Source organism: Cloeon dipterum, chromosome X (genome assembly GCF_949628265.1).
Source record: "Cloeon dipterum chromosome X, ieCloDipt1.1, whole genome shotgun sequence".
NCBI classification, from domain to species: domain Eukaryota; kingdom Metazoa; phylum Arthropoda; class Insecta; order Ephemeroptera; family Baetidae; genus Cloeon; species Cloeon dipterum.
The window spans coordinates 22,011,721-22,253,968 of NC_088790.1; the positions used below are offsets into that span (position 1 = coordinate 22,011,721).

At 40.6% G+C, this 242,248-nt stretch overlaps 16 protein-coding genes and 3 long non-coding RNA genes across 26 annotated transcripts; 8 read left to right on the top strand and 11 right to left on the bottom strand.

Moving 5' to 3' along the window:
• Window positions 1-25,845: 25,845 nt before the first annotated feature.
• Tudor-SN (Staphylococcal nuclease domain-containing protein 1) lies at window positions 25,846-34,523 on the top strand. The gene is made up of 14 exons (XM_065496472.1): window positions 25,846-26,079; window positions 26,415-26,536; window positions 26,711-26,850; window positions 27,710-28,044; window positions 28,398-28,556; window positions 28,796-29,310; window positions 30,401-30,584; window positions 30,641-30,776; window positions 30,855-31,017; window positions 31,070-31,211; window positions 31,268-31,514; window positions 31,797-32,014; window positions 32,074-32,283; window positions 33,106-34,523. The coding sequence occupies exons 1-14, from the start codon at window positions 26,032-26,034 to the stop codon at window positions 33,214-33,216; spliced, it is 2,730 nt and encodes a 909-aa protein (XP_065352544.1). The 5' UTR covers window positions 25,846-26,031; the 3' UTR covers window positions 33,217-34,523.
• A 24-nt stretch (window positions 34,524-34,547) lies between these two features.
• Window positions 34,548-36,255, top strand: LOC135947531 (uncharacterized). Its single transcript, XM_065496476.1, has 4 exons — window positions 34,548-34,818; window positions 34,874-34,952; window positions 35,008-35,128; window positions 35,336-36,255. Exons 1-4 carry the CDS (start codon window positions 34,706-34,708, stop codon window positions 35,479-35,481), a joined length of 459 nt encoding a protein of 152 aa, XP_065352548.1. The 5' UTR covers window positions 34,548-34,705; the 3' UTR covers window positions 35,482-36,255.
• On the bottom strand, window positions 35,509-44,458 carry LOC135947530 (CYFIP-related Rac1 interactor B). Of its 2 annotated transcripts, none has more exons than XM_065496475.1 (10): window positions 44,302-44,458; window positions 39,305-39,457; window positions 38,984-39,105; window positions 38,814-38,916; window positions 38,597-38,733; window positions 37,578-37,775; window positions 37,440-37,519; window positions 37,256-37,382; window positions 37,131-37,201; window positions 35,509-36,866 (listed from the first exon to the last, which is right to left on the bottom strand). In XM_065496475.1, the coding sequence occupies exons 2-10, from the start codon at window positions 39,390-39,392 to the stop codon at window positions 36,800-36,802; spliced, it is 993 nt and encodes a 330-aa protein (XP_065352547.1). In that variant the 5' UTR covers window positions 39,393-39,457; window positions 44,302-44,458; the 3' UTR covers window positions 35,509-36,799. The 2 variants fall into 2 exon arrangements, with proteins under 2 accessions (XP_065352547.1, XP_065352546.1); XM_065496474.1 differs by lacking the exon at window positions 44,302-44,458 and adding an exon at window positions 39,578-39,710.
• A 766-nt stretch (window positions 44,459-45,224) lies between these two features.
• On the top strand, window positions 45,225-72,144 carry LOC135945465 (protein FAM135B). Its single transcript, XM_065493180.1, has 23 exons — window positions 45,225-45,530; window positions 53,739-53,952; window positions 60,441-60,532; window positions 60,614-60,753; window positions 61,345-61,589; window positions 61,705-61,734; window positions 63,035-63,131; window positions 63,217-63,426; window positions 63,758-63,841; window positions 64,033-64,188; window positions 64,417-64,684; window positions 64,877-65,154; window positions 65,216-65,415; window positions 65,615-65,852; window positions 65,907-66,248; window positions 66,609-66,953; window positions 67,126-67,446; window positions 67,500-67,765; window positions 68,210-68,503; window positions 68,892-69,111; window positions 69,240-69,489; window positions 69,594-69,821; window positions 70,351-72,144. Exons 2-23 carry the CDS (start codon window positions 53,876-53,878, stop codon window positions 70,554-70,556), a joined length of 4,587 nt encoding a protein of 1,528 aa, XP_065349252.1. The 5' UTR covers window positions 45,225-45,530; window positions 53,739-53,875; the 3' UTR covers window positions 70,557-72,144.
• A 493-nt stretch (window positions 72,145-72,637) lies between these two features.
• On the bottom strand, window positions 72,638-79,810 carry LOC135947312 (alanine aminotransferase 1). The gene is made up of 8 exons (XM_065496050.1): window positions 79,319-79,810; window positions 75,093-75,425; window positions 74,721-74,964; window positions 74,586-74,665; window positions 74,289-74,531; window positions 74,081-74,242; window positions 73,301-73,473; window positions 72,638-73,244 (listed from the first exon to the last, which is right to left on the bottom strand). Exons 1-8 carry the CDS (start codon window positions 79,613-79,615, stop codon window positions 73,154-73,156), a joined length of 1,623 nt encoding a protein of 540 aa, XP_065352122.1. The 5' UTR covers window positions 79,616-79,810; the 3' UTR covers window positions 72,638-73,153.
• An 800-nt stretch (window positions 79,811-80,610) lies between these two features.
• LOC135947315 (uncharacterized) lies at window positions 80,611-85,948 on the bottom strand. The gene is made up of 5 exons (XM_065496052.1): window positions 85,411-85,948; window positions 85,204-85,356; window positions 81,881-82,117; window positions 81,493-81,819; window positions 80,611-81,028 (listed from the first exon to the last, which is right to left on the bottom strand). Exons 1-5 carry the CDS (start codon window positions 85,612-85,614, stop codon window positions 80,639-80,641), a joined length of 1,311 nt encoding a protein of 436 aa, XP_065352124.1. The 5' UTR covers window positions 85,615-85,948; the 3' UTR covers window positions 80,611-80,638.
• A 138-nt stretch (window positions 85,949-86,086) lies between these two features.
• BckdhB (Branched chain keto acid dehydrogenase E1 subunit beta) lies at window positions 86,087-88,081 on the bottom strand. The gene is made up of 3 exons (XM_065496053.1): window positions 87,477-88,081; window positions 87,111-87,402; window positions 86,087-86,650 (listed from the first exon to the last, which is right to left on the bottom strand). The coding sequence occupies exons 1-3, from the start codon at window positions 87,953-87,955 to the stop codon at window positions 86,312-86,314; spliced, it is 1,110 nt and encodes a 369-aa protein (XP_065352125.1). The 5' UTR covers window positions 87,956-88,081; the 3' UTR covers window positions 86,087-86,311.
• A 128-nt stretch (window positions 88,082-88,209) lies between these two features.
• Window positions 88,210-91,589, top strand: LOC135947314 (G-protein coupled receptor Mth2-like). Its single transcript, XM_065496051.1, has 8 exons — window positions 88,210-88,740; window positions 89,116-89,416; window positions 89,477-89,721; window positions 90,017-90,293; window positions 90,350-90,428; window positions 90,487-90,671; window positions 90,726-90,864; window positions 90,928-91,589. Exons 2-8 carry the CDS (start codon window positions 89,158-89,160, stop codon window positions 91,214-91,216), a joined length of 1,473 nt encoding a protein of 490 aa, XP_065352123.1. The 5' UTR covers window positions 88,210-88,740; window positions 89,116-89,157; the 3' UTR covers window positions 91,217-91,589.
• A 724-nt stretch (window positions 91,590-92,313) lies between these two features.
• LOC135947311 (prestin-like) lies at window positions 92,314-96,395 on the top strand. Of its 2 annotated transcripts, none has more exons than XM_065496048.1 (14): window positions 92,314-92,446; window positions 93,015-93,136; window positions 93,238-93,394; window positions 93,470-93,634; window positions 93,688-93,798; window positions 94,104-94,294; window positions 94,352-94,516; window positions 94,572-94,810; window positions 94,870-95,032; window positions 95,089-95,265; window positions 95,320-95,592; window positions 95,648-95,815; window positions 95,872-96,001; window positions 96,069-96,395. In XM_065496048.1, exons 3-14 carry the CDS (start codon window positions 93,256-93,258, stop codon window positions 96,203-96,205), a joined length of 2,058 nt encoding a protein of 685 aa, XP_065352120.1. In that variant the 5' UTR covers window positions 92,314-92,446; window positions 93,015-93,136; window positions 93,238-93,255; the 3' UTR covers window positions 96,206-96,395. The 2 variants fall into 2 exon arrangements, with proteins under 2 accessions (XP_065352120.1, XP_065352121.1); XM_065496049.1 differs by having other exon boundaries at window positions 92,436-92,459.
• Window positions 96,396-96,520: 125 nt separating this feature from the next.
• Window positions 96,521-100,339, top strand: LOC135947317 (prestin-like). The gene is made up of 13 exons (XM_065496055.1): window positions 96,521-96,911; window positions 96,968-97,132; window positions 97,830-97,940; window positions 98,004-98,194; window positions 98,270-98,434; window positions 98,488-98,592; window positions 98,647-98,780; window positions 98,841-99,003; window positions 99,086-99,262; window positions 99,320-99,592; window positions 99,651-99,797; window positions 99,862-99,994; window positions 100,055-100,339. Exons 1-13 carry the CDS (start codon window positions 96,854-96,856, stop codon window positions 100,213-100,215), a joined length of 1,983 nt encoding a protein of 660 aa, XP_065352127.1. The 5' UTR covers window positions 96,521-96,853; the 3' UTR covers window positions 100,216-100,339.
• Window positions 100,340-100,704: 365 nt separating this feature from the next.
• LOC135945475 (tyrosine-protein kinase transmembrane receptor Ror2-like) lies at window positions 100,705-149,945 on the top strand. Its single transcript, XM_065493193.1, has 11 exons — window positions 100,705-100,977; window positions 123,670-123,794; window positions 134,669-134,837; window positions 144,261-144,463; window positions 144,780-145,050; window positions 145,508-145,750; window positions 146,576-146,790; window positions 146,853-147,017; window positions 147,337-147,668; window positions 147,868-148,087; window positions 148,583-149,945. The coding sequence occupies exons 1-11, from the start codon at window positions 100,917-100,919 to the stop codon at window positions 148,874-148,876; spliced, it is 2,298 nt and encodes a 765-aa protein (XP_065349265.1). The 5' UTR covers window positions 100,705-100,916; the 3' UTR covers window positions 148,877-149,945.
• LOC135945474 (uncharacterized) lies at window positions 138,010-143,974 on the bottom strand. The gene is made up of 10 exons (XM_065493192.1): window positions 143,836-143,974; window positions 143,686-143,779; window positions 143,414-143,622; window positions 143,165-143,364; window positions 142,973-143,108; window positions 142,714-142,918; window positions 142,411-142,658; window positions 142,117-142,358; window positions 138,829-142,056; window positions 138,010-138,700 (listed from the first exon to the last, which is right to left on the bottom strand). The coding sequence occupies exons 2-10, from the start codon at window positions 143,730-143,732 to the stop codon at window positions 138,110-138,112; spliced, it is 5,106 nt and encodes a 1,701-aa protein (XP_065349264.1). The 5' UTR covers window positions 143,733-143,779; window positions 143,836-143,974; the 3' UTR covers window positions 138,010-138,109.
• A 308-nt stretch (window positions 149,946-150,253) lies between the features above and the next one.
• LOC135945657 (zinc finger protein ZFP2-like) lies at window positions 150,254-176,954 on the top strand. Of its 3 annotated transcripts, XM_065493479.1 has the most exons (7): window positions 172,670-172,954; window positions 173,039-173,110; window positions 173,166-173,549; window positions 173,982-174,172; window positions 174,249-174,736; window positions 175,103-175,512; window positions 176,250-176,954. In XM_065493479.1, exons 2-7 carry the CDS (start codon window positions 173,045-173,047, stop codon window positions 176,739-176,741), a joined length of 2,031 nt encoding a protein of 676 aa, XP_065349551.1. In that variant the 5' UTR covers window positions 172,670-172,954; window positions 173,039-173,044; the 3' UTR covers window positions 176,742-176,954. The 3 variants fall into 3 exon arrangements, with proteins under 3 accessions (XP_065349552.1, XP_065349553.1, XP_065349551.1); XM_065493480.1 differs by lacking the exons at window positions 172,670-172,954; window positions 173,039-173,110; window positions 173,166-173,549 and adding exons at window positions 150,254-150,321; window positions 150,373-150,756; XM_065493481.1 differs by lacking the exons at window positions 172,670-172,954; window positions 173,039-173,110; window positions 173,166-173,549 and adding exons at window positions 150,254-150,321; window positions 150,373-150,753.
• On the bottom strand, window positions 159,136-161,878 carry LOC135946509 (uncharacterized). Its single transcript, XR_010575521.1, has 3 exons — window positions 161,364-161,878; window positions 160,860-161,013; window positions 159,136-160,227 (listed from the first exon to the last, which is right to left on the bottom strand). It is a non-coding gene; the product is annotated as an uncharacterized LOC135946509 (long non-coding RNA).
• On the bottom strand, window positions 164,063-169,602 carry LOC135946687 (uncharacterized). 2 transcript variants are annotated; one of them, XR_010575538.1, is made up of 7 exons: window positions 169,407-169,602; window positions 169,221-169,356; window positions 168,952-169,156; window positions 168,647-168,894; window positions 168,353-168,594; window positions 165,117-168,300; window positions 164,065-164,899 (listed from the first exon to the last, which is right to left on the bottom strand). XR_010575538.1 is itself a non-coding variant. In XM_065495003.1 (6 exons), exons 1-6 carry the CDS (start codon window positions 169,446-169,448, stop codon window positions 165,262-165,264), a joined length of 3,912 nt encoding a protein of 1,303 aa, XP_065351075.1. In that variant the 5' UTR covers window positions 169,449-169,602; the 3' UTR covers window positions 164,063-165,261. The 2 variants fall into 2 exon arrangements, 1 of the variants encoding a protein (XP_065351075.1); XM_065495003.1 differs by having other exon boundaries at window positions 164,063-168,300.
• LOC135946688 (uncharacterized) lies at window positions 169,664-170,570 on the bottom strand. The gene is made up of 4 exons (XR_010575539.1): window positions 170,378-170,570; window positions 170,082-170,316; window positions 169,931-170,024; window positions 169,664-169,866 (listed from the first exon to the last, which is right to left on the bottom strand). It is a non-coding gene; the product is annotated as an uncharacterized LOC135946688 (long non-coding RNA).
• Window positions 176,182-180,417, bottom strand: Smu1 (Smu1 spliceosomal factor). Its single transcript, XM_065493482.1, has 7 exons — window positions 180,190-180,417; window positions 180,061-180,127; window positions 179,552-179,999; window positions 178,823-179,148; window positions 178,117-178,560; window positions 177,560-177,712; window positions 176,182-177,507 (listed from the first exon to the last, which is right to left on the bottom strand). Exons 1-7 carry the CDS (start codon window positions 180,213-180,215, stop codon window positions 177,409-177,411), a joined length of 1,563 nt encoding a protein of 520 aa, XP_065349554.1. The 5' UTR covers window positions 180,216-180,417; the 3' UTR covers window positions 176,182-177,408.
• Window positions 180,418-180,876: 459 nt separating this feature from the next.
• On the bottom strand, window positions 180,877-181,711 carry LOC135946767 (uncharacterized). The gene is made up of 3 exons (XR_010575542.1): window positions 181,600-181,711; window positions 181,427-181,536; window positions 180,877-181,356 (listed from the first exon to the last, which is right to left on the bottom strand). It is a non-coding gene; the product is annotated as an uncharacterized LOC135946767 (long non-coding RNA).
• Window positions 181,712-183,985: 2,274 nt separating this feature from the next.
• On the bottom strand, window positions 183,986-235,657 carry nAChRalpha4 (nicotinic acetylcholine receptor alpha4). 3 transcript variants are annotated; one of them, XM_065492611.1, is made up of 13 exons: window positions 235,316-235,657; window positions 228,066-228,292; window positions 203,713-203,757; window positions 202,811-202,920; window positions 200,021-200,201; window positions 195,375-195,490; window positions 192,100-192,268; window positions 189,240-189,376; window positions 188,124-188,408; window positions 185,860-186,036; window positions 184,744-185,038; window positions 184,211-184,381; window positions 183,986-184,143 (listed from the first exon to the last, which is right to left on the bottom strand). In XM_065492611.1, exons 2-13 carry the CDS (start codon window positions 228,264-228,266, stop codon window positions 184,129-184,131), a joined length of 1,902 nt encoding a protein of 633 aa, XP_065348683.1. In that variant the 5' UTR covers window positions 228,267-228,292; window positions 235,316-235,657; the 3' UTR covers window positions 183,986-184,128. The 3 variants fall into 3 exon arrangements, with proteins under 3 accessions (XP_065348683.1, XP_065348682.1, XP_065348684.1); XM_065492610.1 differs by lacking the exon at window positions 200,021-200,201 and adding an exon at window positions 200,371-200,551; XM_065492612.1 differs by lacking the exons at window positions 185,860-186,036; window positions 200,021-200,201 and adding an exon at window positions 200,371-200,551.
• Between the last annotated feature and the right edge of the window lie 6,591 nt (window positions 235,658-242,248).

The window sequence follows — 242,248 nt, forward strand, 5'->3', positions numbered from 1 at the left end:
GAATTTGTAATGGTCCTTTTTTTCAAACCTTTTTAAATTTACAAAATTTTCACATGCATATAGGAAATTTTTGAACACTCAACTTGTTTCCCCCCCCCCCCCCCCCATAGGTTGCGCTACACGAATTCCATACAATTTCGGCCTAAGAATGCTTTTGTCAGAAAACAATATGGCTTGTACGAAATTAGAGCCGCGTTATTCAAAGAAAAGAACCAATTCATTCATTAAAGCTTAAAGTATCAATGGTTAGGATTAGGCTATGTAACTGACTGATGGGGGGTTTATTGCATTGTCGACATGTTTTCACTACCAAACAAATAAAATAAATGTCAGTAATATTAACAACAGAAAAACCACTGATTCTTTTCATGTTTTCATTTTTGTGTTGAATTTTCATTGAAGTGAGGCCTTGCTCTTCACCCTGGAGACACTACAAAGGTGGTAGTGATTTTAAAATTTGTAAAAGGATCATGGTGATAATTCTCTTGCCTGGAAATCAGCTTCCCTTAAATTCCACCGGCTTGCTTAACTAGTCACGGCCATAAACCATAGGGGACCGAAATATTTTCATTGAATATTTTGGTTTTACTTAAGGTTGACGTCTAAATAAATAAGTCACCTTTTTCGGCCCCCGCTGCTCGACGCCGTTAGCAAAAAATGCGATCTATTCATTCTAATTCTTGACCGTTAAAAACACTTTTGAAGAACACATTTTACCGTCCATTATTGCTGTGATGCTTTTAGGCTTCGCGTGACAAAATTTTAGTCTTCCTCGTGCTTACCATCAATACTTTACAAATAATTACTGAATTTAATAATTGACAGCTGTTGATAGTTCCCTGATAATGATAAAAAAATAACTTACTTTCCTTGAACAGACACATGGATTTTTTTAAGAATCGCAGTAGGCGTGTCTAGCAGGGGTCCGAGACCGCAGTCATAATGAAAATATTTTTACTATAACTATACTAGAACTAGACTCCATTTGACCGACAACCCCGTTGAGTAACCCCAAACGTTTTCGCGTGTTCATTCATACACGAAAATTAAAAAAAAAGATACTTGAAACATTATGGTATCCTTTCAATATTGATGGTTACCACAGTTATTTCAAGGACCAATTGCAGAGTTGTCATTCGGTAGTTTTGGCCTTTAAGGCTTTTTAATTTAGCATTTCAGTGGCAAAAACCTATGTCCACCCTAGGCCCTCTTGTTGTGACGGAGGATATGAAAATGAAAAAATACACTTCACTTCAATAACGAGAACTCTCCGGTCAAAGGCCACGTTCGGTCAACTCTTGTTTTTAAACTTCAAATTCGAATTGTAGAAAAACCATCGTCATTGCACCTATGAAACTTGGTGTGCTTTTGCAGAATTTCACGGGCTACATTTTATCCCTGACCCCCAAAAAATCGAAGGAAGATGTCTTCCCTTAATTTGGAATTTTTAAAAAAATGTCGCAAAAGGTAACCTTCGACCTGCTAATTTTTCGTAAATTTAAATGTTGTTCAGGATCGAAAACTTGGTTGGGTAGTAAAAATTTCAAGGGGATTTCTCAACGCAGTCAAGAATTATAGTCTACCCACCACATAATTCGATTTTCAGGGATTTTTAAGATGACGAAAAAATAAGGAGCTTCAAGTCTGGAATGTTCACCATCTATTAACAACCCAGCAAGAAATTGGATATCCGAAGGATATCCAAAAGGTATCCGGGATATCCATGGATATCCGGAGGATATACATGCCCGATGTCATAGGGCGGATATCTCGGATATCCAATTTCTTGCTGGAAAGGACTTTAAGCAAATATCAGACAAGTGTGTCACCTAAAAAATTCAACGCAAGAAAAATCCCGCCCAAGACCTCCAAATAATTCGCCTGGAACTGCTAAAAAAACTAATGGTCGCTTCTTTACAACATTAAACATCAGTTAATTTAATTTTGCTTAAATTGAATGATAAAATCACAGGGAAACAAACTGTGAAAGGTTCTGGATACACTTGATCATCAAAAGCCAATGAGTAAAAAGGTTTCCAGCTGGACTGCGTACACACGCAATTCGAAGCAAATAGCTGCCCATAACGAGGAATATGTTTGGCGACCTAAAATGAATTAAAAGCTGCGTACAAGCGTGCATGCATGTGCGATAAAATTATAACGTGGAACTGGTTTTCATACATAATAACATCACACACAGAGCAGAGCGGAGCAAAAGAGAATAAAAAGGATCCCGGCTGGTTGGGAGCCTCTCTCTCTCTCTCTCTCTCTCTCTCGTACTGCTCGCTGTGCTGGCTGTTTCTCTCATTTCTGACATATTTATGACCCGACTAACAATATATCTTGAAATATATTTTCGACAATGCCCCCTTCTTTCTCTCCCTCTTTTGCCAGTCTGTCTCTTTGCCCATAAATTTTGACGTCATGTCAAGTTGCTCCTAGCTGATTGGTTAAACCGAATGATGGACGGTTAGAGGGATTTTCTGTTAGGTTCATACTACAGTTGAGGATATAATGCCAAGTATAACCGAGTCATATAAATTTTCTATAATGTTCTCCTCTCTTAAACCAAAGGCGTATTCTCTCCGCTCAGTCCAGCAAGCTTTGGCGGCCTGCTCTCCTCCATACATAAATATTTTTTGTTTCTCCTCTGTGTGTACACGACTTATTTTTTCCTTCCAGTAATTTATATTTCATGATATATTTCACACTTTTTTATTAGGCCGGGCGGCGATTTAAATTTCTCATTCCATGCTGACGACGGCGACCAGAACTCTCTTTGGCCGATCGATATGTACACTCTTACACACTCACTCTCGAAGTGTACACGCGGGGGGAGCGGACGCGGGGATTCCTCCGTTTTTCTAATTAACAATAACTCTTCGCCTCAGAGACCTTTCCTACGCGGCGCTGCTTCTGCCGCCGCCGGCTAGATCTCCGCCGGATTAAATTTTCAGGAGATTGAAAGGGATTGCTGCACTTTTTATTGAGCAATTAAGATTGCTGAGGAGGTGCAAGTGCTTTCAATTCCTATGTTGAAGGAAATTTGAAATTCGGATGATCCGTTTTGTACGTTTTTTCCACTGCTGACTTTTTAATTGAATGTGAACAGCATGCGCAAAAACACGGCAATTCAAGGGTAGATCACTGTTATCCTTTTTTCATTCATTTATACCTATTAAAAGGCAAAGTTGGTGGAGTTACTACATATTTTATTGGTTTAAGTTGCAAAAATCACCAGCCTGACTCTGCAAAAATAGTTATATACCAACATTTTGCGAGAAGTTGTCAATTTAATTAATTTGATTTTTGATCAAGCAACAAGTTATTAAAAAAGGACTGATCAACAGTAAAAAACCATATCTATTGACAATGAGCTGTCACAAAATTGTTAGAAATCACAACAATTATATATTAAACAATGAAAAAATCGTCCACAGGGGCACATGACATCACAAATCAAAATTGAAAAATAATTTTATCGTATGTACTAATTTTTCATTCTAGTATGTAATTTGAATTGTTTTAAATTTTTATATTGATATCTCTTTTGGTGCCATCTCTTTCGAACCGTGCAACAATTTTTGGAGAAATTCCCCTTGTAGCGCAGCGGGGGCCAGATTCGCAGATTCGTACGCGCAGATATGGCATCCGGTGGAGTATGGCGCGAAAAAACAGTCGCGTGAAAATGCACGAAAAGAACCAATTTTGGTCAATATTTTGACATAATTTGCATTAGTTGCAATAATTGTGTATTTTGGATCGTAAAAGCAAACTCTTACTGAATGGTTAAAGCAAAGCTACAATCATGTTATCTAAAAAAAATTTAAATTCTAATTTTGTCTAAAAAATGTTCAGTGCTTATTTTTATGGCATATATTTTGATTCTCCTGGTCGACCAATGGTGCATACCTTAATTTGTTAGTGTTACACATCCGTTTAATGAAATAAAGTTAATGAATAAAAGTAATAAGGGGAGCAGAAATCTTTTACAATCCTTCAGTGCTCATCGTTGCCGTTTACCGCCTAGAAATGCGCCCTGGGAAGAATCTTGAAGTGGAGAGGTTCGTATGTGGGGCTCAAACGACGACGCGACGTGTTTTAAAACGGATTTATACAGGCCAACAATTGATAATGATTTGAATTTACTGCACTTAGCAGTTGATAAAATTATTAGCTTGAATAATTATCTCAACTTTGTAAAAATCAAATTAGAACTGGGTTAGTTTAATTTCGGATTTTTCAAAGTCTCTAATAAAATTAAAAGGTTTGTAAATTAATTTTTCTCTGGATTTTTATTCATCTAATCGCGAGCTATCCAACAGTGGGCAAATTACGGGGTTAATTTCCCTATATTTTCTCCTTTTATTAAAGCATAATCATAACACGGTTTTTGCAGTATCTGTAACACTCTATTTAACCCTCGTAAGACAAGAACTGCCATCCATAAAGTCATAATCATAGCTATCCAATTTGAAACAGCCCCTGATTTTCATACTATTTTGGTGTACATATAGCGAATGAATTTTAATTTTGAAATTAAAAAAATTGGTACTGTTGTATTCTTGGCACAAGGTTTCTCTCTATTTATTGTGTCATAGGAGCAGGTCGATGTGTGCATGCAAAAAATGTGTCTAGGTGCACGAGCGGAATAATAATTAGCGGTGTGGAGCCCGCACCGCGGACACTAATCGTGTTCCCCTCGTCTTTGGCTGCACGCGGTGGCAACCCCAGCACCAGCACCACTTTGACTTGTGAGAGGGCTGCTTCTTGAGTTACTCTCTCACTTACTTAATTTTTCGCACCCTTCCACGGCTCTCTCTCTCTCTCTCTCTCTCTCTCTCTCTCTCTCTCTCTCTCTCTCTCTTCAACGTGTCCACGCGCGCACACCGCACTTTTTTACATAATGGGCAGACACCTCGGCTCGGTCGTTTGCGTCAAAAAGTGCGTCTCTCTTACTCGACTGAGAAGAGAGTGGGTACATAATTCGACTACAAATTCGAGGCTGCTGCTGTGCTCGCTGCCGCGGTGGAGAATTCATGAATTGTTTATCGTCTTCAGGTGCTTTCTTGCTCACTTTTGATGTGTGCACGCAACATGCCCATATTAGAGAGCGTAAGAACGCGCCGCCTTTTTGTGTAATATTATTATGAACTTGCGCAGGTGTCACTCCTAATTAGAATTTATCATTCTTCATATGTCACTCTGCTGCTGGCTGCGGCTCTCTCGCTCTCGCTGCCGACGACACCCGACTTGAAAGCTTTTTTCTTTACGAGAAGCCTCCTTGATGCTCTCTTCATAAAGCTACATAATGGATACAACACCCGGTCGCCCCGCTTTGTGTGTCCGCCTGCTCAAAACGATAGCATTCCACCGCTCTTGAATGGAACAAATTGCGCGTGATATTTGCAGCATTTCGAATAATGTGATGACTGACTTAAAACTTAATGCGGCCAGGAGCAGTGCAGAAATGTTTTCGTTTCAGTGAAAATTAGCTATTATCTTATTTCATTTGCAAATAAAACTAATTCAGCCTGTCAGGAGAAAATTAATTTTCCTTAATGATAAACTAATTGTTTCACAGGTTCGTCTTTTTGCTCTGGTTTAAGTTCAAGTGATTATATGGTTCGCTGAAACTCTATTTTTTTAGTTAGAATCATTTTAAAATCAAAATTAGATTGGGGTTGGTTCAAAGCAGTTCTGGTTAGGATTTTCCGCTTCAAACAATTGCCATCCAAGGACCTAGAAAAAATTTAACTCATTTTTAACATGCCATAAAAATTCAAAAAGAAGAACTTCCACCTCTGCCTCTGATATATTCACAATCTCAAAAACCTCAACAGGGTGCTTAAGACTGCTATCTCATCAAACTTACATCACACATTAACAGATATTGACTCCGTTTTAAATTTAAAAATTCATTCGACATTAAATTTTATAAAATTGTCGGCGTGTGTATTTATTTATTTAATCTATTTTTTAAAAAATTATTTCGTTAATATAGTCACACTTAGAAGATTTTGACATCCAGGGTGAGACAGATGCTTAAAAAAATTAAAATTTGTGTTATTTCATTTCATTATTTCTTTTGGATGAGGGATGGTCCGCAATAAAATAAAATTTCGAACAACTAAAATAAAATCAGCTCTTTCACAAAGTATTCAAATCAGAGTTTGTCGACAACCCTGCTTTGTACAACATAAATTGGATGGGAGTATTTTTGCTGACAAGCACATGTTTCCGAGCCATATTTGTCATGGCTTTCAGAGTTAAATTTTCAAATTCAAATTCTCTAGTAATTAAAACCTCGTTATTTAATTTATGTTAACAGAAAAATCATCGCAAGCTATTCCATCGATGTCTGAATTTTCTGCAAAATGCTGTCCTATCTTTACCGTTGCAAAACTCACTGACAAGGGTGGTTAGCATGCAAATTAGCCAGAGCGCATCGCAGCAGGACGGGAGTCTCTTTCTTTCGGCTGAGTCAGTAGTCAGAGAGACACGAACGGAACGTGCGAGCGAGGTGCTTTCGCTGCCGCTGCCGCTGCTGCTGGTGTAAAATATTCAAAATAAGTCCGGCCATCGGATTTTTAATCCTGGCGGTGCGATAAGCCGGAAGATTTATGAGAATTGCTCTTCACAAAAAGGCGTCAGCGGCTCATTGCCATGGTGCGGCGCGGCGGAGACGAAACGAGTAGGCAACCACCACCGCCGCCGCCATCTCAACCACCATCTGAAAATTTTTAATTAGATCCTGAATAAATTAATGCCGCTGACTTCAATAATGCAGCAGGCCATTAAGGAGGAAGAGCAGCGGGCCGCCGTCGTTTTCCACCGCGCAAAAAGCCGGCGTGTGTCGTTGAAAACAACAACAACTCACGACGACTGTTGCCATACGAAGGGGTTGAGAGAATGAGGGAGAAAACGTGCAGCTTTCGGCAGCTCCACTAGCTTCTGTTGCTGCGCTGCCTGCTGCTCGGGCGGCAGTTTAATTACGGCGGAAATTAGGTGTCCTGCACAAGTCACACATTACTCCCGCACTCATCTAGAGGATGCGCAGAGGAGCCATTCGTCTGATTTAATTATAGTTCTTAGGTTCTGGAATTTTAAACGATCATCTATTTTTATGTTCTTCTGAACTTCCTTTTAGGCACTAAAAAGAATCAACCTCGCAACATTTAGTCACCTTTGAGCCGCCTTTACTACCCGAAACTGTTAAATGTATAATTATCAGTAAATTTTTGACATGATCAGATCATTTTAGATTTTTTTCCACGCACTTGTTATATTTAGTGGACTTTTCAATTAATTGCAAGGTCACTTATAAATATTTGGTTGGTTCTAGAAAAGGAATGGCATTCTCGGAAAAATTGGATTCAGATCCCAAATTTTTTTCGTATGAATCGAGGGTTTGCAGTGATCAGAATCATAAAGTCTGGTCAATATATTTTGGGTTGATTAATTTAAAGTTATTGATCAGCTTAGAAGTCATTTACTGACTCCTTAAGAGCTTGAGTTATGATTCAGACCAAGAAAAACTTCCAATGTTGAACTATTTTAGTCGAGAATAGTAAAAATTTGCCTGTGAAATGATCTGTGGGACATTAGAGTTCTTTTTCAAAACCGTGTTTAAGTTAAAACTCAGTAAATTTGCAATTTTTGGTATCAATACGCTAAAAATAGAAATAAGGAAGTCTATTTTAATGTTTAGTTAACTAATTAGCTAGATAATTTATTTACAAAATTTAATATCCCAATTGAAAAATTGTTAAAACCACAAGTTAAAAAAACAAATAAGTAAAAGTTGTTATTTTTAATATAAATATCTTGTAGTATAATTTATAATAATTAGTAATAATTTTTTGTATTTAAACTATATTTTTACATTTTTAAATAACTAAATTTATATAAATAACTATTTTTTTAAAAAGCAATCTATAATTGTAATAAATTTGCTATTCAAGTCGATTAATGACAAAAGTTCCTCATTTTCCATTGCATTTAAATTCATTAAGTTTCAACAAACATGCATCTAACCAATCTGATCTAATATCAAACTGGAAAAATCCCTTATTAATTATGAAAATGTATTATTTTCATGTTGATGTTTTCATGGTGCAGGAATATATTCGATTTTATAGGTCTACTTAACAAATAATCTCTACCGTAACGGAGAATATCTGATTTAATTTTATTTCATAAAAGTGCAATTTTCCTCTACATTGAATTGAACGCGCAGATCCCCCAGTTTCGCAGTTAGAGATTGATTCGAGAAGACGGACAGAATTCAAGAAAAATTCAAATGCAGTCAAGTGTGTTGAAATTCGTTGCAAAGCCGCCGAAGATGGCTGATCCTGCTGCAGGAAAAAAGGGAGGCGAGGCGAGCAGCACGGAGCTGGCGGACGAGGAGGTGGCGGTGCGGCGCGCTGAGATATATACCGGGGGTGTTAAGGGTGTAAAGGGGGTTTGGTTGCTGCTTTGGTAGCAGATAGGAGACAGTTGAAGTGCGTAATGGGTGACCAACACTGAGTCTTCTCGCGCTTATACACCAACAATCGATCTCGCCCCGTCCTCCACTTCGCCGCGCTCTCTCTTCTCATAATGTGCCTGCCTGCTCGCTTGCTCGCTCTCCCAAGATTGCTCTAAATACACACACAAAACAAAATAACGCTCTATCTGCAGTCCTTTGCTGCACCCTCTGCGTGTGTGCCCCCAGGTCCCGACGAGCACCGGCAAAAATTGCACAAAACAGATGCGCCGACGAAAGCCACTGCTGCTGGAGGGGAAAGTCCTTCTTTCGCGCTGGCAAAAACGCGAGCTCGTTTTTGTGAAATTCAAATACGCGTGTTTGCACCAAAAATTTCTTCGAGCTGAATGAAGCCGGGAGACGCCGTGTCTTGGTTGCTTGTAATATTTGGTTCCAAAGAGTCAAAATTGTTTAGCTCGCTATATTTTTTTATTTCAGATTAATTTATCAATCCCTTGATATGGCTCTTTGCATTTAAAAATATAGATATGCTACTTCTTTTTTATTAAAAGAAATGAAATTAAAGGATACTTAATGCTATCTGGGTAGAAACACGCACCCCCCGTCTAAAAACTGCCAAAAAATCTAATTTTGTCTCATTCAAACTATACCAGTCCAAAACTTGGAAATTTTTACAAAAATTAGAGCTATACAGAAGTATTTCCTGTTATAACCAAATCACTGATGACTGAGGACGTCGCTTTTCTCTGCGTTTGTTTTTTAAAATCGCATTGTCAAATTTGTACTCATTGCAATTATAATTTTTTAATTCGGTGTTCAGAGCTCATTTAAATTCAAACTCATTGGGTGACAATTCTAAAATATATTTGAATTTAAAAGAAAATGTGTTTCCCGCAGTGCTTTTCAAGTTGGGTAGAACTTCCTCCTCGTTCGTTCATCCATCACGCAAGCCACGATTCAGAAAAGCTGTGAAATCTGACACGCGCGCCCAATAACGCCGGCCAAATCCCGCATTTCTGCAGATTTGGCCAGCAAAGCGGGCTGCGCGGTGATAGAAAAGGATCGCAGAAGAATGCACCCGCGCTGGGCGGATGCGCAGGTATGCAACCGGGCGGGCGCCTTTCCGAGGAGCAATGCCTAAGCGCCAGGCGCTCTCCCCGCATCAATCATGTCGTTCCGCGTGCAAATCTCGTCGGTGCGGTGCCAATTTCTCGAGTCAATTGCTAACCTACTCCATTTGTAGCAACACTCGAGAGGGGCGCCCGCTGCGAGATGAGCGAGGGCGGATTTTAAATAGAAGATTTCATTAGAGGACTGCGAGGCCTTTACCCTCTACAGCTCTTGTAAACATGTTTTGTGCTGCGAAGAAGTCAAGCCAACTTTTTCAATTAGGGGGTGAGAAAGCGGAATGTACTTTAAAATGAATAGAGCTAAATTATTTACTTTCTGGAAAAAAACTGCTCAAACGGAATTTACTTTGAACTTTCTCCATACTTGAGCGTCTCTGGACAAATTCAGTTTATTTTTCGAAAACATTAAAAAAGATGTAAAATTGATATCTACAAAAACTAAATTACTTCGTGAACTGTCAAAATCGTCTCATTTCATAAACTTTGACCTAATAAAACAACTATTTGAGTAAAAACAAATATTCTGAAGTCTCTCGTTCATTTATTTAAATTAAGAATTTTTATTTAGCAAGTCACTGACAAGTTGTCCATTTCAGGTTCGGTCGTCCGGTTCATTCGAGATCAAACTCAGTACTCGGAATTTCCATAGCACCGTCTAAATCGTTTCCGCCTTGTCAATACGCAGGGATGTCGATTGCGGTATTTATTTATTCACGCCGGTGTTAGGCGCGAGTGTGGGTGGTAAGGGGTGGGGGTTGTTGGTTTGGCCTGGCGTAAGAAAGAGGGCGCGTGAATTTTTCTCTCGGCGTGCGGAGCGGAGCAGCTCTCTTTCTCTCGCGGGCAGACACACCAGATGATGTAATATATAGGAGCGCATTGCAGTCATATAAGTTGTACAGGCAGGACACACACACACACACACAAGCGGAGAGCGGGCTAGGGGTTGTGCCGGTTGCTTCGCCTTTGAGCGAGCGTGGCGGCGGTGCACACATCAAGTTGACTGCTGCCGCCGCCGCTACTCTCCACCGCCCGCCCGCTCGCCCGCTCAAGCAAGGTGTGGAGGGGTGGCAAAGAGCTGCTTGTGAGACGGGCCTGCCAGCCAGCCAGCCGAGCTGTCTTGCTCTAATGTGTGCCTCGGTCGATACTGGCTGAGTGACAAGTATCGATCTTGCCCAAGGCAAAACACCCCCCGTCCCCGCCGCCCTTCTGGTCAGTACCGCATGAGGAGGTGGCTGCCTCTTGTCCGTCCGCCGGCCAGATTTGTGCATGTTTTCGACCGTCTCTCCTGCGAGACTCGCAGGTGTGTCCACCTTACTGGACGGGAAATTTCGGATTCAAGTCCAACTTGAGGGTGGTTATTAGTTTACTCCAGGGATTGTTCTTAGGGGTGACAGCAGTTCAAACGCAGTTAAGGGGTTTCTAATTCGGTCCCTGCAGACTGTCTCAGGGAACCTTGCGTCTGTGTTTCGCTATTTGCGTATGTAATTCGTGTTTGGAGCCGCCAACAGGTGGCACCACTGTAGATTCGCTAGTTTTGGGTTTAAGAAGGCAAAGCTTACCCTTGTCACTTGGAAAAAAATGGCAAATCTGCTTGGAAATCGCAGTAGAAACAAAAAATAAGATTTTTACCATTTTCTACTCCCTCCCCAAATTTCTAAACCTCACTAAGCGTGGCTGGAATGTATTTTTTAATGTCCGGAATTTAAATTCAACCAAGAATCAACGCAATCGGAATATGGACGCATCCCAAATTTAAAGGACCACGCAGGAATATTTGCTAATTTCGTGTATAGAGTTCAGAAAAAAACATATCCCCTTACAGTGTCACAACTTTGTCTCGTTTATTCCCATGACCAAGATCATATAGCGAGCGAGCGTTGCAAATGAATGCAAAAAGCCACCCCTAGGAAAGCTAATCAGCAGGTGCCCTTGGCAAGGACGGCACCTTTGCTGCTGCAGCATAGCTGCTGTCAGGCGCATATTAAAAGTTACGCGAGCGAGCGAGCAAGCCAGCTCCATTATATAGCGTCTTGGCCGGTTGTTGGTTCGCTGGCTGCTCAGGCCGGCCGGGGGTGACACGACACGGTGGGCTATTATTAGGGTTGATGGCAGCGGTGGTGCATTATTGACTGACAGACAGCAGCAGTCCGCTGGCTCCTCGGCGGCCACCCGTCCGCCTGCCCCCGCCCACCCCCTCGGCCGGCCGTGTGTGTGTGTGTCGTTCTCTCCTTGACGACAGCACTCATCTCTCTCGCTCTCCGCCTGCTGCAACCACCGCCCTTATTCTCCACTACTGCCGTACTTTTGATTTTGCGTCGCGTCGTGTGCCGCCGACTTGTTAGCCACTGTACTGTGTACAGCTGCATGACTTGATTTGCACCCACCCCGGCCGCTTGCTTGCTTGCTTGCCAAGGGGCGCCGTTTCAAAGCAACTCTTGTCGGCTGTAATTGGCTTTGATAGCACACCTCGCCTTTCTGTCAGGGTTGGAAAGGAATGGCTTCGAGTTCTTGCAACTACTGTTCATATTCGCAGTCGTCAGAACTGTAGAATTTCCTTGAGGTGCGTATTTAAACAATGAAACTGCAGAAATTTTGAACTTTTAAAAGTTGGCTCCTTAATTTATTGAGTCTCAGGCCAAGGCAATCCAATTAAAAAATATTTTCGAAATTTTCGTAAAAATTGTTACGTTTTATTGTTCCTTTTATTTAATATTTAATAAATTAAAAATGGTTTTTTCCAATTTAATCCTTTCACTTCTTTTCCTAGTCGTTCCTTTCCTTTTTAGAAGTTTCACATAGAGTCAGCAACAAAGGGGTAAACGCAGTCAGAAACACGCTCGTGTCCAGCAGGTTGCCTAACGCCGCACTTCCGAACACTATAACGCTCTCTCCGCAGCTCGAGAACGAAATTTCATGGCTCTTTTGGCAGCGGTACAAGCACGCACACCACCAGGTGGCTTCCTTTTTAAAGTGGCTGCCAAAAATCTGCATTTCTACTCTGTCTGTGTGGAGCAAAGGGATCCCGGTAAGGAACAAGCGCGTGCTCTCGTCGGATGAGCGAGAGAAGGAGCGAGAGAGAGAGTGAGAGAGATGATCCCTTTCATGCAGCGGCAGATACTTTTTTACTGCTTCTTTATTTCGGGGAATGCTCCAACATGTGTTTGAGTGAGGCAAGCAAGCTGGCTCTTGCAGAGGAGCCAGCCGAGCAGAGATAGAGGAGTAGGAGGCATGCAAGAAGAAGAACCTCTTGTGTGCTGCTTTTTTATTCCTGCTCTCTCTCGCATGTGTGTGTGTGTGAGTGTGTGTGCACCCTAGAGAAAGTAACCATCGATTCATTCATGTTCTTTGTGGGGTAGGTCAAAAATATTCCACCGCCGACGCCGCCGCTCCACGACTGACGTCACGCTCACACTTTTTCTGTTAAGGCACGCTTATTTGTTATTTCCTGATCGCTTTAAAAGTTTGTACTCAGATTTTGTTTTATTAGAAATTAAAAAACGGTTTAAAGTTGCTACTCATTCCTCTAGATTTTATAATTGTAATTATTGCAATTTTCACCATTTTATGACATTAAAATCTTTGAGTATAATTTGGAATGATCCTAGAGATTGTGATTAATTGCTGACTTTTACGAACAAAACCAAATAAATTGACAGTATAAAATAGAAAAAACTCACTGATTGGTCAAAATTCTGAAAATTGACTATCTCTAAAGCTCAGCAGGTAGAAGATATTTTTCGCAATAAACCATGGAAAAAATAGAAAACCAATAATGCAATTTAATCATTTCACACAAAATATTTGATTATATTATTACAGTCAAAAATAAGTATCATAACTGAAAATTGAAAAGAAAAATGAACAAAGTGATAAAATATGATATTAAGAAGCTGCACAAATGCGCAAATCAAAATAGTAAGTTTATGGCATTAACCGTAGGTAAAGTTAATAAATGAATTACATTACACTAATATTTTAAAAATTGTACCTTGAGAACTTATCGCACATAGGTGGGAATTTTAATACAACGCAGTCTTTTAAAATCAGTGACAGGTCGTTCCAGTGTTTACAACTCTTGTAAGAAAAGAAGCTTTGGCCGAAAGCGATTCTCATCGGGGGCGGCTGGATGCCGTGTGTTGTCACCTATCAAAATGCCACATAAGGTGTGCAGGTTCCTTATCCAAAAAATTGAGTTTCTGAGGTATTTCTCCCAAAATAACCAAGGATAGACACATCATTAGACACTATTAAGGAAATAGAAACCGTGTGAATGTTCTTACTGAATAACCCCAGGATTTTAAGGAGACATTAGGAAGAATACCATTAATAATGAATACAATAGCGCATCTTCACGGGCGATTTTTGGAAGGCAATTTTTGTTTGGAGATTTAAAAAACTGACAGATTGTAATTAATCCTGAACAATTCGACACGCTTATTTTATTTAGAAGTATTGTAAAAACACGTTCGTCATACAGTGTAGTTTGATGATTGATGGTTGACCGATGGGAAAAAGTTATAGCCCAATTCTGAGATTTGAGCTTTCTTCTCCCAACAATAGCTCGCGTTGTCAAAACATTCTCAGGAGTGTCAATGTGAGGTATTTGAGTATTTTGGGGATCTAAATCTAACTGCTGAATGCCAGAGATGGCAAAAGTTGGTTAATTAAGTGACTTGAAATGCTCTAAGGCCTGAGAGGAGCCTCTTGCTGGTTTTCTCACCATTTCAGTGACTTTAGTTTCAAATTGATCTTTACTTTGGTTCTGCAGGGCTATTTTGTCCGACACAACATCGTCATATCCAGACCAAATAAACGCAGATATCAACATAAAAGAGTGTGAGATGTTTGCTTGAAAACTGTTGAGGAACCGTTCTTTTAAAAATTCTTGAAACACGTATTCATTGAGACACAAAGTTGGTGGGAGCAGATTTTGGCGGTAGCACTGAACTTGAAAGCAGTTTGGCTTTATGGAAAAACGTCTGACGTTTCAATAAAATGTCTTGGTGCGGGGAGACGGAAAGATTGCCACCTTGGGCCTTGGCCCCAGCTCCTCTGTGATCACTTGGGCCCCATGTTATCCGCTCGGCGGTGTTACTGGGACTCATAGCCCACGAGATGTGCTGAGCAGAGGTTAAACAAAGCTCAAAAGAGAGAACGCGGACAGACGACGTTCCCGCTGAAAATTAAATCTTGAGAGACGATCACTATGTTACCATTTTTTTATACTTCTAATATTTTTAAATAAAAATATATTGTGCTTGTCCTGAATGTCAAATGTAGTGAAAGCAAAAAAAGAACGAATTTTGAACTTGCAATTCTGAGTACTCTTTCAACGCAGTAAATTATGTGTGTGTAAATAAATGACTATCTGTACATGAAAAAATATTCATCTTGTCTAAATAAATCATCGAAGTACAGAACCGATTAGAGCCACTTGATTTCTGATTATCTTAGGCATCCGAAATGCAAATGAAAATATAAATTAGGCTGGCCGCAGAACCGATGCGTCTATTTTGGCCCAACAAGCGCGTACACGGAATATTTATCGCCAATTTCCTCTCCATTCGAGGGCCATTTACCTCTTGTGCGACCGGTTAAAAATATCATAAACAAATCAGCGCGCGCAGAGTTAAAAAGTGCGAGCATTAAATTCGAAATGTGTCTGCTGACCGGTCTCCCTAGGCGCCAAGAGCAGCGTTGTTCGTGATAAATCGCAAATTTAATCCTCCGCATCCGCCGTGCGCGCGGTGAATAATTCGCGGGGCAAGCAGCGAAATTCATCAAATCAAACGTTGCGTCGTAAGAATGCGCACACGTGCCGCAATTATAGCAGTTGATGCTGCAGCCCGACAGGGGAGTATTAGATCATGGCCCGTCACTCGGGCGTGTCACCGCGTAATTAACAAATCACTCTATCTTGCGCCGAAAACGCGTAATTTTCTGTTGACGGTCGGCATTATTTGTCTTTGCTGATCGTGCGTGTGGCCCACATCTGCGATGATGAATCGCCCCGCAATGCTGCTGGATACTTCTTCTAGCGCGCACAAGACAATTAGTCGGAGCACCCTCTCAATGGACAAGGCACAAATCAATCACCTCATCTCCGGGGCCAACTGTCTCTGCAGGGAAAAGGGCTGATGGAGGCAAAAAGTGAGCGAGCGAGCTGCACTTTTCTCTCTCTTTGCGTCTCTGCTGATGTAGCATCACGTCTTCTTGAGATATTTCTGACGTATTTTTACATTCAGCTGTGAACAGGATGCCATCGTATTTTTGAGCAAATACTTTGGCATGTCTTAAATGCAATAAGCATCAATTTGCCTTAAAATTTTAAATCACTGATAAATGTAGAAATATGGTAGAAGAAATCGGTTTCTCAACAGTTGGATTTTGTATTGATGAAGTTACAAAATTTTTGAGTACCCCATTTTTAGAGAGATCCTCCCAAGAAATTTCCCCGTCCTGTTGCTCTCTGATTTTTAGATCGCATATTTATATTCAATTTTATTTTTACCCCATTTAAACACATATTTTTAAGGAGATGTCAACAGTTTGTAGGCTATTCTATGTGAAGCATTGGGATTATGGGAATCCCACAGTTGTCAGAAATGCCTTTTGTTCGTTATGCCGTTATTTGGACTGAAATATAATTTCCATAAATTCATAGAAATTCAATGCCAAGAATGTTACACGTTAAGATAGCATAAGGCTAATGTCAATGATTAAAATAATAAATTATAAAGAGTACAGTGATAAATAGTATTTAATTTATTCTTACCACTAAAAAGGGTTCTGTCGGTGTTCGTACTGAAATTGGTACACTGTCAATAAGTATAATTTATATCACACCACTAAAGAATAATTGTTCACGTAGAATTGACTTACTAAGAAGCTGTTTGCTTAGAGGTTAACGAATGAACGCCTTGGTGTGCGGCCGAGGGAGCATCACTTGCTGCTAACGAACACATCGAATATCTAGCTTGGAGTAACAGCTATCTCAGGTTGCCAACTTATATAATCAGGAAGCCAGGGGGAAGAGAGAGCTCCACCCCGTGGCGGCCACCATAAGGAAGGTACGGTCTTTGAATAAATAGTCAACACAAAATTTGGCTAGGTTAAATTTCTGCTTTTTCATGCACTTTTGGTTAGATTTTTTAGAAGTTATGAATATTTCTAATCAGAGGTGAAAATCGCCTTGGCCTTTAGCGATCTCTTTGTGGATCAAAGCAGCAATTTCGGCCCTTAAAACAGATTCAACACTACAGCAACCAGCAGAGGATGGTGGAAAACGCTTCTCGCACTCACGTTACAAATTGAGCTTAGTAAAAAAGTGAATAGCTGTGGTTTTGCAAATTCAACACAGCCCTGTCTTACAAAATTAAAAGACATTCAATAACATCCATTTCCTGTATATAGATTTTAAAGAAGAATATTGCATCAAAAATTTATTAAAAATAAACGCTAATGCTTTGAGCATCTTACCTGACGCTTGACATTAGCAAATAAATTAAAACTTATAAATATATAATTTTTTAAACAAAGTTAAGTTATAAATGTATATATTTTTAAAAAATTTCTTTCTAAAAACTTTAAAACAATTATAAAAAATATTTTTTTTATAAAAATGCAGTTTATTATTTTTTATTTTTTATAGCAAGAGATAAAAATATTAATTTTATTAAAACTAATATACTCTTTATAAATAAAATAATATATTTCACTGATGTCTATTGTTATTAACAGATTATAATAGTGTTAAAATAATATGGAACTTGATAGTAATTCATCCTTGACCGTTATTCATGGAACAAATTAATAAACCTTATTCTCGACTTCTCGTCCTCAAACACAGCATATTATTTTATTCAAGAATTTTTGGTCAAACCAATAAATTATTAAATTTTGACACTCATTTTTGTCCACTCACTCGCTCACCTCGCACATTCCGGTCTTATCGAGCGTTCCGCAAGCAAAGCGGTCTCATCTCAAGCGAGTCGCCATCTGTTTCAGGAGCCTCGTACCCAGTTCCGTGTGTATCGTCGGCGAGGCGGCACACTCGCACTAATTAGCATAAGCATCACAGCCGGGCTGCCAAGAAAAACTCAAACTCGGGGCCTAATCGGCAGAAACGTCCTTTTTGTCGCGAGAGTTATGGCCCCGACGCGTCACTTGCACGAATAAAAAGGTCTTTCGGGCCGTATTATTTAAATGCACGTGCGTTGTTGTCGTGTGTTTTATATATACGACTGTGATGGCCGCGAGATTTATCGGCATGGTTGCTTCTCGAAATTCAGAATTCCTCACCGGGCAGCACTAATTAATTCCATTTATATTCAGGTGTGCGATGACGCTCGCTCTCTGCCCGCTCGTTTATACATATCCATCAACACAAATAATCTCCTCATTTTAATAGCCGCGCGCTCGCGGTGCCTCTCTCACGCACTTTTCCACGCATACACTCGCCGCTCAAACCGGTTTCCAATTTATTCGAAATTGTTCACACACGGTCAGCGCAGATCAATCCAGAGGTGTTTTCTGGAATTATTGCAAACAGTGCCGACGTATCAAAATCAAACTCACTGTGGGGTTTTCCACTCTCTCTTTTCCTTTTTTCATTTATTATAAATGATAAATTGATAGAAATAGATGTCTCTTCTCTTGTCATAATGTTTTGTCATATTTTGAAATCGAAAATGGAAATTAATCGAAAAGTCACGAGATAGTTATGGTTCACGACTAAAATTCAAAACAAAATTCAGATTTGAAATAAATACATCAATTAATTGAAATGTATAAAAACATATTTTTGTACTTAGTTTTACCGGACTCTTGGAGAGTATTTTGAGAATGCTAGTTAAGGGTGCAATTTAAAATAAATTAAATGTTCTTTAGATTCCTCTACCTGATCCTCAGTGAATGGATACAAGTTTTAAAATGATTGGCGAAGGTCAAGGGTCATTTTGTGTCATTACTAGTCAAATATTTTGGGGGTTTTCGTCATATTTGGGAAAATGGAGGGTGGGCATCCTAAAAACCCTTCAGTGCACTAGGGGAAGTCAATACGAGTATAATGGTGTGCAATTTTGCAATTCTGACGGTGGTAATTCGAGATTTTCACAATACTTGCAAAAATTTAAAAAAATTGTTTTTTTTAAGTCAAATATCTTAGAAACAAATGCGAATATTTAACTGAAATTTTCACACCAGTTCAGACATACCTTGAAACTTATACTGAGCTGTTTTTCATTTTAAAATATTTAGCTTGGGTTTAAAAGTCACGAAAAATACCACCATTTTCAGAAAATTACCTTTACCCTTGTGACAATGAATTGTTTATTTAGATGATTGGCAAGTTGGCAAAACGTAATTGTGTTAAATATTTCCTCGATGGTGCGATGGCCTTCAATTTCTTGTTAATTTAAGATAGCTTGGTGAGAGGAATCCGAAGCATCAGCATCCCCTTATTAAAAATTTCCTCTATAGGAAATGATAATGTAATGTATTTAAAAAATAATTGTACAATAGTCCTTAATTCTCAAGGTATGAAATTATTTATGTTGCGAATTTCATCAATTTTGTTTAACATGAGCCAAACCCCTCTTTCCCTTGTAACCAATCGTGATTTGATAAATTTGTTCCTCGCTAAGCTAAATCAGTTTTACAAATTATTTTTTAATCAGATGTCTCAGGAAACTCTATTGCCTTTGTTTTAAGCATGTAAAGATCATATTAAAAATATACATAGAAACGTGTCCCTTTCTGTTTAATTATGTGTCAAGAACGAAATCAGTAAATCAGGAAGCATGCGGAAACATCCGCATAGGCGATAGGCTTGGAAAGGGAGGCAAAGGGGGAAAGAAGGAATAACGCACGATGAGAGCGAGCGTCCAGCGCGGTTGCGGCCGCGTCAAGAGGCGTGGAATAAGTGTAAATTTTGGCTGATGCATGCATTGTTTGGCCATTTGTGCTGGTGCAGCAGCGTTGGAAATGAGAAGCTGGTGCGTGCAAATAAATATCACTCGCAGCTAGTCGGGTTCCTCTGCCTTTTCACAATATTAACGTTTGATATATTAACACGATGCGGCGGTGGCGGCGGCAGTGGCGGTGTTCATAGCTTTGCAGAGCGAGAGAGAGAGAGAAAGACTTAAAATTATAGCGTCATACATTTTATGCCCCTACACACCGCAAACAAAACTGCTCTTGGGTGTACACACATTATCCATGCATGGCCCCACGGCTCCTTTATTTTATCTCTCGCACTACAGGCCAGCAGCCTCGAGCTCCATTCACATATTATTCGCCGCCCTTATAATATAAAACTGCAGCGGCGGCGTTGCTCTCTCTCGCTCCATTGCTGCTGCTGCGTGTTTTGTGTGTGTGAAAGCAAAGACCACATCGATAAACATAAATATCAGCGCGAATAAGCGGCCGGCTCCGGATTAAATTCCATCAGAAAAGGCGCCGCCGTCGGCAGGCCAAAGATATCCACCCGGCTTTTGTTTTAATATGCGCCCTCGGGTGCGGGAAACGAGGCCGGCATGCTCTGGAAATCAAATTTGGCGACAAAGGGGAAGTTACCTGTGTCCTCTGGGCGCGATGCCTTCTAATTGCCCACGCAAGAGCCTATAATACTGCCCCAACGTTTGCAACTTTTGGATCGTTAATTTGGATTATTTTTAATGCCTTTGCGTTAATTTTAAAGAGTTCTTCCTCATAATTTGCAAAGTTCTAAAATATATAAAAACAAACCGGTTCACATTTTAAAAGAAACGCAAATGACTTCAAATTTGTAAAAAATATACATTCGCCAGTTGCGACAATCCTTAGTATTTGAAGCCCCCAATGGATGGCGCCAGCGGTTATTTTCGATGTGAATGCACTTCCGCAACGATTTAAGACTCAATCCTGCTGCTGTACATTTAAGACCAAAATAAATTTCCATTAACATGCTGAAAACAAAAATCGATCCAACCACTCGCCGTTAAGATCATCGGATTTTTTTATTTTAAAAAGTCCTTTTCACTTTCTACGGCGATTTGCTGAACCGATTTTGTTCTTAGCATTTTAAAAGAAATTTTGTGAATCAAAAGTATCCGCTGGCACCATCGATTGGTTGCTTCAAACACCAAGAGTTTTTTCGCAAAAAATGGTGAATTAAAAAGTATTTTTGTACTTAGCCTTAAACACCCTGATCTTCTTTTAACCTTTTTTTTCTTAAAACAAAATTTAAAATCAGATTTTTCTAATTTTATAAATGACTGGATTGTTCGTTCCTTTCCATTCAAATTTGAATTTTAAGAAGCAAACATTTCCCACCCTGCCTAACACAATTAAAAAAAACACTTCAACTTACAAGACATTTAAGTTTAAACCAAGAAACATATTAAACGATAGCCCAAATTTATTCATGGCTGCCGCATTAATTAGCAATAATTATAATGATAACCGCTCCGCAGAATTCATCTTCAGTTTGAACACTGAACAGTATTTCCTCGTAATTAATTTCCTCTTCAAATATTGCACTGCTTTCCTCCTTCTATAAAACCGATTCTTCAAACTCATAACTCGATTTCACGAGTCTGGATTCCACCACCCCTTTTGACAAAACCCTGGACTGTTCCAGTTCCACTATGCTCTCTCAATATTGTAAGTATAAATATCAAAATTAATCCTGCCAAAATTTCCAGTGCAAGTAGCAGATTCCTTGTCGAATTTATCGCATGGCACGCAGGTTTTGCGCACGAGAAAATTTGTTTCTGGCTCCAGTATTAATATAATTGCTGCGAAAATAGGGACACACAACGGAAAGTGCGCACTTGTAGCAAAAAGCGGTGAGGCTTTAGGGATGTTATTTAGGAAGCAATGTTGTGCAAAATTGCAAATGTTGTAGCCAAATGCGATAAAGATGTGTGGTTAAGTGGTAATGAGAATGAGACAAAACAGAGCACAAAAGTATGAAGTCCTCTGCATGGGCAACATTTTCGTCTCAACTAAATACAGTTTGAACTGGAAACGAAAATATTTAAGTTTATATTATAAGTCCTTTTTGAATAAAAACGGGCTAAAGGTCCACCATTAAAAAAATGTTGCGTCTTATTTTTAGGCTAGAAGGTATACACTGAAAATATTAATTAAAGTAAATAACATGTCGCTATTAATCTTTTTCTTCATCTTCGAGATCTTAATTAAATCATTTTTGAGACAATTTTATAGACTTGACAATTTCAACTCAATTGGTACCGAAAAATAGCCCGTGTTGCTTTGGTTCTGAAGACAGCCGACGCAGCTGCCAGTGGCACATGCGAGACGTTATCTCAAGTCAGAACGTCGGACAGACAGGAATTCCTTCTTGCTCAAGTATCGGAGACTAAAGGGACACGATTATCGTGCCGCTTTCGGATCCATAAATCCCGCTTTTATGATGCATCTGGCAGTCGAAAACGCCGCGGCAGCGGAAAAAGACACAATCCGAATTCGCCGGGGCCAGCGCGAGTGTGTGTTCCACAGATACCGCTCTAATTAGAATCAAAAGGCAATAAAAAGGGATCCCACGGGCCATAAATATCCCCTCGGTGCATCACAATGGGCAGCGATGGGTAAGAACGCGCATCTCCCATTTCTCGTTATTAATAAACATAAATTACGCGGCGCGAGCAGCGGCAGCGGCGACTTTTTAGAGACGCACACATAATCCCTTTATGTGTGAGTGTGCGTCAGTCGTCGTGGCTGCTTTTCTCTCAGTGCGCCCTTTTTTGCAATTTACTTTGCACATAGATCATAGCCAGTCCGCCCCCACCGCCCCCTCCTCCTCGGCGTCGGCCTCCCCTAGCCGGTAAAAACGCGCGCGGCGCGCTGCTCAAGCGCCCGGCTCGGCGGTGCGGTGGAGAGAGCGGGCGCGAGTGACGGATGGCTTGGAAGTTACGCCTGACAAGGTTGACAGATTTATGACAGGTTGGCCCCTTTTCCATTGCCTCATATATATTAAGCCTCAACTCACTAACAGCTGCATGTAATGCCGTTTCTCACGAACACATACAGACAGAACCAGCCGAAAAGATTTATAGTAAAACCTTTCGTTTGATGATCGTAAATTTTCAGCACAGCCAGCGCACTGGAAAAAATAATATAAAAAGAGGCCCTCTCGCGCGCTCTTGGAGCTCTAGCCACTTTTATTCGCCCCTCCCATTCCGCCGCCGGGGGCTGCTTCGCCCGCCGAGAACAATGCACGCGCGTCTCGTCACTTTCGATTGTTGCCCAGCTTTCTTGACCGCAAGCTGACCGTCCGCTAATTAGGCCAAGGTTAATTAGATGCTGTAAAATAGGTCTGATTAATTAAAAAATTATCCTATCAATTTGAGCTTTCAATATTTGTCTTTGGGAAAATATTATCTTTTTTTTAAATTCCAATACTTCAAAACCTATTTTTGGGAGCATAACCAGATTCAAGAAGTGGATTCAGATTGTGTGCAATGATAGTTGCAGAGTTAGATAAAAACCTCTTCTGTTGAATGTTTTCATATAGTTGGCCTGTTATAAGCAAAGTTCATCTACAGCAAACCAAAAGTTGGTTTTTACAATCAATTTTAGAATACTTGGTAAATCAAAGTTCCATAAATCGTTTTATTGGTCAAATTTGTAGAGCATCCTTGCGAAAAAATAACCGAATAGAAATAATTAATAGTTTATGGAAAGGTTTTTACTTGCCTTCAAGCAAAATAAATCACAAACTTCGTAGTTGGTATAAAAACAGTCCTTTCGTTTCCTCCAAACCTTCCAATTTTAAAATAAAGTCACACTCAAACCTTTGACCTTTTTATCAACTAACATCTGTTTGCTAATTTGTGAACTAGATCAACCTAAAGGTGATAAGGAAGACGAATTGAAATTATTAATTAATCTGCTTAAATATCCAATGCAATAATAGCCTAAAAACATTAAAATTTTATTTATTTATTTTTAGTTATTTCTTTCCAAACCAAAGAGACTAAACAAAAAAATGTGAACAGAGAAAAATGCACGGACCTGATTTTCAAGCATTGGCTCGGTATCTCGAGAAAAACTAGCCAGCAGCCGCGCTGCGCCGAGCCTGTAATTACCGCAAATTAATTATTCCTGGCGCGTTTCTTCTTAATTGGGAAAACCGAAAAGAATTGTTAAAATTTCCTGCATTTCATTTAGTGGCGTTAAAGTAAATCATTATTTTTTGTTCAATCTTCATTTGATTAATTATTTAACAACTGGATCTAACACCCACAAAACAGTGCTTTGATTTAAAAAAAATATTCCTCGTCAAGGAAAGATAGGCCACGCTTGAAAAACAGGCATCTGGCGCATTGATCCACGAGGCTGAGCTATTCCAACAAACGCAGATCATTCACTCTGCGTTATATTTACAGAGCAGAGCGAATGTATAAAATATGCACGCGCGCATAATCCAGCCAGGCAGCAGTTAGCCCTCCTTTTGGCTTTGCCCCTTTTCCGGCTGCGTACAACGATATTTGGCTGCCACCCTAGAGCGAACGCGCGCGCGATACCCACCTTTTGTGTGGAATGTCGTAATTCATGTGATTGACCCAGCTGGATGGCTGCTGCGTTTGAAAGAGGCCAGAGCAGAATTTCATCTCGCGCAAGTGACACAAAGCCCGAAATTTATTGGCGAGTGATTTGGAAATAACAAAGATTTATGGCGCGTTTCATCGCGTTATGAGTGACTGGAGAATAATGAAATATCTGTGCCGCCACTCCTAGATGATGTGTGTGCGTGCGGATAAATAAATTTGTGGCCGCCAAGCTTCTGGCGAGAAAGCTCAACGAACCCGACAAACTTCCACCTTTCGAACAATAAAAGTGCCGTTGAAATAGAAAAGTTTGCAATTATACAATGTAATTGGGTATAAACTTAACGTTTTGTTTAATTTTGGTCATTTCGTTTTAGGTAATGTCCAAAGTCGTCACCTCTTCAAACGCCTTCAGTGCTCCTGGTGAGGTAAAGAAGGGTCGAACATAAGCAGTTTTTACAATTCTGATGGTTTATCGTAAGATTATTCGGAGATAGTATTTGCAAAAATCGAAAAAATGTCGAACGTGTCCAATTTTTTTGAAAACAAAATCAAATAACGTACTTAAATTTTCAATAAAGCATATGTGTCTCTGGGACTGCTTTTGAAGGCTTTTTTAGAATTTCTAAAATTTGTTCTAAATTTGAAAGTCACGAAAAACAAAGTTTTCAGAAAAGTGTCCGCTTTAACGGCCTATGACCAATGGCCTTAAATTTTGTGTTCATTTTTCGGAGCTCGAGAGAAAAATTCAACTCACTAATTATTTTTATTGAGCTCAAAAATAACAAACCTGACAACCCACAAAAGAAAGAAAATAAAATGTAATAATTTTACATGAAAATTATCACTGCAAAGAATTACAAAGGTTAAATTTTACGTTCCTGATTTTTAAAGAGATCTTCTTTTCAAATAATTGCTTTTTTATTTTTGGATTTCAAAAAGATGAATATCAATCAGGACGCTCAACTGATCTGAAAAACGTGGGGAAAAACTTTTAGTTGTCGCGGTCACTCATGGAGTTGTTTGTCGTCTGCAAGGGTAGGCAACCGGCAGAGCGTCTGTGATTGGCGTGCAGCCTTCGTGAAAGGAGCTCGTTATGGCGGTGGCCTGCGGCGCGCGTTTGTTCAGAACGACCTCGGTTGTCATGGAAATACGTACTAGCTGATTGAATCACAAAATTATTTTGCAAAATTCCGCGAAATATGTCTGGAGGTAACGGAAACCATTTTTAAATAATGCTGAAATCATACACATCAACACCAGACGAGCGACGCAATTCTGCAATGGGGTCAGCGATAAGCCATAAAATGTCTAAACTGTTCATTCAATTTATGTCTCTTTGTTTACGTGAAAAGGTTAAAAATAAACAATAGGCACAATAGTCGACAGTAAAATTCAATTCCGCTTCGAAATTGATAGATTCATACATAGTTGCAAAATAAATATTCAAGTTCATAACAATCAGTACATACAAATTTGATGAAAAGCTTACTCCTGTGTTAATAAACAAACATATTTTTCATTGCGTAAATTTCTGTTTTTTTTTAGTTTTTCTATTCTAAACCTCAGATTGAAAAAAATGCAGTGACAGTGAATAAAAAAAAGATCGTTTGAGCTTAATTTTTAAATTCAATACAGTACAGGTGGGCCGAATTCACGTGGTGTTGGCGCCAAAAGGGTTAGAAAACATCAAACAGGCTAGTAGCGCAGTCCGCTGCTTCCGGTCGTGCGTGTGCTTGTGACGTGACGGCGTGCCGCGTGCTCTCTAGCGGCGGTGGCTCGAAACTTACAGCAACAGCAGTCGACACGCACGTCTTCGCCAGCAGCCTCTTCCGTTTCGTTGCATGGACAAGACAGCATGAGTGCACCAGCCGCTCCGACACTGCACCGAGGAATCGTCAAACAGGTAGGCGAAGGCCTCCGGAGGCCGTCGGAGGCGGCACCGGCCCCGAACGTGCGGCGCCGGCCGAAAATCCGGCCCTCGCCGGGGTGCCACCTCCGACGGCGTGCATCGTGGCAGTAAATACATGGCCGACTGGCTCGCCGGAGGCGGTTTGCCACCTCCAGCCGCCCCCGGGTGACCGGAGGCGGCCGTTGCAAGGCCTCTGCTGCCGTTTGGACCGATTTGAACCGAATCCGCGAACGCCCTATCCGGGCCAGCTGTTGACCTCGTGGAGGCAGTGCTGCCTCCGGGGGCGGCTGTCGAGTTTGATGACTGACCGTTCTCTCGTTCTGCTTCAGGTCCTGTCAGGGGACTCTGTGGTGATCCGAGGCCCACCCAAGGGAGGCCCGCCACCCGAGAAGACGATCCTGCTGTCCAACATCCTGGCACCAAAGTTGGCCCGCCGTGCCACCACCAACAAGTGAGTTGATTCCTCTGCTGGACGCTGGTCGTCCCAGTCACGGCCCTTCGCCCTGTTGGGAAAACACGACCGTTCCGACGAGTTTTCTGTCAGAATCACTGAACAGGAGGAATTTGCTCTACATATTTATTTTACTTTCTCATTTTGTTTCTCTTTGTCTTTTCTGCATTGCAGTGAAGAAACCAAGGATGAGCCTTTTGCTTGGGAAGCTCGTGAATATCTGAGGAAAAAGCTGGTCGGCGAAAGTGTGCTTTTCACCCTCGAGAAGCCCCCTAACGCCACGAGGGAGTACGGCGTCATCTACTTGGGCAAAGGTAACCCAATTTCGTAAATATTATTTCTGCAATGCATAAAACATTATTTACATTTCGCACCACGTTAAAAAAACGAAACAACTTTTATTTAGCCGGAGAACAACTGCCAAAAACGACCCAATTTAACTTGTTATCATTGATCTTGAAGGTCATAAGCTGGCAGCTTTGTAAAGTAATTTTATCTTGCTCGCCACTTATCCTCATAAAGCTATTTGCTATTATCTGTCTTCAGCAGCAGTAGTTGCGTTCCTGCACTGACTTTCTTGCAGAAAGAGCATTATTTTTCATTACTCCTCTAATCACGCTGCTGGTGGGAAATTCATGAACCATAGCCGACACAAACATATTGACCAATCTTTCAAATTTAAAATATAAAAACATCTTGGTTATCCAAAATAACAGAATGGGTCGCTTTATAGACACTTATTTTCTTGAATAAGGATCGTTTGAAATAATTTTAAATTCACACAAGCAAAATTTAAGCTAATTAAGTAAAAATTGAAAATAATATGCACATGAGAAAAGGCAACACTCCTGACAAACAGTCAAAGACAAAGTTAAAGTTATGGGTTAATTTTTAACTAATCAAATTATATAAAAAATGTTTTTAACTGCAAGGGAAGAATGAGTGAATTAGCTAAAAATTAATAATATCTTCATTTCAAAAAAAGTGATTGCCTCATTTAAAAAATAAATTAAAATAAAATGAGGTATGAGACTGAAATGACATTATGAAAGAAATCATGCCATAGTTCAGCAACCCAGCGAAGTTTTCCATTTCTTACACGAAACACAATAAATTATCCCCTTGACAAAAGCATTTTAAAAAACCGTCAATTCCGGAAATTCATCTTCTCAGATGTGGCGAGCGGAGAAAACGTCGTCGAGTCGCTGGTGTCGGAGGGCCTGGTCTCCGTGCGAGTGCGGGATCCGTCGCGCCCCAGCCCTGAGCAGGCGCGTCTTCTTGAGGTGGAAACGGCCGCCAAGAGCGCAGGCAAGGGCAAGTGGGCGGCGAATGCGGCTAGCCACGTGCGCGATTGCAAGTGGAACATCGAAAACATGAAGCACTTCGTTGAGCGCAATCAGGGCAAGCCGATCAAGGCCATCGTCGAGCACGTCAGGGATGGATCCACCGTCAGGGCGTTCCTGCTGCCTGACTTCTACCACATCACCCTCATGATTTCCGGCATCAGGGTGAGTGATTTGACAACAGAGTCATAGCTGCGGAACTGGCAGGTCTGATCTGATTACAACCTGTTGAGTGAGTTTGCTAGTTGGCCTAAAGGATTATTTCTTCCGCTGTGAACTTTATTTTACAAAAGAGTATGGAAGAGAAAGTGCAAAAGAGATTTGTAATTGGATTAACCAGTCGAATTTCTTACAACATTTCGCTACTCGTCTCACAAAGTAACGTAAAGTTAAATCATAAAATGAACGTTTTGTCAGTTTAATTACATTCTCAAACAATGAGCAGGATTGCTCGAATTCACATTCACTTTGTTTTCAGTATGTAGACAAGAGGTTGCTAATTTAAACTCTGTTAATAGTGCCCTCAGACCAAGTTGGAGAACAATGCTACCTCGGTTTCTCAGCCCTACGGAGATGAAGCCAAGTTCTTTGTTGAGTCCAGGTTGCTGCAACGCGAAGTTGAGATCATCTTGGAGTCTATCAACAACAACAACTTTGTCGGCTCAATTGTGCACCCAGTAAGTATCTGTTTGGGGTAAAAATTAAATTGCCTTTCAAATTAAATTTTAAAACAATATATATGCCAAATTTACCTTCTTCAGAGCTCCATAACTCACTAAAGCTGTTGCTTTTTAATTTTCCCCACAAGATTTTACCTACATCATTAAAATTACTTGAATTCAATCAAGAGAATTGTACAAAGTCATTTGTATTGGAACTAAACATGACACTAATTTTAAATTTCTTACTTGTGCAGAAAGGCAACATTGCCGAGACTCTTCTGCTGGAGGGCTTCGCGCACTGCGTGGACTGGTCGATGGCTCTTGTGAGCGCTGGAGCAGACAAGCTGCGCGCCGCCGAGAAGCAGGCCAAGGAGAAGCGTGTGCGGCGGTGGAGGGACTGGACGCCGAGCGCCTCGTTGCAGCTTAGCGGCAAGGAGAAGGAGTTCACCGCCACCGTGATGGAGATTGTTGGCGGAGATGCGATGGTTGTCCGTCTGTCCAACGGCCAGGACAAGAAGATCTTCCTGGCCTCAATCCGGCCCCCCAGGCTGCCGGAAGAGAAGCCCAAGGAGGGAGAGGCGCCCAAGCCGCCACAGCCGCGTGACAAGTCCTTCCGACCGCTCTACGACATTCCTCACCTTTACGAGGCCAGAGAGTTTCTGCGCAAGAAGCTTGTTGGCAAGAAGGTCAACGTCGTCGTTGACTACGTGCAGCCGGCCTCTGACAAATTCCCTGAAAAGACTTGCTGCACTGTCACCATTGGAAATGCGTGAGTGTTAAATTGACACAACTAATTTAAATTTTATTTGAAAATATGTATGTAATAGTTTTTTAATACCATTTGATATTAAGTATATTTTGTAGCGGTTTAATCAGCAATGTGCAGAATATTTTAACTTTGCTTTATATCTAAGTCTTGCTTTAAACAATTGCGTAAAATTATTTTCTGAGAGGCTCAAATCAACAAGAACTTCCCCCCCCCCGCATCAATATTGTTTTCAAAAGATTTTAAATTTCTTATTCTCAATAATTTCCTCCTAACTCACATGCATATAAATAAACAATTACTTGAAAATGCAAAATAAAAGCATAATAAATACATAAAACAAGAAAAAAATTCAGAACAGCACTTAAGGCTGTTATGAGTGGCATTTCAAAAAGACTCGCACAATACATGTTCTTGAAGCGGCCACTACTCTGTTTTGGTCTCTCAGTGCCCTCATAACCTGGTCAGTATTACTTTACATTTAAAAATCAAATTAGATATCGATCGATTGCATTCATTCCTGAGCATGACCAAAATGTGAGTGATGAAATTTCTGGACACCCCGCCACACTTACCTTTCCTGCTACAAACCCTTTCTTTAATAAAGTTATATTTTCTATGCTAAAGTTTTGCAAATAAAATAGTTTTTTTATAATTAATAAAATGCAGGAGGAAAATTAAGGCCTAATTAACACAATGCAAATATTTGTGCCATGAAATGTTTTCCAATTCTTTTAAATCTTTTAAGAGTTGAAGAAATTATATTTTAAATTAAATTTAATTTTTCGATAATCTTAAATTGAAATTCACAAAATATCCTGCGCATGCATTTTTGTTTACCAGTTTACATGGTTCTGGAAATGAGCTTATTTTTGGTGAAATTGAGATCTTCTCTAAAATCGCTTTAAAATTTAACACCTTAATGCACGCCTAAGGCATAGTTAACTTTAATTAGCATCACTAAATAAAATATTGAATGTAGTTAAAACTTCCGAAACTCGAAAATAAATTTCCTGTTGCATTATTTTGTTTCAAGAAGTGTTTGTTTAAAGTTTTATCAAGACTTGTAATTTTTTCTCGACTCATATTGCAGCAATGTTGCCGAAGCCATGGTCTCGAAGGGCTTGGCCTCCGTCATCAGGTACAAGCAGAATGATGACCAGCGATCCTCGCACTATGATGAGCTTCTCTCTGCCGAGACCAAGGCCAACAAGGGCCTTAAGGGTCTGCATTCCAAGAAGGACACTGGCCTTAAGAGGGTCAATGAAGTTTCAGGAGTAAGTTTTAGAAACCTAACCCTTGCCTTGCTTTTCTTACCAATTCAAATCTACAGCAAAGCTCCAAGACCTATCTGGCTTCCTTCCAAAGAGCTGGCCGTCTTAGAGGCGTGGTTGAATTTGTGGCCAGTGGCTCAAGGATGAGAATCCACATTGAATCCGAGTCCTGCGTAATCACCTTCTTGCTGGCAGGTAAAACCGCACAACTGATAATTTAAGCCCTGCCCTTTCACCCAGAATATTTAAAAAAAAATTAATTTGTTATTTCAGGCATCAGCTGCCCTCGCGGTGCCAGACCTGCTGTCGGCGGACAAGGAAAGGTCGATGGAGAACCTTTCGGTGAAGAGGCTCTGCAGTTCACAAAAGAAAGGGTCTTGCAAAGAGACGTCGAGATCAAGGTTGACAGCACTGACAAGGCTGGCAGCATGATTGGGTATGTTTTAACTTGGTACTAGAGACAAGTCTGACTTTTCCTGTGTCTGCAGCTGGTTGTGGGTTGACAACCTCAATCTTTCTGTGATGCTGGTCGAGAATGGGTTGGCAAGTATGCACAACACAGCAGAAAAGACCGAATTCTTCTCTCAACTCAAGAGAGCTGAGGAGACCGCCAAGGCCAAGAAAGAGAAGGTGGGTTCCCCTTTCATTTCATTAGTTTTTAATTTTTATCTCTTGCCTTGCTACAGCTTTGGAAGAACTTCGTTGAAGAAGAAAAAACACATAACGAAGATGACGCTCCAGTTGAAGACGAGAAAGCTCCTGTCGAGAGAAAGAAGGAGTACACTCCTGTTTACATCACAGAGGTGGGCGACGAGATGCGATTTTACGCCCAGAGAGAGGACCAAGGCTCCAAGCTGGTCGCCATGATGGACGAGTTGACTCAGGCTTTCAAAGCCAACCCCCCGCTTGCTGGAGCTTACACTCCTAAGAAAGGTAACAAAGATCTTTGGCTCTGCTCTGTTTATTCCAATTCAACTCGCACTAGTCTGTAGGAATTATCCAGGTGTTTACTAGAGAGCTAAAGAATTTGCAAGACAGGTTTTTTCTTGTTTTGGTTAATAGTTAGTTTTAAAACGAAGCAAAATTCAGTGCTAAATTTATTGGTACTTATTTTAGAAATAATACATTTTTTTAATTTCAATATTAGTCAATTTTATTTAAACACTTTCTTCCTGATTTTTTTTTATCAAATCTTACTGATTGCTTTCTTTTCAGGTGATTTGTGCGCGGCGAAATTCGCTGACAACAACTGGTACAGAGCCCGCATCGAAAGGGTAGCCAAGGGTGGCAGTGACGTTGAAGTGTTCTACGTTGACTACGGCAACAGGGAGTCTGTTGCTAGCACTCGCTGCGCCTCTCTGCCGTCAGCGTTTACATCTCCGAAGCCTTACGCCCACGAGTACACTCTGGCCTGCATCAAGTTGCCTTCTGATGTGAGTTGCCGCTTCCCTGGTCTTAATCCTTCCGCCAGTGCTGATTTGTTGTGTTGCAGGGCGACGACAGGTCTGACGCGATGGAGGAGATCAAGAAAGTGCTCATCACAAACGAACCAGTCTTCATCAACGTCGAGTACAGAGTGGGAAGCCAGGAGTTCGCCTCGGTCGCCAGTGACAAGGAGGGCAAGGAAGACCTCATCAAGTACCTGCTCGAGGAGGGATTCGTCCTGCTGGAGAACCGCAGGGACAGAAGACTCAAAAAATTGGTATGTATTTTAGATAGTAATTTTGAAATAAATTGTTAGCCCCCTATTAAATACTTCAAATAATTATTACTCCTTCCTAAACTAATTTTTTTGGGCTCTAGATTGTTGGAGCATAATTTTATTGATTTGTGTGTATTATCACCTGATTATTTTCATGCTTAATTGTTAAACTTACATTAAAAGCCTATTTTCATCTCCAAGCTCTTTCAGTCTTTGAGACACACAAGTCTTTTTTACTCGTACTAGATTACTATTTAGATGCTTCATTTTAAATGGCGATTTATTCATTGAATTCAAGCTCTTATCAACAATGTTACTAAGATTGCCAGGGGATTATCTTAATTTGTCAATGTCAGCGAGCTATGAATATCTTTGAAAGATTTACCATAAAATACGATTTGATTTGATTTTTGAATGTTTATTTTATTCAATTTCAATGGGTTGTTTTTATAATTCAAACTATTTAAAGAGACAAATGGATTGATGTGTCAATTTTTACATACTGAGGAGGTCCCTATTTATCAGCTTTCAGAATAATTTGGTTTTCTGCTCTATAACTTAAAATCTACTAGGAATGTAAAAAATTCATCAAGAATTATATTAATATTTTCTGATATCTGAAAATCGCCAACTTTTTAATTCAAAAAATTGCGGCCACTGATAGTTACAACACATCAGGCTGCATGATACACGATTTCAATCATTCACCTCCAACCAGAACTAATTTTCCGTAGAGTATTAATTTTTCACAAATTTTTAGTAACAACAAAGTTTTTAATATAAATACGATGAAATTTAATTAAATTCTCTTTTGTCATGTAGATGGACGACTACCGCGCGTCTCAAGACCAGGCGAAGAAGATGCACGCTCGAATTTGGCAGTATGGTGACATCACTGAAGACGACGCTGCCGAGTTCGGCATGAACCGCTAGAACCACCGATCGGACGGAGGGCTACGGTTGCGGCAGGGACGGTGTTGAAATCAAAGACCCAAAAGCCAGCCTTTCCCGGTTTGCCGGGGGTGGTCGGCATTCCCTGTGACAAACGCGCCTGAAACCAACGGCAATCAACAAGCCAACAACAACATCTACTGCCCCCACCCCAGTGAAAGAAAACAAAAACAGAAATTTAATGATAACGGGAACAGACTGGAGAGTTTGAAACTGATAAATTTCCGGCAAAAGAACCCATTGCAGCCCAAGGAAGCGTTAGTTTTCTGCTGTCCGGCTTTTTAGGGAGTTATCTGTTTCCGAAATTTATTTGTTCAGACAGGAAGAAACGCTGATTAAATAGATGATTAAGGGAATACTCCAGGTTAAGAAAATTTATACACGCAACACTACCCTTTTCCAGACCTGTACGAATGTTTGAGTGTCCGTTGTTTTAAGAGCTGTGATTTCAAATGAGAACATTTTATCACGATTTGTTGACATGCCTTTGGCATTGGACGCCAGAGGCTCTCGAAATTGTGTGCTTCGTTTTATGAATGTGTGAGTCCTCTCCAAGTAAGAAACAAAGTAAACCTATTCAGCAGTAACGCCTCATGTCATTTTTTATCCACTTTTTATTTGGTGCCGTCGAAATTCGCTATTAGGGCTGCTTGAGAGAGAGCACTAACCAGTGCCTTAATTGTTACAGTTTTTAATTGAGAATCAGCCGTTGGAATATTTATGTTTTTCGTAGACGGACGGACATGTACTTTTGCATTGCCAAATTTGTGCAACCAGACGACTGATCTTTTTAATCTTCATTTGTCTTCATTTATATTTCATAACCGCAACAATATTCCCAGAAGTTTTTGTGGTAGAAATTGATCAATAGCCCCTTTGTTACTCCCAGCCCATTTTCACTTCATTTCGAACCACGTTTGTTATCAATCATACAGATTTGTGCCTGTGGATAAGTACGTTTTGTTTATTTTTTCTTACCTTTGCGTTGAATGAGAAGTCATAATATGTTGATTTGCATATCAGTGAATGATGAAGTCCCTGTTACGACCACTGGAGAAACTCGAGCGCTTCCTCTCCTGTAATCAACTCGATCCACCACAATCACTCCATTATTTTAGATGATAATTACTGTTTGTTGTTGCGACACATTGTGGACAATTTTAGTTTGACCGATTTAAAACTATCCCGCTGCCGATTACTAATTTTTTGTATTTGCATATTAACCGATTAGGTTCTTTGTTATTTCGGGATATGGGGGTAATGTTAAAATAAAGAGAAAATGAACGAAATCCGTGTGTGCTCTTTTTGCATTGACCCAGCTTATTGTTAGAAGATCAAAGGAAGAGGCCATTGTCATGGCAACAAGTGCATCGTTGTCTTGTTGCCAAGGGTTGAATCATCCACTCGAGCGAAAAACGCCTCGACATTGTCTGCTGCGCTTTTTGCCGTGACCCTTTTAGCTCGCGAAAAAATGGCAAACCAGAACCGAAATAGCCTCAAGGGCGGGGACATACCATTGCCCAAGACTACAAGGAAATCCGAGAAGTACGTGAAAACTACGATGGTTAAAAAGGATGGCATCATGTAAATTATTTTATTGAAGGAGAAAAAAATATGAATAAATAATGGTTCTATGCAGGAAAGAATTGATCGAAAAGGAGGACAAGTCCAGAAATAACTGGGATAAGAATTTCGGATTTCTTCGACGCACACAAAGGGTAAAAACCTAGTGAGTTTATTAGACTGATTTTCAATGAATGTTGGAGATGAAAGGACTTTCAGGATAAATTGTCACAAATGGGACTAGATGAAAGAGATGAGCAAGTTCCAAGTAACGGTGAAGCCACATGTCCAGAGGGGAAAGAAGATAGTCAGATGCCAATAACTAGTTCAGGTACAAACACACACTTCAGAAGGAATTTCATTTCAATTTTATTAAGGAAATGGCAGAATTTGAACTTATTCCCGTAGCAAAAAAAAATTGAATTTCTTGAAACTATTTCCTTTATAAAAAATTTGTATACTGGTTAAAAAACTGAAGTTCTCCGAATAAAATCACGAGCAACCTAATATGAAATAACCACCAACTTTGGCCTTGCAGGAATGATCGGTTGGCAAACTGGAAAAGCTGAAAACATAAACGCAATAGCTGGTCCACTGTACACCTCACCTAAGTCCACTCTTCTGGCAGAAGGCTCCATACGCCAGCGTCTAACAATAAACCAGAAGCATATTATTCTCGGTTAACCAAATTAAAATGAAAAACAATTGCGCTTCACGATGAAAAGCGTTTATTTTTGCCACGAAGTTTCATGCAGTAAGAGATAATAAATTACGGTAAATCATAAATTATTCAGTGATCAAATGGTCCAGCAGAGGAGAGAGCCCCCGGGCTTTGATTCATAACTTGAATACGACGATTCGTTTGTAAATATTTTCCATTTGGGACAAACACTAAATTTTACTTCGCGCGACGAGCTCCACAAGTCTCGCCGCAATAAATATTTGTGCTCAAATTACAAAGATAGATGGTGAAGACGTGTTGCTAGTTAGAATAAAATTTGTTCGTTCGTTCCGCACAGCAAGTGCATTTTTTAATGTCACGCACTAGCTTGATCGACTTAAATAACATTTTCAATGCAAGCATTACATGTAAATACAAGAGACGCGTGCGTTTTTACTTCGACTTGCCTATCCGGTTTTCCTCTTCATATTTGGGATATCTTTTCTTAACAATAGGCCTGAAAGAGAACTAGCTGGCCCTCCTCTCGCTACAAAATCAGGACCCACCTCGTTTTGCACACTCGACATATTCATTGTAAGTGTTTTGTAACAGCCTTTTCCTTAAAATGATGGTCAGCACTCAATTTTTGAATCTAGAAGGCACAGTTGCACCAAAATGCTGTCGCCTCCACAATGTATGTGTATAATTTCAAAATTCAGGGCAGTGTACAAAAGTTTGTTGCCTTTTATAAAATGCTCGAAAGCCATTCCAGATTATAAAAATAAAAAATAAAATATTGGCTGAAAGCATGAAACTCGCAGTGAAAGTGGCTCGAAAATAACTACGAACACTTGCTGGAATGGCCACAAAATGCAGAGGGTAACGTTTCTTAAAACTTCTTTTCGATAAAAATTTGGCCTTGAATGCAACAGAGCAACTTTTGGCAAACAAAACTGGAAGTAGATCAACACTATACATATCGTTTCAACATTATAAAGATTTTACAAAAGTCGAACCGATTTTCACAACTTACAATATCAGAAAAGCGAATAACGTTACTATTCGCACTTTTAACTTGTGTGATGTTTCGATCAATCAAACTCCAGTCACAAACTCACACAGGCGATTTTTGTTCGGCAGTCCTTCAGAAAGAAGTTCTTGTTAACGAATTGATATGACACAGTACTGGTTGAGTAGAGTTGACTTTGTTTCTTTTTTTCCCTTTAAATACTATATAATGCAAAGAGCACGAATATTCTCCAATGATTCTCAAGTTTCTTCTTACGGGCTAGAAACGAAAGCAAGCAAGAGGTGTTGGAAATGATCGCAACCGCATTTCCATCACGCTGCCAGCAGCGTCTTTATGTTCTTTGGCGTAGCATCCTCGTTTAAATGCTTGGTTGTGTATCTGGAAAAAAGGAGCAAAAGCCGCAGTTAGGAACATGCCTCAAGCGGCAAAAACTATTGGATTGATGCAAATGAAATTTTAAGCAAAATTAAATATGACCTGCACTGAAATAAAAGAAACATTCGTTTAATATTAATTAATAATACGAATTTAGTTTAAATATTCTAAAGGAAAAAATAAAGCCATTTTTGTAAATGTCTTCAGTTTGTTAAGAATGAAAACTATTTGTATCTTAATTATTACTTAAAGAGATTCAACAATTACCTTAGAGCATTCAAAAGACCTTCTGATTTTATTGCCGGCTGTTCCTTCAGCAACTTAACACAGCCTTTCACCTGAAAACGGGTCCATGTAATAAATTGTCATTCTCAGAAGTAAATAATGCTCACATCAACATTCGAAGCTTTCACGAAAGCACCTTGGGGATGAACATGATCATAGAGGATCACTAAACCAACCATCACACGTAGAACAAAGAGTTGCGTTTCTTCCCTTTGGAATTGAGCCATCAGTTGCCTGGCAAAGAATGACAAAAATTATTTGACGGTTGAGAACAATTCAACAAGGACTTACGGGCTTTCCAGCATGCGTAGACAAACTTTTGCCATTGTGCTCAGGGTTTCTGTGGTGTTCTCAATTGGAATGTCTGTTCGCTGAAATTTCGAATTAAATTAACATCAACTGCCGCATTTTTAACTACTGAATACTAACCTCGCTGACGAATTGGGACACGGCGTCGCTGAGCACCCTGAGCATGGGCGTGGCGTGAGCATAAAAGAGGGACATTCGGTTGGCCAACTCGGTGCTGACTTCTTTGGCATCTGGGTGGTCATCGTTGGTGCTCATCCGCTGGCGTGCTATCGTTCTCCGATAGTAGCTAAAGTCGTTTTGAATCGCTGGCGTCTTCATCTGAAATAACGCAATGAGTAATTTTAAAGGCGAAATTTAGATTGGTGACAGATTGACACTTTTCATTGAAACAAAAATGAAATTTAAACTTAAATAGAAAGTGCAATTTACAAACAATAAAATTTGTTATTAGCTCGCAAAGTATATTTCTGGAGTTTTCCTCACAGATTGCGAAAAGTAACTCGTTTAAAACATTGGCCGGGAATTAAATATTTTTCAGAAATTTTTGAATATTATACACTGTAACAATATGAGTAGGATTTAAACGGTTCTTGCTAAATTCTTGCGAAATTTATGAAGGAAAAATGCCATTTTGCCTTTTTTAAAAGTGTTGGAATCTTCACATTTTCAAAAATATGTTATCACGGATTTTAAGCAAATTCAGACGTTTTTCAAGTCATCAAATTGGTTTAAAACTGCACTATTTGTGCTTTTCTTAAATGGAAGTTCAGAATATAGTCAATCGTGTAAATTCACAGCTCTAATAAAATCCTCTTGACACTGTAGATTTTTTTTTAATTTGTGCGAGTCTAGAAACCCATTTGAATGCATTCCTTGGAAGGTGGGGGAGCGCGTTTCTTAAAACTCAAAATTGATTAATTGAATGGGAATTAATGATTATTATCCAATAATCAATTGATCCTTTTTTCTTTAATGAAGAGCATGTCAAATTTATCTTATCAACTCTTTGTTATAAAAGTTATGATAGAAAACAATTAGTTATCTGTGTTCCCTTTTCCAAGACACCGAATTTCTTATTTATAATAGAGTTCTGTACTTAAAATCTTCATGCAGATAACGGAAAAATTAATAAACCTTACCTTATTTTCATCAAACTTCAAGACGAACTCGAGAATCTCGGCAAACTGTTTGACTAAAGCCTGTTGCGTTTCTAGGTGTTGCGTTGGGATCATTTCGCCAGAGCAGAGCTCGCTTAAAATTTGCGGAACTACAGCCTCTGAAAAAGGAAGTCCGCATTATTAGCACCTGTTTGAAATATTTGAGTACAGTTACTAAGCCAAATGATTTGACACTAACCTAATTCCAGCGAAAACTCAAAGAACCTCTTTAGTTTAGAGACAAGCGGAAGCACTGCTTGCAAGGCCCGCTTCTGAGATTCGTCGGTTGGGTTAGAAATGGCCTTAAAAGGTTTTAATTCTCAATCAGTTCACTGCATTCAAGCTACATATTAGGTTAGATCCAATTACCTCTCTAATTTCCTTTCCAGCCCCTTTGTACTGTTGCAGTTCATTCAAAATTGTTTCTGAATTTTTCAACACTTGCTGCACCACAGCAAAGGTTTTTTGTTCACTTTCGGTTGGTTGAGCGTCTGAAAGAAAATTGCAATTAGAATAATTATACAATACACTTCTTGTTCAATTCCGAGCATGTGATCGTAACAAATAAGGACGGCTGTTGATGCGCTCAACATCGATGTGTCACCGACAAGTGGTTAATGACTAACGCAAGAACGCTACTGTTAATACACGGAAGAGAACGGTTTTCATGACAAAAAATTCGATTCTCACTTTCAAAATCGAGATAGACGTCGTATTTCTGCGGCGAACAGCAGTTGGAGGCGTCGTCCCGCGCCAGAAGACTCAGCAGTTTGCCCATGACGATCGAGTTTTCAGTCCTCGGCGTTAATCCTGCTGTCCGTCATCGAGATGTTAATGTCAATTCTGCGGAAGCAAACACAAGAACGTCGATTAGCCAGCGTCGAGCGGATTGCGCGGTTTCTTTCGCCCCCTTGCGACCGTGCTTGCGTCTTTTCGGGACGGCTACCGCAAAGGGTCACTCACGCAAGGAAAGAAGGAACTGGGCTCGCAGGATTTTATCACAACCTGGAGGGCACAACCCACTTTGAGCCAACTACCCACCCCAGCCGATCAGTCTCTCTCTATCATGAACGCCCACTTCTGCACGTATTTTGACACACTTCGATTCCGTTATGCTGACGGCACCTAGCGACCATAACGTGAGTTAGCTCCTCTTTCACTTGATGCGCGGGATGGGAATTTGGGAATTTTCCGAGAGTTCAGATAATGCAATACATAAAATTGTTTTACAAATAAGGAATTTTAAGAAGATGATCACCTCAAATATAATAACACATGAAAATTCATTGGCAATTTTGGCAAAATGACCATAATAGTTTATTCGAGAGGGACAAAATTTGATCTGAATAATTAGATTAGGCATAAGAAGAACGTCAATCATAATTTTGATTAAATTCTTCACTAAAAATGAAACTGACTTAAGTTTAAAGATTGACATATTATGCGTAAAATATTGATTTTCCTGATTACCTTCAAGAGTTGTAGAGTTTAAAAATGATAGTTTTTTATTTGCAAAACTGAATTCTTAATCCAGACCTAAACCGACTGGTTGTCCTTTCAAAACGAAAAATTTTTTACAAAATTGTACCATTTCAAACAGTCCTTATAATTATGCGTTTTGGTATTGTACTCTATTTATTTTGTAACACACTCATGAGCAAAATTAATAAATAACTTTCCAGACTGTAGACTCATTTGAAATTTCAAATAAGTGATCAACTATCATATTTATTCTGCGCTGATGGATAGTAACTGTGTCAATTAGGGATATAGTTTAAAAAACAGCACCTTAAAATCGACTCATACCAACTTTTTGGCTAGATACTGACCAAACCTCAAAGAAGCATACAAAACGATTTATTTTCATTTTCCACGGAGGGCTGTCAGTTTCAGCACTTTAAATTTAAAAACATATTTATTTATCACCCTCCACGCTCATTGCAATATAAACCAGTTTGAAACTAAATTATTTAACTAAAAAAATGTTGCAGTAAAATGCACGTTCGAATTTTTAGCTGGATTTTTCTGATTTTTCCATGAGTTAATAATCATCAAATTTTTAAATTCTTGAATTATGCATCGTTAATATTTTTAGCAATAAATTACATTCTTCAAAATGAGTTTCAATAACCACAAATCAGTCCTTCTAGGGTGTACCGCATTAGAATTCCGGACAATTTTTAATAAAAGCTGAAAATGGACTAAACTGTAAACTTGGTCATATTGTAAACGTTTGCGTCAAAATCTATTTCAAGGTGGTGGCGAGCCGGAAAGCGCAACTCGCACCAATTCCCGGTCGTCTTTGCCCTCTGCTCTCGTGTGATTTTTTTCGCGTCTGGCCAGTGTCACTGCTGGGAGGCGTTCGTGTAAATAAATACGTTTGTACGTAATACATATAATGTGAGCCGCGCGCGCTGGATTAAAAAAGCCCAGCAGCATAGTGGCAGCAGCCGCCAACGGCGACGAGCAACAAACACACACTCCATTCTAGCTTTATTGTTTGTTTGTGGCTTGTGTGCAAAGTAGGGGGTCTGGCCGCGGCTCTCTCAACTCTCTTCATGTGCATACTTAATGCAACGTACATAAATATCCGTGTGTGAAAATCCGCCTCTTCAAGAATGAAGGGTTGAGCATTTTATTAATGTGTAACGGGTGTTTGAGAGGAATATGTAAGTTTCGAGTGTTTCCTCCCCTATTTAAGGGTAAATTAATGGGAGCTTTAGTATACGTAGCATGTTTTTACCAATTTTATGAAAAAAATTAAAATTAAAATTGAATTCTTTCTATATATTCTGGCATATACAGTTGGATTTCTCGAAAGAAACGATTTTACACTTAGTCATATTAAATTTCCCCAGGATTTTTTTTTATAAATTTTTTGGTAGCACATTTTCACAAAAAATTGACAAGACTTTTGGAGCTCGTTGAGCAGCCATTGTCTGGAAATAATTACACGTTAAGTTCAAGACATTGGTTTCTCTTTTCATAGAAAAGCCACAGCACGCAAACTTCCGTGTTTAAAGGATGTGCTTTTACATGACCTGATAACAAATAATCTCGTTCGTTTCAGAATAACACCTTGATTCAGCGAAAAATGAATTAACTACGTATATGAAAATTTAATTTGCTACGTGACCGTCGTGAAGCCTGACTGCTATATTTATTTTGGAAAATATTTTTTAGCCCTTTTAGCCAGCTTCAGCTCCAGACATTTTCTGACCTCCGATTGTGGACGTGTTTTTTTGAAGGACGCCGTTTAATCAGCACGTCCGCGCGCACACGAGCCCGAAAAGCAGTATAAAAGGGGCATAAATACACATATGCCATGCGGCAGTGCTGATAAACGCAGATAAGGCCGCGCATTCGATCGGCCGCTTTTTACGCGTGTGTCGAGAATTAGGCCACTGCAAAGGATGTTGGGAGCTTGAATAACGACGCTGGGCAGGGAGGAATTGCGTGGGCTCTGCTCGTAACCATCCCTGTAATGATTTCGATCGCGACCAGATGCGGAACAGCCTCTCCTAATCACCGCAGCTCAACTGAAATTACCTATTTAAAAGCCAGCAGTATATAGACCAAGCATGTTTATACGGTTTACACATCTTGGTATAAAATCAAGATTGAAATTTTAATTAAACATATATCCGTTTCAACTGGGGTCTCGTGTTTTAAGAAAAATATCTAAAAGTCAGTAAAATTCACCAGCTGTAAAAGCCCTCATTGTCAGTGTTCAAAGCCACCAACAAATGGCGCCACCGTATACTTTAGTAATAAATGCAATTTTAAGGCACTTCCGCTGCGATTTCAGACTCAATCCTGCTACTGTGCATTCTTCATTTACTATTTTTGCTTTTGACGTGCATAAAACCAACGTTGGAAACGATTTTTTATTTCAAAAAATAGTTTTTCAAGATTCTACGGCGATTGGCTAGACCGATTTTGGCTTACAGCACGTCAAAAGAAAGCATATTAAGTGAAGAATGCACAGTAGCAGGATTGAGTCTGAAATCGCAGCGGTAGTACCTTAAAATTAATTTTATTACTAAAGTATACGGTGGCACCATTTATTGGTGGCTTTGAACACTAAGGGCTTATACAACTGGTGTATTGAAGCAAATTTATTTTGCAATAGTTCGAACGAGGTAGATTTATCTCGAATTTTTGAAATAACACGCTTTGATTTATCATGACAATTCAACTTATTATATAATTACGATAATTACTTTTAAACTATATAAATAATTTACAAAGAGTGCTACGTTGTCATTATTTTAAGGGTCTTCGATTCAACCTGTTAAATTTACACACAATTGATCCCTAATAAAGTTGTTGAATAAAAACAACACTATCTGACTTGATTTTTATTTAAAAGTCAAGTTATTAGGTCTGGTTATTAAAATATGCATTCATCCTCTTCACAAAACATATTATCTTAGAAAACACGACTCAAAAATGTTATTCCAAAAAAGAGCAAAAACCAATAATTTTTTTGCTGCCTGAATGTTAATTTTAAAGTAGAGTCAGCTTTAAGCCATAAAAATCGGCATCGGCAGGAAAGAGTCCAAAATCTCTTTCTTTAAAACCATCCGGTTCTATGTCCCATTTTACATTCAGTATTTTTACGCCTCATTTTGTATTCCGGTTTTAATTTCAGGATGAGAGCCTGCCTTTGGTGGCTACGGGGACGGCAGCAGCACAACAAAAATAATAAGAACGAGAGAAAAACAATGGACTCATTGTCGTCTCGGCGCTGCAAACACGTCGACCCTTTCCTTACAATAATTCCGCAAAACGCTGCCATCCTGATGCGAAAAATACACACGTCTCCTTTTCACTCTCTCGTTATTTCTTTCAGCACCAGCGAGCTGTAAAAGCATTGCCAATATGTGCGTGTGCCGAAAAGAGAGTTCTGTGTGTGACTAACGCGTATACGGCAGCAGACGAATATGTTTGTTTGCGCAAAGCCAAAAGCGGCTGGAGGAGCCGGCGGCCCCTGCTCGCGTGTGCCTGCTCTAATACATATAAAATGAAAATGTAAATCGCCGGGCGTGACATCAGACGGTCGCAGCAGCTCTCTACTTCCCGCTTCCTGTTTTTGAATTAGAATTCCAGCAGTCACCGCTTTCATTCCTTCTTTGCTTTCATTAAACAAACACGCAGTGTTTTGATTTAGTTTTAATGCCTTTGCCTAATTTTAGTTCAATTACTTACATCATAGACACAGTTGTTACAATTTTCTTTATAGAGATTTCACATGTAATATAGAATTGAATTAAAAATGTTGGGGGAAAATTTAATTTGACCAGTTGTGAAGTAGACACCCAATTGAGTCAGTTTTAAAACTGGATTCTTGTTTTGTAGCTACTCTTTAATTAATTACAGAAATGTTGAATTTTTAGCCGGAAAGTCCCATTGCAATCTCAAATTGTGGTTTAGCAGCGGAGAACAAGTAAAGGCCAATGTTGCAAACGTAAATGATTTTTAATCTGATAACGAAGGTCTGCGTTTCCTTTTTGACTCCGATGATGAATGGCATTACACAGCAAGCAAGAAATTGTTGAGCAGAAACTCTTCAATTAAACAAAAGCGGAAATGCTATACTGCCTGAATTAATCCTGGCTTAAGTGGTTTGTTAAGGGAAATTTTTGCGCGACGACAGAGAGGACCCGTGAAAACATTTTACTCACCAAGAGCGGCGTTGCAACAAGTGGCTCCAATTTTCTAATTAGCCAAAGGGCTGTCGAAACGCGCTGCACAGCGTGATACGAGCGAACGCAAGAGGCCAAGCTATAAAACTGAACCAAATGCTGCACGACGCACGTCCTCGGCTCAACCGCGAGTGGAGCTCTGCAGTCTGCGCAGATACCGACCGCCAAAGCAAAGCAACGCGCGACACCCAAACAGCTGCCTCGTCAAACACTGTCGGTGCTTTATATTTTTTAAAGCTCACTGCTAATTGTAAGGACTGAAAATGATAACAAGTATCGAGTGTTTTCCTTTCAATATGAACATTTTAATAAGCAGGCTGCCCTACTCGGTAGTTAAAAACTTCTAATTGCTCTCATTCTCAAGAAAACCAAAGCGGAAAGAGCTAATCTTATTAACTCCGCCACTCGCCGAAACTTACACTAATTCACGAAGTCCAAATTTGCATCCTTTCGCATTTGTTTCAAAGAGTGAAATTTTGCTAATCTAATTTACGAATGTAATCTAGAAAGAAATCACGTACATTATTTTTTCATAGTTAAATACACTTGCATCAAGTAAAACTCCATGTCCTCTCCTTTTTTATGAATATTTTGTTCTAAAAAATAATGCCAGAGAAAATTCATATTTTTTTTCAATTTCTTGGAATAAACTTTGTCCACATATATTACAGTTCACTCATTCATTTGGTTTCTTAGTCATTCCATGCTTTCATAACTGTATGCAAGCAAGAAGTGTGGCTCAAGAAATAAAATATTAATTTATTTTTTCTGCCCTGGCGCGTGGTGTCGGTCCTTCGGCGCAGATGTCAGCACCGCGTCGGCGGCTCGGTGTGCGCGGCGCTGGCGGGCTGGCTGGCTCGTCGCTCGCCGGTGCTGGTGCTGCTGGCGAACAGGCCGGGGAGAGGGTGGGGCGGCCGGCGAACAGGCGGGGGCAGCTGCCACCCCTTCGCCGCACCAGCGAGCAGTATGGCAGGCAAAGTGGTTGCAGAGTAGCGCTGTGTCGTCGTCGGCCGCCGTCGCTTTTCCTGCAGGAATCCGGTGCCAAGGCCATCGTCGGGCCGCCCCCGCGACGCCCCAGCCCAGGAGCTGCGGCCTCAGGTCACGGCCAGCGCAGCTCCGCGGCCACCCTGAGTCGGCTGCCGTCGTCGGCGCGCAAAGGTGAAATGTCAGGGTCGCTGGCTGCTGCGCCGCCGAGCGCCTCCGAGCAGGTGAATCTCCTTTGCACGCTCTTCCCCAACTCTCTGAGCCTTTTCCACCCTCGGCACAGGGTGCGTCAGCCCTTTTCTCAGGTGCCGACCTGCTCTTGCATGCTTTTCATCAGATGCTTGCCGATCGATTCGGTTTCTCGGGCCGGATTCGCGGAAATTTGGTGGCAATTCGCGCGTGCCGAGATTGTTCGTGTATTTTATTATGTGTGCGCGTGTGTTTGACTCTCGACGTCGGCGGCTTGCAGGAAATTGGGTCCTATTTGCCGCACTTCATTAGAACGCGTTCGTTTCTCGTACCAGGGGTGGCGGGGTTCAAGTGATTTCAACAATTTATGTATGAATTATGTCTCCATTTTGCTCGAGTTATGATATCTTTTAGTAGTCATTTTGCAGGAGACCGTTGCATAGGAAATGGGAATTAATTTAACTTAAAGTGGATTTGCCCCCAATTTCAAATAATGATTATTCATAGCTTACTATAAAAGACACGATTTGATGATCACTGATATTTAAGACGAAAACTTTGCAATTCTTCGCAAAGAAGGAATGGATGCTCGTTTCAACGACGCAAAATAATGAAAATTACGGAATTTTTAAGTTAAACGATGTAAGCAAGTCATATATGAGCTTTGAAGGAGTATTAATATTCTTAAAAGATTGTTTGGACTCGATTTTTTGACGATTTTTTCCAAATCAAAAATATTATTGTTGTTAAGAAAAATCTACTGTTTTTAATTTCCTGAATTTAAACTCGAGTCATCTGTTTGAAATGGTCTGGTAACAATAAACTTTTTGATGGGCGAAAATCAAAATAAGGACCAAGTTTTTTTAATTTTCCCGAAATTTCACAGAAAATAAATTATGAACAAACAGTTCTCACTTTTACCTAAATGTCGAATTTATTCCTTTTCGTATTGTTTCGGCAACTCATGTAAACATTTGGAAGTTAACAGCTTGATTTGTCGAAAGCTTTTACTGCGTTTGTGCGCTTCAAAATATTTGTGTCTACACAATTTAAATTGAAGGTGAAGTATTTTTAATATTTTTCCTGGGTTTGGGAAAATCTTAACTCATTCTAAATTGAAAAGAATATGGAAGTAAATTGTTTGAACTATCAAGACTATTACTTTTAAGATGCTTAGTTATTTTCTTTTATTTTAATACCTGTGGGGATTAAATTCCAATTTGTAACAGCATACTTTCAATTCCTTTTTTTTTTAATAAAATGTATCGAGACCAATATATCAGTCAAATTACCTATTATACGATTTGTTTTTCCATTTGGCCAAGCAAATTGCCGGCTAAGTCATTTATCTTGTTTTTTTAATTGTAAAAACTCAGCCATAAAGTGATTTGTAAGGAATTTCAAAAGCAATTATTAGACTGCAAGTATTGTTTATATTTAATGCAATCAGTATTTAACCAAATTTTCAGTATCCTTATTGCTAGGCTAATTTATTATTAAACCATTCTTAGAACTGCAGGAGGAAAGTGCGTTGCAATCATCTCAAAATTGACTGTGTAGCGCACACACGCACCAATCGATTGGCGTTGCGTGAAAGTGTGCTGAAAATCGAGTTGTGTTAGGAAATAATGCACGTCTCGCGGTATTGGAGGAACGCGGGAGCGAGCAGCAACTGTGCGCTATATTGAATTTGACCGGTGCAAGCGAGCTGCTGCTCGCTCTGCTTTCTCTCGGCGTGTTTCTATATGCAAAAGTGCAAGTGGCGAGCCCTTTTATATTCGTCGGGTTACTTGTGGAGGTCGCTCTGGCTGGTTTTTTCCTCCTCGTGCAGCTTGGCAACTGCATTTTCCTCATCTTTGTGCATGGCAAATGGCTCGAGTGTGACGTAGCGCCGCGCGCGCGGGCAGATTGCTCTCCTTGCTATTAGTCGTGCAGCAGCTAGCGAGCAATTTTCGTTCTAGAGTGCAGCATCACAATCAGTTGCATGTACTCGAAAGGATTTCAATGAGACCTGTTTTCCTCTTTCTATTTGTTAGCTGTGTGCTGGCTGCTCTTGATGAGACGAAGTGTTCTTTGCCATTAGCGCAGGAGCTGTGAATGAAACAGTGTGTGGCGCCCGTCTGCTCTTTCTCTCGTGTTGAGATTTCCAATTAGGATCATTTCTAAACGAATTTGGTTTATAAATAAAATTGCTAACAACTTTGTTACCGAAAAGCAATAATTGTAATAATCACTTCAAATTTTCAAGTTCAAAATAAAATATTTTAGTTGCATAACGTTCGTTTTTTTTTAAATTAAACACGATTTGGTATTCAAGAGAATTCTTTCAAGTCCCCAAACCATGATAATTTAAAAGATATCATGGCCAAAACTTCACTCACAGTCGCCTTTTCTTGTAGTAAACCCCCTCAAAGTAAAGTCTTTTGTCATACCGTTTCGTTTTTTGAATTTTAAATAATGTTCTTAAAGAAAATCAGTCTAGCTTATAAAAAGAAGCCAAGTTGACGAATTCTGGTTTTTGCTAATTAAGTCCTGACTGCTCTCTTTGTACGTTTTTCAACTAGCACCTAATTATTACTGACTCGACTCTACCTTATAACTTACAGAAGAAAAAAATCAACTCAATGAAAACTTCATAAATACAATCTATACTTTTAAAATTGCTTTGTCTCTATTGCAAAGTACCTAGATAACGTTGAGTTAACCTTTTGCATGACAGTTTTATTATACATATATTTTATCTAAATCTAAAGCCGTAAATGATGATTAGAAAATCCCCCTGATTTTATCGCGCAAAAATAATACCGAGAATGGAAAAATTGATCTTTTTTCACCCCTTGAAGCATTAATATTAAGGATGTGCGAACCTGAAGGTGGCTTTTGTTTTCGCAACTTGCGTCATTGATTGGCACCCACGTGGCGGCAGGTCGGGTCAAACGCGCGGTCGGAGTTTGCGAACGCGCGCCGCAATAACCGAAGACCCAATTTCGCGGCGGCGAGAATAAGCACGCTCTGCCAAATTTCCCAAGGGTCGCCCCGTAAGGGGTGTCCCCGAGACAGTCGGGGGTGCAGGAAACAATTTGGCACCCGAATAATAATAATAATTGCGGCCTGCTCTCTTTCGCTCGAAATCGGACTCGTGTGTCGGCGACGAGTGTTGTTTGGATGCTTGCTCACTGTCGGAGAACGTATTATATCGATTTACGCCTACTACGCACGCTGCTCGCTCACAACTCCTCCGGCCGCCACTTGCAGAGGGTGAAAAGCGATACTGGAGCAGGCCGGATTGATGCCGTTCTCATCTGCTGCTGTTCGCAGATTTTCTCCGACGAGCTTTTCCACGGTGACTAATCGATTAAAACAGATCCACCCTGACGCAAATTCTTGAGTTTATAAAATAACGGAAAAATAGAGAGAGTTAAAATAAGAACTGAAAACATGTGAGCAAAAATTTGCTCAGGTCCCTTTTGAGTGTGCTGCACAAATATTCATGTTAATGTATAAAATAGAATTTACATGAAAAAGGGAAGATCGATACTAAAATTTTTAAAATTTTGCCTTGAAAAAGTAGGGCATCTTGGCGAGAAAACATCCAAGAAAAACAAGCAATTCTAGCTACTTCTAGAGAGGATCTCTGGGGTGTTGCGCGCTTTATTGGTTGCTTTTCATGTTGAAATACAGTTGACTATTTTTGAATTGCTTTTCGCCTGATTTAATTCAATTTACTTTAATATGTTTCATTGGTAAAGGCAGTTCTAAATTGAAGAAATATAATTTTATTGAATCTGGCAGGTCTGAAACAATTTTCTTAAAAAAAGGTAGAACACTCGCCAAACATTCTTGTTTCAATAGTTACGGGGAAATTTCTTCCAACTTAATAATATTTTCGATATTACCATTGCGTCGTCACCCGATTCGGCCGCGCATGCTGGCCACCCGCAGAGTCTCCGAGTGAAAGTTTGAGAGAGATTTAAAAAATTGGCAAATAACGAAATAACCATAAATGATATTCTAAATAAAGTCGGAAGGATATTCTTTTTTTAGTACCGATTCTAGGTTTTAATACCGTTGTGCAAAGAGCACAAGTACAAGATTGAGGTGACGGCGCAGTGGAGATGACGTAAAATTTTCTAAAAATCAATTATTTATACTGTGTAAAAAGTAATGAAAATTGATGGCATCAAAGTAAACTATATAGCAAATTCCGTAATCAAAACGGCTTATCCCACTAAAATAAATGTGACACTTGATTTCAAAAAATTTGTTACCCCAATAGAATATAAAAGGGAATTTAAAAAAAATCCTGCTCAAGCGAAAATTTGCCAAACCCCAGCGGAATCGTCCCTCAACATTTAAAAATGTAGTTTTGAAAAAATCCTCATATTGACTGAGGCTTGAGAAATTTTGCTGTCACGCATATCTTTCAAAGCCGGTGGCAGATCGTTCCATGGCTTTTTTTCCACGCCCTTATTTGGCCAAGAACGGCTGAAGGTGGGGCTGTAAGATGATACTTGAAACTATTCTCGATAAAGAATATGGAAATTCATGTCCGAGATATCTATTCCTGGGGCCTTTATTTGTGGCACCGACCTTACAATTAGTTTTGACGGCCTTGTGGAAAATCAAGGGTGAGCTGCTTCGTTTAAGGACGCCAATTAGGCATTCATGACGGTCTGCCGCTGATTCAAATAAACACCCTGCACTCCGATAAATTTACATACCCCTGGATCGATTGCCAGCACACCTTGAACGGGGCTGCGATGAGCCTCTCACAATCACACTCCATACAATGAGAGTAAAGGCTGTTTTTCCAAATTGCGTGACGCTGACTGTGAACTTGAATAGGGATAAGAGGGGATCAGCACGTTCACAGTTATTGGCGCCCCTCTTGATTTTATGTGATGCCAATAAAAGTGCTTCTCTATCTGTATTAAAAGATAGCGAAATGTTTGACGCGCGAGGCCGCACTTTCAAGGAGTGAATTTGGAATTTAGAACACAAAAATCGATCGAATTGTATCGTTACTTGAGTTCAAGATTGCAGTGATAATGGCAGAAGAAACGAAATAAGAAGTCGCTCGATCGTTTGCTTTTAATCCTCTCTCGAGCGCAAGCAAAACAAACACACCGCTTGAAATAACTCGGGTGCAAATAAAGGAGCGGCTTCATGGCTCGGTACAGGCCGAGAAAAAAAATTGATAGAGATTTGGGTTGCTCTCCAATCCGGAACGTTGTTGAGAACACCGGCCGTCTACATTATATATGAGTCATGCATACAGCTGGGAGAGATTTCAGCGCACCTGCCACTGCCTGTAAACTTGCACGCGTCGCGAAATTAAGTTTGGAACAAACATTGACATGGATCGGAGGGATTTTTTGTTTGTTTGCTTCTCGCGGGAGTTGAGAAACATTTTCACTCTCCTATGCAGAAATGATGAATGAATGAATGCAATCCAAACAAATTGTGCGCTGAAGCTCCAAATCATTCACGCACGAGCTAAATGCAAATTTTCTGATTCTAAACGTTTTATTTTGAAAGGTCGTATTTGAAATTTTAAGATATTAATGAATATGAATGTCTTGTAAAAGCAATGATTTTCAAACGGAATAAAAAATTGAACCTATCACAGCATTTCGTATTCATGAAATTAACCATGATGAGTTATTTTGAAAACACAAAATGGGTACGCGATTTTAAGGAAGTAATAGGAACCTCAAAACACATATATCTCGTAATGTATGTGTATGAACTAGTTGCCAAAGATTTGAATTTATTTGTAGGTGATGCAAACCACCCGTTGGCTCGCATTGTTAAGGAATTCTCAGGAGTGTCAAAGCAATGGGAGGTATTTGAGCAGTTCGGAGATCTAATACTGGCTACCCAATGTCAGAGATGGCAAATGTTTGTTTAGTGACTCGAAATGCTCAAATCGCTCAACGGGCTGGGAGGCGCACCGGCGCCGACTCGCTACTTGCTGGTTTGCACCTTTCCAGCATGCGTGATTATTTGGCTTCACGGGACGAATGTTTAGCGTTTCAAAGCATTCCTCGGTGCGGAGGCAAGTGGCCCTTCGGTGGGCTGGGTCCCTGTGCGGCCTGGTGCGCCCATGTTATCCGCTTGCGGTGTTATTGGGACCCGGGTCTCAGCATTCGTGCTGGTGCAGTGCGCGCCCTTCCCGGTCCTCGGACAGGGATGAAAAGAGAAAAAAATTTATATGTATTTAACCTTCATTCATAAGACTGACACATATATTAAAAGTTTTTTAACTCTCAGAAATCGATATTACAATAATTTTGTGCCCTATTATATGATACTGAATTGGAGTTAAAAAAACGTGTACTGGCATTAACCTATCCTACAGACATGTTTTCACTCGTTATGCCTGTCATGGCTGTTAGTGTCGTGAAAAGAACCATTTTCAACAGTGTTTCGATATGACATAAGCAGCATAACTGTCTAAAAATATATTATAATACAATTAATAATGGTATTTGTGAAAGCAATTGTTTTGTATTCATCTTGTCGTGGAAAGGAAAAGCCGGAAAGGAATTTTTTATGCTCTGTTGTGTACATCCCTTTATAATAATTGCAACACACAAGAGAGTGAACAGGGATGAATTCTTCGTGCAAGCGTTAAAGAAGGCAAGCGATGAAACATCCTGCAAAACTGCATCTTTCTTTGTGTTGCAACTCTTTATATCTCGACCCATTTCCTTTCTTTGCGCTCGTAAATTGAAATTTTTATCCAGCCTGTATAACAAATATAATAAAGAGATAGAAATATGCACTGTGCATATAATGTTCGCCATTGAAATATAACTCATTTTGAATTAATAGCTGTATAAGAAGTTGAGTCAAATTAGATTTTGCATGGCTGTCACACTAATGGAGTTTTTGCCAAGCGATTGGCACACCGGCGCGGCAGGTGGCAGAGCAAGTTTCTGCGCGGGAGGCAGGCAACATCAGCAACTGTCACTCTTGAGGCAGCAAGCTTTCTCAAGGAATGCCGACCGCCGAACAAAGACACGCACGATAGGGCTAACGCAAACAGCACACACACAATGTTGATCTCTTTCGCCGGCTGAGCGCGTCGAAAGTAATTCCATTGGAAAAGCTGCAACTGTTGCTCGTCGAAAAGCAACTTTCCCTTTTGATCCCCGGCTCACCCCTCGGTGTCGTGCGACTTTAGCACGCGTGTGCACCACCAGCAGCAGTTTTCTTTGGGAAAAAGGTCAACAGCATCTCTCTGCATGCGGATTTGCCTTTCGCGTGATAAAATCTGACCGACTCAAAGAGTGAGCCCTTTCGGCGCCCCACTCGCAGCAGGAGGCGCAAACAAGTAGGGTGGTTTACCCCCCAACCGCTGCCGACAAGTTGGTTCCTAATTTGGAATAATTTGATAACTCTCTCGTGCTGTGCGAAATGGCTGTTTTTCCCTCATGGCGCCCCTGCCAAATCTGTTGGCGCACTCGGACGGCGCCTCGGCGAAAATTTGGACGGAAATTTTCACTTGCAAAAATTCATTTAAATTTTGGGGAATTGCTCGTTTAAACTGGTTTAATTTAATTAAAAGAAAAGGATTTCATTTTTTTCTTTTAGTAAAATAATAAAAGAATAGTATAGAGCGGTGTTATATACGTACTGCTACGAATTTTAAACGGAGTTTAAAAACCTTTATTTGTTTAAAGATTTGGGGTAATTGCATTTTTAGACGGGTTTTTAATTACTCTCATGTTTTGCAGTTCTTGAGCACGATTTTTGCTCTAAAAAAGACTTTCTAAGTCGAATCCTAATGAATATGCTTGCAAATATGGCAAATATTCATTATTTTTTTACGGATGTTAAGAAAATTAGTGTAAATCTTAGTTTATTATTATTCTTCCCATGCTTTTCAGAATTCTATAGGAATCGCATGATCAATAAAATAATATTGTCGAAATTTTAAAAAGGTGCATAAAAAATAAACGACAAACTTAAATTCGCAATTCCACAGATTACTTAAATATTTAACATTAAAAAAATAATGATAAAAGTGCTAAGAATGCACTTGCTCTGCTTACTGCTAATTTTATTCTTAGTTAAGTTTCATCTTTATCATTGTTGTTTATTCTCATCCAAGTCATAAGTACCTATCCTCTTCACATATTTAGACTCTTGAAAATAACGCTAAGGTTAAATCAACATGTTTATTTTCACACCTCATTCACAAAGCCTAAAAAACCCGATCTGATTTATGCTTTCAGCTCCGAGGGCTGATTGGGAGTGGCATGCATCCCCAGTGGTGGTGCAGTGCTTGAGTGCTGAGTTTTCCGCTGCTCTCTCTCACTACTGTGTGTATTGATTCGCGCCCACTGGTCATCTGCATACATAAAACACAATCATGAGCGAACTTCAGGCCACCATGGAATTCTGCATAGAGCTCTACAAGTTCTACAACGTTGACCTCTTCCAGCGAGGGTGAGTTCCTTGTTATCCACTTTGTTTAAGTTTGCCCTTACAACACTTGAGCACTCTCTCATTCGATTAATTAATTTTCCTATTGATAATTAATGCTTTAAGTAGGTTTATTATTAAATTTCCATAATTTTTAAATAGCATAAAAGGGCTGGAATAAAAATTTAATGTTGAAATGTTAGATTATCTAGTTTTTTTATTCTCATTTTCGTGGCTCGAGTTCAAGGAAGAAGTTTAAAATGTTAAATATAAACGACAAGAGGCTGCCAATCCATATGCACGAGAGCTATGCAGGTCTTAAAACGTCAACGACAAAGAATACAACCCAGGAACAAAGGGGAAGTAGAAAGTAGAGTAAAATTAGAACAAGCAATTAAAATTTAAGCTTTAACAACATTTGAGTTGAAGAGTGAGCACGATAAAAATCAAAGCAGAATAAATTAAGCGTTTATTTAGACACATTTAAGTCCTTCGCAAAAATCGATAAAAGCGCGCGTTTACAACTTGTTGGACATCAACAAAAACACGCGGCGTGAAGAATAATTTCATGCGCTGAATGATCACACGGCCCATCAGGTCGTAAAGTTAATAGCGGTGCCGGCGCAGCTGACTTTTTGGACACGCGTGTGCAAGCAGAACTTTTCTCTCTTGAGCTCGTTCGCTCAGCCGACGTCGACTTGTCTCTTGCTATCCGATTTAATTTTGGCTCCTATTCTTTTCTTCCTCGCACGAGATGATCCGCCGAGTGACCAGCATAACGCTCTGCTAATGATTATTCTGAACGTGCCAGACGCTCGCCTCGTGTCCCCTCAAAGAGCCAAAGAGTTGGAAAAAATAGACTTTTTATTCCAATGCCATGCCTATAAATAATGTGATTAATCTTTTGCATTATTAGGAGAAAATGATATTTGTTTATTCTTGCCATATCTAATATATAAAAAATAAATTAGAAGAATTCTTAATTAATTTTAAAGAGGGCTCACATTCTTTAGACGAGAACTTATTTATCTCAAGTTAGATTTTAGTTTGAATTTATATGCAAAAAGCATTCTAGCTATTTTAAGTGGAAATGCCAAACACCTCAATTTAAATTCAATGGCTCGTGGGACGGACAACAATTCAAATTTGGTTGGTACTAGGATTTATTTATATTTTCAGTGAGACTTAGATCATTAACTGGAGCGCAAAATGTGAGAGTAATTTGATCCCCCGTTTAGTTTGAGTCTGAAGCACGTGCCCCATTTAGCTGACGATCTGCTTTGAAAAAAAATAAGTGACTCGAAAATATCTATATATTAAACCTTTCACATCTAACCCAGTAGAAGAATTTACATCTCCCAGACCGCTTTGAAAACGAAGCAAAAAATGAGGAATGTAACCACCGTTAAAAAAACTATTCAATGCGTTTCAAGAAAAATTAAATAAATTGAGTTCGTAAAATTAGAGAAACTTTCTTTCTTGCCTCTCATTTTCGAGCAATTAAAAGGAATGCGAAAGTTGTGAAACTCATTTGGTTACCGAAACACCCGCCCGGAATTTGTTTAAGATTCCACAAAGGATATTTTTCACTGCCCCCACTGTGATGAGTGAGGCGGAGACGCGGGCCGAGCGAGCGGCACAACATTCTCCGCTTTGTGCGGCTCTAAATTTAGAAAGAGCACGCCATTATACTACACACAGACATTACTTTTCCCTTCAAATACACGAGTCGCCTTTTTATTTAAATTCGTGAGTGAGTGCGTGCGGAGGGATGTATATTAAAAAAATTGTGTGTGCACGCGCGCACATTCGACGAGAGAACGTATTGTTGTACTACAATAAAGAGGGAGAAAGCGACCGGGCGGCGAGAGCAGCCCTTTTATTATTATTATAAAAATAATAGCCCATCCAGACGGAGAGGACGACGCCTCCAGGTTGGAAACGGGAATGAGTGAAAAGAACGCGTTGATCATTTTCCACGCGGGAAATACATATTTAACATGGCCCAAAACGCGGCAGTGCTCACAAAAAGAAACGCAATCAAATTTTTTGATATATATATAAAAATGGCACCAAAAGGAGGTCAGGCCTTTGACTCAATGCGAAAACATATTCGCCACACGTGGAGCAGGGTCAATATTTTCCCACGCAGTCGTACAAGTGCAAAATTATCGTGCTCACTCTTGTGTATTGTTTTTGTCTGTAAATCAATAAACAAAGTTGCCCCTCTAGTTTGCTACGGAGAACTCGATCGGGTTAATTACAAAGTTTTAATTGAATCTGCGCTAGACTTATTTACTCTCATTAAAATAAAATCGCTCAACTATAAAAAAATGTTCAGTAATTATTATAAAAATACGCACGCAGGAAACCTTTTTTTAAATAGGAAGAATTATGAAATGGCTCTACTCTGCTGCGATCTGCATCCAATTAGTTTTTAGCTATTTTTTCAGAGAGAAAAATTGCCTCATACTGGAAATGAGCTGTTGATTTAGCTCCTTGTGGCTTATCAGCATTACTTTACCTTCAGAACAAAAATTCAACGCTTAAGGTATTTTAAAAAAACGACCTTTTTCACTTATTTCTTAGCATGAACGAAAAGAGAAATAAGTAACGGAAATAAAAATCCATTAAACCTAAAATTATGCCTTTTTTATTGGTTGGATCCTTTGAATCTATGTCAAAGAGTGAAAATTCTGCTCCTTTTGACGCGAAAAAGCTACAAGAACGCTATTTTCGTGTACCTTTGTGAAGGCTGTAACTGCTGCCCAATCAAAAGGGATTTAGTGGCCAAATTCCATGAAATATTTTCCCTTTTGGGAGTGAATATAAAATCAGCAATAAAGCATTAAATCCCTCTGAAAGGAAGCTCCAATTTTTTCCCTTTGAAATTGATTTTATTTTCAAGTGGCAGAGGAAATTTAATTAACAGCCATACCATAAGATTTTTTTCATTAATTAATGAAGCTTGTGATCTATGTGTCTTCCTGCCGACCGTCACTTCTTACTTTCGCTAGTGACTGTTGTAAGGCAACCGCCAATTATTTCAACACCGCGCGGTAGCATATATATTATCTTGAATTTTTAAATACAGCACCGCAAGGAGATTGGTTTCAATTAAGAAAAGTGGCTCTTACTTTAAATGCGCTGGCAGCAGTCGGTGCAATTAATTTAGCCCTGTCGTAATCGCGAAAATCGATATTGAGACATCAACGTGCTCTCGTCGGGAGGCTGCTGCACCGTGTGTTGAGAGGGCGAATTTCCACCGGCGGTGTTGCCAGTTTACCTGATGCCGCTTTCCCGCTTTTCCGTCGTCAAGCCGCGCGCCGCTTGCAATCGGAACCAGCAGCAGCAGCGGCAGCACCCGGTTTCCTTTGTTCGGCAGCTCGCGAGCACCAGCAGGAAAACCGGTGATCCCCTCGCTAATTGGTGAAAACACGCGGCGCTCGTTTTTTCCTCCACCACACTGGCAGAGTTTGCCGCGGACGTGGGCGCTCGTGATTATAAACTTTGCCCTGCGAGCCGCCGATCTCGTTGCTACTAGTAAATGAGATGCAACATGAACCCAATCTTGTCTGATCCATCCGCGCCCCACCGCACCCTCTGATAATTAATTAAATTTCTATAGAGGAAGCGGTCACAAAATTAATTAGAACGAGCCACTACTTCATCATCTTCAATTTTGGGTGGTTTCATCAAATACCTTTGAGCTTGTCTTCAACTCTCCTCCGACTAATTAAAATTTGGCTCTCCCTGCCCTCTGTAGCTCAAAAAAAGCTTGAATCATGATTTTACAAGAAATATTTTTTACCGTCTAAATATGAAAAAATCGTCGTAAAACAGTCTGAATTTGCATTAATATGCTTAAAATACGAGGAAAAGGAAAGTTTCTAATTTGTGAGAAGATTGTTTCAAACTTTTTGTATTCAGAGTGGAGTTTCCCAGCGTAAATTACTTATTAAATGTATTTTCCAGTTCTCCGTTTATGCCTAAAGCCAGATTTTACTAAAGATTTCAGTCTTTTGAAGATTAAAAAGAAAATGTTACAAGTGCATAGCATTTTTTTCAAATTTTAATAATTTAAACCATCCTATTTAATTGAAAAATCCTCCAACCTCTTTTGATTGTAGATGCAAAGATTAAATTTGTTTATAGTCTGAAACTTAATCCTATATTTATCCATATGTTAAGGAAAAAGTATGAAGATCGTGCCTAATCGTTTTTTTTGGTTCTTTGTTACAATTTAAATGGTTAAAAACCACGGCACTAATAGGAAAAATTAAAGATGCGTTTTCGAGTACGTAAGTTAAAGTAAAATACCGAAAATACCCTAGTCGGCATTGAGTTATTGAACAACTTGCATTCCTATACAAAAGAGAAATATATCTTCAAATGGTAATTCTAACAAAAATAATGAAAATAAATGGTTCTTCCTGGAAAATAACGATTGTGCCTTCTAAAGCCTCAATTTCTTGCAAATTGCGCATCAAACGATGCATCACAGGTCAACAATTGAAATTAATTTGCAATGTTGACTACAATTTGCAGTTCATCAAATTGCAATTTTTAATAATTATCTCAGCAATGATCAAAATTGAAATTTGGAGTAGGTAACAGTTAATTTTAGAACTCGCCAAAGTTCTAAAAAATAAACGGTTTTTGTCAATGATTTTTTGCTTGATTTCGATTTCTCTTGAATGGTGTGGAATACTACTTGGTAAATTTCTCTTCGAGAAAAAAATATCATAATCTTCAATAAGGAGACCGAGTGCTCGCCACTTGGTTAGCATGCAAAACTTAGGAGCCGACTTTCTCAGAAATTAAAACGACGCAAAACCAGGGTAGATTTTTTGCTCTTTTTGAATTTCTCGCTTAAAACTTTTTCATTAACTGCAGAGTTTGTTTTTAAAACTTTCAAAATACGTAGATTAATATTGTTTCCAGAACCTTGAGGTAAATTGATGAAGGGTTACAATTGAAAATGGAAATTGAAAAAAAGAAACATAACATAATTTCCAAATTTTACAAGCTCTTTTGCTACTTTTCTGCTTCATATATATATGCAAAACAGTAACGAAACAACTTTCTGTGTTTCGAAGATGAAGTGAACTCAAATATTATTCAAATAAGAAATTTAGGTGCCTATCCCGAGAGCTTTTTTTGCGTTCGATCGGGCGGCAATCAGTCGGCGCGGTTGTGTTTGTTTGTGCTGCGGGCGGGAAACGGCGTCGCGCGGAAATTGGCCGCGTATCGAGAGGTATAATCTGATTTGCGAGGACGACACGCGAGGTGCTGCTGATTGGCGGCGCACCTTGGCCATCAACCCCGGCCGGCGCCGGCGGCACAACAACAGAGCCGCTTTGACTGCTGCTGTCTCGTCTTCGCGCCCTCGAAACACAAAGCCCGGCTGACAAAGGAAGCGACGACAACGACGACTTCTTTTAAATGCAGATCGCTAGATGTTGTCTAAATACTCTCCTCTAGCTTGTTGAATGCGAGCTCTCTTGACTTTTAAACACGGCTCTTGCCGCCGGCTATTTGAATTACGATGACACTCTCGGGCTCTCTCTCTCAGGCTGCAATATTTGCAACATGAGATCTCTTGCTGATTGTAAGCTGCACGGACGGTTGGAAATCTAATTTCGCCGAGGTGCCGTTGAAGTAGCCGTGAATCTCAACAGATGGGTCCATTATTCAAGGCTGTGAAATTTAGATGATTCAATATTTTTTCTTGGGTTCCGAATGTCACGGGATCATCAGATGCGAATGATTCTTGCAAGCATTATTTGAACCATGTTTTTAATTCAACTTAAACTATCTAAAAGCGTCTAAAACTGCCCTAACGGCTAAAGGGAAATTTTTAATCACAGGAGTGATTTTTATTTTGAAATTAAAAATATCAAGAGGAATTTTCCAGCCCAGAAATATTTTCAATTTATTTTTTTGTCAAAAGAAATTTCATTTTGTAAATGCGAAAGTATTGGTTTGGTTGCACTACACATTTTTTGACCTATTGTGTCGTTTTTATTCTTAAATGAGAAAATTTCACGAACAAAATGAAAATAGAGACATAAATTTACTAACTTCCTTTTTCAATGAACACCTGTTTTTACTGCCCTTGTTTCTAGGATGCAAAAATCATGATCAAAATGAAATCAAGGATAGGGAAATAATTTATTTCAAGCCCTGTTTTGAATTACAGCAATTAATATTTCCTAGGGAGTAAAATTATTGCTTGAATAATTATCATAGAAAACTATTTTAAGAGTGGAGCCTTTAACTAGTTTGAAATTTTCTCGAAATAAAAGTGTTTTGACTCTCAACTGATATGTTTTTGTAGTAAATTTGTTTAATATCTGAAAAACAAAATAATCCCCTGCGTGGCTTTTATGCTGGGTATGCAACCGGAGCGGCACGAATGCAGTGCAAATTGCCTAAATACTTATTCTGCAGGCGTTTGAGGAGGGAGATCATGAAATAATGCAACGCACGGATTTCGTTTTTGTCTGCAGGTACTACCAGATAAGGACCGGCCTCAAGGTGTCTCAAAAGTTGCCGGTCAAGGTGGAGGTCAGCTTGCCCAGGGCACAGGGAGAATATAAAAGTAAGAGGCGTTCAAATATACATTTCAAATTTAATGTAAATTGTTCTACAGTCGCTTGATTGTTTTCATTCAAATTTTCAGAGGCTGATTCGGTTTTTCCCGCTTGCGTTGTCAATGGTACAGGAGTGAGCAAAACCTTCCAGATATTGTACAGGAATGAGGAAGTCCTTTTGGACGATGTTTTCACCTTCAGGGTTCACATCTTGGTCGACAGTCACAAAGTAAAATATTTTACGTCCTTAACTTCAAACTTAACAAAAAAAACTCTTAAGATTCCACGTTTTAAAGACATTTTCTTTTGTAAATACTGAAAATTGCAGGAAAGTTTCAATGTGCATAAAATTTGTGATGTCCACTTTCAGATCAGTGTTTTAAAAATGTTTAAATTTTAAAGCCTAGCAGAAAGACATCATAGGAAAATATTTTAGAAAGAAAAATCATCCATCGATAATCAAATATTGTGTAAAATGAAAATTTCACAGAATTTTAATTTGCGTATTTATTTGAAAGTCAATTTTACAACCGGCAATTTTTCAAAATCTCTGCAAATGTTAAAGGCAAAGATCACCACCTGTCAAAACGTAGAATTTTAAGAATAAAATATACATAATTTTTAAAGTACTTTAAGTTTTAAACAAACCATTTTTTTAATTTTAATGCATTCTTGACGCTTCATAAAGCTCTAGAATCTGAATTTGATCAAATATCAGTACAAAAGCTTTCAAAATAACAAGTAAAACTATTCTGGACAATTTGCGGCGGTGCGAGCATCGCTGCCGGAATTCCTGCGGCTAACGTCTAATGAATGGTAGATCGAGGAGACCCTGGAACGAGCCGACTTCCAGCTGATAGTGGAGCTGTGGTTCACCGACCAGACTTTCGCGTCTGACCAACACAATGCGATCGCTAGCGTCTCCAGCCGCACGCTGCAGCTCAACTTTTCACCGACGCGCGGCCTTCATTACCATCTGCCAGTGTTGTTCGACTACTTCCACTTGGCGGCGGTCACCCTCACCATCCACGCGAGCCTTGTCGCCCTGCACCAGCCCTACATCAAGTGAGCAAATGGCTAAAACTCCTGTTCTCTCGCTAACTCTTTTCATTTGCCCACTGTACACGTCGCTTTTTCCAAATTCACTGTTGAATCGTTGCTTTGCTTCTGTGTTTTCCAGGAAAAGCATTCTTCATTACGTGCAGAGCTGGTGAGTTTCATTCATTTCCTTTCAATTCCATTAATGTGTACTGTTTGCAAAATGTTGTTTCGAAGCATTCAACTTGTTTAGTACATATAGACCACGGACATTGTCCAAATTTAAAAAAAAAACGGAGTCAAGTTTGAAATTGGAAATTTAGGGAACCTCTGGAGAGCAAAAAAAACTTTCAGAACAGCACATTTTTGGTCTTTTTTTTCTTTTTAAACTTTTAAAGTTATCATGGATAATGATATTGCTCGATAATCTAGTTACATAGCTCATATTGAAAAGAATAAATCGATTCTCAGTTCGTTTTTCTTGGCTAAAATAGTCGTTTTCAGGAATACCAGATTTAGTTTGAGATTAAATGGCTATTTGTTACACTTAACAACTTGAGTTCTCTATTTAAATCACATTAAAAACTTTGCTCATCCTCCTTTAAAATTTCGGCGTCAAAATGTGAACCCTTTTTTACTCTCGAGTATGCTCAAGTTGGCGTTCAAAACAAAATGACTTCTCTTATTATCATTGAAGGTGAAAATTAAGCCAAAACTGTTAAATATCGCATTTTATTAACTATGCACTCCATAAATTTCCTGCATTTTCCTGTATTTCAAACCATTAGGGATACAAAAATATGATATTATGTATTTGTTTGAAATCGATGCTCGAGAAAAATCTGCGGTTTTCTAGAAATATCCATGATTTACAATCATTTTTATTCATGATGGCAGAGATGCCAATTAAGGCAGATTCACTTGAGTTGAAAGTCAATGCAGCTTCCTCAGTGTATATCTATATTTTTTCTACATTACCATAGAAATTTCTGAAGTGATACACATAAATAAAGACCTAGATAAAGATGCATTCAGTCGATATTTTTATTTTTCCTCCAATTAGTAATTTTATTAGTATTTTTTTATATCGGTATCACTATATCTCATGAATTTCTCAACAGTTAGAACCAAAGCATATCGATGGTAATATAAATGTTAGCAAGAAAGACAAGACCATGCTGGAAATTGCAAGAAATAATATAACGTACTTTTATGTATTAAGCCAAAGAGAAAGAAGATTAGAGCTTAAAAAAATAGTCAATTGACAATAATCTTCACGTCACTTGCTGTCATCTTTCCTTTAATGCCTCTTTGTTCCATCGTTTCCTCACTCATTGTCAGCTAGTGAATTCTATCAATTTCAAATAAAATCACGCAACAAACATCATAATATATATTTTAAGCCTGATTTTTAATCCTTAATTTATGTGGCTAATTTCCTCAACCCCCAACTAAACGCTCAAATATTTCAGCACGCCTAGATCGAGCAAGACATGGCTGGGAGGGTCGCAAAAGTTTAACTTCCGGCCGCCGCCCTCCAACGTGGAAACCGTGTTCTTCGGTCAATTGGTACTGTCACTTTTTCCCCGCGCCGACAATCCGTCTTCCTCTTTTAGCCCCTGCTAACCACCTTCGTGGCTTCTTGCATTTTCAGAACACGAACAAATGCGTGGGATCGGGGTCATCGCGGATCGCCCACGCGCGCCACGTGCACCGCGAAGTGTGCAGCATCCTGCTGGCGTCGTTCGAGGCCCTGCAGTCGCGGCTGCACGAGTTCATGCGACTGCTTCCCGCGTGGCAACAGCTGCGCCTCGAAAAGTCCGACTGCGTCTCCAGGTACTCGACCCTCAGCGACTTGGCCAAGGTAGGCAACATTTTTTCACCGCTCTCTTGGTTGTTTCTCGATCGAATTCTTTCTCTTTCGGCGCATGACGAATAATTAAAGTTTTCGATGTCACGTTATGATCCATGAAAGTAATTTAAAATGCTCATTTCTCATTCGTCTGTGTAACCATGCAAGCCTGTATTTCTGTGTGGTTTTAGTTAGAACAACTTCAGTGAAAATTTGCACATTCAAAAGCGCGAGACGTTAATTAGCTCTCGCAATCATTCATACGTGTGTTGATATTAGCGATTTAAACCGTAATTTGTTGGTTGGCTGGCTCTCTATCTTACGTTGTACGAACGAAACGCAGGACACACATCATCGCAGTAATCTGCTGTACGGCACCCACGGGACTCGTAGTGCGACGTCGACCCCGCCTTGGGAGAGACTTAGGGTAATTTCACCGCCTTTTCTAATCTCCTAATTCATACACGTCGAGGCATTTGCGTGGTTCCCTTCCTTCATTTGAGGTCTGGCCTTTGTTTTCACGCAACTGCAAGTACCTTACTGCTTTCCTCAAAACAAAGCTGTCCAACCGCCGCGACCGCTCAAAGGGTTGATCCCGGAATTTTCTGCATTTTTCAGTCCGTGGAGGGCGAGGAGGAGTTCGTGGCGCTGGCCAACTCGGACATTGCCCAGCTGTGCGCGGAGAACATCTTGCTGTGGCAGCAGTTTTTGGAGGCTTTCAGCTGCAAGGAACCGGTACACCAACACCTGGCCAGGGTGCACCACCAACTGAGGGTTTGTCGCTTAGTTTGTTCGCAAAAAGTAAAATGATTTTTTTTTCGGATGATTAAAATCATAATTAAAAATCGGACATTTTTTGTCCCAGCACAATACAGTCTAAACGACTCTAGTCAAATAATGATAAAAAATATTTCTTCCCCAATAAACTCATTTCAATTTAAAATTAGTGTGTCTACTTCCAAGCCTTCTACTCACGTTTTCACCTTTCCCTCTTGGTTTTAGGTTAAAAGGTTCGCCGAGGCATTTTTCGTGATCGACAACCCTCGGCACAGTGCCAGTGGCTGCTACGACGCCAACTACCAAAGCTACCTCGCGGTCAGTGAGGCGGTGCGAAGGTCGCGCTACCTGGCTGCCCTCCCTCCTCTGCCTGTGTCGTGCGCCGAGCTTGATGGTGAGCTGACCTCGATGCCCATCATCTTTGAAGATCAGTATCAGGATGTCGCCGAATTCGCACGCAGGAGAAGCGGAGCAGGGAGAAAAGCTGGCTCAGGTGAAAAAATTAAATAAAAACAGAAACTGAAATATCATTTATACAATATAAAATATGTTTTTGTCAAAAATATTTATGAACCTCCCTTCCAATAGAAAAATCCAATAATTTGCAACAAAACTGTACTCTCCATTCCTCCTATATAATCACCCCAAAATAAGAAATTTTTATATTTCACTCTACTCCTTGCAGATCCCTTTCTGAGCGTTAACAGCAACGATAAGGAGTCGTCGAGCTTGGGCGGTGGCTCCTTGAACGCGATCGCCATCTCAAACCCAACGCCGCCGCAGCAGACGCCACCGACACCAGCCAGTCTGCACAACGCACAAGGGACGACGCCCTTGCCCGACGACTGCAGTTGCGGCATCAACGCCATCCTCGAGTCGCGTTCGCAGAAAATCCAGCAGGTGGTCAAAACCGGCCTCCAGCCTGCTCCCTCGCTCAGCAGGGCAAGACTCCAACAGCCAAACGTAATGAGTCATTATAATAATTTGAAAATGTGTATATTGAAATTTGGCGCTTGGCACACAGAATTTTCGCTCCATTCCCACTAACTCGGCTCCCAACTCGGCCTCAGCGTCCAGAGACGAGCTTCTGCTGGCAGAAGCGTTCGCGTCAATCGTAAACTCTAATCCCCAGCAGGCTGGCGAGGTCCTCAGAGCAACCCTCACCCTGACCCCAAGAGCCAAAGTCACTGAAGTCATTGAAACGAATACGCTTCCAGGATTCCGGTAATAAAACATAAAATTATTAGGCGGTTGGGAATTTAAGACGATCGACAATAATTAGAACCCCATGGAAATTTGTTATTAATGGGAAGAAAATCGCTAGGAAAAACAATCATAATATAAATAGTCTAAAGTGTTTTTTTCGAAAATCATGTCTGTAAAACCCAATAAAAAATATTTTACTTATATCTTCTCCATTCAGGAGGTCTCTGCCTTCGCACAGCAAGTCTTTAGATTACTTGAAGAATAGCACCGGCCGTTCGCACCCTACCCTCGCCGACATTCCGCCCCCTTTGCCCCCTCACGGACCCCACGAGCCGCCATCCCTTGACCTGATCCCCCCGAGCAGTGCCCGAAATAAAATGGCTCGCTCCCGGTCGACGCAGATCAGACGAGAGCGCAGCGAGGAGGAGAGAATCTTCAACGACCAAATTAATGAGGTAAATTAACGAAGGAAACATTTTTTCCGTCCACTGAAAAGGGATTTTGACTAGATTCGCCACCGTGAGAACGAGGTGTTGCGCAACGCTCTGCACCTGGAGTTGCACAAACTGCCGCAAATGCCGATGAACAACAAGCAGCGACGCCGGACACCTCCCCCCAAGTCGGTCAACGGCATTTGCGAGAACTCGTCTTCAGACTCGAACGGCCCGAGCTCGGACTCGACGGCTCTGGCGTCGAACAATCGAAAGCTGGAGACCAGTGCCAGCGTGCCGTACTCGCTCAGTGAGACGTTGCGTCACTCGCAGAGCACCATGTCCGTTCCAGCCATCTATTGGAGGGGAATCACAGATCTCAACAGCGAGTCAATGCCAAATTTGGGCACAACCATTCAGGTAATCTCAGGAAAATTAGCAAACCAAGCAAGATGTTACTTTTTAACATGAGAAACAATGCGAAATTTCATGAAGTTATTGATGATAAATTGTTCCTTTCTCGTTTCCTAACTTTTGGAGGATTTTTAATGATACAAAAGCAAAGAAAGAGCTAAACTTTAAATAATTACAATAAATGGCTGATCTTTTTCTCGCACACTTAATCTAACTATCCGTTTTCTCTAAGTTGCTTAAAATTTTAATAGTGAGCGCACCAGCTGATAACTCTGTAGAATCGAAAAAATTGAATAAATAAAATTTAAACTTAAAAAATTCCACTAATAGTCTCGATCCTTCTGGTTTGTGACAAACAATTTTTAGGTGGAAGCAAACTCATTGTCACCGCAGTCATCGTCGCCGCCAACGCTTCCCCTGTCGGCGCCGCCTATTCCCAGCCCATCGACGCACAATCCTCCGTTCCCGGCGTTCCCACCTGTGCCCGACCTGTTGCAGCCAGGTGCACTGAAAAAGAACGAGCAGTTGAGCTCATCTGCCAGCGACATCACATCGGAGCAAAGTGGCTGGGTGTCCAACTCGAGCCGAAGATCATCGCGCGACGTATCAAGCGGACAACTGACACCTGAAGAGTTCAACAACAACATAAATGATAAACTGGGAAAACTCATCATCAATGACACTGCCATGGTGAATGGAGACCAACTCAAGGTGATTGATTTCAAAATTTTAACTAATTTTCAAAAGCAAGGGGGAAATGCAAGTAAATTAGAAACCCCATTGTGGATGCTTTAATTTATTTAAAAAAAAACTAAAAGAAGTCTGTAAAAATCATTTGAGGTCATTTTTAGTCATTATTGTTACGGTTATTTTCTTCCTACAGGCTAAACTGGAGGAGCTCAAACAATTTAGCGTTAAGATGAAAAACAAAGCACCCAACACTGCCAAAGCGCTGCTACAGTACCAGGCCAAACACCCTTATGAAGAAGTGCCGTTGCCCCCACCCAAGCAGTTCCGCGACCCACCCCTGTTCGCGCCCTCCGAAGACGAGGACGAGATGACCCTGAAGCCTCCAGTCATGTCCATGCCCAACATTCTGCCACAGCCGCTATTAAGAATCCCGAAACTTCCGCCAGAGCAGTTCAGGGACTCGCCCATGAGAAACGTGCTCAGGAAGCAAGTCAGCCAGCAGTTTGGCTTACAGGTTAGTGTCCTGGAATTTTTCTCCAAATCTGCACTGACGCACTAATTGCACAGCAAATGGAGCCTTTCCATGTGTACGAGAGTTTGACCGACTTTGTCGCCATCGACGGAAAGGTGTCGGCACTGGCTAGGCGAGCCGACCTGATGCTGCCCGGCAATACTTCCACCCTGCCGCCGAAACTTCCCAACAAGCTGACTCGACTGCCGACCGACAAATCGGCGACAATCAGCAGGCTGCCGGACAAACGCAGCGCAAACCATTCCGACCCGCAGATCAGCAAACGCACCAATCAGACTCTCTCACCGCGAGAATCACCAAAGTAAGTTTTTATTTTAGTTTAATTTCAATTTCTCTGCACCTAAACAAAAATTAAAATAATTGCAGAGCTCTGTGCATGTTCGTAGATGCAACCACTCATGCTATGCAAAATGAACGGAATTTGAAAAATTATTGATTGTGGGATCTTTTACACGAATTAAATATTTTTTATTGTACACAAAAAGTGTGCAATAGAGAGAAAGAGTTATTAGTAAATATTTCACTCGACATGCGCTAAATTCGTCCAGTTGCCAGTTCCTTCCATTCAGCATGAGAAAGATATTTTTTTATGTAAATACTTATTTTGTTATTTTTTCCTTTCGGTAACTCACAGAATTCAATAAAGACTTTTCTAACTTTTTCTACAGCTTTAAAACTGATTTTTTTTACGAAAACTGATATAAATAATCGTTTAACTTGTAAAATTTATTTTCTATTAATAAAGGACCGATCAACAAAAGAATTGTTCTTGTCCGAGTGACCCCCTGTTGCCACCCCCGGGGGCTCCGAGTCCGCAGCACGTGGCGTGTGAGTGCTTCAAGGAAAACGAGAATTCAGTGACGGCCGACAACACGCAGACCAACACAGGCACCAACGGTGGAATTGTAGGCAACGAGAGCAATGAGGACCTGAGCAGCAAACAGCAAAAGGCTGGCACAGCAGAGGACGACGTCCTCAACTTCCTTAAGTACAAAGAAGACTTCAAACGGCAGATGAATTTTTCCGGCATGTTGTGCAGGTACGTGCAGTGTTTTCTATGTGATTCAATCCACAAAATTTTCTTGACTTAAAACTTCACTCTTCACTCAAATACAATTCAAACGTTTGAGGTATAATTTTTATATTTATCGTTTCGGAAATAATTCTTTCAAGAATTTTCTGTGGAATATTCGTCTGCTGTCCTTCGTAAATACTTTCCCCAACCATTGGCATAGATTTTTCAATTCGTTGGTATTAAAATAAGTGAACACTCATTGCATTAATGTGATCGTTATACACTTTTGCCTCTGTGCTGTTTCCCCAACAAGTAGCAGAAAATGTATTGTTTCTGTTGATGGCGATTGACGAAAAGACAGATAATCCGCAGTGCGCTACTCTTCTCTTCTGTCCTCTTTTCTGACGTTTAGCTCTATTATGGATCACAGCGACTTTCCAACCCTCGCGTCCACCCTGCCTTACTTCCACATCAGCGACGAGTACCGAATATTCTCGCCGGACGGACTGCACCTGGTCGTGTGCGTGCACGGCCTCGACGGTAACTCGGCCGACCTGCGCCTCGTCAAGACATATCTAGAGATGGGGCTTCCAGGGGCCAACCTCGAGTTTCTCATGTCGGAACGGAATCAGGTAATTATCGATTTGCTAAACCAGCTGACCGTCAGATTTTTAATGATAGTAAAAATGTTAAAAGTAAATCAGAATTTTTTAAATTAACAGAATTAGTAAATCTCAAAGGAAACCATTTCTGTTTTCAGGGTGACACGTTTTCAGACTTTGACACAATGACTGATAAGTTAGTAGCTGAGATTTTGTTCCACATCAGCGCTTGTAGCTTAAATCCGGCCAAGATCAGCTTCATTGGCCACTCACTGGGCAACATTATCATCCGCTCTGCCATCACGAGGCCGCAGATGAAGCCGCTGCTCGGCAAGTTCCACACTTTCCTCTCGCTCTCTGGCCCACACCTCGGCACCATGTACAACTCCAGTGGTCTCGTCAACATGGGTAAATTTTTACTTTTATATTTCAGGTGCTTCTTTAAGAGATGCTAAATTTAGTTGCAAATGCGAAGTATTTCGGATTTTTCAGAGTCTGCTCTCATATTTCAGGAATGTGGTTCATGCAAAAATGGAAAAAGTCAGGGTCACTGCTGCAGCTCTCGCTGAAGGACTCGCCGGACGTGCGGCAAACCTTCCTGTACCGGCTCAGCCAAAAATCCAACTTGCACTGCTTCAAGAACATTCTTCTCTGTGGTTCGAGCCAGGACAGATACGTGCCGCTGCACTCTAGTCGTATTGAGCTGTGCAAAGCTGCCGTTCGGGACACAACTGTCCAAGGTTCATATTAATGCCTTAAAATATTTTAATTTTGAGGGAATCATACAGCTCAACGTTTTCCTAAAAGTAGCGTTTATGATACAATTTTACCAGTTTAAAAAAAAATCGTGTCTTTAAGCACGACAAAAGTAACTTATTATTTCAGCTACGCTTCTCATGGAGATGTCAATATTTAAAATATTTAATTAGGGCGGGAGGATACCCACGCACCTAAATTAGGTGCAGATAGGGGCTAAAGGGGGTTTGCTCCGAATTAAAATTAAACTTTGTAGGGAGCTTTTTACGAAAACCATTCAAAAATTAAATAAGTAGTAAACATTTACAAAAATTGTTACCTAGCTTATCCTGTTTAAATTTTTGAATAATTTAGATGTATTTTTTATGTTAAGACCCAAGTTTTTTGGTCGTGTGCTCTAATTATCGGTACTGTCAAAAAATATTAAAGTGGATATATGAATTAAAATCACCATTAAAAATCACACATATTTTTACAGGCGATTCTTTTGCTAAATTGACTATTTGTCCTCAGGGGCGGCCTATCGCGAGATGGTGCACAACATCCTGACACCGATCATCAACAAGCCTGAGGTGACGTTCGTACGCTACGACGTGCACCACGCGTTGCCAAACACGGCCAACTCGCTGATCGGGCGGGCGGCGCACATCGCAGTGCTCGACTCGGAACTGTTCATCGAGAAGTTCCTCGTGGTCACAGGGCTCAAGTACTTCAGATGAAAGGACGATGAACGCGTCAGGAGCAAAAGTGCGCCACCCACCCCGTCGACAAGCAGCGGCCGCCCTCGCAGCTCGTTTCGCTGTTGATTGCGATTTTTATTTTCTATGTGTACGTGAAAGTGTTTCAAGCCCACGCAATGGAAAATTTTGAGTGCACGGGGATTTTTCAAACTTTGCGGCGTATTCTTTTTTATATTGAGATGAAAGGATAAATTTTAGCTCCATCAGGTTCCTTTAATGATGCAGCCAAAATTAAAATAGCCACGATAAAAACTGCATTCCTTTTTCTGAATTTTTTTCGAACGTGTGAATTTCGTATTAGTTTGGTAAGTTTCCGAGATGTCTGTACTAAGATGTTTCCCAAGAATGAGACACCAAATCCTGTAATCTCAATCAAAATTGGTTTGAATTCTCGATTTGACTACGTATATTACTGTTTCTGTGTCTCCTTGGAAAAGAAAAACCAAAGAACATGTTGACTAATGTTGTAGAATTTAACTGAAAACTATTTATAACCCCGGTACGGAGAGCTTAAGCGCGTAACAAAGCACAACATGCAGTTTTGAACAGAGGAAAATTCACGAATGTCTCTCTATTTTGACTCGGTACTTGTAAATGGAACAGATGAAGTGTATTTATGGAAGATAAATCAAACGTGAAATACTATGTTTCGTATAAGAACACAGTCGTTGAAGCTACGTAGGCGATTAAAATTTTAAAACAAGTTTCAAAGTCAAGCTAGTTTTGACGTGCACAAATTAAAATAACAGCTAATTTCTCAGAGGAAGCGAAAATTTAAAGTAGGAACTGTCACCAACATAGTTGACGTATCAGCCTAATTTTATTTCACTCTTGAAGTAGTGATAGTTCTGGCCTCAATTTGGACCCGTGTTTCCTCAGTCAGTCTCACACGGATTTATTAGTTGATTTGCAAAAAAAAAAACACGAATTTAAAATGCTCAACTTCAATAATCTGCGATTTCCTCCAGTCGAAGCTCAACGCGTACATACTTATCTGTTATATATCTGAACTTGATAGAAAAGGACTTTTAACACTTAACACACCGTGGACGCAAACATTTTTGGAAAAAGCAAGATGAGATTGAAAAGGTGTAAATACTTAATACTAATTATTGTATTCCTTTGAAAAGCTCAAACAGGAAATTATCTCTTACGAACAACTCAGTAAATACCCCCGCGTAAAACTATACTGCTAATTATTAATTGTATATTATGAATGATTATCATAAGGTTTTATATGACGCGACATTGTTGGCAAACGTAAAAAGGTGCAGTTAGGGATTATTGTATACACGACCTAGGCTATAAGGCAGAACGGAAACTGTAAAAGCAGGTAAATCTCGTGTTGGCGAGAAGAGACCGAGGTTTGAACTTCCAAGCCGAGCATATATTATTGTACCAAAATGAAACAAATACACCCCGATGCATAGTACACGCAACTCTTGCTGTGATTCACCACCGCGCGGAGGCCGGAAATTTGGACGACCATGCGAGCAGCGGTTCCAGACGGACAGAAGCATCCAAAAATTTATTACAGTTTAATAAAAATCTGTCACTCATTGTAAAACTTAAGTTTCATTCTCTGAGTTAAGGTCCTCATTCATAAACCTCAAAATTGGATTTAAAGACACAGAAGCAGGGCTTTACAACAGGGCAGACCATTGATAAAAAGACTTCAGTCGTTTAATTGTAAATAAAGCGCCCCTTTCAATAGGACGTAAAAAATCGGATAAAAATGTTTCAAAATTCTCCTGCGAAAATTTAGAATCATATGTCCTACACAAACAACCCAAAACTTAATAAAAACAAAAACTCCAGAAATCTTTAAAATTCTTGTTTTTTTCTGTCATATTTTTAATTAATCTATATTACGTTTAAATATTCAAATTTCTTTTAAAAAGTCAACCTTTGAAATTGAATATTTGGAATGATCCAAATGAGTCATTCGCATTCTTTAAGTGGAGTAAAAATTAAAGTTTTGGTCAACTATTGAACGAACCCTGCCATAGTGAGAAGCAGAGGAAAATTGTCACTTTTTGATGTGAGTAAAGTTAAAAAGATTTGTTTTGCGTTGCTGGCTAATTTATTCCATCCATAATAACAAATTACAGCTACAACAGCAATCAGTTAATGTTGAACACCTAAATAAGAAATCACATGTATTCAAGTATATTTGTGAATGTGAAACAAGTGCAATCGTCAACAAATTTAAAAGCAATCGGCGGCACTCCATTCAATACTTGATCCTCTTCACCGAAAAAGGATGTAGCAATATATGATATTTTACACATTAGTTTCATAATTGATAGTCTTTGAGCACTCCGTCGTTGATAAATGTTTCAGTATTAAACGCGTAAAAAGCTAGACTACTTGTTTTTTAAGCACTACCATAGAGTACTACTGCCAAAAATAGAAAAACGTGTGGCCAAAATTGAAACCTCCGTCACAGCTCACAGAGACTATATACTTTTCCTCGCATGTAAACAAAGTGCGATGTTCCCATAGATAAATTTTAAATTTAACCCAGGAATGATGAAACAAAAAAGAAAAACTATATTTGGGCACGTAGACATCAATTACGAGTATTGCTTGACGAAATTCAGGTGGAACTCCTTGAACTTCTCGAGCATGAATTTCAGTTTCTCAGGCAGAGGCAAAATTGTGGTCCTGTGTAGATGTTTAAAATAATTGAGTGATAAAACGAAATTAGGGGGAAAACTCACCTGAAGTGATATGTTCCTGGGATCTGGCCAAATCCTGAGCCAGGGACGATGCAAATCCCTGTACTCTCAAGCAGCTGAAAGGCGTAAAAAGCGTCAGGCGCCAGGTTAAGCTCCTTTGCTTTGGCAACTGCCTTATCAGGGATGGTAATTCGCGGAAAGGCATACATGGCACCCTGTAAGCAGATTTAAAATAAGCCTTATAAAATAATAAATTTATTGGTAACTTTTATAAATCTAACTTGGAGTGAGGAACCTCTATTCTCCTGAATTAAGGTTCATTTATCTTTAATGGTGATTAAAATCTCCTTGCAAATTGCAATTCGGTTATGTTTTAAGAGAACATAATTACATTATTTAATAATGAACTTTGATTTACGTTTTTTAGGTTATTCTGTGAAAAAAAAAATGTTAATTATATTTATCTTAAAATCAGCTCATATTAGCGTTTTTCCGGCCAAACAAAGTTCATGAGGAAGTTCCAGTAGTAAAAAATGGCACAATGATCGATTTATCTTGTCAAATACGATAGGACTAGAAAAATCCTTATGGTTGAACAAACACAACTCCCTTAAAATATAATCCTATGATAAATCCCATTAGTTCAATAACTTGCTAATGACTACAAATTTAAAAATAAATGTCACTTGTTACTCAGTCAAATAGTGCTTATTGTGTCACAATAAATCCATATACAAAAACTTGGCACCCAAAGACTTTCCTGGACCGCATGTGAAACCATTCTAAATAGAATTTGTTGGCAAAACTAGACAAAAATCCTACCTGTACAGGGTTGCAATGGATTCCATCAATGCTGTTGAACGTGTCAGCTACCATATTGGCTCGCAAGGCCAGAGAGTTAAGCACAGCCTTTTTCTCCTGCTGGAAGTTCTCGTATGAAGGCTCACCCGGTTGAGGGGGATTCACGACGCAGTCCATAGTCGCCTGAATTTTTCAAATTATCCTCCAAGTACTGTATTAAACTAATTACCTGGCCGAGCACTGTCGGGCAAAGCATTGCTGAAATGCTCTTGAGCAGCATGGCCCTAACGTCGGGGTCGAGGTTGATGACCTCAGAGTAGCCACCTCGGAGGCCGCACTCGCCCATGTAGCCCTTGGAGCAGGACATGAAAGAGGCGAGTTCCATTTTGCTGTAAGGCTCGCCCAGCTCCGTCAGTACTTTCTTGAACGAGTGGAACTGGCTGCCCTCAGCGTAAACGTTGTCTTGATACACCTGTGAGTCGGTATTAACGATTAGGTCCGCTTAAAGGATACAAAAAAGACTCACTTCATCAGCAAAAATAACTAGATTCTCTTTGTACGCAAATTTGATAATGTCTTCGATATTCTGTCTTGAAAGAACCTGGCCTGGAACAATAATTAAGTGTGAGTAAATCAATTAAGACAATCTCGGGAAAATTACCTGTCGGATTGCCGGGGTTGATGACGACAATAGCTCTAGGGTTGCAGCTTTTCTTGCCCTCATCAAAGGATCTCTGCAGCTCATGAATGTCCAGGGCCCAATCGTTTGACTCGTTAAGGTAGTAGCCGATCTGGTACATGTCAAACTCAGAAAGTGTGGCCGAATATAGAGGGTACTGTGGGATGGGAATCATCACGCCAGGTTTCTTTCCGCCATCTTCTTTGACCAGAAGCTTCATAACTGCCTGAAAAACGTAATTTTCAGTCCTTAATATTCATTTCTTTTGATAGCCAATCAATTATATTGGCGAAAAACATAGAAGAGTCCAATAAATTGTCTTCCTCATCAGATAATTATAGGCAAGGAAAATACCTTGATTCCATCTGATGCTCCAGCGCAGAGCGTGATGTTGTTCCAGTCGCAAGGGACACCACCGTCCCTACGCTCAATGTACTCCGCAACGTGTCTCCTAATGATTTCGATGCCTGGCGAGTCGGTGTACGAGCCAACACTGCTTCCCTTGCAGCCGTCCAGGATGGCGCGCGCCCTCTTTTTCACATCATCAGGGAAGGTGCCGTCCTGCAGCAGCGGAGGGTAGGACACCAGCGCCAGCACCTGTCGGATGAACGTGATCGGCACTTGGCCCATGGCGTGGCAGTCGCCAATGTTGGCCTTAATCACCTCGGTGAACGGCTTCTTCGCACCCTGAAAGCAATATTTTTATTATTTTTAATTTCATATTAATCTCCAGTTGTAGTAGTAAAGATAGAGCACGCACAATTTAAGCAAAAATAGAAAAATCGCTCAAAGATAACAAATAGTCACATTTTTAAGCGTAATTAATTGTTTTCTTTTACAATTCAGTTGTGGTCCATCTTTTATCTGCTATTTCTTTTTGTAATTTCCTTACCATTTTATAAATACTTCATTTTTCACAGACAGAAAATTTCCATATTCCCTCTAGAGATATAAAAGCAAAGTTTCGATTTTTCCCATTTTAAAAATAGTTTTTTTTTTAATTAAAAATCGGACAGTAAAATTTCCCCCAATTTGATCCCAAATGCAATAATTATGCTATCAGCTAATTTTGGCGTTTAAACAAAATATGAATTTCACAAATTGGACTTAAAATTGACAACAACAACAAAAATATAGCAGATCTCTGAGCTAATTTTAATTGTTTGGTAAAAGGGAAAATATATTTTTAACAAATAACATTAAAATAAATAAATAAATATTCTGTCCCCTGTGCTGATTGTCCTTAGGTGTATATTGGCCTGACCAAGACACTAAGTGTAATGTGCTATTTAGACTGGATGGGCATAAAAGATCAGCTGAAAAAGTATTGATCGAGAATATGAGGAAAATAGTGGTTTCCATCTGGCTCATCATACTCAGGAAAAAGGCCATTCAGTAATAACATGTTTCTGTGATTAAGCAAGAAAATAATTTGGAAAAAATTGGTTTTGGAAGCTGTGTAGCGAAAGGATTTGCGGACAACTCGGTGAGTCGGCCGTCGGCCTAGCCACCTACGCAGCAGATAATTGAAAAATATTTTGCGACGTGCGTAGGAAGGAAATTCCTATCTCACAATAAACGCCCCTTGCCGTACGTAATTTTTTGGCTACTGTTGGAGCCAGTTGTGTTTTCCATGAAATAGAGGAATATAGTGAATATTTGTACGATTTTGGTAATTATAACGTTGCCAAGATTTTGTATTTAATTAATATGTGTATTTTAATGTGAACTACGAAACGGAGCTCTACCGAGAAGCAAAAATATTTTGAAATAAAAGGATGAACCAAGTTTTTGCAGAAACGAGGATGAGGCCGTTTTAATTATAATATGTAACGAATATTTAAGTATTATTAAGCGAAATTATACATCTTTTCCTACTAAGAAAAAGGTTTTTCTCTTAAGAGCGTAGCGTGTTCTGTCATCATCGTTTACAACTGTTTTCGACAGAGAAAATCGATTGGAGAGCAATTTCCAGTAATTATGGGCAGGATCAATGGCCTAGCTTGCGTTGCTGGCCAGAAGTTGACGTGACATAAGCTCTTGCTTTCGTTTTGGTGTGTGCTGTTTGCGATAGGGTTAATTCCTGTGTCAACAGCAGTACGGCTGCATGTGATCTGCTTGTGTTTGCAGTAGTCCCAGCCGCGTATACATATTATATTGCCAATATAATTAACTGGCTCGTGATGAGCATTGGCGACCTGCTGGTGCTCCGCATTTGATGCGCATTTCGACACACTACTCGCTCGCATTTCGCAAAGTTAAAAATAAAACGCGTGTTTCCGTGTTTTCCCTTGACGACAATGATCAAGCTGTATTGTTTACTCGAAACTGCGTTTTTTGTTATGAAGAACGCAAACTCGAAATCTTGCTTGTGGTCGGACTAGAATTAGAAGTCAAGGCCAGCCGAATTGACACTTGAGCGTGACACCAATGGCAGGCGCGCGGCCTCAGAGGCGTGTTGTCGTGTCGCACGGCACTGGGAAACAAAAAAGTGTGGGTGGCCAATTTAAATGCCACTGAATCGAACGCTTGGCAAGCTCGAAAGACTGCGACGAGCCGCTAGAAACTCAACTCAAAAGAAAATAGAAGCAGCAGTATAGCTTGAAAGAGACGATTGTTCAGCAGTAAAATAAATGCTTGGCAAACTTTTACAATTAAACTAAAAATTTCCACTGGGACAATTAATTTAATTGTTCAGTTTGTTCTTTAATATTTTTGTAATATTTAGACCATTTGACCATCTACAAAATTGGCAAATATTGCTTTTTTGATCAATTTTTCGTCGATTTGTCCAACGCCTCTCGGCGGTGAATGCTAACAGTTAGCCGCACAAACTCTCAAAGACCCAAAGTTAAGCTGAATTAAAGAAAGTGAAGCTATAAAAGATAAAAAATGATGGTATTTTCATTTCTAAACTTCTAATACTTTTTGTCAAACACGTCAAACACTTGAATTTGTTTATTTACCACTCTTATCATTTTTAACTCCAAATCAGGCTTAAGTGACTTCCATTGCTAAGGGTGAATTTTTCTCTTTAGAAATACAAATAAGATACACAAGACAAACACTTAACAGCACCACTTTCTGTTTAATTTTATTCCATAGCTTAAAAAGGGCGTCTTAATGTTCATAACAAAAATAATTTTCAAAAAAATGCTGATTTAATTTAATATTCATTCTAATATAACAGTGCGTGTACCAGCAAAATGCAAATGAATGTTTTAAATGAAAAGTACACTGCTGGCTTAAATTGACCCTCAACCTTGGTCTTTAGTAGGATTCAACATTCAGCCTTGGCTGTGTGCGTACACTATTTGGATAAGGGGCTTGTCACCAACCGCGTCGAACAGCAGTGTTAATTCATTGCGTGTTAGGTGGGCGCGAATCCCGAAAAGGGAAAATGCCTCACGAAAACTCGTGGCCGTTGCTGCGCGATAAGGACCTATGAGAACTGTGTTTAATTTAAGCTTCCGAGAGTGGCGTTGGAACTGACAATGATGAGTAAGAGCACTCCAGATTGACCGGACCCTCACAAATGGCTTCAATTAATCAAAGCGAATTGCTGCTGATAAAAAGTAATTAAACGGTAGACGGTAGAGGCTTTGAATTAAATGAACAGCAGTGTACTAATGTACTAAAATGGTTTTTCTTACTTTAAAAAAGAACAAATTAACTGAGCCAATTAAGAGTTCTGCAAAGTTAAATGTTCTTGCACAATAGATCAACTCTACTTGCGCAACTTTTTTTTATCAAGAATTTAAAAATATAAACTGCGACGCTTCGGTTCACAGTTCAGTAATAGAGAGATTATTCTTTTAGTAATTTATCAGCTGTGTTTGTTTGAAATGTTAACTTGGCAACAGTTGAGATACATACACTTCTCGACCACTTACACTGATCGTTTTTTCCATAAGAATAAAATTTTACCAAGAAGTGTAAGTGGTGGTCGAAGATTGTATTCTTTCACTATATTCTCCGCAGAAAATTAAATTCAAATCGCAAAGTTGCTATCTTACACGCTGATTGTGAAAGACGCAAGAAACGTCGTGAAAGATAAAAAAAATTATTTTAGGCATGACAGAGCGGATATTGCGGATAACTCAATTGTAAAATTTTCCGCATTTTACCCATTAAATGTTTTACAGAGTGCCCATTCACCTGAGTAGTTTTCAACTGGTAGTGCCACTTGAAGGAATCAAGTAAAGGAGAAAGCATGTCCTAGAGCTATAATATAAAAAAAATTGGCCAGGCTTTCTAACCAGAACCAAGTAGTTCTAATTTTAAACGAAACTGTCTAATCTGAATTAAAACATTGTAACATCAGTCAAGTGAGTGGGCCGTTTGTAAAAATTAGGCCGTGCAAAACGACCTTTCAGAAGATTCGCTTTAATTGAGTCCAATTAATTAGTCCAAGCTATTAACAAGCTCGACAGGGCCGTCTACAAAATTCCTCCACGGACCGTTACCGAGGAAGAATTAATCCGCAGAGACGGTGTTTCTTTTATTTTGAATTCGAAAAATAAATAGTTAATGACCACGCACGTGCTCGTGGACGAAAATAAAGGGCAAAAGAGTTGAACCTGTTGCAGCTCACGCTCGATCTCGGACGCCCTGATCACGAGTGGACCTCGGACCGCGTATTCCATTGTCTTGATGCATGGATTAATGTTGTCCAGGGTCAGGCACTTGCAGTCTACTCCGGGCGCCATCGTGGACAAAGGTGCGGACACTCGGCTGCTCCAACAAGTTGTCTTGCGCTCGACGGCCCGACGGCTTCTGGACAGGCCTCCCAGCAGAAGGCCCCGCTCAGCTGCGGCCACGCCCCCTCCGCCCCTGCTCACGCCTCCCCGCAGGCACAGTCCAACGTTGCCCAGCATTCTGCGCTCCGTATGTACCGTCCTAGAGCCCCTCCGGTCGTTGATTCGACGAGAATGTCGGCCGCCGACGACCTTAAAGTCCCGCTCGAAGCCTTCGCACGCGATTTTCGCCGCTCAGGGGCTGCAGGCTGCTGATAATCGGCCGAGGGTGTAATAAGTGGCGCAACTACCCAGCCAGAGGTCGAAGAAGACACTGCAACGACATCTGTTGGCACCACTATTATATATCGTACCGAACTGCGCGGTCATCAATGCTGCGTATGTATCTTACAGGGGGTAGGGGACATGTTAAAATTACACTTTTCGCCCCCCATATTTTTGTATGGGATTCCCATAAGAACTGGTGAGATGTGTAACCCGGCGGAAACTGTAACTTTTCCATAATTATCACCACTGTCACATTAATCAGCGCTAATTAGGATTAAATATTAATTTCGAACGCATTTTAAGTATTGGGAGTATTGGCAATAAGAAGCCAACATATACAAGAAGTTTTTTCTTTTCTAAATAGGGACATAGTTGCCCTGCTGATCTGCAACAGATAATTTCTGAATCTAAAAAGCATAACATATTTAACCCAAGAAGTAAAATAAAATAAAATTTAAATTAGAAAGTCCTTGTTCAAACATTAAGTTAATTAGACCGGCCGGCCCCTTCATTTCCATAATTATACTTTAAATGTTTAACTAATAGTCGCGTTCAAGAGAGTAACAATTAAATTATTTATTCATTAATATGTAGTTGATCTATTTTTCTTTTCTCAAATCGTTTTCCAAACAAATTATGGTTTAAATTGCATTCACGTATTTTGAATCAAAATTTTGGAAGATAATTAAAAGTAAAAACGAGAAGAACCGTATTGATATTATACGCTTATACTCATCCTACATAAGAGTAATTTTTCCATGTGATTTTACATTGTCCTCAAGAGATTTCTTTCAATCATTATTCATTTAAATAAGAGGAGTATTTTTGAAAATATATTATTTACTGTTTTCAAAGCTTTGTATATGTTTTATTAATTTAATATATGTATGGTAACATTCTATTTGGCACAGTTTTAGTATATTTGTCCCACGTTTTTCCGTATTTTGCCTGGCACTTGTCCTCGTCCCTGTAAACTCTGTGCACTAGAAGGCCAGCCAGGAAGAAAAAGTAGAACATGGAAGGAATGGGCCCGTGGCCGCTGGCCGCCGGAATGGTCCAGCAAAGGGTGCACAGCAGCTCGAACGTGTAGTTTCCGTGTCTCGCGATGCCCCAGCATCCCGACGTGAGCAAGGCACTCTCTCGAGCTGCTCCTGTCGCGTCTGTGTATGGGGCCGGGATGTAAGTGGCAGGCCGACCCCAAAGCTTCACCGCCTTTCCACCCTTGCCCGCTTTTCGTTCTTTGGAGTTCCACCACGCCGAAAATACCTTAATGAAGAATAGTTTTGAAAATTACATTTTTAAATATTCCCCGCGTTGCATAATTTTGATATGTTATAATACTTATGAAAAAAAATAATCATTCTTGCATAGTTAGAAAACAATTTACAAAATGTTAAAACCAAATTGTATTAAATCCCTAAATGTATCTTAACGGTTATTTAAATAATTCTGAAATTTACAAATTCGTGATCTATTTGTAAATTCCTGTAATTTTTCATATTTATATAAATTATTCTGAGCAACAATAATAGTCTTTTTGGCCAAAAAATCAAATTTAAATTACTATATTTGTATGTGAAAAATCAAAATAATTAATTGTGCACAGTAATTGTTGATCTAATCTCGTGTCATAATATTTTAATTTTAAGAAGGATTTTCGAATATTATGATAGCTTCCTAAATTAACTTTTGTCGATTTGTTTTTAAACCATTAATTTGTTTTTCAATACCTGTTTTTCATAATCTATCCTGTAATTGATGAGTACGCAGCCGATGCCAAGCAGGAGCGTGATTGCGGCGGTAAACGGGCTCATTGTTGAAGGGAAAGTGACTTGATGGTACGAGTGGAAGGTGTACAAAATCGGCACCCACACGAGGCAGCCCCAGCAGAGATAGTAGCCGGCGCGGTCGTACGTGATGTCCAATGTGTTGAAATAGCCCGTTTCCCAGTGAAAGAATTTTGACAGATAAATCGTTTGTAAAATCGCCGAGACTGAAGCTCCCGCGACTCCGCTGCCGTTTTCCCACTGAACTGACCAAAAGGCCAGCACCAGAATCTGTGCACATCAGATTTGCAGATATTTAAATTAAAATTTCGATTCAGTTTCTTAAATTTACCTGCCAAAGCATGAGACCAATCCTGCAATTTGTAAGCTGCTTCACGTCGCAGCCAAAGAGTCGTGGGTGCAATTCGCATCCGCGGTAGAAATCGTAGAGGAGAGGATTCTTTGACTTCTTTTTTCTCCTGCCATCCAATAGGAGCCAAGCGCAAAGCAACAGGGCAACGTTATTAAAGCAGCCAAGAATCTCCGGCATGCTTTCATATATTTGGCGTGATAAGCTGGGATACAGATTCTGCGGAAAAACACTTTTGTTAATTTTTTTAATGGCTCGCCTCTTTTGAGATGGGTGACACCCTGACAATTTGCGAAAAATTCGCGTTCTATTAACGTGGGCGCCACGGGCTCCGTTGGAGGAAGCCCATTCCAGAGAAGGACTACCCGCGTAGAAAAATTTAGTCCAGGATTGTTCTAGGAATATACCTCTTTGGTCGAGGATCAATCCTCAGGAACAATTATGGGCTGATATTGGTGACGCTTTTTCGTGTTTTTAGATTAATCCGAGGATTATCCCAAAAAAATAATCCTAGAATGTCCCAGGGATGTTCTTAGGGGGATGTCAGAAAACTCTTGCGTTCCTCCTAAGAATATTCCTGGAACATTCTTCGGTCTTTCTTAGGAACTTCCTCAAATTAATCCAGGATCAATTTCAAACGTGAAAAAAATTAGTCCTTGGCTCTTTATTTTAATAAAATTTAATTTATTATTTTCTTAAATTTTAATTGGGATTTACACAATAATTAAACATATATATTTATTCCAAGAATAATTATTTTATTTTTAATTTCACATACAGGCAGTAGAGCATAACAATTATGGTTTCACAATGACAGAGTGCATATACATCCATACATTTTGGGCACTACACAAATATCAGTATTTAAGATTAAACACAAATCAAAATACTGCTTTTGACAAATTAATCATACAGTTCATGTCAATAAGAACAAGAATGAAGGACAGGCTGTGCAACAAAATGATTTGGTTCAGGAAAAGGAAGCATGACAAGAACAGATCCAGAAATGCCACCGCGATTTACATAGAAAAATTACACATTTTTCATCACCGACTTACAGTTTCCGCCACCCAAACTTATTTATGGGGTTCTAGTTAATAACTTAAGGACTTGCGAGAATCCCATATCAAAATATTGGTGGCGAAAACTGCGTAAGTAGCAGCAAAAAGTTAAATTTTACCATAAAACCGTTGGATTTGAAAGTTGCGCGATCTTTTCTAATTTCTTTGGACGCTAATCTATAAAATGAGACTTACCCTCCTGTTAACCGCAAGATCCAGGCCATCCGTCCGAGTCCGCGGGACGTCCGTGATGTCCCATACTGGCGGCGTCCGGCGTCCTGCGTCCGTTAATAACTTTAACTTTGAACATCGGTTGACCGTTGACGCGTTAGACAAAGAGAGCGAAGCAGGATTTTGTAAGTCTCTTGCTGCTGCTGCTCGCCAGTCCTGCTGCCACCGCCCGTCGCCCCTCCCCCGCTCCACAACAGTGGCAGGCAGCAGCAGCAGGCATTCCATGCAAGTGCGTGCATGCATGTGCAGCCGCCGCTACCACGCGCACACTAAAATCGCCCTTTTAACCCTTTTTTGTCCTTCTGACCTTTATTTTCAAATTTGCCCGTTTGTCGGTAGCATTAATTTAAGACTCTTTGTGTTAAGAAATTAATTTATTCAATCGAATTTATGATTTTTACCCTTTTTAATCTGGGCAGATTCTTTGAAAAATAAAGGCATCATAATTTTTTGTTAAGATAATGAAAAATTTGTTAGGTTTTAATATAAAAATTTAATCCATCGCATTAATTAAAAAAATATTTGCGAGAAAAATTTTTTGTGATAACGATTTCAAAATATTTAACAGTATGGCAGTTAATTTTCTTGATTGAATTATGTTTCATATTTAATTTTGTGTTTTTAATTGTAAGAAAAATATCTAAGTTCTTCTCTTTTAGGGTTTTTTTAAAGAATATTCTAGGAACATTCAAAAAATATTTTGAATTAATCTCAGAATGATCCATGGAATAATCTGGGGCTATTCTATTTAACTTTATTCAAATTTCCCCTTTGGGATTATTCTAGGGATATTCTTGTAAATTAATCTCTAGATTGACTTTAGAACATTTTAAGGTTAATCAGGATTCATTCCAGGAACATTCCAGAAATTAATTTTTTGGATTAATCTTAGATAGATCCAAAGAATAATCAGAGGATATTTCCTGTAGATTGATCTCTAGATTGATCTTAAACTATCTTAGGTTAATCTTGATTAATCCAGGATTAATCCTGGAACATTTTTTTGGATTAATTTTTTCAGATAAATTTAGATTAATCTAGGATTAATCAGGATATTCCTGGGTTATATTTTTTTATGCGGGTAGCTCATGTTTTACTACTGCCCCGCCGGACCAGGGTCTTTTATTGAAACGCTAGAAATTCGTCCCGGTACTTCACGCAAATTGGAAAGGTGAAAACCAGCAAGCAGCGAGTCGGGAAGCTTTCGCAATCCTCCAAAATCCGATATTGTCATTGCATTAATGCAAGAAAATCAAACGTAGATGATGCAAATCAGCCCGCACTCGACCTCAAACATCGCTCAAATCCTCACACAGCAATTGCGAGCAAAGCAAACAATGTGAGTCAACATTTTGAGAAAATTTAAGTATAAAGGTTCAAAAAAAGAGAACCAGTGTTATTTTATTCACTATACATACTAAAGGGCACAGACCATCTTGGTTTGACCCAAAAATTTTGCGGTATTCAAGTTTGATGTAAATTTATGATAATAAAGATTCCAACATTATATTTTTATCTGAATGTTGTACCGAGCAGGCAACACTAAAAATGTGCACCCATTTGCATTACGATAGCACGAAGTTTCTTTTATACTCTTGAACTTGATGACCTTTGCGCCTCGTCTTTGTATAAATAACATCACACGACTATATAATAATTTTTTGTTATGAGCGTACCATATACAGACAACCTATCAGCGCGATATGTTCGTTTAACGAGCATTTCCGGACACCACAATTTAAATAAAAGCGATTAATTCATTAGATAACAATTATTAATAGAGACGTTAGACTGCGCATGCAGGTGTTTGTGGCTGATAAAATTCCATTAAACTTGTTGTCTCGCCGCACGTGGTTCACGTGTGATAACTTAAAAAGAAATCTTTGTCACCTCATTAAAAAAGATTCAGATTTGCACACACGTGTCCTTGCGTTATTAATATCCCTTATCATATTATGTGGTTATACGAGATGCGTGAGACAGATCTGATTTTTTAATAAGAACAGTTTTTACCTGAGCGATCATAAAGGTCACACTGGTCACGGCATAGTACAGGAAACCGTTTGCTTTGTACGGCGGTCGGTAACCTTCAGGAGTAGGAGGACCTACAAATATCTTCCCAGGCACCCAGAGCCACACCACGGCCCAGAGAATTGAAAACGCGACCTGAGAACGAAACAAAATTAGGAAAAAAATTAATTAAAAGAAATTTCAACTCACGAATATCCACGCGAAGTCGTTTCCTAAAATACGGTGGCACTGGCCAAAGTCCAAAGGGCAGGGCGTGCGACCCTGACCAAGGGCCGCTAGAATTTGAACGGCCGCGGTGAAGAGCAGCAAAAATACGGGAGGCACTAACTGGTAACGCACGACATTATACAGCGGACTGGCGTCGAGAGCGCCTTTGTGTTGCTGCCGAGCCATGTCCGGGCTGGGAATGAATATTTTTTCCTACCCGCAGCCTCGCAGTAGGCAGTAATCTAATCTAACTGTGTGTCTCTTTGCAGCGGACGCGGTGTTTTACGAGAAACTATTACAGCGCAAAGACACATTTTCTATGTGCTGTGCGTATACTTGACCGTGGGCGCGCGCGCTCGTCAATGTAACGGTCCACAAGCGACAATAACTATTAGATCTAAAGGGGAGAGGAGAGGAAGGAGCCGTTGAGTTATTTCAAATGATTTAAAAATAGTACACTGCGTGTAAAACGAATGTTTTCTTATTTGTCAGTTCTTTCTAAATCTTTGAATCCACAGGTTGTAGATGTAGTTATAGCTTTTTTTCTATCCAGGACTTTGTGTTTAGTTGCCAAGGTCTTTGTTCAACATAACTGTAAGTGTCAAGTCTTGATCTGCCCTTTTTTGGGAGATAAGGTTCATCAATAAAACAGAGTCAATTTTAACACCATTGATAGAAATTTATTTTAACTCTTGGAGGAATCCTTTTTTAACAAAAATATTTCCATTTGATTTAACAGTAAATATAAGATCTGTTTTTGAGGTACATAATATAATTATTTTCTTAAAGGCACAGATTTAAATCACCTAATTAAGGCTTTCAGCAAGATCCAAGTCATGGCGTAGCATGTGAGCAACTCCTCATGGCACAAAAATAATTGAAACTAGAAATTGACAATCTTTTTCACTGCCTCGAGACAGCGCCATTTCGTTGGCAGGTAAAACGGCTCGAAGATGTGCGGGAAGGGCGTGTCAAACCCGGTGACTCTAGTGACTGGAGCTTCCAAATTCAAAAAACACTCTTGCTGAATGGTGGCGGCCAGTTCTGCCCCAAAGCCGCAGGTGAGGGGCGCTTCATGGGCGACAATAACGCGTCCGGTCTTCTTCACTGATTGGCAGACGGTATCCTTGTCCCAAGGGAGGATGGTTTGCAGGTCGATGACCTCGCAACTCACTTTTAGCTGCTCTTTGGCCATTTTAGCAACTTCAAGCAAAACATGCACCTGCAACAAACAATTCAGTCAAATAAATGAATGGCTAAATAAATTTTTGAGTAGAATGACATAGTAGAAAATTGTCACATCTGAGTTTCTTTTGTTGGTAGTTTTTTGTACCAACATTTTTATCCTCTACGTTAAGAATTTTGCACCTGAATCACAAGAGTTATTTGCTTTTTCCTACATGATAACAAAAATAGCGAGATTTGAAATGAATAATTATACTGAAGGTTCTGTGGTTAACAGTCATTTCAAATCTCTCATTTATTGGTTTACTAATTTTTCAAAAATTAAATATATTATGAAATAATAAACAAATGAAAATTAATTAATTCAATCAATTACGTTGAAAGGAAATAATTAATTCTAATGAAAAAAATCTCACGCACCGCGCGTTTTTATACCTTTGGGCATTTTTAAGCCCTGATTTGGTCATCATAGATTACAAAATCGCAATTTGATGTACCTGTGTGCCCCATCCAACCAGGGTGACTTGGTTTCCTGGGGTGAGCACCTGTGCTTTGCCCAACGGAATAAAATATTCCGTTTTGGGCACCATTTCTTCGGCTGTGCGGTACAAAACTTTAGGCTCTAAGAAGATGCACGGGTCTGGGTCTCTGATGCACGAGAGCAGCAGGCCTTTGGCAGCAATGGGGCCTCTCGGAACCACAACTTTTAGCCCTGGGGTGTGAGCAAAATAGGCTTCAGGACTCTGCGAGTGGTAGACAGCTCCGTGCCCCACTGCACTGCAAGGAGACCTAAAAGTGGGAAAAATCCAAATAAAAATATTAGCAACGATATCAAAAATAAAAAAATTATAATTTCATCCAACCTAATTGTCAGCTTCCCGCAATCAAAGAGTCCTCCACTTCGGTAACGGTACTTGGCCGCCTCGTTGACAATCTGGTCGAAAGCCGGGAACATGTAATCTGCAAACTGCATTTCGGCGATGGCTGTGGCGCCTGCAGCTGCGGCTCCAATGCCGAATCCAGCGATGCCCTGTTCGCAGAGGGGCGTGTTGAACACTCTGTCAGCACCGAATTTGTCCTTCAAGCCAAGCGTGCAGCGAAACACGCCGCCGAAGGCCACGTCTTCGCCGAAAATTATGGCCGAGTCGTCCTTCTCGAGAGCAGAGTGTATCGCGCTGTTTATCGCCATGAACATGTTTTGCTTGATTGTCTCTCCGGACACAGGTGGTTTAGCCGTGTCCGGCTGGTAGACGAAGTGAATCGCCCTGGCCGAGACCGCATGCCGTGCAAACTGAGGTCGGGAAAGAAGAAAATAAAACTTTCTCGTAATTGCTCTTGCCATTATTTTCCTGAGCAGTGTGTCGAAGAACTTCGTATAGCCAATCAAAAACTAGCAATGTTGCCAACAAAAATTGGTCTTGAGAAAGCCGCGAAAACCTGGATGAGATTGCGGGACCAAAAATTAGCAAGAATTTTTTTGTTATTAATATAGGACTTATATGAATTTTAGTGACATAACTATTTTTAATTATTTTTTAGCCAAAGCTAGGACATGTTAATTACAGTTTTAATGGATTCAAATTACATGATTCGTGCTATTGATGCTCCAGCAACGATTAAATTGGAAGCTAGGAAAAATTGTCAATCGTCTTAATGTCACAGCTTAGAGCTCCTTAATTTTATACGCTTAAATCTTACAAATATGTGGTACATTTGTATTAAGAGAGTTGAAAAGGATCTTCATAAAACATTTATAATGAATTATTCGAATATATCTCTCATTAAAACAGTGTTGAGGCGACACTCTAATATTAAATAGTATGATAATTCTTCCTGTTAATTTCATTACGAATAATATAAATTCAACACTACCACGCCAAAATAATATACCTTTGTAGTGCGCTCGCCACCTGATGACGTTCATACCTTTTGCCTGTGCGCCCAGAGCCCATGCGCACGCAAGGAGTTTTAAGTAGTGAATGCGATGACATACGTTTATTCGCAAATAAACTACCAATCGCCCAGCATCCAGGCATAGCGCTCGCAAGGCATAAGGCAAGAGATGTTTAGGGTGCGTCGGTCTTGCACAATTTTTCGCTGATATTGCCCAAGTGTGAAATATTGCAGGTGTGTTATATTTTTATTGTCTCGTAAATTGATCGAAAACCGCGACTGGTTAATTTTTGTAAAGCGGACGTATGGATTTTACTTGGAGATAATGATTTCAAATGCTTTTATTTTTATATAGCCTTGATTTTTAATAGATAAAGATATATTTATAATTATTTATCGTAAATTATCTGATTAGACCAATGAATGCTACAGTACAGTCACTCTTCCTTGAATTGAATTTCATTTAATTCATTCGCAGTAGTTCCATATAATAAAAATTCCTCAAAATGACATCATCGCCCAAATAATATAGTCTGCGAAGGCGGTCTGCACAGTATATCTCCACAGGATTTGGAGTCTTTTTATAAACATTGACATCCGCTTTTGCAGTTCTGCGCGGATGGGAGTCTGTGACCGTCGATTGTGTGCCAAATGAAGATGCAAGGCCTGTGCTGTTCCAAGTGCTCCACATTAATCCTACTGCTTTTTTATTTGAATCACGTAGGACATGCCCTGAGTGGAAGATGCCCTACAGGTTCCGTGTTAGAATTGCCGACGGATTCGAAGGTAAAAAATGGAAGCTTGGTTATCGAAGGAGTTCTGTACGAAAGTGTACCTACCTGGAATGATGGCTCAAAACACTATGTGTGTGAATGCGACCTGAAACCTTGTTTCAGAAAATGTCCAGAAGGTAATTATTAATATTAAGCATTGAATTTAACTGATCGCTTTTATGCATTTTAATTTTCAGAGGTACTGCGGGAAAATTTGTTGAAACAGATTTCAAATAAAACCATGGTGCAAATCGGCATGGAAAGAAATGAGGAACATCTCTTAAAAGTTATTACTCTACTTGACGAGTATATTGATTGTCACCTTGGATCAGAAGTATATTTTAACAGTCCAGGGATCGATGATTATATTCTGTCATCTAATGGCGAGCTCATTTTCCTGAGTGATAACCAAACTCTTAATTCAACTGAATTTTGCATAGGTGTAAGTATATTATACTCACGCAAAAATTATTTGATTTCTTAAAATTAATTATTTCTATTTTATTTTAATACATAAAACTTAAATCACATTTTTTGGTCACCACTGTGCAGTGATGGTTTAGACTGGTTCAAATTTATTTAATTTCCTGATGATGTAAAGCAGAATAAATTCTTCATTTGTGTACATAAACTTAAAGTTTTAGTTTGAGCATTTCACGAAGAAAAATTAACTTAGCAAAAATAAGAAATTATAATACTAATATTGTAATTAACACTATATTATTCATGATTGATAGGACACTGGAGAAAATGCAACAAATGCAGTTTTATTGTGTGGTGATGAGACTCCGCACCATCACGATTTATTCAGGAAATTGATTTTCACACTTACAATGATATCCACCGTGATGCTGTTTCTCAACTTCATCGTAATTGTGTTGACAAACGAGTTTAAAAGCCTATATGGGAAGAATCTAGCCTGCATGTCTATTACTTTGATGGCTGGGTTGGCAGGGCTCACCTTTATAGCACTCACAGGACACACAATGCATAAATATGTGTGCAAAATTGCCGGTAGTTAACTCCAATTTTCATGACATTTAAGTGGCTACTTTTATCTAAATTTTTAGGATACGCCACATATTTTTTTATGCTCAGTTCCTTCTTCTGGCTAAACGCAATGTGTTTCGACATTTTCTTGAGCATCAGGTAAAAGTATTCATATGTATTTTTATGAAACTATATAAATTAATTATAATATTTTTAGGAATCTCCAAAATTCAACCAGGTCTCGATTTGATTCATTCAACCGTCGATTTTTGGTCTACTCCGTTTATTCCACTCTGAGCCCATTTGTGTTTTGCGTTATTGCTGTCATATGTGATAATACGCTCACCTCAGATGCTTTTTTATACCCTGGGTTTGGCGTTGAAAATTGTTGGTTCCGACATGGTTGGTTGACTAATACGTAAATAAAAGTATTTAGATAAAAATAAATCGTTTCAGGTCCAGGCGTGTTCGTCGAAGATATATTTTTCCATGGGCTAGTCTTCGTTTTAATGACTGTGAATATTGTCTTTACCGCATACACCGTGTATCAACTCAAAAAGCTCAGCCGCAACGCAGGACACGATGACAGGCAGAAGTGAGAAATCAAAATAAAAAAGCGATAATAATAATAATGGTTGAAATTTTAAATTTTCTTTAGAGCCATGGTGCATTTCAAGCTGTTCTTCTTGATGGGTGCTACTTGGCTGTTCGAACCAATTTCAGCTTGGTGCCTCAATGAACCAAACTGGTTCTTCTGGCCAATGGATGTCATTAACGCTTCTAAGGGAATTTTTATTTTTATTCTCTGCGTTATTTTCAACCCAAGAGTGAGAAATTCGATTATTAAGCCATGCAATGAACGCACTGGACAAACCACTTCAAGTAGCAATACTGGCGTTATGATGCAGGATCTGCCTGACAATGAGACAACAAGTTTAAATCACTAATCCCCTATTTTGCTAATCGTGCTTTTGCCGAGATATATTGTGACTAATTTAAAAATTGGATTTTGATCCTTGCAATAAAATTATTGTTACTAAAATATAAATATAAATAGCCACTTTTTCTAGGCATTTTTTCGGAAGATTTAATTGAAATGATTGGCAAGGCATAAAGTTCATCTCCTACACTTAAATAAACTTGTTAATACCCCATTCCTTGGATTTAAAATAATGCAAAATGTCAACATGCTTGTCTTTATACGGATGAAGCAAGTAAAAATATGTAGATTTTCTAGGTTTTAAAATTTTGTAGATTGTTCAGTTGATTTTTCCTGAATAAATATATAGGAGTTTTACTATAATATGCTAGCCATATAAATCTTTAATTTTTGCTTTAGAATTTCCGATCAATTTTAAAGAGTGTGGAAGTAAACTTTTAGATATATCAAAAAATATTTATTAAATAATAATTGAATAATTTCTTGAACACGCGAGAGTTTACAACTGACATTACCAAAGAAGTAAAATTAATTTATTCGATTGGCCAAAATCAATAGAATTATTTGATAACGCTATAATATACCGGTACTGTTATATGGCTGGTCCAGGGTTTGAACTCCTGAAGACCAAGATAGTTGCTGCTCATGGAGCTCCCTTGTCTCATGTCATAATCCATATTTGAAAAATTTGTCTTTGTCTTTGCGTGCTTGAACTAGAATAATTACACTGCACTCGCACTCAGTTTGCTGGACCAAGAATGTTGTTTGTCACTATTAAATATGTGCGCATGGAAAGTTCCGCTAAAACGTTAAATATTTAACAGGGAACAAAGTACATAAATATAATATATTAAATATTATGTGTGTAGTAAATATCTTGGTCATCGATCCATTCAGGAATATTAAAACTAAGGCCAAAATCTGTACTACTTAATAATAATTCTACACTTTCACTTTCCTGACTTTCCCCAAGCCGGCACTTTTTGTTAACTACATGACCACACGTCCTCAACCACACGCACGCAGACCGAACTGGACCGAACATATGTTTTTTGTTGTTGTGATCTAAATAAAAGAGGAGGAGAGAGTGGTAGAGGAAAGGGGGCGTGGATCCGACTGGTGGCACTGGCTGTGGCAGTCAAAGTTCCTAGTCTGCTAAATGGGCTCTTTAACTCTCTTGTCTCTTGACAGAAGGCTAAGGTAAAGCCTGCCGAGTCCACCGGGAACCTGGATAAAGGTAAAACAACAGTGTAAGAGCTGATATCTGTTGCAGTGTATGTGTGTGGATAGCAAAATTGAAATTTTGTACAATTTGTTCGATGACCAACTTATTGCGCTCGTGTTTGACACTATTTTCGCTGGAATCAGATTACATATAAATCATTTATAGATACAAAAATACATTGCTAGAAAATCATATGGGTTTATTTGACAGTGAACTTCACACACCATGGAATATATGTAATGTGAAATTATGATAATTGCGAGGGACCAGTCACTATGAGACTGACTTTTACATATATTAATTATTCTGTTAATTTCAAATTAAATGCGCATTACGTTTAGCTATCACTTTTGTTTAAAACATTTTATCAAAAAAATTTCAATATAATTAAAATTCTTTCATGTCATGAATGTTTCCATTGAAATATGTTTAAAACTAACAGAAAAATCACCAGTGCAAAATTCTACCTTTTAAACAATTAAAGACTTTTTTTACAAAGTGGTTTGATAATGTGGCCTTGACCAACAAATTAATATAGGTCAATGCATTGCCTCCCTAAAATCACTTTGTTTGCTTTCAGATGCGCTTCATCGTCACCTTGATCTCAAATCAGCCTGTTGATAAGATCTCTCCTGTTTAAACAACCACAATACAGCGTATGGTGCGGCATATTGACGAGAGATCAATTTAAAATGCTTTGAGGTGGGGCGGTTCAATCTCAATTGATTTGTTTGTCAATGATACAGTGTCAGGAGCTTGTTGAAAACAATGGCGTGTTTGACTGTGTAAAAATTAATTTTTAGGCATTACTACTTAGCATTATGAGCCTGAATAGTGCGAAAAACCAGAGCGTAAATGCGCAGGATGAAGAGGTAGATTTCGAAACACCTGTAATTCGGGTGCTCCGAAACCAGGAGAGTTTTAACAAGCTCAACCAGTATGACGTACCGCCAGAAACACGTGAGTTTTTTGTTTGATCTTCTATTAGACGGGAGGCTAATAAACCTGCTTGACTGCATTCTAAAAATCGAACAGCTCTCATCCAAAAAGCGATGGGCCAACTCTCCCCGGGCAAATGCGCTGGCTGTATGTTATCCGTTTTTCCGTTCTTTGGCTGGATACGGAGCTACAATTTCAAAAGAGACCTAGTTGATGACCTTGTATCAGGATGCACCGTTGGCGTGATGCACATTCCACAAGGCAATTTCAATCAGAGCAAAAATGTTCACAGCAGAGTAATTTTATCCCCGCAGGTTTAGCGTATGCAATGCTGGCTGGGGTCCCACCTATCACTGGACTTTACATGGCTTTCTTTCCTGTGCTAATTTACATCTTCATGGGCACGTCCAGGCATGTCTCAATGGGTATGTTTTGAAATAAATGAAAGTATTTACTTTATTCGTCATTTATGACAGGGTAAAGTTGTTATCCAGTTGGTATTTACTTAAAAAAGTTGATTAATTTCTAAACATGGGTTTCATCAGTCTAATAAAGTTCAAACCTATGTTTCCCTTATCTTTTAAAATTAAAAATGTTGTTAACGCTCAATGAATGCTAAATGTAGCAATCAAATTTTTCTTTAGTGTGTGAGGTTTAATGGTTCAAATTAGTGCAAAAGTTAAATATTCATCACCTGATATGAATTTAACCGCCAAAATAATTATTTTAGGTACCTTTTCCGTGGTTTGCCTCATGACCAAGGCCATTGTCGTAGCGCACGCAGCGCCAGACACGGTGGACAACAATTTTGAAACGGCACCAAGTCTTTCATTTTCTGATGCGTTCATGGAGCCTGAAAATTCTCAGCTGACGAGTGTGCAGGTTGCAACTGTCGTCTGTTTTGCTGTTGGACTTTGGCAGGTACTAGATTAGAAACCTAAATAAATAACTATACAAGCTAACAGGTATTGGTTTCAGGTTCTAATGGGACTTTTTCGACTGGGCAACATCAGCGTTTTTCTGTCTGACACTTTGGTTAGCGGATTTTCAACAGCGGCTGCAGTACATGTTCTGGCGTCGCAGCTGGGCAGTTTGCTCGGCGTTCAAGTTGGAAAACACAACTCTGATTTTAAAGTCATCCTGGTATAAAACCTTTTTGTGTCATTAAAATTTTAAATATTAATCAAGACTATTTTAGGTCTTAAGAGATGTGATAAAAAATATTTCAACGTTGAATGTGGTCAGCCTCTCACTCTCACTGTCAATTATGGCATTATTAATTTTGTACACTGAAATCATCAAACCCAGAGTCGAGAAGCGCTGTCATTATCCTTTCCCTATGGAGTTGATGTGCATCATTATTGGCACCGTTCTCTCCATATCCTTTGATCTGGGTCCTTTGCACGGAGTCAAGTGCGTCGGAAATATCCCTAGAGGGTGACGTATATTACAATTTACGCTTAAATTTATTTTTAGCTCCTGATCTTTATTAATAGGTTACCTTCACCAAGTTTTCCAGCATTTTGGCTTCTACCTGATGTAATTTTCCACAGTTTCCCAATTGCCTTGGTTGGATTTACAATCACACTTTCAATGGCTTCGATTTTGGCCAAAAAAGGTCATTACAAGATAAATGCTAACCAGGAGTTCTTGGCTTGTGTAAGTTATAATATTCAAAATTCTATTTGAATTGATTTTTTAAAATTTGATTCTAGGGCTGCGGCAATTTGTTTGCATCCGGTTTCTCTTGTGTTCCTTTTGCTGCCTCCCTCTCTAGAAGTTTGATTCAGCAAAATGTTGGCGGCAAGACACAAATCGCCAGTGTGTTTTCCTGCTCCTTAATTCTGCTCATTTTGCTCGCTATCGGACCATTTTTTGAAAAACTTCCAAATGTGAGCCGTTTTTTTCATTTAAATATAAAAACTTATTTAATTTCTTGCTTCTAGTGCGTTTTGGCCGCAATTGTCCTTGTCTCTTTGAAAGGAATGTTCATGCAGCTGAAAGACTTTCCTTGCATCCTTCGAAGATCAAAACTTGACGCTTTTGTCTGGATGGGCTCGTTTGTCGTGTCTGTTTTCTGGGACATCGACTATGGGCTGGGAGTTGGACTTCTCCTCTCTATTCTTTGCGTCCTACTGTACGGTCAGAAGATGCATGTTTACACTCTTGGGAAAGTGCCAGACAATGACATTTATTTGGACAACAAGCACTACCTAGCGGTAATAGTTTCTGCTTCCGTTAAAAGCTTGCTTAACTGACTTATAAATGTGCCAGGCCAAAGAGTTACCTGGAGTCAAGATAATTCACATATGTGGAAGTCTCCATTTCGCCAACAAGAACCAGCTGGAGAAAAGGTGCAGCAAGATTGTAAAATTACACGGCCATGCACCACACGTTGTTGTGCACAAAGATGGAGAGAGACGCGCCTTGAACTCTGACTCGGTAAGATTTTTAAAAATAATTTATATAATTCTACAGTTTAACCTAATCATTACTAGGTTCATTGTGTCATTTTGGACTTGTCTGGAGTCAGTTTTATTGACCCGTCTGCCGCAGACACTTTGTCGACGCTTCGGGATGACATTTATCAGAAGTTAGAAGGAAAGCTACTCTTAGCAAATGCTCCTCGTAAGTTCTAATATTTATCCATTGCAATTATGAGTAATTGAAAGAAAAATTCCATTTTTTCCATCAGCTAACATCCTGGAGGCTCTGAAAAAGTATAAATATTTCTCAAGCTCTCACCCAGTTAATGGAAATTTGTTCCCAAGTATTCATGACGCTGTACTCAAAGCGCAGGAGTTATCTCTCTTGGCGTCAGGAGAGTCTTAACATATGAGCACAATAAGTCCAAGGAAAACGTGTGTTCTCTTAGTGACATATAGCTGTGATTTAGAAAATGCAGATCAAATATACAAACAAATTTTAATTTTTTTATCTGTTGGTTCGAGTTCCTGTAACTTGAACAGTGTGTCAATTTTATCAACGGTTTGTGAATAAATATTACTACACTTGTGAAATATTTACTTGTTATAATTTACATTTCCATGCGAGTCCCGAATGAACACTTCTGCTACTAGCATATATGCATTACCGCGGCACCGCTAGACCTATTTTTAAACATCTCCCTTCCACCTCTCATTTTGCACGTGTTTTGGAGTGAGGGGTAGATGCAGTCAGCTGTGCTCGCCGCGCAAACAAATAATTTTATCAACGCCTGAGCGAGCGTTGCGATTTGATCTCTTAGTGGGACGATAACATCACATGCGCTAGGCGTAAGTTGAAAAGCACACAAGCGTTAGGATCAATATATTTTCTGATAAAATATTCAGAGCGCAAGTTAGAAAAGTTTCATGTAACCGGTTGATATCTATTTTGTATTGTTTTCAAATAGCTTCGACCGTTATGTTATAATACCACTGATAAGCAGCTGAAATTCAAACATTGGTTTAGTACGCGCAGAACAATTTGTCGTGGAAAATGCAAACTCTTGAAGACTTCCAAATCTTGCACAAGTATGAAAAAACACCTGAGCTTAGTAAGAAAAAATTAATTTATTTCCAAATAATATCAACCCTGATTTTAATTTAACAGCGTTTATACAGAAGGCCAAAGCTGCAATTCCGGGTATAAGCGTGTCCCAAACATTTTTATCAATTTTCCCATTTCTTGGCTGGATGCGGCAATACAAATTCAAAGAGTACATCGTTGATGACGTCGTGATAGGATGCACCATTGGAATCATGCACATACCTCAAGGTAAGAGACAATTAATTACTATCATGTAATATCAAAATTGGGAACGAAAGTTTTTATTTTTTGCCACAATATTGAAAGCATTTTGCTAGTTGCTTTTACATGCAAGAAGTGACACTAGGACACTACCCTTGCGCCTGCGGACAACTGATTTAGGCAGCCCGCATGTCCGCTGTGATGCCTGTGGTGCGTTGCATGCTTTGCCATCAAATAAAGGGAGATTCCATAAATTTGGAAGCAAAATGACGAATATTTTTTATAGCAAACAAAGATTTTTAATTTCTTTTTCGATTAATATACTGATATTAATAAGTATTAATATGATTTAAGGGGGGAAACAATGTATTTAAGATTCATGAACCCAGGAAAAATATTCTATTATCATGAAAGTAATTAATTGTTTTTGTTTTTAATTTTAGCTTTTGAAAGTTGAATTTATCTCGGTAAATCATTTAAACCTAAATTTGGAAAGTATCAAACTGGTAATAATTTGTATCTAATAATAAATAACCTAAAATATTAAAAATGGAAAAATAATAAATCATGAGAGAGAACTCTATGTTTATACTTTTTATTATGTTATTGAGTTGGCCAAATCCATTAGCCTCGATATATAGGTAAAAATAAGGTATTTTTATATTTATAACCACATGCATACTTACACATTTTTGTTCACAAAAATGTTCAATCGAAAATTCAGGTCTGGCTGCAGCGATACTGGCAGGAGTGCCGCCCGTGGTCGGCCTTTACATGGCTTCATTCCCATCAATTATTTACGCGCTGATGAGCACATCAAAGCACATTTCAATTGGTATTTTACTCCATAATCACACTAAAAGCCTGCGGATTGAGCAGAGGGAAAATATGTTCGCAGGAACAATAGCCATCATTTGTATAATGGTGAAGCCAATCGTGTCCTTGCACGCCAAGCCCGAAACCGTGGACAGTAATTTTGAAAAGCCACCCGATCTGACATGGTCGGAGGCAATTTTCAAGCCGGAAAATGCAGAGCTCACTAGCGTCCAGGTTGCAACGGCTGTGTGCTTTGCAGTTGGAGTTTGGCAGGCAAGAATTTAGTAAAAATACGCTTCATTTAAATTTAAAAATAAATGTATATATGTGCTCCATATCCTGGAATAGCTCTTAATGGGAGTGTTTCGGCTGGGAATAGTCAGTGTTATCCTTTCTGATGCACTCGTAAGTGGATTTTCTACGGCTGGAGCCACTCATATTTTCTCCTCTCAGTTAGGAAATCTACTGGGTATTGAAATCGCAAAGCACAGCTCCAATTTTAAGGTTTTACTGGTAAAAAATTACTTTTAGATAAAAGTGAGTTGGTGCAATGATTTTGTATACAGATTTTCAGAGATGCCGTATTAAATATTTTAACCATGAATTTGGTGAGCTTTGCTTTGTCAATGAGTGTGATGGCTGTTTTAATCACATATTCAGAAGTTTTGAAGGTATATTTTTAAGTTTAATATACCGCCTGGGCCTTTAATTTAATTATTTTTCAGCCTCGTTTGGAGAAAGTATTTCGTTTTCCAATACCTGTTGAGATGTTTTGCATAATTATTTGCACCCTATTATCTATGGCATTCGACTTGGAAAATAAATACGGAGTTAAGTGCTTTGGCACCATTCCAAGAGGGTAATTTGAAGTAGCAATTTATTACTCTAAAATAATTAATATTTTTAACAATTTTTTAAGAGTTCCAGCCCCAAGCTTGCCAGCATTCTGGTTCGTGCCGCAGATCGCACTGCAAAGCTTGCCAATTGCCATAGTCGGCTACGCAATTACGATTTCAGTGGCAACAATTTTGGCAAAAAAATCGAAATACGAGATCAGACCCAACCAGGAATTTCTAGCTTATGTAAAATAAAAGATTTCTCAAATTGAATACAAGAAAGTAACAACTAGTTACAAATTTACTTGATTAATATTTTTTCCAACAGGGCTGCTGCAACATTTTTGCGTCTTTTTTCTCTTGCATTCCAGTGGCCGGCTCCATTTCAAGGAGTATAGTTCAGCACAAAGTTGGCGGTAAAACGCAAATTGTCAGTTTTGTGTCTTGCGCTTTTGTTCTTCTCGTGTTGGTCGCGATCGGTCCGTTTTTTGAGCCATTGCCCAGCGTAAGCGTATAAAATTGAGTGAACCTTAATGCACAAATTTATTGGTGATTATTCCAGTGTGTGTTAGCAGCGATTTTGATCGTCACACTGAAGGGCATCATGTGGCAAGTGAAAGACTTTCCTGGAATTTATCGCAGGTCGAAATCGGACGGCATCGTGTGGATGGGCACATTCTTTGTGGCCATTTGCTGGGACACTGACTACGGTTTGGCTGCCGGACTTATTCTTTCAACCTTTTCTGTGATACTGCATGGTCAAAAACTGAATATTTGTGTCCTTGGACGAGTGCCGAGAATCGACACTTACCTCGACAAAAGATATTACTCCGCTGTACAAATGGTGCTGCCGAAAATATGCTTATTTTAATTATCTTTTTGCTGCGTTTCAGGCAGAAGAAATTCCAGGAGTGAAAATAATTTACATCTCAGGAAGTTTGCATTTTGCCAGCAAAGGGCAGATGGTTAAAAAGTGTACCGAGATAGTGAACATACGGAATCAACAATTAGGAGTCGTTAAAAATGATGTTGAGCACGAGGTTTGTTTATTAGAGCGTTTATTAATATAAAAATGTATATATCTTTTATTATTGAACAATTTAGTTCACCAAAGATGTAATTATTGATCTATCTGGAGTCTATTTCATTGATCCCTCGGCCACAGATGCTCTTAAGAGTCTTAGAGAAGATATACAACATTTTTTGAATGGTTCTCTTTACTTAGCAAACTGCCCTCGTAAGTAATTGCCAATTGCTTGCCATTCGTATAGATTAACACGAGTATGTTTTTTTGCAGCAATGATACAGGAATCGTTGATTAGGTACAAATTCTTTGGCCCTGATTGTCATATCAATGATTGCGCTTTTCCAACGATAAATGATGCAGTTCTGTTCATTCAAAGCAGTGCTGCAGTGCGCAGTGACTCTCAAACTAATAAAGTCAATATATTATATTAATTTGTTGAGGAAAATTATGGATCTAGAAATATTTAATGATTTTATCTGTACGTGATTTAAATTATTTCTATGTATGTCTTGTTTGGGCAGATTGAGACAATAAATTATTAGTAAATTATATTTAAATTTACGCCAAAAATATTTTTTAAACGCAAACATACTCATGAAAAGAAGATAGAATGACTTTTAGCCAATATTAGCAGAAAAAAAGGGGGAAAATAATTAAAATCCTGATACTTTATAAATATATTTAACATAAAAGAAAAAAGAATTCGTTACAGAAAACTGTTATTACATAGATCTTTCCCATCATAGATTAAATAATTAAAAGAAATTTAGCTGTTCTTGGAACTTCATTAATACTAGCAATATTATATCAAAGGCTTAAAGGAAATTTTTGACGTACCGCGCGCCTCCTTTGTTTAAACAACACCAATGGACGTACAGTTCCGCCATCTGTGCTCAGCGATCGCGACTTTTTGCAAAGCGGGCGCATCGTCTTGTTTCTGCCCACTGTCGGCCCCGCAATTCATTCGAGTGTTTGGATGTGTCCGCGTGAGACGTGCACTCCGCGTGAAGAGTGTCCGAGACCGTGTGACCAGCGCTGACCGCGGGACAGCAGTCGAAACGGACAATGTGGGCCGCCGGACTCAGCGCGTGCCCTCAGTGATTCGCTTGCTTGCTTGCGGACGACCGTGGACATGAGGGCCGTGGGCCTGTTGGTGGGCCTCCTTTTGGGCCTGGCGTCGGCTGAGCTTCTGAGTGAGTAATGAGATAATATTTGGATGCCGCTTCCATTCAGTCGGACTACGCTGTCCGCCGCGTTCGGACGAAATATAGATACTATGGGTTGGGTTGACTGAATGACGCCGGCTGCCCTGTGTTGTGTTGTTGACGCGGGGGCGTGGTTGGGGACTTTGGGACTTTTGACCCGTGCTTTTTATTTTTAATTAAAAGATTTGTGTGATTATTTTTAAGTTCTAATTTATTTTATACATTAAATTTGTTGGTTTTTTAAAACTTGGTTTTTATTAGGAAAACATTTTTTTGTTTTTTTGAAATTTTTAGACGAGTGTAAAACAGAAATTTGACTAAAAAACGTATTAAAGCAATAAATCTCATATTATTTGAAGAAATTCGCCAAATCTGAGTTTTATGGGAATTTGCAATTACACGTTATTTTAAGATCAGAGTTATTTAATGATTTAATTTTGGCATTTTACAAAAAAATTATTTTTACAAATCTATAGAAAACGGAAATACCACGAACACCAACACATTTGTCAGTAATTTGTTTAGTTTGTCGGTAATTTGTTTAATCAGCAATATGAAGCTCTGGCTTAGTTGTTTCAATCAAAGCCAATCTAATTACTGGCGGATCGGTCGCACAGCAGCAAACACAACAAATAATAATGAGCATTAGAGGACACTGCTGCGGCTGACCGTCACCAACTGATCAGCCAGCGTTCGGCAAATAAACGCGCACGGCAGCAATGTTATATGTTATTATAAATTCAGCAGCCGCGCGCGATCTGCAAAATGATTAATTCCGTGTGACCAATGAGCCGCGATTTCAAGTTTAATTGCCTAGCCGAGCGAGGCAAAACAAAAACGCCACGAAACGACCTCCCAACGGCGCCTGCTTAATATTCATTGAGCCGGGGCGTGCAATTTATTTTCAATATCTCCGCGGCGTCGCATTTGCATGCAAAACTTCCCATTAGTTTTTCCGCCCAGAGCGTCATTTGCATCCGACGCAGTCGAAAGCGGAACCGAAGCGAACACACCTTTTCTAGGAAGAAATCCTGCTGCAAAAAGTCGACTTCGCTTTAATGAATTTATTTCGTTGATTTATGCCAGCAAAAACACTGTGCAAAAAAATTCCAGAAATAAGTCATCTTAAAATTAATCATGAATTTTCGAGCAGTTCATGTTTTAAGACACATCTATAGTTATGGCAATTGTTTGAACTAAAACTAACTCACTTTATTTTATTTTTCAAGTTTTTTGTCTTCTCTCAAGGGGTCTAAAATTTTTAATCTTCATTCCTTGAAGCCAAATCCAATGCTCTTACAACATGTATTTGATGCCTTCTCTTGGAAAGGTAGTATTGGACACATCATTTTATTTTTTCTGTATTTCCTAAGCAGTGGTTGAAAATTATAATTTATAAATTATAAATCCAAAAAATGTCATTTTGTTTCGTACCAGTCCGCGTCTTGGATCAGTTATAAAAATTCACGTCGCATTATCAACTGCAGGACGTTAAAAATCACTGGTCGTCGAAAACGATTAATTGAAAAGCATTCAGAGGAAAATAATTTAAGTTTGGTGGTTACTCATTTTAAAAGTAAATTAGAGAAAAGCATCAGTGGAATTTGAAATTTATTTTTCTTTCCTACAATGTAATCTGCAATTCAAATAATTTCCGTCCTCGGTTTGTTTATAATTTGTATGCTACTTGTCGATCAGCAGGATATTCACGCCTTTTTCGCTAACTCAGGAAGACGGCTCAATCAACGGTTGCTGCGATGCGTTTTTGCGTCAAGACTCTTGGCAGTGTTGATTGATTTCAAATCCAATCATGACAAGTCTCGAATTTTTCATCCGTAGACTGTAGACATGCCGGCACGAAGCTTTCAATTTGCACTTCTCAACTCCGCCTAAAAGTCGCGGTCTAGACGTCGAAGCTTCCCTTTTCACGCAAAATAAAACTTCTCGCTAGCGTGTCAGGGCACCATTCGAAACTAAAACCAGTATAGCTCGGTTAAATCGATTTTAGAACATTGCGAAATCGCGCCATCCTCTGTAAACAGTTTGTTTGCCAACTCTTTTGCATATCCGCTCATTTGCGAGAGGATTTATTATTTGCTCCGATGCTGCTGTCATTTCTATTCAGCGTAGCGTGTTTTACTACGGGCAGGTGTGTGCGAAAAGAATCGGACTACGGCTCGCCAGATGAACGCTCCAATTCAATAGGCCAGCCGCGCGCGTGCTGAAAGGGGTGGCATGTACTTTTTATAATAGGGAAACGCTGTTTGCCGGAGCAAATAAATTCCCTGACATTTTGCAATTTGTTTACGAGATTTTTTTTATTATTCTGCAACAACCTAGTTGGGGATGCTGCGTAAAAAGAGTTTATTGTGCGGTAGATTGAATTTTTCTCGTGCTCTTTTGCTATTAAAAAACCTGCCAAGCAAATCTTTTGTTTTCTTTTGCATTGCGGGATTACTTTGTTTAGGAATAATTGAATTTGAAAATAAACCAAAAATATAATCCAATAGAAAACATAAAAATAATTTAAAATCCTGAAATTATTTATAAGTATCTGAGATTTTATAATATCTATTCCAAACCAAGCAGTCACTCGTCATTCTCCTCCACAAAGATAAACAATACGTTTTGTATGTATCTCAGTTTTACATACAACCGCACGAAATCGAGAAATTGCGAGTAAAGCTAATAGAATATCAGCGTTTCACAACCGCAGCTCGGTAGAATGCGGGTCGATGGGTTTTCTTTTCCTCTGGCAATTGCACTCTGGCAAACACAACACGTATCGCATCCAAACAAACTCGCTGGTGGAAAAGTCGTATACAAAACTAATTTAGCGAGGAGAAGGAATTCACACGAGAGCGGCGGGAAAAGCAGTGCCGCTGAAATAATCTCGTCCAACATAAAGATGATGCTGGATGGAAGGAGTCCTCGGAGAAATCTTACGAGTGTCGTCACGGCGCAAATTACGAGTTCAGTATCGTAAAAAAGAGGCGAGCTTGCAGGGCAAATTATTTGACGACTAAACTTTTAAAGCCGCTCTGACTTTTGCTTTTCCGCAACCTGATGCTCCTGTCTTACTCAGCGTAGTTTATGGTGGATTATAAAGTTAAGTTGTCTGTGATCAGAGAGGCGAGTAAATCGAGGAAATGCTTCATGTATACTTACCAAAGCTTATAAAGAGGCTAATTTACATTTTTAATCAACTACTTCAGCATAGTACTTTTTTATATGCCTTCATTTTTCCAAAAAAACTAACCAGCGCTGTCTAATAAAAATTCATTACAAATTTTGCAGAACATTTTTAAACTTTTGTAATTTTAAAAGATATGTTGAATCTAATATACAAGAATAAGATATTTTGTCATGTTATAAAATAAAACAACTTGGAAAGCTTGAAAATATGAACCCATTTAACAATAATTCATACATTGCACATTTTTTACGAAACGTTATAATGGAGCAGTTGTAACGAATTATTTGGGTCTTTAATTATATGACCAGCCCTTTTTTCTAATCGTCTTAAATCTTAGATGACTTCAAAATCGCATAAAGAGCTTATTTTGATATTAAGTTTCCACGGTCTGTTACTGTGTCATCAATGCTGAAAATGTAACATAGTTCTTCATCCCAGTAAGCTTCTTTCGATGCGCGAACGCGTCCCACTCTTTCAGCAACTTTTTACCAAATTTACATCGACGTCTGCGTTTTCCGCCTCTGCCGCTGACAAACCAATCTAATTTCGGGCATGTTTCAATATTTGTCGTGAGTCTCGTCTCGTCAGATCCGCTTCTTGCCGAAGTCAAACACGCCGCCGACCGATGCTAATCGATTGGAATGGAGCTTTGTGTTCGTTTTCTGTCCGCGAGAAGAGCGGCTCACTGACTGACTGACTGACTTGACTGACTTTGGGCCTAGTTCCAGAACTTGAGCCCCCTCGTTAGCAATGCAAGCGAAAAGCGGCCCGATCTGCGCCGTGTCACGGGGCTCGGGGCTGTTTGAATAATTAGTCAGCACAACTCGGTGCAGTGATCGCCGAAATTGGGTCCGGATGGATGCTCAGCGCGCGAGGGTGCTTGCTTACCTTTCCGCTTCGGCACTAACAAACTTGTTCGCTCCTGGCTTACGTGGAGAGCGGTCTGAATTAATTATTTGCACCGCCCTGCTCTGTGCCCCACTTTGCAGGGAGTTAAAAATTTTTGCTCGCTAGGGACATGAAGTTGAAAGAGAATCTGCTGATGAAGATACAATGGCATACGCTTAAAAATTGAGAAAAAATGTTTTCCTTGTCGTGGGGTATATATAAGGAAAAAATTGAAATGCTAAAATTGTCATATTATGTGACTCTCTATTTAAAGCCCCGTCCTATTTTATGTTATAAAAGTAAATTTTAATTTTGGTATTACAACTAGCAATCTATAAATGAAAAAAAATATATAACATTTTCGAACTCAGTAATGAGTTGAACTTCTACAATGGTTATAAGATGTCAACACTCGAGGTTGATTGTTCCATGTTATGAAAAAAACAGACTTCATCCTCGTTGCTAAAAAAACTTCCTCTTATTCCTCCGACAAGTTTCGGCGTCATAGTACAAGAGATGTTTTGTTGTTTAAGAAAGAGGGGCACGACTTGATGGTTGAGTGCAGAAATAAATAATCAAAATCACGATCTGAGTTTTCAAACAGGGGCCCGTGTAGGCCGTGCAGCAAAAAGAATCTCGGTGTTTGACGCCACAAAAACTACCATTAGTCTTATGAGGAAAATGGGGTGTGCTGATGGCATCCCCCGGAGTATCGCTCTAATGGAATACAAGGGAATGTTTTGTTACAGGAGAAAGTAGGCCATTGTTACCCCCGATTTGCATTTTAATAGCTTTTTTAAGGTGGAACAAACCAGACTCGCACAAACATATACATAAAAGAAAGTTCATAATTACGGTTGGCTTAGGAAATTAAATATTCAAGCTCGATCGAGCCTACTTTGTCTGGTAATCTTGGCCTCATCCCTCGGAAATGGAATCTGAATCGCGGAACCTCGGCTCGAGGGTGCAAGGCTCTTGTGTTTTCAGTCGGTGTGCGCGCGCTCAGCATTTCCAATTTCCTTGGTCGCGATGCTGCCTGCCTGCCCTCCCTTATTGTCCTTCCTGCCCTCGGATCGCATCGATTCACCCCGCAGGCCGGGCTGATAAAAATAATAATAATAATATCACGTACCACCTCTTCTGTTTTGACAGAGCGCGCGGTCTCCGAACCACCGCCGCCGCCGCCGCCTTTTTGGCTCGTGCCGCTCTTGTGCACGCGCCCGACCGGCCGCCTGCCCGCCCGTCGCGTATAAATTGGGCGGGCTGAATGAAAAAGCGATTCGACTTTTTAAAAAGTTTGCATCGTCGTTGGCAGAGGAGGTGTTGCCGAAAGTTTTTTTTTGTCAAAGCCAGAGCACTCCATAAAAGAGAGAGAGCAGCCGCTGGAAACTTTTGCGAGAGCTTATTAATGCTGTTTATACGCCGACGCTGTCGATACAGAACGCAGCATTTTTCGCCTCCGGAGAGAGAATTCTGCGAAGAGGAAAATAACAAGAAGTCAAACTCGTCGATACTCCGTCGGAAGAATTCTGCAGCAACGTGCTTGTTTGTTGCAAAATTGGAAAAGCAAGAAAATGCCAAACGCAATAAACCCTAATTCACTTAAAGCACGTGGGCAGTTGTTCTATTCTGAGTACAGCAATCTCGGCTGTAAGAGGTGTACATTGCAGAGCAATAACCATAAATTCACCACATATACACTCACAGTCACGTGCAAATGATCACCACCAGCACATTTCGTGCTGAGCGAATTTTCGCGTGGACTGGCGCGTGGGTCGAGCCGATCGCCCGCGTCCAGCATAAATAAAAAAGAATTATACAATCGGGCCGATATATATAAAAAGCGGCCTGCTTGATATTTATGTAATGCACACGCATTGAACGAGGGTGGGTGGGTCGGATTTTGTGGGGTGTGTTTTATTGCGCGGCAGGAAACAAAGTCGGCTCTTTATGTTTGTGCGTGCCCGGAATGGGAACTACATTACAAGAGCTTTTTATTAAAAAGTCGCGCGCGGCCAAGAAGGAGGAAAGTAAGCAGCCTTTGAATCGGTCCGCTTTGTTTCGTGGAATGGAATAACGCTCCGAAACTTTGCACAATGGGGGAAATGCCGCCGCCAACTTTGTTTTTATATGCTCAAAAGCAGGTAGATCCCAATTTCTAAACTCGCTCTTTGTGGATAAAGTTTGATAAATAAGAGCCTTTGAGCTGCGAGGGTTTATGATTAATTTCTACCAAGATGCGGAGAGAACACAGGTGGACCATCCAATGAGTATATATCATCGGGAATTCGTGTTTGTTGAACTTCCAAACGTGTGTTTTGATACCAAACAAGATGTGCTTATTTTTATTTTCCTTGTGTGCAACTGCCTGAACACTTTCTGCTTTTTCCTTCATTTAAGATGAATAAGAATAGTTTTTTTTTAAATCTGAAGTCAGTTTTAAGTATTTTTAATAGAGTTTAAAGGGATTTGAAACATAACAGATGAGTTTCTTAGTTTATGATGACTTCCATTTATCAAGTACTTTATTTTACTTGTCAAAAAGAAAAAAAAGAAATCATTGACGAAAACGTATATGGCTATTGGAAATATGCAAATTCTAGCTATCAATCCTTAACAGATTTTGAACATCAATTCTATTAGGTATTTATTAGTGCTTGATTTTCTTATTGTTTTCTCTCTACACGCAACTTAGGAAAATTTGAAAGAGGAAAAAATTACCAACACAACCACAAGCGTATAGAGAAACTACAATCGCAATCTCGTAACACCCCTTCACTACGACAAAAATTCACAAGCTCAAACTTCCATTCTATCTTAAAGCCATGTCAAAGAGTTAAGTCCTGCTTCTTATGGGAATTTTCAGCAGCCAGAGGAACCAATTTTCGATAGTAATCAATGTTCGCAACACACTTACTCTCTCTCAGCTCCTGACGCACAAAAAAGCTCTTTGCAACACCGAGGCATCCTTCTCATCCAATTAAGGGTGCGAAAATTCAATTTGACAGCGGAGCGAAAACTAAACGCAAGGCATCGGAGCAGCACAACAGCGGCAAACAAACCGGCTCGATGTGCTGTCGAGCGGCAGCTATTTATTTGTTGTTGTTGTTGTGCCTTTGCGTGCGGTTCAAGTTTGAGCGACGCGGCGTCGGCGGTAGCGAGGCCCGTATTTATTAATTAGCACTCATTAAACACCCCCATCGACTGCACAAACCACCCTCGTTAGGGCGTGCAGCGCTGGAGTTTGCCGCAACTATTTCCTCTTTCGCTGGTGCCGCCGCCGCCGGCGCCTTTCTGCTCACTCGCTGATAAACCCCCCCCAGCGGACGAATGGGCATCGCGTGAAATTTAATAGCCCCGTGCTGATGCGAACGCGTGGATATCTCTCTCTCTCTCTCGCTCTCCTTTACTCGCTCCGAATGGCGCCCCATTAATTCCAACAACGCAGCCGGCGATATCGAGATTCCGGCCGATTTTTGTCTGTTTCAAAACTCGAGCAGCGCGGCTCATATACTCGAACAACATCCTGCCCCTCAAGTGCCACCGTGCGGACCAATGGCGTTGGAAGTGACTACAATAGTGTCTATGCAGTGGATTTGATCCGTTGTTTCACCGTTTACTCGCAGAGGAAATTGCACTTTTTCAGCCAGGGAAAAGTTGGGTGCTTGCTTATACTGTGCGCGCACTTTTTTCTACGTGATGCAATTTAAAGCAAAAATCGTTACTAAACCAATGGTTGCTTTTATTCGGTCTGAGATTTGAATGCAAATCTAGCCAGTTTATGATTTTTCCAAAAAGAAATTTTAGGTTTCTGTTTTTTGTTAAAAAAAACCTAAGTATTAGTTTAAAAAAGCAAAAAATGTCCCCAAAAAGTTTTCTCGCTGCATAAAAAAATCATGTTTATTTAAATAAAGTTGAGATTGAAGTAGTTTTAATTCATTACAAAGATATCAGTTCAGTGAGCGCAAAAATATTGTAATTAAAATTCTCACATTGACTTGGAGTTTATTCCAATTAAATTTTAATAATTCTTGTCATGAGCACATTTCGTCGAAACACATATTAAAATAGATAAATCAAAGTTATTAAGAGAGCAAAACATGCTTTATTCTCCCCCATCCCTTTTATCTGCTCAGAAATTTAATATTTTCTGCCATCTACAATCAAGTTAGTCTACAGGCATCTTAATCGCTTCATGCCCCCTCAAATCAGAATGCCAGAGAAGCGTTTGCCTCTCAGTCTCGCGGGAGTTGGTGCGCATTAAATTTTAAAATTTTAATTTCGCACCCTCTTTCTCGTTTGCTGGAACAGTTAACGCTGGGTAATATCTGCTAACTTGCCGCGCAACCCCCAACACTGTGGCTCGCAAATCATGAGCATTCGGGGTGTGCTGGAGAGTGTAACCGGAGCAGAGTGTGCTCGAGAGGACGTATTTCGGATGTCACGGCCTTTCCGCGCGCCCTTAATGAGTCTTAGGGGAGGCCGCTCGTCATTCTTGCCGTTCAGCAGGTAAATTGCATTATTCCGCGACGGCTGGAAAAGTCGAGTGAGTGCTACTGCTGGGGGAACCAAGTGATTCGATTTAAACCACCCTTTATGTACATTGAAAAGTCAAATCCTGTGGGAGATATTACAGGTTTAAATATTGCGTCGTCCCTCTTTGTTAGTCAAAATTCGATATAACTCCACGTTTGGCCCCGACTCTTTAATTATGCGCGGCCATTTGATTCGCACGGTGCGCATACGCAAATATTGGATGGAGCTGGCAAGCGGGCGCTTTGTTCGCAGTGTCAAACCGAGATAAATATACAGATTAAAATTTGCCTTGCGGCCATTGGGAGAAAAGCACATCTCCGTCTGTTGAATTGTAAAAAGCATATTGTACAAGGATTGGACGAGCAGACCGACGAACAGTGTCGAATCAGCACTTTTTATCCTTGGGTTACTTTGCGAATCACAGCCGGAGGGCAATTTGTTTTCTTGCATAGCGGAAAACAGCTTGTTTGGCCAAAGAGTTGCTGTTTGCGTGTTTTTGCTGGAGTTGGTGTGGAGAGATAAGAGCAAAAAAATGTACTTTCTGAACCGCAAAAATATAATGTACGCCCAAGTAACAGTGCAATAAAGCGCTTTGAATAATGTTTCCATTGAATTGTTTTGGTCGACTGATTTCCAAGCCCGAATTGCCAATACTATTTAATTATTGAGAGCAACAGCCACGAATTTAATTAAAAAGCAGCTCGCACGCTGTAATGCTTGTGTTAATAGCAAACATCGAACTGAAAAGTGCCTCGATGGAATGGACGTTCAAAGGCAAAACCGCTAAACTTTTTTACGAGTGCCCTGCCTGGCTGCCTGCCTGACGACAGACGAAATACATCCAACTCTTTTTACGAATGTCAAATGTGACGCATTCCGATCGATTTGCGAGGCCTGCGTTTTGTTTGAGCAGCAGTAAAATTTTGATGGTGCGCCTTATCATTTTCATTCGCTAAATATTTGACAATACGTCCGTCAGCCCACCCGAGGGGCCGGGCGCTTGGCCAGAAGGGCCGACGTCAGCGGGATTTCGGGTCACGTTTCACTTTTGACGTTCGCCAATACGTCAAGTGCAACCCTTTTCCATCGAAAACGAAAACGCACGGCAAACGTCGGGCAGGGAGATTTGGTGCCTCGGGAATGTGAGAGGAATGCTCAGTGATAAGGACGGAAAAGGGATGGAATTTTAAAACACACTCTCTCTCCGCCTTTTTCCCACCGCCGACCAATTTAACTCCGGACGCCAACGCCATAAATTATTCATCGGCAAACACGATGGTTTGGAAAATCCCTTCATTGCACGTTATTCTTTGCTCCCAAGCATATAGAAGGCGGGAAACAGCAGATTGTGCTCAACGCGATCAGCACCTCGTGTCGCACATTTGCATACTTTGTGACAGGTGCTCTGCACCTATGCCTACATTGTGTGGCGGAAAAGGGATGCTTCAATTGACCCAGAAAATTCAAATTCTCTATCTTCATATTTTTCAGCAAAATGTTCTGTCTTTGCACTCCTATAAAATAATTTTATCACAGGAGGAAAGTAGGGAAAATTACACTGCGAGGAGTAACAATACCTTTTGATTTACCATCTCTAATTGAAAATTATTTTTGAGAATCAATTTTTTTGTATGTATATATAGAAGATCAAAAATATTATATTGGTTGAAATTAAAAAAAAAAAGATTTGTTAAACTAAGTTCACATGTCATAAAAATTTTGGCCGTTCCTTGGTTTTTAAATTAAAAGAGGCATTAATTTTCACTTTTTCCTGAAATATCTCGCATTATTATCCAGTTTTATGCTCTCGACGAGGGTTTGGTATAGATAAAATTGTGTTTTGGAAAATGTGTTAGAGTTTTTTGTGAATATATGTTCGACGAAAACGAACATAATAAATTTTCTGCCCTATTTAAAAATGCCTCGCGGGGTCCAAACCAATTCCATTACTCGGAGGCAAAAAAGCGTCCGAATTTCCATCGAAAACATTCCAGTGCCGATTTTGTGCTAAAAGCATTCGGAAAGAGCGGCAGATTGATTAGCCGCAGTCGCCGGAATTGAATCAGCGAGTGGGTGGGCACGGGGGAAAAAAGGGAAAAGTCCCAGGCGTGAGTGATTTGTTGTGTTCGGAATTAACGATCTGACACGCAAACAAACAAAAAAAAACTCGGCGCGAATTTTCCAGCGTGCCCGCATTTGGAACGCTCATTACGGCTCAATCGGAACTCTTGGCTATTGATTGGATTGGGTGGTGTGACCGACTCGACGAAAACATTCTCATCAAAATAAACTAGTTGTTTGCTGCGCGGAGCTATCAGAGGTGAAGATGCGCGAGAGGAAAGCGAAAATAATTCCCGTTTGGTATAAAAATTGGCTGAGTGCCGGTGGGAGAAGGAGGAAAGAAAAGCTCCTCCTCGCCTTTCTAAATGCTGCTCTCCTACAATTTTCAGATACTCACTTACTGTGGATAGTGTGTGAAATGTTGGGCGGAGATGGGAGTGCTGGGCATTTTGACTATTCCTCCCGAGCTTTATAAAATGCTTTTAGTACCAAAAAGAAGACAGAACAAAGTACCATTTCCACTTTTTCCTCAATTCTGGGTCTGTTTTTACAGTGTCTGGCTAAATGAAACAATTTTTAATGTGAGGCTATGTAAATGGTATTTGATTATATACCTCTAACAACATAATTTATCAAAAATAGAGCACTGTGCGGTGTCAATTTTCATTACCATGGTAACCGCATTTTTTTAAATCAAAAACCACAACCGCACCACAACCGCATCGGTCTTGACCAAAACCGTAGTTGCGGTAACCGCAAAATTACCGCAAAACCGCAATTTATTTAATGATTTAGAACAAAATAGTTTTCTTTTGGCAAGGCTTAAATTTAATTATTTCTGCGTGCAACTCCATATCACGGGTTTTAACCATCATAATTGCAAAAACTTTTCACCGTTAGACTCGTCTTGACCTCCCCTGAGCAGCTGAAGGGTTTAGGGGTTCTTACCCTCCACCCCTATACTTTAAACTCTTCGGAAATGAACAACATTTTATAGCTCTGGATAATTTTATTAATTTACATTTTATTAAAAACATTTTTTTTTTAGTTTTGGTTGAATGGGCGGGGTGATAATTCAGTAGGAATTTAGGATGATTTTAAATGTTTTGAAGCCAAGTCGATGCAAATGGAAGCAGGTATGTTAATTTTTTTATTAAAATTGAAGCAATTGAAAGGGGATGAGGGTAAGCTCCCCATAAACACTTGGGCTGTTAGTGGAGTTCAAGGCGAGTCTAACGGTAGGAAATTTTTGCAATTCTGATTGTTGGAACCTGAGATTTGGAGGTTCAAAGAACCCAAAAAGTGGAAAAATGTCATTTATATTAAGTTATGAAATAACTATCAAGATATCCTAAAAATTACGCCATTCTGAAAAATTTGGCCCGGTTTTTAATTGCGGGCACACATTTAAGTGGCTCTTGATCCGATCAACTTGTCCACTAAAAGAAGCCCATTTATTCCATTTATGATGCATCAATAACGTTGTAGTAGTTGATTGGCTTGATATTAGATTTAACACATAATTTATTCAAAGAAAGGGGATTTTTTTAAATTTTTGGTATATTATAAAAAGTGCCGTGCCCATTCCCAGAAATTACAACAACGTTAAACATATACCCGTTACGTGGGACGCCCTACCCGTCCCGCGCGACGCCCTACCCGTTACGCGTAACGCCCTCCCCGTTACGCGTAACGCCCTACCCGTTACGCGTAACGCCCTACCCGTTACGCGTAACGCCCTCCCCGTTACGCGTAACGCCCTACCCGTTACGCGTAACGCCCTCCCCGTTACGCGTAACGCCCTACCCGTTACGCGTAACGCCCTCCCCGTTACGCGTAACGCCCTCCCCGTTACGCGTAACGCCCTACCCGTTACGCGTAACGGCCTACCCGTTACGCGTAACGCCCTACCCGTTACGCGTAACGCCCTACCCGTTACGCGTAACGCCCTCCCCGTTACGCGTAACGCCCTCCCCGTTACGCGTAACGCCCTCCCCGTTACGAGTAACGGCCTACCCGTTACGCGTAACGCCCTCCCCGTTACGCGTAACGGCCTACCCGTTACGCGTAACGCCCTCCCCGTTACGCGTAACGGCCTACCCGTTACGCGTAACGCCCTACCCGTTACGCGTAACGCCCTACCCGTTACGCGTAACGCCCTACCCGTTACGCGTAACGCCCTACCCGTTACGCGTAACGCCCTACCCGTTACGCGTAACGCCCTACCCGTTACGCGTAACGCCCTACCCGTTACGCGTAACGCCCTACCCGTTACGCGTAACGCCCTACCCGTTACGCGTAACGCCCTCCCCGTTACGCGTAACGCCCTACCCGTTACGCGTAACGCCCTACCCGTCCCGCGCGACGCCTACCCGTCCCGCAGGACGCCCTACCCGTTCCGCAGGACGCCCTGTCCGCGGGACGTCTTATCCGTGCTAAACAGTCGCATAATAAAAATGGTAAATTTTGTTTCTCAAGATTTGCGGTTTTTTGCGGTTCCACCGCAACCGCAAAAATGAAACCGCAACCGCAAAAATGAAACCGCAACCGCACCGCAACCGCAAAATTATAACCGCATCTGCGGTTGTGGTGGGCGGTTTGCGGTTTTTTAGTACCAAAACCGCAACCGCACAGTGCTCTAATCAAAAAGGAATCAAATTTTTGAATCAACCTGACACGCTAGTTCTGTTCACCCTTTCTTGCTTGGAAACTTTAATACCAGAACATTTTTGATAAAACTCCAGTGTTTTGCTTTTCGAAAGTTTCGGCCAAACAACCTCATTCTAATCACAAATTAACAAGATTTGAAATTCATTCCTAGCATTTGAATATTTACCGATTTTATGCACATTTTTAATGAATTACCGCAGGGTGGGTCCAGAGAGCGTGAGATTAGTATTCAAAATTCTATGTCAAATTAAAGATCCAGCAGCCGTGGCAAACTTTTGCTGCCCAATTAAGGCTGGAGGCGCGCTCGTCGGTCTCAACTTGGCGGCGTGTCGTTGCCAAGCGAAACGAGTACTCAAAGTTCGCCATCAAACCAAGTTAAATTGGCTGACTGGCAAAAAATTTGGTGCGGCGAAAAAATTAATTACGCCGGCGCCTCGGCGTGTTAATCACCACCACTGTCGCAGACAAAGGGTCGCCTTAATTGCACGCGCCGCGACTGTGCAGCACTACCACACTTACTTGGCAAAAACTTTGGCCGCCACTTTATAAATAACAAGATTCATTTGCATAATGACGAGAACGGAAAAATGTGCGGCAGGAGTAGATTCGATTGAATTATGCAAATTGCGAAACACCCTCCTCGGCGCGGAGGTACGATTCTCCGCGAGGGTGAAAAATGAAAAGAAACAGGTGCAGTGGAGGTAATCATAAAGTCCGTCGCCACCGCCTGCTGCTTCCTTACAGCTTTAATTAATGCCGAGGAAAACATGCGATTTCACCATTTCCACTGGAAGGGTGCAATAAATCATGCTTGGCCCTCAAGGCAACAGGCGGAAGAACATGCTTGGCCACGCCTTCTCTCTTAGTCCTTCATGATTAAGTAAGTAAATTGATCGTTTTTTAAACTTGAGACCACCAGTTTCAATGAAATGAATATTTTTGGGTTTATTCCACTTCCTTCTCCCATATTACCGCTCTCAAATTTTAAATGTAAAATCCTATCTAATGGCATATCGCAGTCATCAGTGGCATACGCAAACCAAAAGAAGGATTAAATTTTATTCAACTCTTCTAATGTTGAGTAATATTAATAAGGTCTCTTATGAACGTTTTTTAAGAGACGAAGCAAGTTTGTTTCATCTTGAGTCTAGAATTTTTCCCGGAAACAGACGCCATTAGTAAAATCATGCAGTTGCAGAGCTGCATAATATTTTCCATTGAAGTACGTTGCCTGCGAGCCACTAAAATTCCCATTTTGTTTTTTCGTATTGTAGTTGAGTTCTAAGCGCGCTTTAAAGTTTGCAACTGGCTGACTAGTCTTTTTTGCTCATTGAAAGTCGTTCCTGGTGCACTTTCCGAGAGGCAATTCGCGAGTTCACAACTTTGCCTTTCGTGCGAGCCACTCGGTTTGATTAACAGCTATGGGGGAGTTTGCATTGCATTCACAAGAGCGTATTGTCGGCTCTGCAATTTCAATTGGGCTTGATTGCGTCGTTTGCCGCATGCAATAACAGAGCGCTTCAATTGAAACCTCGTCAAGTTGGATTAGAATTTCAAGTCTGTTAATTACAGAATTCTAGGAGGTGATGGAAATTACATTTAGGGCCCGAAGACACATTGAAAATCAGATTATGTGAGTGAAACAATTTATAAAATTTGATTGTTTTAGAATTTAGAATATATATCTACTTGTAAAATGATGATTTAAAAAATTGATCCTTTTCACATTGTAAAGAAATGTCACGACTGTCACGAGATATATTTTTGTTCCTGCTACTCCGTGAAAATGGTGCTCATTTCTGAATGCCTCTGGTATGACCACCCACGCAGAAATGATGATTCGGCGTTGTGGTTATTAGTAATACTGCGAGTTTTTTTCTCCTGGGAAATATCGAACGATGGGGGCTATTGTTCTAATGCCCAATAAATTGCAGTGGTGTTCTGGTCTCGTTCACGCGGAGCAGTGTAGGAAAGACAGAAAACGTCGATGAGTTGGCAGCAAAAACGTTCAGGCGCAAAGATGAGAGCTCGTCGCCAGGATTATTCGGTGGAAATCGATGGCCGATTGCGTAAGCTGGAGGAGGGTGCGTCTAAAAATTGAAAAAGCTCTCCTTCTTGTTGACGGAAGGTTTCGGCCGGATTTGATGATGATCGCTGGTGGCAAGCTCCCAGTTGCGGAGTTGGATTAGCTCAAAATGCTGTGCGTTACTGAAAACGTCAGACTACCTGATAGTCGGACAGTTGAAAATGGAGGACGTGGATGGGAAAATCTAGGAATTATGAGGACTCTTTTCAATATGTGCTTAACTTTTTCGGAGGTTGGAACGGCGTGATAATAATACAAATAATGGCAAAACGAATAGAGTCGTAATGCAGACACTCTCCATATTATAATATTTTTAACCATTAAATCAATTTTTACTGTGCCGGAATTTAAGTTTGACCATGAGCGTTAAGTTCACATATCCTTGAATTATTCGTCAGTTAGTTGGGTAGCGCGCCCATATGTGTTATTTAATATGGAACACACAATCCCAAACCTGTATCAAATGAAGTTTCACTTTGAGCTTAAAAACAAACTGTGCGCAGCTGAAAACTTTGTTGGGCGAGCATTTGGACAATCGCAGGCAATTTTCCAGTAGAGCTAACAAGCGTGGCAGTCCCTCGTGAGGAATGCAAATGGAATCCGACAGAATCCCCGCAGTGCGCCGGAATAGTGGAGCGCGGAATTCGCGGAATCCCGCATCTCATTCCGGCTTGTTTGCCCATTACGACTGGCCAAGGGGGCCACCGCTTGGTCCCTTTTCTAATTTCGCTGGCCAAATTAGCCGACGAGATGGACACGCAGATAATCTCTGGAGCAGCAGTAGCCAGCATCTGCCTCCCAGCTACTCATATAGGGCGCCTTAGGTGCGATGAACTCGCGACTCTCTATGTATTCAGTGCACGCTTCCGTCCCGGGGTAGTGCGAAAGAATATATTTACTGATCTACATTTAACTGTCTCTATCAGAATGTTTCAAAACGTAATCACCGTAATATTTAGCATCAGAGGCAGAGGCCCCAGCCTGCTAATTTTGGGTCACGTGTCCAGCCGTCAGCCCCTGGTCAAAAAATCGAAAAATAGCTAATATCTCTAGAAAAATTTGGTATCTTAGTGATTATGCACAGTCAAACTTGGCTTTTTAAGGTATGTGAGCCATGTCAGCCTCCGCCGGGCTAAATTTGGCTTAAACAGGGCAGCCAGCCACTTTTAAAAATTACGCGGCTGAGACCTCAATTTAAGCAAGTAGTATTGGTTAATTGGTCAATTTAGTAAGTAGTTTTCAGACATCAAATTCCTCAAACTGTAATGAAAAAACGCTGCAGAAGACCTATTGATTCGTTTATTTTCCATAAAAGATTTTCAAAATTAGTTTAATTCATCAAAATTGAACTTTTGACATTATTTTTTGCCAAATTGTTTGTTAAATAACAATGTGTCAAAATTTAACACTGGTGGCACCGATTGAGATTAGATTAAAAAAGTAATGTGTTTCACATCCCCTTTTTTCCACTCGCAGTGGAAATTTGGAGCGCACGGCGGACGAGTGCGGCTTTAAAAAGCACGCTTGGGAGGCCGCGAGGCTCAAAATTTAATAATAACCACTGTGCCTGACCAAATTATGGTGAAAAACGGCTCATATGCGTGTGTGAGCTTGGAATGATGCTCTTTAGTTTTATGGAGTGGTGTCGGTGGCTCGGACGAGATCAGCCCGCTCGATATTATCTGTGCCTCCCACGACAGGATTTGCCGCCTGAAACGAGATCTTTCTCTCTTCTTTCGTGTAACAGCTGCTGGGCCCGGCCTCGGGATTAAATTTTTGCCGAGTGTGTTTCGCTGCCTTAATTTGCGCCTGGACCATTTTATTTGAATTCCGGCTAGCGGAGGAAGCAATAAAAAGCTCGATCTCCACTGCTCCGGGGTAATTGCTGCACTTGAAGCACCCGAAGGAAATTGGCTGGAATTCGCTCCGTTCGGACAGCAAGCAGGGCCGCCAACTGGCACGACGGTGGAGCGGATTACTTTTGTGGCATTGCTGCTATGTGTAATCTTTTATAATCCACTCAAAATGGAAAGCCGATTAAGAGATGTAATTTGGCAAGTGGTACAGGGGAGTATTCAGAGCAAAAATGCTGCATTTTGGAAATCCTACAAAAATCACTAAACTGCCTTGATCATGCAATGATATTAAATATTTTTAATTCTCCCCCAAAAATCATGGATTTTATAAGAGCTGTTATGGACTTCTTGCAACAGTAAATCTTTTACCATTAACAAAATCATTGGGTTTGAGATAATTGGCGTCATCTTATAACCTATTTTGCAATATTTAAACCACATTTTAAATTACTTTTAAAAATCTCCAACTTAAAAAGATATCTGATCAACTTTACTAGATAAAAGTTTAATAAGTGAATGAGACAACCTGTTAACTAATTGTTGCTCATTTTTCTGGCTTTTGAAATTAATTTATTTTTTAAGGCTGAAAACCGTGCCAACTGAGGGATAGAAAAGCAGCCAACCCCACAATTAGTCAAAATGTAATCGCAGGCACACCAAAGCGAAACACACGCCGTGTCATAAAGCAGAGTTTTGCGCGCAAATGTTTGCGCAGCGGGTGGCGAATACGCGATAAATTGAGTAACGGACGGCAGGATTTGTTCGGTATGAATGGAGCTTGTGTCTCGACGAGAGATGACATACACGCGCGCGCTCGCAAATTTCCACAAAAGCCGGCAGCCGTCCCCCATTATATGGCGGGCGGCGGCATTGAAATGCGGCACAATGTGTACGCACATGCATGCCCTATGTACACTAACTGAGTTGGATTCCGAACGCGAAGGGTGGATTTTGATTGTACTAGCTGCCAACTCAAATTAACTCTAAATCATTGAATAACCCAACAACCAACACAGCTTGAAATCAATTCAGGTTGATTTTAAGATTAAATATTTGTAATTTTAAGCGTTCTGACGTAGTTTCTGATTATTTCAATGTTACTAACTATCCTCCGATTACATCCGATTATTACAAAATTTGGTTGGTATATAATTGTAGATATTAAATTAAGAGCTCATTAATATTTCTAGTTTTTGAAACTGTTCATAACTATTCGCACATAACCACGGAAGGATTGTAACAGACATTTGTTTTCCTCAGCACACTTATGAACCCAAGCAAGGCCAATTGGTCCCCGGAAATCTGAGAGGACCCCTTACGTAATTTGATCGTTACGACGCTCAATCTTCAGCAGCCTTCTTGAGTTTCCCTTTGAGCAAGGCTGCAATATTTACTTTCACTTTTCTTTGGAAGGTCCGTGCTCCTTATTTTCTCTCCCTTACAACATCCATTTATAACAGCGCATATTGTGATGGTTCTAATGGCGCAAAATTCCGAAACTTTTTGCCGCTTGAAGTTTTATTATTAGATTTCCCTTTTTATGCTTTCTTTGTCGCTTCCGCGGCTCAACACACACACCCCAATGGCATTTACGTCGAGAGGAAAATAACGCGTGGCGTTTTATTGTCGGCCGCAGAGCACCAACATGGCAGTGATATGTACAAATTCGGCGGCATGCGCTCTAGTTTCATCTCGTTCCGCACTCTATTTCCGGACAGACTTTTCGGCACTCGCTGTGTGCAGCCGAGCGCGGACGATTGTCGCAGACTAATTGCTAATTTACTCGCCAACGTCGTTGCCAATTAAGCTGCCCGTCTTTCATTTCTCGTCCGAGTTTCATTAAAAAGGAGCTAGTCTTTCTCCCCGCCGGCTTGCGATTAGTCTTGACGTGGCTCGACAAGACCATCAGCACATTGGCTTGTGATGTAATAAATTAAATTTTTCTGCCGAGGACAGCTCACTTCGCTTTTAATTTTGTCAGTGTCAAGGAGGCTCTTGCTGCTCTTCCTCCCTTTCCGCACAAGTCTCATTCCATTCTTTATTTTATTTATAAAAGAAAAATATCACGATTGACTGAAATTTTGATTTTTTTATTGGTCTTAATTAGGTTCAAGTTCTAAAGTATTTATCAATACAATTCCAATCTTAATTATTTGATTTGAAATGAGATGAAATGGTGCATATTTTATTTTAATTTGGAATCAAAATTCAAATTGCAACTGAAGTTTAATCCGAGATAATCTGAATTTTTTTATCAAGGATAATCCATGATAGGCTATGAAAATATTTCATTTCAGTTCTCCATGTTTAAATTACTATCAAAACGTACTCAGCGTGTGATGTGTCTCCTGGTGTGTCGCAGATGCGTCAATCACTCACAATTGTCAGGATTGTGAACCATTTCTTGGGCCATACTGCAGGCGGTTTCTGCGCTCGCCTCGTTTTCTGTCAGTTAGCACAGCAGACATCTTCTCTGTGGCTCATAAGTGGCGCAGCAAATGGGCTGACGTTGATTGATTGATGCCGAGCGCACTGTGTGAGCATCCACAGCCCTTTATTCAGGCTTCTCAGGGGCTGCTTGCTGATTTCAATTTGAGCCCGTCTGCCCGCCCGCCTGCATGCTCGACTCAATCAAATTAGCAAGTAAATTAATCTCGTTCCACTGCAGAGTGGATCGCTTTCGAGTGCCGCGTCCGATTGCAAACCATGAATGAGCAAACATGGGCTGAGTAAAATTTCAGAGGGTGAGCGTTGCACCCGCTGAATGGCTGCCTTTTGATGCGGTTATCTCCGATATCCTGGAATTCCACTCGGGAATACTAATCTCTGGGAATCACCGGGAAAACTAATCTCTGGCGTTAAAGGAAAATTATGCTATCGCATTCAAAATTTACTTGCTTATTCCTTGCTTGGATGCAAATTTTGATTAATTATTCAACACAACAAAGTCCAATAATTGTAGCCTGACTCCCTCTCAAATAACTAGCTAACAAGCACTTACATAAAATGTATGAATTTTTGTTGCCAAGAGGCACCATGTTTATTCCATTACCCAGTATTTTTTGTTTATTTCTTCGAAAGTCGCAATGGATGGTGACAACTAATCCATTTGTCTATAACAGTGGAATTTTTGTTTAGTTTGCATTATGATATTTTGTAAAATTTCTTGCGTTCGCTGGATTCATTTTGCCGTTAATCCTGTGCCTTATGAATACGCTAAACCCCAACATAATGTCTCATTCTTAAATGGCACACCAAGTGCACGTTCGCTTAACACCACATTCATTTTATTAAAAGCCCATTTCTTGGCTTTCAAAATGACCAAGCAGAAAATTACGCCTTTCCGTACGCTGCTTTTATACAAGAATTAACTCAGCAACCACATCGTATCTGGAGAATGAAAACGCTTTTGTTTCAAGCCATGGCGAACTCAATTCCAGCTGGTAGAAAATTCTCTGCGCCCTGGCTTTTTCCATCCAGTGCCCCCGATTCTACTGCTTCCCAACTTTATGTGTGTAATTCTTTGCCGGCTGGCTAAATGAAAAGTTACGACGCCAACCTACTCGCAATGCTTGCTTATATATTATATAAAAAAACTGCTGCACCGTTTTTCAGGAAACTGCTTGCATTGACGGCACTCGTTGCGTTGGCACAAATTGAATTTAATTCCTGGCTCGCTAAACTTGAAAATGCTCAAATCTTTGTAATTAAACTCGCATGCGTTATTTTACGTCAAATGCTGATGCGAATCACATTAACCTGATTCGTGGCACAGCAAAGCGTCCAAGTGAATTTAGCCAAGCGTGCATCTGTTTGCGGCTTAGTGCAAATACGCCAGCAACATGGCGGCTTTCCTGCTCTCGTCGCCATCAAATTCGCTTCTTGCTCCGGGAAACGCACATTATGTCGAAAGTACCCGGGCAAATAATAACAACTCTATATTTTTGGAGTCACTCAATTTATTTGAATCAAAACTAATGAATTACCTTGTTACCAAAAATTTGTAGCCGTACTTTGTTAGTAATTAATGAGAACATAACAGATATTTTTTCTCAAGATAATTAAGTTGGATCAAAAAGCCAGTAAGCCTATTCTCAACGTTACACTTGCTTCTTAATTACCACTAGCACTCATTTTATGGCATAAGTAAAAATTAAGCAACAGCAGGGGAATCAAACTGATACTATATTAAATCAGAAAACTAATTGAAATTAAATTTTCGGGCAGATTTAAAATGAAGGGACTTGAGTTGGCGACCCTCTCAGCCGCGAGTTTCGCACTACTTGATGCTGAGTTTCGGCAGTCTGCCGCTGTACACGCAAATTAGAGTAAGCTGCGTGCGTATGTACTGCGGCCAAATCCATTGTATGCCATTTGGTGCGTGAGAAAGTGAGCATGGCGGCAGTCGTCGCTGCGCCACTGGCATTTTGTTGCACTCGTGATCGTTCGCTTGAATGTCCTGGCTTACGGTCGACAGTTACGAGTGTGCAATTTATGACGACCCCAACAAAAGCAGTGTGCTTGAAGAAATTCTCGAAATCCACCGTTCAACGCAGGAGGAGATATTTCTGTGCAACTCACTCTATCTAGAAAAATACTCACTTCCTTAACACGTAGGATCAGAGTGGAAACTTATAATTTAATTTTTCAGATCTATTTTGGGCTCTATAGAAATTAGTGTCGAATATAAGTTGAAAATTTATAAGTGGATCACTGAGAGGATATTAAAAAAGATATTAGATCTATTAAAATAATCTAACTCTAAACAGTGACTATTTGAACAGGACGTAACTCGCGAATTGGAGCGTAATGGTTTCTGAAAATTTAAAAAAGTGCTCTTATCTGCTGGGAAATGGAAACAATTGTCAAAACTTCTGAAAACTTTTACTCTATCAATTGACACACCCTTAATGAAAAAAATAATTTTCTAAATAAATTGTTTCAAATGCTTAAAAATTGATGATTCTGGCTCATTCAATATTAAGTACAAGCATAATAGCGGCTTCAGAAACTATGATTGATAACCGGTTTTGTATATCCCTGACTATTTTACTACTCTTTATCGTGCAACGGGCGTCCAGATTAAATATAAAATTTTGTTTTGGAGCCAGATCCATATTTTTAGTCTCTGCTACACAAGGAAATTTCCAACAAGTATGAAAATATATTCCTTTCGAAAAATATGCACTCCAATATCTGCGAGCTTTTAAAAAGTTTGAGGCTTTTACAAAACTCGCTGATCAAATATCCGTCGGGCTGAAGTTTTACATCAATCTCTCTGTCTCTCAAGATAAAATGTGCAAGTCGTCGTCGGAAGCACTTAACTGATTGTTCCTGCCAGCGCTCGAATTCAGTTGCACTGATTTACCGCTTTTGGCTTGTTTCAGGCGAAGCTCGCATCTCGGAGCACCCGACGGACATGTCAGTGACCTACGGCACTCAACTCGAGTTCATGTGCATCGGCACGGGCATCCCTGCGCCTGCCATCAAGTGGTTCAAAAACGGCGAACCGGTATGTAAAAGGGCTGCTGGCTGGCTGCTCGTGTTTTATCAGGCTGAAAGCTGACGAAAGGCCGTTTGTTTGCTCCTGCGTAAGCGTCTGCAGCCCAACTCAAACAGGCACACCACCGCTTTAATTGGCACGTGCGCAAACATTTTTTTTGCACGTCCATGAGCGAACTGCAGTGCGGCTTTTCCTTCCCGGCTGCCTGTGGTCCCTAAAAGGGGTTTTCAGAGAAAGGGATGTTACGCGCCTTATCTTTTTCCAGCGTAGATGCTTTGGAAGCTGTTTTCTTTGGTGCCCATGGCGATAAACCGGAAAGTTATTTAGTTTTGAGGCTCTAGATTTTAGAATTTTTCTCGTTTCGTAATACTGGGTGTTGAAAACATGCGAAAAAATGCAATGTTCTTTTTAAATTAACCGTTGAAATATTTAAATTTCACTTTGTGAATCAAGGACTTCCATTTTTATGACTCTAGACTCTCTCCTGGGACTGCTTGAATTTGTTTTAATCTCGTCCGTTTGTTTCTGCAGCCTGTTTGCGAACCGGCCAGCTAAAAAATCTCTTCGTATCGCACTCACAAGCCGCCAAGTTCATTTGCATCTCTAAAGAGAATGTTGTCACGGACAGTGTTTCTGAGTCTGAGTAACAGTTTTATTTGCTTTGCAAAGTTAAAATGTTAACGCAGCACCGCTTCCAGCCGGAAAATGGTTTTTGCTTCAACTTGGCGTCTGGGCTTTTACATTCGGCAGAAAGCACTCACATCGTGCCGAAAATTCGCCTGTCAGCCGTTTCATCTCTGCTCAGGCCAAGAAGGAAATTGAATTTGTAGATTATTCAACTCGCCCGTCACAAAACCACGAGAAGTTTACCATTTAGTTAGAGTGTTTTATATTTTAAATATTTTATGTTGCAAAAACAAAATTTGCATATTTTTTATGTTTTTGGGGTTTGAATAAATGGTTGAAGGAATGACACGTTACGATACCTATTGTAAGTCAAGACGAGTATGGTTTTAAAAAATTCCACGTTGTATCCGAGATTATATTTGTCGCTTTACATTTTTAGAAACCTGGAATGCATTATTTATGCTTTTCTGATTAAATAATTAAAAATAAGCAAAATATTCAAGTTCTCTTACTGTCTTTTAGAGTTATTGGCTCTTTACAAAAAATTTAGCGAAGACAACAAATTGAAAATTCAACATGTCTTCTAAAATTGATTCAAAAATCAATTCTATACATGGCCTGCCCACAGAAAACCTTTTTGCTCAACAAAATGAGTTTAACGGTGTCCAAAATTTTCCATTTCAAACCAGTCTCGATATTGCCTACAACCTAATTTATAAAAAAATTTGTGGTTTATCAGCGAACTTAACCTTTCAAAATGTCAAAAAATATGTATTCAGAGCCAGAGGTCCCTGTCAGAAATTTCCACCACTCATAAAAGGAGCCACTTTTGCTTGAATACGTATTCATTTAATTGCAAATTAAGGCATCCACAAAAAAATACATATTCAGATTACTTCTTAAAATTTGATTAGCATGTCATTGTGAGAAATTCTAAGGAACTAAATGAAAAGCGTAAAACCGCTTTCTTAGCCGACTTTGAAACGCTTTAAAACAACCGTTTTGCCCCATTTGCCTTGAATCGAGTCAATTCTGTGAAAGGCTAAGCAATAGCTAGTGTCTAGAATCGTCAGTTCCAGAAGAGTAAACCGAGCCAATTACATTTCACAACAATGAGACTTTCGCAGAGTGCGAGGGCACGGCCAATTTGCTCGCAGGGAAGAATCGTCGGCTCCTCCTACCCACCTACCCACCCAGCCGCACCGCTGCGTTGCCATGGCCAAGACAAAGGCGTGCACGCGATGTAATTAATTTATCGGGCATAGCATTCCTCGCCGTCCGAGCTGAGAGCACAATTTCAGCCGGTGGAATCCGAAAGGAAAATATTTTGGGTCGCATACCTTTTGCGTATACCTTTTCGGCGGCGGCGGTAGCGTGCAAACATGCCCTGCTGTGCATGCCATGCCGCCTGATGAAAATGTAAACGAGCCGCGCGTTGCTGCCGAGCGGAATTTTAAACGGCCGCTTTCAATTCGGCGTTGCGCCGGCCGGATTTCGAGCCTAACGAGCGAACATCTCTGCGGGGCTGCTGCGAAATAATGAACTTCCTGGGTCGACGTGCCGCGCCATTTCGAACGCTACGAAAAATATTTTCATCCTTTATTTTTGGAGGCAAAATGGTTGTAGAGCTAATTAGCTCTTTTGTTCTGTCAGACGGAATTTGTTTTGGTTTTCTGAATTCACGTAATTTTAATCTAAAATAATCATGCTCTTTAGAAATTTCAAAATTTCCGGCTTTTTGTTCCAAAACAAGGACGTAATGAAAGATAAAAAAAAACATTTGTTTGTGGGAGGAAAAAAGCTCTTTTACGTCGTTGTGGGTTGAAACAAAATTTTCCTCTGCTGAGTAAGGCGGCGAACTGAAAGCCCTCAGGGACGAAAAGTGCCCGACGACGTGTCGTTTGCCGCGCGGTCAGAGATTTGCATCGAACGAGTCTCTGTTTGCTTGTTGTTTACGCAGTCACAAGCTCATTTGCCGGGCCGTTCGGTCTCCCGCGGGACTGCTTTCCTGCTGATGAGCCGCCTCCTCGGCTCGATTTTTACGAGCTAGCTTTCCCGCCCGACACTCCGCCGCTGCCGGTTGCATAACTGCCGATGCGGCAGGCGCTTCTCTGCTGCTGCCGCTGCGAACTGGAGATGATATTGAATTCGGGCAGCGGGCGGAAGAAGCAGCCAGCGTCGCCGCTCGGCCGAACCAATTGGGCAAATTGATTAAAATGGCCGAGGGTGAGCGGCAGGTGAGAAAAAGTGCTGATTTTTTATACCGTCGCGCCCGGTTTTATTACCAAAGATGATCTTGCCTTCGCTTTTGGTGGCATCCATATCAGAAACCTGTGTTGGAGTCGATATAGACTTGATATTTTCTGTAGATTTTATTTAAAAAATGTCGTTGCTTTTTTGGTTCAAGCAATTATTCTCAGATTTATCAAGTTTTTACATATCCCGTGATTGAAAGTTTTATTGCTTAATCGTCCATTACGTACTGTTTTCATTAAGAGGCTTTTATTTGAATCGAAAGATGTCTGATTTTCACTAGTCAGATAAAGCACTGAACTTATTTATTTATGCTACACTGCTAAAATATTTGGCTCTTATATCGTTTATTCTGTTAAGGTAATTAAAATTATTTTTTAAATACAGCATTGATCCTACCAATCAACTAAGTTTAGTGTTGTATAAAGTGACCAAGACTTGGCTGAAAATTCAGTCGTAAATTCGAAAATTTGGCAAAATTGTGTTTCAAGAACGTGTTTTATGTGACATATGTATTAATTGATAGGTAATATTTGACATTCGAAAGAAATCCTGTGCCTCTGTGATATTTTAACACTTAATCGTAAAGGAAAATATTTTTCAAAATATTCAAGGTTGACTAAGATTCACGTGTTGTTGTGCTGTTCTAAACGTTTGATTTTAAGATGTCCAAAATACGTTATTAAATTGTTTTTCATTATTTAATTGTTTGAAATTTTAGAAATGGAATTGAGTAATTTTTCCGGTCATAGTCTTAACATTTGGGGACCAATTCTGGAAAGTTATAAAACATTTCTGACTTCAACCCAATGCCACAAGGAGTGTTTTCTTTGGACCTCCATTACTCAAATAGAAAAGTTTCCCTGATGATTTTAGATAACAACAACGAGAAATGCACAAATGCAATCAATAATTCACCACAAATAAAAGCGTAACATCGTAACATCAATAAGTCATTAATTTGAAACAAACTCTCAGCATTGATTAAATTCTGTTCAATTCGATCACACCTGATCAATCAAAGTTTCCCAGCAAGAAGAGAATTGAGCCTCATTTTCCAGTCTAATAAGCCGCGCACTCGGCAGACCGGAAAAGTATAACGCCTCATTCAAAGGCAGTTGGGCAACGTGCACGCAGGCAAATTCGATTTACGCCTAATTGATTCTTGCAGCAACCGTTCTCGCGCAAATGCACGAGAGGGACGTATCAAAGGCGACACCCGATTGCATTTCTCTCCTCTGGCGAGATCCAATTCGGTTTCTCCACTCTCGCGAAAATCGAGTTGCGGTGGACGCCTTTGATTCCCGGTGCAAAAGGTCGGCGGCGCTCAGCGGTGGTGGTGGCGGCGGCGGGCGCGAACGAATACTCGTTTTGCCAGGCGAAGAATCCCCCGGGGTGCTCATCTGGCGCGCCAACCGCCCGGCTCGATAGGCGCTTTTATGCCGAAAGGTGCAACATCAAAAAGCATAAGTGCCGCTCGCGAGCGAGAGAGCGAGCAAGAGCACTCTCTCTGGTTTCAGCAGGTGCCGCACAGCCCAAGCTCTCGTTATTTTGTATTATCATTCGAGTGCTTCTGCAGAGTAGCGCAACGCCGGAAGTATCAAGTTTGACTCGGCTCAGGCCCGTCTGACACGGCGAATGTGCTCCATCTAGCAAACGGGAACGGCGAAATTAGCATATTCTGATTTGGAACCAAATGAGGAACGACTCGCTTTGCAATCGATCTGCCCCACAGCTCTTTTAAAATAATATTTTTCATATAAAGATGAAAAAGCATTTATTTTCAAATTTTTGGCTCAATATAGTTCAAAATATTTGCTTTTTAAAACAATTTTAAAAAAAGATGTCATGAAATATAATTTTTGAGATAGCTTTTCTGCAAAAAAAAAAAAAATTATATGTTAATAAGCAGATAAAATCCAAATAAAAATATTTCAATGGATATGTTTTGCAAATTTAGTCTATTTCTGGGAAATTTTGTTGTTTTGGAGTCAAATAGCAAATTTGAGGTGGGCTTAATTTGCTTCAAGTTCATGCTTATTTAATGTGCATTACTAGTGCCCACCAGAAAAATAATTGTGTAAACTAATCAGCCAAAAGACTTTAATTAGAGGACAAAATCCTCGATTTCAAAATTTCACTGTTAAGTTTTCAGGTATTTACTATCACAATAATAACAAATCAATCTTCTATCAAGTTAATTTCAGTCAAAACATATTCTTCGTTGCGGGGGCAGTATCTTTTCTGGACTGTGCTTCCTCCAACGAGGCCCATGACCCCTTGACCCCATGTTATTCGTCAGCGATGTTAGGACACGGAGTTTTCGCTATCAGGGTGTCGCCCATCTCAAAAGAGGCAAACCGGAAAAAGGTTGAAATTTTGAACCGAAAAAAGTAATGGGAAAGCCATTAAACAGAGAGATACGTCTTGTTAATGCAGCTAGCAAACTTTGGGTCAAGCAAAACCGCTTGGATCCTATTTTTTTATTTTTGCTTGAAATGAAAGTATATTTATGAGACGTGGCCAGTCCTTTTAGGGTCTGCCACTTTTGAGGCCTCTGAGACGTATATTTTTCAGCCTCTCGTTTGCCCAGGAGGCAAGAGGCGAACGTGCACTCAAACTAGCGAACCCCAGGTGGGGCCTCTTTTTCGGAAAGCCCTTTCTGAGCCGAATACCCGCCCCTGGAGGACGCTTGCGCGTATCTTTCCCTGCTGCACCTGCCAAAATGAAGAAGGGCCCGCAGCAAGGCCAAAGATCACAATGCGCCGGGCGAAATGGAGTCGAGATTGCCAGCCTCTATATAGGCAATCCCGATTTTGCCCTTCTCAAAGGAGCGATTTTGTAATGCATTACTACTTTTTAGGGTCGTGAGAAATAGTGATATAATATCTATAAAATTTTACACTCTTGTGGATGAAATTCACTTAATTCTTTGTGAAATGTTCTTTAAAAAAATACCTTGTAATATTCAAGGAGCCAAGAATCACAATGTTACTTTTGCATTTCAATGTCACAGTTTTAGAACCATCAGCACCTCACTATAATAAAAAATATGTTAGCTTCTCTTAACCACATAGATGACGTTTGTTTACACTAAAAAAGCTACCATTTTCAACGATCTATTGTTAATGACCTTTGACCCGTTAAGGAGATATGGCCCGTGAAATTCAAAATGTTTTTCTTCCTTCACTCCCCCTTAAGTATTTCCCTTGATACAGCGTTCTTATCGGCGGTGAGGCGCTCGGTAGCAAGGATCGGCGTATAAACCGCATAAATCACGGTCTTAGCGTCCAATTTGCGACGGCAGCGCAACTTTGAATTACGACATCGTCGATGGCAGGGTCGAGTCGTAAAGCTTTTCGCCCGGTGATGATCGCCTCGGTATAGCTCGTGTCGCCAAACATAAACAACGCTGGACGGTTGGAAAGCGGCGAATCTAAAAGCGAGTGAAGAGAAGAGTGCCAATTTTAATTTGAAACTCGTAATCATTTTGATGTTTGGAACCAGATTCAATTTACGCTTAATTATACTAATCTCGGGCCCAGAGCCGCTGTAGAGGGGCTGTTTTATTACCCTTTAGCGGATCAAGTTGTATGCAACATCTTGACAAGTGCCCAACTTTGTTGCTCTCCACAGTCTTCTCAGCTGGTTAAAATTTAGAACAAACTTCTGTATAAGACGCTTTTGTTTGGCTTTTTGGGAAGTCGCACGGTCCGTAAAATAATCTTGCTGAAAGTCCGAGGTGAAAATAAGACGCAAGCATACTACACTCAGAAAGCTATATTTCTATGCTTCATCCTACAAAAAAGTGGGACTTTTCCTTTCATTATCATATTTTTAGTTCAACGATTTTGAGAAAGCTTCTTATAATTGATTTGGGCTTCAAGGGGGCACAAAATGTCATTGGAGAATAAACCCGACTTGCTAAAATACGATTGCATATAATGAAACGAAATAAAAACATTTCTAAACGCGCAAGTTTAAATTTTGAAATTTGAAGTTCTAGAAAGTGAACCATATAAATTGAATTTCGATTCAGGCTCACGTCCGTGAGTTTGGCGAAGACCATGAAACGACGGTCGACGATTTTATTCGCAGTGTGGCGCGCCTACAGCAAACTCGGGGAGGCTGCATTTGGCCTGTTTCACAGAAGGTTTTGAGTTTTTGGTGGTCCTTACAATTAGTTTTAAATGCAAAAGTTAATTACAATCTTCTCGTCGTTCTCTCACGTTATTTACAATATTTTTGGTATTTTTAATCGGTAACTTATGGCTAAGTTTTCTTAAACGATAGGTTCATAAACATATAACTTAGTAATTGTGTTGAAGTAGACAGAAGTTTGCTAGACTCACGGGTCTAATTTCTTTCAGTTGAGTTCGACCCTTCAAGTCCAATGTAAATTAATTTAAACTTAATGAATATGTGATTTTAGTTGCGAGTAAATCGCTGGGAAACAACAGTCTTCTAAAAATACATGCAATTTTTTAGGCAGTCAACCAAAAATTGAATTGCTTTCTAAAAATAGTCGTCCCTTGCGTCGAAAACCCCGTATAAAAGACTCAACCTTGCTATTTCCCCCTTGTAAAACTAAAATGAGAATTTTCCTCTGGGTCTTTTTAAAGCAATCCGAGTGCCTCGTATCACATCTGGCGCTATCAAATTCTCCGTGGCGTTTTTGTGCAGCGGCGCGCAAATGCAAATTGGGGTGAATCAATAAAATTGCTTATCAGCGAGAGAGAGAGAGAGTAAACTCATGCCGCGGAGCTTTGAATAGAGTTGAGCCCTCTTCTTTGAGCAAGAAAATGCCTCCCCTATCACAACTCGACGCGCAACCCCTGCGCACTCCGGTTTGGCGATTTTTACCCGTGAACAAAGTTAACTGGCGGCAACAACAACGAGAGAATCAAGCAAACACAGCGGCGGTGAAAAATTTCTCTTGTTTATTTTATAGGTGCGAGCAGGAAGAGGAGGAGGACGCGTTTTTAAGAAGGGTCTTTACGGCGTTGGTGCGAAAGGCGGCTTCTTGATTCATGGCCGTTTTATAGGCACTCTCGGAAAGTCGCAAACTGTGGCGAAAAGGAATGACTTTGTTTTGGAAACTGCTGACGTTCGGGCGAATTTGAGACAGAGGAGATGAGTGCTGCTGCAGCACACTTGCCAAGCAGTGCACTAAATAATGCATGATTTTCCTTTAAGCAGAAAACACAAAGTGGGCTGTTACACGGATTTTTAATTTTACGACTCCATCTTCTACTTATGACGGATATTTTAATGCCTTATGATCGTTTTCTTTTCTCTTTTTAATACAGCTCTTAAATATCCTTTACATTTTTTTCTGTATTTTAAAGAGGTGCTTAATGCGTATGAAAGGTTTGGAGATTTAGAGCTCCATTTAGACGGGGCTTAAAAGGGTTTGAAAACTTTTAGAGTATATTTCTGACAAATTTCGGTAACATTGAGATAAAAAAATTTAAATTTGTTCACGTTAATGAAGCTGCTTGGTTATGCATTTTTCCTGTAAAGTGCTGAATAAAACCAGGCATTGAATTGTTAATGCCTCTCATGAGGTATTATCTCATTTTGAGCGTTCAACTAAATGAGTATAATTTAAGTAATTATTGCCGTTTTACATTAAATTGATTTTTATCTTTTAATCTCTGTCTCTCTTGTTTTTCTAACGCACGCTTCAACCGCCGGCTCTGCTCGCGGATGTTGTTGAAAAGCACAAAATCTGCTCTAGCCAGGGGCTTTAATGGATAAATACCGCACACGGCAGGAGAGTAACAGATTTCCAATCTCCAATCTCACATCAGTTTAATTTCCCAGCGGACGTCACGTGCCGTACTTGCACACTTGCGTTTTCGGGTATTTTTCGCCAGCGGCTTTTATTTTAATTAAAATTCTTTTTACCGCGTTTGTAATGGTATTCAAAATATGCGCGGCGATCATCCGGCGGTGGGAGAAGTTAGATTGAAAGTTAATATTTGAAGGCGTCAATTCGTTACCCTGCTTACGTATTCATTAATTCAGCGGCAAGGCGAGAAGATGTTCTCTGAACTGCTCCTGCGGGACGTGCTCTTTTTTTGGCGCTTTCGCAACACCCGCAAAAAATTGAATAACAACGAGAAGGAAAATGAAACGAAAGACGCAGAGATGCTTCTTTGTGTTAGCAGTTGAATGCAAAAAGCGAAATTCGACGGGAAGACCCCGCCCGTCCTTTTTCAAATTGCTTTTCGACTGACAATATGCGTAAGGTGCAACCTTGTGTTCGGTATAATATCGATTGAAATAAAAAGTCTTATGTGTTTCTCAAACTTGACGTTGTGTTGTGACTTTAAAAAGATAATATGCAGCTCTTTCAACAATTTATATTTTTTTATTAAACCATAAAAATCAAAAACCCAAACAATCAGATTACATTTATTTCATTTAAAAGTGGAAATAAAACAAGGAGCGTTTCGCTTTTAGGAGGCAACAAATTTTTTTGCTGTTGGATGGAGGAAAGGAAAATGTAAAAGGGTATGCTTCAACGCTCGTATTTCTTTGCTTTCAAGCAGAGGGCGAAGGAGAGAAAATAAAAATGATAGTATCCGCCTCGTCATCGTGATACGACGGACAAAGGCGAAAAAATTCGCTCTAGCTCCGTGACAAGTTGTTTCGTGTCTTGTCTGCGGAGCAACGCTCTTTGTCCGTGCTAATTTTGGAAAAGGAAGCCGCATTAGCAGCGTTGTTTGGTTGGACACGGGAAATTGTAATTTATTGCGCAACGCTCTTTCTGCTTCGCGGCGTGGAATGGAGACTAAAAGCATCGAGGCGACCTGCTTTTCCTCGAATTTGAAATTTAAAGGGCGAATTTTATCCCGAGAGAAAAGTGTGCGGCTGGAAAGAGCAAATATTGGAGTGTGCTTGAAAATCTAGTGGCTTATCTCCGTTTCCAGTCACAGTGTTTGCACGGCGAATTTTCCTTATTTTCGAAAAACTTTCGTCCCATTACTTTGACTAGCTCTACTTCAAATAAAGACTTTGGAACAAGCTGATTTCATCACATCATTTTTTCGTGGCATTTTTCCTGCGTGAAAAATTCATGATCCAACTCTTCCTTCGTCTCACTCACCGCAGGATGAGTTTCTCAGCAAATTGGAGGTCAGTTGCAGGTGCGTTCACCGCCCGATTAATTATCCGTTTCTCGGCGGACGTTTGGCGGAATTAATTAAAACGGGCGCTGACCGCGGCTCGGGACACGATTTTCGCCTTTCTGCCAACACGAGCCGGGCAATTTATTATTCGCTGCTAGGTGCAGGTGGAAAAGGGACTCGGGTCTCGGGTCCCTAATGAAATTTGCTCCTTTCACTGATGCAGACGCAGAATTTAATTATACCTCCCGGAGTGAAGTGTTTGTTTTTCCTATTCAACTTCCGTTTCCGTAGCTTGCTCTGTTAGAATTTTAAAGAGCTTCCTTGCTTTACATTGAAGATGAGAATCTCTTTGGTAAATTTTCTGGCAAAACGCTCTTTCTTCATTGTACGTATAGATATAGATGCATCGAAGCGAAATTGCTGCCCGAAGCGATTTTATGATCGACTGTTGAAGGAAAAGTGAGCGAGCAGTGTAATCAGATCATCTTTCGATTCAATTACTGGAGCGAGCGATGGAAGTAATGACTAGGGCATACGGAGGGAAGTCGCGAAAAAAAAACTGAAGAGAAAATGAGGCCCCGTTGGAAACAATTTTATTTGGTTTAACAGAGAGAATTTGGTTTCAGAAATATACATTTTGTGCCTGCATTAATTTTTTGCAGACACTCCTTGCGCGTCGAGCAACTACAAATACACAAATCGTTTCCATTGTTGACTTGACGTTCAATTCCGAGCAAAACGCACATTGTGATTTTTCACCCGATTTACTGAGCAAAAAATCGCTCAGTGTAAGGAGATTTTGCTTGAATTTTCTCCTTGCGTGCGCCGACATAAGCTCTTTGTAAATGCGAGTTTTCATGTTGGCAGGTCGAGGACGACGCAGCGTTCGCTTCGTTCAGCATGTACGTGCGGTCGGTGCTGAGGTTGAACGCCTCGGAAAGTGCCAACTACACCTGTCAAGCGCAGAACCAGCATGGCGAGAAAATCTCGGTGGACACGCAGACCTTTTTCGTCAACGTCACGAGACCAATCACAGGTGAGTTGCCTCTGCATTCGTTGCATCGTTACACCCTGCTTCCAACCCGCTTGGCAACAAGTTCGGCGAAAACGACAGCCGGCGGGCGGCTTCGCGGTCGCTCGACTTTTTTCTGCTGTTATTGTTGCTCGCTCTTTTGCCGCTTGTCTTAGCAGGAAAGTTTGATTAACGACATCTGGCGAGTGTTGCAAGTTATCGAACTGAACTTCCGCCCGGTGATTTATAGGATTGTGAGGCTCGAGATTGTAGATTGTGGGAAGTTATATTAGGAATTGTGCAAAAATATTCAATTTTTAGAAATTAATCGGGTGAAGCATAGCTAAACTCAAATCTTTGAAAAATCGAGATTGGAAAGGGGCGTTGTTCCTACAAATAAAAACAGGAGGTGTATGGGGTGTTATTTATCGCGGGTAAATTAAAAAAAATTGTAAATCTGTTTCTTTAAGATTAGTATTCATTAAAAAGCTAATTAAATTTTGAACTGCTACCAATCAGCAATTGAAATTTTGTTTCAGCATAATACGCTTTACTAATTCAATCGAAGTTAATAATTTTGGGATTTACGGACACCCCTTTGCCTGCTTAGGAAACTCTTACACTTCATTTAACATCTGTTAAAGTAAACCTCATCTTGTGAAGTCCAAACTCCAACCGCTGTCCCTTTAGAAAACCTTAATTCTCTTCCTCAGTCACTTCTCTGGCCGAGAGATGAGCCCGCCTGTAGAGCCGATTAAAATTTCACCCAGTCTTCTTCGTTCCTTTTTTTGTCCGGCAGTCCACCTTTCCAGGGGTTTCCTCCTTTGTTCGCGTTTGACAATAGAAAATGAGATTTTGAGGAGACGCCTGCTCTCGCGGGCGCACAATCCACCACCGACGCCGCCGCCGCCCGATCGATGCTGTGCGCCGACAAACACACACTGGTCCAACTTGTCGCATCACTTGCAGCTGCACCTTCCGCCCTTTGTGCGAGTGTGCACGGCTGCCTAATTCGCTTTACTCCGGCCCTTAATTACCCGGGTCCACGGCAGTAATCAAACTAAGAGGCACGCCCGCCTCCCTCAGTAGTACGCCTCGTAGTAATTATTTTGCCCTTGAACGCATAACATCGTTATCTTATTTAGATTTTAACCCCGATGCCGCAATGAGATACACGGAGAAAGACATTTTGATAAAGTAAATTAATTTAAAGTTACTACAACCATCTGTGGAATCTTGGATTTTTTTACGTTTACAATTCGAATTTTTTGTATTTTATTTTATGTTGAAAGAACTAAGAAACATTTTCAAAATTTATTCACAACCCTTTAACTTAAATTGGAGTCGCTGCAAGCAACATTATAAAAGCGCCTCTTTGTCAGCAGTCCAATTTGAATTGGAAATTTCTCGCTTGACGCCTGCAGCTGGAGCTGTATGCAATGTGCTGTGACATGAGGCAGTGCGGGATGCATACACTGGCAATTGTAAAACGTCCCTTTCAAAGCCGATCTGGCTGGCAAAGTTTATTTTCTTCTCCCGTCTCCCGTGTTACATGCCAGCACTGTTGCAATACAGAGTACTGCGATGTGTGGCTGGTTTATTTCAATTTCAAACTATATCTAAATCTGCTGCTCTCATGTTAAGCCATATACTAACGTTTTTTCTTCATTACCTTTAAATGCAATATTTTATATGAAATATATATTTTTTTTAAATCTGTAATGCACGATTTCAGCACCGCTCAAATAATACAGGAATTAATACAAAAATAATTCTTTCATTGTAAGCTTTGAATGTAAAATTATATCTCAAAATTGGCTGGTTTTCTCTGTAATTTTCCGCACCGTTTCTGCAGCAGTCTCCACCAGAGCAGTACATTTCTTAATCCAAGAACCTACTTAATGTAGCAAGCAAAGAGCAGTTCAAAAACGGTCTCGCCACCGCAATCCGACCGGCATTACAGCAGCCACACACAATGAGCTGCCACACACTGTACAGATACGCACGAGACTGGGCGTGTAATTGCGATGTCTGCTGCAGGAAGCGGCGGCGGCGGCTGGGTAAGAGTGCATGTTCCGCGGCTTCCAAAAGTCTGGCTCGAGGAGAGAAAAAGAAAGTCTCATCCAGCGGCAAGGCGAGGATCAAGTGTTTCAATCAAGTGACAAGTTTGCTACCGCTCGCCGCTGGAAAGAAATATACGGCTGTGTGAACCCGCTGCTGCCGGCGGGCCTAATGGAGCTCTTTTGCTGATGGCGGCCTTTTTGCCCCGGCCGATAAAAAATGTATGGCGAATCGGAGCGAAAGTCCATGAAAGGGTTATTTATGTTATTAGTCTTGCTTGAGAAGGAGGAAGAGAAGGAAAGAAAGAAAGAATGTACTCTGGCCGTAAAAAACAGTTTGCGGCTTGTACGCGCGCATTTATGCACGCCTAATGGTGATTAATGCTGCTCACGCCTAGAACTCTTTGTTGCGCGAAAAAGATGCTGGTCTAATTTGATTTATGGCCCCAACAACAAACGTGAAAAATTGCCTTTTTAGGCCAACATAGCTTTTTGTTTCATTTTAGCCTAAAACTACGATGGATAAAGAACATTTTTCTTTTAAAATAAAAAAAAAATACATGCCTCTCATTCAGTGAAGTACTCCAAAAATTAGTTTTAGGCTTTTCAAAATAAGAAAATAGGGAAATAAAAATTAGGATTGGTTACGAGAAATAAGTTCTACAGAAAGTTCCTCTCGAGGATGGAGGAAAGAATCAATATTGCCCACATAGCATCCATCCCATTCAATATTGCTTGCAACCCCTAAAGACATGTGTCGGGCGAGAAAAAAAAATCGGCCGAAATGATAAATAGACAGCACACGGTTCTCGCGGACAAATTGGCCGCACTCATTTTCCCTCTACTCTTTATTTTTGGTGCCGTTTGCTCGCCGTCGGTTTGCTGCCGCGGGAGGCTGAATTTCGGAGAAAAATTGCCGCACAGCGTGTGGGGGAAGCGCCAGTGGTGCCAGCAGTGTCTGATGAAAACGAATCGGCGTCAGGAAGACACAACAAATCGGCTCCTCGGGAAACGTGAAAAATTAGCTCCAGCTCGTGTTTGTCAGTTGTGCCACAAAAGGTTATAGGGTTGGCGCGAAAGCATTTTTTTGTAGCCGGCAGAAGGGAAAATACACAAGAGGAAGAATCATGCGACTATAGAGCAAGGCTTTGTTTTCAATTTTCCTTTTTTTATTGCAACTTTGTTATTAACAAGAGAAATGACTAAAATAATTTACAATAATCAAGTAAGTCTTGTTTATAAGTCCCCTTGACTCATTAATTCTCTAGTTTTCATTTGGTCCTTAATTCTACTCTCAAGCCTCTTTTGCACTTCTTGATCTCGGATTTGAAAAAGGAACAGAAGCGGCGCGTTACCATTGTTTGAGGGCGTAACGAGGTCCAAATGCTCAAACTGAAGCAAGTAGTCAATGATTCTGCTTGCACAGCAAATGACCGCCCACAGAATTGCACTCGTCCCGCTATCATCCCTCACGTTAATGTCGGCTCCAAACTCTTTTACAAGTAACTTCACGATTTCGAGGTTTCCCTTTTGAACCGCAATGGTCAAGGCTGAGCTCGCCGCTACGGTTTGATCTTCGTGGCTCATCAGACTGAGAAGCAACCTGACCAATTCTTCTCTGTTTCTCTCTATCGCCACCCCGAGTGGGGAACGAAAGTACTTGTTGCATTTACTAACCACTGCTCCCCGATCAAATAAGTCCATCACGAGGTTAACGTGCCCTCCATCTACAGCGCCACAAAGTGCTTCGTCAAGGCCGCGTTGCTGTTGGTCAGGTGGAAATTTCTCAAGGATGATGTCCAAATCCCTCCCGCCGATCTTGGCAGCCTGTTAGAGAAGAAAAAAGTCCGATTAAGATATATTTAGCCAAAAAATTCTTAACATTTAAGACAATTTTTAATCCTAAAAAACAATGATCTTAATTATTTTTAAATATTTATAAAAAGTCAACTTGCCACAAATGAAAGAGTGGTGCCATTGCTTGAGCAGGAAATGTTTGCGTTATTTTCCAAAAGAAATTTGATGACCTCTGAGTGATTCCCTTCAACTGCAAGCATCAATGGTGTTCTTTCAGTTGCGTCTTTAACATCGATTTCTACGCCTTCGATCCCGAGCAGAAATTTAACAGCTTTAAGCTGTCCCTTTTTAGCTGCGTAATGAAGTGGAGTCAATCGAGAATAGTTGTCTAGCAGGCTGGGATTCGCGTTGTTTGTAAAAAGAACGTTCATGAGTATTAAATCATCGTTCTCGGCAGCTATGTGCATAGCACCTCCGCCTGAAAATGGCACGTGATCGACATTCGCGCCTTTCTGGATCAAGTAGGTAATGCATGCCAGGTAAGGATTTGGCTCTATTGGTGTAAAAGCAGGAGTTATCCCTACTGGCCGATGGAAGAAAGGGGCTTCCCTGTTGATTTTATCTTTAGGGAAAAAAGGATGTCGCTCCACCTGGTTCTTATTTTTGTCCCAATATTCTTGGCATCTTTTAGCTAGAACCACGATCGGAGTTTTCCCTTCTACAATGTCAAAATCTGTTGAAAATCCTTTCTCCAAGAATACCTCTACAACTTTCTGCATTCTGTCTCCACGTGCTCCATGAGCAAGGCCAATCCAAAATGCGTTTCTTTTGACATTTTGTGAATAATCACGATCTAACAAATGAGCAAGACACTCTGGTTCTGAGTGCAAAGCAGCTCTTTCCAAAGCAGTCATCCGCCCGAGAAACGTTCGGTTCGGAAGGTGCATGGGTACGCTTTTTGCATGAATATCTGCTTTATGCTTCTCCAACAGCTTCAGCACTTTCAAACGCCCACTTGATGCAGCGTGAATGAAAGGAGTTTCGTTGATTTTATCTTTTGGATTAATTTCAACATTTTGGTCCAGCAAATATTCGCAGCATTCTAGGCTATTGTGTATTGCCGCAGTGTGCAATGGAGCATGCCTAAGAAATTTGTCCTGTCGCTGCAGGTTTGCCCCCTTTTTATGAAGCAGAATTAAAACATCAAGCTGGTTAGTAGAGCAAGCTGCGTGTACTGCAGTTCTTCCATCCTCATCAACCTCGACATCGACCTGTCCAGTTGCATCAATTAGTTCTTCCACTAGAACAACATGACCCTTTTGTGCCGCAAGATATATTGGTGGGTAACCAAATTTGTCCTTAAGCACGTCCAAGTTATCGCCCATCAAAAAACGGACTATGTCTCGGTGACCTTCTGTTGCTGCAAATTCCAATGCTCTTTTTCGTAGATGGATTTTCTCGTTTTCGCTGTTGCTTGCTTCTATAAAAACTTTAACGCAATCCAGGTGGCCTATCTTGGCGGCAATGTCGAGTGGAATGTTCCGAGCATCATTTTCTCCGTCGGTCAACTCGGGAAGCGCGGCAATAATCCTTTTTGTTACGTTTGATAGGCCTTTTTTGGCTGTCAAATGCAAAATATTGCCTCCACCTTCAATCTTACATTCAGGGGGTTTGAGAAGATCTAATTTTGCGCCTTTGTCCAACAAATGCAGTGCCAAATCTTCGCTTGAAAAGCACGCAGCATACAGCGGGTAGTAACTGTATGTCTTGTCTTGATAATCATATTGGAACGGAGTATTCACCAGCTTGGTAATGTCTTCGAAATTGGATTTAAAACTGGCCTCAAACAAAAGTTTGAACAGTCTGGAATGCCCTTCTTTGCAGATAAACGCCATGAGGTCAGTTTCTTGTGACTTCAGTGTGGGCGGATCGCAGGCATTGTGTAAATGTGTAACCCTAACCTTCTCGTCTCTTGAATTCCCCTCAAAATAATTATCGATGAAAGCTCTCACTTGGTCAAACTGGTTCTTCAATAGAAACTCGCTCAGGTTTATACTTTCAATGTCCTCCAGGAAATCTTCGCGCTTTGGTATCCTCATGACGTTGTGACCGGCCTTTGAAAGAAATAGCAAGCTCACCAAGAACTCGGCGAATGTTTGGTGAACGAATATAATCGACTTGAGCTTCTTTTTATCAAAAGTCACAACTGCTATTCCAAGTTCATTAATGCGATCCTTATTTGTTATCCGGAGATCATCTGCAGAGGGCAAGTTATCTGGGAAGAAGTAGTTCATGGCCACTTTGGTCAAAAGCTCTAACTTTTCTTGTAAGACTTCTGCAAAATTTGGTGCGTTCTCGTCTGTGCCGCTGAACTTGAGCATAGCAGACCGCACCTTGTTGACCACGAAGTGATAGTACAGCGAGTGTAGGCCACCTTCCATGCTGCTGAGACGATCAGCAGTTTCTGCCATCATTTTCAGATGAAGAGGGGTTGCTGCGAACTCTTTGTTGATCCTTTTCAGTAGATCTTCACATTCCTCCCGGTTTTTGTACAGGAGGGTTCTGAGGAGATGTATTTGCTCTTCCTTGTTCATCGGCACCAAATCAAAAACGTTGAGCTTATTAATGCTTTCTCTTATACTTTTTTCTCTGTAAACTCTAGTTGTGATCCACAACGGAATGTCGGCAGTGCTCATGTCACGCAGGTATTTTAATACCAAGTTCTCATAGGAAGGACAAATCTCGTCAAATCCATCAACGAGGATGATTATTTTCTTTTGTTGAATTTTTTTTGTAATATTTTCATCATTTCCCTCAAGCACGTAGGTTAATAATTGACGATAGTCAGATTTTTCGTGATCTTCGTTGAGAAAAAATTTGCTTGCCTTGACGAGGTAAATACAGACTATGAGAAACTCTGGCAGCTTCTCACGCAGCTGCCTGGCCATCTCCTTTGTGGCGGCAGATTTCCCGAGTCCAGCACTTGAACTCAGAAGCCACGCTCGTATCCTCCAGTTATCCTCTTGACCTGAGCATTTTGCCGTTTCTACAATCTGCTCAGCAATTTCTTCAAAAGAAAAATGCTTTGCGTAGTTTTCCATTTGGAACGATGGTTTGATATACGCGTTCGAGCATGGTGGAAAATCCAGCAGTCGTGACAAAGTACTCGACACCTGGGGAAACACACGGTTCCCAACAGCGCAGCGGCGGATGATGTTCACGATAGCTTCCTGCAAACTCAGGCCTTTCTTTAATTTCGGGTCTCTTAATCCACGTGCTAGAACTTTGACAAGATTTTCCTCCGTGTCATCACCGGGACTCCCCACTCCCAGGAAAACGAAAATCTCGCCGTGATTATTTCCATGGACAATAAAATCTTCGGCTGACTGTAAATTATTGCTATTAATATAAATGATCTCTATTCCAATAAAAATATGTTGTATTACCTTTCCTGTGAAAAGCGTGTCTACATCATTTCCTTGGTCAATAAAAAAGAACAATTTTGGTTTCCCAGCCAGGTCTGTTGACTTGGTGCCAATGAATGAACGAGTGATGTTGTTGACTAAAACCTTTTCCTTGTCTGACACTTTCAAATTTAATTCATTGTCCTTATCTTCTCTCAATTTTGCCAAAACGCAGACTGCTAAACTGCCATCTTCAATTAAGCCACAGTCCGCAGCCATGGAAACTAATTATTTTTTGTTGAAAATATGCGAAAGAAATATATATTTTGCTCTCACCTTTCTTGACGACCTGTGCAAGCTGCACAATACTGTAAACCTCAGTTTCAAAGTCCAAATATTGAAAACTCTTTTGGAACTCCGCAGCCTGCACTAAATGTTGTTGGTCATGGAATATCAACGCTCGACCTCTCCTGAAAAGTATCATTTTTTCTGACCGCCATGTGTAGAAATCCTTTCTGTCCACTGTGATTAATTGGGAGGAATCTGAAACACATTTTCCGTCTTTTTTCTCAACGACCGGACACCTGTAGAAATAGATTTTTCGATAGAATAATACAAACTATTATCCTTCGTTATTACCCATAAATGGTGAATTTCTTGTGTTTAAAATATTGAATTTGTGGTGTCTGAGCAAAGATGCTGTCCAATGTAGACTTGGCACAAATCCGTCGTTGCACTCTATTTAGAAATATTATCAGATCCGTGTCGTTGCTCATGGTGGTCAGCTCTTTGCAGAATTCAGTGACCAACCACGTACCCTTTTCATCACTATTGGACACATTGGCTAAATAAAAATTTAATTTTTAAATAGACATTGTATGGCATCAATTGAACTCACCCTCTACAGTGGAATAAAAGATTACAAAATTTTCGCTGTTGGGTTTTGCAGTTATCCACATTGATTTTGAACCATCGACACAGTCATTTAAGATTTTTGTCGTAAGACGGAGTTCGTTATGTGGGCCCCGACACGACTGCAAGAGATACATATATAAATGGCTTAACAATATCTTTTTATTTCAAATCTTACGCCAAAAACTAAAATTTTGAGGCAGTTGCTCAGCTTCGGCATGTTCTTCTCGTGGAGGCCATTCCACACGTCAGAAGTAAAGTAGTGTTCATATTTCGACTCCTCAACACTCGAGTCTGGCGATAAGTGGTCGGTGTAAATCGTTCCATCGGTCGTGCCATGGGATAATACAAACAGGACTAAAACGTCAGGTGCTTGTGCTGTATATCAAAAGTTAAAAAGCGATTCGATAAAAGAGAATAGCTATGCCTTTTTCGTCCGCTCCGAATATTTCATACAACTTGTTCTCCTGGCTGAGGACACCCAAAATCTCGTCTCTAGATTTCGAGGCCATCTCTCTAAACTCACAATTTCTCCTTGAGAACTCATCTCTGAGGTTTTTTACGTCTTCTTTGTCACTGATTCGGCTGTCGTCGCCGAAATCGCTAAAATCATTGTGCACCACTAGCGTCCACACCCTGCAATCCAATTTGTTAGTTACACACACAAAGTGTTTGTGTTAATGAAATCCCTGTGCATACCTTGCCGGACCAGCGGAGCCGTCAAACACCCCTAATCCGCACTTCATTTACTCAATTTCCCGGCCTAGTAAGGGACGCACTATTTTGTCTTAGACTAAAAGAATAGTCAGTTAGGCAACTTTTCGTGAGTAATATTCCAGAAATTTTTACCTTTGTCTTTATATCTGGATGCTAACAGTTGACGTCAAGAAAAATGGGAGTAAAAACTCATTTTAAAAAGCTATTTAGGGTGTTATTCAGTAAACAAACAACGGAGACAAGAACTCTCTGATCATGCGTTGAGGCTGTGGAGTCACCATCTGGGAGGAGCTTTCGCAAACGCGCAGAGCGCGAGCTTAAAAAACTGACACCAGCGACTCGATTGTGCGAACGGAGAAATGCAGCGTGTCGCAGCACTATTAGCAGGCGCGATCTCACTCCCATCGCATCATTTTGCTCAATTTAAAAAAAGCTTTTAAATTAGCTTGCGATGATTACCTAAATATTTGTTGCCCTATGTTGGAGTATGTTAACATGTTTGAAATAAATATATTTAAATCAATTCTGAATATTTATGCTTCATTTTTATGTTTCAGTGAAAAGGCCCCTGCCGCCACCTCGTGGCTACTGTGCTCCGTACAATGGCAAAATTTGCAAAAACTTCCTTAACGGTACCGGCATGGCTTGGTACAACATCAGCCACGACAATTCTGGCGGATGGCTCAATGAAGAAATCACTACTGGGCTCTGGGGCGAGATGATTGATAATCTGAAAGAGCCATGTCGGAGTGCTGCAGAGGTTAACTTACTTGATTTAATATCATATTTATATATCATCACAGTTTATGATTTCTTTTCGATAATTTAATAGGGATTTTTGTTCAAAATAAAAAAGCCAATAATAAGCTATTAATTTGTACTGATTTAAATTAAATCGTTAATATCTAAACTAAATAATACTTCTTAAAGCTCTCTAAATGCTTCTTTACAAATTGCATATTGCTGATTTAGTTATAACATTACAAAATAAATTTCCCTCTTTTTGGATTCAATTTTTTCATTGAAAATTATATCTAATCGGCTGATTGTGAGTGAAAAAATGCATCGTTTTACAGAAACTGCTGTGTACGTACGCGTTCCCGCAGTGCCAGATCCACGAGGGCTACCCAGTGGGGCTGCCCCTGTGTCGCGAGGACTGCGTGGCCGTCAAGGACCTCTTCTGCTACAACGACTGGGCGCTCATCGAGGACAACAAGCAGCGTGGCGTCTTTTTCAAGTCCAGGGGCCACTTTATCCTGCCTGAGTGCTCCTCCCTGCCGAGTTTTAAGGACTCAGAGAGATGCTCGCACGCGGGGCTGACAGTGGTGCAGCAGGACCAAGTTACAAGTGAGTCACTGTGACTTGTTAATAATTAATTATGAGTGGTAAAAATACAGAAACGGAATAATTTTGTGATTTGAAAGCAGATTAGCTTTAAAAAATCATACTGGAGTAAAATTTTTAATAATTAAATTTTACTGCCTACAAAAATTTGATAAAATACTTACCATTAAATTTCATCGTATTAAAATTTCATAGGATGATTGAGGGAGCTGATGTCAGTTCAAATTTAAAAAGAGCTTAATATTTGTACTATTTTTTTCGGTCTGTGACCTTTTTGCAACGCAGGCAATGCAGAAACGGCCCTTCCTTTTAGTATTTTTTGCCTTTACTTACTAAAAATCAATGCGTAGAAAAAGTTTATCAAATAATCTGCCTCAATCCCTGGAAACCAAGTTGAGGCAAAAGGGTACAATGTTTGCTGAGACGGCGGTCGTAAATCCTTCTCTCACGTTTTTTCCAGCCGAGTGCGTGCGCGGACGTGGCCGCTTTTATATGGGAACAATGAACGTGACCAAGGATGGCATCGCGTGCCAGCGGTGGGACTCGCAGGAGCCGCACTCGCACAACCGGCCGCCGGAGGTGTTTCCCGAGGTGCAGGACGCCGACAACTTCTGCCGCAACGCCGGTGGAGAGGAGCCCAGCCCCTGGTGCTACACCATGGACCCCACCATCCGCTGGCAGCACTGCGACATCCCTATCTGTGGTACGTTTCTCTTCTTCGTCATTGAAAACTTTTATTTTGATTGTTTTTTCTTAGAAGAGTAACCTAATTAATCAAAATTTTGGCTCATGTTGAGCCAAATCGATTAAATTAACACCATTTTTATCTGTCTTACTCATAAATAATTTACGAAAAATTTATATTTGGGGACTTTATGGGCCGTAAAACTTTTAGAACACAATTGCAATGGTGTGTCATTATTGGTTATTGTGGCTATTTTAAAATAAAGATGTGCCAAGCCATATTGAATGAACACCAAAATTAAGGTTACATAGGCCGTGGTCATTTTCTGACATTGCAGTTGATTTTTATTTGTAGCTTATTAAAAGCTCATATTATACTTTTTTATAGGCGAGGTAATTGAAGTTTTCATTTTGGGCACTCGTAAACTTGTGGAAGTTTCCACAGTGATGTGTCTGTTTTCCGAAAAATCCGAAATATTAAACCTTGAAACTGATTATTATTATTATTGGAAAAATTGGGATTGCAAAACTGTCAAAAATGCATAAAACGCACACCGTTTAACTCAAACTGGCTTGATATGCTGCAATGAAGTGATTTTTGGATACCTACTTAAACCCTGAAAGCTAGAATTAGGACGAGCATGACTTTTTGTTCAGCGTTACATTAAAATGGAAAGTAATCCCGTTAATTGTGGAGAAACTATTTGCATTTAAAAACTGGATTAATCAGACAATTAAAAAGCCAGTAATTATAAAATATATCCTAATGTTTTTAAAAAATAATGCAAATCAGCCTCTGACATTTTTCTTCCGCTATAATTTTGAAATTATAATGAAATTGCAGATAACGCAACAGAAATAACCAAAGTGGAGTACGAGGACAAGCGAACGATGAGCCTGGACTCGCTTATGACAACCAAATTCATTTCTGTGGTGGCCGCCCTGTCGCTGACTGGCCTGGTGGTGTTTGTACTGCTGTTGACACTTTGCTTGCGCATTTACAAGCAGCGCACCGGCTACAATCCAACCAACACGCACGAGGCGCCCAACAACCAGCAGGTGCGCTCTCCTTTTATCTCTTATTGGCAGAACCGATATTAATACAATCAATTTGCTCTCAGCTGACACAAGAGACCGACATTGATTTGGACAAATTGCCGAGCAACATGGCCTATCATAGAACAGGCGCGCAGCTCAACCCTAAATTGGAGAAGCTGGAGTTCCCAAGGAACGATATCATTTACATCAGGGACTTGGGCCAGGGTGCTTTTGGCAGAGTGTTTCAGGTATTCCATCATTTCTTATTAGTAAAATTTTCATTTTAAATTATGAATTTCATTCTAATTATTGTCTCAAGAGTGGTTTTGAACACAATACAATATCTCAAATATCAAACTAAATGCCAATTTCTGGACTTTACCTGACATTTGTAACTAATTCAATAAAGAAAAGTTAAATTTTACTTAAACAGAAGAATTAATCTTTTAGTTTATAAAAAAGCAATTGAATCAATGACAAAACCAATATACTCTAGATGGTTAAAATTCCACGTTTTGTTGCACTTCTTAATTTCAAAGCGATGCTAAAACCTTGAAAATTTTCTAGGCAAAAGCTCCTGGATTGGTAAAAGGCGAGGAGTTCACGCTGGTGGCGGTGAAGATGCTGAAGGAAGAGGCCAACGACGACCTGATGGAAGACTTTGAGCGCGAGGCTTGCTTGCTGTCCGAGTTCGAGCACCCCAACATCGTGAAGCTGCTGGGCGTGTGTGCCGTCGGCCGGCCCATGTGTCTTCTTTTTGAGTACATGGGCCGCGGCGACCTAAACGAGTTCCTCCGATCGTGTTCACCGAGCAACTACATTGTTCGCAGCTCTGAAGGCGACGGCGACCACTTCAAAGATGTGCAACTTAACCACTTAGACCTGATCAATACCGCCAGGTAACATATTACTACTGAATGACAATGAGTAGTAATTTTTAAGTATTTGTTTGATGCCCTGGAAAGCATTTTTTAATAGTAAATTTTGTATTTATATAAAATCTTTACAATAGTCTGAAGTTATAAGTTATCTGTTAGTTCATAGACCCTTATTTCCTTGTGAAGACAAGTTGTCCAATAAAATGGTTCATTCTTGTAGGCAAATAGCAAGCGGGATGGTGTATCTGTCCGACCGGAAATTCGTGCATCGCGACCTGGCCACCAGAAACTGTCTGATCGACGACGACATGGTGGTCAAGATTGCTGACTTTGGCCTCTCGCAGAAAATCTACCTTCAGGACTACTACAAAGGAGACGAGCACGATGCCATTCCTATCAGGTGGATGCCACTCGAGTCCATCCTTTACAATAAGTACACGGTAAGCCTCCTTCCTTTAACTTGCTTCTCTGTCCTTTTTCCTGCAGAGTTGGAATTGCATTTTATCTGCTTTTCATTTTCTTTAAAATGTATTGCTATTGGCTGAAAGTTTTCTTGTGTTGAAATTGTTGAAAATTTAGAGCATATCTGACTTGATTTTAGTGCTACAAACTAAAATTATTTATTTAGCATGGGTTTGTAAGGTGAAAATACAATTACAAACTGATCAATTTTTTCTAAAATTACCTGACAAAAATTAAAAAAAAAATAATCAAAGCCGTATTAACAGCAAGACGCCTTGAGACTGGTTGAAACAGCTTTTAATTTCATGATTATGAGCGTTTGATTACTTGATATCGATTAGATGCTCAGGAAAAATTTGCCGATCGTGATTATAGCTTCTGCTTGCAATTGCTCTCTCGCACCCTGCACCTCGCACGCTTATTTCCGCCTTTTGTAACAATGATTTCTAAAATGGATGCAATCGTGCGTGCAGGTTGAGTCGGACGTGTGGGCGTTCGGTGTGTGCCTGTGGGAGATTTTCTCGTTCGCGCTTCAGCCATACTACGGCATGACCCACGAGGAGGTGGTCAAGTACATCAAAGAGGGCAACGTGCTGCACTGTCCAGACAACACGCCCAAGCCCGTGTATGAGCTGATGAAAATGTGCTGGCACCGAAAGCCGGCCGGCAGACCGCCCTTCCGCGTCATCTATCGCACCCTGGACGCTCTCCAGACAGAACTGGAGCGCGCCTTCAGCTACCGCTACCCACCCAGGGTCAACGTCTGAGTCGTGTGCAGTTAACCGTGGCCAATTACCTCAACAAGTCTCTTTTTCGTGCATTTATTTTTCAGATCGACTTCGTTTTTACTTCTTTAAAATTTTCGTGACTGAACGAGTGGGGTATTTTATTACATTTCATTTTCTATGATCTTACGACTCTCAGAGGGAGTTCCGGTAAATGAAAGAAACAGCTGGCAATGCTAGTCAATAAGGTTGCCATGAGATATATATTATCCTTCGGATCCTTCGTTCGCGTTCAATTTTTAACTCTGCTCTCTGTGCTATATTTGTGTTAGGTTGTGCAACGCTAGTTGACAGTTAATTGGCAGCTCTGAACTGAATCTCGAAACATGATAATTTTGGAATCTCGCTCCAAAGTGAACACTCATATATTCTTGTATCTCTGTGTTGATTGTGATTTCGCTCTATATATGTGTCAAATTCAAATCGCTGCATTTATATTAACGATATTAAACACTTTAGTCAGACACGCAACTACTTACTGCCTTACCTTGCAAAGGGTGTGCCATATTTGCACACGATTCTCTTATTTTTACTTTGCAATTAATCTACCACGCGCAGTCTATTTAATTTTTACTCTTGTGTATTTTTTGTTACTCAAGTGAATGGGAACACGTTGTGCGTACTGAATGTGATTTGTAAATATAATCTCATGTGCATTTCTGTAAAATTACGTGTATGGAGTGTGTAAAAGTTAAAATCGCAAATTGTGTCGCTGCACACCTGATTATTAATGTGCGCGCGAAGGCGAAAAAGTAACCATATCAAACAATTGTCAGTCGATTTTGATTCCGTGTCCGCGCAGCGTAAATAAAAAGTAGGCAATATATTTGCATTCTCTTACACGCATCGCCGTTAAAACAAAAAATGTGTAGATCGAATGACTGATTGTCTCTCATTACACAACACGCAGCATCGCACTTTTGTACAACTCGCAGAAACCCATCTCACAACCTGAAATTAATCGAAACGGAAAGTAATAATGGATTAATAGGTCATTTATTGTAAATTGGAGAGTAAACTGAATAAAATCTCTGTTGCTCTTTTTGAATAATTTTTCGATTTTAATTAAACTTAAAAAAACTCTGCTCCTAATCAGAATCTGTTGAAAATCAAACAATTTTTTTGGTGCTGCACAGGTCTGCTCCCTTTTTTTCAGGGAAGTTGGTTTAGTGGTCAAGGTGCGTGAACTCCATTCATACCTCAGCCTGGACGTCATCAACATCTCTTTAACAATTTCACGTCTTTGTTGTTCTACGCCTCAGTTAAAAGCGTAAATTGGTGTCAAATTGAAATTAATTGCATTTTTAATAGTATTTACACCAGGCTGGGATAAATAACTTTAATTATAATTCAGGCAAGCCATGGCGAACGAATGTTGAGAAATATACATTCAAGTGATGGAAGTGTCTCTTCAGCCGCAAGAAGAGGTAAATAATACAAGGTAAAAATCGCTCTTTGACTTCAAGTGTTGTCCTCAGATAAACGTGGAGCAGGAGGTGGAGCCGCTGTTGTCGGCGGAGCAGTTTGAGCTGGACTCGTCTAATTGTAAGGAGGAAGTACTGGACGAGAAGGGCTGGACCGACCTGAGCTTCCTGTGTCGCATCTGCGCACAGGAGACGGCCGACGGCGTGCAAATATTCGACCCCGAGGGCCTGGATCTGCATCTGCCGGAGATTATCGCCTTGTGCCTGCCGATAAAGGTGTACAAGGAGGACGCCCTGCCGCAGGTAGCGTGCCGGCCGTGCCTCGCCGCTGTTGAGCAGGCCCACACATTGCGCAACACGGCCCAGCAGGCAGACAGCAACCTCAGGCGGATCCTCGGACTGCACGCCAAGAAAGCCGACGACCCGCTGACTCAAGTAGTACGCACACATTACACTTAGGTCCTTTAGGTGTTGGAGTCGTAATTTTTCTGCTGGAGAAGTTCAAATTCTGGGTTTTGGTTGTTTCACACTCAAGCTCCGAGCTGCTAGAAGAAATTAAACGATCAAACAAAGGTGTACCAGGGGCTGGACCAAACCATTGAGAAAATTAAACGGGTGCAGGTGGGAAAATCGCCATTTAAATTTGCAGGGTTTGAAATGGAACCTGTTTACTGCAGAAAATCCCTGATTCGGCTTAAAATTTGATATTAAATTTAACAGTTTCTTTATTTCAGATGCGCAGGAGGTCTGTCTGAAATAGGCTTATCACCTCATGTGTGTAATCTAACTCTCATAAATTCTTGAGGGATACACGCCAATCTCACGCCCAATCAATTTTTGTGGCAGTTCAACAAAATGATAGACTGGACAATAATTCTTCTTGACACAACTAGAAGGGCGAAATTTGGTTCTTATAAGGGCTAAAAGTGATCAAACTGCTTTGACAGGCGAGCTGAACGACTGCAAGAAATTGGTCTGCGAGCTGTGCCGGCAGAATTTTAACAAGGCGGTGGTGCCGCACGTTATCACGATAGGTGCCGCCTAGTGAGGTGCCGCCTGACGAGGACGAGTAGCTAATGCATGAGGAGGAAGACTACAAAGACGTGCTGCCAACAACTAAGTCCCAACAAAAGCCTAAGTGAGCTTCCATTTTTTTCTTGACTCTTTGAGTTTGTCTGGTTATTTCCACAGCCGGTTGAAATATGTCAGGTTTGCTCCTGATGGTCAAGTCATCACAAATTTAACTAATTTTACACTTGAACTTTTACCCTGACCGGTGCAGCTTGCTCGCCGTCTGTTTGTTCCCACAGCAGGAGGCTTAATTTCGAGGATAATTTGCCCTACAGCGTGTGGGGAGAGCGCCAGTGGTGCCAGTAGTTTCTAATGAAAGCGAAAAAGCGTCAGGAAGACACAACAAATCGGCTCCTGGGAAACGTGAAATATTAGTTCCAGCTCGCTTTTGTCAGTTGTGGCACTTAAGGTTATAGGGTTGGCGTGAAAGCATTTTTTGTAGCCTGCAGAAGGAAAAATACACAAGACTAAGGCTTTCATTTTTTTTTATTATAATTTAAGTTATAAACAAGAGAAAGGACTTAGTATTACAAAAATCAAGTAAGTCTTGTTTATAAGTACCCTTGACCCATTACTTCCCTACTTTTCATTTGATCCTTAATTCTACTCTCTAGACTCTTTTGCACTTCTTGATCTTGGATAAGGAAAAGAAATTGAATTGGCGCGCTACCGTCGTTTGACGGCGTAACGAGGTCCAAATGCTCAAACTGTAGCAAGTAGTCAATGATTCTGCTTTCGCAGTTAATGAACGCCATCAGAATTGCACTAGTCCCACTATCGTCCCTCACATTAATGTCGGCTCCAAACTCTTTTACAAGTAAATTCACGATTTCGAGGTTTCCCTTTTTAATCGCAATGATCAAGGCTGAGCTCGCCGCTACAGTTTGATCTTCGTGGCTCATCAGACTGAGAAGCAACCTGACCAATTCTTCTCTGTTTCTCTCTATCGCCACCCCGAGTGGGGAACGAAAGTTCACGTTGCATTTACTGACCACTGCTCCCCGTTCAAATAAGTCCATCACGAGGTCAACGTTTCCTTCATCTACAGCGTCACAAAGTTCTTCATCAAGGTCGCGTTGCTGTTGGTCAGGCGGATAACTCTCAAGGATGGTGTCCAAATCTCTCTCGCCACCCCTGGCAGACTGTTAGAGCAGTATATTTAATTGAAAGAACAAATGAAAATTATTTAGACAAAATGTTCATAACATTTTAAACGTTTTGTTAATTCTAAAAAAATGATATTTTTTAATGTTTATAAAAAGTCAACTTGCCACATCTGAAGTGGTGCCATTGCGTGAGCAGGAAATGTTTGCGTTGTTTTCCAAAAGAAATTTGACGACCTCTGTGTGATCCCCTTCTTCTGCAAGCATCAATGGTGTTCTTTTCCTTGAGTCTTTAACATCGATATCTACGCCTTCGATCCCAAGCAGAAATTTGACAGCGTTAAGCTTTCCTTTTTTAGCTGCGTAATGAAGTGGAGTCATTTTATTTATCTCGTCCCGCAGGTTGGGATTCGCATTGTTTGTCAAAAGAACGTTCATGAGTATTACATCATCGTTCTTGGCAGCTATGTGCATAGCACCTCCGCCTGAAAATTGCATATGGTCGACATCCGCGCCTTTCTCTATCAAGTAGGTAATGCATGGCAGGTAAGGATTCGGCTTTATTAGTGTAAAAGCCGGAGTTATCCCTACTGGCCGATGGAAGAAAGGGGCTTCCCTGTTGTTTTCATATTCAGAGAAGGAAGGATGTAGCTGGTTCTTATTTTTCTCCCAAAACTCTTGGCATCTTTTAGCTAGAACCACAATCGGATATCTCGATCCCATATTCATAACTTTCATTGAAAGTCCTTTCTCCAAGAAAACCTCTACAACTTTCTGCATTCTTTCTCCATGATCTCCATGAGCGAGGCCGATCCAAAATGCGTGTCTTTTGACATCTATTGAATAATCAAGATCTAACAAGTGAGCCAGACACTTGAGAGTCTCAGGAAATGAATGCCTAGCAGCTCTGGTCAAAGCAGTCATTCGACCAAGACGCTGCCCATCCGGAAGTTGCATGGGTTCACTTTTTGCATGAATATCTGCTCCGTACCTCTCCAATAGCTTCAGCACTTCCAAACACCCCATTGTTGCAGCTCTAATGTATGGGGTTTCTTTGAATTTATCTTTTGGATTAACTTCAAAATTATGGTCCAGCAAATACTTGCAGCAGTCTTGGCTGTTGCTTGATGCTGCATCGTGCAACGGAGCACTCTTGAGATATGTGTCCTCTTGCTGCAGGTTTGCCCCCTTTTTATGAAGCAGAATTAAAACATCAAGCTGGTTAGTAGAGCAAGCTGCGTGTACTGCAGTTTTTCCGTCATTATCTTCCTGGACATCGACCTCTCCAGTGGCATCAATTAGTTCTTCCACTAGAACAACATGACCCTTTTTTGCCGCATGATATATTGGTGGGTAGCCTTTGCTGTCCTTCAGCACATCCAAGTTATCGCCCATCAAAAAACGGACCATGTCTCGGCGGTGACCTTCTGGTGCTGCAAATTTCAATGCTCTTTTTCGTAGATGGATTTTCTTGTTTTCGCTGTTGCTTGCTTCTATAAAAACTTTAACGCAGTCCAGGTGACCTCTCTTGGCGGCAATCTCGAGTGGAATGTTCCTAAAATCATTTTCTCCGTCGGACAACTCGGGAAGCGCGGCAATAATTCTTTTTGTTATTTTTGATAGACCTTTTTTGGCTGTCAAATGCAAAATATTGCCTCCACCTTCAATCTTACATTCAGGTGGTTTTAGGAGATCTAATTTTGCGCCTTTGTCCAACAAGTGCAGTGCCAAATCTTCGCTTGAAAAGCACGCAGCGTACAGCGGGTAGTAGCTGTATGTATTGTTTTGATAATGATATTGGAACGGAGTATTCACCAGCTTGGTAATGTCTTCGAAATTGGATTTAAAACTGGCCTCAAACAAAAGTTGGAACAGTCTGGAATGCCCTTCTTTGCAGATAAACGCCATGAGGTCAGTTTCTTTTGACTTCAGTGTGCGTGGATCGCAGGCATTGTGTAAATGTGAAACCCTCACCTTCTCGTCTCTTGAGTTTCCCTCAAAATAATTATCGATGAAAGATCGCACTTGGTAAAACTGGTTCTTCAATAGAAACTCGCTCAGGTTTATACTTTCAATGTCCTCCAGGAAATCTTCGCGCTTTGGTATCCTCATGACGTTGTGACCGGCCTTTGAAAGAAAAAGCAAGCTCACCAAGAACTCTGCGAATGTTTGGTGAACGAATATAATCGACTTGAGCTCCTTTTTATCAAAAGACACAACTGCTATTCCAAGTTCATTAATGCGATCCTTATTTGTTATCCGGAGATCATCTGCAGAGGGCAGGTTATCTGGGAAGAAGTAGTTCATGGCCACTTTGGTCAAAAGCTCTAACTTTTCTTGTAAGACTTCTGCAAAATTTGGTGCGTTCTCGTCTGTGCCGCTGAACTTGAGCATAGCAGACCGCACCTTGTTGACCACGAAGTGATAGTACAGCGAGTGTAGGCCACCTTCCATGCTACTGAGACGATCAGCAGTTTCTGCCATCATTTTCAGATGAAGAGGAGTTGCTGCGAACTCTTTGTTGATTCTTTTCAGTAGATCTTCACATTCCTCCCGGTTTTTGTACAGGAGGGTTCTGAGAAGATGTATTTGCTCTTCCTTGTTCATCGGCACCAAATCAAAAACGTTGAGCTTATTAATGCTTTCTCTTATACTTTTTTCTCTGTAAACTCTAGTTGTGATCCACAACGGAATGTCCGCAGTATTAATGTCACGCAGGTATTTTAATACCAAATTCTCGTAGGACGGACAAATCTCGTCAAATCCATCAACGAGAACGATTATTTTCTTTTGTTGAATTTTCTCAATAATATTTACATCATTGTCCTTAAGCACGTAAGTCAAAAATTGACGATACTCAGATTTTTCGCTATCTTCATTGAGTAAAAATTGGCTTGCCTTGACAAGGTAAATGCAGACTACGAGAAACTCTGGCAGCTTCTCACGCAGCTGCCTGGCCATCTCCTTCGTGGCGGCAGATTTCCCGAGTCCAGCACTTGAACTCAGAAGCCACACTCGTTCCCTCAACTTATTAATTGGATCTGAGCATTTTGCCGTTTCTATAATCTGCTCAACAATTTCTTCAAAAGAAAATGGCTTCGCGTAGTTTTCCATTTTGAACGATGGTTTGATATACGCGTTCGAGCATGGTGGAAAATCCAGCAGTCGTGACAAAGTACTCGACACCTGGGGAAACACACGGTTCCCAACAGCGCAGCGGCGGATGATGTTCACGATAGCTTCCTGCAAACTCAGGCCTTTCTTTAATTTCGGGTCTCTTAATCCACGTGCTAGAACTTTGACAAGATTTTCCTCCGTGTCATCACCGGGACTCCCCACTCGCCCAGGAAAACGAAAATCTCGCCGTGATTATTTCCATGGACAATAAAATCTTCGGCTGACTGTAAATTATTGCTATTAATATAAATGATTCCAATAAAAATATGTTGTATTACCTTTCCTATGAAAAGCGTGTCCACATCATTGCCTTGGTCAATAAAAAAGAACAATTTTGGTTTTCCAGCTAGGTCTGTTGACTTGGTGCCAATGAATGAACAAGTTATGTTGTTGACTAAAACCTTTTCCTTGTCTGACACTTTCAAATATAATTCATGGTCCTTATCTTCTCTCAATTTGGCCAAAACGCAGACTGCTAAACTGCCATCTTCAATTAAGCCACAATCCGCAGCCATGGAAACTAATTTTTATTTGTTCAAAATAAACGAAAGAAATATATATTTTGCTCTCACCTTTCTTGACGACCTGTGCAAGCTGCACAATACTGTACACCTCAGTTTCAAAGTCCAAATATTGAAAGCTCTTTTGGAACTCCGTAGCCTGTACTGAATGTAGTTGATCATGGAATATCAACGCTCGGCCCCTCCTGAAAAGTATCCTTTTTTCCGACCGCCATGTGTAGTAGTCCTTTCTGTCCGCTGTAACTAATTGGGAGGAATCTGAAACACATTTTCCGTCTTTTTTCTCAACAACTGGACACCTATAGAAATAGATTTTTCAATAGAAAAATACTACTAGCTATTATTTTTTATTTTTACCCATAAATAGTGAATTTCTTGTGTTTGAAATATTGAATTTGTGGTGTCTGAGCATAGATGCCGTCCTGTGTAGACCTGTCACAGATTCGTCGTTGCACTCTATTTAGAAATATTATCAGATCCGTATCGTTCCTCATGGAAGTCAGCTCATTGCCGAATTCAGTGACCAACCACGTTCCCTTTTCATCAGTATTGGCATAGTTGGCTAATATAAAATTGAAAATTAAAATAAACACCTTAGGACACCAATAAAACTCACTTTCTACAGTGGAATAAAATATGACAAAATTTTCGCTGTTTGGTTTTGCAGTTATCCAAATTGGTTTTGGACCATCGACACAGTCATCTGTCGGGATTTCCGGTTGGGCCTCCAACTGATGCAATCGTGCCCCAACCCTCAAATCATGCAATGTTTTTGTTGTAAGTCGGATTTCATCATTTTGACCCCGACACGGCTGCAAGAAATGCTATGACATATTTTTTTCTTTTAATCCAAATCTTACTCCAAAAACTAATATTTTGAGGCAGTTGCTCAGCTTCGGCATGTTCTTCTCGTGGAGGCCATTCCACACGTCAGAAGTAAAGTAGTGTTCATATTTCGACTCCTCAACACTCGAGTCTGGCGATAAGTGGTCGGTGTAAATCGTTCCATCGCTCGTGCCATGGGATAATACAAACAGGACGAAAGCTTCAGGTGCTTGTGCTGTATATCAAAAGTTAAAAAGCGATTCGATAAAATAGAATTTAGCTATGCCTTTTTCGTCCGCTCCGAATATTTCGTACAACTTGTTCTCCTGGCTGAGGACACCCAATATCTCGTCTCTAGATTGCGAGGCCATCTCTCTAAACTCACAATTTCTCCTTGAGAACTCTTCTCTGAGGATTTTAACATCTTCTTTGTTGCTGGTTCGGCTGTCGTCGCCGAAATCGCTAAAATCATTGTGCACCACCAGCGTCCACACCCTGCAATCCAATTTGTTAGTTACACACACAAAGTGTTAGTTTGTGTTAATGAAATCCCTGTGCATACCTTGCCGGACCAGCGGAGCCGTCAAACACCCCTAATGCGCACTTTATTTTCTGCATTTCCCGGCCTATTACGGGATGCAATATTTTGTCTTAGACTACAAGAATAGTCAGTTAGGTAACTTTTTGTGAGTAATATCCCTGAAATTTTTACCTTTTGCTGTCTATCCGAATGCTTACATTTGACGTCAAGGAAAACGGAAGTAAAAACTCTTTAAAAAGCTATTTTTGTGTTATTCAGTAAACCAACAACCGAGACAAAAACTCTCCGATGGTGACTTTAGGCCGTTTGTGTCACCATTTGGGAGGAGATTTCGCTAGAGAGAGCTTATATCTGATGAATGAGATAAGCTCTGGAAATATCAACGCTCGGGCCTCCCCTGAAAAGTATGGAAAAATTACAGTTTCAGCTGGTTTACACATCTCGCCAGTTTTTATGAGAAAAAAGATTTGTGGCAATAACTGTATTTCGTAGCGAAAGGTGTTATTTTTCCATACCATTATTTCCGACCGCAATCAGTAGAAATCCGAGAAATCCTTTCTGTCCACTGTAGCTCTAAAGTTGAACGGGGTCTGAAACACACTTTCCGTCTTTTTTCTCGACGACTGCCACGAATATAGAAATAGATTTTTCGATCGAACACTATAAATAAACTAGTATTATCTGATAAGCTTTCTATATTTTGCAAACGCGCCGAGCGCGAGAATAAAAAACTGACTCAACAAAGCGACCCGATTGTGCGAGTGGAGGAACGCAGCGTGTCTCAGCAGTAACAGGCACGAATCACTCTTACTGCATCTGGAACTGTGCTCAATTTAAAAAAAAGCTGTTTAATAAACTTTATTATGATTATCTTGATGAATATTGGCCCTGTGCCCCAGTAAGTGAACGTGTTTGAATAAAAATATATTGTATTATTAGGAATATTGTGTGTGTTTCATTTTTGAGTGTCAGTGAAAAGGTCCCTGATTCCTCCGCGTGGCTACTGTGCACCATAAAATGGCAAAATTTTGTGAAGGACGCGGACGACTACTATTGCAACGTCGGTGGAGAGGAGCCCAGCCCTCTACATGGTGTTATTTCACGGACACCACCAGCACGATGACCTAATGGAAAACTATGTGTGAGGCTTATTGCTTGCTGTCCGAGCTGGAGCACCCCAACATCGTGAAGCTGCTGGGCGTGTGTACCGTTGGCCGGCCCATGTGCTTCAATGTATTTGTAATAACCGTAATAACGCAATTTATACGTATTTTAGTAATGCCTCTCTCTAATACAAAATTGTCCTCTTTTGTAAATTGTAATTACTGAGATGATCTGCATAAAAAAGTAGCACAGGGAATGGAAATAGAAAAGCCGACAGTTAACTATCTTAACAAGTTAATCATAACCCTACGAGAAAAATCACGTGTCTACCACGTGAAAAACTCGTGGTTTTTGCCACGAGTTCACGTGTTTCGAAACACGTGTCTACCACGAGTTAGACACGTGTGAAGTCTCGTGTGAAATCACGTGTTTTTGGAACGAGTCACGTGTTGACACGGGTTTGGAACGAGTTGAAACTAGGCTTTAATTTTGCATTAAATATATTTATTTTCAGCATATTAAGACCATTATACATATGCAATTACAATTATTATTCGCAAACATTTGTTCTACTGCTCGCGGCTAGCTCGTCGAAGGGCTCGGTTCGCACTTGAGAGGGGATTCCGACCTGGCTCTTGCACTCGCACCCTTGCAGGGAGGGTGGTGGTTGTGATTTTGGTCTTCTAAGGGAGAGTTTGACCTCAATTTTGATTCCCCACTCGCGGAATTAACATTAAAGGGTGAATTTTCACGAGAGTATTAAGGGTAATTTTCAATTAGGCGGTATTTTGACTTTTACCTAGATCAAAATCCCTCATAAACAACCGAAACCACAACCACCACCATCCCTGCGAGGGTGAGAGCGCGAGAGCCAGGTCTGAACCCACTCTCGAACACGAACCGAGCTCTTCGACGAGCTAGCCGCGAGCAGCGAGGCAGTCGGCACAATATCCTTTAAGTAATGAAATAAACATGCAGACCTATGCAAATGAACAATCCTTAAAAAACTATTTAAATACGATGTTATCTTAACCATACTTAAGATTTCTTACTTAAAAAAAAAAACGATCAAAAATATATTAATTTGATGACTGAAGATGGAAATAAATTCATAATTAAAACATTAAATTAAAATACAAGTACGAAAATAAATGTTTTCATAAACTCAAAATGGTTGGCATGTTAATAAATATAAAATTTAAACAGCTTCTGCTGCTCACGGCTGGCTCTTCGTCGGGCTCAGTTCGTACTCGAGAGGGGTTCCATTCTGGCTCTCTCACGCTCTCACCCTCACAGGGAGAATGGTGGTTGTGGTTTAGGTCATCTAATGGAAGGGGAGAGTTTGACCTTACAACCATGACCACAACCACCACCCTCCCTGCGAGGGGGAGAGCGCGAGGTTGAACCCCCTTTCGAGTGCGAACCGAGCCTTCCGACGAGCAGCAGAAACAGTCGGCACAATATCGAAGACGATTCAGTAGAATAAAAAAATTGTCTCACGTGGCTCCGTATTCTTCTTCTTCTTCATTTGCTTCTACTTCTTCCTCCTCTTCATCTTGGGCCCACTCTAAAACAGACCAAAAATTCAGTTGCCAATTATCTATTATTGAGTTTATACTAAAAAAAATTAATTGGTTTGTAAATTTAAGTCTAATATAACAAATTAGACTATTCATTAAAATGTATATTGGTGTTAGGATTTTCATAAATTTGTGCTGTTTGTTAAAGAGTATTTTAATTTAAAGAAATTTAATTTTGTGCACAAATTTTAATTTTCAAGGTTTAATTGACTGTATTTTGCGTATTAATCATCAAAATAATAGTATCCTTAAATAACCATTAATTACTGTTGAATCTATCAATATTAAGATTTAAATTCTTAAGAATTCCAGACATGCTACGTTCATGTAAGAATTAAAAAAACGGGTTTTCAACAATGACAGGACTTATGTATATGTAGTAATCTTACATTCCTTTGTTCCTTACACAGGAAATGAAATTATATAAGATATTAAAATTACTAAAGGAAGTTGCGAATATAATTATGTATGCTGTCGCAAATGTAAATGCAAACAATATTATACATTACTGGATTTACAGGGATGTAAATGTGGCAATGAAAAAAGTTGAAGTTCATAGACACATGATATTATATAACACTGATATGAACACGTTAGACATTATGCAAATATTACCTACCAGAAATATCGAACCATTTTATCCCAGGGTTTCCCTCCAAAAGAGATCCGTCCCTCACGATCAGCGCAGGAGCCTCAATGGGGTTCCTTTCACATGGAAGATGCTGGGGTGGCGGGGCCATTTCGATGGAAGTTGCCGTTTCACAATTAGCAATCTGAAACACAGAATTTTAAACATTTTAACTAAGCAAAACAGCAAAAATAGATAGTTGCCAAAGTGCATGTTGTTTTTATCGTTTAAAAAGTATAAAATTCAGGTAATGATACACGTCTTGGTGCCGTAAAAATTGCGCATAGCTCAACAAATACCTTTATTTTCAGTGTCGAATTAGTTTTTACCCTTTATTCATGCGACAAAGAAAATCGCGTTTGGTTGTTGAGCTATGCAATTTTTACGGCACCATAAGACGCGATGCCATTTACATTTCGTGAATAACAAGCTCATTTTATGTACATGCAGATATAGAAATAATAAAACTATGATGATTTTAACACATTTACATACCTGCAAAACGATGCATCGTCGAGTTCACACCAAAATGCAGGAGATTGTGGTTGATTGACGGGTCTAAACACACAGCCGCGAGACGCGTAAATCCAGAAGGGTTTCCGCGGGTCGTGCAGTCACTTACAGCGGTGTTAATTAGCGGATTGCGTACGTAATTATGAGTAAAGAACTGGCCGTGAATGCGCGCGTATGTCACACTGTCGTAAGCTATTTAGCTATTCTCTTTCTGCCGTTTGACCGTTGGCTTTGGCTGCTTACGCGTTGTTTCCGATCCTGCCTGATCCCGCATGCTTGTGCTTCACCAGCTCCCGCCCCCACTTTCGCTTTTTCTCTCTTGCCGTTGCCGCTTACGCTGCAAGCAGCAACACCAGCCGCTCCTGCCCCTCCTGTCCCTCCTTGCTCTTCCCAGCTGGGATCTTTGTTGCGCGCGAGGATGAAATTGAAAAGCTGGTGAAAAACCAGCCGCGCATAGCGCAAGCAATAGAGTTGCTGCGGTGCCGTGCACTTGAAATTCCGCTTCCGCAAGCGAATTTTTTTATTTCACATCAATGAAATATAATTAAATTTAATTAATTAAAATTTAGTTAATAAAAATTTAAATAATGTATCGAAGAAATCTAATAGGAGCTAATTAAAATAAAAAACTTAATAAATATCAAATTATTAAATTTTAATTTTAATTTGAGTAAAATATTATGAATTATTTCTAGTAAATCATCATTTTACTTAAAATGTTGTAAAATATTATGATTTGTTTGAAGAAATAAAAAGGAATTGAAATTAAAATTTATTAAATTTAAAAATTAATTCCTAGAAAAATTTTCTATGGTTAAAGTGGGAACATACAGAACTTTATTATATCATATATGTAGCGTAATAGCTAATTTAAGTGCAGGTTTTTTCTTTTAAAATTATTTTGAGGGCAAATTATTCAACCGAACTACTCGTGTAACGGTACTCGTGTTAAACACGTGTTAATCTCGTGGTCTCCAACACGAGTTAAATTGACCACGTATTTTCTACGAATTTTGAAAATTTGTGCCCATTCTTGAAATAAAATGGGCAAATTTTTATAAATTATAAGTAAATATTAAATTTAGCTAGTCGTGTATTTTAACTCGAGTTGAACACGTGATCTCTGACACGTGTTCATCACGTGATCTCTGACACGTGTTTAAAAACACGTGTTTTCACACGTGTTCAACTCGAGTTAAAATACACGTGTAGCTAAATTTAATTATTTACCCTTAAAATCATTAAATTAAGGAACAAAACTGCAAATTACACACTTTAAAAGCAATTGAAGCAATAAACAAGTAATTTAATTTTTAACTCGTATCCGGAAACACGTATCTATCACGGGATTATCACGTGATCCAGAAATATTAAAATCACGAAATAAATCGAAATTTCCAGTCAATATTGACTAAGGGAGCCTCAAAAAACCCGGGAAAAATAACAAAAAAAATATTTGAGGGGGTCACCAAAAACTCGTGTCAACACGTGATTTTTCTCGTAGGGAACTTGAGAGCTGAATATTTTAACACGAATTTTGTTTTAAATTTTAGAATTATTTTTTAATTTATTTATTTATTCAGATTAATTAATTATTTCATTTTATGTATTAGACAAAACATGCAATAATAAACAAATAACATGTAATATATTTGTTTATTTTTTACGGTTTTTTAAAAGTTTAACAGTTACAATTATTATTTATTTCTTTTGCTGCACCTATACCGCAAGGAATTATAATTATTTTTTAAGTATGGGTTTTACGGTAAAAATAAATTTACCTGTCTTTTAAAACTGATTGATTTTTATTTTGAAAATGTATTTGTGGCAAAAATTCAAAAATATCTCAAAAACGGATTTACAGCCAGTTTAGATTGTTTTCAGACGTCTTTAGGCTGGTTGATATAGAATTAAATTGAATGATTTTTTATGCGTTTGATTGTTCTATGATTATTAGACTATTATGGAAAATTTGCCAATCGTGATTAGCTTCTGCTTGCAATTGCACGCTTTTTGCCTTGAACCCCTTGAACCTTTCACGCTTTTTCCGCCTTTAATAACAAATGATTTCTAAAATCGATGCAATCGTGCATGCAGGTCGAGTAGGGACGTGTGGGCGTTCGGCAATGTGCCTGTGGGATATCTTTTCGTTCCTGCTGCAGCCGCATACTACGGAATGACCCACGAGGAGTGGTCGAGTACATCAAGGAGAGGGCAAAGTGTACTGCACTGTCCGGACAACACGCCCTAGCCCGTGTATGAGCTAATGAAAAATGTGTAGACCTCAATGGAGCTGCTGTGTTTGGCGGAGCAGTTCGAGCTGGACTCGTCTACTAGAGTTGCAAGAACGAGTACTGGACGAGGAGGAAGACTAGAAAGGTGACGTGCTGCCAACAACTAAGTCCCAACAAAAGCCTAGGTGAGCTTCCATTTTTTTCTTGACTTTGAGTTTGCCTGGTTTTTTGCACAGCCGGTTGAAAAAGTGTCAGGTTTGCTCCTGATCAAGTCATAACAATAAATTTAACTAATTTTACACTTGAAAGTTTACCATGACCGGTGCATTTTGCTCGCCGTCAGATTGTTGGAACGGCCGGAGGCTTCATTTCGAGGATAATTTGCCGCACAGCGTGTGGGGAGATCGCCAGTGGTGCCAGTAGTTTCTAATGAAAGCGAAAAAGCGTCAGGAAGACGCAACAAATCGGCTCCTGAGAAACGTGAAATATTTTATATCCATCTCGCTTTTGTTAGTTGTGCCACTTATGGCTTTAGGTTTGGCGTGAAAGCAGTTTTATGAAGCCTGCAGAAGGGAAAATGCACAAGACTAGAGCTTTTTGCTTACAAATTATTTTTTTATTGTAACTTACAATTAGTTATAAACAAGAGATACGACTTATTAACTAGAACAAAAATCATGTGGGTCTTGTTTATAAATCCCCTGCTTGACCCATTAATTCTCTAGTTTTCATTTGATCCTTAATTCTCCTCTCTAGCCTCTTTTGCACTTGTTGATCTTGGATATGGAAAAGAAAATGAATTGGCGCGCTACCGTTGTTTGACGGCGTGACGAGGTCCAAATGCTCAAACTCTAGCAAGTAGTCAATGATTCTGCTTTCGCAGTAAATGAACGCCAACAGAATCGCACTAGTCCCGCTATCGTCCCTCACGTTAATGTCGGCTCCAAAATCTTTTACAAGTAAATTCACGATTTCGAGGTTTCCCTTTCGAACTGCAATAATCAAGGCTGAGCTTGCCGCTACGGTTTGATCCTCGTGGCTCATCAGACTGAGAAGCAACCTGACCAATTTTTTGCTGTTTCTCTCTATCGCCACCCCGAGTGGGGAACGAAAGTTCACGTTGCATTTACTGACCACTGCTCCCCGTTCAAATAAGTCAATCACCAGGTCAACGTTTCCTTCGTCTACAGCGTTACAAAGTGCTTCGTCAAGGCCACGTTGCCGTTGGTCAGGCGGATAACGCTTAAGGATGATGTCCAAATCTCTCTCGCCACTCCTGGCAGCCTGTTAGAGCAGTTAAATTATTTTAAAAGTCAATTTACAGTTGTTAAGCCTAAATATTATGAAGAATTGCATTTTCCCGATTCTTAACATTTTTAAGACAAATTGTAAATGTTATACTTTCTTATTTTTAAATATTTAAAAAAACATCGTCACTTGCCATTAATGAAAGAATGAAGCCATTGTAGGAGCATGAGCAGGAAATGTTTAAGTACTTTACCATTTCTTTTGAAAGAAATTTGACGACCGCTGAATGATTTCCTTCAACTGCGAGCATCAATGGTGTTCTTTCAGTTGCGTCTTTAACATCGATTTCTACGCCTTCGATCCCAAGCAGAAATTTAACAGCTTTAAGATTTCCCTTTTCAGCTGCGTAATGAAGTGGAGTCATTTGATAAATGTTGTCCAGCACGCTGGGATTCGCATTGTTTTTTTAAAAGAACGTTCATGAGTATTAAATCATCGTTCTCGGCAGCTATGTGCATAGCACCTCCACCTGAAAATGGCACGTGATCGACATTCGCGCCTTTCTGGATCAAATAGGTGATGCATGCCAGGTAAGGATTTGGCTCTATTGGTGTGCTAGCAGGATTCATTTCTGCTAGTCGATGAAAGAAAGGAGCTTCCATGTTGATTTTATCTTCAGGGAAGAAAGGATGTCGCTCCAGTTGGTTCTTATTTTTGTACCAATACTCTTTGCATCTCTTGGCTAGAACCACGATCGGAGTTTCCCCTTCCATAATGTCAAATTCTGTTGAAAATCCTTTCTCCAAGAAAACCTCTAACACTTTCTGCAAACGTTCTCCATCATAACATTCATATGTGAGGCCCAACCAAAATGCGTGTCTTCTAACATCTTCAGAATAATCACGATCTAACAAGTGAGCTAGACACTCAGATTGCGAGTGGAAAGCAGCTCTATCCAAAGCAGTCATAGGACCGAAAAAGTGCCGGTTTGGAAACCTCATGGGTACACTTTTTGCATAAATATCAGCTCCGTACCTCTCCAATAGCTTCAGCACTTTCAAATGCCCACTTGATGCAGCATGAATGTAAGGAGTTTCGTCGATTTTATCTTTAGGATCAACTTCAACATTTTGGTCCAGCAAATATTCGCAGCATTCTTGGCTGTTTCGTATGGTTGCGAAGTGCAACGGAGCACGCAGAACTTTGTCCTGTTGCTGCAGGTTAGCCCCCTTTTTATGAAGCAAAATTAAAACGTCAAGATGGTTATTAGAGCAAGCTGCGTGTACTGCAGTTCTTCCATCCTCATCAGCCTGGACATCTACCTGTCCAGTGGCGTCAATTAGTTCTTCCACTAGAGCAACATGACCCTCTCCTGCCGCAAGATATATTGGTGGGTAGCCTTTTCTGTCCTTCAGCACGTCTAAGTTATCGCCCATCAAAAAACGGACCATGTCTCGGTGACCTTCTGTTGCTGCAAATTCCAATGCTCTTTTTCGTAAATGGATTTTCTCGTTTTCGCTGTTGCACGCTTCTATGAAAACTTTAACGCAATCCAAGTGGCCTCTCTTGGCGGCAATGTCGAGTGGAATGTTCCGAGCATCATTTTCTCCGTCGGACAACTCGGGAAGCGCGGCAATAATTCTTTTTGTTATTTTTGATAGACCTTTTTTGGCTGTCAAATGCAAAATATTGCCTCCACCTTCAATCATACATTCAGGTGGTTTGAGGAGATCTAATTTTGCGCCTTTGTCCAGCAAATGCAGTGCCAAATTTTCGCTAGAAAAGCACGCTGCGTATAGCGGGTAGTAGCTGTATGTCTTGTTTTCATAATCATATTGGAACGGAGTATTCACCAGCTTGGTAATGTCTTCGAAATTGGATTTAAAACTGGCCTCAAATAAAAGTTGGAACAGTCTGGAATGCCCTTCTTTGCAGATAAACGCCATGAGGTCAGTTTTTTGTGACTTCAGTGTAGGTGGATCGCAGGCATTGTGTAAATGTGTAACCCTCACCTTCTCGTCTCTTGAGCTTCCCACAAAATAATTATCGATGAAAGCTCTCACTTGGTCAAACTGGTTCTTCAATAGAAACTCGCTCAGGTTTATACTTTCAATGTCCTCCAGGAAATCTTCGCGCTTTGGTATCCTCATGACGTTGTGACCGGCCTTTGAAAGAAATAGCAAGCTCACCAAGAACTCGGCGAATGTTTGGTGAACGAATATAATCGACTTGAGCTTCTTTTTATCAAAAGTCACTATTGCTATTCCAAGTTCATTAATGCGATCCTTATTTGTTATCCGGAGATCATCTGCAGAGGGCAAGTTATCTGGGAAGAAGTAGTTCATGGCCACTTTGGTCAGAAGTTCTAACTTTTCTTGTAAAACCTCTGCAAAATTTGGTGCGTTCTCGTCTGTGCCGCTGAACTTAAGCATAGCAGACCTCACTTTGTTGACCACGAAGTGATAGTACAGCGAGTGTAGGCCACCTTCCATGCTGCTGAGACGGTCAGCAGATTCTGCCATCATTTTCAGATGAAGAGGGGTTGCTGCGAACTCTTTGTTGATTCTTGTCAGTAGATCTTCACATTCCTCCCGGTTTTTGTACAGGAGGGTTCTGAGGAGATGTATTTGCTCTTCCTTGTTCATCGGCACCAAATCAAAAACGTTGAGCTTATGGACGTTATCTCTTATACTTTTTTCTCTGTAAACTCTAGTTGTGATCCACAACGGAATTTTCGCAGTGTTCATGTCACGCAGGTATTTTAATACCAAGTCCTCGTAGGAAGGACAAATCTCGTCAAATCCATCAACGAGAACAATTATTTTCTTTTGTTGAATTTGCTCAATAATATTTACATCATTATCCTTAAGCACGTAAGTCAATAATCGACGATACTCAGATTTTTCTTGATCTTCGTTGAGCAAAAATTGGCTTGCCTTGACAAGGTAAATGCAGACTATGAGAAACTCTGGCAGCTTCCCACGCAGCTGCCTGGCCATCTCCTTCGTGGCGGCAGATTTCCCGAGTCCAGCACTTGAACTCAGAAGCCACGCTCGTATCCTCCAGTTGTCCTTTGGACCTGAACATTTTGCGGTTTCTATAATCTGCTCACCAATTTCTTCAAAAGAAAAAGGATTTGCGTAGTCTTTCATTTTGAACGATGGTTTGATATACGCGTTCGAGCATGGTGGAAAATCCAGCAGTCGTGACAAAGTGCTCGACACCTGGGGCAACACACGGTTCCCAACAGCGCAGCGGCGGATGATGTTCACGATAGCTTCCTGCAAACTCAGGCCTTTCTTCAATTTCGGGTCTCTTAATCCATGTGCTAGAACTTTGACAAGATTTTCCTCCGTGTCATCACCGGGACTCCCCACTCCCATGAAAACGAAAATCTCGCTATGGTTGTTCCCATGAACAACAAAATCTTCAGCAGACTGTAAATTCCGATTAATATTAATGAACTTTAATCCAATAAAGCAATTTCACCTTTCCTACGAATAGCGTGTCCATATCATTTCCTTGGTCAATAAAAAAGAACAATTTTGGTTTCCCAGCCAGATCTTTTGACTCGGTGCCAATGAATGAACGAGTGATGTTGTTGACTAAAACCTTTTCCTTGTCTGACACTTTCAAGATTAATTCCTGGTCCTTATCTTCTCTCAATTTGGCCACAACGCAAATGGCTAAACTGCCATCTTCAATTAAGCCACAATCCGCAGCCATGGAAACTAATTTTTATTTGTTCAAAATAAACGAAAGAAATATATATTTTGCTCTCACCTTTCTTGACAACCTGTGCAAGCTGCACAATACTGTAAATCTCAGTTTCAAAGTCCAAATATTGAAAGCTCATTTGGAACTCCGTAGCCTGTATTAAATGTTGTTGGTCATGGAATATCAACGCTCGGCCCCTCCTGAAAAGTATCCTTTTTTCCGAGCGCCAGGTGTAGAAATCCTTTTTTTCCACAGTTACTAGTTGGGAGGGGTCTGTGATACACTCTCCGTCATTTTTCTCAACGACTGGACACCTATAGAATTAGATTTTTCAAACTATTACAATGCAAACCAATATCGTTTGTTATTACCCATAAATGGTGAATTTCTTGTGTTTAAAATATTGAATTTGAGGTGTCTGAGCAAAGCTGCCGTCCAATGTAGACCTGCCACAAATCCGTCGTTGCACTCTATTTAGAAATATTATCAAATCCGTGTCGTTGCTCATGTTTATTAGCTCCCTGCAGAATTCAGTGACCAGCCACGTACCCTTTTCATCAGTGTTGGCCACATTGGCTTAATAAAAATTAATCAATACTAAATTAATTAATTAAAAATTCCAGGATATTGTTTTACTCACCTTCTACAGTGGAATAAAAGATAACAAAATTTTCGCTGTTGGGTTTTGCGGTTATCCACATTGATTTTGAACCAACGACGCAGGTAGTTAAGGTTTGTGTCATAAGACGGAGTTCGCTATTTGGGCCCCGACACGACTGCAAGAGATGAGATGTCATAAAAATCAATTTTTTAATCCAAATCTTACGCCGAAAACTAATATTTTGAGGCAGTTGCTCAGCTTCGGCATGTTCTTCTCGTGCAGGCCACTCCACACGTCAGAAGTTAAGTAGTGTTCATATTTCGACTTCTTAACATTGGAGTCAGTCGATAAGTGGTCAGTGAAAATCGTTCCATCGCTCGCGCCATGGGATAATACAAACAGGACGAAAGCCTCCGGTGCTTGCGCTGTATATCAAAAGTTAAAAAGCGATTCGATAAAAGAGATTTTAGCTATGCCTTTTTCGTCCGCTCCGAATATTTCGTACAACTTGTTCTCCTGGCTGAGGACACCCAATATCTCGTCTCTCGATTTCGAGGCCATCTCTCTAAACTCACAATTTCTCCTTGAGAACTCTTCTCTGAGGATTTTAACATCTTCTTTGTTGCTGGTTCGGCTGTCGTCGCCGAAATCGCTAAAATCATTGTGCACCACCAGCGTCCACACCCTGCAATCCAATTTGTTATGTTACACACACAAAGTGTTTGTTTTAATGAAATCCCTCTGCATACCTTGCCGGACTAGTGGAACCGTCAAACACCCCTAATCCGCACTTTATTTTCTCCATTTCCCGGCCTAGTAAGGGACGCAATATTTTGTCTTAGACTAAAACATAGTCAGTTAGATAACTTTTTGTGAGCAATATATTACTGAAATTTTTACCTTTTTATTTCTATCTGAACGCTTTCAGTTGAGTCAAGAAACGGAAGTAAAATCTCTTTTAAAAAGCTATTTCATAAATGTTATTCACAATTAGTAAACAAACAACCGAGATAAGAAGTCTGTGATCATGAGCTGAGGCCGTTGAGTCACACCGCGAAATCACCTGGGAGGAGATTTCTCTAGAGAGCTTATCTGATTATGAGATAAGCTCTGAAATATCAACACACGACCTCTCCTGAAAAGTATGGAAAAAAATCAGTTTCCGCCGAGTTACACATTAGCTCACAAGATCTTACGAGAGAAAGTATTGGTGGCAAGAAATTTAATTCGCGGTGAAATGTAAATGTGTACTTTTTCCTTATAATATTCCCTTACTGTCCTCTGTAATTATAAGGCTGTAACACACTTCTCTTTTTTCTCAACGACCGGACGCATAAAGAAGTAAAATTTATTTATATCGAAATCTATAAACTATAAGGTCTTATCTGATTAGCTCTTGATTCCGCCAGCGCTATGAGCGAGAGATTAAAAATCTGATACCAGAGCGACTCGGTTGTGCGCGTGAGGAAAAATACAGTGTGTCGCAGTGAAAAGGCCCCTGCCGCCACCTCGTGGCTACTGTGCTCCGTACAATGGCAATTTTTGCAAAAACTTCCTTAACGGTACCGGCATGGCTTGGTACAACATCAGCCACGACAACTCTGGCGGATGGCTCAATGAAGAAATCACTACGGGGCTCTGGGGCGAGATGATTGATAATCTGAAAGAGCCATGTTGGAGTGTGGCAGCACTTACTTACTACCTTACTTCCCTTACTTCATTAAATGTTTGAAATTTTTATATTTTATCTCAGTTAATATTTTAGGTTTTTATATTTTTGGTAGTTAATTTTTTATAATAATATATGATTTTAAATAAAAAAGACGCCGATGGCATTTAGTCACTAATTTGTACTGAAATAATGGAAATTAATTAAAATATTTGAACAAATAATATTACTTCGCTAGACAAGTAAAAAAACTCTATTCTTCTTTAGAAAATATATTATTTGATGTTTATTCTTACTAATAAAAATACAAATTCAATCACATACCATGACTTGTATAATGTATATAATATATTATTATTTTTTATGCTGATTTCAATGTAACATTAAATAACATGTATATTTTACAGTTTAATTCGGGCTCGATTATTCCAAGGAAATTTTTTTTCAAATGGCTGATTGTGAGTGCATCGTTTTACAGAAATTTCTGTGAACGTTCGCGTTCCCGCAGTACCAGCAGATCCTTGAGGGCTGCCCATGCCCAGTGGGGCTGCTTCTTTGTCGCGAGGACTACCGTGGCTGTCAAGGCGGGTTTTATTAAAAAATCTTTTGCTCGATCAATGTTACACGCAAGTTTTCTGGCAAGCCTAGCAGAAATTAAGTCTTGATCATTCGGTCTTGATTACTGTGCATTTACTTAGCGCAAAGGTCTCAATTTCATCTTAGGGTCGCAGCAATAATCTATTCTATCTTTTAAAAGGTGTGGAGGACACCAAAATATCAGACATATATTAAGGCACTGAAAGATAGTCAAAAGGGTCAAAAGTGTATGAATATATTTTTAAAATTATTATAACATGTACATTCTTTCTGTGACTGCTGGCTAGAAGAAATTTGCGAGCTGACGAAGAAAAATTTTGCGACGCTCGCAGAGAAGAATTGTAAAAGCGCTGATTAGTACCGTGTTATGGGGACCGCCGTGCAGAGTATGCAACCTGCACGGCAGGTTACCTTTGCTCCGCCCTCGTCGCTGCAGCAGGTAACATCATATTATGCAATAATTGCCCTGCAACGGTCGAGCACGCAATTGCCCTGCAGCGACGAGGGCGGAGGAAAGGTATAGCCCGCCGTGCAGGTTGCATACTCTGCACGGCGGTCTCCATAATGTAAATTTAAGTCGCGACTCGCGAGACTTTTTATATTGTCCCAAAAATAAATGTATGAAGACAAAATAAAGGTGCCATCATATAGGTGAAGTCGAAGCAGAAGAAGTCAGTTAGGTTTTTTCATAATAAAAATTTACGTCTATACAGAGAGGCTGGTTCAATATATTTTCGTATCAAAAAATATGATTTACTGAATTCAATTAAGTTTTAAAACGATTGGAATAATTATTTTTCTCTCAATTTTTTGTTGTTTGAATTTGTTGGAAAAATTATATTTATCATAAATCTGCATTATAAAATTTTGAATTTGATAAAACTCGCATACTTACTAGAACCTCCAATAATTGTGAATTGTGCCGGCAATTTTTTATAATTATAACGTAAAATAAAAAACCGATGTCATTGAAGCAAAACACATTATTCCTATATTTTTTAATTAAAAAGCAATAATTTTAATGACCAAAATAATTGTATTTCTCTTATAACTCTTACAAATCATTTTAATTTTTAACCGTATCATTAAAATTGACAATTTTTACTCTAAAATAAAATAATTAAATTATTGTATAGTCCTATGAGTCCTACAGTCTTTCGCGCTCAAGCACAGGGCAACCATTGCGCATGCGCCCGTCATTCCTTGCAGTGTAGGAGGAGCCATGTTTGTTTACATCTCTACTTCAACTAATCTGGAATTATTCTTTATTTGTGCTGAACAATTTCTTGACAATTTCGATCAGAGCAGCAGAATTTTTCATTAGGTTGCTCTGGCTAGGAATTTAGCGTTCCCTAATGATTTAGAAGCAAATAATTCGATTGATGATTTGTGCAGAATTGACTCATTTATGTCGTTCCGTCGAGAAAATTTATCGTCAACAGACGACTCACATAACATACCGTATTTAAAACATCAATACATAATCATGTTTTAGAGCGTTAAAAACGTAAGTTGGCGTCAAAATTAAACTAATTGTAGTTCAATAGTATTTACAACGGGCTGTTGTAAATGACTTTACTAATAATTCCAGTAAACCATGGCGAACGAAAGTTGGGAGATATCCATTCAAGTAATGGAAGAGTCTCTTCAGCCGCAAGAAGAGGTAAATAATAGATACGAGTTAAAAATCGCTCTTTGACTTCAAGTGTTGTCCTCAGATAAACGTGGAGCAGGAGGTGGAGCCGCTGTTGTCGGCGGAGCAGTTCGAGCTGGACTCGTCTAATTGTAAGGAGGAGGTACTGGACGAGAAGGGCTGGACCGACCTGAGCTTCCTGTGTCGCATCTGCGCACAGGAGACGGCCGACGGCGTGCAAATATTCGGCCCCGAGGGCCTGGATCTGCATCTGCCGGAGATTATCGCCTTGTGCCTGCCGATAAAGGTGTACAAGGAGGACGCCCTGCCGCAGATAGCGTGCAGGCCGTGCCTTGCCGCCGTCGAGCAGGCCCACACATTGCGCAACACGGCCCAGCAGGCAGACAGCAACCTCAGGCGGATCCTCGGACTGCACGCCAAGAAAGCCGACGACCCGCTGACCCAAGTAGTACGCACACATTACACTTAGGTCCCTCCTCGGGCGTTTTAAATGGGTGCAGATGGGAAAATCGCTATTTAATTTATATTTGAAGGATATGAAACGGATCCTATTTCCTGCAGAAAATCCCTGTTTCGGTTTAAACCTCGATAAAATATTATTCAATAGTTTTGTCATATCTGATGTGCAGGAGGAACAGAGTGTGTGCCTCACTTGAACAGTTTTAGTTTTTTCGCCACACAATGATGGGTCTGTCTGAAATAGGCTTGTCAGCTCACTCTCATAATTCTTGAGGGGACACAAGCCTATCTCAAACCAACCCAATTAATTTTTGTGACAGTTCAACGATGATGGACTCCACAGCTCCTCAGTAATTCTTCTTGACACAAATTTTTGGTTCCTAAAAGGGGCGAGAGTTGCTGAAAGTGACTGCTTTGACAGGAGCTGAGCGACTGCAAGAAATCGGTCTGCGAGCTGTGCCGGCAGAATTTTAACGAGGAGGTGGTGCCGCACGTTATCACGATAGGGGCCATTCCGAGTGAGGTGCCGCCTGACGAGGACGAGGAGCCAATGCACGAGGAGGAAGACTGTAAAGACGTGCTGCCAACAACGAAGTCCCAACCAAAGCCAAAGTGAGTTGTTTATCAATCTGTCAGTTGTCCACGTCTGGGAAACTTTCTCTAAATATTCATCTGCAATTTTCTGCAGGCGGCGGTACAAGACTCGGCAGATGGAAGAGCCGGCGCCGCTGAAGGAAAGCAAGCTGCGACCGCGTAAAGGTCGGCAGCGGCTTGTGGCGAAGGAGGCCGTCGCGGGGGCGGCCACGGGGGTTGAGGTGGTGTGCGGTGAGTGCGCAGCCTCGTTCCAGCGGCGGGAGCAGCTGTCGCGGCATGTACTGGCGCAGCACCAACGCCACTTGTGCCCGGCGTGCGACGCCAGTTTTGAGACGCATGAAACGCTGGCCGAGCACTCGCTGGCGGAGCACAACAGCCCCCTCGGCCCCCAGCGCTACCACCACCCACCGGGCACCCCCATCGTCTGCCCCCACTGCCGCAAGCAGTTCAAAAGCGTGTCCGGCCTGTGCCACCACGTCGACTCGCTCCACCTCAACATCCCTGGTAACTTCCTCTGCAACCAGTGCGGAAAACCGTTCTATGGAAAGAAGAAGCTTGAGCTCCACATGATGCGTCACACAGGTTACTGTCACAAACAATATCAAAGAAAAGGGTTGATTGAATTTTCGTCTGCTGACTTCAACTTGGCAGAATTAACTATTATTATTTGTTTGACTGAATGGTAAATCTGTGGAAATTTTTTTCATTCCTCTTGCCAAGCCTATGTAATTTAGGAGTACTGAGGATTTTCTTTTTAATTTGAAAGTTGTCCCTCATTGTCACACGCACAGAAAAAAGACGAGAGCCCTATAAAAAATGTCTAACTGTATGTATGACCCTAGATTCGCTGTTCTTTGGATCAAGCCCTGTCAGAGGAACTCTTAGCAAAATAAAATTTTTTAAATTATAATATTGAAAACGTTCCTTAAATTTTTGTTTCTTTCTCAGGGATCAAGACAGTGATGTGCCAGGACTGCGGCAAAATGTTCTACAACGAGTCAACGCTGAAGATCCACTCGGAGATGCACTCGGTGGCGCGCAAGTATATGTGTGAGCAGGCCGATTGCGGCAAGACGTTCAAGCACTGGCGCAACCTTTACGCACACGCGCACACAGTGCACGGCCGCAAGTGGAATTACGCGTGCGCAGCGTGTCCGCAGTCTTTCAAGACAAGCGAAGAGGCGGTTGCCCACCTGGCCACCCATTCGCCTGAGGAGCGCCAGGCGGCCGAGGCAACCACCGATGGCCAGGGCTTCACGCAGGTCTCGCCCTACGAGTGCCGCGTCTGCTTCAAACGCTACAACTCGCAGCTCCACTACGCCAACCATGTCCGCACCCACGAGCAACAACAGCAGCAGGTCTGTCCTACATTAGACACTAACAAAATCATTTTAAATCCCTTTTTTTGCAAGCTCAAAATGTTCATAAACTGAAAAAACAAATTTTCTTATAAACTTCACAAACAAAACTTGTTAATTAATAAAATTTAGAGAAATATCCAAATAGATAATTTAAAAGAGGATTGTTACTGCTTTTCCTTGCAAATCATTTACAAATTTGTAGAATAGTCAAGAGGATCATGTGTAAAAGCTTAATTTGCACAAGTTTAACTGTAAATATTAATAGAAACCTTTGGTTTCGTAATAAGCATTGTCTTAAATGACAAACATCTCTAATTTATATTGCATTCTCACTATTTTATGAATTTTTGCATTTTCCCAAGATGACACTGCTTTTGTAATATTTGATAGATCTTGATTTGATGATTTAAAATACTCACGAAAGAATACACATGACCATGTATGTATTTTAACAGTTAAAATATCAACGCGCGATAAAACACGCTCGCTGACAGGTTAGTTTCATCTCCTGATGGCCGATCCAGCATTTATTTAACTTACATCCATTTTAAATCAAATATTGTTGTACTAATAATTTTTCCGCGAAAACCTATCGAAACTCCATGTCTGGAAAATAATCTTATATTTATTTGTAGAGCAAAATTTGATCCGTCCTAAGAAGACAGATCTCTTTTCCGACATGCTACACACTTTGTGAAAAATTAAGCCTTTATACAAATTTAATGGTGTTTCAGGCGGGTAGTGCATGCGAGCAGCGCAACTTTGAGTGCCCGACGTGCCTGAAGCGTTTCAAGAGCAAGCACTACCTCAAGATTCACGAGGGCGTGCACATGAGCATGAAGCCATTCTGCTGCCAGTACTGCGGCAAGTCGTTCATAACCAAGATGCTGCTGCAGACGCACGAACGCATTCACACAAACGAGACGCCGTTCCGGTGCGACGTGTGCGGCAAGGGCTTCCGCGCGCAGAAGAAGCTGCAGATCCACAAGCGCGACGTGCACGACAAGATCAAGAACTTCCTCTGCCTGACGTGCGGCAAGGCGTTCTCGCGCAAGAATCACTTGGACGCGCACATCCGCACGCACACCAACGAGCGGCCCTTCCAGTGCGACGTCTGCGGCCAGGGCTTCAAGCAGGTCGGCGACATGCGCAGACACGTCGCCAGGCACCAAAATGCCGCCCTCAAACCCACCTTTGGACAAAATTCAGTTCCTCAGGTGCTTTGAGAGTCAAATAGAAGTGATGGTGAATTTTTAACAGTTTTGTGAACTATTTTGCACGTGGTGTGCTTTTTGACATCGTCAGTACAAATTTTTTGGACTAGAAGTTTATCGAAATATTCTACGCTGAGAGACTCGTTCTAGCTTCTTTCAAACTCGCTCATTCAACTGGGTTCGCTGATTCTTGTCATCGTAATAAAATAAAATTTTAAAGACGGACGAATATGGCTTGTTAATTTTCAGTAACTACCATCCCCTTAAACGCCTTAAACTGAAATATCAATTCTTAAAACTTTATAACATTGGATAAACTGCATTAAATTTGCATGTTAACCATGGTGGAACTCTTGCCATATATGAGATGCAGAGAAAGGGTTCTATAAAGGTACAATTTTAAGTATACAACGCTTACATATATATTACAAAGCTCTGAATGGGATTCAAAATTGAATTTTGTGACCAGTTTGCGATCAACAAAGTTGAATCCGTCTCTCAAGATTTTCTTTTTAAGCAAGAATGTTTGCTGCTCCATCTCATTCAATAAAAAATTTAAATTCGACAAATTTGTCTCATATGATTTAATTTTAATTACATGTTAGGGGAATTTTCGCATTTAAACAAAATCTGGCTAAAAGTACACGACACACGCACGCACACAGTCTGAGAATCGGAATCAAGGCTTCCACAGACGCAGCATGCCGTCCTCGCTGTATGTGCAGATCAGGTTCTGATGGGGATGGTGCGACAAGCCAATCACGTCCTTATCGTGTACCTGGATAAAAAAAAATCAAATTGGGTTTGGCTAATAGCAGAATATTTCTCACCGTGAGTGTCCTCTCAAGCTTTCCGGATGCTGTGGAAAAGCAGTAGAGCACCATGTCCTCGCCGACACAGTAAATCCACTCGCCACGCGGCGACAGCGTGCAGCAAACGAAGTCTCCACCCTCTCTCTTGCCAGACGTGAATGAACGCACAATCTAAACAGAAATATTGAACTTCAGTTAAAGGCACACAGGACCCCTTTACGTGGCAACTTTGAAGGGGTTTGTTGCAGTTTTAGTGTCTGATTGTGAGGGAAGAGTGATGACACAGGCTGCACAATTTGAACATAATGGACCCTGTATCAATATCACACTTGATCCCCCTCCAAAGGTGAAGGTAGACTTTTGAGGGTTATTTTTAAATTTCGGTCTCACAAAAGAATTGATACGGACTCTAGCAACCACATTGAAAGATAAAATATTACTTAAATTTCAGCTCTGGCTACTAATGGGGCATGTGTGCAGTTTTGATATCCAGTAATTTTGGAAATTAAGTTTCTTTGTTATTCCCCAACATTGTTAGTTTACCATTTGAATATAAACATTATTTCTGTAGTTACCTGTCCCTGCATGTTCATGATGGTGACCGTATTGGAGCGGTTGCAGACGACAAAGTGCTCAGGATTCTTGGGGAGGAGGATGACAGTGTTGACGGTGGTGTCGGCGAGCGAGCCAGACGCGACGGCGCTGCTCGTACCGCCAAGTGACTTGAATGTGGACGTGCACTCGGTGGTCTTGACGCTCCACACTTTTACGGTGCCGTCGGACGAGGCGCTGAGCACGCTGTGGCCGTCGGCCGAGAAGATGGCCTCGTTCACGAACGACTTGTGCCCACGCAGCTCCTTCAGGCACTTGCCTGACTTGAGTCCGTGGATGCGTACGCTCGCATCGAACGACGCCGTCAGCAGCTGGCTGTTGTCCCGCGAGAACTGCACGCATGTTATACCCTGCGTGTGCGCCCGCTCCAGACGACGCAGACACTGCCCCGTCTGCACCTTCCACACCTGAAACAGAAATGATCATTTTTATTTCTACTTTTTTAAGTAGCGACGATTTTCTTGCGGCAAATTTAAAAAAATCCCTACCTTGTACAAAAATAAATTTTTTTAAAAGATATGTGATGCCCAATTTCTTGCTAAAAAAATTATGTGCTAGATTAAATTCATCTTTCTAAACGTTCCAAATAACGTAATATAGATGGACATGAAATATTAACTTGAATAAGCTTAAATTGAGATATTATGGTCAAAAGAATAATTTGCTGACCTTGACACGGCCTTCCTTGTCCCCTGAAGCGAGCATTTCAGAGTCACGGCTGAAGGCGAGGCACAACACGGCCGTCTCCATGATCATGAAGTTGTCTTCAGCCTGGCACTTAAGGTCCTTGCGAATCTTTCCGGTTGTGAAGTTCCACACCTCGATGAAACCATCCACGCTACCTGTCACAAGGTACTGCCCGTCTGGAGAGAAACGTGCGCACTCCACATGTGACTTCTGCCCAAATTTGATCTGCTTCGACATCTGCGTTGGGTATTTTTCCTCCTCCACGTCCTTGATGGCCGCCTTGCCGCGGAACAAATCAATTGTCGTCCCTGCAATTTTAAACCAGTGACGTTTTTTTAGATACAATTTCACATTTCAAACTTAGAAATAATTTATTAACACGAAAGTGTAAAATGCAAAATCATCAAATAATATTAGAGAACAATAAATTTTATTTTGGCAGCTTCACACAATTTTACAGTATATTTATCACAGTTCAGAAAATGATAAAATGCAATAGGCAATTTGTTGATCTTTGTTCTCGTTCTTTGATATAATTATGTCTGTTGCACAGTACTCTCTCGTGTTTAATATATCATTCATTCATCACCAATATATTAATTTGCTCCTATTTTAGAATATTCTAGGAAAAAATCTAAAGAAAAAAAAAAATTTAAAATCCTAATTTTTTAAATTTAATTATTGATTTATTTTTAAGAAAAAAATACTGACCTGGAGGGAGGAGTCCCTGATGCTGTTGCCACTTGAGCGCCTGTCCAAGCAGTGCGAGCAGACGCGATGAAGGCACGACGGACACCTCTCCGGACAGCGCCTGCGCGATGGCCGCGCGGCGCTTCTCCTTGCTGCTGCCGTCAGGGTAGGCCTCGCGCGGATCGAAGTACGACCGGCCCAGCATGCTCTCCAGGTGGATATACCTGTCGGGCTGGTGCTGCTTCATCATGATCATGGGGTCGGTCTGCCTGAGCAGCGACCTGGCGGCGCCGAGCTCGCGCAATTCAACCAATTCGAGCACCACCTGCTCGTATAGGTCGATCAGCTTCTTGTCCGGCAGCTTCAGCGACTGGATCTGCTTGAGTACCGTGTCCCAGTGGCCGTTGTTGATATCAGACACGAAGCCGTCCACGCTGTCCACCGTGTTCAGCGACACGCCTGTTTCCTCCTGAAATTATAAACCGCGTTCTTTTGAGTCTGAATTGGTTTGGAGAACGGTTTTCGTTTGCCTGTAGCGTTTGCAGCGTCCGGTACAGATTTGACTCCTTCAGATACTGCTGGATCAGCCGGATCACACTGAAAATGAATTATTATTACAATTACACCATACGACAAAATTTTGTGTTTCACAAACTTACTCTGCACTTTCGATTTCGATGGACATTTTCTAAGCCAATCAAGTAGACAATTAAGATGATTTTGCACCCTTTGCTCCACTTTTCGACACCCGTGGATTCAACCAGTTATAATTTTTATCTTTAAAATTCTATTTTCTGTTTACTTTCGCTGAAAATAGAAAATAAGTCGATCTCGTCAGTGAAGCAGCGTTTGTTTTGGAAATAGATTTAGAGAGCCGGCTCGCCGCTGGCACCGGGAGCGCTGCAGTCAACACCAACAGGAGAGTAAGAAATGGGGAGGATTAAAACCGTGGAGTACTCGGTGATTCATATAAGAAAATTGCATCCAACCCAACCAACCGCTGACTCCGCTGTATGCATTTCATTTTTGTTGGACTTCGACTTAAGCGTAAGACCCGCATTTAAGACAAAATAATCAGGTATCTACGCCAGACAAGACATTTTATTATTTTAAATAGATACACATCAGTAAAATAATTTTATTTATCCTCCATTCATATACAAAATAACATTGTATGATACACAAATAGTTGTCCGTGAGTGAGACATAAAGTACTAAAGAAAATAAAAAATATATGTATTTAATAAATTTATTATTAAAAATTATATTCAAATTTGTGATCGAGTTTTTTAACTCTCAAAATTCAAAAAAAAATTAACTGTAAAATGTACAATCTTCAGCCACCACATACACTTACCGGTAAAATTTTATTCTTATGGAAAAAACTAGTGAGCGAGAGAAGTAGTTTTTGATAAAAGTATTATTGTGTAACAAAATATAATTATTACAAAAAATTACTACTTACGGCATTGGCTGACGCACCACCCTGCTCTGAAGTTTTATTTTTTGAGGGTGCTCTTTGAACAAAATCATTTTCAAACTTAAAATTCTGAACTAAAAGACAAATTTCCATTAGTAAAAGTGACATTTCAGTGGGGTTTTCAGACAGGAAAAATGTTACAAAACTCTCCACACAAATGATTTTTACGATTATGTTTACATTTTTAATTTGCGTTGAAACTTATATTATCATAGAAATTACACTCATAATTTCAAATAAATGAAAATAATCGTCATATAATTGAAAAATCCATAACTTCTTATCAACACTATATATTAAATTTTAGGATGCCATTTTTTGTATCCAATCAATGTAAGGGCCGATTCTGCAACAAAAGTCAGAGTGTCACGAAAGTGAACAAATCAGAAAACCATGTGTGTTATTTGCTGGCATACCTTGTGTACACGATGGGTTGCGACGCGTGACAAAGGTCAAAACCTGGTGCGATTGCAACAAGGGTAGCAAAGCCTTTGTCTGAAATAGTGACAGCGCCACCTCCTCCCACCTGAATTAAAAATATGTATTTTCAGTCGGCTCAAAATTTCGCTTTTCTCTTATTCCAACTCACCTGACAAGGAATGCTGGTTTCCACGCACATCTGTTCTCCCTGCAGCTTAAATTGCACTTTTGACCAAATTTTCTGGCACGACGCTTGGTTCATTATGATCACTTCCGAGTAGCTCAAAGTGGAATCTATCGAAAGGGTTTTAATATAGCCTCGATAAAATAAAATATCAATAATACTTTTCAAGTTTGAGGCTGCCAAAAGAGCGGTTTTACCCGCGTAACTTTCGTATTTCTTTAGAGCGGATGGCAGTTTCACAATATCAGAACTGTAGCCTGTGAAAGAAATTTAAAGCTTATTCGACTAAAATTTCGATTGGTTTAGAATTAAAGAACAAACCATTTGTCTCGATTTTCTGTTCAGACCTCAAAACTGCCAAATCTGCTGAGGTGACGCCGACAAAGGGGAAAATATTGTACTGCGGGTGCGTGTAGATTTTCTCTATTAAAACATTCTGCCTGGTCCCGAGTAGCACCACGTCCAAATATTTGGCATCGTCACTTTACAAGCAAATCATATACTTTAAATAAATTTTAGACAAAAAAAATGAAAGAAAAGCTCACACTCCATAAACGCAGGATGCTGAAGTTATGATGGCATTTGAGCTGAAGACAGCCCCTGAACAATATTTTCCATTAGTCCCGTTAGCAATTCCTACCATAAACGGAAACTGGTTTGGAGTAGCTAACTGAATTGCTTCTGTTGAATATTCATCATTAGCTTTATTAATAATTTTTAATTTCAAAATTTTATACCTTTTGATACATCTATTGGAGTGGCAGCCAGTGCAACAGAAAGAGCCTTAAAAACAATAATTAAAATGTTTAAATTCACATGTTTTCAAAATAATGTTCCTTTGCTCTTGAATGAAAAATTTCTTGGAAAATGATCCAACGCTATTAATGTCATTACGTGTTGATAATTATTTAACAAATTAGAAATGGTTATCAGATTCATGAAATTAACTTTAATAAGACTTTAAAACATATGTTTTTATAGCTTCTAGTATATTTTCATGACTTGATTAAAAAATTTAGTATGAATAAGTCATACAACACTTTTTATTTTAACGTTAACCGTGTATCACTTATTTTCCAGTTCAATTGCTGTTGAATTTCCTTCGTGATTTATAACAAATTTCAAACAAGATACTTACTGCAAACACTGTGCAAATCAGGGAAATCAGCCGGTTCATTGATACCATGATGCGTGTTGCCTCTTCGTTTAGTCTAACAGCAGACTGTTCCGCTGGTAATCCAGTTTGAGTTATTTATACGTTCCTAATATTGCCGACGAGGTTAAGTTGCTTTGGCGGCTTATCCCGACCTTCCCGCTGGCATGCTGAATGCGCCAGCATGTCTCTAATTACGGGGAGCAACTTGCAGGTGTGTGCTAGACCCGGCGCGTTTGTATGTGCGTAAGCAAATTTAATTTCGCGGGTAGCTGACGCTGGCGACCACCCATATGCTGAAATGATTGCTAGACGGATTCAGGAATATCGCCGTGACGTCAAGTACAGGAAATCAAGGAAAGTTCTGACGTCTGAAATCGAATTATCAACTATCACCAATTAGAAAATGTAATTCAATTCACTATCAACGTTATGGAATTTACTATCCAACATGAAAAATATACTTTATGATCAGAAAATTCTTCTTAGTGATTAACACCACGGATTAGTACATCCAATGCAGCAAGAAAATTTTTTGAAATTAACTTGATATTCTATTTTAAAGATTTTTAAAAATTACTTTCGTTGTCGCTGATTGAAATTAAGTTTCAATCAGCCCCATTTTTATTTTTTGTCAGCTTTTTAACGGTATTATTCAGTCTTCCTTCTGAAATATCGTGATGTATCATGCTGAAAGGCGAATTTCCCTTACAAAGACGCAAGTTGGATTGTGAGAAGTCAAAATTCAGCGCTGAGAACATGGCTTAACTCTGTGCAATGATCTTTCATTAATTTAAATCCGCCTTCTTTTTAATATCACATTTCTGGCTATTGTTTGATCTGTGTCCTTTTGATAAATATTTCGATTAAAAATTGCACAGTGAAGTAAAATGATTCATAAAATAATATTTTTTGTATTTAAGAATGACACTCTATTCAAAATTGTAAGAAAAACTGATTTTTCCTGTTGTCTTTGTTCAAACATGGAGGGTGAAAATAAGATGGAAATTTTTCCGAGGAAAAAATGCTTTTTCGTCCACAAGGAAATCCAGTGTCGGATTTCCACGATGAGAAGTGCAGCAGATGCAGGTTGCGTCACAGCGAGCAAGCCAGAAGAGAGCAGGAGAAGGAAGCCGTGATGCTGCGGTAGGCGTTGGACCAGTTCCCTCGCTGACGATCGAATGAATGAGTTATTTGTCCAGGTTTAAATAAAATGAATTGTTATTGCCAACAAGGATTGCACGCATTTTATTGAAAACATCTTAGTCTACGAAATCTAAAATATATTTTATTTGTTCTCAAAGTGTACGGAGCTAACACAAAACACAAACTAACAACAAATAACTAAAGACTCTTCTTCTTCAGATGATTCTCCTCTGAAAAGTTAGAAAAATAAAGGTTTAATTATCGCTCATTTGCGTCCATAATGAGACAGTTTATTACCACGGTAGTGGTGGCAAATTCTGAAAACTTCTTGTCGATGGGCACGCGGTCGTCGTAAAGCGTCGGTGCCTGCAGAATGATGCCCGCGGTGCCCACCAGCACTGCCAGCGTGAAAATCCAAAGGAACAACCGGTCCAGCACCATCGCCACGTATTTCCAATCTTCCTTGACCTATAAAACATTGTTTTTTTCTATATTATACATAAAGTCAAATTTATAACAAGCACAAAACATTTAAATTTAACTTTTTTCATTTTAAAAATGATTTTGATTGTTAAAACAATAATTTATTTTTTGTATATATAGCAGTTTTTATATATATTATAAAATTTAAATATAAAAATAAATTGGGTTTTTGTGTTTTCTATAATTATATCTTTTTGTTAAGTTTTGATAAAAATATTAAATTTATAAAATCCGTGTAGCATTGGCACCATTGTTAGATTAATTTAAAAATGATTTCTTTTAGGGTCATTTTTGTTCATTAGGATTGCTGGGATAGTGTAAAACTTTTATTAAAAAAAGTAAGGTACCTTAGTGGATTCTTCGAGCATGCGAGTGTGCTCGGCGATGAAGCGGACGCAGAAGCAGGTCTTGTGCACTTCCGGCGGGCAGTTTGTGTGCGAGAAGGCGGGGTTGTTGAGCACTGGACTCTTGTCTTCGGCGTCGTCGGCGGCCACGCCAGGCCCCATCACGGAGTCCAGGGGCGGCGGGGTGAGCACGAGGGGCGGGGAACCGGGTGGTGGCCCGGGTGGTGGCCCGTGGATTTGGCAGCTGCCCCGCAGAGACCCCGACGCCGAGAACTCGGGCGGAAGGGGCGCCGCCATTCTGCACAAATTACAGGTGGTGAAAAAATGGAATTATTATAAAAAAAATACGTGGTGCAAGCAAAAAAGCGGTAAAAAAGCAGCCAAATTAGGTTTATCAACTGCACACGTTTTCGACAAATCAAATTTCGACTTTATTGCCGCTGACATCGGCAGAAAAGTTATTCTTTCGGTGCAGCACATGCTGCTGATCGATCGATTTCATTTTTCAATGGCCAGGCGAGATGGGAATTATTAATTGCGAAAACTTTTCTCTTGTTCACATGTGTTTAAAATTTCATTCCGCTTCGGGCTATTTAGTTAAAAATTGATTGGTCGAAAAGTACGTGTAAAATTGCTGAAATGGTAATAATATCCTCGTTGGTAGAAGACGAGTGATAAGCTAAAAAGCACAAGTTTGAAATTTATTGGCCGAGCCTAAATAATGCATTAAGCGAAAAGAAAGTGTCGCCCATTAAAAAATAAAGACAAAGGCGAAAAGTTAACTGGCGCCAGCCCAAAAGGTTGCTCCATAAATTATTCGGCAGCACGAGTAAGTTCTACGGGAAGTTTGGCTCCTAAAAAGTCTGTTGCACATGCGACGAGCGCTAGAAACCGACGGGCATGCTAGAGCTTAATTTATTAAATTTAAAAAAAATGTGCTGTGGATAGGAAGGTCCGTAAGAGGCCATGCAGGAGAGAATTTTTCTACTCGACTTCTCTCTTGACATTTTTTTTTTTATTTCAACTGCAGCAATTCTCGATCATTACACAGTCCGTCTTCGAGAGACGAGTGCTATTTTTTTGTTTTAATTTGTGACGGTGTGCGTGCGGTGGGTATACCCTGTGGCCTGGTCGTCGTCGTCGTCATCGTCGTCGCTGATCTCCTCGGTGTGCTGCTGGGCGCGGTGCAGCTGCCGGTGGCGCCGCAGGCGGCGCTGCCTCTGCTGGTGCAGCTCGACGCGCCGCGCGATCGCCGCGATCAACGCCTCTCGGGGGGTCGAGCAGCACGACAGCGAACTACGGGGACAGCCAGGGGACAAACACACTCAGCATGCCACACCCACTTGTTCCGACACCCCGCATTCTCTCGCGATCAGCCCCGCAATAAAACAATTCAATTAGTAATTAGCTTCCGTTCGACGCGGCCCCCCAACGCACGTCTGCCTGCTGCATATTGAGATATGTGCGCCGACACGCGAATCGATTTTCGCGCAGTGACTTGCATGATGGATTTTTACGTTACAATAATATGTGGGCACCCCCAAAACCCTTCGGTGCACCAGGGAGGGTTGAGACGAGCCGAATAGTGTGCGGTTTTTACGATTCTGACAGTTACAAGCCGACATTTGGTTTTCCAATATATCGCAAAAACAGAAAAAAATCACGTTTAAGTTTAATTTCTTTGAATAAATTTAAATTAAACAAAATTACATTACATGTTTTTGAGGACTACTTAAACACTGTCCCAAAGTCAAGAAATGCGTACAAAATTTTAATTAAAAACCTTTTGACCTGAAATGACTTAAAAGAAAATGACTTTAAAATTTATTTTAGTTTGAAAAATAAATATTTAACAGAAACACTAGGTTGAAGTGTCTGGAAAAAATCAAAACTTAATGTGATTAACACACAAAATGAATTTTAAATTAAATTAATCAATATGCATATATAATTCAGACTATGTACACATTTTTTAAGATATTTAAAGGTATATGATAATGCATTTCTCTAAAATATCCAAAGACTAAATTAATTCCGCAAAAATACAAAAATATTTTTTAATTTTAGTGGTGTTGACATGCAGATCGCTTATCGTGAATCAACAACCATATATCTTGTGACCCTTTCCTTATTTACTCAGCATTATAACTTATTTTTTAAAAATTTTAAACCATTAAAATTTATTGTTTTAAAATTAAAATATTTTAAACATTCAATTTTATAGATTTAGAATATAACTAGCCAAAAAAATCTAATAGAGTCTGAACAATTATAATTATTTATAATTGAGACTAGCTATAAATGTGATATTAGAGAATCAAAACTCAATTTATTTACTCATTATGAACAGTACATTATATTATACTTTACAAAATTCAAAATTCAGGCTCTTAACACGACAAGTTCGTAATAACTTTCTTAGATTAAGGCAATGCGCTTAGTCTTCAAGATTCTGTGAACAAATATTTAACACAGATTTCCCGGGAAAGGAACCTCGAAACTTAGTAATTAAGACACCCCAACAACATATACCTAAAAATCAGAAAAATCAATGAACAAAAATTTTAAAATTGCGGACTGTAATAATCTTTAATGTCACTTTTGCAGCAAAAAATGCAAACAGACTTCCACGCTCGATGCGTATTAAAATTGCGCCTTGCGGGTGGCGGATTTGTCTGAGAATAGCGGTCATTTTCAAAGTTTGAATGGAACGATGCCCGTTTGTATGTATTGGCCGTCCTTTCTTTCTCTCTTTTCGATAAAATTGCGCAACCGGCTACCGCCTTATCTCGGCCGGCGAAAGGCGGAGGGAAACTGTCATTGCTTTTCTGCTTTATCTAAAATAACAAAAGGGGTAAAAACACGTCGGCCCGGCGCAGCACCTTGCGATAGAGCGAACTAGTATGAAAAGACCTGCTTCGGACAGGAGGAAAGTCGAGACTAGCAGCTAATTTCCAATTACTGCGCCGCCTTCTGGTCCAATATCTGGCCTAGTGTGTCGTATATACGAATCTAAATTTAGCAATTTTGCTGAGCTAAAAACTGCGGTGCTCGACTATGTAATGGAGTCTCCAGCGGGGTGTTTCTATAAAGTGGCGGGGCTATCTATTCAACCACTTCCTTGGAGCGAATTTAAAACGAGCCTGGTACACACATTTCAGGGGATTTTTTTTTTAAGTTTGGCGCCGACAGAAAAATACGCGGCAAAAATTTGGACCCTGCAGTCAAATCCAGCTCTTAATAAAATCCAGCTCCAAGAAAGCGAGAAACTCTCAGGTAATTTTTCAGTGGTTTTATTGCGGCTGCGGAGAGAACCAAGGCCGAAACGGTCTCATGAAAGAAATGACGCGGGGTGAGGGGAGGGTGGAAGGTGGCGTGAATACCTGGGCGAGGAGGACAACTCCTCTTTGAGGGAGTGCGCCCTTGAGGGCGGACGCGGCTGCTCGATGAGGACGGGTGGCTCGGAGGGCGCGGTCGGCTGGTAGGGGTAGTAGGCCTGCGGCAGCATACAGCGGTTGTAGCGGTGCAGCTCGTACTGGTACTGCGGCCGACGCATCACCAGCAGCCGCGGCAGAATGTGGATGAACACGCGCTTCACCCACGGCGCCATCCTGTGCGTCTGTGGCGACCGGAAGTGAACGTTGAGCACCACCACCGTAACGCATATGCTGCGAACACGGCCACAAATACTCACCACGATTTCAATGCATGGTTATTTTGTGCAAATGGCCGGAAAGGGAATGAAATTTGCTCAATTTTAAAACGGAATTAATATAATTTGTAAAGCTTTTATGCCTCGTAAAAGTTTGAAATGGAGTATGGCTTTATTACTTCGTGTTTTCAGTGAGGACAATTATGCATCAATGACTAGTGTAATGAGCTGAGTGAATATGGGCTTTCATTTGACAGGGTTTAAGCGTTCTTATATATTCCATCCATTTCATTTCTCGTTTAAAGCATCGAAAACCTGGGAATATTCCAGTTTATATTTTTAATATTGCTACCATTGCATTGGCACTGTTCAAATTGTTTTTAAAAAGGCGACTTTTACATTTATTCTTTTAATTTCGCTCTTTACAAGGAAACGAACGGCACTTTATGAGCAGTCAATCTATAATTTAAATGAAAATTCGTTTGGAGAGCACTTCTCTCGCCATCGATGAGCAGCATTATGAATTCATTCGTTCCACTTGCTCTCCTTTTATCAGTCGATCGTAAATTTTTTTGCTTTGAACAGCGCAATAAATTGCCGCAATAAAACTGCTTTCAATTAACACGTAACGATAAAAATGCGGCGGGAGCGGGCGCAACACGCGCTGAGGGCATGATTATGTACACGTTTTTCTTCCTTTCTTTCTTTCTTTCTTTCGTTCTTTCTTTCGCCGGTGCCATTAAGATTAATGACGCCCTCTACGAAGGAAACGACGGGGGAGCAGCGTGATATTAGCATATTCATGGGGTGTTAATGAGAAAAGAAAGAAATCGAGAGCATGGTTTACCTTATCGAGACGAGTATCATGGCGAATATGAGGTACTTGCCCAGCAGCGGCACCACCAGGCTCGTGGGAGGAATGATCTCCACAACCAGCAGGAAGAACACGTGGAGGCTAATGAGGATCGAGATAGACAGTGTCACCTGTGCCCAGAAGCAATAGTTAGTTTTCCATTTAGAAAATTTAAATAACAAAAAATACGATTTGTCACATTAAAACAGGGAAAATTATTTCTTCAAACCAAATTACTCAGATAAATTTCAAGCAATGATAGGTTTTTTTGTTTTTAGTGGCTGTAAATTATTTAAAATGGTGATTTTTAATTTTGATTTGAACATACGACTAGATGAAAAGTATTTTTTTCATTTTCAGGATGAGTTCAGTTTTTGTGTGATGTAAAACTTGAAATTTTTAAACAAACCAAATGAACCTGAAAAGTAAATTTTACTCGCTGAGAGAATCGCAACAAAATACGAATGCCAATATTAAACTATTTCATAACGTGGAATAATGATAAAAAATGCTTATGCTATGAAAACATTAAATTTCCGTTTTAACATTTAGACACAAATTTTTTAAACCTTTAAAAATTCACCTATGTGAGATAAAAGCCAATACAAAATTAATTTTAAAAGTTAATAAAAACTTAAAATACAAGTTGATAAGCTTAAAATCTAATTAATTTGCTTCGCATAATTAAAATAGAACAATTTCCTTGCTGTCTAGCGGGAATGCGGAGTGAAGTGTAATTAGTTTTTGAAAATAAATTGCCCGGATGTTTCAAGTTGCGTCGAGGAGAGTGGTTTTCCTTGCCTAACTGATGGCGTGCAATAAAGCTGGAGGGCGCGCGGAATAGTTCAACTCTCTGAAAATGAATTCTTGAGAATTCCTCGGGCATCGTTTGGAAGTAAATCAAAGTGAGGAGAGAATTTTTGACGAGATCTGCTCGCCGCGTGCGTTCTGGCGTTGATTTCCTGTCTTTCCCTCTCTTTCTCACGTCAAAAGAGGCTGTTTACATAGCGCCTGTCATTTGCAAACTATAGGCAACCGGCTCGACGGGCGCGTCTGACAAAAAGCCCACTTTTGCGCCGGGGCACATTCCAAGACAGCCAACCAGCCAGCCTTGTGATAATAATAGGCAAGCAAAGAAACGGCTCGGCCCTCGGGCGCAGTTTGAATTTTACTTGCAGCGCCGCAGTTTGCTTTGGTAGGCAAAGTTTTCCGTCTTTTGATGAGCGAAAGGACGGAAGAAAGGTGGATTTTCTTCTCCACGCAGCACGCAGGCGGGCAAACACAGTGCCCTGAAATTGAGCGCGCAGCTAAGGAACAAGAAGGCGCATTGTTAAGCGCTTTGTGTGCCCACCCTCCCGCCCACCCCATCTAGTATGCGCCGCTGCTTTGATCTCGCGGCGGGCAATCGGGAATTCGCAGGAAGCTACAAAGTGCTGCGCTCCATGCCAACATTTAATCGCGTTTCAATTAGATACGTTCGCCAGACGATGGCTAGACGAGTACATCCTTCACCTCTCTGATCTTTTCTAGGCGCCAAGCCAAGCGGACTAAAATAAATCGTCAGTTTTTTCTGCTCTTGAGTCTGATTTAATGATTTTCTGCGTGTTTCGTTCTTCTTGATCTCGGGTGACTGATTTTATGATTAAGAGTGTACCATTTTGATGCAAAATAATTAAAAATTGGACAATGAGGATTTTTAAATTTATTTATTTTAAATGTACGCTCCAATCATCTCCATTTTTCGGAGAGGACCCATGTTAAATTATAAATCAATGGCAAACTCAGGGCAAGAACTTATACTTGGCAGATTTTTAATTCCTGTACGGTATCTTGTTTACAAAAATTGCACTCTGAATAAAAAAACTCTTCAAAAATCGAAAAAAATCGTATTTTCCAGGTCGCTCCTTGAATCTCTTTACATCAGATGATCTCTAACCCGGTTGAGGAACGGACCAACGGACTCATTCTTGAGAGAAACAAGTAAAAATAAACAAGGTGGGTACTCGTGTATTAAAACAATAGCATTCTCATTTTTCTTATGAGCCTTACAAGGAAACTCTTAAAATGCAATGTATTAGTTTGTGGTGAATACAAGCTCTATTGAATGAAGCAATTGCAAAGGGAAAATAGTTAATTCGAAAGTAGTAGCGAGCTATGAAGTTACAAAACCGTTACGTATGGGGATTCAATTGGGTTTCACGTCTATTTAAACAAAATCCATTTTTTAATGTAATTTTTTTATCCGTAAGTAAAATTATTAAATGCCCACTAACGTTTAGCCAGGCTAAAAAGGTCCATTATCAATTTATAATGTAATAGCGCAAAGGGTTTTCTTGTAAGTTGTATTTGGGACAAAAAAAGACATACCAGAATTACATGTTCATCAATGTGTTATTTTTTGTGAAATGGACAATTAATCATGGCTTTGAATGAAAAATGTGAAGAAAATACAGCTTGCAGGTAAAAGTAGGCCTTGCAAAAAGTGCGTACATGGTGCAGCACTAGGGTCTCCATTCAATCAACCCATTTTTGCGACTGGTCACTTAGCAGGAAAGTCTTTTTGCCGAAAAGAACTAGCCGTAATAGCTCCCTAGCCCCCTGTTGAGTTCGTTTTTGCCGGCGGCCAGAAACGCTAGCTTAATTGAAATCCCGGAGGAAAAATCGTTCGACTTTTTCCGCACGGCGTGCTCTCGATGGCCGTAAATTCGGTGCGGTGGCTTTTTGCTACTCGAACAAAATGCTCTCCGGCCGCTCGGCAAACAACGCGAGCGGCAGGCAATGGATGAGCAAACAAAAAACTGTTATGACGGCTGCCACGCGGGACAATAATTGGATTATTTTGGAAAAAACGAACCTTTTCTCCGCTGTCCGACGGTAGGTAGAAGGTGAGCACGGTGAGGAAGGAGATGCCCATGCAGGGGATGATGATGTTGACCGTGTAGAAAAGGGTCTTGCGGCGCATCGTGATGTTGAACGTGATATCCAGGTACGGTTCGTCGCAGCACGTGTAGAACTTCTCGTTCCTATACGAGCCCGGCAGAAAGACACTGAGTTTATTCCCGCACACTCGATTGAAGCGAAAATGAACTAACTATCGAATTGCCACTCCAGGGCCGCTTTAAAGCCGCGTTTTTACGGCCGCGTAAAAGCAAGCACAGTGGTGGCAATAAAAGTCGGCGAATTTATGAAAAAATGATATCGGCGTGCAGAAACAGCCAGCCCGTTGGCGAAGTGCTCATAAAAGTGTCTCTATATTGATCTTTGATTCGCGCTTGTCGCCGAGATTTCGCTTCAGACAATCGCTGGGGGATAAAAATGAAAATGCAGACAGTTTTATTTCTCAACTGGTTTCCCCTCGGCGCACTCGGCGAGGTGAAACTGCAGGAGAATACTACATATATCTTTTAGGAGAGAGGATTGGAATTTTTATAAAATGCGGAATCAATTTCACTATTTAAGATAGAATTATATCGACGGAAATAAAATATTTTTATCAATGATTCATAAAAAATACAAAATGAATATATGGGGATATGAATAAATTTTAGATTATATTTTTATTTGAAAATAAAAATAGACGGTGTTGTTAGTTTTCAATTGTAGCACCATTCATGAACATCAAATATTTTGCTTAAAATAATTTTATTTCATTCATTTTACTTAAAATTCAACCCGGTTTGTCGTTCTTTTCTTAAACCGTTTAGCTCCGGAGATACGAATAAGTATGATAAAAAATACTAATATTATACAACTTAAGGTATAATAAACTTATATCGGAATAAAAAAGAAGGAACTTTTTGAGCAACGAGGATGAAGTCCGTTTTGATCATAATAATGTAACCTCGAGCGTCTAAATCTTAACAAAATAATTAAAACGTTTAAAAAAGCAGAGAAATAGCATGATTCGTACTGATTCAAACGGTTACAAGCTCAGAAAAAAGTTATCTGTTTTTTAAAATCTCATTTAGCTTTTCTTGGCGAAATCAAAGAGGAAAATATAGTGTCACGATCTTGCTGTAGAGCTGAAACGAAAACAAGGATCGGTAGAGAGAGATGACGTGACAGTTGCGAAAATGCTGATACAAATCAGGCAATCTCGGAGGAGGAAACGAGTTCGAGTCGGCGGGAATTTTTAATCAGAATAAGAATCAGCTTTCCGCGAGCGCCACCTAATGAGAAAAGGGGGAGAACGAGATTCGTGGAGCAGAAATGATTCAGCGCGGAATGAGGAAAACAGCATAGCGGGGAGCAGGAAATGCGAATAATAACACTCGTCGCGTCTTTTCGGCAGCTTCAATTTGGCTTTTATACTCTCTTGTGAGCGCAACTCATCATTTCGAATGACTCGCCCTTAATGTAAAAGGACTTAAAAAAGTGGCGGTCGTCTTTTGTGTGCGTGCAGCCGAGTGTTTGTTTCCCTCTCGACTGCAGAAACGTGCAGCTCGGAATCATTTGCCGCAGTTGTGCCGCGAGTTGAATAAAGCGAAGCATTGATCGCAATTAAAAAAAGAGCATTGCACCATTTTAATTGCACGGCAGGTAGAAAAATGATTTCACACCACGTTGTCCGCAAATGAATACGAAATCAACCGAGCGCGAGCTGCGCTGACAACTTTTCGCCCCCAACTGGGCGATGCGAGAGCGCTACTTTATTCAAAAAGTTTGTGTTTTTTATGGCCTGCGCTTCCGAGGGCGAAAAGTGGGTGAATGGAGCACACGGGGGACTCGTTGCCGACACCAAAAATACAAGAGCGCGCATGTAATTGATGTTTGGACCGCGCAAAGTGATTCGGGGCGCGTCCCCCAGCTGAAAATTGCTGACAGAAACGGTACCATGATAAATTACTGCGGGGATTTCGTTTGATTTCTGTACCTGGCTGCTCGATTTCACAATCGATTTTGTATCCGAATTGCGAATTGATTTTTTTTGTCACTTTGTAACTGCCACAAAATTAAATTTCACAATGTTTCAGTAAAGAAAACAGCAAGAAATGGGATTAGTGTGACACATAAATATTTTAATGAAATCCACAAAGTCTAAAAAGGCTCTTTCTGATCTATCAACCGTCACTGTACTATAAAATGTGCAAGAAATCATACGATTCAAATTTAATTGGTCCTAAAATATTATAAATAATGTAGATAAGAAAAAAGTGATGCATCAAATAATAACATGAGCTACAAATAGTTTAAAGATTTGTATAGAGAAAAGTGAACTCTAGAGTAGATTAAATTGTCTCCCTATTGCTAAAAGTTGTATATTTTTAATATTTACCACACTAGAAATAAATCTAATCTTTAAGAACATGGGAACCTGCCTCAAAGAGGATGTAAAATACAAATATAAAATAGCCAGTGTGTGAATATCTACAAAAAATATGGTCTAAAATCAACTATTTCGACTAACAATATAAAAACCACCTCGTCTATAACCGATAGTTTTGATAATTACAAATCCCGTGAAAAAACTACGAAATTAACTCTCTAACACATTGAAGCAAATTTGGAAAAATACGTTTCAATATTAAAAGCGATCACATTTCACCTGCTCATCATATATGCTCATTTTAGACAGCTTTTTAACTAGCTTTTTAAATTAGGGTTGGACGTGAGTCAAATTCAGTGGCGCGTGGATTGACGGATCGTTTTGACAAGCAGCCAGTGCTCTGGCTGCGTGCTGACTGCGGCTTGCAAATTGAATAAGCCGCGTGTTGCGCGTTTATGTTCGATTTGCCCGACGGCAGACTGACATTATTCATACGCCAGAGTGGCAAATTAAGCATACACACGAGAGGGCACAATTTGCAAAGTTTGCCTCCGCGGCGGCAACTTGGCATTTGCATCCCGCTCCATACTAATTGAAATTCGTAATGAGACATAGTCTGCGTCATTCACGTTTCAAGCGCTAAAAGTTGCTAAAGAAACACACACAAGGTAAAGAAGTGCTCGGGTAAAGCAAATATATAGCCAAGGATTTCAATAAATTTGAATATACACTCGAGGCCAAAGTTTCTACACATATGCAAAGAAAATAACTGATGAGGGGGAAATGTTTCTGCACTGCCAGTGGAAAAATTAAATGATACACACGGGTTACTGTATGGGGATAGGAAAAAGGTCGATCATCACCTGACGGCGGGCACCTCGAGGATGTCCCACTCGACGGACATGTAGAACTCTGAGAGGTCAACCCCGACCTCAACGACGTTGGAGCCGATCTTTTCGTCCATGTGTCTCAGGTCGACCTGCAGGGTTGATCCAGGGGCGTTAGCGAGCGGTCGGGGGTCAAGGGAGCATGCAGAGGCAAGCAACACCTATATCGACACTGAACACTGATACAACAAGGTGAACAGTGAAATGTCTTTATATGAGTCTCCAAACGACGAAAAGAGATTAAATATATATATAAAGTAGGAAAGAGAGAGCGAACGTCTCTTGGAAAATTTTAAATCGTTTAAAGTTTGATTCGTCAATTGTTTTGAATCTGCTTAATTATTTAGGAGAGTTGATTTTAAATGTTAGTTAAAGGATTGTGGGACTGCCTCCGCCCTACGGGGGATGGATTTGCCAGACGGAAGTGACGCCATCAGAGTCCAAGGACGGACGGAGCACTACACGGACTGGTCCAGCCAACGAATCGCTGGGTGAACGCACGTCTCTGGGGGTTGAAAACGGGACAACTATGTACAGGGGATTGGAAACGAAAAAGTTTCGGAAACCTACTTAGTTAGTGTAGTACAGATCAAAAATCAAGAAGCCTGCAGAGATCGGATGGGACTGCGTTTTATTACATTTTTTGTTTGTTTGTTTCTTTGTAAAAGTCTAAAGGGAACCACCCCAGCCCAGAGAGGGACTTTAGCACTGCGCTTTCGCCGTCGGATGCGTGGTGAAATTGCGCAAGTTGGATACTTATGCAGTTCGAGATTATTTAGCTACGTGGATTTTATGTGAGAGAGGTATGTGTATGTTTTAAGTGAATAGTTTTAGAGTGAGCTTTTTAGGCAGTTGTCAGTTTAGAGAAGCGGAATTAAAGCCAGAGAGAAAGAGAGAAAGATTTGGTGTACACACAAATATGATCCTTATCCGACCTCTTATTAAAACTCACTAATTGGTGTGGAACAAAGGAGAACGGAAATAAAAAAATAGTCAGTCAGCTGTCTGGTGTCATGTAGGGTAGGAGTTTTTAGTTTGGTAGTGTGAATTTTCCATTTTGCCAAAAGTGGAATCGAAAAAGGAGACCATAGCGTTGTCAAAAAAAGTATTTCACTGGTCCAAAAAACAAAACATCGTCCACATTCCACTTTCCAGCCCTGCGTAAAAAAGCTAGCAGGAGAGATACTTATTGGAAAAAATGTATGTCATGGCTCTGGTAATATCACTCGCCATTAGTACAGTTATTTATGCGTGTTTAGTATCAGTTAATGCTGCGACGGGCCGCGCGTCCTCTAGGCAGCACGGCGGCCCCGAGTATTTTAGCAATCGAGCTTATTAGTTGAGTTAAATGCGGTGATGGCTATGTGTGGTTTTGAGTATAGTTATAACGGGGCATCAAACACTAAAGCCACTCAGTCATGCACGCCATTCAACACATAAGGCACAGGCAGGCAGGTCGGGCCCCGACCAGCACACACTTACAGGGACAGCACCGTTAGTTGACAGGGGGCCGGGGGGCGGGGCGGGGGCGGGCAACACACACAGCTACGGGCACGACCGGTCGAGTGACAGCTTTAATTATTGTACACGAGGTGCGGAGAGTGAGTGTGTGTGTTTTCTGTGGTCTGTGTGTTGAGAGCCATTTCGGGAGGGGCGCGTGCCGATGAAAAAGTGGTGTGATTTTCAGTGTTTCAGAGCGGGCATGGATGGGGGGATGAATTTTAAAAAATCGCCAATTCGACTGGGAGGATCGAGAATGCGGCTGTTTTGAATTTTTCATCAGCGAAACCGAGGAGGAGATTAATAATAAATGGACGAGTCTGTGTATTCTTCCTTCAGCTGCTGTGGCGTGAGTTAGAGGAAGAATCTCCGCGGAAAAGTTGTGTCGTGAGAGAGAAAGAGAAGATTTATAGAAAGAGAGAAAGAGTCAGATAGTCCACAAGCAAATAAAAGCAAACGGCAACGAAAAGAGAGAGATAGAGAGTGAAAAATTGAATATATATATGTTGTCGAACAGAACAACCAACAACACACGAACGCACGAGTAATAAGGGAACACAGTGGCACAGTTTTCGTCAGAGGGTATACGGCAAAAACGGGGGGTCGTAAAAATAATGCCGACGGACACACGGACGAACGCAACACTACAAATACGGAACGCTAACTGTCTCTGCCCTGTTTTTATCATTCAGATTTGACCTTGCTTTATTTGATGCCGCGCGTCCATTTTTGTTGATTTACGCTCCGCTGGACAATTCATCCTAATTACCCCAGGACCGGATTAAACCGTACTCGGGCTCTGTCAGCCGAGCGGATGCGCGTTTTGGAATTCCGCATGCGGAACCGAGAGGGGCCTTTTGCATACGCAGGACACGCACTATCTAAAATTGATGAAGCCGACGCTACCCCGAGATGACGACGAGTTTTTTCTCCGACCGCAGGCGTTTGCTACACTCTGGAGTTCTCGTTAAAATCTCGGGAGAAATATGCTTTTTATATCTATTACTTGCACGCGCCGAAAATTCTCGCCCGCGGAACTCCCATGTGCTGATAAAAACGTGAGCTACGTGTCAAAATGAACGCCTGCGGCCCTGAAAATCGATGACGCCGAGTATTACACTTTAAGCGAGCTCAAACCTCTTCTTGATGGTGACTTTTTCCCAGCAATTAATTTGAATGAATATTATATCACACAAAAAGCGAGTTAGTTAAAAATGTAACGCTTTCAGAAAAAATTTTAAATCAAAGAAATTGTTTTTCTTTTTGCAAACGTAATCGTCAGGAGTCATTTTTCCATTTATTAAACACATTGATCTCAGCTGAAAACCGTGAAAAGCGAGTCTAATCACCATTTATCTGCCAGACAAAAGGCTCCCCCATTAATTCTGGTTTTGCCGAAAAACATGGAATAAATATTTGAGGGCTTTCAAAAGTAGTTATTATAAAATCTTATTAACAAAATTCTCCAAACATCCTAAATTCAAATTACGCTATAAAGAATTTGGTTCCGCCCTTTGTTTATAATCAATGTGAATTGGCTCTTGTTCGTTCGTCTCTTACTTCAAATTTTCATACGTATACTGAATACTTAGTATTTTTATGTTTACAAAGCATATTTATGTGCTAATATTTAAATTTTGCTATAAAGAATAATTACAACCCTTAGAAAATGACGCGGATAGACTGTTAGATCTTTCGTTTCGTACGTAGGTACGTAGTGAAATTTAGTAAACTCATGGAGTGGCGTTATATTTTTTATGAGAGAGAACGTAATTTAAACCTCATGAGTTTGAAATACCGAACAAACAAAAATTAATTTGCGAGTTGTTCAACAGTAATCCGGACAGATCCATCACGCTGTAAAACGAGCATTTTTCATCACGAACGAAACGAAAAGCAGTCGAGATTAAGCACCAAAATGGACACTAATTCGCCAAGACAAGCGTCAGGGAATAAATTTTTCACGCAGCGTTCATATCTGTCGGGGGTTTATGCTGGCCTAATTTCCATTCGCGTCGAATTAAAAGTCACGCGCGCGAGCGAAATATTTCACGCACGAGCAGCCTCGAGTTTTGCATAAAAATCTGGTTGCGCGCGATCCGATTGTGAAATACACAAAACAGACAAAGCAGCGTCCTTGTTTTGCGGCAATAGCACCCGAGAGGAGATCAATATCAACAGACCGGCCGCGCGCGCGGCACGACTGCATATCAAATGCAAATAATCCGTGTACGCGAGCACGAGTGGATAAGCGCGCGGCTGCAGTGCGCCCGACACGCTAATCGCGATCAATTTTTCCGCATCTCACGGTCCCGCGGGCGCTGAGCTCGCTCATTAAAAAAGTCGGAAAGTGGCCGAATCGAAGCAGCAGGCAGAGAGAGCCACGAGTTCCTTTTCTGGTCGGGGGTGGATTGACGATTTCACGCGTTTAGGAGTTAATTAGCAGATTGACAGAGAGGAGGAGGAGGAGTGGAGAGATATAGAGAGAATCATTGGGCCCTGCTTTTTACTTATCCAAGCTACACACTGAAACACTTAGCTATAGTAAGGGGGCGACAGACAACGTAAATTACAGATAAGAAGCTCTTTCCTTAGCATGCGGACACATAAAACAACACGTACACACACACAGAATGGCACGGCCGAGATGAATAGTCAATCACGCCACATACGGATTTTATAGCACACTATAAGAGTCGGAGTTTATTTAAAAGAAGTAGACACGTGATACGAACGAGAAAACAGCACAGGATGGAATTTACTGCGATCGAGAATGTTAAAAATGAGGATGAAACATCAAAAAGACACATCAATTTAGTTGAAAACACTTTTTAATGAAATATTGATGGAAACACCAACAACTGTGAAATCGAGGCAATTTGTCGCCGCAATTGTGCTGCGATTCCCTGCTTTATATCTTCTTGGTTGGAAATTATTTAAGGCAGATTTAGATTCTTTGCAGCTCTCGACTGGTTCCGGACATTGACTATTAATCTCGGCGCGGGCCCGAGTGGCGCAACGGCCACTCTGAAGACTGCGATCGACTGGTGCTGGTCGGAGGCCCGTCAGAACACCGAGATAGAAAATATAGAGAGAGGGAGTCGTGTGATATGTGTGGTCACCTTGAACCCGTCATAGGTCCAACTTCCCAATTTCAAAACGCATGTTTGGATGTCATAGGGGAAATATTCGACATCGATCGCGCAGGAGGACTTATAAACGGCGGGCGGCTGCCACAAGACCTTCCCGTGGTAGTAGACCGTAGCCTTGGTCATTAGGGTCACCTCATAGTTCCCGTCTGCACTGCAAACACCAAACCCCGCCGTGTCAGATCAGATCAGACCCCGCAATCATTTTCAGCAAAAATAAGCTTTTCTTTACTACCCGCCACGCGCGCTCGAAACGAGTTGCTTGCGCCTGAAGGGCGGACGGTGTGCGTCGGCTGCGCTGCGGCGCCGCCGCCCTTCCTTACCTTGAAGCCGTCGTACGTCCAACTACCGAACTTAAGGACGCACGTCTGCTCGTCAAAGGGAAAGTACTCAACGTCAATCTCGCAGCTGCTCTTGTAAATGGCCGGCGGCTTCCACTCCACCCTTCCTGTGTGGTTCAGGGTGGCTTTCGTCGCCAGGGTCACCTCGAAGTTGCCGTCGGCGCTGCAAACCCTCCCCTGCATTAGCCAGCCCCCGCCATCTCCCCCTTCTTCCCCAGATCACAATATATATTCGCTTTTTTCTCTCCCAAGTGATTGCGCGAGTTTGTGCAATCCGGTGCTTTTCTCTTCGGTTACGGCAAGGGGAAATAAGATGAAAATTCCTGACTTGAGCCCGTTCTATGCATGGGTCAACATTCTGAAAAACTTGACTGCAAATTCCTGGTTGAGGACAATCCAGGACAAACAGAATTTAACCTTTGGCTCTTCTATAGAATGTGTTTTAAAACAAAATTAGGTGAATAGAGAAAATAGAAATTTGTCATTCCAATTTTTCCTTAAATTCTCAAAAGGAAACTTTTCAGAATCTAAGTTTTGGTTCGTGACAAAATTGTTGTAATTGTGTAGCTGACCTGATGTTAAATTTTTTGATTGAACAGTTTAGCTTAAGGATTGGATCTGGGCTTTGTTAACTCAAAAAACTTAATTTTAGAGCAAGAAACTTTTTATACCCTGAAAGCCATTGAAATGTTCTGATTTTTTAAGATGATATTTGTTTTAGGTATTTCATGTTTCTAAAAAGTTCAAAAATTGAAATATTTATTAAATTTATTATCAAAAGACATACTAAAGGCAGTGTTTTATTGTGAGAAGGAAAATGATTTTGTTAGGGAAAGCGCCTCTAACAGCGGGTCGAGAAGCAAAGCTTAGAAGCAGCAGTGTGAGAAGTCCTCTACTGTGTCCCTGCTGTCCTTTTGTCCATGCCGCTAGAGGTGCCAGTGTCTCAACTCACATAAAGACAGAAAAAATGTGTTAACGCAGCACCGATTATTATGAGCGTTTTCCTTTTCGTTCTTTAATAAATTGCGATTGCTGTACACTTCCATGGAAAAGCAATTGTTCCACTCGTTCTTTGTCAATGTTTGCCAAGTCAAGCAGAAATTCTCATCTGGGAATAGCACCGTGTGTCCGTCCGGCTGCCGCCGTTGCTGCTCCTTAGCATTCACGTCGCGTCAATGTGCAGCAAAAGAGAGCAGACCAAGTGCAATTTTCTTTGTGTGTTTACGTTGTCAGCTTTTGCGAGCCATCTGCATTGGAATGGCTGCTGCGCGCTGCTGCTGGCGTAAGATGCGACAAAAAAGACGTGATACGCTTTTATTCCTCGAACGATCAAATAAAATCTTGTTGCATCGCACCATCGCAGAGAGCAATGATTTTCCTTTGTTTGCGCTTTATTGCACTGCGCGTGATGGATAATCGCTGAGCTGAGACTTATCGGATATGGCTCTGGCACTTATTTCTAACATCCACGCGTTGAAATCCCGACGACTTATATGAAAAGCTTGATACATTTCTAATGGGAGTCTCACTAAGTTTTGTTAGGAGGGAATGAAAAATTGATTTCAAATTTCGTGCAGAAAAAATTTATTATGATTATTGAAAGACAATCTTTGTTTGCGTCACAAAAGCAGTCTGGATTAAATGCGTTTCAAACCTGACTCTTTGAAATTCGATCCGCAGCAATATAAATAGAGCGCACCTGCTCAGAAAGGTGATATTTTTATTAAAGCGTACATGCACATATTGACCAAAAGAAAGAGGTTGTTCCTCGCCGCACGGCAATGTGCGGTGGAGGTAGGTATATAATATATCTGTGAATGGCAGCAGCAGCAGCGGCGGCGGCAGCTTTGAAAGCCTACACGCATGAATTTTTCAGCGGCGGCAAGACAAATTCAGGCAGAAGAATGGATGGAAGTAAGGGGATGGTTGGTCCTTTCATCGCGCGCGCGAGAGAGAGCAAGAAGCACCGCACCGCACGAACCCCTTGAGCCCCGTCCAAAAAGCATACGAGAATTACACATTGTGTGTGAGCAGAGTCTAAATATTTCTCAACTATACGTACGTACACATTCAGTGAGTGAGTGAGTGAGTGGAGTATCAAATATGTATATGTATTTATACTCTACAGAGGGAAAATCATACACAGAAATCTCTTTTTTTAGTTCTTCTTGCGGGCGAAAGGAACGAAACAAAATCGAGTCTAGAGAGAGCAAATGTCGGCTGCAAAGAGAGTGGTTGTTAGCTTTCCGGTGTCTTTTATGTACTCTTGGTTTATGTTTCGTTTATATTTCAAGAAAGAGAGAGAGAATTTCCTCCTCTTCATCTTTTCTTTCTTTTTTTTCTCTGTATTCGTATAAAGTACACCGAGAAGGAGGCATGCTTTTTGTTTGGTAGCCATGCAGAGAGCGAGAGGCACGCTTACTTGTTGTAGAGCACGATGTCGGGCCGCCAGATGTGGTCCGAGGGCACGTGCAGCATCTGCACGCCGCCGTACTCGCGAGGGTCCCACTGCAACTTGTAGTCGTACCAGCTCTGCGAAAGGCAATCGTCACAAACGCACACGACCTCGCCAAGCACCCAAATGCGAAATTAAGCCCCCGGCAAGGCTCGAACTTTCTCGAGCAGCAACAAATTGCAAAACGTCTTCGAAAGGGAAAGAAATACGTGATCTGCTTGCCGTTTTACTGTGAGATGCGTTTCTTGCTTGAACTTGCCCAGGATTAACATTTTTTAGCGTTTTGTTTTAACTTTTAAAGATGTGTCGTGTTTAATAATAATTGTTTAATGGTCGCATGATTAAATTGGAGATTCGCGATTTACCTAAAAAAATTTGAAATAATGCAATTTAGGGTGCAGTCAGTTTTAATATAGCTTGGGGAAAACGCATTAATTTTTAAATAAATATTAGTTAAATAATAATATTTAACAGCCAATGGAACAGATAAAAAGGGATGTATTCAACCAAAAAATCTGAAATCATTTGGCTCGAGTTGAATAGGTTGCAGCTATCAACCTAACAGAGTTAAATAAATGGTAGACAGCGAATCTCCCGGGGGAAGCAGGCACAAACTGCAGTATAAATTAGGTTTTTTGCCGCACCATGCGAAACGACCCCCGACCTCAGCAAATGCCCGTGGGTGCCAAAATGACTGCAGGCCTGCCCCTAATATCGTTTCCAACCCATTGAACATCCCCTTTAAGGCACGCGGGGTTGATTGATGCTTTGTGAAAATTTAACCAGCCGAAAGAGAGTAATGAATTTGATTGAAAATGTTCATCCCTCTTCATAAATCACTGCACGAGCATTTATCAAACCGTCCTCACCTGCTCGACCCAGAGGTTGGTGGTCATGATCTGGTTCTTCAGGTTCTGAAACAAACGAGCCGAGGATTAATTGGCGCAGCTTTTACCGATGGCAAAGGTGATTCCATTAACTAGCAGTATGTGTGCTCAGCTCGCTCGGCGCACTTTTTACCTTTTCCGCCGCCGCTGAGCCAGAGCGGCTGTCAATTTAGAATGAAAAATTCAGCACGACGGCTTTCAGCCGGCAGCTAACCCAATTCCCGGAAGTTGTTCAATCTGCGGTCGCAGTCTTGATCCACGTGCGTCGTTGTCAAAGAGACTTAAGCCAAGCCGAATCGATTCAAAGTATACACATGCTGAGTGTCCGCATTTTGCATCGCAAGTGCATACCCGTCAAATGCACAGACGGAGGCAAATGTGGGTTACCGCTGCTGCCGCCGCCGCTGCTGCTGGCAGTTGCAGTTGTTGCGGCCAGATTGACTTTTATTGCAGTTCCTAAGAGCGACTTTCAACCCTTTCAACCCAACAATCGCTGGCTATTAATCCCGCTGCTCCCGGCGGAGAGAGTCGGACTCTGCGAGCCAGGAGCAAAAAGTTTGCAGCTCGTGATTGTCTTTTTCCTCTCCAGCTGCACAAAGCTCTGCACCGTGAATGGTGGATTTTTCTAATTATCTAACTGACGGCCAGCCAGGCACTGATTAAACTTTGACGGTTCGAAAAGAAAAACAGAAAATTCCATTAGCAAAGTTCGCTGCCAATCGTCTCAAGCTGTAAGACAAGTGCTGTAATTTACTGCACATCTCCAGAGAGAAAACGAGTGAATATATAGTTTGCCCTGGAATTTCAAACGGTCAAATTCCAGGGCAAAAAGTAGTTGGCTATTTCCTTGCACAAGTAAAATATTAAATTTTAGATGGTTTCTTACGTATCTCGTTTGTGGCATTATTCACAAACTTGAGACTCTACGTGGATTTTTTTAAAGTGAAAAAAAAATATTTTTAAAAAATTTTATGGACGTTTTCCTTTTTACAAGAATTTTTAAGCGAAGGTTGGAAGTTCAGAAAAATTCAACCGTCTAAAATTCCCAACCCTAAAAATGAGCTATCGCTTGGAAAAGTTCGGCCACCGGTAAATTTTGATTATCGCTCCCTTCATCAGTATTCAAAATCCTTAAAAGTTTGTGAGAGGCCCGCGGGAATGAGAGTAGCGGAGATTTATTCCTATACTCGTGAAATATTCCTCGGGCTTGAATAAATCTCAATTTCAAACGAGCGCGCGCGTGCGGATTTCCATCTGCAGTTCCGGCCGAAAGTCGCATTATTTTTATGCATCGCCGGGATTCCGCTCGCCAGTACTTTATTGGTGCGGCGCGCAGAGCAAAGAGAAGCGAGAACCTGCAGTTGGGAATGAAAACACTCTTGGCTCGCTCGCTCTCTTGAATTGAGATTCATTGTAGCTACAATACACTCACCATGCTCTCTCAACACCAAAGAAGAAAAGCGGACTTTTCTGCTTCCAGCCTCCTCTCATACATATACTGCGAGCGAAGAAAGAGAGAAAAAAGGCGACGAACCCAGGAGAACTGTGCCGATGGTCACTGGCGCTTTCAATGAATCTCGGTTCTTCACTTACGGAGCCGCCATTGAATGCAAATACTCCGATATTGCCAATATTCACTTAAGGTCTGATGTGAAGTGGGTAAAGGGATGAGGAGGATTCGATAGCAACCATGCAACGGCTCGATAGCACCGTTTGCCTGCTCTACTTGGAGCATTTGTGTTGAAAGGAATTAAAATTTAAAGAAAAAGTCGAATTTGTGGGAATTCATTTTTTGGGAAAGAAAAAGACGGTAGAACCTCTGGAAATTGTGACTCCTTGCAGAAAGGGAAATACTTGAAAGCCATAAATATTTGTGGGTTTGTAACAAAATTATAAAAAAACATTTTCCCCCGAAAAGTCTAAAAATATTTGATTATTTACGTCTAAAATTCACAGCCCTAGAGATAGCGTGCATTGACCTTTCTCCGTGCCAAGATGTTGTAAGGGTCGAGCCAACAAACTAATGCTTGTTTACCGCGAATGAACGATCAATTTCAATGTTTCATTGTTCCATCAAGTATGTTTGTGAGCACTTGAAGGAGTTGGCAATTTTAAGTACACATGCTAGCGGTGGATTAAGCTGAAGGCAAGTTTACTTTTGCTTTGCCGCTGACCTGCGAGAGTGCAGGGCGTGTCCACAACAGAAATGACGCCTGCTGACAAATCGCCACGGCAAATCCAATTTATCTTGCTTTTTGCCGCGGCAATAAGAGAAGGAATCGGCACAAAAAGGCTCGGACGCGAGCTAGGGGGCTCTTCCGGCTAAATTCAATTAGGCATTCGGGATTAGAGGCCGTGTTAATGGTCTGGATACTGATTATGACCACGCTGGACAACCACCGCTGCGGCTACAGTGGCGGCGGCAAGGCAAAAAGCTGTGCGCACACACGCCAAACAGACGGATTAGCTCTTTCGGGAGGCGTGACTCGGCCATTCTTCGTGCTGATGGAAATGTACACATCATGCGCGCAACGTTTCTTATGTGGGCCATTGTGCCATTGCACGGCACGCGGCCGACTCGTTTGCTGCGCGCTGGCCAACATCATCAATCAAACGGCGGGCAAAAAATAAACAGCAGTATAAATGAAGGCTGCCTGCCTTGCTTGCTGGTGCCGTTCCAGAAAGGGCGCAGGGATGCACTTTTCTCTTTTTCCGTAATAATTCATTTTGACATTATAATTTTTGATTCCTCCGCACTGATGCTGCTGGGGGAGCATAGCTTTTTCATCGCGGACAGCCGAGTGGAAATGAGAAGGAAAATGACTTTCAGCTGAGTGCAGGCAGGCATTGCAAAAGGGAAATTGGATGTCTGCTTAACTAGATTGAAATCGTTGCACCATTCAAACGCAAATTTGTAGGGATGGTAGTTCTATACGAGTTATTCGACAGAAAGAACCAATGCTAAAATGTTTTGAAGCCAATTTAGACGGGTATAAATGTTTTTACTTATTTATCCCTAGCGATTTTCTTAATTGCCAATAATAATCACGTTTTCAGGGGGTTGCAAATTTCCTACACAATTTAAACATAAAGGTTCACTTCAGATAATTAAATTAGGGATTTTTTTATGAACATTGATCAGAAATGGCTCGAAAGTTTATCAACGACTGTCAATCACCTAAAATTACAACCCTGCACAATATTAAAATGATTAAACTAATTTTAATCTCTTTAAAGCAAATTAACATGAATCGATTAGCTGGTTTAACACAGTGAAAATTTTTCCAAGTCCTTATAGAGAGAGCTTGTATACCAAAAAGCTTCACAAGAGTGTGTTGGTGTTTTTTTTTGTCATTCCTGTAACATTCGGGATGTCACAAACATTTGATTTTGTTCAGTTCATGTAAAGTTGCGAGAAAAATCGGATAAACAAACAGAGTGCGCAAATCATGTCGTCTATCATGATTTCTTTCAGGCGGAATGTGCTGCGTCTGAAAGCAGACTTGTTCCTTTCGTGCAGATTTCCACAAACGAAATTTGAGTCGACTTTCGAGCGTAACGGAGGATGAGGAAGACGGAAATCCATCTCAGTCGGGCGGGCGAACAGGAGCATGAAGTAGCGAAATTCAACGACGCGTGCTCGAGTATTAAATCGCGTCGAGGCAATTGTCGCGGAAAAGAGGCTTTATAATTCGCTCTTTTGATAAGTACGCAATTACAGCCCGGCAAAGAAGGGCTTTGCCAGCGCAGAGTCGATGACAAATTTCGGCCAATTGTCGGCGCGAAAATAAGGGGCCGCGTTTGGTATCAAAATGCCTTTCGCCGCGTGTAATCAATCATCCCGAAAAGAGCTGTGTGTATGCTTTGGCTGTGAGTTTGTTCCTGCCTGCCTCTCAATACACATAATACACAGACAAGCCTCGGAGCGAGCGTAATTCGAGCCTTTTCACCTCACTCTTGGTGAAAAAAGGAAAGGCCTGCAGCTGCAGCCCGTCGAATGGCACACGCGCCGAATTCTCACGGCACACGCTGCCGAAGATGAGGCACTTTGCAAAATTAAGAATTCATCTCTGACGCGGGCATGATGTACGACGGGCGTGAAATGCGTTCGCTTTTTACCTGAGCCAAAGCAGAATTCGATAGGAACGTCAGACTGCTCTTTTAGCATTTGATTTATTGACAGTTATAGGTTTTTTCTGGAAGCAAAAACCATTCGATCTTGAGGCTCTCAGAGCATTTGATTTAGAGTATTTCCTTAGATCAAATTTTGGTAATGTATAGAATTTATCCAGAACGTTTCGACTTACTTCTGGCATTTTTCTGATTCTTTACCTAGGAGAAAATATTGCATAGTGTTGGTTTGTATATAAGTTTACCGGAAAAAATGAATGGAAAATAAACACGATTGTCTTGGATTTTAAACTAAGTAATTGCAGTACCGGATTTCTTGCTCTTGAATCAATGTGCAAAAATTACAATTTGCTTGAAAAATGATTCTCAATCTGATCCTCTTACAGTTTGTGGAAATTTCATTCACTTGAAGAAATAGAAATCAGCATTGCCGGCGTAAATTTCGATTCAACCAGCACTCAAGACAAATATGACGAGAGAAAAGCTCGTTGCCATGCATGAGGCGATAAAATCTGCATGTGCCGTCGTGATTTATACACTCAATCGACAGCCGGAGAAAAATTCCGCTCGCGAAGAAGCAGAGAATTACTCGCGTAAAATAAGCCAGCATGAATATTTGAGCGGCGACACGGAGGAAAAGGACTGCTTCCTTCGACGAGTGGCCCACATTCGGCCGTAATTGCGCGCGATCTGTCACATCGGCGGGCGCAATTCCGCCGCCGCCGCCGTGAAACAATGAGCAATTACACGTTTAACGAGGTCGCCGCTCGCGAATCGGGCCCTCACGTGCGCGGCGGGGAATTTTATCGCCCGCCGACGGATAATTATATGTCGCGGAGTGTGCTATACATGCACACCGTCGTCCAGGGGCTATTTAGCGTTAAGCATGGGAGTCTGGCAGATGCTCTTTCTCAAAGTTTACTCTTGTTCCACTTCCGCGCGCGAGTGCAAAACAGCTAGAGTGCTGCTCGCGCGCGACGCTGCGCACAAAGTTCCCCAGAGATTGGATTGCGCGCCGGCCGGGATTGATTGCGACCTGACAAAAAGGAGAATATGCCCTACTGCTTGAAATATGCGCTGAGTTTGCAAATGATTTTTTTGCGGGCGACGGGGAATCGTGGAAGTGGAGCTGCAGCAACGCGTGCAATTGCTTTGCAAATGGGTTGCACGAGCGTTTGCGCATTACATGAATTATAGTTGGAGATAAACTACATTATATAAACATGACATGACTCGTTACATTGAAATCATCGTTAGAAAAAACTCAAGACAGTGGAGATTGTTGATATGAAGGGTCGAAATGCTTACCATTTTTATCTTTTGAGTGGATTTTTTAAAGTATGCAACAGACACCAGACAAAATAAAAGAGATTAACGTTCACTTCCACGGATTGAGAGCGCAGGCAGGGGATAAGTTGTATTGTTTTCATCATGCATATTGTTGAACAGTCCTTTATTTTGCATTTTTACAAGAAATAACAATTTTAAATTGTGATTTTTCTGTTTCGTAACGTTTTTGAAAAATCTGTGTCTGCCTAGATTTCATTATATTGTACATTATGAAAATGATTCGCATTAACAATTCCCATCGCATTAATAAACTGAACGTTCAATTTCGATAAAAATAATTCATTCCAAACTGTGAGCAATGAAATTTCATCTAAAATCATGCCTTTCTTCATCGAAAACAATAATTACCCGATTTCGTCTCGTCCTCATAAATTATTGATGGCTCTACTGATTTGCCAATAAACTGTTGTTTACCCTCGTGTTTGCCGAATGTATTAGATTAAACGATGGAGTGTAAATAAAACAGAGCGTAAAAATAAAAGCACCGATTTTACGATCGTTTTTATCTGGGCCGAAATAGGAGAGGCGCTTGTGCTTTTCTTCGCCGGTGACAGACAGCTCGCACGGCGCGCGGGCGAGTCTTTCACCACCGCCGCCGATAATAATGGAATCTTTGAGTGAAGCAGCCAGCCAACTCGGGTTATCAAAAAAGCGCGTAGGCGTAAAGAACGAGAGAAAGAAAAATGTTATTCCACTCGCAGCGTCATCAATTCCGGGCCAAACTCCTTCCGTCGTCGCGCCGGGGACCAAGAGTTGTTTGTTTTCCACTCGTGGGGCAGCATTTTCGAGCAAATTGATGATGTGATTGCATGTTTGACACTTCATTAACGGGCCCGCATTGCGATCCAAAGGGATTTCCGTCCGTCCGTCCGTCCGTTCGCTGATGGCGGGCGGACGCGGGAGAACATCCATCTTTTGTGCTGCCGCGTGTTTCGCGAGACAATAGGGGATCTCGCTGCTGAGATAAAGTGAAAAACCGACCGCTGAATAATCGATTTCGACACGCAAAATCTCTTTTGTTTCTCCGTCTTGCGAGATTACCCAAGAACTTCGTGGGCTGCAGATTGCGTGGAAAAAGGAAAAGAGTTAAGCGAAGCAAATTTACAAACTACTGAGTATATTTTAAACTTTTGAGACGTGGTAAATAAATAACGTCATGGGAGTCTCACTAGCTGATATTTTATTGATATTTTCGTTGACTGCTGATAAAGGAAATGTTGCTTTTTAATTGTAAGTCAATGAAGGGCTTGAAAATTGATGTCTACGCCTACACATAACCTTAATCAAACATTTCCAACGTCTCAAGGAACTTGTGAGCCATAAAACGACTTAATGTCATTCGATTACGAAAGCACTTTCCCATGACTTATCCGAAAACAATCGGTTCAATCGTCGGGAGCGGCAAGTTACCAAAATCTAATTGCAAACTCTATAGAGCGTAAGGGTAGCAAGTCAATTTGCCTAATTCTCCAGCGTCAACCTCTTTGTTCCGATAAAGCATCTGCGAAAAGGAATTGGAGATCGATACGCCCTTTCCTCAGAGAGCGGAAGAAGGATGAGATGATTCTCCCTCTCTCTCATTCCTCCAAGTTGCACACTTAAAGGTTCTTTTGATTATCTTGTCGCGGCAGCACAGAAATGTGTGCCTTTTGAGGTGACGCGAGTGAGGATGTGTAATTGGGTTGGCGTCGCAGGCTGGCAAATTAAATGCAAAAGTGAGTTAGTCAAACGTGACTTGTGACGTGTGTGTGGCGTAACGAGACACAGGCAGACAGACGCAAGTGCAAGAAATTACTCTTTTTAATGGGCAGGGACGCGAGTCTCGATAGCTCAACTCGAGATTAGCAGCGGCCAGACCAAAAAGTTTCCGTATTTTTCTCAAGAGGCAGGAAATTAAGATAGATGGCGCGTTTTTTTCCGCCGATTCTGAACTTTTTACTGCCTCCGAAATGGATATACGGTTTACGGCCGCACTGAATCATTTAACAGGCCAACTTTATCTGGGAATCCCAATCTGGAAGCAATTTTTCAAAAGGTGTGACGAGCGAAAGGAGGCGCCGTCACGCAGATAGCGGCGAGCGGCTTTAAATTAAAAATGATTTACGACCGCAAACCCGGCACCGGAGAGAAGTGTGGCAGCGTGACGGGATGAAAGGGCCGCTCTGATTTTGCACCTGCTTTTGTAAACATATGCACCTCTTCTGACGCCAGCCTCCACGCACCAGGCGAAGAGTCATGGAATATTTAAATCCGGCCTTTTATCGAGCCGCTCTCCTGCTCTCTGCGTTTCACTCAGGCTATCCCGCACATAGTTTAGTAATTCACACTGAGAATATATGCATGGTGGTGCGTGTGCGGTTCTTCCCTTCCCGTTTTCGGCAGCTTTGATGTTTGACTGTTTCTTTTCAGCTTAACTCACTGTAATTGAGTTGCCAAAACCGTTACTCATTTTCAACATAAGGGTGCGGTGTCATTTTTCTTGTGCTTGGCGAAGAAATATGCACAGTTAGATTTCATTGCCAAAAGATTGCCTCTCGTATTGGGAAGCTTCTCAACTGAATTTATGGATAGTTTTTATGAAGCAACAATTTCAATTTTGATGGTGAATTTCCCATTACGGTTTGTTCTAAGCTCTGTAAAAATAAACATATTTATAGCAAAAATAATATATATAATACATAACTGAAGAGTGATCAATTTTCCTATTATTTTCTGTGGGTCAAAATTTTCTTGCAGTTTTCTCTGTTTCTGAAACAGAAAAAAATTGAGCTTGGAGCTACTTTATATTCTGCTAATCAAGTTCAAAATATTTGGAGCTATTGACGAGCTATATGCGTAAAAAACAGCATGAAAAGACTTCAAATAATTTTCAAATTTTTTAATCCTACGTAACTTCATAAGTCGCTGACACCGTTGTATTAAATATCCACTGGTGATCTTATTTACAAGGTTGAAAAGTGCTTGAAATAAATAAATAAATAAATCCCCAACTAAATCGTAACATCCCTAGAGCTTCCTTATGAGAAGAAAATGTAAGTAACGTCGTTTTTAAGAATGAAATTTTCATCCTTTTCCCACTCTACGGTTACATTATCGGTTGACTGGTTATTATTCCTCCCAAACGCGCGGTAAATGCAAACACAAATATTTAACATCTGATTCAGCCAGGATTTATTTGCAAAGGTACGCGCTACGCACCGCGCTTGGCAAATAGTGAAATCTGGCGGCGTTTGTTGGCTTCGAATCTGAATAATTTTGGTCGAGGGAAGGTGCATAGATTTGGGGTCGGATGCTGCTAGTGACGCGAGAAATTAAACTACTTGAGAATGTATTTACGCCAGCCGCGTCGCTTTGGATTAATTACGGAGGCCGGCTGCTGCTGCTGCTGCTGCTGGAGAGGTCGAGTTTAATTATTGACTGCGCCGCTGAATAATGCACAGGCCACTCGTGCTAATTACAAAGCGGCCCATCCGTGCTGGCCGGGCCGGGCGGGTGAGAAGCAGTCCGAGTGAGTCATTTGCATCGCGCGCGCGAATTTCGGTCTCCCGCTCACTCTCTGCTAAAGAGCCCGTGTAATATTCGAGCTCATTAAAATGAAGGATGACGGCGCGAGCGGCAGCGTTTTATTAGAAGGTGGCGGGCGGCTTCTCTTTATTTCCAGCTGCAATTTGCCGCTTTCCGTCCGCTTGGCACGGCTGTTGTCGTCGTCGTCGTCGTGCCGCCGCTTTCAACTTTTACGACGCCTGCGAATTATGCAACAAAAAGATGCTTTTGTCTCTCATTCCACCCGAACCACATTGGCAGTTGCCAAGATAATTCTCGAGAACGAACAAAACCGTCGGCGTCGGCCGACCAAAAGAAAGTTGCATCGCGCGCACACGATACACAAATTCGGAGCAAATTTCCGCCCGCTCAGCATGTACTTATAAAATCTCGAGCGCCACCACCCATTGTTCGCAGTTTCCAACCTCTTTCGTGTGATTAAACTCGCTCGAGATATTATACGCCACTCGTTTCATAATTTCCGCGCACATTAAAAGGCTCTTGTTCGACGTGGGCTCAAAGGCTGCCGCTGCATTTTGAACAGTAAGGACGGCTTTGCATAAATGCAAAGAAGACGCTCACTTTGCATCAATTAAACACCGCAAAGACGATGACAGGGCCAAGAAATTAGGCTGTCTGCAATTTTCTTCGCTTCTATTGATGGAGAAAACATTAAATAAACACAATTAAAATGATTTAGGCTACTTGAAGCTAATGAAGCTGTTATACAAATTATGAAAATTGCAAAAGGAAATAATGCAAGCATGCATTAACTAACAAGGAAACTCCGCGTTCCATCAAACGTGCACAATACTTTTGAAGTATAAACACGAACCACACCATCAAGCCATATATTTTTTATATTTCTTCTAAACGAGATGAATCGATGTGTGGGTAATTTTTTACTTTCTGAAAAACCACTGAAGTTTCATAAAACTTAGGGGCTGATAACGCGGTATGAAAATAAATAAATTTTTATAATATAATTAAAACATTATAAATATTGTAAGACCTAATGAAATTTGCATTTTTTTCGCACCCAAATTTTTTCAATTTTCAAATAATTTACTCAGTAAATAATAAATAAAAGATTAATATTTTCATAATTACGATGAATTATTCCTTAACTCTTAAAAATGACGATAGTGCATTGAAAATATTTCAATCCATTAGCATGTCACCAGTATTTTACTCGGCCTATATAAAAATTCGTAAAAATTCGTTAGAAATCAAGAAATCTTATTAATAACAAAAAAGAAATATTCATCAAATTGTCTTTTCAAGGAGAGTCTGCATTATCAAATTTCTCAATAATTCTACAAAATTTATAATTGTCTTTCTAAAAAAATACTAAAAATTGACTCCATTGCTCACCTATGGATATAAACTTTTATTGGACATTTTCTTTTAATGTCATAGAAGTCTACATATCTGATATAAATAATACATACTTTTTAATTTTAGCTCTCGCTTTATATAACAACACTTAACACAATTTTGATATGTAAAATCAATTCAGACTTAGTAATTGTTTTTTTAAAAATATTTTGTAATGTTTTTTATACATATATATTTTCTTTAATAAATTTATTGTTATTAAAAATCGATCGTATTAATATTCATCAAATTAGCTTTTATATTTCACGAATAAATAAATTACATGTGCCATTCAACAACATTAAAATATTAATAATAATATTTTTAGTTTTGGTTCTCAGTTGCATAGGTCACATTAACTAGTGTGGAATGAATAACTTTTTTACCTCAAGGAATTTTTAATCGACAGGTCGTAAAAATTCCATCTGGTTCTCGCGAAGGGACGAAAAATGCTGCAAATAAAACGCGAGTGGCGATGAATCAAACCTCGAACTGCGATCTCGGCGAGTCTTTCGAATCATTTGTATCTGCCAGGACCAAATTTGAGCCGGCAGCGGTGGCGTCGGCGGAATAATGCATGCACCCACCCAGCCGCTCTCTCGTTCTCGGAGAGAGAGAGAGAGAGAGAGAGAGGGAGAAAGGCTGCATCCGCGCGTCGTAAATCATTGCCGGCATCGATCCAATGTACACACGGCAGGACCATTGTCAAGTGTGCGCCGCGCTGCGAGTGCACGATAGTGCAAGCAAATGTGTTTAGGTCAAAAGAGTGCACTGTAAAAAGCCGCCGCCTGAGTAATTGCGAAACTTGCACTCGGGGCAGTGAAAAATAGCAGCCTGGGGTAATTTATTTTCGCCACCGCTGCTGCTATTGATAATTGCCAAAAAACCCACTACGGATGTGAGCATAAACTTTTGCCGCAGAAAAGTTGCACCGCTGGTGGACGTGTTGATTTATTTCACGCTTGCGGCAAATGGATTAGCCGCTGGGAGCGTTTCGGTTATGCATTATAGCTGTGTAGGCTGTGCTCTTCATGAGATGTAAAATATTTCCAGCAAGGATTTAATAAATAGGGCTGTAAATTTTCCTTTTCCCCTCTCGTAATATGCATATTTTTATAGCATGAATGTGGGAGGTTTTAATTTTAATAAAAAAAATTATGAACTGTTTTATATGAAAAAGTTAATGGCAAAAGTGGAACAATTTTCCTATAAACCAATAATGAAGTTTCAAAATGATGGAAACAGCAAATATAAAAATCAGACATATTTAATTATGAACGACAATTTCGGGAAATAAAACTTGTTCACAAAATAAATTTTAATTAACTCGCATTGGCGAGCAACACAAACCTATTTGAGGAATTACTCGAGAATGCTTAATTGCTCTCCCTAGTAGTGCGATTATATTAAATTTTTTATAAATTTCTATGAAGTTCTGATGCTTTGTTTTTATTTTTATTTTTATCAGGGAATCCTGAGAAAAGAATGAACTATGACAATGCGAGAACGTCAGCAATCTGGCTTGTGGCCAATAAACGCCTGAGCTTTTAGGTTTTATGCAATCCGCTCGGCAAGAACGTCACAACGGTTGCCTAAACTACTCCACGGCTCCGTATCTAACGAATGCAGGCGCGGCATTTCACAACGGGCCGGCCCGAAAATTTTGCCAGCGGAGGAATTTTGAATGAAATGGGTCGACAGAAAAAAAACTGAAGCAAAAGGAGATAGGAAGAGGAATGCCAAGACACAGTCAGAAACGCACACGGAATGAAATATAAATGAGCAACGCCCGCCCGCCGTCGCCGCCGCCACCGCAAGAAGGGCTCGTAAAACAGTTATAAATTTCAAAGGAGCACTGAGAAGGAAGCGCAGGAGCGCCGCGGGCGAGCAGCCTCTTCGGTTGCTTATCTCAATCAATGATCGGGGCCGACTGGCTCGCTTTCTTAAAAAGTGAAATCAGCGCCGTTTCATTCGCGCCGCCTTTCGCCGCGCTCGGCTCCTGTGTGTGTGTGTGTGTGTGTGTGTGTGTGTGTGTGTGTGTGAGTGTGCCGGCATCGATTCGCGCGTTCTGCAGTGGCGGCGGCCACTGCATGGCCACGGGGGCTCCACGTACGAGAGCGAGAGAGCCGGCCGGCCGGAGAAGCAAGCCTCCTTGACTGGCGCGCCTGCCTGCCCGCCCAACTGACCCATTCACCGCTAAAAATATGATTCGGCCGCCCCGGGAGAAGATTTCTGCGGCTCATTGTGCGTTCTGCTGCTTTTGTTGTCGCTGCTCAAACACCATAGTGCATGAGAATACACACTCGCGGCCGGGGCGGAGGCAAAGATAGAGCGCGGAGCACGCCGAGAGGACTACTGCACGGACGTGCGGCCGAAAAGAGAGCAGCCTCGGGGGAGCGGCAAATTTTTGCAGAATCGTGCGTCCCCAGCGTCCTGAGGGTCCGGACCGGACCGAGTGGTCCACTTGGGAGCAAAAAATAAAATTAAATTAAACTTTGCATGTGGCTTACAAAATGGAATAAATTTATTTCATCTGGACAGCTCCCCAGTGCATTTACTGAAATATTTTAAGAATTATTCCAGCCGAAATAGCTGCCCTCGAACTCGGAATGTGCTTTTACGATGGTCTAGATGTGATATATGGCTATTGGGTTTGTTGCACCTCCATCGTTTTGATGCGATCAAAAAAAAAATGATCTCGAAAGGAGGGAATGAAGATTATGAAGTGTTGAGCACTACATCGTCTACAGTCGAAATCGTGCAAATCTAGATTTTGGTGCCAGACTAGGAAGATTTGAGTTATTCATTCGGAACCGCTTAATTTATTCAGAGTTCTTAAAGATATATAAAATTAAAAAAATACGTTTTTATATATTTTTAGCAGATATTTCGATCGAATAATAGCGTTTGCATCTAAACTGAATTTAGGAAGTGCATAATAAAAACCTGTAAGTAGTCATGTTGAGTAATTACACCGAAAAAAACAAAATAACCAGCTTCTAGTGCTGCACTTGTGAAGACAAAACGGCGCATTATAGAGCAATCTTCAAAGAAGCAGACGAATCACATTCTTCCACCAAATAAATGAGCTCGTCTGGCTGCAAATAGCAACAAAAAAACCTTGAAAACAGTTCTTCTACATTATTGGCTTCTAAATGATTCCTCTACTGCTCTAAATCACTACAGTCGTTATTTGGATCCAGTCCGTGCCTGGAGCCCATTGTAAACGCAAGCATCGGAAGGGCGGGGGCGACTCTGGATGATCTCTGGCTAATTTTCGTGCGTCTGCCTTTCGAGTCGAGCGGCGGAAAAACAGCCGGCGGCGGCGAGAGGCTAGGAAGCAATTCCGACTTTGGTCCCGCTGCACGATTTTGCCTCGGCTTTGACGCAGCGGCGACACGCGCGCGCGCTTATCTCCGCTTATATACTCAACGCCGACGGCATCCTGATGCACTTTGCCGTGCTAACACGGGAATTCTGTCCGCCGGCTCTGTTTTCGCAGAGTTATTCTTTCGCGGCAGCAATTCGGCGGCACGCTTTGACTCCGCGTAGCCACGAGCAAATTAATCGAGTGATGAACGCTGGAAATTTCAAATGGAATTTTTGCCTGCGGTGAGCTAAATTTTCAAAAATGTAGAGAGCGCTCTCGAACTGATTAAATTCCAGAGAAATTTCGCATCGAATTAGAGATCGTTCCTCTGCAAACACGGCCCGAGAGTGCGGTCCTAATTCCTGTGCATATATTTGGCGTGCTAATATTTGCCATACCTACTCTGATTTAATCCTCAAAAAGCATGAGTGATTGGCGGAATTCCAACTCAAAACTAGAGGAATTTATTTCTAGTTATTTCAGACGACGTAGAGCGCGAGAGTGAAATAATAAACGTCACGCCGAGACGGATGTTGCTGTCCGTGAAAAAGTAAAGGGGCTATTAAGGCCGAAATGAAAGTTGGTTGTTACACACGCAGTTATTTTCCTGCTTCTCGCTGGCTGCCTGGCTGGTTTGCTGGGTGTTCATTCATGAAAGAGGAGAGGCGAGTGGGCGTGCGGTCGCTGTAAACAACAAATAGCTCGCTCTTTTTGAATGAAAGCAAACACGAAATTAGCGGTGGCCGGCTCGGCAGGGCGGAAATTAAACGGCTCGAGAGAAATTTTGCGCCGGAGAGCCAGCAGCTCATCAGGTGAGAATCCATTTAGGGCGAATGGATTTTTATTTTAGATCGATAGCTCTAGGGGTGAGCGCGGCGCGATATTAAATCGTCAGTGCAAGAGTGGTAGAACGCGTGGGCGGCTTTGTTTGTCTGCTCGACACACGCGCGGGACCAAAAGACTGGTTTTATGTGCGGCCACTCCATAAATCACACTTTACACGGCGTTTCCAATTACTCTTGTCTTCTGCTCAAAAGATTCATTCGCACCGGAACTGCGCCCGCTGGCCGCCCGTTTTCCCACACACAATCGCCGCGTGTTTCTGTGCCGCGGGCGCAATTGAAACGGCAAAAAACTCCAACCATCTTTTTGATTTACGCCGGCCTCAAAAGGGAAAAAGCCTTCACACTCTGATTCACGCCTTAACGCAGGAAGGCAGGGCATCCGTTACACGCGCGTGCATGTGGTGTTGATATTCCTAAGGTAATTATGCGCAAAAACAGTCGATCTTTGCAGAATGTAACTGATTTTTTAATCCATTACCTGCATAAACTGTTTGACGCTATACTTTGAGACAAAAATTAGTCTGTCTCAGAAAAATCCAAGGCGTTGGCTCGCATTTTTTAGCGCAATTGTGAGAATCTGAGCGATGTTTGGGGACGAGTGCGGGCTGATTTGCACCTACTTTTAATTTTCTTGCATAACAATGACGATTACATTCGGTTTTGGGAGGATTACGAAAGCTTTCCGACTCGCTGATTGCTGGTTTTCACCTTCCCAGCATGCGTGAATTAATTTCACGTGACGAATGTCTAGCGTTTCAAAAAAAGACTCAGGTGCGGGGGCAACAACATGAGCTGGTTCTTTTTTGGACTCGGCTTCTACTTCCATAATAGGGCCCATTTTATTTGTTTATGATGTTGTTTTGACACAAAGTTTTCGCGAGTAGTTTTGCAATCTCATAAGAGGTGAACCGATCATAAAAAATGAACACTAAATAAAATAGAAAAAAATCCAAATTCAAACGTGTTTTTTTACAAGTTCGTTGTTTCCAAAGTGATGAGTGCGAAAGTTTCGAAAATGAGGACTTGAAAAGGCTGCAGTACCTTTAATTTACAAGCATTTTACAAACCACAAAAAAAATCGAAAAATTTGATAATCATTTAGGTGAAATGTCTTAACAAATCATCGATTAATCATTTTTACCGAAAGTAACTAGGAAATTACAATCGATTTCAATGAAATATTTTTAAAAATGCTCCAAAGTACTTTATAAATTATTATGGTTTCTGTGTACCAAGCTTATGGGCCACTGAAAAATTGCCAACTATCGGTTTTGCACATGCCTAAAATTTCCGCAAAATCATATTTTTTCATCGAAAATCTGCTTTTCCATGCAGTGCGGATGTTTCGGCTATCAAACCCTCATCAGCCGGCCTAATGCACAAACAAATATTGGCTTTCAATCTTTCCGTCCGAAATCATTTCCTACTCAAACATGAAAAATAGTTTTCCACTGGAATCGAGGCAGACCTTCGAAAGAAACCTTGCCATTGACCGTCAGAGCTCGCCACTCACCATTCATCAAAAGAGTCAGTTTAAATGCCGAGGAGTAAAAAAAAAATACGAGAGCTTCGTGCTTGATTTAACATTTGCGGATTGCCCTTCCACTCTGCTTTGGCCCATGTTAACTTTCTGGCTTCACGATGGATTAACGGCGGCAAAAAGCGTTGGAGGCGGAGGAGTTTTTATCCCAGCGAGCTGTCGTAAAAAATCATCGTGTATGGTGTGCGTCGAGCTTGTTCATATACTTTTTTGAACATTCGCCGTTCATTAGTGCGCAGGCCGTAAGTCGTCGCAGTAATGTTTCCAGAATTTGATGAGCGTGTTGCGCGAGCTTGTAAAAATTATTCACAATTTTGTCGCAAACACTGCTTGACAAATGACGCCGCCGCTCAAAAAAAGCTCTCCGGCGGAAACGTTTCACCGATTTTGAAGAGCTCGTCGCGCAACTCACTCAATCGGACCAGAAAGCACTTAAAAAATTGTAATCCTCGCCGAGTGAGAGAGCGACACGTTTCGCTTCCGCCAACAGTTTTTCATCAATTTTCTGAGATGTCCTGCCAGAATCAAAGCAAGCAGACGCGGAAATAAAAATAAAACGCAATGCGGCGAGAGCAAATCTAACTGCGCGATTTGCCAGCAGGCTTGGTACGCCCCGTCGCCGCCAACTACGAGCTGTGCACGCCTTTTTCGCTAATTAATGACTTAATGAGTCCGCACTACGGCCTTTTAATGGCCAACTGGCCACCCGTTAATTGAACCCTAGTTTGCGGACGCACCACCGCACACCCCTCCTCAGTGCGACCGGCTCAAATTCAAAACCAGAAAGACCTGTCTCGTTAGTTAATTCAATTACACGGACGGATCCTGTTCGATCAATTCAGAACGCACAAGAGATATATGAAAACATTTATAGCAACTTTAAAACTTTAAATCGTCTATTATGAAACTAATAAAAGCAAAATTAAATATTTAATCAAATGAGAATCAAGCTGGAAATGTTTTTTATCAATGTCAACTTTATTAACTTGTATTTAATAACATAAAATTAACAATTAAACAATACAATGGTTGAAATTGTACAGTATTTTTACAGAACGAAATCAGTCTTTCAACATAGAGCCGAGGGAAACTTTGAAGCGAGCTAAAAGCATCTTATTTCAACCAAGGCTTAAAGCTCTTTAGCATTCTCTACGTACTTTCGCCATCCGTTCAAATTAAGTGCGTTTCACAAAAGTTTTCCGGAGGTGAATGAGAAATCATGGCGGCAGACGACTTCATTTCATATAATTTATGCTAACAAGCAGGAAGGGAAGTCAAACGGGTACAAAATTAAAAGCAAATGTTGCGGCCACGCGTCGAATTGCAAATCGTGGCCGTTCATGTCCGCGATATTTGCAATTTAAATCAATTCCGCCGCTCTTTCCCGTTTTCCCGCGCACCTGTCGATGAAATCGAATACATGAGCAAAATAATTTCCCTGTTGTCACCCCTCGCGCATCAGGGGAGCAGCTTTTGCGTCATCATTCGCATGCAGCCAAGCGATAAGGAAACTTTGCCTCTTTCTTGGCGCTGCACATCAACAGAGACTGTTTCGGAATGTTTTATGGCGCAAGTTGCCGCAACAAATTCGTAAAGGCGATGCTTCACGAGGGGAAATTTTTGTGCCAGAAGAATTCAAGTTTAATTTGAGCAATGAGCAAGTCAGCTCACAATGGCCCAAATTTGGTGGTTTCCGCGGTTTTCCTCCGTCAAGGGCTAAACTAAATTTGCCCGCTGGATTGTGATCTAAATATTAAATTGCCGTGCTTGAGCAGCATTGCGCCGGGCCACATTGTGTGAGAGCGAGTATGATTTTGCTCACTGCCGCCACGCGAATACACATTGCGCAGAGCTGGCTGGCTGTGTGCAGGAGTGCGCGGCTTGAATTCAATTACTGTGTCTGTTATTCGCACAACGCTGAACGAAATGTGCTGGGAAACTGGCTTCTCATAATAGCGCCAACTGTGCGGTCGGAGTAAAACTTGAATTGCGCGAAAATTGCGAAATGAATTACTCGCCAGGTGCTAATTCTTGAGTAAACCCAGTAAATCCTGCTGGTTGTGCGATGAGAATGGGATTTCCAACCTACTCGTTTTGACAGAATTAATTGTTCCTAGTCCTGAGCTTATTAAAAGTTAAAGCCAAGCCGGGAATATCGTTTTAAAAGATTAAAGGGAACAAAATTCTTCCTAGCTTCGATTTGCATACTTACAACTAGAGGGCCCTTCAGTTCAATCCTTGAAAGAGCAATACTTTTATGCTTTTAGAAAGTGTGATTTGATATCTGATAGAAGTATTCTTTAAGTAACGAAAATTACACGAGGAACCTTTTAAAATGTAGCCGTTGTCCTGCTACAGCAGAAACTAAAACAGCTTCAAGAACATTTTAAGTTTAAAAATCCAATGATTAAACTAGAGTGAATTCTCTATGAATGCCCTTTTTAATAATTTAAAATTTGTTCACTGCTAATTATTTAACACCCAATTGCTTAATTTCGATACTTTAATTTTGTTTAAATTTCATCATAAAATGCTCATCGCCGATATTTTTTGTTCCGTGTTCAATTCATCAATTTACAATCGAAAGCAGAAAAAAATCAGTGTTTTAGCTCAAAAAATTGATTTCATAAACAGATCATCTTATTGATGAAATATTTTCGGGAATTCCATGGTTGCAACCAAATATTTCCAGGCATTCCACTGACTGCATTATGAGAAAAACCAATGCCTCGGTCAGCTTACCAATGATGTGCAATTTTTAGTTAGATCCTCAAAAGAAAATAAGTTATAAAAGCTTAAAAATTTGTTCACATAGCAATATATATGACCAACATTCAACAGCTACTATACGGCATGATGACACCGTTTCTTAAATACTTTAATTCTCTAGGAAATTTATATCCAGGACGAGCAGAGAGAGAGAGCTCGGCAAAATGTACTGCAGCACCGTTGCCGGCGAAAGAAGGCCATTAATGAGAGAGGCTCTCTGGAATGCGAAACAATAACCCTTAATCACGGGGTGACCGCGTAAATTAGGCAAACACGGGCCGGCGCCGGGAAATTGCGAGGGGCCACAGGCTCATTATCAGCGGAATTCCCGCAACTCGCCAACAGTAACAAAACGAAATTGCTGATTGGAAGCAGGAAACGAGGTGACGGTTTGTTTTTTGATTCTCCTGCTTTTGTTTGGCGTTGGCTGCGTTGGGAGCTGCGCTCCCTGGGCGCAGATTATGCAGTGTGAGTTGGCTTTTGCCGCGTAAATAGTGCATGAGCCCCCGTGGCCACTCGCCTGCTCAAAGGGCCAGTCAATTTACGCCGGCTTATTATGGATGAGGGCGGCCCTCTGTTCGCGCGCGGTGCTTCTGCATTTCGGGCACCGTAGGGTGCAAGACTTTAATCCCGGTAGCCGCGAGAGAGCAGGTGTAAATCGCCGCCTTTGATCAAGTTGGAGCATTTTTCACCACTTAGTCGGTAATTCGCCGCCTCGCAGCTGTAATTCATGCCAGAGGTGTTGCATGAACTTATTAAAATGCTCTATACTTGTTGGTTTTTAAATAAATAATGTACCTTTTTATCAGGCCACTTCAATGTTTCCTCTTAGTACATTACATTTAAACAAGTTAATAAATCCTCAAAGATAAGGAAACTATCACTGGTAGTGTCATTTTTATCAAAGCAAGTATTTTGGTTAAATTCTACGAAGAATTCGTACTATTCGGGACCCTGTGGCTGAAAATCAATGACAAATGAAGCATGGGAGATAGGAAAAATGGAACGAAAAATGAAGAAACCAAAATGAAAAAGAAAATTTGCTGCTCTTTCGGCTGAATTCGACCTGATTTGGATGCTCTCTGAAGTAAAATATACGAGCTTTCCATTCCTGTGGTCAATAATTCATGTGCCCCAACCTTTTTATCTTCCGATTTTTGTGATTGTATGTAATTGAAAACCTACCGAGTCCAAACTTGTTATGCATTTCGACGAATGCATATTTTTACGTAAATCAATAGAAACAAAATTCGGATATCTTGCTGCTGTCTTAGAATATCAACAAGTTGAACTGGTATAGAAAATTTCAGATGGCTGACCCGCAGAGAGCATCGGGCCCGCGGCTATAGCCCAAGCAAATAGCAAATCGATGCTCGTTTTTCGTCCGTCCAAATTGGACAGGTTCGGCTCACCGCGAGTTTGTTCTTATCAATAATGCACGAGACGCTTTATGACGGCAGCGGCTGTAAAATTTGGGCTCATCTTTTTTCCCCGGTCTATACGAGCGCTGGTTAGTAACGAGCATCGTTTGCCCTCGCAGAGAATTATCGGCTGCGCTTTATTAAAAGATAGAGCGCACTCAATCAAGCAACAAGCAGCCGTTTGGACAGTGGAGCGGTTCAGGTGCAGCTTCCGTTTCATTAAATTTTCATCCGCCGTGCAGCTGAACTGCTCTGTTCGTTGTCGTCGTTAAACAAAACACAGCAGAGCGAGCGAAGGAGCAGAGAGACACACATTAGAGGACGGAATTTATTTGCAGCGCGGCACAAAATTAAACCAAATGCTGGCTGGCAGGGAAAGTAGGGCGGCTGCTCTGGTGCTCTCATTAAAAGTTGCACCTCGTCGCGCGGAATCACGCCAAAATCGCGTGGCAGCGGCTGCCAAATATTCATTCCCCTGCACATTTGCAGCAGATTTGGCGCCGGCGAAAGGGATTCGTAATGTGCGTGCTCTGATAATGACTGTGCTCATTAGCGGCAAAACTTTTAATTTTACATGCATACAGAGAAGCCAAAAATGGCTCTTTTTTAATTCAATTTCCTGCCTAATTCAATTAGAACATTCAACCCTTGGGAGGACTGCTGTGGCGTGGATGAGACTGCATTCAGAGATCGCCTGTTCTTTGAATAAAAGCTTTGCTGTTGAGCGGACAGGATGAATGACACTACGGTTTTGAATTTTTACCAGTCTGTCAAAATCAATGACAAGCCCGATGAAACGAACTCCGAAATTCATGGTGAATAGAGCCGTGTTAAAAAAATGAGTTTTTTGTGAATTTCAAGTTAAATTTTTAATAAAATAAAACCCCTTTGAAAAAATTAGTTTTGAGGAATGTGAAATTTTTTTAGAGGTTATATTTTCACTTTAATTTGAGAGGAAATTTACTATGAAACTTTCAACCTCATTTTGCATCTTCTAACGGTTTAATTTGCAAAAATCAGACGCCATCAAACCTTTCTCGACCTCCACCATGTCACTAAAAGTGTGCTTTCCCTTATTAAAAACTACTGGTAAGAAGTGGGAAACAAGATAAGTCGAATGGTATGCAGATTTTGCATTACTGATTTTTTTGAACCCTAAATTTATCGGTAATATCATTTGCAATAGGATAAAAAAATTCTATATCTTTCAAGTTAAAAGTTTTATAGTTTCCCGAAAACGAAAGCTAAAAACTTCATGAACTTTGACAAAAGTTAATTTCCTTGGGGACCTCTAAAAAGGTGTTTTGATTATCATAATAGTCAATTTTAATTTTTCTGCCTTGAGGAAACTAACAAAATAACTTTAAATTAAAAATTAAATCCATCTTGTGAAAGAATCATGCTATATTATTGGCTCTCCTGCGCCGCTTGAGTCAGCGAAACCATGGTTCGAGAAGTTTGATTTGTTGCCTGTCTTTTCCATATTTCTATTGCAATGTTGCAAATTTGTGCGTCGTCATCATCACTATTTTCAGCTAGTTAGGGAGGTGCACGGATACAACACTCGCTCCAGAGATAATTATTTTGTGCCCTCCCAGGTTCTCGAAATCCGGCGGCTTCTCGAAATCCAAAAATTTACATGCTAAATTTGTATAATAAACTTCCTGAGCAGATTCGGGGCGAGCAGCAGTTAGACGAATACGAAAAGCAGTTAAAGAATTTTGTTTATGCTAACAAATTTTATACTTATGATGAATATCTCAATTTCAGAGCATCAAATGTAGCAAAACACGCACACTCGCTTGATACACAAACATAACGAAATGTTAACACTATGTTTCTTCTTTATTGTTATTAATTATTTTGTTGTTTAAGACTCATTTGTAAATGCGCGGACAGAAATGGAGAAGCTTCGATTTTTGTACCGCTGTGTAATGCAAATAAAGGAAATTAAATTAAATATCATTCGTTGCTCAAAAAACGTTCTCCCGTTTCTGTCATAATATCCAATCTCGAGTGTTGACTTCTAAGCTAAATATATATTCTAGATCAAAAGAATATAAATGGTTAAACATCCAATGTTGAGCTTTTCATCGTGTGTAAGAGTCTTTTTTGTATTGTACAATTTTTACTCAATTAAATTTATATGATGATAACCACTGCAGCAAAATTGCAATTAGATCCGAAAGAGGCAAAAATTCTTTAATCCGATTAAAAGGTCCTATATTTCACAGCCGTAAGCCCCGTTACTGATAACAAATTCAGCCAGCAGAACGGCACAGAGCCACTACAACCGCAAAAGGGAATACGCATAGCTGACCCGCAAACGCCGAAAATTCGATTGAGTTGGGGCGACAAACGTCCATCGGCAAAGCCGGAGCAGCGCATTTGGATGTGGCCTGCCTTTGTGCTCGGGCAGCAGCAGTGTTTCCTCATTACGCGCTCGCTTGGCACTAATGCACGCGCGTTTAGCAATCGAACGTGTTGTCGCACTGGATTACTCGCATACACATACAAACACACAATAGACGCGGCGATATTTTAATTATTGTCGCCTCCTATCATTCTTCACGCACGATCGAATTATCCGGCGTGGTGCACGTGGCTAGGCGCCGATACGTGCGGGAGGCGGAAATCTGCGCCGCGCACGCCTCCTTTCCGTTGTATTTGCCGCCGACGTCGGATTAGTTTCGTTTCCTCCGACTAATTAATATTCGCGCGGCTCTTGTGAAAACACACTATGCATGCGGCTCGGATTAAAATGTAATCGAAACCCATTTAGTCTAATGGATGGCGAGCGATCGGCGCAAATTTAATTACTGCATGACCAACCGTTTTTGCGATCCGCGGTCAGCGTGTGTTATTCCGGTTATAACAACTCGATCGCTTTGTGCATACGCAACTGATTAATAAATAATGTTAACTAATCCGCACGCATACGTGATATTTCCTTTGGGGAGAGTGTTCAAACGAATTTCACTCAGAATTTATTCCTGGAGTAATTTCCTTTTTTTCTGATGCGAGCAAATGGAATTCAGCTGCAAAATTTTTCCAATATATTATGGTTTCATGGGTTTCATATATTATGTCTTAGCAAAAAATTTATCATACGCTCGCCTTTTCATTTTAACCAATTTAAACGACCATCCTGGAAAAAATCATTAATATCTAATATTAAAAATGTTTTTAACAATTTTAAATAGTTTCTTAAAAATTTGAAACTCCCAACCATGATAAATTGCAAATAATTTAAAGATTTCTCAATTCATATAATGATTAAAAAAATTCTTGGGCAAATGTGAGTCCATTCTAGACAAAAAAAAAACACATGAAAAATATTGAAAATAAATTAATTGGTTTAATTTATTCCCAATATGAACACCACCTCGAGATGTTTGAAAAATGTTTGGGAAATTTTGTCAAAGCATCGCTTGGCCAATTTCCCTTCAATGTTTCATAGTGTTAGGAATAATTTTGATACTATTCATAAAGCTTAATTAATATTCGCTTGCAAAATTTGGACTCTATGATAATAATTAATTTTGACGTTTGAATAAAAAAAACTAGCCAATTTCCAATAATATATGCTCAGTCGAGCTCAGCCGTTTCGCATGATTCATATACACGACGTGTTGCGCCAAACAAGTTTGCAAAACAAATAAACACGAATGCATATCGCAATTAATTTGATCCGTTGTCACAACAAACAGCTGACCTGATATAATACGTGCGCTGCGAATAAATACATCAAAATGTCAGAGGCAACCGCCAATAAATTTCCCGTCCTCTCCCGTATAGAGAGGGCTAACGTGATTAATCCAGAGATTGATTAATCCGGGCGCAATTAAGGCGGCCATCAGTCAAATTTCCGCCGGGGGCGCGTCCGATGCAATTATAGCCAGAGTGCAACTCATAATCAGATAAATTGCAGGTCCTGGAGACGCGGATTTCGTCTGAAAATTTCAATTTTCTCTTGAATGTATACTCACCACGTCGATGAGTTGCGAGAGCTTGAGCTTGATGCAGACGCGCAAGACGTCCGACGTGTTCATGACGGGACGCACCAGCTTGTTGTAGTTGGACAGCAGGTCGTCGTAGAGCCGCTTGGCGTCCGGGTTGGCGGCCGTCGGGCACACGGCCGCGGCGGCCACCAGCACGGCGATCACGCCCACCTCGCGCCAACCGCCCATCACCGGTTGCCGCTCGGGAACAGCATCTGCAACATGAACGACATTAATTAGACATTTTTTTAATTTTTTGTTGGTGAAGATTAATGTATTTGTGATTAAGTGTGAAAATAAATAATAATAATCAGATGTGCCAAAGGAGTTGCATATCAAATTTATTTACTGTCACGTTCAATAATAAAAAAGCATAAAATCATTTTGCATTGAGATCTCCGAAAATTTACAAGAAAAAGTACAGCTTCTAGGCTTGCTGATTAAGAGTTCAAGAGCCGAAATGTTCTTTACTAGTCAAGGGGAAATAAACAATTCATATCTTTTACACTGTTTGTTCCTGCGCTTGCTAGATTTGATAAGTTTGTTTTAAAATGTTATAATTTCTTTTTGATATTGGAGTTTTACTTGAGAGGACCACGAGTACCTCATAATAATTGATTTTAAAAGTATGAATTTTCGCTTTTCCCGTATTTTGTAGAACTGTATTTGCTTAAAGTTTTTCTAGAAATCACACCACTTTCCACGACCCAATTATTGGGATAATTTCCATCAGTTATACTCATCTTCAACCGTCACTGTAAACTGCAAACACTACTGAAACACAAAAAATATAAAGGTTCAAGTTTTTCTTTTACTTTTGACAAAAAACTACTGTCAGACGATGTCTTATCTTTTCATTCTAGGGGAATAAATAATAAAGTAATTTTACTAATGCATAAAACACGCTGCAAGTTGCATTTAAAAACGCGATCCCAAAATTTAAGTTGCGTGTGTTGGAAAAATATCTTGAATAAGTCGATTGAAAATTTTGACCGTTAGTAACCATAATGGCAAAATATCGAATTTTCTCTCCTCGCATTTATTGATCTAAGGGACCGCATCTCCAGGAGTGTCTCACATTCCAAACGGATTTCCTCTGCACCCTAGCTGCTGGTCGGTGCCGCGCGTGGCTGTGCAGCCCCCGAAAATTTAGCAACGTCAGTTTACTGGCGCGCGGGTGAAAAAATTGGAGCTCAAGTCTCGGATTAGAAAGGCTTAGCAAACACGGGCACATGCTTTGGCAACTTTGTGCGCGGAACCTCAATAACAAACCGACGGCTGGGCCGGGGACCTTAATAATCCCCTTTCTCATCTAAAGTTGGCGCCGCCGTTGCTGCCGCGAGTAAAAATAAAAATGGCCCAATTCTGGAGGCCCCTAGACAAAAATGACGGTGAGCCCCGGCCAAAAAGAAAACTTTCCCCGAGAAATAAAAAATGAATTTCACTTGGTGCGAGTGAGGGTTGAAAAATTAAAAGACTTTTTAAGGGTCACTCCTCGGAGAGTTGAATTTCGGGTTAATTCGTGCATTTTTTATGCCATATGATGTGTCGCTGTGCAGTTTTATGTTTCTAGTGGCGCCGGCATGAATTTTTCGCGAGCAAATAAACGAGAAATCCGGCGTTTGTTCAGGTCGAAAAAAAACAGGGGCGGCGGCAAGAGAGAGCAGCCAGCAGTGTTTACGATTATCCGGCTAGTGTAAACACACACGTACGCCTCTGCGAGAGGCGAGTAGTTGTTCGTAGTCGGCGCGATTCGTCAAAACGGCGCACAGGGAATGAATAAACTGGTCGTTACGAATGCCGAGAATAAATCATGAAAGCAGTGCAGCACAAAAGAGTGAAAAGACTATTCTGCTTCTTTTCAAAAGCGGCTTTCGAGCCCAGCGAAAATTGTTTGCGTCCAGCTTACCAAGCCAAGCTGTCGTGAAATTTTCAGCAGCATTTCATAATTCGCCAAAAGGGAGGAAGAGAGGAAAAGGCAAGGTCAAGACTGCCACAGTTTTGTTGTCCGCGCGACGAGCTTGAAGCCGACGAGACCGGGGTCACACATAACTCGAGCGAGATGAGAGAACAATGCTGCCGGCTAATCAATAAACAGAGACACAGCTGCCGGCGCAATCCTCGTCTCTCTGGCTCTCTCTGTGCCCGCCGTTTACTTTTAATTGTCTACCGACCCCTGAAAGCAGCCGACTGACCGGCCGCCCCTCGCAAAACTTCTCCTGCAGACACAACGTCGTGGTTCAAAGAAATTCAAATTTCTGGTTCTCGGAAGCTGTCTCGTTCTTTCTAAGCCAAAAAGAGGATTAACTCTGCGTGGAGGCGTGTAATTAATAATGAGGCGGTGGCTTTTGTAATTAATATAATTACTCTCGGCGAGTATGGATCGCAGTAATGACCCTGAAGATTAAATCTTAATTTACTTTTGCACCGTGTGCAAATAAAAGAAGCAGACAAAGAGTTGGAGTGACAGAGCGAGGCGCTGAAGATTTTATCAAATCTTTCCTTATTTGCATAATAATGAGAGATTCATCTCGCTCGGATGATTTCCGCATGAACCGAATAAAAGAGTTCGTTCGTCCCGCGAGAAATCAAGATTTAAAACGTGAATCCCGCGTGAAGGGGCGTCAGTCTCCCCGTCGGGGCACAGAATTATAAATTAGTTAGGCGCTGCAAATTAAATTAGGCCTCTGCAGCGCAATTATAACACGAGGAAAAGTGTTGTTTATGCTTCCTAAATAGATTTATTTGCATAATTGCCGCAGTTAGTTTGGCCTGTCGAGCGTCAGCATGCAGCAGCGCGGCGAAGTGGGCCACCGAGTGGTCGGCCGTAAAAACCAGCTCGAGAGCAGTGTGCCCGCCTTTTTTACTTTTTTACGATTAAAGAGGCTCACTTAGAGCGGGGTGGATGCGCTCGCAAACTTTGCAGATTTCCTCCGGCTAGATGAGCTCTTTAAACTAAATTCTTCCCACGCTAAACTAGTTTTCAAATGACGAAGCCTCTCTCCTTGGGGAGCCGCACCTAATTTACCCAAATTTGACCGGATTAACTCCGACAAGATTTCATCCCACATTTAATCAAGTGAAATTGATAAAAAAAACTCGATTCGTCTATATGATCTGTACGTTTGCCTGAAAAGGATTTAGTTCACCAGCCATTGAAAACGATCGACTGACAAGGAAACTCTTAGGACGATGCCACGTTTTATTTTGCGTTATAATTTTATTGAATTCAAGAAAAATTAAACAATCAAAAGAAGAAAATGTTTAATTTGGGGGATTAAATTCATCATGTGGTAAATGTTTCAAAATTGAATTATAAAAGGTATTTTTGTGTCCATCATGGTTATTTTTATTGCTCTGAATGTCTCAAGCTGATTAACAGATCACGTATTTCAATTTCCATAATTTGAAACATTTCTAAAAATTTTATAATCCTCTTAATTTTAAAATGATTTTATTTTTATCGGAAAGATAGAAAATTTCAAGAACACTAGACACTCTTTGCGAAAAAATTCCCTGTAACAAAAATTCATCTTAATCAGCGGGGTCCAGATTCATGCAACGCGCGGATATGGCGTCCGGTATAGAGAATAGCGCGAAAAAACGGTCACGTCAAAATGCTCGAAAAGAAGCCAGTTATGGTCAATATTGTGACGTATAATTTGCATTACTTGTACTAATCGTGTCTTTTGGAACGTAAAAACAAACTCTCGACACTCATACGGCAATCCAAAGAGAGCTTTTTGCTTCCCACATTCAGACGCCATCTTGGATCTGCGCAGTGGGAACCAATTTCATCGCTCATCTGGCCCTCGCTGATCTTAATAGAACAGAAACCCAAAATTCCATTCTTTATTTGAAGCTGCTTCTTGCATAACAAAAATTACAGGAGAAAAGTTCTCGCTCTGATCTATGAGCATTTTAAAGGACACGAAATACTATCCCATTTGCGAACTTAATTTTGAAACCAAGAAAATTTAATAAAGTTTACATTTAGGTTACTTGAATAATTGATTTGGTTTCCAGCCCTCAAGGGTTTTGGTCATTTCATTCGCATTCAATTTGCATCTTGAGGCAAAACCTAATAAACAGGAGGTGAATAATTTATTAAGCGTCCTTTATTCTCCAAACTCTGCCGTACAAATTGGAGGACTTATAATAAAATCGCGAAACAAGGTTACAGAATCCCGGCGAGACGTCTAATACCTACTCGCGGCAAACTTTGTTCGGAGGGTTCGGAGCAGAGGTCTGCATGCGGAATGGCAAAATATTGTGCACGGCCGAGAAGCAATTTTCCCGATCGGTATAAGAGCCTCTGGGCGAGAAAAGCAGCAGCACAAACTGCGTGCACGGGCAAAAATTACACAAGAGCTGAGCGAGGAGCTGCGTCTCTTTCGGCATCGATCACGAATCCGTCGTTTGTTATTTGCGGCTGTGTGCGAGCGAGTCGGGCGGGCAAACTCCAAATGAGACCGTAAGGCCTCTTGCCGCTCGCATCCCTCCCATTTGTTTGCTGAAAGAGCGCGTGCGAAGGCAAAGACAAACTCGCTATGCTCATTAGACACATCTTGCCGGGTTACTCTCCCTTTTGCTGATCAATTTTGATCCTGCGGACGGAGCGGAAATCTGCATTTTCGCACCTGCGTCGGAATTGAAGCGTCGAGGACAATGGGCTCTTTTATTCGTATTCAAAAGGAAACTTCCAGTGGGACACACACAAAAGATAAATTTTTATGGGACTGAATGACGTCTTTCATTAAAAATCCACTGCAAAAAGCTGACGTGGTCATTACAAAGAATTAATTTCGCGTTATGATTTTTATTTTTAGAGTACTTAAGGCGTGCTGAATTTCTTGCATTGTTTGAATAATACAAAACGACCGTAAATTTTCTAGACAGATCTGAAACATTTTTATCGTTGAGCAGAACTTGAAATCGGCAATTTTTGCTAAACATATCGATTTAGCAAATGACACGCTTCCATTTTTTAAATTGGAAATAAACTGCATCTCCAGTGGTTAAAAGACTATGTATTTTTTTAAAATAAAGCTTTGCCCATTGCATTTTATGATCGTTAAACTGACAAAATCCATTCATTTTATTGCAGACCGTAAGCGTAAAATTATGAACATTTTGTACAATTTTTTAAATATATTTCTGTTGTACACTTCTCTTTCGTGTCTTAATAATCAATAATTTTATCTCTGTAAATCCTTATCAATTTCATTAAATTATATTGAACAGTTTCATTACTTTTTGTAATTAATTCCTTGCCGTATTAGAGGCTAGATTAAATTACATAGAGATCGAAACAGAGGAATCACACCAATCCCAATGTAAATGCAAATGCAAATCATGCGCTATGATCCTCAAAGGAGGTCTAAGTAATGAGCTTATCGCAGAGATTTAACGTACAATAGCCGTCTGACGTGCGAGGAAACGCGCGCGGCCGTCTCCGCACATTTGATGGCCATCATTTGGAACCCTTATCCAAAATTGATACGCGGGTACGCAGAGGAGCATTTGTGTTTGCCCGGGCGCCTTTTCATTTGGCGAACAAAAGAGCCGCGCGCTCCTCTCGCTCAAATCCACCACCGCACACTCGCTCGCCTGCCCGCTCGCTCGCGATGAAATTTTAATTAGTCGGAGCGGCGCGCAAAACCAGCTCCGACCACTGCAATTTCTGCCGTTGCTGCTGCTGCTGTGTAATGTGTAAGTAGGTCGTGTCAACAATAATTGTGAACGAACCCGGCGAGCAGCAGCGCATGCAAATCTGGCTCGATTTTTTGAGAGAGCCTCCGAGACGAGAGCCTCCATCCATCCTTTCAACGGCCTCGCACATTCACTATTGCCGTGCGAAATTTGCAACCTGCGCCTTTTTTGCCGCGCGTTTTGCTGCATCGAGCAGAGTGTGCTCGCGCGGCATTTTTTAATGGTGCTGCACGCACGCAGGCTTCAATTTTTAACGGTTTTTGAAATGCCAGCCATGCATTAATGCCAGAGCAAGAAATGTATATTGTATAACACATAGCATATTGATTCAGTTGAAATTTAAAATAATGGGTAATGCTGCGTGTTTTATTGTTAGTCCTATTTTTATGACGAAATTGTGGGTTTTGCAATAAGTTTGAAAAATTGAATACTTATATTGCTGAAAATGTGGCAAAAAGATAATGTTCTATTAGGCAAAACTGGTTGACAAATTTTCTGTACTTTAAAATGGATATTTTTTAACTAATAATTTTTTTAAATCGATAACACTTTGCACGAGCATATATATATTTGAAATTGATAGATAGGAAATTTCGGATTGGTTTGTTTCTTGTATATTTTTTTATGAGTTCTTTCTAGATTAGTTATTAACGTGAAATATTTTTGTGCTAAGAAAATGGCTATCAGCGGGGCATACAGACGCGATCGACTTGAGCGTTCAAACGTCACGAGACCATCAAATGAGCATAACTAATGCAAATTCAAGCCATTTAAACCATACTAATATCAATCTTAAAATGCCAAAATTGTCTAGAATTGACTAAATTGGCTATAGAAGTTATGGAAGCATTGTGTATTAGTGCAAGTGCAAAAATTCGAATTTTCACGAATTATTTCTGAACCAAAAAACTTTAACTGGTCTTCTTTTAATTAATAACAGTTTGAAAAAAAAGTTGTAATCAGAAAAATTTTAAACCTTATATCAGTCATTTTCGAAGCAAATAAATAAGACTGAAAAAATGTTCAATTAATATAAGGGCGTTCTTAATTCAGAGGGGTGGGCACAATTTTATTTAAAAAATAGTATCCAGTTCATTTGCTCCTTGATTCAAATTTGTTATTTACAAAGATTTTTTCCAGTAAAATAAGCCTTTTTGTGCGTGAGATATACTACGCTACAAACGTCTTAATTGCACAAGAAACCCTAGAGTTTAAGAGTAAAACCAAACTCAGAAAGTTGCCGGAATAAGTCTACTAAAATTAACTGCCTTAAAAATTTTATGCGAAATTTAATGTTCATCTTAATTAATAAAAATCTATAAAAATCGGGTGGAGACCACTACTTCCTTGTTTTAAAATTCCCTATTTTAGAAAGAAAAGAGCAAGTTTAACAAAAATCTTCAGGAAGAAAAAAAAGTGAAAGGAATGCGGTGCCAAAAACTGTAGCATTATTTGAATGGCTGTCGTGTGTGTTAGCGTGTGGCTCGCTGCAGGGGTGCTCGGGGCGGAGGGCGCACGATACTCACCAAGAGGGTGGCTGCTGGTGGTGCCGGCGCTGCGTCCTCGCTGATACTGACGGCGGAGGCTGCGGCACACACCCAGGCGCGCGCAGCTTGACCTCACTCGGCGCTCGACTCGTGCGCCCTCGGTGCCACCGCCGCTCGCCCCGGCCCCGTTGGGCCCCGGCGCGCCTTCGGGGGCCCCGGAGGCGGCCCGGAGCCCCCGGGAGGCGTCGCGAGGGGCGCCATCGATCGGCCCGGTGGCTCGGTTGGACGCGTGCCAAGAAGCCGAGGCGGCGGGGCGGCCGGGGGGCGGGGGCGCGCGGGACTTCGATCCCGGCCGATACTCCTCGGCAGGGCCCGCGCCGCCTCTGCATCAATCATCGCGGGACGCGCGGCCAAAAAATCGGCATGATTTATATGTGAAGCAAGCGATGTGATGTTTGGCTGCTGCCGCGCGCTGCTCTCCGAGGAAATGATAATTTCGCCCCCGCACACCCGCTTTTTCTTGCTCGCCGCCTGCCGACGAGGAGACGACGTTCGGATTGAATGAATGAATGGGCACTTTTGTTGTTGCTTCATGCCTCAGCATCTCGACGAGCAGAGCAAATCATTCGCCGCTCTCGCGCAATCATCATCTTTCGGCCATTTGTTTTATCGCTGCTGATATATGGAATGCGTTTTCAAGAGATGCTTTTATATGATTTGTATCCTCCCAAGAAAGATATATTTTTCATAGCTACAAAAGTCACAATCATGTTTCTTCAACTTCTTAAACATTTCTAAAATATCCTGTGAATGAGAAAATTTATCGTGAAAATCAGCTTTGTTTTATTTTCAATTGGTATTGCCTGACTCCTGAAAATCATGATTTTTTTATAAATGGAGAATTCCCTTTAAAATCCACGCACACTAGTTGACAGAATGCAACGAGAAAAATCGAAATCAAAGCACGAAAACATGAGAAAACTGTAGAAAGTGTCTTAGATATTGGCAAGAAGTTATCTGTCTTTTAACCATCGCACGTCTCATGCGGGCTGGAAATTTCAGATAGCATTTTAGACAAAAGGACCTCAACTTTGGGCTCCATATATAGATGTTGAAGTATATTTCCAAGATGTTCTATTTTGTAAAGATTTGCTGCCAATAATAACAAAATTCAAATAAAATGAGAACTTAATTGTTGAATCAGCAAAAATTGGTAGAAATTCACTCAGATTAATTTGTCTTATCTTTATCTTCAACTGATTACTTGTAACTATGTATCTTGGTTAAATATTTGCGTAGAAATAGAGCATTTAGTTAATGTAATTAAAATACTTTTTCTTATGAATACCAAAGTGTTTAAAAAAACACCTGAAAAATCAAATTTTTGTCACAGAAATCCGAAAATTAAAGGCAAACGTTGGCAATTTCATATGTTCAGGAGGCTTATCAGAGGATTTAGAGATTTAAACAGTTTTCAACGATTTAGAACGTGGCTCTAAAGTCTTAAAATAATGTTATTTGTGGTCATTTGAAAATACACAGAACTTAAAATAGGTCATACAATCCTAAACATCATTTTTTATTGAAATGACTACAATATACAAACATAATATCAATTCAGTTGATTGTTTGATGCGGTCAACAATGCACCATAAAGATTAATGTTCCAATTAACCTCGTGTCCAGACATCAAAACACAAAACGAATTATTTTAGAAAACATACCATCAAAGAAGTCTTTTACAGGAGATCTCTCCACACTTTTATTTATTTTCATCACGTACAACACCGGAGATATTGAATACAGAAGGCAAACACTGGCCGCACGGACGTTCGAGTGCAAAAAGTTCTCTACTTGATACAGCGCGTTAATACACCATTATTAACAAAAAGCGCAGGGCTGAAATGCTGGCGCTCGCTCGCTGGGCCGGCCAGCCGATAAAAAGCGGTTGATGCCCCACTTTGCGCATCCAATATCAGGATTAACGCGAGAGAACAATAAAAAGAGGCGCGAACGCAGCCAGTGCATTCTCTCTCTCCACTCGCCGTCCTTCCATCCATCAACGCGCCTTTTCCGCCGGCAATCTGCGGTGAGGCGAGGGGGGCCGTGTTTTTTTTTTGCCCCGCACCGAAGCAGAAGATACTTTCCACTCTGAAGGAAATCTTGAACAGAAAAAACTTTCTTTTGCTAATCCCTGCTTTACTTCTTTTTGCTTGTTTTTCCTTTTGAAATATTGACGCTTTCTTATTTAATGGCTGCAACAAAAATTGGATGACATTTCGAGGTTCATGTAGCAGGGTTTCACATTCACACAATTTTCCTTTTTATTTTGATCCTGAAGAAATGAGTATAGACAACTACAAATACTTCTTGCGATGGAGTTGCCTGTAGGTGAGGGAAATAGAAAAAGTAACACGCAGACCATCGCTCTGCTTCTGCTTTTTAGCTTTTCTTTAGTTGAATCACGTTGTTAGATGCTCCACTGCTACATTAGTTCATCAACTTTCTGCACATTCAGGTTTGGAAAAGAGTCTTGTTATTTTGCGAAATAGTGCCTATTATTTTCTGATGTTCCCCGTTAATTCTCCCATATTTTTTCGCCCAATCAAAATTTTAAAGACCGTCTTTGACGAAGTTTCTGAGCACACTAATCGATTCTTGAGGGTATCGAATTTGGTAAAGTAGATATTTTTGCGACCAAAAAGTCAAGCGCGGCGTGCGTAGCACAATAAGTACAATTTTTTTACCGCAATAACAATACGAACCTTTATGCGAGAACTGCGCATGCGTGAGAGCTGGTTAGAGCACTTGCAGAGAGACCACCTGTACGAATCTTTGTCAGATCCAGACAGCTCTGACGCATGCGCAGTTCTCGCACATAGGTCCATATTGTGTTGGCGGCAAAAAAGTTCTACGCACGTCGCGCTGGACTTTTTGGTCGCAATAAATATCCACTTCACCTAATTCAACCCTCAAGAATCGATCGGTGTGCTCAGAAACTTCGTCAAAGACGGTCTTTTATTAAACTATATTTAAACCTCCGGGAATGATGCACCATGAGAGGAAATGAGAGGCTGGGGCCGGCGTTTTAGAAGGTCCTGCCTCGGTAAAGTAATGCTTGCTGGCGGGTGGTGCGCGTTTCAATTTCCTGGGCTGTCCGTCCCTCTTTGGGCAGGCGAAGTAATAAGTATTCGCACCTAACCGGCGTCTCTTTGGTGGCGGCATTATGAGGCCGAAAACGTCGCTGTTTGCAGCAAATATTAAAACTCGAGTGGCGTCGGCGCATGCAAATTGCGCCCGTCGCTCTCTTCGGTTCACCTCGCGCGCGCTCTCAGCGCGTAATTTCCGTAATTGAGCCGTCGACGGAGAAAACACCTGCATGCAAATTGCTTTGTAAATGACTCCGAAATCTAATCAACGCTCGCGCCGCAAATTGCGCTCCATCACTGTCGCCGACACCTCTCACTCTAATCCCGAACGCAGGGAGAAAAATTTCCCTCTTTTGTTCGCTGTTTTTGCGCTGGATAGCAAATTGCGATTTGAACTTTGCCGTGATAAATGGCGGGTGAAATTAATTTGACTGCATGAATTTTTGACTAATGCTTTTTTATCTGCTCTCTCTCGTAAAATCAGTAGCCGATCGCGCTCAACTTTGCTGATAAATCAATGGGTAACTAGGCCGTTTGTACTTTGAATCAACGCTTTTCTCGCCTGCCGCGTGCTATCAGCAAATGGACCTGAAATGAGCACCGACCGTGAAATTTGAGGCCTGCGTTTTTGTGCTGCTCGCAATTTAGTGTCGACTCACTTTTCAGCAATTTTCGCTCTCTGAAATGGAATAAAATGGATCGTTTTAAAAGTTTTTAACGTGAAAAAGCTATTCACAATAAAATAGGTGGGCATTGGGTTTCTGGTCGGGCTGAACCATCACAATGTTTGTGATCAGTTACGGTGTCATTTTCATAAGAGAGCCTAAAAATGTCCAAACATTGTAACACACAGAATAAATTAAACTCAATATTAGATTCAATGAAATTTAAAAAAAAGTGTAATTATGCAAAAGGAAGTAAAATATTTCAGCTTCATGAGGCCACATCGGCACTTTTCCTTGCCAAAAAAATCAAAGTTGCATAGAATTTGGAATCACCAGCAATTTAAAACAATTAATTAGCTTCTCTCATCAAAAAGATCAATATAGAGGAAACCTTGTGAAAATCCCTCTCAAAAGAAAATCTTTAAATTCTCGATGTTTTGAAACCATATGTTTTCAAACAATGAGGGGAATTCTGCCTCTTGCATCATATCACTGAAAATCCATTAAGAAAATATTCAAAGAGGACCTTGAAATATTTTTCCCAGCATGGAATTTAATATTATGCTCTTCAATGAGAAAAATATCTTCGTCCTTTATTAAGAAAATTCTATTTGATTTAAATTTTTTATAGATATTAAAATATATTCAATAGCTTCAATCTGAAGACGAGCAGTATACCAGAATAATAACCTTGCTGAATGAAGCCAAAATCTGTGCCAAACCGGAGATTGGATGGGGCCTCTCCCGGCACATTTTCATAAATTCAATCTTTTATTAATCATAAAAGGCAATGATTGCGATTGGTCTCAAAAAAGGGGAGCTGAATATCGAATATACAAACATTCTGAACTCAAAATTTACATTTTACGGTCTCCTTTTTGCGCGTAAATTTTACAAGCACAGCTCTGATAAATTAATGTATCGTTCTTGGCTAATTAGCGCCGCATCCGGCAGCGCCTCCTCGCTCGATAATGAATAATTAATACAAACGATCCGGGCTTGGCAAGCAGCGTGCAGCCGAATGCATCACACGTTGGCGGAGCTCGGATTAAAATTTAATAAACGCCAAGCTCGCACGCACCGCAGGATTTGACACTAAACACGTGCCCTTTTGTTCCCGGCTAATCTGGAAATTGAAAAGATTACCCTTCCGCACGCAATTTCTAGGCAAAGGCTGCTTTCGCATTCCTCGCTCGTAGCCTGAAACTTTTCTCCTGCTCGAAACTTTTTCCGGATTGATTTCGGAATGAAAACGAACAGCGATTGTGCATCCGCTGAAGCAGAAAATAGAGGAAAACAAATAAAAGCGGCGGGTTTAAGGGAAGGATCCATATTTGAGGCAATTGTTGACACACGCCAAAAGGAGCAGAAAATATAATCTTGCGATTCAGGAGCGGGAAATAATAGTGTTCCCGGTATTTGCCGAGGAAGCAGAGTGCTCTCCTCCGCGCGCGGAAAACGCACACGTCAGCGGCAAGTTTGATTTCTGTTGTTTTTCCTGTCAATAGAGTGCGGGAATTCGGAGAGCAGCAGGAGGAGCAGAAATATATTCGCAGCGTCTCACGTTTCACGCCTCGACCCCGGCCAACTCGAAATGGTCTGCTCGGTTATATTAAAGAAAAGGAGCTGGAAAGTGTTCTTTTTTTCCTCGGCCCGACTGCACCAAACAGATCAATAGTATCGCCTTTCTGCAAGTGTACACATTTTCTCACATTCCAAGCACTTTTGCACATTTAAAAAGCGTTTCGATCTCATCGTTTTCTTTAGGAGAGCTGTTTAAACGCCGCAGAAGGAAAGTCTGTTTTTACAAAGGCTGATTTAATAAAATGAGAGCTTTTCTTTTGAATGCTATTGGTGCCAAGTATTTTGCTTTTTATTGTTTTTTGGACGCGTATAATTGATATTTTATTATTTCTAGAACAAAATATTTGAAATTTGAATTTTGAATAAAATACAATTCTACCGTTCTAGTCATTCTAGTTAAGACTTAAACAATTCAAACATACTAAAAAAGAAAAATGGAAAATAATGTAAAATTGAACAGGAATCTAAAATATCGGATCGTTTTACTTTTTGCAACATATAAATTTAAAAAAATGACATTTATAACGTAATTTTAAATATGTATACGTTGATGTTATTAGTATAAACATTAATTGTCTTATAAAAAACATTTGTTTTATTTTAAATTTACAACTAAATTTAAGTTAATATAATAATTTATTTATTATCAAGTTTATTTAATAAAATAGAATTTAAATGTTTTTTTTCTTTTTAACAATTTAGTTAAATAAAAAATTGTTTATTTAAATAACAGCTCCTTTGCCACATTTTGAATTTATATTTGTGCATAGCAACTAACAGGTCTTTACAATCTCTCTCTCTAGATGTTTTTTTCATCGAAATCTCTTTTATGAGCAAACAAATGAAGATAAATTATAAGAGAATAATCAGAAACGCATCACAACAAATAGCAACATATAATTTCCAAGGCAAAATTTGGGCTAAATTCTTATTTAACAACTTGCTGTAAAGCAGAGCAGAAGGAACCTTTGTCCACGCGATGTTGGGATCGAAACACGGCATCTCACAATTCTTTGTCAAATTATAGCTCTGCGGCTCTTAGCGGGGATAATTGTCCCCGTCGAAATAATTACCGCAACCCACAAATTCCGTCCAATCCCTGCGGACTGGCGTACACGGAAAGCAAATTACCTCGGTTCGCCTGCTGCCGTGCAAAAGTGCATCCGAAATTAGGCCGTCGGTCGGTAGGAGGGTGCCTGCTTTTACGGGCCGCCATCAAATTTGGGGATAATTCGAGTGGGTCCATAAAGCGGCTCCCCCGCGGCGCCTGCAGCCCCGCAGAATGCGACCTGACACGCTGCTTTTTATTATTGCGAATGCGCGTCTTATTTGCAGAGCGACTCGACGGAGGTAAAAGCTGCTGAAATCGCGCGTTCCTTTGATGCTGACTGAACGCCGTTTTACTGCCTCCGGCACGGCAGCTTTACGATTCGCCCCTGCCGTGGAACTTTAATCCAAGTGAGTGCCTCATGCAAATCAAATAAACACTTCTTGCCAAAAGAAACACAACAGACGCAGGCGTTTTCCGTGCAAATATTGTTCAGTTGCGTGTATTTGCATTTGCACTGCTTATG

Bases quoted from the DNA above. Each gene is read 5' to 3' on its own strand.
- BckdhB (XM_065496053.1), bottom strand. From the start codon at position 87,955: ATGGCAAGAGCAATTACGAGAAAGTTTTATTTTCTTCTTTCCCGACCT. The intron at 87,403-87,476 runs GTTGGATGAAAT...TCCCACTTTTAG, and splicing joins TGCGGGAAGCTGACAATTAG to GTCTCCTTGCAGTGCAGTGG. The intron at 86,651-87,110 runs GTACATCAAATT...TGTTTGTTGCAG, and splicing joins TGGTTGGATGGGGCACACAG to GTGCATGTTTTGCTTGAAGT.
- LOC135947312 (XM_065496050.1), bottom strand. From the start codon at position 79,615: ATGCTGGGCAACGTTGGACTGTGCCTGCGGGGAGGCGTGAGCAGGGGC. The intron at 74,965-75,092 runs GTATTTTCCTTG...TACGTTTTTCAG, and splicing joins GAGCATCAGATGGAATCAAG to GCAGTTATGAAGCTTCTGGT. The intron at 74,532-74,585 runs GTGAGTCTTTTT...ACCGACTCACAG, and splicing joins TAGTTATTTTTGCTGATGAA to GTGTATCAAGACAACGTTTA.
- nAChRalpha4 (XM_065492611.1), bottom strand. From the start codon at position 228,266: ATGGGCGGTTGGCGCGAGGTGGGCGTGATCGCCGTGCTGGTGGCCGCC. The intron at 188,409-189,239 runs GTAAACCATGCT...CCGTGTTCGCAG, and splicing joins ATGATACTCGTCTCGATAAG to CATATGCGTTACGGTGGTGG. The intron at 186,037-188,123 runs GTATTCACGCCA...CTGTCCCCGTAG, and splicing joins GAGTTGTCCTCCTCGCCCAG to TTCGCTGTCGTGCTGCTCGA.
- Smu1 (XM_065493482.1), bottom strand. From the start codon at position 180,215: ATGTCCATCGAAATCGAAAGTGCAGA. The intron at 180,128-180,189 runs GTAAGTTTGTGA...ATTCATTTTCAG, and splicing joins ATCGAAATCGAAAGTGCAGA to TGTGATCCGGCTGATCCAGC. The intron at 177,713-178,116 runs GTAACTACAGAA...ATTTCTGTTTAG, and splicing joins TCATGAACATGCAGGGACAG to ATTGTGCGTTCATTCACGTC.
- LOC135947530 (XM_065496475.1), bottom strand. From the start codon at position 39,392: ATGGGCAAACTGCTGAGTCTTCTGGCGCGGGACGACGCCTCCAACTGC. The intron at 38,734-38,813 runs GTTAGTGTCAAA...TTCCTTTTTCAG, and splicing joins TGAGTTTTCGCTGGAATTAG to AGGCTGTAGTTCCGCAAATT. The intron at 37,776-38,596 runs GTAAGGTTTATT...GCGTTATTTCAG, and splicing joins TGAAGTTTGATGAAAATAAG to ATGAAGACGCCAGCGATTCA.
- LOC135947315 (XM_065496052.1), bottom strand. From the start codon at position 85,614: ATGGCTCGGCAGCAACACAAAGGCGCTCTCGACGCCAGTCCGCTGTAT. The intron at 85,357-85,410 runs GTGAGTTGAAAT...TTTCGTTCTCAG, and splicing joins ACGACTTCGCGTGGATATTC to GTCGCGTTTTCAATTCTCTG. The intron at 82,118-85,203 runs GTAAAAACTGTT...GTTTTTCCGCAG, and splicing joins TGACCTTTATGATCGCTCAG to AATCTGTATCCCAGCTTATC.
- Tudor-SN (XM_065496472.1), top strand. From the start codon at position 26,032: ATGAGTGCACCAGCCGCTCCGACACTGCACCGAGGAATCGTCAAACAG. The intron at 31,212-31,267 runs GTGGGTTCCCCT...GCCTTGCTACAG, and splicing joins CCAAGGCCAAGAAAGAGAAG to CTTTGGAAGAACTTCGTTGA. The intron at 31,515-31,796 runs GTAACAAAGATC...CTTTCTTTTCAG, and splicing joins AGCTTACACTCCTAAGAAAG to GTGATTTGTGCGCGGCGAAA.
- LOC135945475 (XM_065493193.1), top strand. From the start codon at position 100,917: ATGAGGGCCGTGGGCCTGTTGGTGGGCCTCCTTTTGGGCCTGGCGTCG. The intron at 123,795-134,668 runs GTATGTAAAAGG...TCATGTTGGCAG, and splicing joins GGTTCAAAAACGGCGAACCG to GTCGAGGACGACGCAGCGTT. The intron at 134,838-144,260 runs GTGAGTTGCCTC...TTTATGTTTCAG, and splicing joins CGTCACGAGACCAATCACAG to TGAAAAGGCCCCTGCCGCCA.
- LOC135947311 (XM_065496048.1), top strand. From the start codon at position 93,256: ATGAGCCTGAATAGTGCGAAAAACCAGAGCGTAAATGCGCAGGATGAA. The intron at 93,395-93,469 runs GTGAGTTTTTTG...AAAATCGAACAG, and splicing joins TGACGTACCGCCAGAAACAC to CTCTCATCCAAAAAGCGATG. The intron at 94,295-94,351 runs GTACTAGATTAG...TATTGGTTTCAG, and splicing joins TTGCTGTTGGACTTTGGCAG to GTTCTAATGGGACTTTTTCG.
- LOC135945474 (XM_065493192.1), bottom strand. From the start codon at position 143,732: ATGAAGTGCGGATTAGGGGTGTTTGACGGCTCCGCTGGTCCGGCAAG. The intron at 143,623-143,685 runs GTATGCACAGGG...ATTGGATTGCAG, and splicing joins GGCTCCGCTGGTCCGGCAAG to GGTGTGGACGCTAGTGGTGC. The intron at 142,659-142,713 runs GTAATAACGAAG...CTATTTCTACAG, and splicing joins AAGAAATTCACCATTTATGG to GTGTCCGGTCGTTGAGAAAA.
- LOC135947531 (XM_065496476.1), top strand. From the start codon at position 34,706: ATGGCAAACCAGAACCGAAATAGCCTCAAGGGCGGGGACATACCATTG. The intron at 34,819-34,873 runs GTAAATTATTTT...GGTTCTATGCAG, and splicing joins GTTAAAAAGGATGGCATCAT to GAAAGAATTGATCGAAAAGG. The intron at 34,953-35,007 runs GTAAAAACCTAG...TGGAGATGAAAG, and splicing joins TTCTTCGACGCACACAAAGG to GACTTTCAGGATAAATTGTC.
- LOC135947317 (XM_065496055.1), top strand. From the start codon at position 96,854: ATGCAAACTCTTGAAGACTTCCAAATCTTGCACAAGTATGAAAAAACA. The intron at 97,941-98,003 runs GTATTTTACTCC...ATATGTTCGCAG, and splicing joins ATCAAAGCACATTTCAATTG to GAACAATAGCCATCATTTGT. The intron at 98,593-98,646 runs GTATATTTTTAA...ATTATTTTTCAG, and splicing joins CATATTCAGAAGTTTTGAAG to CCTCGTTTGGAGAAAGTATT.
- LOC135946687 (XM_065495003.1), bottom strand. From the start codon at position 169,448: ATGCCGAAGCTGAGCAACTGCCTCAAAATATTAGTTTTCGGC. The intron at 168,895-168,951 runs GTAATAACAAAC...CTAATTCTATAG, and splicing joins AAGAAATTCACCATTTATGG to GTGTCCAGTCGTTGAGAAAA. The intron at 168,595-168,646 runs GTGAGAGCAAAA...AATAAAAATTAG, and splicing joins TGCACAGGTTGTCAAGAAAG to TTTCCATGGCTGCGGATTGT.
- LOC135945657 (XM_065493479.1), top strand. From the start codon at position 173,045: ATGGCGAACGAAAGTTGGGAGATATCCATTCAAGTAATGGAAGAGTCT. The intron at 173,550-173,981 runs GTACGCACACAT...CTGCTTTGACAG, and splicing joins ACGACCCGCTGACCCAAGTA to GAGCTGAGCGACTGCAAGAA. The intron at 175,513-176,249 runs GTCTGTCCTACA...ATGGTGTTTCAG, and splicing joins ACGAGCAACAACAGCAGCAG to GCGGGTAGTGCATGCGAGCA.
- LOC135945465 (XM_065493180.1), top strand. From the start codon at position 53,876: ATGAGCGAACTTCAGGCCACCATGGAATTCTGCATAGAGCTCTACAAG. The intron at 64,685-64,876 runs GTGAAAAAATTA...TACTCCTTGCAG, and splicing joins AGGGAGAAAAGCTGGCTCAG to ATCCCTTTCTGAGCGTTAAC. The intron at 67,447-67,499 runs GTTAGTGTCCTG...CTAATTGCACAG, and splicing joins GCCAGCAGTTTGGCTTACAG to CAAATGGAGCCTTTCCATGT.
- LOC135947314 (XM_065496051.1), top strand. From the start codon at position 89,158: ATGAAGATGCAAGGCCTGTGCTGTTCCAAGTGCTCCACATTAATCCTA. The intron at 89,417-89,476 runs GTAATTATTAAT...TTTAATTTTCAG, and splicing joins TTTCAGAAAATGTCCAGAAG to AGGTACTGCGGGAAAATTTG. The intron at 90,429-90,486 runs GTAAAAGTATTC...TAATATTTTTAG, and splicing joins GACATTTTCTTGAGCATCAG to GAATCTCCAAAATTCAACCA.